This window comes from Manis pentadactyla, chromosome 5 (assembly GCF_030020395.1).
Source record: "Manis pentadactyla isolate mManPen7 chromosome 5, mManPen7.hap1, whole genome shotgun sequence".
Taxonomy (NCBI): Eukaryota; Metazoa; Chordata; class Mammalia; order Pholidota; family Manidae; genus Manis; species Manis pentadactyla.
In genome coordinates this window covers 151,066,437-151,279,812 of record NC_080023.1, presented here as the reverse complement: position 1 = coordinate 151,279,812, position 213,376 = coordinate 151,066,437, and the positions used below count along the sequence as shown (strand labels likewise).

The 213,376-nt window shown below is 47.9% G+C and overlaps 2 protein-coding genes and 1 pseudogene across 8 annotated transcripts; 1 reads left to right on the top strand and 2 right to left on the bottom strand.

Moving 5' to 3' along the window:
- Positions 1 to 7,385: 7,385 nt before the first annotated feature.
- Positions 7,386 to 55,204, bottom strand: LOC130683990 (uncharacterized). Its single transcript, XM_057503282.1, has 4 exons — positions 55,152 to 55,204; positions 50,285 to 50,440; positions 9,733 to 9,841; positions 7,386 to 8,199 (listed from the first exon to the last, which is right to left on the bottom strand). The coding sequence occupies exons 1-4, from the start codon at positions 55,202 to 55,204 to the stop codon at positions 7,801 to 7,803; spliced, it is 717 nt and encodes a 238-aa protein (XP_057359265.1). The 3' UTR covers positions 7,386 to 7,800.
- On the bottom strand, positions 54,515 to 126,532 carry LOC118932728 (uncharacterized; annotated as a pseudogene).
- A 30,247-nt stretch (positions 126,533 to 156,779) lies between these two features.
- SIRPA (signal regulatory protein alpha) lies at positions 156,780 to 198,497 on the top strand. Of its 7 annotated transcripts, none has more exons than XM_057502817.1 (9): positions 156,780 to 157,128; positions 158,043 to 158,130; positions 175,993 to 176,352; positions 180,504 to 180,824; positions 181,419 to 181,748; positions 183,650 to 183,757; positions 186,369 to 186,393; positions 193,280 to 193,319; positions 195,825 to 198,497. In XM_057502817.1, exons 2-9 carry the CDS (start codon positions 158,052 to 158,054, stop codon positions 196,077 to 196,079), a joined length of 1,518 nt encoding a protein of 505 aa, XP_057358800.1. In that variant the 5' UTR covers positions 156,780 to 157,128; positions 158,043 to 158,051; the 3' UTR covers positions 196,080 to 198,497. The 7 variants fall into 7 exon arrangements, 5 of the variants coding, with proteins under 5 accessions (XP_057358800.1, XP_057358802.1, XP_057358801.1 ...); XM_057502819.1 differs by lacking the exon at positions 156,780 to 157,128 and adding an exon at positions 157,624 to 157,641; XM_057502818.1 differs by lacking the exon at positions 156,780 to 157,128 and adding an exon at positions 157,798 to 157,816.
- Positions 198,498 to 213,376: the final 14,879 nt, after the last annotated feature.

The window sequence follows — 213,376 nt, the reverse complement described above, 5'->3', positions numbered from 1 at the left end:
ACCACTTTGGGGAAAATAAATGTAAATTTTGAATTGAAACTCACAACTGAAAACCTAAATAAATAGAGGCATCTCATGTCCATGAATGGGAAATCTCACTATTAGGAAGATGTCAATTTGCTGGAATTAATAGATAAATGTAAAGCAATCAAACAATAATTCTAAAAGGTTTTTTCATGGAACTTTACAAAGTGATTCTAAAATCCATTTAGTCAAAGAATAGGCAGGACACTTTTTAACAATCAGAAAAGGTGGGACGATATGACTAAAGGAAGTATCAAAACTTATTAGACGCTATTGTAATTGAGACAGGGTGCTTTTGACAGAAAGGTAGACAAACAGCTCCTGGAACAAAGAATTCGTTGAAAAACCCACAGATTTATAGAAACTCAATTAATGGCAGATGGGGCAGTGCAGATCAGTGAGTGCTAGATACTTTATCCTTGTGGGAGAAAAAACAAGTTCCTTACCGCACATCACACACACACACACACACACACACACAAACTGAAATATACCTAGATCAAAGGTGTAAATGGAAAGAGCAAAACTTTTTCTTTTGCTAAAGATTCAAAAACCTTTTTTGTTGCAAAAGCTCTCACACAGTAACCAACACAGCTGCCTGCTGGACTGGAGTTGAAGGACAGGAGGGCCTCTCCTGTATGAGCCCAAGGGAAACAAAGATGAATGCTTCTTGAAAAGTTGTACTAGCAAACATTACATAGAGCTTTAATGCCATCTGGAGAAAAATCTATAAATGGTAGCATATTCTTATAGAAACCTATAGAGCTGTGGAAAATTAATAAAATAGCTACATATATTGACATAAATAAATCCCATAAACTGTGTTATGCATAAATAATAAAAATTCACGAATCTGTGTACAATTTACATAAAATTGAAACCATGCAATGTAATGTTAAATATTGCTTAAGGATTTATACCTATGTTATAAAAGTGTAAAATCATGCAGGAGAATGATAAACACCAAATTCAGGACAGTGTTTTGAAAAGGAATGGAAAACCATAATTGCAAAATATTAATACTTTACACAGATAGGATGGTAGGTCCACTGATATTTTTTAGATGATTATATATTTCAGAATAGAAAAATGCTTGTTCAACTTAGTGATTTCAAAATACATGTGTGTTAAAATGAAATCATACTTGCAAAACCTGTGGATTAAGGTAAAATGTGCTCTGATAATTAAGGGTTGTTCTTAATCAGAGCAGGTTGGAAGTCTGTTTCCTGGATCTGCTTGATTCTCTTGTGGGTGGAGGATGGGCCAGTTGGAAGCTCAGTGCTCAGGGTCAGACTCACCATAACCAAAGTCCACCCTAGACTCAGCTCCAAAGCTCAGAGGGAAGGAACATCAGGAGGGTGCGTGGAAGGGAGCGTGTCCTTGGAGGAGGTGGGGCTGCAGAGGGAGGGGCAGGGTCCTGGGTAGCCTGCGGGACCTTCAGCTTCTTCTCCCTGCTTGAGCCCCTTGACAGGGCCCAGTGCATGGCAGGGCATGGGGAGGCTGAAGTGAAATCATTCATTTGTGTTTATTTCCAGCAATATTTCATGAACACCTACTGTGTGGCAGGCACCATGCTTAGCCTGGGTTCGTTGTGCAGATCAGAAACTGACTCACTACTCTTCACACCCTAACACCTCCCTCTGGGTCCTGCACTCTCTCCCACACCCACGTTCATCTTTGCCACTACTTTGCACTCTGAGTCTCTCAGATAGGCCCTCCTAGTTGATTTAGTTATACTTTTCTTATTCATTCCAAAGATATATAATATGAAAACTGGAAGATATAACAGTTCATGGGGACTCTTTGAAGTTCAGGTCTCAAAGCTTTGACCTTCATCCCACCTCCACACCTGGGACTGCCACCTCCAGGACACCAAGGAACCTAAGTTGAAACCCTTCAAACTCCACAGCACTATGCAATGCGTGAGAGTGGGCAGACAGAGAATTCTAAGAGATATTTGGAGAAAACACAAGATTCACAATCTTATCTTGAGGCTGGGTCACCCTTGAGGGCACTGTGCGCCCTGTGCCTTTGTCCTGGATCCTGTTACCAGCCCTGATGGTGACCCTGACTTCCCACTGAGGACTTAAGGCCTGCCCCCAACTCACCTGTTACAGGTTCCACGGCCTGAAGATAGAGGGGGCTTGGAAACTCATCACCAGAAGCACCTTGAATCTCAGGAGGACAGCCACAAAGATAAGGGCAGGCATCTCTAACCTAAGCACCAGCGGGTATGGGAAACATCAACTGGGCTCCGCGAGTGAAGCACCTTCTCTGAGGTCATTTTGCCAGGAAGTTCCAGAGCCAGGACATTGCACCCAATTTCTTACTCCAAGCCCATGTTCTTTTCTCTACATATAGCTCTCTATTGAAAATAAGACATGACCTTGGCTATTAACCTCACCTTGAATTTGACCCAGTAAATACCGATTTGAACATCTGCCATAAATGAACCAACCCAGACAATCAGCCTTATGTGTTAAGGTTTTGTGGTCATCTAACTTAAACTTTAATAAAATCTTAGGAGGCTGGTATCAACACACTATTTTATGGATGAATAAACTCAGGCTCTGAGAGGCTCAGTTGCCTAAGTTTACAAAGGTATATTAATGTAACTAAGTTTGAAGATAGCTTTTTCTGAATTTACATTATAACAAGAGCATTGCGGATGACCATCTCAGCATCACCAGTAAGCAAGGATATAAGCTGAACCCCCTCTTGGGAATTTTCAGGAGGGTAGAACTACAAGACTGCTGTTTCCTCTGAACTAAAAGCTCTTTCAGGATGACCACATGTAAATGAGGCTGTGTCCAGACAGCATTGCTTATTTAAGGAGTCACAGACTCTTAAGCTGGGCAGGACTTCAATGATAAGCAAGTCTCCACTGCTCCCCATGCCGGCTGAAATCCTCTCAGGCATCAGAGGTGACCAGGTGACACAGGGAGAGATGTGAGCTTCCTGGGCTCCAGATGGGCTGGCCTGTGCTGTGGGCTGCGAGCGACAGTATGAGGTTGGTTCAGGTGGGAGGCTGGGCCTCCTGCTGCACCTTACAGTTGAGCACCTGCTCGGAACTCCGCACAGACCCATTCATCAAATGCAGGTTCCCAGGCTGAAGGTGCCATCGATATTCTGCCTGGGCATGGGTGGCTCAGCAACCTCGAACATATGGCAGTTTCCCAGCCAAGTAAGATGCACAGTGTGTGGGTAGAATCTGCACATGGCAGGTAACAGCCACCAAGTCCAAGGAGTGGAAAAACTGAGACACAGTCACTGCAGAGGCAGCTGGCCCAGCCCAGAGGAAACAGAGAGCTGTTTGTAGGAAATCCACTCTGGGAGCCCGAGAGTATAAAGGATGGGGTCCATCTGCCCAAGGCCTCCCCAGGGAGGATATAGGTGTTGGTTAGCAGATGTGTGCATAAGTAAGTGCACGGCTGCTGAGTGTGAATGTGGAGGGCTCTCCGGCTGGGATGGAAGGATGATGGGTGGTCGAGTGAAGGGGTTGATGAAACCCGTCCTAGTCTTTCCTTCCTTTTCCATGTTGGCCATCTTGTCCCAGAATGCAACATGGAGGAAGCCTGAGGACATTGAGCTAAGTGAAATAAGCCAGACACAAAAACACAAATATTGTATGGCTCCACTTACATGAGCTATCAGGGGCAGTCACCCTCGCAGAGACGGACAGCAGAACCGTGGTTAGCAGATGCTGGAGGCAGAGGAATGGGAGCTCCTCAAAGGGTATCCACTTTCAGTTGTACAAGATTAGAATGTTCTGGGATCTATTTCAGAATGATGTGAATGTAATTAACAGTCCTGAACTGCACACTTAAAGACAGTTCTTCTGGTTAAAAAACAAAAGGAGCACTGGAAAGGGAGAGAGGTTCACCTTCATTGAACTCACTGAACTGGCCCTATGACCGGTGCATATCTCACTGCAAATGTTCGCATGTGTGACAGCATTTGGACTGTAACTCTCTGTCACTGGAACATATGACTTGGTGGCCAAGTTCTGCAGAAGAACCCTGGAGCCTTTTCCTATCTCAACTCTGTGAGCCAAACTGTATCTATGTAAAAGAACCTCCTAGCTGGGCATGACCGAACTGGCCTCGGTCAGTTGGAAACAGTAGGATATGTTCTCAGTTTGTAGTTTAGTAACTGCATGTTTTATTAATTACAGGAAAAAGAAGCAACTCTTATTTACACCATCATTTCATAGAAGAATATTAAGGTATAATACCAAAGATGCACAACAAAGTACAACCTTTTAAATGCCATGGGTTTAGCTTTCTTTGTCCAGTTTTGCTGAGATATTATTGACATATAACACTGGATTAATTTATAACGCATGTACAATGTAATGAATTGATGTATATAAATATTACACATGATCAATAAGTTTAGTTAACATCCATCACCTCACACAGTCAGTTTTTCTTGTGATGAGAGTTTTCTATTAGTATTAGTGAGATGTGTTCTCAGGAGCTCTCAAATGTACACACAGTGTTGTTAACTATAGTCACTATGCTGTGCATTATACCCTAGAACTTACTATCGTATAACTGGAAGTCTGTATCCTTTGACCACCTTCATTTATTTTCCCCACCCTCCATCCGCTGTCTCTGGCAACCACTCAGATAGTCTCTGTATCCATGAGATTGGATTTTTAGTTTCCACATATAATTTAGATCATATGTACTTGTCTCTGACTTACCTCCCCTAGCGTAATGCTGTCATGGCCCATCCTTGTTGCAAATGGCATGATTTCCTTTTTTTATGTTGAATAGTATCTCATTTTGTGTGTGTGTGTGTGTGTGTGTGTGTGTGTGTGTGTGTGTGCTTGTGTGTGTGTGTGTAACCACATTTTCTTTTTACATTGGTCTACCAGTGGACACTTAGGCTGCTCCCATGTCCTGGCTATTGTAAATAATGCTGCAGTGATCACGGAGGCACAGATTTCCTCAGGAAGTGATTTTGTTCCCTTTGGTGATAGACTCAGAAGTCGAATTGCTGGGTCACATGGTAGTTCTATTTTAATTTCTTGAGGTATCTCCATGTTGTTTCCACAGGGTGTGCACCAATTTACATTCCCACCAACAGTGTACAAATGTTCCCTTTTCTCTGTATTCCTGTCAGTTCTTGTCTTTTTGATGACAGCCATTGCAGCAGATGTGAGGTGGTATCCCACTGTGGTTTTCATTTGCATTTCCCTAATGATGAGTGAACTTAAGCAAATTTTCATGTATCTGTTGGCCATCCACAAGTCTTCTTTGGAAAGAATATGTATTCATTTGCTCTGTCCATTTTCAAAATAGGATTTTTTTTCTTGTTGTTGTTATTGAGCTTTGGGAGTTCTTTATATATTTGGATATTAACTCCTTATCAGTTGCTTGGCAAATCACTTCTCCCATTCATTAGGTTGCCTTCCTCTCTTGTTGATTATTTCCTTCACTGTGCAGGGTTTTAGTTTGATAAGACCCATTTACTTATTTTTGCTTTTGTTTCCCTTGCCTCTGTTAATACCAGTGTCAAAGAGCTTACCGCTATGTTTTCTTCTAGGAGTTTTATGGTTTCAGGTCTTACATTCAAATATATAATCCATCTTGTGCTGATTTGTGTGTATAACGTAAAGTACTGGTCCAAGTCCCGTTTTCCCAAGACCATTTTTGGAAGAGACTGTCCTTTCTCATGTATATTCCTGCCTCCTTTGCTGTCAGTGTATTAAGTGCATGTGTGGGTCAGGTTCTCCTCTATTCCACTGATCAATGTATCTGTTTACTGTAGGTTTGTAGTATCGTGTGAAATCAGGCACTGTGATGCCTCCAGTTTTGTTTTTCTTAAGATTGTTTTGCAGTTTAGGGTCCTTTGTGGATTTCTACAAATTGCAGAATTTAGAACAAGTTGGTGGGAGGGGGCTTGCTGGCCACCAGAGCAAGGCAATCAAAGTGTGCGTCCCAGGACAGCAACAAAAGCCGGGGTGCCAGACATGTGCAGGAGCTCCTTGCAGGGGGCTGCCAGGGCCTGGAGGGGGACATGGGGTATGTGTGTACAGGCCCTGCTGTCCTCCCTGGTGTCCAGAGAGGACGGTTGCCCCGAGGTTGTATTAAATCAGGAGGCTGACCCTCTGGCTGCCTTGCATGGCATGTGTAAACAGGCCTCTTTCAGGCAAAGCCTGGGAGGTGGGCCTTGTCTCTGCTGCCTCCAAGCTGAGCCCTGGAGGGTAGCTAAGGGATGACCTGACGTGCTGCTAAGAACTGCTTTTTGGTTCTGGTCTGTGGGCCTCAGGGACACAGTCCCACCCGCTCTCACAGCTGCCTGGTTTGGAGGCGCAACCCTCAGCAGGGAGTCCTAAAAGTTGGGGCATTGGATGCCAGTTCCAAACGCTTTGTGCCTCAAAGAGAAGCGGTGAGGGGTGAGGCCCGTCCTGGTTGAATGTTGCTGTGCTGGGGGCAGGGTTCACTGCCAGATTCTCTCTCAGTGTGGGTTTCCTCTTGTTCATCCAATATGTAGGAGTCGCTCAACTAGCTTTTGGGTTTCTTCCAAGGGAACTGTTCCATTTGTAGCTGTATGTTCCCAGCTGGGGAGGTGAGTTCAGGAGGCTCCCAGTTCGCCATTGTGAACCAGACCTGACTAATGCTGCTAAAAAGCTTATTTTCCTCAACTCATGACATTATAGTTGCCCTACTTATGGTCGGCAGAGTGTGCCAAATTTTGAAGCAAAGGTCACTTTTGCTCTCTGTAAAGAGATTCTTGAACAAAGGTGCCAGTCTCCAAGGGGGAAAGTTATTTCTTAAAATGGTTGGTAACATTGTCAGGAAACAAGGCCCAGGGGAAAACTATCACCATCACAGGGCTGCAGAGCATAAATGCTACAAACTCCTCAATAAATTTAAAAAGCGAAGTATGTATCTACTCCTCCGACTTTGTTCCAGACCCTGTGTCCTTTCACTTAAGGCTCCCTCATTTAGTGTCACCACCATCCTTTGAGGCAGCATTATTCCCATTTCACAGAGCAGAGAACAGGCTCATAGACTTTGAGTGAGTCGCTCAAGGTCATAGAGCCAGAATGTGTTTTCTAATCACTCATCCAGGACTCTGTCTGCAAGATCTCAGAGGGGAAACCTGTAAGCTGTGTGTCACCTGAGGGATGGGGAGCACATCCCGCCTCAGGATCTGATGGGTCACAGGAGTGTTATTCTCTCCCATGGATCATTTGGTCAAGAGATTCCTGAACTTACACATTGTGATCAACACCATTTTTCAAACATAATTACATAGTTAATTTTCTCCAGGGAACATATTGTCAGAAAGCCTGACATTTTCTGTAAGTATCATTTTACAGAAGAAAAATATTTTAATATCAGGCAAATGGAAAGGAAATAATTCATTCAACACATATTTATTGAATGTCTATTTTAAAAATTCTGTAAAATCTCTAGAAATGGTCCTCAAGGTATATAGTAACTGAAAAAACATTGATGGGAGACAATTTACTAAAGGTAGGACAGAAAACTGAGTGTGTGTGGCATTTGGGTGACGACACGCATCCTGACCCCCACGCCAGCTCAGCAGGATGAACTCTGCTCCAGACGGTGCCGCCAGGGACACAGGACTCCGTTTCCCAGCTCCCAGCTCAAATATCCCTCAGGAGTTCTCACCTCACCGATGTTACTGCACCTCAGCTACATAATATCTCTAAAGGACAACCAAAGCGAAGGGAAAAAGTCATATTTATTATTGAATCAAAGCCGCAATTTTGAGGCAAGCTTGCTGTACCCAATGCTACTGCTGTGGGCACAGCATGGCTTTCCCCTCCCCCAGCTCCCACGCCCACGACAATGGGTGAAGGGCCTGAACGCGTAGCAACACTGCCCCTTCCTTGTCCTCACTGTCCCCGCCCATCACACTGAAGTCCTGAGGGTGGGGTAATGAGGAGCTGGTAACTTCGGATTCTGTGTGCGTGTGTTTCTGAGAGGAGCGGGAATGGGGCCCCAGCCCTGGGAACACTGGGGTCTCTGAGAAGGAGCACGAGCTGCGGGCAGGCAGGGTTCCAGGTGGGTGGCACTGGGAGGAGAATCTGTGGAGGCCTCTGTCTGCTCCTTGTCTTTGGCTGGGCCCCTCAGGGCAGGAAGGGGGCAGCAGGCATGGAGGGCAGCAGGCAGCAGGTGGGGAAGGAAGGAGCTGTGGGAAACATGATCTGATTTAGCTTTGTGCTCACCATTCAAGAACTGCCTCTTCAACTTCACATTTCCCTGTATGGCCCCGGAAGATGACTGGTTAGCCAGAGACGGGTAAGATTCCTCAAGGGAGGAACAACCTAAGACAGGCACAGTCGCAGGGGGGCCAGCAGGTGAGAAATTGGGGATCAACAGAGGTGAGGCTTAGAACCTCACCCCCCCTGTTCTGAGAGAAATCTTCTGCATACGTGGATGTTTTATTGCCCTGGTCTAGCTTGGATTAACACATAGTCTACAGGCACACACCTGATCATCTACATTTGCTCTCTTACAACACTAAACTATGTTTTCTACCTTTATCTTGTATCTACCTACCACTTCAGCATCTTATTAAAAACAATAAAGAGAGAAATGTGGTATCCACATATAAATCAAGTATAAAAATCAAATGTGTATTCATATTTGAACTGACTGTTTATAGTTCATAATGCATGAGCAAAACCAAAAGTTTCTGTGATGACTGCCCTTGTACTGTTCACCATGTAACTTCTTCACTATGTAAGAATTTGTTCTCCATGTAAGAACTTGTTCGTTATGCTTCAGAAGATTGGAGACTGACGAAAATTAGGCTTGGGGTGGAATAATGATTGTGCATTGAGCATTGACTCCCCTATACAGAATTTTATTGTCGTTAACAATCATTTGATCAATAAATATGAGAGATGCCCTCACAGAAAAAAAAAAAAAAAAAAAAGGACAGACTTCCAATGGTAAAATAAATAAGTAACCGGGATGTAATGTATAGCATAAGGAATATAGTCAAGATAATGTAACAGCTTGGTAGGGTGATAGCTGGAACCTCGAATTATGTATATAAATGTTCTACCACTGTGTTGTACACTTGAAACTAATGTAATGTAATACTGTGCGTCAACTACCCTTCAATAAAAAATAATAATTAAAAAAAAAAAAAAAAAGAACTGCCTCTGCATGTGTCCTATGTCCTCTGGGCTGTCCCCCTCCTGGGAGCATGTCCTGAGAGGACAGGAGGCCCTGAGATGGGACTCTGCCCCTCAGCCTTCCTCCCACGGTGCCCCTCACCCTTCCATCCATCACTGTGTCACAAGGAGGCTCACAGTGGGCACAGCCCTCAGAGCAGCTGAGACGGGACTCTCAACATTTCTCTCAAATGTGGACGCCTTTTCCCCATGGAGCCCCACTGTTCACAAAATGTAGAGATGGTCTCCAAGGGGACCACACCCCTGGCCACCCGTCATGCAGCCCCCTCTGACCAGAAGCCCTGGGACTCTGTGGACCCCCTATGAAATCCTTGATTCTGCCCCCCTACAGGCCTCCCCTCCTGGGAGCTGGGAACCTCTGAGAGGGATCCCTGAGGCCCCTGAGGTGCTGAGGGTGGTAGGTCACCTTCCCTTAACCCCACGGGGTCCCTGACCCTGTGTGACCTTGGGTTGGCCCTCCCGTGACCCTGGCCCTTCTGGGACAGACCTTGGCCTGACCTCCCTGTCCCACAACTTACAGTCAGGCCCTCCTCATCTTGTGCACATAGATGGCAAAGACCCCGATCGCCAGCAGCACCTTGTGGCCGAGGAGGAGAGCTACCAGGAGCTGAGGAGGTGGCTCTGGGCCTGGAAATCAAGGGACAGGAGGAGGCATTAGAAGGGCTCAAGATGTCTATTCTAGGGGCTTCCACTTACTCCATCTGAAGGTGCCTGGGCCCATCAATGCTTTCAAGCTCTTGTACCCTATTATGGGCCCAGGCTAGAGGCAGAAATCAGGGTAAGACATCCCTTCCACTCACCCTTTCGCAGGCTTCCAGGCTTGTCCTCCTGAAGGATGAGGAAGAGAAAGTGCGCCCAGTGACCTGGAAGTGTGGTGCCTGCTTACTGCCTTTGTCCTCCACCCCTATAGGGACAGTAGTGCTATAGTCTCATTTGACAAGGAAATTGAGTTCCAAAGAGTTTAGGGAGGGTTGCAATATTCGTGGGATTTAAACCAAGGAACTCCATCACTGCTGCTCCCTACGTAGAGTCCACAGTCTTGTCTTTTGGAGCAAGACAAATCCAGCCTCTCAGGATCATGAGACACTTGAGTGGAATAAGGGCAGGTTTCACGGCTGTAGAGGTGCAAGGCCACCCTGGTACACATGCACCAGGGGCAGGGCTGCATGACCCAAGTGCTCAGGAGCTGAGGGTAGCTCATCTCAGGGTGGCCTGACTCTCATGTGGCTGGAGAACACCCTAGTGAATCAAGGAAATGGGGTCTCCTGCTTCGGAGAGGTTTGATACACCATCCAGTCCACCTCTCCAAGGCAGGCATCAGCTGAAACCTTTCTGTTGAACACACAAAGTCAGACCTGGCGAAGCACACTTTCAGATACTTTGCATTTTTACAATGAGCAGTTTTTGCTCTTAAAATTAAGTAACTAAACATAATGAAATAATTTTCTGTGAAAAAAATATTCCTTAGGAAGGAGTGGAGACCTCACCATTTTTTGCTCCTGGGGGCACCGGAGGAAGCAGTTCTCAGCCAAGTGGCTCCCTGGCCCACATCAGAGCGCTGGCTGAGCTGGGAGTACACAGGCTCAGCGCCTCCTGCCCATTTAAGGAACTCTGCTACCTCCTGGCTCGGCAGCTCGCTGGGGACAAACTGGTGGCGCTGCACTGTATTCAGTCCTGCTTCCTTCACTCCTCTGGCATGTTGAACCTGGCAGCAGGCACAATCAAATCCCCACATTCTATACCCATTTCAGAGTCTATTTCCAGAGAAACTGACCTAACTAGTTTGTCTGGGAGTGTTCTGGAAGGCAAACTCCAAAATGCAAAGTTGGGATCTCTCATCTGCTGGCTGGCCATCAGGACCCCAGCCTGGTGGGGACGGAGCAGAGACAGGGTCAGCTGGTTCTTTTGCTTCAGTGCCACTCTGACCCCAGGAGGGGCTCCAGCCACAGGCATAGGAGGGCTCAGAGAGGAGGGACAGGAGGCCCAGGGCTGGGCCCCTGAGGCCTGGAGGCAGCTCAGCACCAGGAGGGCCTAGGTTCCCCTTCCCAGCCTCCCCAGGGACAGACGGAGACCTGGGTGCCACATTAGAAAAAGTAACCATCTCAATCAGTCATCTCAGTTCCCACCTAAAGACACAAAGAAAAGAGGAGCAAAAAGAAAGCCAAAGCAAGCAGAAGGGAGGAAATACTAAAGAAAAGAGAGAAAAATCATCGAAATTGAAACAGAGAACAACAGTGAAATTCACTGAAAACAAAAAGAGGGCTCTTTCAAAAGATCGGAAAAATTGAAGAATGTCTAGCAAGACAAGAAGAAAAAAGGAGAAATGACACATATACAATCTCAAAAATGAGAAGGGGGATATCACTACAGACCCTGCAGATGGCAAAAGGATAAAAAGGAATATTATGAATAATTCTAGGGAAGAAATTTGGCAAGTTAGAGAAAATGGACCAAATTTCTCAAAATGCACGTTCTATGGCTATTCAGTTGATATAAAATGAATAATTTGAATACCATTAAACTATTCAGATTCTTTTTTCAAATCCCTAAAGGAATTCTGAGGCCCAGATGGTATCACAGGAAAATTCCAGCAAGCATTTACAAATGAATTAAAACCAGTTTTGGTGTACAATAACAGCTATAAAAGAAATTAGGGAAACATTGATATATATATACTCCATTAAAGATCATATTAGGGGATTACATGTATCCCCTCATTCATCCTGGCAGCTGCTCTGTGAGGTCAGGACAGTCATGGACAGGTGAGGACCCTGAGGCCCAGTGTGGAGACTGGTCAGACGTCACAGAGTCAGAAGTGACAGCGCTGGGATGGGAGTCCAGGCAGTGGGGCTTGGCCCAGGCTCCCAACCAAGGGCACTGATGCCCAGAAAGACCCAACTACCACCACTTCCAGGGCTTCTGGACATGCTATCCAGTCCCTCCCCATCCCCCACCACCGGCCCCCTGAAAAGCAGCTGTGACTATCACCACTTCACAGATGGGGAAACTGAGGTCTCGAGGGGATCAGACCTGCCCAGGGGCACAGCTCTGGGTGAGAGCACCATCGCTCCCAGGGGGTCTGCTCCCAGGCCCTACAACTCATACGTTCGCACAAAGGGCTGGTGTGACTGCCCACTTCCTCCAGTTGAGGAAACGGAGGCTCAGCAAAGGCAGCTGGGTCACGACCTTGAAGTAACACCTCGATCTGGGGACTCCTACTCTGTGCTGGGTGATTCAGACAGAGCACCCCAACTCCACCCAACTCTCTTAACAGGAGGCCGTGATATCCCCGTTTCACAGGTGAGAAAACCGAGGCTGCGAGAAGGGAGGGGCTGCCTCCTCACCCCACTACGTCCCAGTGGGTGTCCTGGGCCCCCAAGCCTCATGTCCACAGCTGAGAAAGCGCCCCACCCTCAGGGCCGACACCTCCCTCCCCTTTCCCTCTGATCCTGACTTCAGCCATTACAGGGAGCAGTCACCTGCCAGTGCCCAGGCCGGGTAACCCTGTAGCAATAAGGGGGATGTGGGCCCCCGACCCCGAGTCTGGAACACGAGTTCTGCTCAGGGGGCCCAGATCGCCCCAGGACATGTCTCCTTTCCTCACCCTCAACCAGCGGAGCCACAGGGCTGCGCGGCTGGATGGGGCCCATGTGCTCCATCCACGCTCCCCGCCCAGAGCTGGCCCAGGCTGCTGGGGGAAGATTCCTGACCATCCTCAGGGTACTGAGCCACTCCTTCAGGAGCAGGGTCAGCACGTCCTCGACCTTTACAGAGCTGTGTGCCCCGGGGGTAAAGCCAGTTCCACCCTCCACACCCCCAACCCAGTACTTTTAAGGAAATGCCTTTGGCAGAAGAACAGGACAATACAAGATTTCACAGGACAGGGTTGGTGCTTTCTCCACTCTGACTTATGACGCACCACATCTGTGCACTGAGCAGGGCTATAAGCAAATGCCCAACTCTGGCACCTCCCCACCCAGGGCATCAGCCTAAACAGGGAGTCTGTGCCTCTTAGGAATTTCTTCTCAGTGTGACATTTGTGAAGATGAAATAAACACACAGTGTCCCCCTCCCTGCCCGGCGGGACTCCTCCTCGGAGGGAGGAGAAGGGAGGCTTCACGGGGAAGAGCCTGGCCTGCTCTGCTCACTGCTGCCCCACAGCGCCCAGAGCAGGGCCTGGCACACAGCAGGAGCTCAGGAAGTGCTCAGGAAAGAGGAGCCTGGGCCCCGTGGAGGGAGGGCTCCCTGGAGGCAGGGGGGAGGCCTGGCCTGTGACTAGGCAAGTCACTGAGGCTTCTGCTCCCTCAGCCCTGGACCAAAGGGCTGGACGGGACTGGAAAAGGCAGGGGCTGTGGAGCCAGCAGATGGGGGACAGACTCCCCTCCATGCACCAGCAGGGGGCCTTAGCAAACAAGGGCCTCTCCAGGCCCCAGCCTCCCTGAGCTGTGCAAGGCAGGAAATCAGCTCATGAGTATGAACTCCCACTGCCCACCTGATCCTCATTGTTGCTCAAAGAATGGAGGGCATTTCTACTGACGTGCTGCCCTACCCCAGGGCCCAGAGGAGGCCCACACTGGACTCACCACTCACGGTGACCCGAGTGCCTGGGCCCGACTTAATCTCCACATCAGGGGTCCCTTTCTGGAACTTCACACAGTAGTAGACGCCGGTGTCCTCAGGGGTGATGTTACTGATGCGGATGGAGAAGTCCGTGTTGTTTCTCTTTGTAGCATCTGTGACATTTGTTACTCAGGGGAAGGAGCCTCCTCCTCCCATGAAACTATAGATTAATTGGCGGCCTGGTCCAGTCCCCCTGAACCACTTGATGGGCCCCACGGGGAGCATGGAGGTCAGGGTGCAGTTCAGAGTGGCCATCTGTCCGGCTGCAACCGACACTGACCTGTCAGGCTGAAACACCTTCAGTTCCTCTTCACCTGCTGCTCCTGGAGGGAAACCATTATTGGCTCATTTTTACATGATCCTGAATATTTTCTCAAATGTTTCTCAACAACAACACTCATGACTGAGCTCATGCCATAAGTGGGCCTTGGGTTCAGCTGTCCATCACATGGAACTCTCAAAGGAGCCTGCATCGTGAGACCCTGTTACAAATGAGGAAACTGAGGCACAGAGTGGTTAAGTGATGTGGCAGAGAGTAGGTTTGAGTGCCTGAACCCTTTCTGGAACTGTTATACTTCCTAAATATTTCTGGTTGGCCACTTTCTGGCTTCAAGTTGTGGGCACTTTCTGGATTTTGCATTGGGTGGGACCTGGAGACTTCTCTAAGACTACTGAGTTGTGAGCAGGAGTGAAGGATGCATTTTTGTGGGACATGAATGTGACTGCAAGAACCTCTGTGGACCTACTTTCCTCTTTGGAAATCCACAGCTCGGGATGGGCTCTGCTATGTCACCTGGGGGCCTGAGTGACATGAGTGGTGTGCAGCGTTCCTGGCACACAGTGAACATGGCATTTCAATAGGAAGAAAAACATTGTTTAAGTCCCTGGGATTTTCTTCTAATATAATCATGTTATAGGAGTTGCTGAATGCTGCTGTAACAAATCACACAAAATGTAGCGGCTTAAAGGAACAGAAATTTACTATTGTCCCAGAGATGAGAAGACTGGTGTTATGGGGGCTATGTCAAGGTGTCTGCTGAGCCCCATTTCTTCTGGAGGCTCTTTCCCTGCCTTTCCAATTCTAGGGGCTGCCCACTTCCTCTTCTTAAGTTTCTCCCTTCCTCTCCCTCAAACCTTTCTTGCTGTTGTCACCTCTCCTCTATGAGTTTCCTGTCTCCTTATAAGGACCCTGGGATTATATTTGACCCAGTTTGATAATCTAGGTCATCTCCCCATTATCAGGGATCTTAATGTAGTCACTACTGAAAATCTTTTTTGCCGTACGAAGTAAAATATTCACAGTTTCTGGGTAATAGGATAGGGGGCTCTTAGAGGGGAACTTTGCTCTGCTTACTACTCACATCTCTCCTGGGTGTTGCAGAAACCACTTGCCATAATGAAAACCTAAGTATGTGGCATTGCCATGCAGGTTGAATGACAGGGCAACTTACTGGAATCTGGAAGAAAGAATATTCCAGCAGTGCCCTGGTAAAATGATTTGTGAAATAAAACTTGAAATCAGTAACAGGAGAAATGGAGTATTCACAAATGTATAGAAATCAAACAGCAAACTCTGAAAAAAATCAGTAGATGAATAGGAAATCAGAAGGGAAGTTAGAGAATACCTTGGAAGAAATGAAAATGAAAAGACAACATACCAAACCTATGAGATGCAGTGAAAGCACCGCTAGAGGTACATTTATAGTTGTCAGTGCATACATTTGTAAGAGGAAAGAGCAGAAGTCAGTAACTTAACTGTATACTTTAAGAAATTGGAAAGAGAATAAGAGAAAAATAACCCCTAAAGTGAAACCTAGCAAAAGGAAGGAAATAAAAATTAGTGCAGAGATAAAGAAAATATGAACAGAAAAGCAGTAGAGAAAATAAAAAACAAGAGTGTTTCTTATAAAAGTCAACACAATTATTAACCCACCTTTAGTTAAATTGACTAAGAAAAAAAGAGGGAAGACCCAAATAATGAAAATCAGAAATGAAAGAAATTACTAACAATTTTACAAAAATAAAAAGAATTGTTAAAAAGTATTATGAACAATGGTACACTAATAAATTGGACAACCTAGAAAAAGTGGACAGATTCCTAGAAACATAACATACCAACACTGAATCATGAAGAAATAGAAAATCTGAAATAGACCTATAACTAGTAAGAAGGTTGATTCAATAATCACAACTCTCCCACCAAAAAATAATCCCAGGGTCACGTGGCTTCACAGGTGAATTCTATTAAACATTTAAAGAAGAACTAACACTAATCCTCTTTCAACTCTTCCCAAAAATTGAAGAGGAAGGAAGACTTCCTAACTTATTCAGAGTCATTCTGTTATTCATTCTCAGGGCAACATTATCCTGATACCAAAGCCAGATGAAGGTACCTCAGGAAAACTATAGACCAATATCTCTATGAAAAATGATGCAACAATCCTCAACAAAATACAATTAAACCAAATGTAACAGCTACTTAAAAGAACTACACACCATGACTGTGGGACCCACCCATCCTTACACCATATACAAAAATGAACTCAAAATGATCAAAGGTATAAATGCAAGAGCTAAAACTACACAATTCTGTGAAAAAACCATAAGTGAAGTTCTTCATGACATTGGATTTGGAAATCAGTTTCTCATATGGCACCAAAGTACAGGCAACAACAAAAAAAACATTTATGAATTGGAGTTCACCAAAATTAGAGACTTTCATGCATCAGAGGACATTATCATGAGAGTGAAAAGACAGCTCACTGAATGGGAGAGAATATTTTCAAAGATTTGTCTCAGAAGGGGTTAATGTCTAGAAGACATAAGAACATCTACAATTCAACAACAAAAGAACAAACAGCTCAATTAAAAAGTGGGCCAAGGATTTGAATAGACATTTCTTCAAGAGGATACACAAAGGGTCAGTAAGGACATGAAAACATGCTCAGTATGTCATTAGAAAAAAGCAAATCAATACCACTATGAGATCCCTTCAGATGGCAATTCCCAAAAACAAAACAAAGTAAGACAAAACTGAATAAAATAAAAAACAGAAAAGAAGTATTAGCAAAGATGTGGAGACACTGAAACCCTTGTGTGTTGCTGGTAGGAATATAAAATGCTGCAGCCACTGCAGAAAACAGTGGTTGTTAAAAAGTTAAACACAGAATTTACCATGTGATGCAACAATTGTACTCTTCAGTGTATACTCCCAAAATTAAAAGCAGGAACTCAAACATATGCTTCAACATCAATGTTTGTAGCAGCATTATTCACAATAGTAAAATGCAGTAGAAACAACCCAACCCAAATTTCCTTCAAAAGACAGATGAACAAAATGTGATATATACATATATACACACAAATATATATATGCACACATATGTGATGTGATATATGAACATATCTATCATATATGATGTGATATACCTATATATCTATCATCTATATTTATATCCATATCTATACCTATCTATGATGGAATATTATTCATGACATTCAGATATGTCCTATAACATGGATAAACCTTGAAAATATGTTAAGTGAAATAAGCTGGATACAAAAGCACAAATATATGATTCCACTTACATGAGTACCTACAACAGGCAAATTCACAGAGGCAAAATGTAGAACCAATGTTACTAGGGGCTGGGACAGCGGAAGGATAGGTGCGGACTTATGTTTAATGGGTACAGAGTTTCTGCTTAGGATGCTGAAAAGGTTCTGGAAATCTGTAATGGTGATGGCTTGATAACATTGTGAATGTACTTAATGACACTGAATTATATTCTTAAAGATGGTTAAAATGGCAATGGTATACCATATATATTTACCAGAGTAAAAAAAAAAGCATGCACTAGACAAGGCAATCACCCCATGCAGAGCCTTTGAATTGGACCAAACGGCTCAAGGTAAAAAGTAAAATGGGTGGCTCCAAAGGCTGATGATTTGAGAAACCTGCACATTTTAGATGGGGAAATAGAGCCATGAGGCAAGCAAGAAACTCAGACTTCAAATTTGAGTTTTGAAAAAAATAATGGGGTTGAATTTGGATTAAAGATGGTGGTGTGAGAAGTGAGACAGAAACCTCCTCCCCAAAATCACATATATTATGAAAATATAGCAAATATAACTAATCCTGAAAGAGCAACAGGAAAAAAGACTACAACAGACTTCCTACATCTGGGGGAAAGAGAAGATCTCGTAGAAAAGGGTAAAGTAGCAAATCCATGATCCAGCAGGACCCAAGCCCTTCCCCCACCCCAGCTCACCTTCAGGAGGAAGAAAAATGGAGCAGGGAGGGGGTGGAGGCCTAAGACTTCTGAGCACCTAGCCCTGGAGATCTGCTCTAGAAGCACAAACATACATTACATGGTGTTCTGGAGATTAGTGAGGTTGGAAAGCTAAGACAGGCAGAATACTCTGAGAGACTGAGATTCTAACACCTTGTGGAAAACAGGTACCCACAACTGGCTTCTCTGGGACTAAAGAAAAATGGGCAATCTGAGAGACTTCCCAACAGCAAGAGGGCTGTAAAAGGGCAAGGATTGCACAGAGCTTGTGGCACTGGAGAAAGAACAGGTGGACAAAACTGTCCCGGTGCATTCAGCCCAGCAGGTTGGGAAGCTTCAGGTGCTCCATCACTATGGATGGCAACACAGCTCCGAGGCCCCCTCACTGCGATACACAGCCTGCTGCTCCTTGCTCCCAGCCAGCACTGGCTTGCAAAACTACTGCCCCCACCATTCTGTCAGGCCAACCAGAGGGTGGCCCTGCTTATGGCAGCTACAGGGGCATAGCATAGAGGCTGCTCCCTGTGTGCTCAGCCCACTGGCTCTGGCAGTGGCGGTAGACACTGCAGCCAGGAAACAGGAAAGAGCTCTTTCCTCCTGGCAGGCACCAGCATTGCTCACCTGCAACCCCCACCATTGCTCCAGATGCTGAACAGCTCCAGAGAGTAGAGCTTCTGGGCACTAGAGGGCACCACACAAAGATATTATTACATATTATTCATTACAAATTTGAAATGTCAAAAGAACTTGCTACAAACCAAAACCCCACAAACACCACAAAGAGGGCCAAGTGAAACTGAAACCACCAATCTTTCTGAGAAAGATTTCAAAATAAAAAACATAAACATCCTCACAGAGCTACAGAAAAATTTCAAGACTTCAGGGAGAAATTCAAGAAAGAGACAGAAACTATGAAAAATACAATATACAAAATGAAACATACAATGGAGGGATTTAAAAGCAGATTATATGAGGTGGAGGAGACAGTAAATGAAATAGAAATTAGAGAAGAGGAATACAAAGAAGCTGAGGCACAGAGAGAAAAAAAGGATCTCTAAGAATGAGGGAATATTGAGAGAACTGTGTGACTAATCTAAATGGAACAATATTCACATTATAGGGGCACCAGAAGAAGAGAGAGAGAAAGGGATAGAAAGTGTCTTAGAGAAGGTAATTGCTGAGAACTTCCCCAATATGGGGAAGGACACAGTCTCTCAGGGCCTAGAGATCCACAGATCTCCCAACACAAGGGACCCAAGGAAGACAACACCAAGACATATAGTAATTAAAATGGCAAAGATCAAGGATAAGGACAGACTGTTAAAAGCAGCCAGAGAGTGAAATAAGATCACATACAAAGGAAAGCCCATCAGGCTAACATCAGACTTCTCAGCAGAAACCTTACAGGCCAGAAGGGAGTGGCATGATGTATTTAATGCCATGAAGCAGAAGGGCCTAGAACCCAGATAACTTTATCCAGCAAGATTATCATTTAAATTTGAAGGAGGGATCAAACAATTTCCAGATAAGCAAAAGCTGAGAGAATTTACCTCCCACAAACCATCCCTACAGTCTATTTTGGAGGGACTGCTATACATGGAAGTGTTCCTAACATTTAAGAGCTCTCACAACAGGCAATAAAACCACAGTAAAGAAAGTAGAACAGCTAATTACTAAGCAAATGCAAAATTAAATTAACTATCCCCAAAGTCAATCAAGGGATAGACAAAGAGTACAGAATATGATACCTAATATATAAAGAATGGAGGAGGAAGAAAAAGGAGGAGAAAAAGAAAAGAACCTTTAGATTGTGTTTGTAATAACATGTCAAGTAACTTAAGTTAGACTCTTAGATAGTAAGGAAGTTAACCTTGAACCTTTGGTAACCACGAATCTAAAGTCTGCAATGGCAGTAAGTACATACCTATCAATATTCACCCTAAATGTAAATGGACTGAATGCACCAATCAAAAGACATACAGTCACTGAATGAATAAAAAATCAAGACCCATCTATATGCTGCCTATAAGAGACTCACTTTAAATCAAAGACATAAACAGACTAAAAGTGTAGGGATGGAAAAAGATATTTCATTCAACTAATAGGGATCAAAAAACAGGAGTTGCAGTACTTGTATCAGACAAAATAGACGTCAAAACAAAGAAAGTCACAAGAGACAAAGAAGGACATCACATAATGATAAAGGGGTCAGTACAATAAGAGGATATAACCATTATAAAGATCTATGCTCCCAGCACAGGAGCACCTACATATGTGAAACAAATACTAACAGAATTAAAAGGGGAAGTAGAATGTAATGCATTCATTCTAGGAGATTTCAACACTTCACTCACTCTGAAGGACAGATCAATCAGACAGAAAATAAGGACACAGAGGCACTGAACAACACATTAGAACAGATGGACCTAACAGACATCTACAGAACTCTACACCCAAAAGCAGCAGGATACACATTCTTCTCAGGTGCACGTGGAACACTTTCAAGAATATATCATATATAAGCCACAAAAAGATCCTCAGTAAATTCAAAAGATTGAAATTGTACCAACCAGTTTCTCAGACCACAAAGGTATGGAACTAGAAATAAATTACACAAAGAAAATGAAAAATCCCACAAACACATGGAGGCTTCACAACATGCTCCTAAATAACCAATGGATCAATGACCAAATAAAAACAGAGATCAAGCAATATATGGTGACAAATGACAACAATAATTCAACACCGTAAAATCTGTGGGATGCAGTCAAGGCTCTGCTAAGAGGAAAGTATATTGCAATACAGACCTACCTCAGGAAAGAAGAACAATCCCATATAAGCAGTCTAAATTCACAATTAATAAAACTAGAAAAAGAAGAACAAATGAGGCCCAAAGTCAGTAGAAGGAGGGACATAATAAAGATAAGAGCAGAAATAAATAAAATCAAGAAGAATAAAACAATAGAAAGAATCAATGAAAGCAAGAGCTGGTTCTGTGAAAAATAAACAAAATAGATAAACCCCTGGCCAGACTTATCAAGATAAAAAGAGAGTCTACACACATAAACAGAATTAGAGATGAGAAATGGAAAATCACTATGGACACCAAAGAAATACAAAGAATTATTAGAGAATACTATGAAAAATTATATGCTAACAAACTGGGTAACCTAGAATAAATGGACAACTTTCTAGAAAAATACAAACTTCCAAGGCTGACCAAGGAAGAAACAGAAAATCTAAACAGATCAATTACCAGCAATGAAATTGAACTGGTAATCAAAAAACTACCTAAGAACAAAACTCCTGTACCAGATGGCTTCACCACTGAATTTTATGAGACATTTAGTGAAGACCTAATACCCATCCTCCTTAAAGTTTTCCAAAGAGCAGACAAAGAGGGAATACTTCCAAACTCATGCTATGAGGCCAACATCACTCTAATACCAAAACCAGGCAAAGACACCACAAAAAAAGAAAATTACAGACCAATATCCCTGATGAACATAGATGGTAAAATACTCAACAAAATATTAGCAAACTGAATTTAAAAATACACCAAAAAGATCATCCATCATGATCAAGTAGGATTTATTCCAGGGATGCAAGGATAGTACAACATTCGAAAATCCATCAACACCATCCAAAAACCAACAAAAAGAAGAACAAAAACCACATGATCATCTCCATAGATGCTAAAAAAACATTTGACAAAATTCAACATCCATTCATGATAAAAACTCTCAACAAAATGGGTATAGAGGGCATGTACCTCAACATAATAAAGGCCATATACGACAAACCCACAGCCAACATCATACTTAACAGTGAGAAAATGAAAGCTTTTCCTCTAAGATCAGGAACAAGACAAGGATGCCCACTTTCTCCACTTCCACACAACATAGTACTGGAAGTCCTAGCCACAGCAATCAGACAAAACAAAGAAATAAAAGACATCCAGATTGGCAAGAAAGAAGTTAAACTGTCCCTGTTTGCAGATGACATGATATTGTTCATAAAAAACCCTGAAGAATCCACTCCAAAAATACTAGAACTAATACCTGAATTCAGCAAAGTTGCAGGATACAAAATTAATATGCAGAAATCTGTGTCATTCCTATACACTCACAATGAACTAGTAGAGAGAGAAATCAGGAAAACAATTCCATTCACAATTACATCAAAAAGAATAAAATACCTAGGAATAAGCCTAACCAAGGAAGTAAAAGACCTATAGTCTGAAAACTACAAGACACTCATGAGAGAAATTAAAGAAGACACCAATAAATGGAAACTCATCCCATGCTCATGTATAGGAAGAATTAATGTTGTTAAAATGGCCATCCTGCCTAAAGCAATCTACAGATTCAAAGCAATCCCTATCAAAATACCAACAGCATTCTTCAATGAACTAGAACAAATAGTTCTAAAATTCATATGGAACCACAAAAGACCCCGAATAGCCAAAGCAATCCTAAGAAGGAAGAATAATGCTTGGGGGATTATACTCCCTGACTTCAAGCTCTACCACAAAGCCACAGTAATCAAGACAATTTGGTACTGACACAAGAACAGACCCATAGATCAATGGAACAGAATAGAGAGCCCAAATATAAACCCAAGCATATTTGGTCAATTAATATATGGATAAACAATGGGGAAATGACAGCCTTTTCAACAACTGGTGTTGGCAAGACTGGACACCTACATGTAAGAGAATGAAACTGGATCATTGTCTAACTCCATACACAAAAGTAAACTTGAAATGGACCAAAAACCTGAATGTAAGTCACAAAACCATAAAACTCTTCGAAGAAAACATAGGCAAAATCTCTTGAATATAAACATAAACAACTTTTTTCTGAACACATCTCCTCAGGCAAGGAAAACAAAAGCAAAAATGAACAAATGGGACTACATCAAACTAAAAAGCTTCTGTACAGCAAAAGGGACCATCAGTAGAACAAAAAGGCATCCTACAGTATGGGAGAATATATTTGTAAACAACATTTCTGACAAGGGTTAACATCCAAAATATATAAAGAACTCACATGCCTCAACACCCGAAAAGCAAATAACCCGATGAAAAAATGGGCAGAGGATATGAACAGACACTTCTCCAAAGAAGAAATTCAGATGGCCAACAGGCACATGAAAAGATGCTCCACATCACTAATTATCAGGGAAATGCAAACTAAAACCACAATGAGATATCACCTCGCACCAGTTAAGATGGCCCCCATCCAAAAGACTAAGACCAACAAATGCTGGAGAGGATGTAGAGAAAGGGGAACCCTCCTACACTGCTGGTTGGAATGTAAATTAGTTCAACCAGTGTGGAAAGCAATATGGAGACTCCTCAAAAAACTAACACTCCTAGGAATTTACCCAAAGAAAACAAGATCCCAGATTGTTCCCACTTGTTCATTTTTGCCTTTGTTTCCCTTGTCCATGAAGACAGCCCATCCACAAGTCATTGGCAGAAGCCACAGAAATCTCATGGGATGGAAGTGGGTCCTCAGGTATTTTTTCTTTTTCTTTTTTGTTGGTTATCATTAATATACACTAACATGAACAACACTGTGGCTACTAGATTCCCCCCATTATCAAGTCCCCACCACAGACCCCATTACAGTCACTGTCCATCAGTGTAGTAAGATGCTACAGAATCACTACTTGTCTTCTCTATGTTATACTGCCTTTCCTGTGCCCCCCCCCACATTATGTGAGCTAATTGTAATGCCCCTTTTTCCCCCTTATCTCTCCCTTCCCACCCATCCTCCCCAGTCCCTTTCCCTTTGGTAACTGTTAGTCCATTCTTGGGTTCTGTGAGTCTGCTGCTGTTTTGTTCCTTCAGCTTTTGCTTGGTTGTTATACTCCACAGATGAGTGAAATTATTTGATACTTGTCTTTCTCTGCCTGGCTTATTTCACTGAGCGTAATACCCTCTAGCTCCATCCAAGCTGTTGCAAATGGTAGGATTTTGTTTTCTTCTTATAGCTGAATAATATTCCATTGGGTATATGTACACATCTTCTTTATCCATTCATCTACTGATGGACACTTAGGTTGCTTCCATCTCTTGGCTATTGTAAATAGTGCTGCGATAAACATAGCAGTGCATATATCTTTTTCAAACTGGGCTCCTGCATTCTTAGGATAAATTCCTAGGAGTGGAATTCCTGGGTCAAATGCTGTTTCTACTTTTAGTTTTTGAGGAACCTTCGTACTGCTTTCCACAAAGGTTGAACAAATTTACATTCCCACCAGCAGTGTAGGAGGGTTCCCCTTTCTCCACAGCCTCGCCAACATTTGTTGTTGTTTGTCTTTTGGATGGTGGCAATCCTAACTGGTGTGAGGTGATATCTCATTGTAGTTTTAATTTGCATTTCTCTGATGATTAGTGATGTGGAGCATCTTTTCATGTGCCTGTTGGCCATCTGATTTTCTTCTTTGGAGAAGTGTCTATTCAGATCCTCTGCCCATTTTTTAATTGGGTTATTTGCTTTTTGTTTGTTGAGGTGCATGAGCTCTTTGTATATTTTGGATGTCAACCCCTTATGGGATCTGTCCTTTATGAATATATTCTTCCATACTGTATGATGCCTTTTTGTTCTACTGATGTGTCCTTTGCTATACAGGAGCTTTTTAGTTTGATATAGTCCCACTTGTTCATTTTTGCTTTTGTTTCCCTTGTCCGTGGAAATATGTTCATGAAGAAGTTGCTCATGTTTATTTTCAAGAGAGTTTTGCCTATATTTTCTTCTAAGAGTTTTATGGTTTCATTACTTACATCCAGGTCTTTGATCCATTTCGAGTTTACTTATGTGTATGGCGTTAGACAGTAATCCAGTTTCATTCTTTTACATGTAGCTGTCCAGTTTTGCCAACACCAGCTGTTGAAGTAGCTGTCATTTCCCCATTGTATATCCATGGCTCCTTTATTGTATATTAATTGACCATATATGCTTGGGTTAATATCTGGACTCTCTATTCTGCTCCACTGGTCTATGGGTCTGTTCTTGTGCCAGTACCAAATTGTCTTGATTACTGTGGCTTTGTAGTAGAGCTTGAAGTTGGGAAGTGAGATTCTCCCTGCTTTATTCCTCATTTCTCAGGATTGCTTTGGTTATTCAGGGTCTTTTGTGGTTCCATATGAATTTTAGAACTATTTGTTCCAGTTTGTTGTAGAATGCTGTTGGTATTTTCATAGGGATTGCATTGAATCTGTAGATTGCTTTAGGCAGGATGGCCATTTTAACAATATTAATTCTTTGTACCAACGAGCATGGGATGAATTTCCATTTATTAGTATCCTCTTTAATTTCTCTCATGAGTGTCTTGTAGTTTTCATGGTATAGGTCTTTCACTTTCTTGGTTAGGTTTATTCCTAGGTATTTTATCCTTTTTGATAAAATTGTGAATGGAATTATTTTCCTGATTTCTCTCTCTGCTAGTTCATTGAGAGTGTATAGGAATGCCACAGATTTCTATGTATTAATTTTGTATCCTGCAACTTTGCTGAATTCAGGTATTAGTTCTAGTAGTTTTGGAGTGGATTCTTTAGTGTTTTTTTATGTACAATATCATGTCATCTGCAAACAGTGACACTTTGACTTTTTCCTTACCAATCTGGATGCCTTTTATTTCTTTGTGTTGTCTGATTGCTGTTGCTAGGACCTCCAGTACTATATTGAATAAAAGCAGAGAGAGTGGGTATCCTTGTCTTGTTCCCAATCTTAGAGGAAAAGCTTTCAGCTTCTCACTGTTAAGTATGATGTTGGCTGTGGGTTTGTCATATATGGCCTTTATTATGTTGAGGTATGTGCACTCTATACCCATTTTGTTGAGAGTTTTTATCATGAACAGATGTTGAATTTTGTCAAATGCTTTTACAGAATCTATGGAAATGATCGTGTGATTTTTGTCCTTTTTGTTGATTGGTGGATGATGTTGATGGATTTTCTTTTTTTTTTTTTTTTTTTTTTTTTTTTAATAATTATTTTTTATTGAAGGGTAGTTGACACACAGTATTACATTACATGAGTTTCAAGTGTACAACACAGTGGTAGAACATTTATATACATAATTCTAGGTTCCAGCTATCACCCTACCAGGCTGTTACAATATCTTGACTATATTCCTTATGCTATACCTTACATCCCGGTTACTAATTTATTTTACCATTGGAAGTCTGTCCTTTTTTTTTTTTTTTTTTTTTTTTTTTTTTTTTGGTGAGGGCATCTCTCATATTTATTGATCAAATGGTTGTTAACGACAATAAAATTCTGTATAGGGGAGTCAATGCTCAATGCACAATCATTATTCCACCCCAAGCCTAATTTTTGTCAGTCTCCAAACTTCTGAGGCATAACCAACAAATTTTTACATGTAGAACAAATTCTTACATAATGAATAAGTTACATAGTGAACAGTACTAGGGCAGTCATCACAGAAACTTTCGGTTTTGCTCATGCATTATGAACTATAAACAGTCAGTTCAAATATGAATACTCATTTGGTTTTTATACTTGATTTATATGTGGATACCACATTTCTCTCTTTATTATTATTATTTTTAATAAAATGCTGAAGTGGTAGGTAGATACAAGATAAAGGTAGAAAACATAGTTTAGTGTTGTAAGAGAGCACATGTAGATGATCAGGTGTGTGCCTGTAGACTATGTGTTAATCCAAGCTAGACCAGGGCAATAAAACATCCACATATGCAGAAGATTTCTCTCAGAACGGGGGGATGAGGTTCTAAGCCTCACCTCTGTTGATCCCCAATTTCTCACCTGATGGCCCCCCTGCGACTGTGCCTGTCTTAGGTTGTTCCTCCCTTGAGGAATCTTACCCGTCTCTGGCTAACCAGTCATCTTCCGGGGCCATACAGGGAAATGTGAAGTTGGTAAGTGAGAGAGAAGCCTTATTGTTTGAAAAAGTTAGCTTTTTACTTCTTTGCATATTTATGCCCTGTGGCTTCTATGCCCAGCATTTGTCTTGAGGTATCTTTACCACTTGGAAGAATTATGATACTCGGTAAATTTGATATGAGGCACGAATTCTATTTAAGGGTTGTAATTAGGAAGGAAGAAGAAAAGCTATAGAAGTAGCAGGCGGAAGAAAACATGGGAAGATTGATTATTTCTTTGATATATCTTCTTGTAGAGTAACTTCAGCATATATAGGTTTTAAGCTACTACTTAAATTGCACACACACATTAACATAATAGGAGTATAGTTACATAACCAAAGCATATCTGTAATTACCAGCCATCTGCCGTGAAACCAAGAAAACCAGTTAGGCACCTTAGGCATTTGTGAAAACTTATCTATGATATGGTGGATATTGTCCAAATGAACTTGAACAGTCTGAGAGAAATCAGACAAATTAAAACAACCCATTCCTGGGGACTGTTCACATGCCATATGTTCTTTTAACAATAAATAGTTTGTAGTTGTAAGACTTTGGAGCGCTACAATTTGCACTTCTCCAAATTCTTGGTTGAGTTCCAACAGTATAGATCCAGTCCAATTTTGTTGTTTTACTGTATGTACAGGCCAGCTTAGATATCTCCTTCCTCATTCCCATGGCAAGTCCAGGAACTGGTGGGATGAGTGCATCTACTGCTGTAGCAGTGCGTGGATCTTTGTTGGGGTTTTTTGATGATCATCTTCTGGCATGAGTCTTCCAGAGGGTGCAGATGTTGGAAGTTCTTTTTCATATCGTATCTTAGTTCATTTTCGGGGTAGCCCAATTAGGCTTTGATCCTCTGTATAAACACAAACAGACCCTTTGCCTACACTTTTATATGCCCTTTATACCCTTGTGTAGAACTCGTTGGAGGTTACCACACAGGAACTGCCTTTTTTTTTTTTTTTTTTGCTATCACTAATCTACACTTACATGACGAATATTATGTTTACTAGGCTCTCCCCTATACCAGGTCTCCCCTATAAACCCGTTTACAGTCACTGTCCATCAGCATAGCAAAATGTTGTAGAATCACTACTTGCCTTCTCTGTGTTGTACAGCCCTCCCTTTTCTCCTACCCCCCCATGCATGTTAATCTTAATACCCCCCTACTTCTCCCCCCCTTATCCCTCCCTACCCACCCATCCTCCCCAGTCCCTTTCCCTTTGGTACCTGTTAGTCCATTCTTGAGTTCTGTGATTCTGCTGCTGTTTTGTTCCTTCAGTTTTTCCTTTGTTCTTATATTCCACAGATAAGTGAAATCATTTGGTATTTCTCTTTCTCCGCTTGGCTTGTTTCACTGAGCATAATACCCTCCAGCTCCATCCATGTTGCTGCAAATGATTGGATTTGCCCTTTTCTTATGGCTGAGTAGTATTCCATTGTGTATATGTACCACATCTTCTTTATCCATTCATCTACTGATGGACATTTAGGTTGCTTCCAATTCTTGGCTATTGTAAATAGTGCTGCAATAAACATAGGGGTGCATCTGTCTTTCTCAAACTTGATTGCTGCATTCTTAGGGTAAATTCCTAGGAGTGGAATTCCTGGGTCAAATGGTAAGTCTGTTTTGAGCATTTTGATGTACCTCCATACTGATTTCCACAATGGTTGAACTAACTTACATTCCCACCAGCAGTGTAGGAGGGTTCCCCTTTCTCCACAGCCTCGCCAACATTTGTTGTTGTTTGTCTTTTGGATGGCAGCCATCCTTACTGGTGTGAGGTGATACCTCATTGTAGTTTTAATTTGCATTTCTCTGATAATTAGCGATGTGGAGCATCTTTTCATGTGTCTGTTGGCCATCTGTATTTCTTTTTTGGAGAACTGTCTGTTCAGTTCCTCTGCCCATTTTTTAATTGGGTTATTTGTTTTTTGTTTGTTGAGGCGTGAGAGCTCCTTATATATTCTGGACGTCAAGCCTTTATCGGATATGTCATTTTCAAATATATTCTCCCATACTGTAGGGGATCCTTCTTGTTCTATTGATGGTGTCTTTTGCTGTACAGAAGCTTTTCAGCTTAATATAGTCCCACTTACTCATTTTTGCTGTTGTTTTCCTTGCCCGGGGAGATATGTTCAAGAAGAGGTCACTCATGTTTATGTCTAAGAGGTTTTCGCCTATGTTTTCTTCCAAGAGTTTAATGGTTTCATGGCTTACATTCAGGTCTTTGATCCATTTTGAGTTTACTTTTGTATATGGGGTTAGACAATGGTCCAGTTTCATTCTCCTACATGTAGCTGTCCAGTTTTGCCAGCACCACCTGTTGAAGAGACTGTCATTTCGCCATTGTATGTCCATGGCTCCTTTATCAAATATTAATTGACCATATATGTCTGGGTTAATGTCTGGATTCTCTAGTCTGTTCCATTGGTCTGTGGCTCTGCTCTTGTGCCAGTACCAAATTGTCTTGATTACTATGGCTTTATAGTAGAGCTTGAAGTTGGGGAGTGAGATCCCCCCTACTTTATTCTTCTTTCTCAGGATTGCTTTGGCTATTCGGGGTCTTTGGTGTTTCCATATGAATTTTTGAATTATTTGTTCCAGTTCATTGAAGAATGTTGCTGGTAGTTTCATAGGGATTGCATCAAATCTGTATATTGCTTTGGGCAGGATGGCCATTTTAACGATATTAATTCTTCCTAGCCACGAGCATGGGATGAGTTTCCATCTGTTAGTGTCCCCTTTAATTTCTCTTAAGAGTGACTTGTAGTTTTCAGAGTATAAGTCTTTCACTTCTTTGGTTAGGTTTATTCCTAGGTATTTTATTTTTTTTGATGCAATTGTGAATGGAGGTGTTTTCCTGATTTCTCTCTCTGTTGGTTCATTGTTAGTATATAGGAAAGCCACAGATTTCTGTGTGTTGATTTTGTATCCTGCAACTTTGCTGTATTCCGATATCAGTTCTAGTAGTTTTGGGGTGGAGTCTTTAGGGTTTTTTATGTACAGTATCATGTCATCTGCAAATAGTGACAGTTTAACTTCTTCTTTACCAATCTGGATTCCTTGTATTTCTTTATTTTGTCTGATTGCTGTGGCTAGGACCTCCAGTACTATGTTAAATAACAGTGGAGAGAGTGGGCATCCCTGTCTAGTTCCCGATCTCAGAGGAAATGCTTTCAGCTTCTCGCTGTTCAATATAATGTTGGCTGTGGGTTTATCATAGATGGCCTTTATTATGTTGAGGTACTTGCCCTCTATTCCCATTTTGCTGAGAGTTTTTAACATGAATGGATGTTGAACTTTGTCAAATGCTTTTTCAGCATCTATGGAGATGATCATGTGGTTTTTGTCTTTCTTTTTGTTGATGTGGTGGATGATGTTGATGGACTTTCGAATGTTGTACCATCCTTGCATCCCTGGAATGAATCCCACTTGGTCATGGTGTATGATCCTTTTGATGTATTTTTGAATTCGGTTTGCTAATATTTTGTTGAGTATTTTTGCATCTACGTTCATCAGGGATATTGGTCTGTAGTTTTCTTTTTTGGTGGGGTCTTTGCCTGGTTTTGGTATTAGGGTGATGTTAGCTTCATAGAATGAGTTTGGGAGAATCCCCTCCTCCTCTATTTTTTGGAAAACTTTAAGGAGAATGGGTATTATGTCTTCCCTGTATGTCTGATAAAATTCCGAGGTAAATCCATCTGGCCCGGGGGTTTTGTTCTTTGGTAGTTTTTTGATTACCTCTTCAATTTCATTGCTGGTAATTGGTCTGTTTAGATTTTCTGTTTCTTCCTGGGTCAATCTTGGAAGGTTATATTTTTCTAGGAAGTTGTCCATTTCTCCTAGGTTTCCCAGCTTGTTAGCATATAGGTTTTCATAGTATTCTCTAATAATTCTTTGCATTTCCGTGGGGTCCGTCATGATTTTTCCTTTCTCGTTTCTGATACTGTTGATTTGTGTTGATTCTCTTTTCTTCTTAATAAGTCTGGCTAGAGGCTTATCTATTTTGTTTATTTTCTCGAAGAACCAGCTCTTGGTTTCATTGATTTTTGCTATTGTTTTATTCTTCTCAATTTTATTTATTTCTTCTCTGATCTTTATTATGTCCCTCCTTCTGCTGACCTTAGGCCTCATCTGTTCTTCTTTTTCCAATTTCGATAATTGTGACATTAGACCCTTCATTTGGGATTGCTCTTCCTTTTTTAAATATGCTTGGATTGCTATATACTTTCCTCTTAAGACTGCTTTTGCTGTGTCCCACAGAAGTTGGGGCTTAGTGTTGTTGTTGTCATTTGTTTCCATATATTGCTGGATCTCCATTTTGATTTGGTCATTGATCCATTGATTATTTAGGAGCGTGTTGTTAAGCCTCCATGTGTTTGTGAGCCTCTTTGCTTTCTTTGTACAGTTTATTTCTAGTTTTATGCCTTTGTGGTCTGAAAAGTTGGTTGGTAGGATTTCAATCTTTTGGAATTTTCTGAGGCTCTTTTTGTGGCCTAGTATGTGGTCTATTCTGGAGAATGTTCCATGTGCACTTGAGAAGAATGTATATCCCGCTGCTTTTGGATGTAGAGTTCTATAGATGTCTATTAGGTCCATCTGCTCTACTGTGTTGTTCAGTGCTTCCGTGTCCTTACTTATTTTCTGCCCAGTGGCTCTATCCTTTGGGGTGAGTGGTGTGTTGAAGTCTCCTAGAATGAATGCATTGCAGTCTATATCCCCCTTTAGTTCTGTTAGTATTTGTTTCACATATGCTGGTGCTCCTGTGTTGGGTGCATATATATTTAGAATAGTTATATCCTCTTGTTTGACTGAGCCCTTTATCATTATGTAGTGTCCTTCTTTATCTCTTGTTACTTTCTTTGTTTTGAAGTCTATTTTGTCTGATATTAGTACTGCAACCCCTGCTTTCTTCTCTCTGTTGTTTGCTTGAAATATGTTTTTCCATCCCTTGACTTTTAGTCTGTACATGTCTTTGGGTTTGAGGTGAGTTTCTTGTAAGCAGCATATAGATGGGTCTTGCTTTTTTATCCATTCTGTTACTCTGTGTCTTTTGATTGGTGCATTCAACCCATTAACATTTAGGGTGACTATTGAAAGATATGTACTTATTGCCATTGCAGGCTTTAAATTCGTGGTTACCAAAGGTTCAAGGTTAGCCTCTTTAGTATCTTACTGCCTAACTTAGCTCGCTTATTGAGCTGTTATATACACTGTCTGGAGATTCTTTTCTTCTCTCCCTTCTTGTTCCTCCTCCTCGATTCTTCATATGTTGGGTGTTTTGTGCTGTGCTCTTTCTAGGAGTGCTCCCATCTAGAGCAGTCCCTGTAAGATGTTCTGTAGAGGTGGTTTGTGGAAAGCAAATTCCCTCAGCTTTTGTTTGTCTGGGAATTGTTTAATCCCACCGTCATATTTGAATGATAGTCGTGCTGGATACAGTATCCTTGGTTCAAGGCCCTTCTGTTTCATTGTATTAAATATATCATGCCATTCTCTTCTGGCCTGTAGGGTTTCTGTTGAGAAATCTGACGTTAGCCTGATGGGTTTCCCTTTATAGGTGACCTTTTTCTCTCTAGCTGCCTTTAACACTCTTTCCTTGTCCTTGATCTTTGCCATTTTAATTATTATGTGTCTTGGTGTTGCCCTTCTTGGATCCTTTCTGTTGGGGGTTCTGTGTATTTCCGTGGTCTGTTTGATTACTTCCTCCCCCAGTGTGGGGAAGTTTTCAGCAATTATTTCTTCTAAGATACTTTCCATCTCTTTGCCTCTCCCTTCTTCTTCTGGGAACCCTATAATACGGATATTGCTCCTTTTAGATTGGTCACACAGTTCTCTTAATATTGTTTCATTCCTGGAGATCCTTTTGTCTCTCTCTATGTCAGCTTCTATGCGTTCCTGTTCTCTGATTTCAATTCCATCAATGGCCTCTTGCATTCTATCCATTCTGCTTATAAACCCTTCCAGAGTTTGTTTCATTTCTGCGATCTCCTTTCTGGCATCTGTGATCTCTTTCCGGACTTCATCCCATTTTTCTTGCGTATTTCTCTGCATCTCTGTCAGCATGTTTATGATTCTTATTTTGAATTCTTTGTCAGGAAGACTGGTTAGGTCTGTCTCCTCTCTGGTGTTGTCTCTGTGATCTTTGTCTGCCTGTAGCTTTGCCTTTTCATGGTGATAGGAATAGTCTGCAGAACTGGGACGAGTGACGGCTGGAAGGACTTCCTTTCTTGTTGGTTTGTGGCCCTCCTCTCCTGGGAGAACAGCGGCCTCTAGTGGCTTGTACTGCGCAGCTGCGCGCAGACAGGGTTTCTGCTTCCTGCCCGGCTGCTATGGAGTTAATCTCCGCTGTTGCTGTGGGCGTGGCCTGGCTCGGGCAGCTACTCCAAAATGGTGGAGTCGCGTTGGAGCAGGAGCTGCTGGGAGGCTATTTATCTCCGTAAGGGGCCTCCCTGCTCCTTGCAGCCCAGGGGTTAGGGTGCCCAGAGATCCCGGATTCCCTACCTCTGGATTAAGTGACCCGCCCTGCCCCTTTAAGACTTCCAAAAAGCACCCGCCAAAACAAAACAACGACCACAAAAAAAAAAAACAAGAAAAATTTTTTTTAATTAAAAAAAAAAAAAAATTTTTTTAATTAAAAAAAAAAAAGGTGGTCGTTCGTTTTTCTTTATTCTCCGGTGCCAGCCTCAGGCCTCTGCTCACCGGTCTTTCTGCCCTGTTTCCCTAATATTGGGGTCCCTGTCCCTTTAAGACTTCCAAAAAGCGCTCGCCAAAACAAAGCAGCAAAAAAGCAAAAAAAAAAAAATGGTCGCGCGCTTTTCTTATGTCCTCTGTCGCCCAGCCTCCAGTGCCTGCTCACTGTTCTTGCTGCCCTGTTTTCCCAGTATCGAGGGCCCTGCACTCTGGCCCGGATGGCTGGGGCTGGGTGTTCGGCAGCCCTGGGCTCCGTCTCCCTCCCGCTCTGCCTGCTCTTCTCCCGCTGGGAGCTGGGGGGAGGGGCGCTCGGCTCCCGCGGGGCCGGGGCTTGTATCTTACCCCCTTCGCGAGGCGCTGGGTTCTCTCAGGTGTGGATGTGGTCTGGATATTGTCCTGTGTCCTCTGGTCTTTATTCTAGGAAGGGTTGTCTTTGTTATATTTTCATAGATATATGTTGTTTTGGGAGGAGATTTCCGCTGCTCTACTCACGCCGCCATCTTCCGCCCCCAACCGGATTTTCTAATATACCATTCTTGCTTCCCTGGGATGAATCCCACTTGATCATGGTGTATGATCCTCTTGATGTATTTTTGAATTCAGTTTGCTAATATTTTGTTGAGTATTTTTGCATTTATGTTCATCAGGGATATTGGTCTGTAGTTTTCTTTTTTTGTGGGGTCTTTGTCTGGTTTAGAGTGATGCTGGCTTCATACAATGAGTTTGGAAGTATTCCTTCCTCTTCTATTTTTTGGAAAACTTTAAGGAGAATGGGTATTATGTCTTCTCTAAATGTCTGATAAAATTCAGCAGTGAATCCATCTTGTACAGGGTTTTGTTCTTGGGTAGTTTTTCATTACCAGTTCAATTTCACTGCTGGTAATTGGTCTGTTTAGATTTTCTGTTTCTTCTTGGGGCAGCTTTGAAGCTTGTATTTTTCTAGAAAGTTCTGTTTCTAGATTTTCTATTTCTTCCTGGGTCAGTCTTGGAAGGTTGTATTTTTCTAGAAAGTCCATGTCTTCTAGGTTATCCAGTTTGTTAGCATATAGATTTTGATAGTATTCTCTAATAATTGTTTGTATTTCTGTGATGTCCGTCATGATTTTTCTGTTCTCATTTCTGATTCTGTTTCTGTGTGTAGACTCTCTTTTTTTCTTAATAACTCTGGCTAGGGATTTATCTATTTTGGTTATTTTCTCAAAGAACCAGCTCTTGATTTCATTAATTTTTTCTACTGTTTTATTCTTCTTTATTTTATTTATTTCTTCTGTGATCTTTATTATGTCCCTCCTGTTGACTTTGGGCTTCATTTGTTCTTTTTCCAGTTTCAATAATTGTGAATTTAGAGTATTCATTTGGGATTGTTCTTCCTTCTTTAAATAGGCCTGGATTGCTATAAACTTCCTTCTTAGAACTGCCTTCGCTGAATCCCAGAGAAGTTGGGGCATTGTGCTGTTGTTTGCATTTGTCTGCATTGTTTGATCTCTGTTTTAATTTGATCAATGATCCATTGACTTTTTTAGGAGCATGTTGTTAATCCTCCATATGTTTGTGAGACTTTTTGTTTTCTTTGTACAATTTATTTCTAGTTTTATACCCTGGTGATCTGAGAAGTTCGTTGGTACAATTTCAATCTTTCTGAATATACTGAGGCTGTTTTTGTGGCCTAGTATGTGGTCTGTTCTGGAAAATGTTCCATGTTCACTTGAAAAGAATGTGTATCCTGCTGCTTTTGGGTGGAGAGTTTTGTAGATGTCTGTTTGGTCCATCTGTTCTAATGTGTTGTTCAATGCCTCTGTCTCCTTATTTATTTTCTGTCTGGTTGATCTGTCCTTTGGTGTGAGTGGAGTGTTGAAATCTCCTAGAATGAATGCATTACATTGTATTTCCCCTTTCAATTCTGTTAGTATTTGTTTCACATATGTAGGTGCTCCTGTGTTGGGTGCATAGATATTTATAATGGTTATATCCTCTTGTTGGATTGACCCCTTTAGCATTATGTAATGTCCTTCTTTGCCTCCTGTGACTTTTTTTGTTCTGAAGTCTATTTAGTCTGATATAAGTACTGTGACACCTGCTTTTTTCTCCCTATTATTTGTATGAAATCTTTTTCCATGCCTTCACTTTTAGTCTGTGTATGTCTTTGGGTTTGAAGTGAGTCTCTTGTAGGCAGAATATAGTTGGGTCTTGTTTTTTAATCCATTCAGAGACTCTATGTCTTTTTTGTTGTTGTTGTTATCATTAATCTACAATTACATGAAGAACATTATGTTTACTAGGCTCTCACCTACCCCAAGTCCCCCCCACAAACCCCATTACAGTCACTGTCCATCAGCATAGTAAGATGTTGTAGAATCACTACTTGTCTTCTCTGTGTTACACAACCCTCCCCTTTCCCCCACACCCCACATTATACATCCTAATCATAATATCCCCTTTCTTCTTCCCCACCCTTATCCCTCCCTACCCTCCCATTCTCCCCAGTCCCTTTCCCTTTGGTAACTGTTAGTCCATTCTTGGGTTCTGTGATTCTGCTGCTGCTTTGTTCCTTCAGTTTTTCCTTTGTTCTTATACTCCACAGATGAGTGAAATCATTTGGTATTTCTCTTTCTCCACTTGGCTTATTTCACTGAGAATAATACCCTCTAGCTCCATCCATGTTGTTGCAATTTGTAGGATTTCTTTTCTCCTTATGGCTGAATAATATTCCATTGTGTATATGTACCACATCTTCTTTATCCATTCATCTACTGATGGACACTTAGGTTGCTTCCATTTCTTGACTATTGTAAATAGTGCTGTGATAAACATAGGGGTGCATCTGTCTTTTTCAAACTGGAGTGCTGCATTCTTAGGGTAAATTCCTAGGAGTGGAATTCCTGGGTCAAATGCTGTTTCTACTTTTAGTTTTTGAGGAACCTCCATACTGCTTCCCACAATGGTTGAACTAATTTACATTCCCACCAGCAGTGTAGGAGGGTACCCCTTTCTCCACAACCTCACCAACATTTGTTGTTGTTTATATTTTGGATGGTAGCCATCCTTACTGGTGTGAGGTGATATCTCATTGTGGTTTTAATTTGCATTTCTCTGATGACTAGTGATGTGGAGCATCTTTTCATGTGTCTGTTGGCCATCTGAATTTCTTCTTTGGAGAACTGTCTGTTCAGCTCTTCTGCCCATTTTTTGATTGGACTATTTGCTTTTTGTTTGTTGAGGTGCATGAGCTCTTTATATATTTTGGATGTCAACCCTTTATCGGATCTGTCATTTACGAATATATTCTCCCATACTGTAGGGTACCTTTTTGTTCCATTGATGGTGTCCTTTGCTGTACAGAAGCTTTTCAGCTTGACATAGTCCCACTTGTTCATTTTTGCTTTTGTTTTCCTTTCCCGGGGAGATATGTTCATGAAGAAGTCGCTCATGTTTATGTCCAAGAGATTTTTGCCTATGTTTTTTTCTAAGAGTTTTATGGTTTCATGACTTACATTCAGGTCTTTGATCCATTTTGAATTTACTTTTGTGTAGGAGGTTAGACAGTGATCCAGTTTCATTCTCTTACATGTAGCTGTCCAGTTTTGCAGAACCATCTGTTGAAGTGACTGTCATTTCCCCATTGTATGTCCTTGGCTCCTTTATTGAATATTAATTGACCATATATGTTTGGGTTAATGTCTGGAGTCTCTAATTCGTTCCACTGGTCTGTGGCTCTGTTCTTGTGCCAGTACCAAATTGTCTTGCTTACTATGGCTTTATAGTAGAGCTTGAAGTTGGGGAGTGAGATCCCCCCCCACACTTTATTCTTCTTTCTCAGGATTGCTTTGGCCATTCGGGGTCTTTGGTGTTTCCATATGAATTTTTGAACTATATGTTCCAGTTCATTGAAGAATGTTGTTGGTAATTTGATAGGGATTGCATCAAATCTGTATATTGCTTTGGGCAGGATGGCCATTTTGACAATATTACTTCTTCCTATACAAGAGCATGGAATGAGTTTCCATTTGTTAGTTTCCTCTTTAATTTCTCTTAATAGTGTCTTACAGTTTTCAGGGTATAGGTCTTTCACTTCCTTGGTTAGGTTTATTCATGGGTATTTTATTCTTTTTGATGCAATTGTGAATGGAATTGTATTCCTGATTTCTCTTTCTATTGGTTCATTGTTAGTGTATAAGAAAGCCACAGATTTCTGTGTGTTAATTTTGTATCCTGCAACTTCGCTGTATTCCGATATCAGTTCTAGTAGTTTTGGAGCGGAGTCTATAGGGCTTTTATGTACAATGTTATTTCATCTGCAAATAGTGACAGTTTAACTTCTTCTTTACCAGTCTGGATTCCTTGTATTTCTTTGTTTTGTCTAATTGCCATGGCTAGGACCTCCAGTACTATGTTAAATAACAGTGGGGAGAGTGGGCATCCCTGTCTTGTTCCCGATCTCAGAAGAAAAGCTTTTAGCGTCTCGCTGTTCAGTATGATGTTGGCTGTGGGTTTAACATATATGGCCTTTATTATGTTGAGGTACTTGTCCTCTATACCCATTTTACTGAGAGTTTTTATCATAAATGGATGTTGAATTTTGTCGAATGCTTTTTCAGCATCTATGGAGATGATCATGCGGTATTTGTCTTTCTTTTTGTTGATGTGGTGGATGATGTTGATGGACTTTCGAATGTTGTACCATCCTTGCATCCCTGGGATGAATCCCACTTGGTCGTGGTGTATGATCCTTTTCATATATTTTTAAATTCGGTTTGCTAATATTTTATTGAGTATTTTTGTATCTACGTTCATCAGGGATATTGGTCTATAATTTTCTTTTTTGGTGGGGTCTTTGCCTGGTTTTGGTATTAGGGTGATGTTGGCTTCATAGAATGAGTTTGGGAGTATTCCCTCCTCTTCTATTTTTTGGGAAACTTTAAGGAGAATGGGTATTATATATTCTCTGTATGTCTGGTAAAATTCCAAGGTAAATCCATCTGGCCCGGGGTTTTTTTTCTTGGGTAGTTTTTTGATTACCGCTTCAATTTCTTTGCTGGTAATTGGTTTGTTTAGATTTTGTGTTTCTTCCTTGGTCAGTCTTGGAAGGTTGTATTTTTCTAGGAAGTTGTCCATTTCTTCTAGGTTTTCCAGCTTCTTAGCATATAGGTTTTCATAGTAGTCTCTAATAATTCTTTGTATTTCTGGTGGGTCCATCATGATGATTCCTTTTTCATTTCTGATTCTGTTGATGTGTGTTGATTCTCTTTTTCTCTTAATAAGTCTGGCTAGAGGCTTATCTACTTTGTTTATTTTCTCGAAGAACCAGCTCTTGGTTTCATTGATTTTTGCTATTGTTTTATTCTTCTCAATTTTATTTATTTCTTCTCTGATCTTTATGATGTCCCTCCTTCTGCTGCCTTTAGCCCTCATTTGTTCTTCTTTTTCCAGTTCCAATAATTGTGATGTTAGAATATTCATTTGGGATTGTTCTTCCTTCTTTAAGTGTGCTTGGATTGCTATATACTTTCCTCTTAAGACTGCTTTTGCTGCATCCCACAGAAGTTGGGGCTTTGTGTTGTTGTTGTCATTTATTTCCATATATTGCTGGATCTCCATTTTAATTTGGTCATTGATCCACTGACTATTTAGAAGCATGTTGTTAAGCCTCCATGTGTTTGTGAGTCTTTTTGCTTTCTTTGTACAATTTATTTCTAGTTTTATACCTTTGTGGTCTGAAAAGTTGGCTGGTAGGATTTCAGTCTTTTGGAATTTACTGAGGCTCTTTTTGTGGCCTAGTATGTGGTCTGTTCTGGAGAATGTTCCATGTGCACTTGAGAAGAATGTGTATCCTGTTGCTTTTGGATGTAGAGTTCTATAGATGTTTGTTAGGTCCATCTGTTGTAGTGTGTTGTTCAGTGCCTCTGTGTCCTTACTTATTTTCTGTCTGGTGGATCTGTCCTTTGGATGAATGGGTGTTGAAGTCTCCTAAAATGATTGCATTGCATTCTATTTCCTCCTTTAGTTCTGTTAGTATTTGTTTCACATATGCTGGTTCTCCTGTGTTGGGTGCATATATATTTATAATGGTTATATCCTCTTGTTGGACTGAGTCCTTTATCATCATGTAATGTCCTTCTTTACCTCTTGTTACTATCTTTGTTTTGAAGTCTATTTTCTCTGATAGTAGTACTACAACACCTGCTTTTTTCTCCCTATTGTTTGTGAAGGGCCCCCACCCATAAGATGGCAAACTTCCTGCTTCTCTTCCGGGTCCTCGGTTCCCGCCGGCACCACCTGAAGCCCAATCACCCCTCACCCCCCTAATCCCAGCACCTAGCCAATAGCCACCAGCCCCGTAGAAGTGACACCTCAATCAGCTCATGCCCCTTCCTATATAACCCAGCACCTTTCCCTAATAAAGCGGAATTCTCCAGTGAATTGCTGCTGTGTGTCGCTCCTTTCCTTTCATTGGTGCCGAAACCCGGGAGACGGGACACCCCAACTGGGCCCCGTCTTCTTCCCCCCAGCACCAACAGCAGCTTGCCCTCGTCCTCTTTTTCCGGCGCTGGCTCCTCACACTCACCACTCCTCTTTGGCCTTTGGATAAGTTTTCCCCCGGAGCGGGCCGCTCTTCCCTGAGCTATCGCAGTGCCATTGACCGTGATCGTCCGGCAAGGCCCTGACGCTCGGGGATGAGGAGGGAACTCTCCCCGCCTTAGGCCTTCACGGCTGTGGCGGACCCTCAGGCCCCTCCTCCAACAGCCATAAATGAGGTGACTCCTTTGCGGATGAGAACGCTCCCTTTCCCCCCCTCCCTCCTTCTGTTCCTTCCGCTGAAAATTCCTAGTACTAGGTTCCTCGTGACTCCGGCACTCTGCCTTCTTAGAGAAGTCTGGGTGACGACCCACACTTCCTAAGAAATTCCAACTCGTATACGAGTTTCCGCAGACCACCAAGGGTCATCGGGGATGCCCTTTGTCTCCTTGCGCTCTGCTCCCAGCCCGAGGATCTCCGTTCGTCTTCCCCTGTTTGTCTCCTTCTCTGTCCTTTAGCCATGGGAGCCTCCTCATCCCTCCCTGGAAGTTCACCTCTTGAATGCCTGCTCAAGTATCTAGCCACCCTCTCCCTGATGCCTGATATAAAACCAAAACTTCTCCGTAAATACTGCTCCCAAGATTGGCCGACATGCCCCCTAGACAATCACAACCAATGGCCCGCAGGGGAACTCTTGATCCTAACAATACTCACGATCCCTTTAACTACTGCCAGCACCTGAAAAAATGGAAGGAAATTCCCTATATCAAAGCTTTCTGCCTCCTCCTCCCGCCTCCCTCGCCGCCACCGCCTCCTCCTCCCCCAGCCTCCCCCCGAGTTCTCCTAGCCTGCAAGCTGTCTCCCCCGCAGAAGCCTCCTGTTCACTCCCTTCCCCCTCCTCTCCTACAACAGCCCCTCCCCCTTCCTCCACCACCATCTCCTCCCCCACCTCACTCCCCTGCAGATCAAGCCTGAGCCTTTCAGCCCCCCTCTAACTAAGTCCCAGGGCCTCCTCTGTCTTTGCCCCCATCACCTGTTTCTCCCCCACAGACTGAGCCAGAACCCTTCAGTCCCCCACCACCGTGGGTCTCCACTCTCGAGATATCTTTGCCTGCTGCTTAATAGCAGGTCTGAAAAAGGCAGCTCGTAAAGTAGTCAATTTTCAAAAGCTTCAAGACATAATTCAAAGGAGGGAGGAAGCTCCCTCCGAGTTCTTAGACAGACTCACTCAAGCCCTATTACAGTATACCAGCCTGGACCCAGAAACACCTGACGGGAGACATGTCCTTATGACATACTTCCTAGCTCAAAGCTACCCCGACATTAAAGCTAAACTCAAAAAGTTAGAACAGGGCTCCGCTACCCCACAGACTGAGATCCTAACAGTGGCCTTTAAAGTCTTCCATAACCAGGAGGAGGAGAAAGAACACCGTAAACAAAAGGCTGATCAGGCCAATTTCCAAATGTTGGCCCAGCTGATAAAACCACAACCTGGGCGCCCCTCTACAAACAAGCCCCCCCCCCCAGGAGCTTGTTTCAAGTGTGGACAAGGACATTGGTCAAGGGCGTGCCCCTCCCCCAGATCTCCTACCACCCCATGCCCCAGATGCCACAAAAAGGGCCACTGGGGGTCTGATTGCCCAACCACCCAAAGGGGAGGCTGGACAAACAACCCCCATCCTAAGCCCGCCGTAGTGGGGCTGGCAGAAGAAGATTGACAGGGCCCGGGGGCTTCTCACCCGACCATTTCCATCACCAAACAGGAGCCCAGGGTTACTCTAATAGTAGACGGTCGCCCCATCTCCTTCCTCCTAGATACAGGAGCCACCTTCTCAGTCTTGCGAGAATACCGGGGCCCTACCATGCCTGCCATTACTCCTATAGTCGGGGTAGGAGGTAAACAGATTTTCCCATTAACCCCCCCCTTTTGTGCACAATCCAAGACAATCCCATAGCTTTCTCCCACTCCTTCCTGGTTATGCCCCAGTGTCCCATCCCTTTACTAGGACGGGACATCCTTTCTCTCATCCATATTTCCATAACTATATCCACTCCCACAGTACTCCCTTTCTGATGGCCCTCATAGCCGACGACCCCCCTCTACCCAATGAAAGCTCCAGTTCTGCCCTCATACACCCTGTAAATCCCAAAGTTTGGGACATTACAAGCCCCTCCGTGGCTCTATGTCCTCTTGCCTCTATCAAATTACGTGACCCCTCTCAGTATATCTGTCAGGCCCAATACCCCCTAACCACTTCAGCCCTCATAGGCCTCCAACCCATCATTCAATATATTTTAAACCAAAATTACCTCAGACCCACTCACTCCCCATTTAATACCCCCATATTAGCTGTTAAAAAAAACCAATGGATCTTTCAGCCTCGTCCAAGACCTTCGCCTCATCAACATGGCCATTGTCCCTATCCATCCCTTAGTCCCAAATCCATACACCCTTTTATCGCAGATCCCTGCCTCGGCCTCCCACTTCTCAGTCCTAGATCTCAAGGACACATTTTTTTCTATCCCTCTGGACCCCTCCTCCCAAGATTTTTTCGCCTTCACCTGGACGGACCCATACACAAGACATTCTGAACAACTCACTTGGACAGTTTTGCCACAAGGTTTCCGAGATAGTCCCCATATTTTTGGACAGGTCCTAGCTCAGAACCTCAAACAGTTTCATCATGATCACTCCGAGTCCACCTTATTACAATACGTGGACGATCTTCTACTCTGCAGTCCCTCGTGGGAACAGTCTCAACTTGATACTGCCTCCCTACTTAACCTTCTAGCTTCCAGAGGTTACTGGGTATCCCCCGTCAAAGCTCAAATCTCTTCTCCTTCTGTCACTTACCACAGATTCCTTCTATCTCAACAAAGAAAGTCCATTACCTTAGACAGAAAACAGCTCCTCTCTGACCTGCCTATTCCCAAAACCAAGACAGAAATCCTCTCCTTTCTAGGCCTGGCTGGGTATTTTAGAGCGTGGATCCCTAAATTATCCCTGTTGGCAAGACCCCTATATGACCTCAGCAAGGAGAACCCTGAAGAACCATTATCCTCCTCACCCCAACACTCCTTCATTAAGCTCCGTCAAGCCCTTGTGGAAGCCCCAGCTCTCCATCTTCCTGATTTGTCGAAGCCCTTCTCATTATACATTCATGAGAGGTCCAGTCAAGCTCTAGGAGTCCTAGGCCAACATTATGGCCCATCCTTTGCCCCAGTAGCTTATCTTTCCAAGCAATTAGACCCCACAGTTCGGGGATGGGCCCCCTGCCTACGGGCATTAGCCACTGGACAGCTCTTGCAGAAGGAAGCTCATAAACTGACATTCGGGGCACCCCTTATCATTCTGTCCCCACATCACCTAAAGGATCTCTTAACCTACAAAAGTTTACAGACTCTCCCTCCCTCCAGACTCCTGACCTTACTGTCCTCTTTCCTCCAAAATCCCGTTCACCCCCTTTGCCATCCATATATGAATCATGACTTTTCCTCCTTTACTGGTCCCTCGCTCTCTCTCGCTTTTTTCGTCATTCCTATTGTCTTCCCCGCCACCCCAGCCTCCTTTGTATGGCAATTCAAAGTAAGACAGACTTACACACAGCATCAAACTAAAGTTACTGCCCTCATTGCCACATCAGACTGCCCTCTGAAAGGCTGCTCCGAGCCTTTATACCTCCACTTTCCTCCCTCCACCAAAGCGTTCACTAGCAGCTACCTTTATTCTCCCTACCTCTGCTTCCTCTATGACCAAAGACAAGCCTGTTGCAGGTGATGGCCAGACACCTATGGGTGATGTCCCTACTGGTCTTGTGCCATTCACTACATGGGTAACTGCCGGTACCCACAGTATTACTCCTCCAACCCATTCTCTTCAATACTAACAAACCCCTTCCTTATCTGGCTTTGGCCCATTGCAGGCCCTATAATAATCATTCTCCTCGCCTGTCTCTTCTTGCCTTGTAAAGTTTATCAAATCCCAAGTTGGTAAAATCTCTAATCAAACTTTCAACCAGCTTTTACTCAGGAACTACCAGCTTTTAGCCACAGAAGATCCCTCACCCTCACGTAACCTCCTCACCACACGCTGAGATGGACCCCTCTCTCCGCTGGAAACTGTTCCTGGAAACAATGGCCGCAGATGCCTGGCTTCTGGCACCCGTATCCTCTTGGCACCATTAGAATCAACAAGTCCTCAACCTATGGTTACAGGGAACCTTCATTGATTTCCAACCTGAGGAAGTCCACATCTACTCGTCCTTACTGTGGGGAGTCCTATCAACCCTTTCCTCCCGGTCCTCAAGCCCTCACTCCCTTCTCCGCCCCCGTTCAGCAGGAAGCAGTCAGAGAGAAAGCAACGTCCACAACCCCATAGAGGAGAAAGGGGGTAATGATGGGCCCCCACCCATAAGATGGCAAACATCCTGCTTCTCTTCCGGGTCCTCGGTTCCCGCTGGCACCACCTGAAGCCCAATCACCCCTCGCCCCCTAATCCCAGCACCTAGCCAATAGCCACCAGCCCCGTAGAAGTGACACCTCAATCAGCTCATGCCCCTTCCTATATAACCCAGCACCTTTCCCTAATAAAGCGGAATTCTCCGGTGAATTTCTGCTGTATGTCGCTCCTTTCCTTTCAGTTTGCATGAAAGATCTTTTTCCATCCCTTGACTTTAGTCTGTGCATGTCTTTGCGTTTGAGGTGAGTCTCTTGTAAGCAGCATATAGATGGGTCTTGTTTTTTTTATCCATTCAATGACTCTATGTCTTTTGATTGGTGCATTCAATCCATTTACATTTAGGGTGATTATTGAAAGATATGTACTTATTGCCATTTCAGGCTCTAGATTCATGGTTACCAAAGGTTCCAGGTTACTTTCCTTACTATCTAAGAGTGGAACTTAACTCACTTCGTATGCTGTTACAAGCACAATCTAAAGGTTCTTTTCTATTTCTCCTCCTTTTTCTTCCTCCTTCACTCTTTATATATTAGGTATCAAGTTCTGTACTTTTTGTCTATCCCTTGATTATCTCTGGGGATAGTTAATTTAATTTTGTATTTGCCTCACAATCAGCTGTTCCACCCTCCCTACCATGGTTTTACTACCACTGGTGACAGCTATCCAACCCTAGGAACACTTCCATCTATAGCAGTCCCTCCAAAATAGACTGCAGAGATGGTTTGTGGGAGGTAAACGCTCTCAGCTTTTGCTTATCTGGAAATTGTTAAATTCCTCCTTCAAGTTTAAATGATAATCTTGCCAGATAAAGTAATCTTGGTTACAGGCCCTTCTGCTTCATGGCATTAAATACATTGTGCCACTCCCTTTTCGCCTGTAAGGTTTCTGCTGAGAAGTTTGATGTTAGCCTATTGGGCTTTCCTTTGTATGTGATCTTATTTCTGCCTCTGGCTGCTTTTAACAGTCTGTCCTTATCCTTGATCTTTCCCATTTTAATTACTAGGTGTCTTGGTATTGTCTTTCTTGGGTGCCTTGTGTTGGGAGATCTGTGAATCTCCATGGCCTGAGAGACTATGTCCTTCCCCAGATTGGGGAAGTTTTCAGCAACTACCTCCTCAAAGACACTTTCTATCCCTTTGTCTCTCTCTTCTTCTTCTGGTATACCTATAATGAGAATATTGTTCTGCTTGGATTGGTCACACAGTTCTCTCAATATTCTTTCATTTTTAGAGATCCTTTCTTCTCTCTGTGCCTCAGCTTCTTTGTATTCCTCTTCTCTAGTTTCTATTTCATTTATTGTCTCCTCCACCATATCCAACCTGCTTTTAATACCCTCCATCACACTCTTCAACAATTGGATCTCTGACCTGAATTCATTCCTGAGTTCTTGGATGTCTTTCCATACCTCCATTAGAATGTTGATGATTTTTATTTTGAACTCCCTTTCAGGAAGAGTCACGAGGTCCATATCATTTAAATCTTTCTCAGGATCTGTATTAATAATTTTACTCTGGATAAGGTTCCATTGGCATTTCATGTTTGTATATGGCACCCTCTAGTGTCCAGAAGCTCTATTCTGGAGATGCTCAGCCCCTGAAGCAATGCTGGGCATCCCAGGGGAGCAGTACTGGTGCCTGGGGCTATTCCCCACATCCTGGCTGCTGTGCCTGTCTCCACTGCCTGAGCCAGTGGGCCGAGCACACAGGTATGTTTTTGTCCCAGAGCAGCCGGATATGGATCCCTGCTTTCCGCAAGAAGCCAGAATCCCAGTCTCCCCAGGAACTCTGCCTGTATTAACTTTCCAACCTGGTAGTCATGCGAGTCTCATGAAAGCACCATGAAATGTAGGTTTGTGCTCCCAGAGCAGATCTCCGGAGCTAGGTATTCAGCAGTCCCAAGCCTTCCCATTCCCTCTCTGCTCCGTTTCTCTTCCTCCCTCCGGTGAGCTGGGGTGGGGGAGGGGCTCGGGTCCTGTGGAGCCACAGCTCTGGTATGTTACCCCCTTCGCTGAGGTCTGCTCTTTTCTCCAGGTGTGTGCTGTCTGGCACTGTCCCCTTTCCTGTTGCCCTCTCAGGATTAGTTGCATCAATTAAATTTTCTAATTGTATCCAGTTTTAGGAGGAAGCCTCTGTCTCTCCTCTCACGCTGCCATCTTTTGACTCTTATGTCTTTTGATTGGTATACTCAGACCATTTAAATTTAGGGTGATTATCGATAGGTATGTATTTATTGCCATTGCAGGCTTTAGATTTGTCATTACCAAAGGTTCAAGGGTAACTTCCTTACTATCTAAGAGTCTAACTTAACTCACTTAGTATGCTATTACAAACACAATATAAAGGTCCTTTTTCCCTCCTTTTCTTCCTTCTCCATTCTTTATATATTAGGTATCATATTCTGTACTCTTTGTCTACCCCTTTTTATTGCCTCTGGTAACAGCTATTTAACCTTAGGAACACTTCCATCTATAGCAGTCCCTCCAAAATACATTGTAGAGATAGTTTACAGGAGCTAAGTTCTCTCAGCTGTTGCTTATCTGGAAATTGTTGAATTCCTCCTTCAAATTTAAATGATAATCTTGCTGGATAAAATATTCTTGGTTTGAGGCCCTTCTGCTTCATTGCATTAAATACATCATGCCACTCCCTTCTTGCCTGTAAGGTTTCTGCTGAAAAGTCTGATGATAGCCTGGTGAGTTTTCCTTTGTATGTGATATTATTTCTCTCTGACTGCTTTTAATAGTCTGTCCTTATCCTTGATCTTTGCATTTTAATTATTATGTGTCTTAGTGTTGTCCTCCTTGGTTCCCGTGTGTTGGGAGATCTGTGCACCTCCATTGCCTGAGAGACTAACTCCTTCCCCAGATTGGGGAAGTTGTCAGCAGTTACCTCCTCAAAGACACTTTCTCTTCTTCTCTCTCTTCTTCTTCTGGTACCCCTTTAATATGAATATTGTTACGTTTGGATTGGTCATACAGTTCTCTCAGTATTCTTTCATTCTTAGAGATCCCTTTTTCTCTCTGTGCCTCAGCTTCTTTGTATTCCTCTTCTCTAGTTTCTATTTCATTTATCATCTCCTCCACTGTACCTAATCTGCTTTTAATACCCTCAATTGTATTCTTCAATGATTGGATCTCCATCCTAAATTCATTCCTGAGTTCTTGAATATTTTTCTGTACCTCCATGAGCATGTTAATGATTTTTATTTTGAAATCTCTTTCAGGTCATGAAGTCAATTTCATTTGAATCTTTCTCAGGTGTATTTATAATTTTACTTTCAACCAGGTTCCTTTGATGTTTCATAATTTGTCTGTGGTGCCCTCTAGTGCCCAGAAGCTCTACACTCTGGAGCTGCTTAGCCCCTAGAGCAATATTGGGGGTTGCCAGGGAGCGGTGTTGGTGCCTGGGGAGAGGAAATAGCTGTTTCCTGATTCCTGGCTGCTATGCCTTTCTCCACTGCCAGAACCCGTGGGTCAAACACACAGGTCTAAGCCTCTATGGTTTGTGTTTGTAGCTGCTGTCAGTGGGGCTTCCCTCTGGCTGGCCTGATGCCAGGGCAGGGTTTGCCAATTTGGAAGCCTAAGCCAGGTGCAGACTAGCAAGGAGGAAGACACAGCAGGCTGCATATCATGGTAGGGGGCCTTGGAGCTGAATAGCCAGCCAGGGGGATGGAGCACCTTAAGTTCATTTAAGCTCCCAACCTGCTGGGCAGAGTGCACCTGGACAATTTTGTCTACCTGTCCTTTCTCCTGACCAGTAAGGTCTGTGCAATCCTTGCCGCTTTAGCAGCCCTCTCACTTTTAGGAAGTCTCTCAGACTGCCCACCCAGTTCAGCTGGATATGAATCCCCATTTTCCACAAGCATTTGGAATCTCCGTCTCTCCAGGCATTCCACCTGTCTTAGCTTTCCCTCCCACTAAATCTTCAGAGCACCATGCAATGTAGGTTCACGCTCCCAGGGCAGATCTCCAGGGCTGGGTGTTCAGCAGTCCCAGGCCTCCACTCCCTCCCCACTCTGTTTCTCTTCCTCCTGCCTGTGAGTTGGGATGGGGGAAGGGCTTGGGCCCTGCTGCGTCACAGCTTTTGTATGTTACCCTGTTCTGTAAGGTCTGCTCTTTTCTCCAGGTGTATGCAGTCTGGTGCAGCCTTCTTTCCTATTGCTCTTTCAGGATTCATTGTGTTAATTTTATTTTTGTATTATATGTGGTTTTAGGAGGAAGTCTCTGTCTCACCTCTCACGTCACCATCTTTAATCCAATCCCCACAGGTATTTTAGAAGAGTGATGATTAAACCTGTGAGCTCTAGAATCCCACTGCCTGAGTTAAAATCATAGCTCTACTGTTTACCATTGATTGACCTTGAACCTTTCTGTGCTCTGTTTTCTTTTCTGTAAGGTCCAAGTGACAAGACTATCAGCGTTGGATATGCTGAGCACAGGAGATAACACCGGTAGGCATTTCTAACCATGTCTGACACACCGTGAATGCTCAAAAAATTGGGAAGTTATTATCATTTGGATTTCCTGAGGCATGGAGGCTTCAACTGACTTTAGATGATCTGGATATGCATATTGATATAAGTATACAGATCATATAGGCAGGAGTTTCTGTATCTTTCATGCCTGTCATTCCTCCTCACCCCTATCCAGCATGGAAGGGGGACTCCAAGACAGTAATGCACAAAGTTGTACTCATTTTACCAAGGGAGAGGTTTACTTGTCTTGAGTTTGGGGGAGAATAAGGGGTAAATTTAGAGAGGCCAGAAGGAGGGAGGAAGACTGGGAGTAAGGTAGAAACTGAAACACCTGTTCAGTGTGCATCTCACATAGGCTTTTCAAAAATCCTTTGTGTGTTTACACTTCCTCACAACCACTCATACCCATACATACACACATAAGTACATGCATTCATAAATATATGTAAAAGTGTGGCCGACATGCTAGTATACAGATTCCTTGGAAGATGCAATAAAATTATAATGTATATTTAAAAACTCAGTTAAAAAATTGGCACACAGGAACTATCGAGCAGTCATCAACAACAGTTTGTGATTACACACAGTAGAGTTTGAACTCTGGTGACCTCTGAGTGGTGTGATGGGCCAAGACTTTGACAGTTTGCTTCTCTATTTTCTAGTTTTTTTGGCAATGAGGCTCCACTAAGAAGCTGAACAGCATAACATGGTTAATAGAATGAACTGTGGAGCTGCTCAGCCTGGACTTGAACCCCAGCAGCTCAACTGCTCTATGTAGGTGACATTGGGCTAGTTACTCTCGCTGCCTCAGTTTCCCATCTGCCAATCAGGGGTAATGGAGCTATCACACAGGGATGTGGTGAGGAACAGACCAGTTAATGCACACAAAGCTGCAGCTGTGGTGTTTGAAGAAAATGTTTCCACACTCGGGTCACCAGCTGCAGGTGATGGATCCTAGAGAAAATGCTCAGGCCCTGACTTCATGCTCTCAGTAATGCCCTGTCCTCGGCCTGTGGCAGTGCTGGTGGTGCACCTGGTTTAACCTGGAGCCCTAAGCCTGGGGGCAGGAGGAGGGGATTCTACCCAAGGCTACACTCACCTGTGAGTCTCAACAGTAGAGTCAGCAGCAGGCAAGGAGGAGGGTGGGGCCAGGAGGCAGGAATGGGCATTGTGGACACCTGAGGAGGCTGCTGTGTCCAGACTCGGGCTGGGAGAACCAGGCTGTGCTCTGTGGACAGCAGAGGAGCCCCGCCTCCTGTGATAGAAGAGGAAGTGCCTCTGATGGGGTGGAGAAGCTGTGAGACAGCCCTGCTTCTAGATTCTAGAGAGTTCCTGCTTCTAGATTGTGAAATGGAAGTCAGGAAGGAAAGGTGGCTACAATGTGAGGAGTTATTCATTTTAGGTTTTCAGGGGGCCCTGAACAACCCAGCAGAAATAACACTTTCTCCCTGCCTGGGGTCTCAGCTCTCTCCTCTGGGCCCCTCTCCCCATCTAGAGGTCTTTGTGGTGAATCCCCATGTGGGAGCCCCAGGCCAAAAGGATCTGTGGCTGTGGACTGTTTCCCCAGTTCCCAAACCAGGACCCCAGGATGTGGCTGGCTGGTGGCCTCATTCTGCTCCTGCCCCAACCCAGAGCTCCCAGCTGGAGAAGGAAGAGGGTCACCAGGGCTGCTCACCTTTGGGATGGAATCAGGTCTGCTCTGAATGACTCCCTATTCCAGCCTTTGATTGATGGAGCTGGTAACACACAGCCCAGATGCATGGTGCTCAGTGACCTTACAACTTGTATGTGCCTGCCTCCAGTGAAAGGATCATTTCCTGACCTCTTGCAGGAGAGGAAGTGGGTTCTATGGCCCAGCAATCACACTCCCAGTCATTTATCTCAGAGAAAGGAAAACATGTTCACAAAAACCTGTGCACAAATGTGTACAGCAGCATTCTTTGTCACAGCAAAAAGCTGGACACACCAGTTATATGCAACAACATGGAACTTCTGGAAGGCATTATGTTGACTGGAAAAGTCAATCTCAAAATGTCACATACTTTCTGATTTCATTTATATAATATTCTTCAGATTACAGAGATGGAGAACAGATTGGCCTTTGCCAGAAGTTTGGTGTGGTGGGGATGGGTGTCACTATGCAGGGCTGACACAAGGGAGACCTTTGTGGTCACGAATTGTCCTGTGTCCTGATTATGGTGGTGGTTACACAAGCATTCAGAAGAGTGGATGAACATAAGCAAAAGCTGGGAATGTTAACAAGATTCAGCTATAAAGACAATGTCATAGGCATTATAATGTAGACGCTGACTAGTAAGTTGTCCAAAATGATAATATAGTAATATTAGGGTGATGGGGATAGGAAGTGTGCATGTGTATCACCAAATCGGAAGGAAGAGTACATTCTATCCCACTTTCCATAGTGGGAAGTCAATAAATAATGCCCAAAAGTGAGAAAACACGTAGTAGCCACCTGAGAATGCTGTGTGAGATTTGGCAGTAAAATCTAAACTGGTCAGCTAAGAGAGTTGAAAATGGCTGTCCCTGGGGGGTGGAAAATGGCAGGAGGCAATGGAGACTCCAGTTTTTATATGTAGAACTTTAGAACCATTTGAATCTTATACCATTTGGATATGTAAACTTGATAAAGGTAAAAATTAACTTAAGTAATTAGATTAATGGTATAAAAGTTACACATAAAAAGAATGTTCAAGTTGTAGCTGCATTCATCCCACCGGTTCCTGGACTTGCCATTGGAATGAAGAAGGAGATATCTAAGCTGGCCTGTGCATACAGTAAAACAACAAATTTGACTGGATCTATACTGTTGGAGCTCAACCAAGAATTAGGAGAAGTGCAAGTTGTAGCGCTCCAAAATCTTACAACTACAGACTATCTACTATTAAAAGAACATATGGGATGTGAACAGTCCCCAGGAATGGGTTGTTTAAATTTGTCTGATTTCTCTCAGACTGTTCAAGTTCAGTTGGACAATATCCACCATATCATAGATAAGTTTTCACAAATGCCTAGGGTGCCTAACTGGTTTTCTTGGTTTCACTGGAGATGGCTGGTAATTATAGGTCTGCTTTGGTTATGTAACTGTATTCCTATTATGTTAATGTGTGTACGCAATTTAATTAGTAGTTTAAAACCTATACATGCTTAAGTTACTCTACAAGAAGATACGTCAAAGAAATAATCAATCTTCCCATGTTTTCTTCCGCCTGCTACTTCTATAGCTTTTCTTCTTCCTTCCTAATTACAACCCTTAAATAGAATTCGTGCCTCAAATAGAATTTACCGAGTATCATAATTCTTCCAAGTGCTAAAGATACTCAAGACAAAAGCTGGGCATAGAAGCCACAGGGCATAAATCTGCAAAGAAGTAAAAAGCTAACCTTTTCAAAGAATATTGATTCTCTCTCACTTACCAACTTTACATTTCCCTGTATGGCCCCGGAAGATGACTGGTTAGCCAAAGATGGGTAAGATTCCTCAAGGGAGGAACAACCGAAGACAGGCACAGTCGCAGGGGGGCCATCAGGTGAGAAATTGGGGATCAACAGAGGTGAGGCTTAGAACCTCACCTCCCCTGTTTTGAGAGAAATTTTCTGCATCTGTGGATGTTTTGTTGCCCTTGTCTAGCTTGGATTAATACTTAGTCTATAGGCCCAGACCTGATCATCTACATTTTCCCTCTTACAGCACTAAATTATGTTTTCTACCTTTGTCTTGCATCTACCTACGACTTCAGCATTTTACTTAAAAAAATAATAATAAGGGAGAAATGTGGGATTCACATATAAATCAAGTATAAAAATCAAACGAATATTCATATTTGACCTGATTGTTTATAGTTCATAATGCGTGATCAAAACTGAAAGTTTCTGTGATGACTGCCCTTGTACTGTTCACCATGTAAGAACTTATTCACTATGTAAGAATCTGTTCACCATGTAAGAACTTGTTCGTTATGCTTCAGAAGATTGGAGACTGATGAGAATTAGGCTTGGGGTGGATTAATGATTGTGCATTGAGCATTGAGTCCCCTATACAGAATTTTATTGTTGTTAACAACCATTTGATCAATAAATATGAGAGATGCCCTCTCCAAAAAAGAAAAATGAAATAAAGATGACCAAAAAAAAAAAGGATGTTCATACATTTAACACTATTAAGAATTTTATAAGCACACTGAATACAAGACTGATGTTCAAAATTCAATTAAAATGCTATCTAGTAGTCAAAGCCACTGAAAACAGTCCTAATAATTTTTGAAGATTCCATAAACCAGAGAGTATTAAAGATAGCACTTACTAGCGATGCATAACACTTAAAAAAATGTGAATTTGTGAATTGAAATTCATAAGTGAAAACCTAAATAAATAGAAGTATCTGATGTCCCTGAATGGAAAATATCAATATTAGAAAGGTCAATTTGCCTGAATTGGTAAGTAAGTGTAAAGCAATCAAGTAATAATTCTAAAATGGGTTTTCCTGAAACTTCACAAAGTGATTCTAAAATGCATTTGGCTCAAGATAGCCAGGACAGTTTTGAATAAGAAAAGGAGGAAATATTTACCCAAAGGAGGTATAAAAACTTATAGCTATTCTAACCAAGACAGAGTAGTTTTGAGAGAGGCAGACAAGTAGCTCTTAGAACAAAGAGCTCATAAAAGAACCACAGATTTATGGAACTTTGATATATGGCACAGGCACAAGGGGCAGTGCAGATAGGTGAGTGCCAGATACTTCCTTCTTGTGGAAGGAAAAAATAAGATCCCTACCCCACACCACACACACACACAAAAGAAATATAGCTAGATCAAAGGCATAAATGGAAGAGCAAAACCTGATCAAAAATTAAAACTTTTTTTAATCTAGCAAGTTCTCAAATGATAGTAAGAAGCTGCTTTGTGGACCATAACAGAACAGGAGGGACTCTCCCATACGTGCGAAAGGAAACAAAGATAAGATGGTTTTTTGCAAAGCTATACTAGTAAAACATTAGAGGGAGCTTTCAACCCATCTTGAGAAGAATTGATAAACTGTAGCATATTCTTACAATAGAAAACTATACAGCATTGGAAAATTAATAAATGGAGCTATATATATATATATATCAACATGAATAAATCCCACAAACTGTGTCAAGCGTAAAATTCCCTAGAATGCTGCATACAGTATAATAGCATTTTTATAAGATTTAAAACATGCAAAGTAATATTAAACATTTCTTAAGGAATTACACATATGTTGTGAAAGTATACAATCATGCTTGAGAAGGATAAACACCAAATTCACAACTAGGTTTTCCAAAGGGACAGAAGACCATACTGGTAAAATGTTACTATTTTGCAAAGATAGGATGGTAGTTCCATGGATTTTAAAATTTTTATTTATTCCAGAATGGAAAAATGTTCATTCAACTTAATGATTTCAAAATATACATGTGTTAAAATGGAATCACATTTGGAAAAGCTGTGGATTAAAGTAAAATGTACTCTGAAAATTAAGGCTTGTTCATGATCAGGGTCAGGATGGAAATCTGTTTTCTTGATTTTGATTCTCTTTTGGACAGAGGAAGGGCCAGTTTGAAGCTCAGTGCATCAGGGTGCAGACATCCCTGAGTCCCCATGACCCAAGGCCTTCCTTGACTCAGCTCCAAAGCTGAGAGAGAAGGAATGTTAGGATGGTGTGTCGAAGGGAGCATGTCCCTGGTGGAGGTGGGGCTGCAGAGGGAAGGGCAGGGTCTTGGCTGACCTACAGGACCTTGCAGCTTCCACTCCCCACTTGAGACCCTTGACAGGGCAGGAGGCAATGAATTATGGGGCATGCAGGAGCAGAAGGGAAAAACATCCACTCATATTAATCCCAGAAATATTTATTGAGCATTTACTATGTGGCAGGCACCATACTTGGCCTGGGTTCATTGTGCAGATCAGCAATGAAGCTCCACTCACCATAGCCCAACACCTCCTCTGGGTGCTGAGCTTTCTGCCATGCCCACATTCATCTTTGCCACTAGTCAATGTCTCCAAGTTCCTCAGACTCTACTAAGTTTAGGCATGCCTTTCTTATTCATTCCAAAGATATATAATATGAAAGTTGAATTATATAATAATTCATGGTCTCAAAGAGTTTGGGTCTCAAAGCTTTGAATTTCTTCCCACCCCTACATGTTAGACTCCCAGCCAGGGTTCCAAGAAGTTAATTTGAAGATTCAAATTCCAGGGCACTACATATTGCATGAGAGTTGGAAGCCTCAGAGAATTCCAATAGACATTTGGGGAAAATAAGAGTGCTCACAACCTTCTCCTTAGGCTGGATAAACTTTGTGGGCACTGTACTGCTTTGGGGGCTCCCCCTGCACTCCTCTTGCCAACAATGATGGTGACCATGCCCTCCCTTCATGACTATGGCCAGCCCCCACCTCACCTCTTATAGGTTCTGCCACCTGTGAATGTAGGTGACTATGAAACTCATCACCAGCAGCACCTTAAATCCCAGGAGGAATGCCTCAAAGATAAGAGCAGGTATCTCTGGACCCCAATACCAATGGGCAGAAAAAGACATCTCATGGAGCTCTCTGAGCTTAAATACCTCACCCCACTCAGGCAACAGAGGTAACTCTGTTGCTCACAGAAGAGCTGAGCTTACCTGTGCTCCCAATGGGCTTGTACGTGCTGTGGGATGATGGGGACAGTATGAGGTTGGCCTGGATGGGAGGCTGTGCCTCCTGCTGCACCTTACGGGTGAGCACTGACTTGGACCCCTGTGAGCTTTCCTGGGCATAGGTCCCATCGAGATTCTTCTTGGGTGTGGGTGGCTCAGTAACCTTGAACATAGGGCAGTTTTCCAGCCAGGTGAGATGCACACTATGGGTAGAATCTCTGCACGTGGCAGGTAATGGCCACCAAGTCTGAGGAACCTGAAGACTGAGATACTGTCACTGCAGGGGGAACTGACACAGCCCAGAAAAAGAAATTACTGCAGGAAATCCAGTCTGGGAGCCTGGGAACTCCCCAAGGATGGGGGGCCTGCCGCAGGGGAGGATGTAGGATGTAGGGAGGATGTGTGTATAAGTAAATGCATGGCTGATGAAAGTGTAAATGCAGGAGTGAACTCTGGCTTGCATGGAAGGATGCACAAATGGCAGAATGAATGGGGGTGATGAAGCCCTAGTCTTTCCTTCCTTCTCCACTTTGGCCATTAAAGATAAAAGGATGAGCTCTGGATTCCATTTAAGAACCTACAAATCTATGACTTGATAATTCTAAAATTGAAGGTTCACAGACTCTAAAATTTTATGACTCCAAGTTACTAATTTTTACATTGGAGGAACTAGGTTTTGGAAAGTTTAAGTAACTTACCCAAGGTCACAGTGGCAAAGCTGGGGTTATGGTACAGGCAGTACATTTCACCATTATGTTCTTCTGACTCCCCTACTTAAAAGCTATAAGCATTTATGATTCCTGGCTTCTGAAATTATTATCTAACGACTTCTAGTATTTTTCAACCAGATTTTCAGCTGTGCAATAGATTTTCAGCTATGCAATACAATGCATTTATAATGAGGAAATTTGGGGGATTTTTAAATACTATAAAACATTAAATAAACATTAAACATAAAGCAGAATTTGAACAAACATGGCAAAATTTTGTGATATAATGAGTTATAAGAAATATGTATTTGGGGGAATTATGCTCCCCGACTTCAAGCTCTACTACAAAGCCACAGTAATCCAGACAATGGAACAGACTAGAGAGCCCAGATATAAACCCAAGCATATATGGTCAATTAATATATGATAAAGGAGCCGTGGATATACAATGGGGAAATGACAGCCTCTTCAACAACTGGTGTTGGCAAAACTGGACAGCTACATGTAAGTGAATGAAACTGAATTATTGTCTATCCCCATACACAAAGTAAACTCAGAATGGATCAAAGACCTGAATGTAAGTCATGAAACCATAAAACTCTTAGAAGACAACATAGGTAAAAATCTCCTGAATATAAACATGACCATTTTTTTCTGAAAGCATCTCCTCGAGCAAGGGAAACAAAAGCAAAAATGAACACATGGGACTACATCAAACTAAAACGTTTCTGTACAGCAAAGGACACCATCAGCAGAACAAAAAGGCATCCTACAGTATGGGAGAATATATTTGTAAATGACAGATCCAACAAAGGGTTAACATACAAAATATACAAAGAACTCATGCACCTCAACACCCAAAAAGCAAATAACTCGATTAAAAAATGGGTGGAGGATATGAACAGACAACTCTCCAAAGTAGAAATTCGGATGGCCAACAGATACATCAAAAGATGCTCCACATCACTAATTATCAGGGAAATGCAAATAATAACCACAATGAGATATCACCTCACACCAGTTAGGATGGCCAGTATAGAAAAGAATAAGAACAACAAATGCTGGTGAGGATGTGGAGAAAGGGGAACCCTCCTACACTGCTGGTGGGAATGTAAATTCGTTCAACCATTGTGGAAAGCAATATAGAGGTTCCTTAAAAAACTAAAAATAGAAATACCATTTGACCCGGGAATTCCACTTCTAGGAATTTACCCAAAGAATATAATTTCTTAGATTCAAAAAGACATATGCACCCCTATGTTTATCGCAGCATTATTTACAATAGCCAAGAAATGGAAGCAACCTAAGTGTCCATCAGTAGATGAATGGATGAAGAAGATGTGGTACATATACACAATGGAATACTATTCGGCCATAAGAAAGAAACAAATCCTACCATTTGCAACAACATGGATGGAACTCAAGGATATATTATGCTCAGTGAAATAAGCCAGGCGGAGAAAGACAAGTACCAAATGATTTCCCTCATTTGTGGAGTATAACAACAAAGCAAAACTGAAGGAACAAAACAGCAACAGACTCCAAGAAGGGACTAGTGGTTACCAAAGGGGAGAGGTATGGGAGGGAGGGTGGGGAGGGAGGGGGAAGGGGACTGAGGGGCATTATGATTGGCACACATGGTGTGGGGGGATCAGGGGGAAGACAGTGTAGCACAGAGAAGACAAGTAGCGACTGTGGCATCTTACTACACTGATGGACAGTGACTGCATGGGGTATGGGGGGGACATGATAATATGGATGAATGTAGTAACCACATTGTTTTTTCATGTGAAACCTTCCTAGGAGTGTATATCAATAATACCTTAATAAAAAAAAAGAAAAGGTATTCATTATGTAAGAATTTGTTCTCCATGTAAGAACTTGTTTGTTATGCCTCAGAAGATTAGAGACTGACGAAAATTAGGCTTGGGGTGGATTAATGATTGTGCATTGAGCATTGACTCCCCTATACAGAATTTTATTGTCTTTAACAACCATTTGATCAATAAATATGAGAGATGCCCTCACAAAAAAAAAAAAAAAAAAAAGGACAGACTTCCAATGGTAAAATAAATAAGTAACCGGGATGTAATGTATAGCATAAGGAATATAGTCAAGATATTGTAACAGCTTGGTAGGGTGATAGCTGGAACCTAGAATTATGTATATAAATGTTTTATCACTGTGTTGTACACTTGAAACTAATGTAATGTAATACTGTGCATCAACTACCCTTCAATAAAAAATAATTATCTAAAAAAATAATAATAATAATAATAAAAAAAAGAAAAAAAAGAAAAGGAATATATATTTGGTCATTCATATGACCAAAGTATATGTGGCCTTCATCCACAGTTCCTGAAAACACTGCAGTCTTAAAGGTGAAACTGTTTTGTCATGGTAATGAGATATTTTTGGACCCCAACCAAGGGCAGGGGCTGAAGGCTAAATCAGCCAATGGTGAATAATTCAGTCAGTCTTGACTACACAGTGAAGCCCTCACAAACCCCCTGAGAAGAGCTTTTTGCTTGCTCTCTCTCTCTCTGCTCTGCCCTCCCTGCTCTGCTAGGTTGGATCCTGCTTCTGTGTGGGGGGAACCAGGACGCCTCCCCATGACCCCGAGCCAGGCCCCAAGCTCCACCAGGACAGAAGTTCCTTTATTTGGAACCTTGCCCTATGTCTCTCTTCATCTGGCTATTAACTTGTACCCTTTATTAAACTGGTAAACATAAGTGTTCCTGGGTTCTATGAGCTGCTCTAGCATATTAATCAAACCTGAGGGGGAGGTGTGGGAACCTCCAATCTATACCCAGTAGGTCAGAAGCACAGGGAACTGCCTGGGGTTCACAACCAGTGTCTGGAGTCGGGGGTGGAGGGCAGTCTTGTAGGACAGAGCCCTTAACCTGGGAATCTGGTGCTGTCTCCTGGCAGAGACCATCAGAATTGAGTTGAGTTATTGGACACCCTGCTGGTGTTCGAGAATTCCTTGGTGTTAGTATGCATAGGAAGACCCCCTGCCACATACTTACACACATTGGAATCGGGTCTGGGTAGCCGAATGGAGTCATACTACTGTTACTGCTGTGTATAATATTGTTGTTGTTATACATATATGTAGGGAAAAAGGACACCACTGCATTCACTGTTGGATGAGTGGGATCCACAAGTTCTAACACTAAATCAAGCCCTGGAAGATCCAGATTCCAGTCTCTGCACTGACACCATAGCCAAATGCAAGACCTTGTGCAAGTCAGTTTCCAAGACTCTTAACTTACGAAATTGTGTAAGGCCAGATAATCTCTCATGGGTCTAGTTAAGACAGAGGTCAGCCCTTGGTCTAGGATTGAGAGTAACTCGTTATGGAGTACAATTTGGAGCAAAGGGCATCTGATCCCAAAATGTCCTTTCTCCATACTCAACCACCCAGGCCTGTACAATTCTATCAGTGACGCCACTTCTGGGTGGGACAGCCAAGGGAAGAGACCATCCCCAGAAGGTCACTGTCCGTCCTCACATCTTCCCCCTTCAGCACACAGGCAGGATTCGTAGCAAGCCAAGAGCAGGACCCTGAGAAGGGGGGACTCAAGATAGCAAAGGCCTGGTAACTGGGGTGGCACCCAGGGATAACAAGCCAGGGTAAGGTGCCCCCGAGCAAGTGTCACAGGCTCTAGAGGGCAGCAAGGACCAATAAAAGGATGAAAAGGCTGCGATGGCTCATTCTAGCCACCAGTATGTTGTCCTGGCTGAACAGTGTCCAGAGCAGTGTCAGGAGGACAGAGACCAGATGCAATGATGATAACCATATCCATGTGCTGAAAGGCAGTGTTTGAGGCAGCACGCACAGGTTGTCTCATTTAACCCCCGTAAAACTAAATGACGTAAAGATGGAAACCTGCTTGGTATCAGACAACAAAAAGCCACTTAGAAGAAACCTATCCAAAATCAGGCTCCGATTTCACAGCAGTTGTCAAAAAGGAATGGGTTGAAACTACATCTTGGAAAACAGTTTACGTATTAAACTAATTTTATTTAATTTATATTTTAATTCATTATAGAATATAATCACAAATGTGCACAGCTCTTAGAAGGAGTAAGCCCTGGGAGTGTAAGGAAGTTGGTATATTTTTTTTTCCCCAGAGACTTATAGTATCAACAAAGCTTTCATTTCCAATTTCACATTCACAGCACCATCAATAAAAGGAAATTTTGGATATTTACTTGGAATTATTCAAGTGTTCTCTCAATGCTCATAGTTGCCGTCTGTAAACTGTGAATAGGGCAAACAGAATAGGGCAGTTGTACACATTAAATAAGCCCACACAAATGTGCCTTCTGATTGTGTGTTATGTTTATTTGAGACATTAATATCCACAACAATATAGAGGGAGGCTGACTCTCACCCACAACTCATAGGAAACACCCACATTCCACAATCTGCTTATGGGCTCTGCCAACCCGCCAAGTTCTTACCCCAACCCTAAAAGGTGGGAACTGTTACCACCTGCATTTCATGGACAAGGAAACTGAGGCCCAGACAGGCTAGGTAACGTGTCCAGGGTCCACAGCTAGTCAATGGCAGAGCGGGGGTTCCTAGCCAGGCAGTCTGGCCTCAGGGTCTGTGCCTTAGACCACCTCTCTGCTCTGCACTCAGTCCCTGGAGGGGAAGCACACCTCACTGCTCACAGCCCAGGCCATATGAAATCAGGTGACACAGAGCAGAGGTTAGGAGCACAGGCTCTGGGGTCACATGCAGCCCAAGTCTGCATTTCCAGCCCCTCTACTGGGTAAGCCTGAGCAACTTAACTATCTAATCCTCAGTTCCCTCATCTGCAAAACAGGGATGATTCTTACTTTTCAGAGTTAATTAATAAACTAAGTAAGGTAACTAGTATAGATTATGTGGCACGTGGGGATCACTTTATAAGTGGTCTATCATCTTAATGCTCACAATAACTGTTTGAGAAATTGTTATTAATTGTATTTCCAACATTAGAAAAAGAAAAAGCTCAGAGAGGGTTAGTGACTTGCCCAAGGGCCTCACGGTAAATAGAACCCATGTTCCAACCCAAGAGGTGTTACTCCACATCAAGGGCTCTTTCTGTTATATCACAGCTGCTTTTCCTTCGCCACATAACAATCCCATAATAATCAGTCAACTTTAATATTTTCCTGTTTTCAACCCAGCTCTGGGCTGGGCACCACGAAGACCAGAGTCATGGGAGAACCCCCACTGCGAGCCCCATTGTCCTGATGCCAAGCAGGGGTCAAGGAAAGGAATCCCCAGCAGGCCCCAGAGAGGTGGGTATGACCGTTGTCAGTGGGGAGATGAGGAAACTGAGCTCTGGAAGGGCAGGGCTTGGCCTGAAGTCACAGATGGCTGGTGACAGCCCTGCAACATGACGCTGATCCATCTGAATCCAGCTGGCCACCTCCAAACACAAGAGACAGCATCTGCTTCAAGGGTGCGAGGGTCTCATTGTGGAGGAGATGTGTGAATCCCTTGTTGGGGGCATGAAGGAGAGCCCAAAGTTTAAGTGCCAACAGTGAGAACTGATCGATGTGGACAGAGAGGAGAATAAATATCAGAAATAGAACATTTAAGATTGCAGTTTGAGAACAGACTTGAGATAGCACTAAGGTCTGTATTCTCAGGCAGCATGGGAGAGAAAAATACAAAAGGGCGGAGATGAGACCTTGGTCCTCCTGCTGCTTTTACCGACTGGCATATGTCAGATAAGGTGAGCGAGGACGTCGGGCGCACAGTAAGTGCTCTACAGAGTCAGACAAACGTGGACAGAGGCACAGAGACGCGTGGGCCTAAGGGGCGGGGTGCTGCAGTTCGGAGGACCTGCAGCTGCAGAGCTATGCCAGCAGCACAGAGAAGGGGGTCTGAAGGCCAGACAAGGGACTGTCCTTCCCTGCTGCAGACCGCAGCTGAGTGGTAGGACCACAGTGATGTCCCCAGGGTTATTAACCTTACAGCAGTGGGCCAGATATACCGTATGCAGCCGAAGGAGAAAAATAAGACACGGAGGAAAACACTCAGAGTGTCAATAAAGAAATAATGTGACTTACTCCGATCAGAAAGGATCAGTTTGGAGTTTTTCACCCAGATCTGTATATTCCCCGAATGTTTTTCTTAGTTCTGCTGGACCACAAAAGAAGGACACGGAGAAATTGAAAGGCAAATGGGACCATTCCCCCCGAGGATTCCTACAGCTGGCAGATGAAGGCCAATTCTGTCAGGGAGAAAGAGAAGGCAGGGTCAAAGGCCCAGCTGAGGACCAGTACTGCTCAGCAGCCCGTGTCGCGTCCACCTTTTCGGGCAGGGGCATGGGCACGCAGGCGCAGATGCTGTCACCCGTAGGCGGCTCAGCCAGGCCTGGCCAATCACAACACTCCTTCCTACCAACCGATCGTCATTCATTTTCTCAAGCTGTCTCAACTGGGACCAAGAAAACCCGGGAGCTGCAGAGGGTCTGAATTGCTAGCGGACAGCTCCCTCTAGTGGAAAAAGTTATCTGAGGCGGAAAAGGTGAGAGAGGTTGGGGAGAGAAAGGGTTAAGGAAGGGGAGCAAAGTGGGAAGGGGGAGAAAAAGGAGGTTGGGGAAGAGAGGAGAGAGAAAGCGCGAACCCAGCAGAGAGGAGAATCTTGCACCTGCACATTCCCTGTTTTCCAGCTAAATCAAGAATTCTGGTCTCTTTAAAATTCACTTCCAGAAACTTCCAGCTGAAACAGTCTTGATTAAAAGCCTTTCTAGAAGGGACTTTGGCTCCCAACAGTTTTTAATCTGTGGTGTTTCCGCAGTCAAGTGCTGAGGCGAACTTTCAACCTGAAGTGCATGGAATTGGCAAGGGGAAGTCTGGCTCTTTCTTCTTGGTGAGGGTGTTGGGGAGGGAGGGATAGGATTTAGGGGGAATTCGTGAGAGTTTTATCACCAGCCCAGGGTGTCTTCGCTTCCCTCACCTTCATCCAGTGGTGCCCTGAGTCTGTGACACTACTGTTTGCACCCCAGGCAGATGGCAGGTGTTTTTGTGCCTAACCCTCCTAGCCTGCCGCCCAGAGGAGCTGGCGAAAGACCACACTCACGTTTCCCCAGACATGAGCCCGCAGGCGATGTTGGTCTGGACCTGGGGCTGCTGATCCTGGACCACCCAACAGGCAAATTCACTCCCCTCCAGTTTGACCTCTGCCTGCCTCTGCTCTGTGGAGCACAGAGCAGGTCCCGTCTGGGTTCCTAGTGACCTGGGGGGCCTCCACGGTCTGGATCTTGGGCCTGTTTTCCATTCAGGTGAGATGCAGGTGGGAGGGATAGAAATCGCTCACCTGGAAAGTGAGGTTCTCTCTCCGATGCGCATAGACATGAATCCCAGAGGGCTCAGTGGTACTCTTCAGGGTGGGAACAACTGGATAGAGGAACAGAAAGAAACATCTGCTGAAATTTCCCCTGTCCGCCTGTCCCTTATTTCTCTCTCCCAGGAACCAGCTGCAGAATCTCTCAGTCTCTCATCCTTTATTTAAAAAATAATTGTTTCAATGTAGGGCAAATAGAGCTACATGTTAATATTCATTAAATATTGGTAGAGGTACATGGGTGTCTGATATATTATTTTTTGTATGTTTGAAATATTTCATATCATGAAATAAGATTTTAAGAATTACTAAAAAACAATACCCATGAGGACAGAGACCTAATTTTATTCATTGTTGTGTCCTCAGCACCTAGAACAGTGTCTGGCACACGGTAGATATTCATTATCTGTTGAATGAATAATAAATATTACACACTTAAAAATAACAACGATATTAACAGAGCAAAGAAGTTTGGAATGGAAAGTTGGCGCTGGATAATAATAATAATAAACATCAAACATTCATAAGCACCTTCCTGTGTGCCAGGCAATGTTCTAAGTGCTTTATAAGGAACATCCCATTTAATCCTCACATGAAATCTATGAGGTATGTCTTAATATTATTCCCATTCTAAGAGGGAACTGAGGCACAAAGAAGCTAAGTCACCCAACAACACACAACTTGTAAAATGGTACGTCTAGGACTAAACCCAGGTGGAACCTGTGCCATTAATGGCTGCACTCTGTGATCAGCCATAGCAACGAGTTTCCCATTTGTGAAATGAGGCTTCAGGCAAAAGACTCTGAAAGCCAACGCTGCCGGGGAAATCAGTGTCCTCATCCTCAAGCAAGCCTACTGCCCCCTCGCCTTGGAGCACCTGGGAGAGGTTCCTGTTCTTTCACAAGGGCTCTGCCAGAGCCCTGTGTGTGACCTCACAGGCGATCCCCGATGAGGCATCCTGGCGGGCCAATGTCACCCACACCTTACTGGTGCTGGAGCAATTGCTTCTGTTGTCAGGCACCAGGCACTGAGCTGAGGCTGGATGCTCATCTCTGTCCTTCATCCAGGTGACACTGAAGTTCCAGGAGCTGAAGGGGCCAGCAGTGCAGTTGAAAGGCACTGAATTTCCAGGGATTGTCCTTCGAGATGGGACCATCAGTGCAGGGTGCCAAGACAGAAACTACTGGAGGACCTATTCTAGCAAGTGGTAAGAGAAGGATCCCTGGAGGAGCTGACATTTTGAGCTGAAACTGAGGAAGGACAGGAGTGGGTCATGGGAAGGGACAGGGGAAGAACATTCTGGAAAGTGGGAACAGCAGGTGAGAAACTGAGAGGTCTGTAGAACTCCAGCATGTGGGCAAAGAAGTCCAGACTGGGAAGAGTCTTGTGGGACGTGGTGACACTCTTGATCCTATTCTAAGTGTGATGAGACACCATCGGAGGTTTTAAACAGAGGGGCAAGTGGTCTTGTCAACATGCTTTAGAAGACAGCGGGGTTGCTGTGTGAAAAATGGAATGGAGGATGGTAGGATGGGAGCAGGGAGGCCAGGGAGGAGGTGGCGCAGACCTTCACACACAAGGTCATGGAGCCATGATCAGATGGTGAGAAATGGAGAGACTGACATACATGTAGAAAACAAGCCAAACCAGTCCAGGTCTTGGTGATGGACTGATGGGGGTGAGGAGAATGAATTATGGATAATTTCCGGGGGGTTCTCTTGAGCACCTGGATAGATAGTGGACCTAGTTTTTGAGATGGAGAAAACTGGAGCATGTTGGGAGGGGAGAGGTGTGGTGAGACATTTCCATTTCGGATGGAAGTGTGAACTCAAGAATCGCTGCAGGCAGGGATGGTGGGCCCTCCTCATTGGGCCCTTCCCATCAACACCCCACTGGGCATCCATCCTCTGCTTGCTCACCTCTGATGATGGGGCGCTCTCTCCACCAAGTCAGCTTCACCTGTCTTCAGAAAGCTGGGACTGAGACAAAGCACTTCTGCTTCTAGCCTAGGATCTGTTTCCTAGAGTCATCCTGGGACATCCGCAGGGCTCGGCTACTCCCTCCCACTCAGGACAGTCTGCAGAGATCTGACAGCAGGGACCTGTTCTGAGCCAGTGTGTGAGTTGGGTGCTGGGAACACAGAGCTGTGTCAGAGAGGACCCCTGCTCTGGAGGTAGCATCTGATCAGGCGTGAGTGTGTGTGGAGAGGACAGATAGGCCAGCATTGGCATCACAGGGTGATAGGTGACGGAGGGCAGCTGAGGAGGCCATGGAGCATGTCCCCTCAGGACACAGCTCTGGCACCTTCTGCATCGTGCTCTCTGAGTAGACAATCACCACCCCACCCACATACAGCACCTGTGGTTCTTACACATGTTTAGGTGTGTGTACTCATTTTCATCCACATCCCAACTGTATTATGACATGGTATCATTGTCCCCACTTTCCAGGAGAAGAGTCAGAGACTCAGAGAAGCTGAGTGACTTATACAAGATCACACAGTCTGTCAGCGGCTAAGGGGGGATGTTAAGCAGGTCTGTCTGGCAGTGGGGCCAGCACTCCTCCAGCAATGCCAGGGACTGTGCCACTCAGGGGGTTCTCTCTCCCTCCACTCTCCCCTCCTCGTGTCCTCTCTGACCTTGATCTGGTAGCCACCCAGCCCGGAGCTGATATCAGGGAAACTGGGTGGAAGGCGGGCTCCTCTCCCTCCCCACCAACCTACTCCCAGTCCCTCAGCCTCCTGTCACGTTGGCTTTCTGACCCTCAAGCTCTCGTCACCTCTGTTTCCCCAAGACCCACATTGAGGAAAGACCCCAAATAGCACCCTGGCAGGCAGGCAAAGGGCTCAGCTAGGTCTTCAGGGCTCCAGTCAGTCCTGTGCCCCAAGGTGGCTGGGTTTGGACGGCCGTGAGGGCCTCCCTTCCTGCTCTGAAGGCCTCTGTGGGCAGCACCCAGCACCCACCTGCGAGTCCCAGCAGAAGGGTGGGCAGGAGGGAGCCCAGGACTGGCACAGCTGTGGCAATCATGACAAAGAGGCTGACAGTGTCCCTGCTCTGCCTCGGGCACCAACCCTGGATGGGACTCTGCACAAGCCTGGGGGTCGATGCCTGGTCTCCTGACAGTCTGGGGCGGGTCAGTGCCTCCTGGCTACCCCCACCTCCCACCCCAGGCCTGGGGCGGTGGTTTGCGCCACAGCAAGGGAAGTTGTCCCCGTGGCTCAGGACTCCTTCCAAAACCCAAACCCTCAGGCCTGAGGTCTCCAGCCACACAGGCACCTGCTGCCTTTGGCCTGGGTGCTGACTATCTCTGATGCACCAAAAGGCCAGAGTGGGAAGGGGCTGGGCTCCACCCAGCTGTGAGCCAGAGAGCTCTTCTGGTGAGGCGAGCCCCCTGCTCGCTGAACAGCCCAGGCCCAGGGGCGGCCTCAGAGACTACGGATTGGATGGCACGTGGCCCGGGTAAGGGCTGCAGAAGTGAGACTGGACATAGATGGCCAAATAAAACAGAGAGAGCAGAGGCTTGGACACCCAGCCCCTGCCCCCCAGTTCCCCAGGCTGGCACGGTGCTGGCCAGTACTTCTTCTGTTGCCCAGAATCGTCCGCTGGGCTCCAAGTGGGGCGAAGATGAATGTTAAACTCAGCTACCCTGGCCTCTCCCCCAGTCTCTACCCCTTTACTCGATTCTATTGGCTTCCCAATGGCTACTAGCCTCGACACATTTACGTGTTTGTTTTTAATCCGTTTCCCCATGAGAAACAATTGCCCCTGATGATTGCTGTATTCAGCACCACACTGGGCACAGAGTAGGTACTCAATCTTAGGGACTGACCTTTGGGGCCAGATTTGTTCTCAGGGCTGATAAAAGGCAGTGAAGTCTGGCTGTGTCCCCAGCCCTCCCATCTCCTGTACACCATGCACTCAGCTGCCAGGGGGAGTTGCCAGCCTTGGGGAGACTGCTATGGCATCCATCCCCCCACTGCCCTCACCACCACTTCAGCCAAGTGAGGCACCCCAAGAAGATAACTTCCAGAGAGAGGGATGTCAGCAGGAAGAGGAGGTGGCTTCTCATCCTCCAAGTATCTTCTGAGGCAGACAGTGCACCTGCTGCCCTGAGTGGGAGAAAAAGGAACTGAAAAGGGATGGAGCAGCTGACAGGAGAGCAGCCTGAACTTCCTCCATGTTGTGTGTGGGGGTGGGGGTGAGGTCCAAGAAGAGCCCCCCAGAAAGGAGGGTGGCCAAGTTTAGAGCATCCTGTCGGCAGCCCCATTCAAGAAGGCCCCAGAAGCAAGAGATGGCAGCTCGGACTCTGGGGGTGGGATCAGATCATGTGACAGGCACTCCCTACAACACACACACATACACACACATGTGCGCACATGCACATGCACAGGGAGAAAGCAGAGAAGACTTCCTGGAGGAAGGGACTTTGCCTTCAAGGGACCTGCATCTGCCCTTCCACTTCAGTCACATCATTTTCACAAAAGGAAGAGACTGGTGACACCAGAGGATGCAGGGGGTGGGTAGCCATGGGCAGCCTGCCTTGTGAGGCTGGAAGGCTCAACAAGTGGAGAGATGAGAACCCTCTGAATAGCGGTCTGAGAAGTGCCAGGGTACCCACAAGGCTCACCCTTGCTGAGCCACGTGACCCCTGGGCAAGGCTGGGTTTACTCTGAATGGAGCCACGCCAGTCTTCTTCCTGAGTCCAGTTCCAGTGGCAAGTGGTTCTCCACGAGTCTACAAACACAACCTCCCTTGGGGTCTGTGGCCCCAAAAGCCCCCATCTTAAGTATGGGCCTCAGCCCTGGCTGAATAGTAAGGGGACCCAAGAGAGACAAAGAGCTCCTAGATCCTCAGAAAGGGCACATCAGTGGTCCCGAAACCTAACCCAAGCTTCAAGAACCCACTCTTTCACTCTCACACCATCTTCTTCGACAGAGCTTAGACTCAGCTCGGACACGCTGCTCCTGTCACCCTGCTGCTCCTCCGAAGATCCATCTCCCCCCAGCACAGCGACCCCACTCTTTGAGGGCAGGGACCCTTTCTTTCCCTGGCTCCATGTCAGTGCCTGACATAGAACAGCCTCCGAACACATGTCGCTACACGAATCTGTTTCATTTTCAGTTTATAGATAGCGCCAGTTACGTACCAGTCAAGGCACTGAGCACCTGAGCAGTAAGCCAGACAGGTGCCCCCTCTCGAGGAAGCTGCATTCTGGAGGGGAGGCTGGAAATAAATGAACGAATATGCATTATAATTTCAGGGAGTGTTGACTGGAATGAAGGAAAATAAAGAAGGCAAAGAGTGATGGGGCATATTTGGGGCTCGGCTGTTGCATAGGAAGATCCCTCAGGAAAGATGTGAATGACGGGAGGCGGGAGTCACAGGAGGTCTGGGGGAGAGTGCTCCGGAGGGAGGGCAGTATGGCAGGTAGGTGAGATCTGGGTTTGCCTGAGCAACAGCACCGTCACTGTGTGGGAGCAGAGGGAGGTGGGCAGCTGGTCCTGGGAGAAACCACCGGGCCTGAGCTTGCGGGCAATGGTAAAGAGGTTGGGGTGAACTCTGTGTAACCCATCAGTGGGCTGAGAGCACAGGCACAGCCAGATCCAATCTGTAAACTAAAAACTCACGCTCTGGTGGCTGTTGAGGGCATGGGTTGGAGGAGGGTCAGGGAAGAAGCAGAGGACAGAGGAAGCAAGAGCCCCTGCAGCTATGGACAGACAGCTGGACACTGGAGTCTGGAGCCTGGGGGAGGGATAGCGTATTAGGAGGGGAAGATAGATATTTGCAAGTTATCAGCGTATGCAGGGTTTCTAAAGACACTGCACCACAGGAGACCAATGGAGAGGGGTGTGCGGTGGGGAGAATAATGGAGAGGAAAGAGAGGGGGTTCCTGGGGCTGGGACTGTGATGTGGCTCTGCCACCTGTCTGAAGGGTGACTTTGGGCCATCTCTCTGGGCCTTGGCTCCTGCATAGGAAGATCTCTCAGGGAAGATGTGAATGACGGGAGGTGGGACTGAGCTTGTGGGCAAATGGTAAAGAGGTTGGGGCGAACTCTGTGCAACCCATCAGTGGGCTGAGAGCAGATTCTACAAGCAGACACGGACGTGGAGGGGTTTTGGGTAGGTGATCCTAAGGACCCTTCCGGATCATGCACCTGAATATTCATGGACCTGGCTCATTTCCTGCACTGTAGGGCCCCAGCCTAGCCCAGCCTCACGCATACAACGTCTACTGTAACTACTTCCTGGGCAAAGTGTGAGGGCTGGCATCCTGGGTGTCTGAGACCTGCAGTTGTGCAGGGCTCACACTTAGATGCTTACTTCCTCTACTGTTCTGCTGTCCCTGTTTTGAAACACTTAATAATTTTTGAACAAGGGGCCCAGCATTCTCAGCTTGCAACAGGCCTGGCTAAACACGTGGCCTGTGCTGCCATGGGCCCTTGGCCATCTGTAGTGAGGGCAGGCAAACTACAGTGGCTAACAGGCATGGTATGGCAGGGTTGTGGTGGAGAGGATGGTAGGAGTTCCCTTGGGTTGCTGCGTGCCAGGACCTAGGACCCCTACTGGACCCTCTGTGACATCTGGGTCCCTGAGGTCACTAGTGTCACTTCCCACCACCCCTCCAGATTCTGAGAGCCCACACAGTCCCAACAACCTTCCCTGTTCCAGGAGCTGGAGACTCCAGCCGCTATGGATGGAGTGGCTCCAGTGACCCTCAACCCCATGAAAGCCAAAAAAAAAAAAAGAGAGAGAGAGGAAAGAAGAAAGAAAGAAATAGGAGATGATAAGTAAAGATCAAGGTCCAAAGAATGGTTTTGATGATGGGCTTTCAGGGTCTCTGCACTTAGCTGGGGCGCATGTGTAGGAACAGGAGGAAGAAAGGGAAGCCCAGGCAGAGGAAGTGACTTGCTTGATAAGCATGCAGCCAGAGAGACCAGCAGGCTAGCCAGGAACCCACGGGGAAGTTACAGGGAGGCTCATTTCAGCTTCAGAGAAACGACCTTCTAACAATGCTGTCCAGTAATGAAACCTCTTGCCTTCCTGGGAGGGAACTTCCCTTCACCAGGGGTGTGCAAGTATATGACTCATGTCAGGGATGCTGGAGAAAGATTCCACCTGAGCAGGTCGACTAAACAAGGGTTTTTCAATCCATAGGCCACAAATCAATCATGTTTCATGAAATCAACTGAATAGGCCTAAACAAGCATTTTTTTTAAATGGAAAGATAGAAGAGGAGAGACAAAAAAAAGAAATATCTGGGTTTAACCCACACAGTAAATATCCTTACATACCATATTTCAGTGTGTGTGTGTGCATGTGTGTGTGTGTGAACTGGCTGGCAGTATAAAGTGTATTACTAAAGTAATATAAAGTGTACTGTGTGTAGTAGTCAACCAGACTGACAGCCTTGGGAAGGTGATCTCTAAGATCCTTCCAACTTTGCAGTTATATGAGGCAAGGTTCTTAGATTGTATGTGTGAAATTATGAGGTCAGAATTCTAAGATTCATTTATTTCTTTTTCATTCATTTACTTCACATTTATTTAATGATCTCTTCTGAGTCATGCTGGGAGCTAGGGGCAAAGAGAGAGATCAGAATCAATTCCTGCCCTTGAGTCAAGTGATGGAGAGAGACATTTAGACTGACAATTATAATATATATAGTAAGTGCTTCAGTAAGCACATGGTTTAGATTTGGGCGTATTTTACCCAACTCTATGCGGGAGGTACTTCTCTTAGCACCATTTTGCAGATGAGAAAAAAATTAAGGCTCAAAAGTTCACACAAAGGACTAGTCAACTCAAAGATGCCCAGCAGAGCCATGATGTGAGCCCAAGACCAGCTGAAGGCAGGGGTGGGGGTTGTGGAGGCTCAAGAAGAAGGGACTGACTGGAGCAGCTGGGGTGGTGTGAAGGAGAGGCCAGGGAAAGTGTCCTAGCAGGAGGGATTCTTGGTCTATGTCTTGAAGGAAGAATAGGGGTCTGATGACTTGTCAAGTGGCAAAGGCATTCCTTTCTTCAAGAGAGAGCCCAGAAGCCATGCTGAAAATAGGAAAGAGTGTGGGATTTAGAGCAGGCAGACCTGGTTTGCACTTTAGCTCTGGCTTTTACTAGCTGTGTGACCCTGGGCAAGTTGCCTAACCTCTCTGGGCCTCCATTTCTTCTTGTATTATATTGGGAGTTATCATGAGATTAGAGATCACACACATAATGCATCTAGCATTAGCATGGTGCTTAGCAAAAATAGGAGCTTCATACTGATTAAAACCCACTGCTGAGGTTTCCCTGAGTTTGAATCCCTGTTCTGACACTTACCACCTGGGCAACCTTGAGCAAGTTGCTGATCTCTGTGCCTCAGTTTCCTCATCTTTAAAATGCAAACAATAATAGTACCTGCCAGATAAGGTTTATTTTCATTTATGAAAATAAAATAAATCAATACAATGAAGTACATAGAAGAGTGGCAGACCTAAATCAGCTGCACGATAGAGACTGGCCACCGTTAATACCTCTATGCACTACATGCCATGATAAGAGCTTTATAATTTTATTCATTAATTAGCTTAACAAATGATTGTTGAGGATTTGGCATGTTCTAGGCAATGCTCAAAGTGCATCAGGGAATTTCAATTAGTTTAGTACAAGGCTGGAGCCTTGCATGTGATATCAAGTTTGTAGAAGTGGACTGGGGACAGGATTTGGGTGGGAGGTGAGATGTGTGGTGAGAAATGAGTCTGGAGAGGTGGAACGGCCTGGATAATGACAACCATTTTACGTCATGTCCTCCTGTAAGCAGTGGAGAGCCCATGGAGATTTTTATTCTGGGAATTTTTATTCTTAGAATTTAAGATTCGCCAGTTGTAAAACTCTGAGCCTATATGCCAACTTCTTTATGATTTTAAGATTATAGTCCTGTGTTTCTGTGAGCCTTAATATTTCTTACTTGCTGTGGTAGATTGATATGAAAACTGGCCACAATAGGGACTTCTGGTTTCAGCTCTGACATGTAAAGAGCTTGAAAGCTATTACTCCTGTCCTAACAACAAGAAAAAGTTAGACAAGCTGAAAAATAAATGACTTCTCTTGAATCCATCAGAGAACGGAGGTTGCAAGGCAAACTGCTACCCAAAAATCTGGGGAGTCAGATGTATGCAAAGATCCATCACCCACAGTTGGCTGACCTGTGGCAGGGCCTAAAGTCGGTGGGAACACTCAAGCAGTAATTCTGATGAATGGCTGATGGCTGTGTGGGAACTAGCAGAAGATTGAGAAGCTCCTGGGCCCCCACCCCAGGCATGGGGCATGGGGAAGTCCTCATACTTGGGCAGACTTTTCCTCCAGGACCCTGAGCAGGTTCCCCTGGGGAGGGATCTGACAGAGCTCCCCATGTGGCTCTGGCAGGGAGAAGCAGAGTAGCCAGGGGGAAGCCACCCAGAGCCTCCCCACTAAGCTCTAGTGGACAGACTTTGCCAGAGAACAATTCAGAGACTCTATCCCAGCTTATGCAAAGGGAACTCTGCACCACTCCAGCCTTCTCCAGACTTCCTGTTTCACCCAAGGGGGAAAAAAAAGTATATATATATATAAGCCAGACATAGACAATAGAGGAAACAGACTGGGGTGAGGTAGTCAGGGAGGGGACCCGAAGCAGCGAGGTGGGGGAGAGTGCCTCTCCACCCCTGGGAGAGGAACAGAAACACTTGCAAAAGGCCACACCTCTAAACTGAGCTGCAAGTCCACTAAAAGCCTGAAACTGAATTAGAAGATTGGAGAATGCCTTCCTTCCACCTCACTCTACCACCACACCAGTAAGGTCCAGTAGAACAACAGTGGGTTACAGCTGAAAGAGCCGGAAGACACAGACTCTCTCTGAGGAACAGTACAAAGAGAAGTTTCAGAGCCAAAGAGGGAAGAGGAAACAAGGACGCAAAGGAACTCAAGTCCCAGCAAGATTAACATCAATTCTCACAAGATTAATATCAATCTTCACACCAAAGGTCTATCTCTGTACCTATTTATTATCCCACACAATATGTCCAACTTCAAAAGTTTATAAGGCATGCTTTATTAGTTTCCTGAGGCTGCTGTAACAAGTTACCACAAATTTACTGCCTTGAAACAAGAGAAATTTATTCTCTTACTGTTCCGGAGACCAGAAATCCAAAATCAGTATCACTGGGCTTAAACCAGATGTCAGCAGGGTCCCGCTCCCTCTGAAGGCTGTAGGGGAGAATCCTTTCCCACCTCTTCCAGCTTCCGTGGCTGCTGGCACTTCTTGTCTTGTAGCCAAATTACTCTAGCTGCTCTCTCCATGGTCACATTACTTTCTATTCTGGGTGTCAAATATCCCTCTGCCTCCTTCTTATAAGGGTACAAAAGGATAGCCCAGGATAATCTTCCCATCTCAAGATCCATTTTTAAGCCTTCCATGCATGCCAAAAGGAAATTTAAAAATGTAGACCAAAGAGACAAAACAGTCATTAGAGCAGGCTCAGATATAAAACTGATGTTGGCAATATCAAGCAGGGAATTGAAAATAACTGTAACTAATATGTTACAGATTCTAATGGAAAACACATTCTCCAGGATACCCTGTAAGGCCACAAAACAAGTCTTAATCAATTTTAAAAGATTAAATTATATAGAGAAAATGGGATCATTCAGCAAATAATGGAACAATTAGATGTCCATCTACAAAAAGCAAAAGGTTCTCAACAGACTACATCTTACATAAAAGTAACTAAATGAACTCAAAATAGATCAGAGACTTAAATGTAGAGCACAAAACAATAAAACTCTAGAAGAAAGTATAGGAGAAAATCTGTCTGACTTTGGGTTTGGTGATGAGTTTTTAGATACAACACCAAAAATGCACTCCATGAAAGAAAAAAAATGGTAGACTTCATTGAACTTTTGTTCTGTAAAAGACATTGTTAAAAATATGAAAAGACAGGCCACAGAATGGGAGTATATATTTGCAAATCTCATATCTGATAAAAGATCATATCCAGAACTTATTCTGGATATTCAACATTAAGAAAACAAGCCAATTTGAAAATGGGCCAAAGATAGGAACAGACACTTCCCCAAAGAAGAGTGGCAGGTGGCAAATAAGTATATGAAATGATCCCAGCATCATTTGTTATAACAGAAACACAAATCAACATAAAATGCAAATTAAAACAACTACTACTCACTTATTAAAATGGAAAAATTCCCCAAACTGGCAATACCAAATGCTGATGAAGATGCAGAGGAACAGGAACTCTTAATTCATTGCTGGTGGGAATGAAAAATGGCACAATTACTTTAGAAGACAGTTTGGCAGTTTCTTATAAAGCTAATCATAGGTTTACCATATGACCCAGCAATTGTGCTCTTAGGTGTTTAGCCAACTGATTAGAAATATTAGGCCCACACAAAAGCCTGCACACAAATATGTACAGCAGCTTTATATTCCTAAGAAAGCTGGAAGTGACTAAGATGTCTTTTATTAAGTGAATGGATAAAGAGTGATACATCCATACTACAGAATACTATTCAACATTCAAAAGAACCCACTGTTAATCCACATAACTCTGGATGAATATTAAATGCATATTGCTAAGTGAAAGAAGCTAGCCTCAAAAGGTTACATACTGTTTGAGTCCACTTTTATAGTTAAGAAAAAGATAAAACTATAGAAAGAAAAAGAGATCAGTGGCTGCCAGAGATTTGGAGAGAGGGAGATAGCTGACTAGATGAAGCACCAAGGCAGCACTGAGAAGAAAACAAAAGAAAGTAACTAAGGTATGTCAAAGGGACACAGGAGCCACATTTATCCCAATAGCAAAAACTGGGGCAATTTGAACAAAAAAATACATAACCAATAATTAGATGATAATGCAAGGTATAAAACAAATACCTACAAGTCCACAATGACATAGTAAATGACTGAATGAGCAAATCATAGAATTCCAAGTAACTAATGTAAGCCGCTGCTCCTCAAGGAGGTGGAGATGCCTCTCCATCTATTAAGTGTGGCTATGCCCAGTGACTTCCTTTCCCAGAGAACTATGTGGAAAGTGGGGGTAAGAACAAGATTGCAGTGGAGAAACCTGGCAAACACTACCTTAGCTGAGTGATTCAGGCTGACATCATTAATGATAAGTGATGTGGATAACATGTTCTTTTGATATAACATGTTGAGAATGACACTTTATCAAAACCTGTAACTCCAGTCTAATCATGAAAGAGAAAAGAATCAGACAAATCCAAATTGAGGGACATTCTACAGAAACTGACCAGCACTCCTCAAAAGTGTCAAAATCATCGAAATCAAGGAAAGTCTGAGAAACTGTCACAGCCAAGAAGAGCTTAAGGAGTTATGATGATTAAATGTGATACAGTATCCTGAATGGGATCCTGGCACAGAAAACAGACATTAAGGAGAAACTAATCAAATCTGAATGAAGTATGGAGTTTAGCTAATAGCAATGTACTAGTTCTTTATTTATGACAAATAGGACCACAGTAATGTAAGATATTAACCAAGGGGAAACTGGGTGCAGGGGTATATAGGGACTCTCTGTACTCTTTGTAACTTTTCTGTAAATCTATTGTAAAATAAAAACTTACTTAAATACATTTTTAATTATGACAACAGTTCACGGCTCTTGCGTCAGACCCATTGCAATGTGATTCTGCCGCTCCTCCTTTGGAGAAGTGGTTTCCATTTCCCCACCTCTTGAATCTGGAATTCCATTCCCCACCTCATGACTTGCTTGGGACAGTAAAGAGTGATGGAATGTGATGCCAGTCATGGAGTTTCAAGAGAACTTACATGCTGCAAGATGCTGACAGACATAGTCCAGGGCACCCTTCTTACCCTAGCCAATAGCCAGCAACTGGCAGATATGTGACTGACCCCATCTTCCTAGCAAGCCAGCCCCCAGCAGACCTGCCCTCTGATCTAAACACAGGAGCCAAGGCAAAATTAGCCCAACCTGGCCCAGCTCAGTAGAGCCACCAGTGATCTGTATGAGCAATACCAAAAGCTTTTTACTTAAAGCTTTTTGTTTGTTCTACAGCCAAAGTGGTTCACTGTACCTAGGCATAACAGTGCATGTACAAGATTATTTGTTTTAATATTATGATTATAAAAGTTAGGAGCCACCCAAAGGCTCATCAGTAGAAGGCTGATCAAATAATTATAAGAGCGGTACAATGGAATATTATGCAGCTGTTCAAAAGAAGAAGGCAGCTCTATATGAATCAATATGTAACAAATCCCCAAATACAGTTTTAAGTAAAGCAGCAAGATGCAGAAGAGCCTACAGGCGAAGCTACCCTTCCTGTAAAATATTTGTACTTGTGCAGACGTCCTGCTAGAGGATACACAAGAAACATACAACAATGGCTGCCTTTGGGAAGGGGAACCGGGTGTCTGGGGACCAAGAGTGGAAGGAAGACTTCCTTTTCACTCTTGCATCTTTTTCCTCTTTTGAATCATGCATATGTGTTATCTATTCAAAAATAAATAAAAGGAGAATGGAAAAACCCCTGTGCCATTAAATGCAGTCTATTATTCTCTATTTCCAAGATCCCCCAGATCCACCAGACTACAAATAGCGGTGATGGGACCAAACTGTGTTTTCTGCCTCTTGCAGGCAGCCTCCACCACGTGCTGAGTGCAGCTCGTCTCCCTGGTTCCCCTCGTTTGAGAGCTTCGCCAGGCCGACACATGCTCGCCCGCCACTGGAGGGCAGCGCGAGGCTTCATTCCGGGTGAGGAACTGCGGAGGGAACGCGGTCGGTCCGGAACAGCAGGCAGGCTACGACAGAAAGGGTTCGGGGTTTTCCGTATCAAAAATAAATAAATAAAATAATACATGGTTTCGATTTGGGAGAAAACCTCATCCCAGAACCCTATTCCAGGCACTGGATCAGCCAGCTAGCCATGACCCCTCCCAGCCTCAGGGGAAGCCTGTGCATTTTGGGAGGTTTGGGGTAGGGCCGGGGTGGAAGGAGAGGCATGGGGGAGAAGCTTGGGGATGGAGAGATGGAAGGCCTCCTTGCCCCTCCCCTCTACTGGCTCTATGAAATCATTTGGGGAACTTGCCCTTCAGGCTGCTGAAAACCATTAAATCCTTATACTCAGGAGACCTGGAGAGTTTGCCATTGAGACCCTGTGAGTCCTTGAAAAAGGCCCTTCCTACCATGAACCTTTTCCACATCTGTAAACTGCAAGTGGTGACTCTAAGAATGAATTAAGTAATTGATTTGTGCCTTTGACTAAACTAAACACCTTATGGACTGTTTTATCCCCATTTTTCAGATGAGTAAGCCGAAGCCTCGAGAAGCGGAGTAACTTGCTCCTGTCTCTGCAGCGGGCAAGTGCTCCTGATTCCATGCCCTTACCGCTTGGCTTCTCCTGCCTCCAAGGGCTGCTGAGAGGGATTCCAAGAGAGGTGGCAGAGAAAAAGCGTTGGGAGGGGGCAAAGAGCCCGTATTCACGGGGCCCCTTCTGCGTGCCAGGCCCCCGCCCCTCAAGAAAGCTGCTTTCCGCGGGACATAGGCCTTGGGACATTCTCGCGCTCTCGTGGGACTGGCGGGGACCCCGCGGCCCGGAGCGGCGCAGCGCGAGCCCCGAGGCCCCGCGGCGGTGGAGGAGCGGGCTGCGACCCGGGACCTGGCGCCGCCACGGCCGGGCTCCATCCGCTCGGCGGCTGCCCGACCTCCGTAAATAGTCTGGATGAGTCGGCAGACGCGCTCCGCGCGAACGACCGTTTCCGCCGACCCCGGGAGGGCTCCGCGGGTACAGCTCTGTGCGCAGCGACCCCTCCGTGCCGCCGGCCCCGCCGCTCCCCAAGGGGGGCGCGCAGCTCCGAGGCGCTGGAACGCGCGCTGTACCACCGCAAAGCGGTGTGTTCAGCAAATGGAGGTCCTGTTTTCATGCAAATGCCTTTGTTCGCGCACCGGGGACCGAGAGGACGGGCCGGCAGCTGACGCGGGATATGCACCGCTTTGCCGTGGCCGTCTCTTTCGGGCTTTGACAGATAAACATGCCTAGAACAAAAACGCCGGCGCCACGGAAACCCGCGCTCGGAGCGAGCCTGTCCCCACCTGAGGCGCGGCAGGCCTTGGCCCCAGGGCCTTCAGCATCCCTGCCTTAGTTTCCCCAGCTGCACATCGAGATGGTGTACATAAGGGCTCAGCCCAGAACCAGCTCCTTGCTGGAAACCGTTTATTCAGGCACTGTGGGAGGCGGCGGGGAGCAGGAGGCTGCTGGGGGGAGTTTGCGTTTCAGGGAGAGAAGACAATAAACTAAAGCACAGACAAGATAATTTCGAATAAACAGCAAGCGTTAATCTAATAGCGAGCACAAATGTACTGCTTGTGCCAGGCCCTGTTCTGAATGCTATAATAGGTGTGTTAGCTCATCTAATCTCACAACAGGGGGTGATATTCCACTGTGAGATGGAATATCACCCCCATTCACAGACGGGAAAATGGAGGTTGAATCATGTATTCAAGGGAAATGAGAAGTTGAATAATATGTTCATCGGAAGTTGGTGGAATAATTTCCTCACGTGCCCAGTAGTTGGTGGAGACCAGATTTGGACTCAGACCGCTGGGCTCCAAGTTGTGGCTTCTTAATCCCTCCATTCTACCACTCCGGCTGTGCAAAGAAGGACAAAAAATGGTGACATTATAAAAAGAGCTCAGAGGCTAAAGGAGAGCTATTCCCAAAAGGGTGTCAGCAAATGTCTGTCTGTGCCGGAGCCGTCTCAGGCCGACTGATGATGCGAGAATCCAGCTATGCAAAGATCTGGCGTTCCAGGCAGAGGAAACAGCAAGAGCATAGGCCTTGAAGTAGGAGGGATGGACTTGTGTATTTCATAAACACAAAGAAAGTCAGGGGGCCTGGAGCTCAGTGAGCAATGGCAAAAGTGGTGAGCAAGGAGATTGCAGACAGCCAGAGGCCAGGTGGCGAGGGCTTTGCAGGTCTTAGCAAGGAGCTGGGATTTAATACCAGGTGTGATGGGAAGTCACACTGTTGGTAGGGCTGTTGAAGGTGTGGTGCAAATGAACAGGTTGGACTAGATGGCAGAGGCTCTTGCTGCTCTGTCAGACTTGGCTTGGAGGAGGCAGCTGATCACTGAGGTCTTAAACACGCCCCTTTCCAGTCTCATCTTCTGATCTCTAGGGGATTCATGTTGACATTCACCAAGTCCCCAGTCCACGGTCTCCAACACAACTTGGGAGCTGTCGGGTCAGCTAAGCCCTCATCTTGCAGATAGGGATGAGTCTGGGGCCCAGACAGAGGAATGTTCAGGCATGGTGTCTTGGCTCCTCAGGGCCAAGGGGACATACCCACCCAAACCCTTATCCCCTTTCTAGACATGCTACTAGTTCCCAGGATCCCTGAGTTCCAAAGGTCCCAAGCCTGCTTCCAGGGACACGCAGGCCTCCTGGTTTGTTCTGTGGAGGCAGAACACTAGGCCCAGTGCATAGCCAAAGGGCAGCGTGGAGCATGTGGGTGAAGCGAGCCTGGAGTGCCTACACATATGCATGTAGGGCATGCAGGGCATGCATAGTACAGCATGGAGCTGGGGATGAGAGGGGAAGGGGGCAGGTTGGGGGCTGGGCAATAGAGCCAGCTAGTCTGCTTCCACTCCTAAACATTCTAGTGCAGGTATCTGAGGAGGCTGAGGTATCCTGAACTTGGCCTTCCAGGATGTTATGAAGTTATATCCATGGAGGAGAAGGATAGCCCATTTTAAAAAGCATTGTGTTAGCTTGATATATAATGCTTAAATATTTAGATTTTCAGGGTGAGGGGGCTCCAGGCCCCACTAATATCAGGAGTGGGTCTGGCCTAGCACATAGGAGATACTCAATGTTTATCAAATAGATGGATTAATCTAATTTAATTTAATCCTCATAAGACTCTACAAGAAAATAACATCATCTGTGTTTTATTGATGAGGAAACTAAGACTTGGAGAGATTTAGTGACTGGCTCAGTTTGTCACATTAGAAAGTAGCAGAGCTGAGCCTCCAGGCCTAACATATCTAGATTCCAAAATCCATTGCAATTAGTTAGTGACAAGTTCACACCCATCATGAGCACATTGAGTACATTATAACAGTTTAAGCATGTCATTTGTTGGTCTTTTTGGACACGGCACAGTTCATTTTACATGAAAAAGGCCTTTTCCTCTTGATTCTTACTCTACCGTCCCAGGCACTTTGAAAAGTAATAGGATAGGAATGAATGCTCCATTTAACAATTGTGGGAAAACTGAGGCCTTGAGCAATAACCCAAGGTATTATCAGGCCGTAAACAAATAGGGTTTATTTTTCTTGCATAATAAGAAATCTGGAGATGACCAGACCAGGACTGGAATCATTGTTGCACCTTGCTAAGCGAATAGCTTCTATGCCATGATCTGTTCTGGTTGTTCATTGCTATATAGCAAACAGCTCCAAACAACCATTTTATTATTTTCTACAGTTTTGTGGGTCATAAATTTGGGCAGGACTCAGCTGGGTGGTCCTTCTGGTCTGTGGCCATCAACTAGTTATGTGTTTTTATGTAGAGCTGATGGGGGTGCTTATCTGGAGGATCAGATGACGGTAATGCTGAGCTCAGCTGGGTCCTTTTCCCTTTCCATGTAGTTTGGGGCCTCTCCAGGTGGTCTCTCCAGCAGAGTGGTTTGACCTTTACCATGACAGCTCATGGATCCAAGAGGCCATGGCAGAAGCTGCCAGTTGGTCCAAGAAGTCACAGGCCAGCCCAGATTCAAGTGGAGGAGGAGCCGCTGGTGAGAAGTGTGGGCCCTGCAGGAGGTTCCCAGGGAAGCTGGAGTGCACCACTTCCCTGTGGCCCAGGACTTAAACTCCCCCCAACAGGAAGGACTCAGTGTTGGTAGCTGATGAGGCTGGTAACAGGTCATGGGGTCATTATAGTATTCTCTCTACTTTTCTGAAGTTTGAAATTTTCTTTTTTAAAAAGAGAGTGTTTTCTCTGAAGCTCCTTCTCCCTGACACACCCCTAGAGGACTTCCTGTTGCCCTCCCCTCCCAATCACCCAACCACAACTTCTCTTCTCCCCTCTCGTCTGGTTTGACAAGAGACCAGTTGGCTCCACTTGCCAACCACCTGTTGGCATGCTGGAGTCATCTGGAGACACTTAAAAATCTTTGATAGCCAGTCATTCCCCCACTCCCCAAGATTTGGAGCCAAATGGTCTGGTGAGGGGTTGTGCGCACTGAGTGTAGTGAATTCTCCCCAGGCTATTCTGGCACTTTCCAGAGTTGAGAAACCATCTTGTCCATCAAGATCAATTCCTGATTCTTTGCTGCACCCAGGGGCCTCCTATTAACAGGGCCCAGCCTCCTTGGAAGGCAGTTTAGCGGCACCTTTTGGTACCTGAGCCCATCCCTGGGGGCCCACTCTAACTGCCTAGTAACTTGAAGAGATATTTCTCCCAAACGCAGACAATGTACTTGATTCACCTCCAGGTAACTGGATGATGAAGCTCTTTCCATTGCCTCATGCAGCATAGGTTCACTGTTGCCGTCTGAGAAGTGCAGAGAAGCATACAGGAGTCGACAACAGCTCCACTTTGGGCCCAGGAATTCGTGAACAGAAAGGATCCGCTGTCACTGAGTCACTTTAAGGGAACAGCTAGAGAACATATTCAAAGGCCCCTGATGATAATGAGTATGCTAATATGATTTCCACTGGGCGCCTGTGTTACCTCCAAAAACGCCGCCTGTCTGACCTTCCTCATGGATTCAAAACTTCCATTGAAGTCAACGGGGGATTTGGGTTGAAATAACATCAAAGTTTTTACTCAAATGGACAAAACCTGGGAACTGTGAATTAAGGGCATTTCACATTGGCCCTGACACAACTGACTTTGAAGGACAAACACAGGCCCGGGTAGGCTGTGAGTGGAGCTTCGGCTAGGCAGCTGCCTTAGGGTGGGCTGAGCCAACAAGTGTTAAATGCGGGTCCCTCTTACATGGCACAGGAGCTCTGGAGGCCTGGCTTCAAATCCCATATCTCTACTCACTAACCAGATGACCTTGGGCAATGCAAATTGTTTCTCTGATTGAACCTCAATGCCCTATCTGTAAAATGGCATAGATGAAACTCACCTTGCAGAGTGGCTTCCAAGATTAAATATGTGTGTGGGAGGAGTCAGGAAAGTGGACCACATCTTGAAGCTCCCACCCTCCCACCCAGTGGAATGCACAGCAGGGTGGAAAGAGCCCCACCTTCTATCTCCCAGCCCTCCCTCCCTTTCTCCCTTCCCCTCTTACTCCCCTCCTCCCTTCCTCCCTTCCCTCCTTCCCTCAGCATATATTTATGAAGTGATTCTGGGGTACTGGGCAGTGTTTGGGTTCTGGAGGGTCAGCTGCGAGCAAAACAGATGAACTCTGCTCTCTGTGGAGCTGCCAGTTCACTGGGGAAGACAGACACCAAACAGGGACCGGTAAGTAAGAGTTCGATACACGTTGGTAAGTGCTATGGAGAAGGACTTAAGGAAATGAAAGAGGCAGCGCTTTAGAAGAGCAGACCCAGTTGCAAACCCCAGCTTGCCCCTCACCACTGTGTACGGCTTGGGAAGGTGATTTTACCTTCCTGACATTCTTCTCGTCTGTTCAGTAAGATCTACTGATCATTCATTCACCCGTTGAACAAACATTTATAGAGTTCTATCCTGAATCAAGCTTTCTTTTGCATGCTGGTGAGGCCACAATGAGAAAGCAGACAAAATCCTTGCCCTTGGGAGGAGAGAAACAGACACCAAATACATGTACACATGGTGGGTGATGGAGGAAACCAAAGCAAAGCAAGGGGGTAGAGAATGATGGAGAAGGGGCTTTTTCAGGTGGGGTGGTCAGGGAAGGACTGCGTGAGGAGGTGAGAGACGGGGGAATTAGCCCTGTGGGCATCTGGAGAAGAGCACTTCCAGCCAGAGGAGGATGCAAGAGCAAAGGCCCTGAGGTAGGACCGGGCTGTTGGGGGAATGAGAGAATCAGAGACAAGGCATGTGAAGTGCCTGGCACAGCAGCTGACTCTGAGTTGGGTCTCAATAGACAACATTTATTATTTCTGCCCCTTTCATGAATAATGGGAATAAGTCACTTTCCACTATACTGAACATTCCTGGGGGCTCTATGGTTTGGTGACTTTTTCTCTTTTCTTGTCTTGTTTTCTGAATGAGAACCAGCGAGTCGAACGCCCCTGCAGCCTCTATCTCCAGTCAGAAACCACCAGGAATGTTTGACATGTGGTGGTGGTGCTGGAGGGAGGTGGGTGTGTAAAGAATGATGGTCATTAAATAATAATGGCAGCATCTTGAATTTCTTTACTCTCCCGCAGCCTTACAAATTAGATGCCCTGGAAACGCTGTGCCTGTTGCCAAAATGCACCTCCATCTGGGGTGGAAGGCAACATCTGCTGAACAGCTGCATCTTGTTTAAGGGCTGGTGCTTAATTCAGTTACTCCGCTCTGGTAGGGGCTGGCGGAGCTGAGCAGTAAGGGGCAGGCCCAGCCACAAGCTTCCCACCTCTCCCCAAGCTGACTTGGAGTCCACGCCCACGGTGTCCCTCCACACACCTGTTGATCCCACCAAGCTGGGCAGATACACACTTCCAGGGCGCACCATGCTCGCTTGTGCTACCTGCTTGTCTTTACTTAGGCTGCACCCCTCCCTGCCAGGAACGCTCTCCTCCTGCCTATCCAAATCCTCTGTGTCCTTCAGAAGGCCCGACTCAGACATCAGCATCTCCTCCAGGAGGCCTTTTCCAGCTTCCCAGGCTCAGTGAATCACCCCCCTGAGCTCACACAATACCTCGTGCCTTTCTTGACTGGAGCATTCCTACCCTACCATTGCACTGCACTGCCGTGTACTCTGCATTTTGTGAACTCCTTGTGGTTGGGGACTGTGTTTAATTCATCCTTGTAGTCCCAGCATTGTGCATGACTCCCCATAGACACTTACTACATGTTTGGTTAATAAATGTATGAATGGATGGATGGAGGGAGGGAGGGAAGGGATCAACAGATGGATCCCCGCTACCATCTAAACCCAGGCCAGCATCGCCTCCCACGGGGATGAATACCAGTCTCTCCCTGGTCTCCCACCCTCCACTTTTGCCCCCCATAATCCACTGGACTCCAAGCTCTTGGGTATCTTTTGGAATTACATTGTTACTACTCTTTTAAAACCTGCCAGTAGCTTCCTAACGCAAGTCTATAAACCCCTATAAGGGATCCAGCTGCCCATCCTGCCCTCCTGATCCCATCTCCTCATTTTCCTACATTCCAGCTGTTTTGGGAACCAGCCAAACTCTCTCTTAGCTCAGGATCTTTAACTTTGCTCTTCCCACCCCCTGGGACTTGCTTCCCCTGGTTGTCTGGGAACTGGCATTCTCTTAGGCCAGCTCTAATGCCACCTCCTCAGAGAGACCTCTCTTTATCCTCTTAATTAAAATATCCACTATCTTGATCCCCAAAGGCAAAGGGGGCCTGATCCAGCCCACCAGAGCTTGGTTGCTGATCTCCAACTGATTCCGCAGAGCACCAGCCTCACCAGGGTGGTGCAGAGACTCCCCCCAGGGCTAGCCACAAGCCACCCCTTCCCTTGGGGCTCTCTCCTCCTCTACATCAACAGAAGATCCTTCATGAATGGGCTTGTCTGGAACTGCTGCAATTAAACCATCAGAGCAACATTGGACCATTTGTTTACTATGGCACTTAGAGCTGGAATGGCTTGTTGTTTTGACGGTTTCTATTTTCAGCTCTGTTTCCTAGGGGTAGCAGGGAGAGGGTAGGCAATGAATCCTGGTCTATTCAAGCAAAAAATGCTTCAGTGAATCCTAAAATTTCAGAGTCACAAAATTCTAGAATCATTGTCATGGAATGTGAGGGCAGTAAAAACCTGTAATTTTAGTTATAGGTTCCTAGATTCATGGATTCATCTTACGCAACAGAAATTAGAATTTTAGTTGTCAAACCAGTTTAGACTCGAAGTCTCAGAGTGATGGGAATCTTAAGAGATTCTCTCACTTTGCTGGGTTCTCTGCCCCAGTATCATCTCCTCAGAAGTCCTTCTCTGATGACCTTGCCTACAACGTGCCCCCCCCCACACTCTGTCACTCTCTATTGTTTTATTCTGGTTCATCTTTCTTCATAGCACTGATCACCACCTGACATCTGATATAGCTCTCTGCTTATCTGCGTATGGCCTGTCTCCCCCACACATTGGATTGAGGTCAGGAACTCTGTTTTGTTCACTGCTTAGAAAGTATTTAGAACAATGCCTGACATGCAGTAAGGACTTAAAGAAAAAAATGTCCATCCTGCCAGCAATTATTTATTGAGTACCCACTTCATGGCGGCACCTTGGAGGTGATCTCCCAGGATGTGAGGGAGGTGTCACTTGGCAAGCCAAAGCCGATTCGTAGTAGACCCGCAGAGCACTGTCTGGGAATGGATCTCAGGGCTCATCCAAGCTGGGGAAGGGCGATTGATTAGCAATGTCTGGTTTGGACCCAGCAACAGAGAGGTAGCCATCTCTGCTCTGGCTCTACTCTTACTCTTAATAAAACCCAGGTCAAGAAGGGGATTGGAGTACCTCAGGATCAGCCAGCATGGTGGTTCTGCAGCCAGGATTAGAACCCCCGCCCTTTTGCCCCGTGCTGCCCAGCGCTGGCTCCTGAGCCACTGTCTCTCTTGGGCACAGGCTTAATGCCCCCCCCACCCCCCACTTTTGGCTTTTCCTCCTCCTGGGCCTTCCCCAGAGTAAGGGGCTGCTGGAATCCCTGGCTCTGAACCTCAGCCTGGGAACCCAGTTCTGGAACACTGTCTGAATGCACAAGCCAGTTATTTTTAAAAATCCAAAAAGAAAAGGAAGAAAGAGAAAACTCACTGCTTCGGTTTCTGTATCAGCCCCAGCTGAAAGAATAGAGACTTGAAAGGAACAAAGGGTTTCCTCAAACACGGCAGATCAAGGGCTTGGCTTACGTGGTAGCCAGTAACCGACCACTGTGCTTTGTGACAGAGCCTTCAGAAGGCGGCAGGCTGCTGTTCCTGCTACAGTTTGGTGGGTGGTGGGGACAGGGGACGCCCACCCCACCCCCACCCCCACTCCCACCCCAGGCCGAGCTGGTTGTAATTATAGTCTTTGAGAACCCCTTAGTGTTAAGGCCTTAAAGGCCCTTTCATTGCCAGAAGCTTGCTACACTTTCGGTCAGATGGGCAGGCAGAAGTCCAGAAGGGGCTCAAGGTCATACAGGGAGCCACAGGTCAGTGTGCTTCCTTCCTTCCCAGGTCCCTTTTCAGGGAGGAGGAGACCACTTAAGTGCACCCAGCCCTCCTATCTCTTGCACCCACTATGGCTGCCTAGGAAAGCTGCCTCAGGAGCTCTCCCAAACACAAAACCTTCCCATTCCCTTCCTCCTATGGATTTCCCCTTTCAAGGTGCCTGTGGGATATGGGTCTTACCCCAGGTCTCCAGGACCAATGCTGGTCAGTTTTGAGACCACAGGAGGATTGTAGCTGATCCCCAGACTCCAGGGTGGATGTCAACTGATTCACATGAAATGGAGCAAATACTATTGCCAGGCACAGTGCCAAGCACCTTACAGGCAGGAGGTGCCTCATCTAGGTGACAGAGCAACCCAACGATTAGGATTAGGTATCACTCTTCCCATTACTCAGATGACAAAACTGAGGCTCCAAGGATGGAGCACCATGCCTAACGTGACATGGTGGTGATCGGCAGAGCTGATGTTTGAACTCAGGTCCACCTGTCTCCTAAGCTAGGTTCTGTTAGCCTCTCCCTTCTGCCCCCTCCCCTCCTGTGTGTGTCAAAGGTTGACAATGCTTAACATAACTCATGGGACTCAGGTGGGTGCCACAGGGACCCGGCTGAGAATGAGGAGCTTCCCCCATCAGATGCCATCCGGCACATGAGTCACACATTCACTGCCAGCACAAGCCAGCCTTCAGCCTGAGCGTGGCACAAGCCCATCCAGTCTCCTGGCCACCTCGGTACCCACACCTGTGTGTCCCTGCCTTGCTGTGTCTCTCCCCATGGCCCCTTTCAGCCCCACCTGTCAGTCTGTGCCAGCTCCATCCTGTGGGCCTCTCTCTGCTTGTGTTTCACCTCTGGCCTCCTCCAACCCTCCCAGTTTCTCCATTCCTATGCCTTCCCTTTCTCTCTCTCTCGGTACCTGTGTGCTACATTCTCTCTCCATATTCTGTGTGTCTACTCCTCGGCTCTAGCTAAGTGTGTCTTTCTCTCTCCCCAGAGATGTTTGTCTCTCTCATTCTGTCCCTGTCCTGTCCTGTCCCTGCCCTCATCTCCCTCCATCTACTCCTCAGTGTCTCGGCCTCTGCCTCTGCAGACATTCCCCCTCCCCTCCCCACCTTCCTGACTCCCTCACACCCGCGCCCCCCACCCACTGCCACATAATATTCCAGCCAATCGCAGCATGGCTGTAAGGCAACAAGGAGGGATGGGTGAGGGATACTCCAAGGGGGGGGGATTTGGGGTCTTGGGGACTCATGTTAAAGGCAACCGGGTCAGCCTCATCCTCTTTTTCCTCAGAAATGACTGGTTGCTTTCCTGGGAGGCAGATGAGAGAGTCCCTGAATAGGGATTTAAAGCACTAAGCTCCTCTGGTTCCTTCTTTTTAATATTTATAAAGAGAGAAAGGGGATAATTTCAGGAAGATCATTTCAAGGCGAAAACCCACATATTTTCAATAGAATTATTCCAAAAGCCCCTTTCCGGCTCATTGGAGTGTATAATTTTGTAAGTTAAAGACACGAGGCCTGGTTTCCAAGTTCCCTAAAATGACGCAGATCAGCAAGGGCCAGAAAGGAAGTGTAAGATGAGAAGAAGTGGGAATGGCAGCAAGGAGAGAGACAAGCCCATCCCAGGGCCAGACTGGGGCCCCAGATGGGCTGAGGAGTCAGCAGCAGCCCGTGCCCCTTCCCCACCCTCCCTCCTCTGCCCGTGCCCCTCCACCGACCAGCCAACCTCAGGGTATAACCTTGTCGGGTACTCCTGCCCGTCCTGAGACCTCTCCCTCAGTCCAGACCTACAGAGCCAACTGCCTGTGCAGGGGGCTCAAAGGCTCCTCAGGCAAGGCGTGTCCAGAGTTGCCACCACCATCTCCTTCCCAAATCTCTTCTGTCCTTGACCTTCATCTCAAGCATCCAGTTGCCCAAGCTGGCAATCAGGGAGTCAGCTTTGGGGCCTCCCCCAACCTTGCCACTTCCAGCTGGGTACCGGGCTTGTTGATTCTACCCCCTCATACCTCTGGAATTTCCCTCTGTTCACATTCCTGTTGCCCCAGGCTGGGCCTCAGCATCCCTGAACTAGACCACTGACAGGGCTCCCGGCAGGGATCAAGGCCTCTGGTATGGGTACAGGCCCGCAGTGATCTCCCTGGAGCCCAGCTCTACGAAGGGTCCTCCCTTCCTGAGAAACGCCCGCAGCTCCGCATCACTTCCCAGCTCCCCTATCTGCAATCTAGCTACAATCTAACGACTTGATTCCCTTGTACTCACCCTACCATCCCAAGTTCTTTACATGGCCCAAATGAGCCACTCTTTTCTGACTACCTTGGAAGGAATAAGAAACATTTTTCTTCCTCCAAACCTTCGCCAAGGCTGTTCTCTTCTCCTGGAAGGCCACCCTGCATCGGCATGCACAGCTCCAACCAACCTCAAGATCCATCTCAAATGCTAATTACTGTGATAACCAAGTTTCACAGGAATTAGCAGTGCCATTGCAAAGATCAATTATTGATTATTTGCCATGAGCTGGCCATCTTCTAAGTGCTTTGACATATTATTCCACAGAGTCTATAACGACCCAATGTTGTGGGGACTTTCATCACCCCATTGTACAGATGAGGAAAGTGAGGCTCAGAGAGGGGCAGTAGCTGGCACAACATGACACCCTGAGTTAGAGGGTCAGGACTCTGGCCAGGCCAGCCAAACTCTGGAATCCCTGCGTTTAACGTCTGACACACTGAGAACCCCGATCTGATGCTCAGTATTAGCAGGAACTGAATGACATGGTCCCTGACTCATCCCCACTGAAGAGGGCCCACTTGCTGGGAGGCCACAGCCACGTTCCCTCCTCAGGGCTCTAGCTTCCCCATTTTCTCAATGGTCCAGTTCTCATTTGAAAACCATGGACCTTTCAGATGCCAGTTCTGCAGACCCCAGGGGCATGGCTTGTCTTCTTCTCCCTGGAGAAAGGCACAGCTGGGAGGGGTGGGCACAGAACTTCAAAAAAAAGTCCATGGGCAAAAAAATTCCCCCACCCCGCCGGCCCCAGACCTCAGCGTGGCTTGACCTGGCTAGTGCTTTTCCCTGGCCCACCTCTGCAAGTCCTCAGGGATGTTGCTAGGCTGTCCCCACAGAACTCTCAGCCTCACTGTGACTCCTGCCAAGAGCTAGCTCCTAATTCCCAGATCCTTGATTCATCTCTCATCAGGGCACCCATACGCACCTCCTCACTGGTCTCCCTGCTTCCACCCTACACTGAGACCTTGTCTACACAGCAGCCTTGCCATTTTAAACAAAAATCACAAGGTCTCCTTAGTTCTTAAAAACCCCTATGAGTTTTTGTTATAATTAGAATAAAGCCCCAGATGTTCTTCCTGCTCCCAGGCCATGTTTGCTTTAGCCCCCAGGCCCCCTTGGGCTTCAGATATATCAGCCTTATAACCAGGCTCAGACAAACCAAGTATTTTCCTTTCTTGAGGTCTTCGTTTTTGCAGTTTTCCCAACTCCGTTCCTGGCTTCTTCCTTCCCCTTCCCCAAGTCTTTCATAATCCCAATTATACATAGTAGCTTCTATCCTGCACATACCACACCAGTGATGCTGTTCATTGCCCGGTATTGTGCACATGGGTATTCAAGTGTTTCTAATGTATTGTCCATCAGAAACAGCAAAATGGCAGATTAGGAAGCTCCAAGCTCTTGCCCCTCCCACAGAAGCATCAAAATAAAAAATAAAAACAACCCCCAGAAACTGGGCTGAATTAATATGAAAGCTTCAGAAAATAATCAAAGATTTACAACAACAAAATGAACCCCCAATCAAGAAAAGACTGCCCTCAAAATAGCAGGAAAACTTTTGTGTCAGTCTTACTAGTCCTTGTTCCCTCCTTTCCCTGGTACAATGGTGCTCTTGGTCTAGAAGAGGCAGCAGCCCAGATCCCAGATCCTTTTGCAAATCAGAGGTTGCAAAGCACACTTTATCTGCAACATTCCAACATTGAGGGCTGCTTGGAGGCCTGGCCCCTCTTTTGTCTAACATGGATCTCAGGTGGGAGAAGCAGAAGGCACTACTCATGAAAGCTGCAGGTGCCACAGGATCCACAGATGCCCAGGTCCATAAATGGCCTGTTGTATGTTCCCACCCATAACCTCTTGCCACAGTCATCTTTATTGGATGTTCACTTGGTTGCTCTAAACCTTTGACTGTTTTCCAGAGCTCCTATATATTGGTTCCATGCAGTTTCTGGTTTTTGTTTTTGTTTTGCTTTTGACGCTTCTGTGGGAAAGATGAAAGCCTTGGAGCTTCCTAGACTTCCACTTTGCTGCTTTTCATGCCAGTACATTTGAGCAGGCTGAAGAAAGAATCAGTGAACTTGAAGAAAGGAAAATTGAAGTTACTGAGTCTGAAGAGAAGAAAAAGGAATAAAGAGAGATAAACAGAGCTCAATGGGACTTCTTGGACAGCATCAAAGGAACAATATATGTATTATGGGAATCCCAGAAGAGGAGAGAAAGGAGCAGAGAGATTATTTGAAGAAATAATGACTAAAACTGCCCAAATTTGGTGAAATACATGTATCTACAAATCCAAGAAGCTGAACCAAGTCTAAGTAGGATATACTCTAATTGACATACACTGAGTCATACTATGATCAAACTATAAAAACCAAAGCCAAAGAGAAAATCCTGAAGGCAGCAAGAAATGACTCGTCACAACAAAGGATTCTCAGTATGATTATCAGCCTATTTCTCAGCAGAAACCTTCAAGGCTAGAAGGCAGTCAGAAGATATATCTAAAGTATTGAAAGAAAAAAAAATTCAACCAAGAACTCCACAGTCAGCAAAACTGTCCTTTAAAAATGGGGGAGAAATTAAGACACTTCAAGATAAACAAAAACTGAGGGAGTTCATTACCACTAGACCTGCCCTGTAAAATACTGCTAAAATGAGGTTCTCAGGATGAAATGAAAAGATACTACTAGACAGTAACTCAAACTCATATGAAGAAATAAAGATCTCTGATAAAAGTTAACACTGGGCAAATATAAAAGCAAATATTACTGAATTTGGGTTTGTAACTCCAGTTTTCATTTATTTAATTTAAAAGACAACTGAATAAAAGTAATTATAAATCTATGTTAATAGGTACACAATGTGCAAAGGTGTAATCTGTGACATCAGTAACAAAGTGGGAGAAGGGGCAGAGCTGGACAGGAATAGAATTTTTGTATACAATTGAAATTAAGTTGGTATCAATTCAAATTAGACTGTTATAACTGTGGGATGTTATATGTAATCCCCATGATAATCATTAAAATCTATATTTTAATAGATTTTTCTATAGATGTCATAAGTATCTATAGAATATACACAAAAGGAAATGAGAATGGAATCAAAACATGTCACTATAAAAACTGACTAAATACAAAAGAAGGTAATACCAGAGGAAATGAGGGACAAAAATAGCTATAAGACATACAGAAAATAGCAAATTAGCAAAATTAAGTTTTTCTTTAACAGTGATTTAAATAAAAATTGATTAAACTCTCCAATCAAAAAGCATAAATTGGCTGAATGGATTTAAAAATACCATATCCAACTATATGCTGCTTACAATAGACTCACTTTGGATCCAAAGACACAAATAGGTTGAAGTGAAAGGGTGGAGAAGGATATTCCATGTAAATAGGAATCAAGAGAGAGCTATGGTGGCTTTACTAACATCAGACAAAATAGACTTTAAGTCAACACTGTTACAAGAAACAAGGAAGGACATTACATGTTGATTAAATTGTCAATTCAGTAAGAAAATAAGAAAATAAGAAACGTATTTGTACCAAACAGCACAGCTCTAATGTAGTGTCCATTTCATTCCCCGAATATTAGTTTCATGAGAGCAAAACCTTGCACTGTATTGTTCATTGCTTTGCTCCAGTGCCAGACGCCATGCCTAGCATACATTTGCTCAGTTTCTACTGTTCCTAGCAGGTGACCACAGGAAAACAGACAAGTAGGATCTGGGAATCACCCCCAAGCCTCACTAATCAATGCCAAGTCAGGGGTTCTGGCCACTGACTGTAAACAGCAATCCCAACTTTCCATTCCAGGAGTTTGAGATCCTTTCTTTGCTATCCTTGGGTAAATCTTGAGAATGAAGGTGTTTAGGAATTGTGGTCAACTGGAGTTGCCCAAGCCTGTAGCTCTTGTGCAGCTACAAGCCCTTGCAGGAACCAGGATGCACCATTGGAGGTCATCCAGTCTGGCTGGCTCATGTTACTTATGAAGATACTGAGGCCCAGGGAGGGCAGGGTGAAGATCGATGTGACCAGCTGAAGGTCACACAGCAAGCTAATGACAAAGCTGGTATTTAGACTCAAGTCTGCTCACTGCCTACGACATATTATTTCTGTAAGTTGCTTCGGGGATGCAATCCTCTTAGTCATACCCTCTCCACATTCCCTTTCACTTCTCTGTTTATGCATGATCCTCTTTGCTCTACATCCCTGTGCCACACAAGGCGTCTTACAGCCCTTTTTGGATTTAAGTGTTGTACTACCTTAATTAACCCCCAAAAGGCCCTGTGAGAAGTACCTTTTTAATTCTCTTTCTAGACGAGATAACTGACCCACTGAGAGAGGAAGAGGCAAGCCAGTGAAGTAATGTGGGGCTAGAACCTTGTCTCGCCGCTTGACTCCAGGTTTCAAGCCCTTGTCTGCCTTACCAGATGCCCTTACAAGTTATCAAGTGACTTGTTTCAGCAAAAATCATCATGCTTGCTTCCAGCTTCCTAGGGAAGCCTTCTTCCAAGCTCACAGACTCCTGGATCTCTTTTTCCCATGGATTCCCCCTTTCATCTCAACATGACCATAGAGTATGGACTGGATGTTACTCTCCCAGCCTGAGCATGCAGGGAAGCTGGGTTCCATACGCCAGGCTGGAAGCAAGGGCAAGAACATGGCAGGTGCCCAGGTCTGGACAACCTCAACCTCAACAAGCTCAGCGCACTTGACACTTGATTGGTACTGAGCTAAATGCTTTGCAGACAGCATCTCAAGCTCATGCCCACCATGCCTAATAAGGTCAAAACCCTCACCCCATTTTGCAGTTGAGGACACAGGTTCAGAAGGGGAAGGGGCTTGCACCAAAGCACTCTGGTCATCAGCTGGTCTGCTGGACATGTTCTTAACCCTTCACTGTCTTAGATCAGAGCCCGCTGGGCCCTGTGGGTGGCGGTGTGTGAAAACCCTGAAACTGTATGGATCAGAGTATGCGTGAGCATGTGGGTTTTCCTGGGAGGAAGGAGCAGTGAGGGTTGGGGTTCAGGAGGCCGAGGGCCTTTCTGCTCAAACCACCCGTTCAAGGCCTACTTCTGAAGGGGTCTAACCCACATGGGGAAGGGCTGGAACTGTGAGTTGATGAGGGTCTGGCCAAGGTTGGGAGTGGGGGTGAGGGGTGGGGTTCAGAAGTCAGAATTCTCGCTTTGGTCAGTGGTGGGGAATCCCAGCACTGTGCTCAGCCTTGGGGTCTGGAGAGGCTGGAGGAGGATGTGGAGGAGTGAAGAGTGCTCCTGGGGGGAGGCACGGGACCCTGGCTCACCTGCAGCCTGGAGGAGGGGCCGTTATGCCTTCAGCAAGGCAATAAGCAGTTGGCAGGAAGCCCCACGTTCTGGCTGCTTGGAGTTTCTCTCACCCTGGTCACTTGATCCTCCTACTTTTCCTGTCAGTGAGGAAGCTGTTTACTTCCAGAAAGTCATTCATTCCCGATAAGATCAAACTCATTGTTAAGGAGAATTCTCACTTCCTGCCCCCAAAGGGCCAGATTCCAGCGCTCAAAGCTCCATAAGCAGTCAGTGTGAGAGAGGCTGTAGAGAACACTGCCCAACAGTTCATCTTAAAAATGGGGAAACTGAGGCCCCAAGAGAGGAAGAGTTGGGGAAAAAGTCTGTGTCAAACTGAACTGCAATCCAGCGCTCCTGAGATTTCCAGGCCAGGTGGCATACTGCACCCCAACCAATCATGCCACGATTCCATGAGTGGGCTTCGGATTTTAAGATCCAACATGCCATCCAAAAAAACATGCAAAAAGTGTTCTGACACAATTCCATAATGTAAAACTCTAATATACTATTATAACATACAAATATAACATTCTGACACAGCTTAATATTCTAATTCAACATCTTAGCACAGTTCTAACCCACATTCTCATCTAACACTCTAAAGCTACACACTACCCTAACACATAACATTATATAACATCCTGCTGCAATATTATAAGACATTGTAACACAACATTCTAATCTAAGCTGCTAAGAGGATATGGCATTTCTGTATTATTTGAACACAATTTTAACGTAACACTGTAAAATAACTTTCTAAGTTATTACTCTAATATTGAAGACTATGAGAAGCTACGCCTCTGAATTCCAGGGGAGGTGACACCGAGAGCCCCAGTCATGCTGAGCAGTGCTCATGGTCTAGTTACCCATCAGGCCACTGTCCCCACATCTGGCCATGCCCAGCCTGCTTCTGGTCTATGAGGCCAGACTCCTCCCCAGCTCTGGGGCCCCCAGGACCCAGGGCAGCTCCCCGGCCTCCTAGAAGATACACCTTCTCCAAGGCACTGGGTGCGGCTCCTTGACTTCTGGTAGCTGCCTCTCCCTTGCAGTCCTCCAAGCCCCATGTTTCTATGTGCTGGGTGGGGTTTGGGGCTGGTGAGGGGAGACGAAGTGGTTACCTCATCCCATTTTGAGCATAATGAGACAGGTGAGGAAAATCCAGGTTTTTCTTGCCACCTTCTATGTGGGTTACTAGGGCCAAGGGTAAGAGGATCTGCCAGGAAGAGGAAGAAAGTCAGGACCTCCGAGCCACATTAACTCCTTCAGGCCTGGGGAAACCGACTGCTGCAATTTACTGATCACTAACAAGCGTTTTGCATCTTCTCTTGACTAAGAATCCATCTGTTCATCTAGAATCTTACTCTGGCCGCTCCCCTCCAGCCACCCTCCGCACCCCACCCCCAGGTTTCCCATGATTCATTCCTTCACTTTTCTTGGGTCCCTTCTCCTCCAGTGTCACCTTCCCAAGCAGCCCTCTCCTACCAAGCTGTCTTGAATAGCAATCCGGTCCGGCTGGGCCTTGTGCTGCACAGTGTGCACCATTGCCAGGCCTGTTGGTGATTTGATTTGCTCATCTCCTGCCCCAAACCCGAGGCTCTCCAGCCACCCCTCCATACTGGAGTCATACCTGAGCTGTTTAAAATCCTGATTGCCCCCTGCAGACCAGCTGAATCAGGATCACTGGAGTGGGGCCCAGAGGTCTGGGTTTTTTTTTAAAGCTCCCCAAGTGATTCTGATGTGCATCCCAGCCTGAGGGTCCCTGAAATAGAGTGTCAGCCCCCAGGGACCGGGATCTCCCTCATCTCATTCAACAATGCTGATGAATAATAGTAAATGCTTAATAAATATCTGTTAAATAAATGAACAAAATGTTTCCATTAACATTTCTTTTGCCACATAGCAAACATTTTAAACAGTGCAAAAGGTTTCCTAATGAAAAGTGAATTTCCTTCTTCCATAGGCTAAAAACAAAAAAAAGAAAGGAAAGAGCCTTCCTTGCAGAGGAGACAATATACGCATGGGCCTGGAGGTCCCACCCAGCATTAGACTTGGACTCGCTCAGTATTTCTGCCTTGGAGACCCTTTTACCACCTCAGGATCCGTCAGCCTGTATCACTCGTGACATTGCTGCTGCTCTTCTGAAATACCTCAGCTCCCCAGGAATTCAGATTCTCCAGATGTCCTCCAAGCCTCAGTTTCTTTTTCAGTCAATAAAGTGACATATAAACTGTAAAGTGCTGTGCATCATGAGTGTGTGCCCTCTTTGTGCCTTGTTCTTTAGAGATGCCATCTCACTGACTCTACACAATAGCTGGAGGTGAACTATTATTGTGCCATTTTACAAATGGGGAAACAGAGGCTCAGAGAGGTGGGATGACTTGTCCAAGGTCATCCAACCTGGAACCAAACCCAAGAAGTCTGTTCATCGCCAAAGGGTGTGGAAGCCTCAGGGCCTCTTGACCCCACAAGTACCAGGTCTGTAGGATCTGAGAAATCTCAACTCCATGAGTACCAGGTGGCCAGGACAGGGCAGATCGTCTAGTTTCATGATTTATTTCACTCCCCCCCAACTGTTTGCCAAAGGGAGGGGTGGGGATGGCTGGTGGCTAGGAGCCTGGGCCGCCCAGTCACGGGATGGACTTGTCTGAATGCCAGCCAATCCGGGCTGCCGGAGCTGGTGTTGGAAAGGCCCTGGCCCCATCTTGCCGGGACACTCTATCTTTGTCTCTGGACACAAAAGGGGCCTTGTCTTGGCCTGGCAGAGCTTATTCCACATGCTCCTGACTGCCCCAGCCCCTCTGCGTCGAGAAAGGCCCACTTTGTCGAGTCAAAAGACTAACTTGTTTCTTTTTCATCAAAACGTGTTGACTGACCTGGTTGATTTATCTAGGGAAGAGTGGTAAGTGAGGGAGGGGAGTGAGGTGACAGAGACCAACAAAATCCAGAAGTCCGTGTCATCTAGCCTGACTTGGGGGTGGGCACCCAGCTGTTACCTGAGACAAAGGGATAGCCGCATACTGAATGTGATCTCAGGGAGTCAGGACAGCCCCCTAACCTCACTAGTAGCAGAGATTCCACCATTAGCTATTCATTTCTTTGGCTTCAACCTTTGAAGACTGCTGGGGAAAAAAAAAACCTTCCTTTGAATGGGAGTGCTTGGTTATTGCACCTGAGTGAATTAGTTTTCTTGAGAAGACTCCTGAGTCAGTAGCAAGAGAGCAAGCAGCAGGAGGGGGGCCACTGGGAGCTTAGGAGGAGGCCTAGGAGAAGGGAAGAAGGCACTGCTCACAGATAAAGTGGGATTTAGTAAGTAAGGAAGTACAAGCAGACTTTTTTCTTTGGTAAGTTTTCCACAAGATCAGTCCTCCAGCCACATCCACCAACCCTATTGCTCAGGCTTTTCTTTCATTCATTTGTTCATTCATTCATTCATCCACACAAGAAATAATTTTTGAGCACCTACTCCATACCAGATTCTTTTAGGTACTGCGGTCACAAAGGAGAATTAGACCCTTGCCTGCAGGAAGCATCTATTCTTGAGGGGGCTACAGTTGATACACAAATAAGAAAATGAACCAGCAAGATAATTGTGATGGAGCTCCATGCTGCGAGGAAACAAGGCAGGGCTTGGCCAGGGGTGGGGCAGGAAAGCTGCTCTGGCCAGGCTGCCTGAAGGAGGGATGTTTGCCCTGACATGGGACAGACAGAGCGAACCAGTCATGGAGATGCTGGGGGACAAATGCTCCAGACAGAGGGAACAGCACACAGGAAGGTTCTGAGGTGGGACCGGCTTGGGATCTTCCAGACGCACTGTGGAGCCTAACATGACTGGAAGCAAGTGAGTGGTGGGGGTAGTGGTTACAGGAAGGATGGAGAGGGGAAGAGGCCTTGGGTCTTTATTTAGAGAGAGATGGGAGACCATAGGAGGGGACCAGGGGGTAACATGATCTAATTTCATAAAGCTCCCTGCTGCTGTGTGAGAAAGGACTGGACAGCGGCTGCTGCATCCATCCAGGTGAGAACTATCACTGGGAGGGGTAGAGTGGATGGAACTGAGGTATATTTTTTAGAGCTAGGACACAAAATATGAGTGAATGAATGAATGGATGAATGAACCCTTGGTTAGGAAATGTAGTTTCTAGTCTGTACTCTGCCCCTAAGTATCAGAGTGGCCCTGAGGAAACCCTTCCCTTCCCTGTCTATGAAGGAAGGGCCCAGGAGGCTGGAACAGCAGAGACAAGCTCCCTGCTGCAAGGACAGCCAGCCTCGAGGGCCTCAGCCCCTGGCACTCTCAGAGGCGGGGACTGTGATCCAGTTACTAATCCAGTCAGGCCCGGCTGGCCCAAAGGCAGCTGCAGAAACCTGGTGTTCATGCAGTGACTCATGCTTGGTCCCTCTGCTATTGGCAGAAACTGGGACATCCAGGGGCCCGAGACTCACCCGTAGGCTTAGAAAGGCTGGCAGGATGCCACCATGTGGCTGGGGGAAGGGAGCATGCTGCCAGCACTGGGCTCCCTGAGCCCCTCTGGAGACTGATGTTCCAAACACTGCAGCCCTCAGACCTTTCCCCTCAGCCCAAGCTTGGCACCAGGGCTGTGCCCAGCCTCTGTGGGCTAACAGGAGATAATGGCAGAATAACATGACCCACTGTATGCCTGCTCAATCCTCCCTCTGCCAGGCACTTGATGAAGTAGACATTACTACCCCCATTTTAGTGATAAGGAAACTGAGGCACAGAAGATTGTGAATGGCAGAGCCAAGTGTCCTTCCAGATTTGACTAATTCCTTGCATTGCTCTGCTCTACCTCCTAAGCATGGAGACAACAGGAGTGAAAGAGAAAGGAAGAAAAGCTAAATATGTTTTAATAAATATAGAAACTTAGGCTCACACCTTCATGTTTAACCAGGGCTGAGGACTTTCAAACAAAAGCTGCTTCTTTTTGCAACCTAAGTAGAGCTTTTTTGCAGTGTGGATAAGCCACTTAGCCACTGTTCACAGCTCTTTCATTGCTCATTTATTCACTTGCATTTTCCGCAAATACTTATTGACAAGCTTCTACATGCCAAGGCCTAAGTGAGTCTCTGGGGAGGGGGATATAGTGATTAACAAAAAGTGACTTGCTACCTGTATTGCCCGGCTTATATAGTACACAGGGTGACACAGATCATAACAAAGCACTTTGGACACTCCAATGGTGGCTTTGCGTAAGTTATCTCCTCCTCTGAACGTCTGTTTCCTCATTGTATAAAAGGATGGCGAGAACTCCTCCCTCAGAATTAGAGGGAGGATGAGAGAAGATTTTGGTTGGCCCACAATATGTGCTCATTAAATATTAGTTGTTGCTGTTACCATTTGCTGTAACATAACTTTAACAGCCTACCAGCTGATAACTGTATTAGTGTGGTCCCCCAAGAAGCAGATGTCAGGATTGGATTAGACCGGCAAAAGTTTTTGAGAGAGGGATCAGGAAAAGACAGTCTTCAGACTGTAATGCTGCAGGCCTGAAACCTGGGGATGGAGAAGGGGAGAGAAGGCAGATGCAGTAGGGAGAGTCTGAAATTGCAGAAAGGTTCAGCCAAGCCAATGGGGAGTCCTTGAGCCAAAGTCATTATGTGAGGAGCTCTGCCTCTCTCTGGAACGGGCCTGCTGCAGTATCGCCATCATGCACAGTCACTGGTCAAGAGCAGCCCTCAGGAAGTAGGGGCTCTGCCTGAGCAAGGTGGCCCGTCCCCAGGGGCAGCAGCTGGGGCTGTCAGACAAACATGCTCCCTGCAGCAGGGCATCCGAGTGGTACATTTTCATGGCTGCCACAAAGATCAGACTTGACCCTGGAGCCAGAGTTCCCAAATCCTACACCAGCTCATCAAAATGAGTTCTGTGTAGGATTCTGGGCCCTCGGTGTTGTATGTTAACAGGCTAGGGGAACCCTGGGAGTGTGCTTGGCCAATGTCAAGAGATATGGACTGGACGAGTTTTAGACTGTGCAAGGTGGAAAGTATGGTGAGAGCTAGACCAAAGGCAGGCCCCTGTGCACCAGCACTGCTGACTCAGGGAAGGGGAAGTTGGAACTACTTTTGCAACAACAAGGCAATCCAAAAATACTCTGAGGAGACAGCTGCTGAGAACCCCGGCTGCTCAGAGGACATGCTCTCTGGTGAGGGGGACCATCGCCATGGCTGAAAGGTTCTGAGGCTCAGACCCACCCAACCAGAAGGGCCTGGGCTTTCCAGGGAACCTTCCCTGCTCAAGCTGGGAAGGGACCTTTTCACTCACCTGATCCGACCCTCTCACTACACAGATGTGGGAACTGAGACTCAGACAGGGACGAGAGTTGCACAAAGTCACCTTGGAGTTAAAAGCTGCTGAAGTGGGTCCTCAGCCAGGATTCCGAACTCCCAGGGCAGGGCTGAGTTCCCTGCAGCCCATCCTGCCAGCATTTACCAAGGGTCTCTCTGGGAAAGTGGGAGGCGGGCAGTGAGAAGGCAGATGTCCAGAGAGGGAGATGGATGGGGCTCAGAAGGGGACAAGATGACATCCAGAAAAGGAGGTGGCACCTCTGCAAGGAAGCTGAGGTTCAGAGAGAGGTATGGAGCTTCCTCTCAGGGGTAGACGCAGAGGACAGGAACCCTGGCAGAGGGACAGAGGCTTGGACATGTGTGACTCGAGCATCCTGGCAGCTTCCGGAGGTGGCAGCCTCCTGTCCTTGCTGTGGTCCTCCACCTCACTCCCATTCTCTGGGGCACCTGCACTGCCACCCAGAGCAGGAGGGACTGACACTCACGGGCATTAGTCAGCTCGGGGTGGTTAAAAAAAGAAGGCTCAGTGGCACTTCTGAGAAACGCATCTCCCAGCTCTGGATGCCAAAGGGCCGTCACTTCCGGCCGCACCCAGCCATTGGGCCCTACCGCTGGGTAGGGATGGAGGAATCATAGAAGAGGAGGGGCCTGTAAAGGGCAGGGACCCTCACTCCCAGGTAGCCTTCCTCCTGCCTCGAAGCTTTAACATGGTACTGATCAGGACAAGGATACAGTAGTACTATTGTTTGTGAAATTATTTTTCTTGCCACTGGTCCCCATATGCGAAGAAGACTCTGCTCCCCATCCTGCCCAGGGGCTAGTCACATCCAGATGCCCCATCTCCTGGGCCATGCAGATGACATAGCAAGTGTGGGCTTATATGCAGCCACAAGGGACCTCAGAGGCTGCCACTTCAGCCCTCACCTCCCACTGCACAGATAGGAGAGCTGAGGCCTTTGAGGGCAGTGACAGTCCAATGTCGCACAGCAAGTTGCCCAGGCCTCCTGTCCCCGGGGCAGCAGTAATTTCGGCAAGCCCCCTGGTGCTTGGCCTGGCCCCAGCAGGAGTGAAGGGTGACGGTCAACACTCACTAGGGTGACTGTGCCAGGCTCCGTTAACGCTCATGCAATCCTCAGCAATTTGACAAGCTGAGTGTTCCTTTAAACACCGTCTTCTACACGCGGAAGTTTAAATGAGGTGCCAGAGGTCACAGGGCTGAAAATTGGTAGAATCAAGATTTGAACCCAGGCAGGCCAACTGCAGGGCCCAGGCAGTTAAACCCCAGGCACCCTGCCTCTTGTTAAGCAGGCAAAGACAAAACTCAGATACCAGTGATTGTGCCCCTGGGGCTACCATTCACTGGCGCCTCTAATGGCAGGTGTGATCCTAAGTGCTTTACATGAATGCATTAATTCCCTCATTCATTCATCCGATAAACATTGTGCAACTGTTATGTATCAGACACTAGGCATACAGCCTTCAAAAAGAGAGTCGGGATGCCTGCCTGCCTGGAGCTTGTGTTCCAACCCTCACATGGAGCAGGTATTTTCATCCCCGTGTTTAGATGAAGCACGGAGAAGGGGTGCCACCTGCCCATGGAACACAAGGAGTGGAAAAGCCCACGTTTGATTCTGGGCTTGGCTGAGGGCTCATCTTCTGCTTTTAGGGAACCTTTATCTGCAATATCCCTAGAAAGGACTGACACAGTGACGGCTGTAGTGGCATCTGTCCAGGGCTCAGAGCCTTGGTGTCCTGAACGCACCATCCCACCCGGCCTTAGCCTTGGGTCCCAGTTGTCCAACAGGCTAACGGCCCTGCTCTCCTTGAGCTGTTGTGAGGATTCCTCCTTCCCTCCCTTCCTCCCTTTCTCCCTAACACTAATTATGATTCCTGACATTGAACAGATTTCATAGTTTATGAAAGCCCTCCTCCTCTTCTGGAGGTTATTTTTGCTCCATTGTACAGAAGAGAAAATCCAGGGGGCTCAGAGAGATGAAATGATTTACCCAAAGCAGTGACCTGATCAGAATTTGATTCCAGACATGTGTGCCTTCAAAGTGGTCCCAGTCAGAGTCCCAGCAGGAGCAGATGGCCCCCTCCAAGAGGATGGGCAGGGTAGAGGAACCCACAAAGGATAAGGCAGCACCCAGGGCTGGTGCAAGTGGAGCTGTCATTAGCCAGTCGGGTAGAGGAGAGAAGCCACCGTCCTCAGGAGACAGAAAGAGCCCCCTGACAGCAGCTGTGGTCCTCAGCTGGGGGACACAGCCAGTCTGAGGCAACCCTAGAGGGAAGGAGCTGGGGAATAAATACGCCAACCTTACTCTCTTCCTTGCCAGGTCCTGCCAGTGCTCCCCATGGGCCAGATCCAGCTGGAAAGGAGGGCAAGGGAGGCCACTGACATGATCCAGGAAGGCCCGCCTGCCAGGACAGAGAGCCAGGAGAAGGGCAAGAAGAGGATCCAGGAAGAAAACGACAAGATCTCCAGCTAAAGTCAAATGTATGTTCCCTATTTACCCCCCTGCACTTGTGTAGGGACAGCAGGTGCTGTCACCTATGCCAGCAAAGCCACCAATGAATGTGTAACAGTCAGAATGGCTAGGTCATGGTGCAGAAAGAAGCAACCCCCAATCTCAAGGCTTCAAAGGGGGTGGAAGAGTTGGCCACTTGTTTTGGTTAATAAAGTTTCATTGGTGCCTAGTCACAAGCACTCATGCACACACTGTCGCCCATGGGTGCTGCCTTGCTACAATGGCAGAGCTCAATAGCTGTGACAAGCCTACAATATTTGTCATCTGGCCAAGAAAGTTTGCCAACCCCTGGCTTACAAACACAAGGTTTTGTTTCCTACTCCCATTACCTGTCCATCTCTGGTTGGCAGGGCCTCTCCCACATCATCCCCCATCAGGCACTCAGGCTGGTGAGTCCCCCATGAAGAGCCCACTAGTCTCCCCGGTAGGGGCTGGAGATAGTAGATGCTCAGCAGCTCTTCAGTCTTCCACTAGGAAGAGGTACACCTCACCTCTGAGCACAGATCTTTGGCTGAATCAAGTCCTGCAGCCAAGCCTGACTTCAAGGGGCAGGAAAGTACCATCCCTGCATGTGCCCTTCATGGAGAACCAGAAATAGATGGTGGGCAGCACCCCTGACCACCACCCCATGTGAACACAGCAAACGGTGGTGAAACAAAGTCATGAAGATGCCTGTTTTGCAGTAAACCTCACCAGACTTCCTCCTGGGCACAGCGCTCAGCTAAGCCACACAGGATCCAGCCCAGGGGGTAGAGAAGCTGGAGAAAACAGACATGGCACCCCAGCCTTCTTCTCCCCCTTTATTATGGTGTCTATGGAAACAGAGGCAGAAAGGTTCCAAGGAGGGTCCCTGGGTCCTTTCCTTAGGACTCAGGCTTGAGTGTGTGTGTGTGTTTGGTGGGGGGGATGGGGTCTCAGGCATAGACTCCCAGGAGCTCACTTTTCTCCCCATCAGGGGCTAGAAGCTGGCCAAGGATCCAGGAAAACTGCTCAATTGCTGGCTTATGACCACTGATCTGCTACCAGTGTGGACTGGACAGCTCACTGCCCCTCGCTGAGCCTCCATTTCTCGGCTTCAACAATCACTTCATCATGCAGTTGTCAAGGTGAAGCCCTGGGACCAGCAGCATGGGCACTGCCAGGGGACTGATTAGAAATGCAAATTGTTGGACCCTGCCCCACTTCCACTAAATGGAAGCTCTGGCCTTGGGGCCCAGCATTCTGGGTTTTAACAAGTCTGCCATGTGACTGCGATGCACGCTCCAGTGTGAGAACCGGTAGTATAAAGTGAGGCTTAAACTGATTGAGATGTGCAAAGTCTGGGCACAGATGCTTTTCCTGCAGTCCTTCCCACCTCCATAAATGACACCTCCATTCCTGCTCAAGCCAAAAAGCCTGGCATCATGTTGGTGAGAGTTCGCCTACCCAGGCATGGGGCTGAGCCTTTAAAATCTATCCAAAGGGGTCCCTTCATCACCACCTCCAGGCCTGCTCCCTAACCTCCATTGTCTGACACCTACAAACTTCAAGAACTTTCCAGGCCATCTTCCTTCCCTTGGTCCCTACAGTACCTCCTCACCCCAGCAGCCAGAGGATCTTCTTAAAAAACTAAATCAGATCATTCCACTCCACCACTCAGAATGGAGTGATTCCCATCATCTCCAGTGGTTCCCATCTTCGTCCAAAGAAAATCCTGCAGGACCCTCCCGAGTCCCATTCCCACTGACTCCCCCCTCCACTGCCCTCCCGCCAACAGCTTCCCCTGGCTTGCTTGGCTCCGGCCCCACCAAGCTGCCCTCTCTCCTCCAACAAGCCAGGCACGCTCCCACCTCGGGGCCTTGGCTCCGGCGTTTCCTCTGTCACAAACCTTTCTCTGGGTCTCCCCACAAGGTGCCTGCCCTCACCTTCTTCGGACCACTGCTCAGATGTCACCACCTCAGGGAAGCCTCCTCTGACACTGCCATTGTGCACTGTCCCCTCCTTCTGCTTCGTTTTTCTCTGCAGCACTTACCACCACCTGACGCACATCTTTATTGTTTCTCTGTTTATTGTCTGCCTCTCCCTACTTGGACATGAGGTCCTTGAGGGCAGGCTGCCTGTTTGGTTCACTACTGTATCCCCAATGCCTGGCATATTGCCTGCAAATAAAAGGCTCTTAGTAAATATTTGTCAGTTGAATGAATGGATAAATAAATGAATTTTTAAAAAGCAACCAACAGGTAAATGCTGGTTGCCCTCCATGCTCTTACTATCAGTGACTTTGCCCAGGGCCCTGGCTGAAGCCAGCACAAGGCCACGCCCATGGGCACTCCCAGGAGTTACACTACAGGAAGATCCCAGGATAAGGACATGGACTCTGGTGTACCATCCTGGACGGGCAGGTCTGGGTTTACATCTCTCTCCTTCTGTCTAGCCCTGTGGCCTGGAGCAATGATGTCATAGCTCTGGTCCTCAGTGTTCTCATCTCTAAAATGGGGATGATGGCCTTACACTTTATAGGGCCACTGCCAGGACTAAATAACACATGCATGTGAAGGGCACAGCCCCACACCTGGGACCTGCTAAGCCCTCAGTACATAAGAATTACTATCACAACTATTGCTATGGTTTTGTTTTCTTAATTTTGCCAGTGGCCCTATGGTATTTGGGCAGCAGGAGGGTTTATTAAGAGTTTAACTGGCTTCAGAGGGCAGGTGGTCTGGGTGTGAATCCTAGCAACCACCATCTTGCTATGTGACTTTGTACAAGTCATTAGCCCCCTCTGAGCCTCCATTTCTCCATCTGAGCAGTGGGAATAGGGGTGTTGAAGGAGACAGTCTCCAAGATCCTTGCAGCTTACTTCCCCTAGTTCTTCTGGAGGATAAGCCCCCCACCCATTGACCCTGTGTGGCCCACACCACGGAGGTCCCTGGGCTGAACGGGTGGGCTCTTACCTATCACCTTCACAGGAGGGCTGAGAGGAGCCCCGACCTGGCAAGAGGCAGTACTGGATTGAGGCTGCCAGCACCTGGACTCCAGATCTAACCTGGAGCCCTCCCTCCAGGAGCTGTGTGGCTTGACGTAAGTGGCTCAGCTTCTCGTGCCTTAGGCTCCTAATCTGCAAAACGGAAACAGTTACAGCCTGTGAGGATGAAATAAATTGCTATGTGCAAAGCATTTAAACAAGCACTTGGCATGGAATAACCGCTATTGTTATCATCAGCTGTTGTAATTACTAATAGCCACAGCCAATCTGTGGACCATGCAGCATGTTGACTGTTTTACTAACTTTGATTCAGTTCTCACAAAAGCCCTATGACTGTTTTGTCTCAATTTTAGAGGTGAACAAGTTTGGCTTAGAGATGCAAGCCTCTTGCCTAAGGTCACGCAAGTTGAAGATGAGAGAACCCAGTGCTCTCTCAAAGCTGGTTCTTTCTACTTGCTGTGCTGTTTCCTCTTAGCTCTCTGTCTTACTGATGGGGAAACTGAGGCTCAGAGAGCTCCATTCTGGGCTCAGGTCCTGCTGAGTCTCTCCCAGGGCCCCCCTGAATTCAGGCAAGGTAGCTGGAGGCAGTACTACAGGGCCGTTATTTCTTCCATTCATAGAGAAGGGGACTGAGGCTCAGGAGACTAAAGACCCAAGGCAGAGACAGGACCCCGGCCTGGTTGCCTACGAGGTGGATGGCAAGGTGTCCAAGGGAAAAGCCCCCAGCACCCACCCAGGCAGTGGGCCCCTCAGACTCCACTCCTCCTCCCATCCCTCTGCTTTATGACCTGTTTTATGAGCATGGCCTAGCGGCTTCCACGTTGCCATGGGAACCAGCTGGTGTGGACTCCTGGCAGCTCCATCTGGGATTGGCAATTTTAAGTCAGGAGCCAATCCTGGGGTGGGGATAGTCCAAGGGTTGGGGTCTACCAGCCCAGGGTGTACAGTGCCTGCCTGCTCCTCCGCCCTGCTCCAGCTCCAGATGCCAAGGAGCTCAGGGACCTCCCAGGGCGCTAGGAGATCATGGGGCTGTGGGAGCCCTAGAGGGTCCTGGGGCTGACTAGGAAATGAGACGGGCCAATAAGTGGAGGCACGGAGAGCCGACAGAGCTGGAGGGGTGGACCCACACACTCAGGGACACAGAGACACAAGGACAGCTGGCATGAAGCTCCTCACCGTGGTCTGTACACTTCCACACACACGGGAACAGACATATGCACAGAGCAGCTGAGGGGAAAGACAGACACAGACACACAGACAACCAGAACCATGACACTGGGACACAGAGACACATGCAGACACACAAACACTCAAAGGGACATACAGACATGGACCCCTCACCAGATGTGTGGTGCAGGCATCGTGCCTGACCTGACTCAGTCTTGTCATCTGTGAAATGGGCATCACAACACCCAGCTTATGAGGATAGGGAAGGGCTAAGGGTAAAATGCCTACAAGTGCTTAGATTCCTTCACTCATCGCTTAACTGATATGTGTTGGGTACCTACTGTGTGCCAAGTATCTCTTCCTAGCTGCAAGAAGTGAGCTAATAGGGACCTGCTCCCAGGAAGCTCACGGTCTAGTTGGGAGACAATAAACACACAAACAAAATAATTTTGCATTGTGAGGTTTGTCATGGAAACAATAAAACAAAGTAAGTGACTTGGTAGCAAAATAGGTTAGGGAAGTCAGGGTAGGCTTCTCTGAGGAAGCAGTATCAGCAAGAGATGGATGTGATGGAGCCAGCCATGGAAGAGTGTAGAAAAGAGCATTCCAGTAAGCAGGAACAGCAGGTACAAAGGCCCTGAGTTTGGAAAAGGGCTCTAGTTCTCCAAGGAGCACCAAGGAGGAAGAAGTGTTGCAGCAGAGGGAGAGGGACAGGTGATGAGTCCAAGGGTAATGGGGAGCCAGATTAGGCAGGGCCTTGCAGGCCAAGACATGGACAGAGGGTTTCGTTGCACATGAGATGGGACCCACGGATGAGTTCCCATCAGAGATGACCTGGCCAGAGTTGCATTTTAATAAGTTCACTTTGGCTGCTGGGAGGAAACTGCCTGGATGAGGTAACACTGGGCATGGGGAGACCAGAGCAGGGGCTATAGCAACACCCAGCAAAGCGATGGCTGCAGGATGGGCCCGTGTGGTGGCAGCAGCCACAGAGAGATGGTCCATGAATTCACACCCTGGAGCATTTTTGTTGAGCTGCTGTACTGTGCTGGGCACGGCAGACACAGCAGTAAACAATACAGACAGAAATCCCTGCCCTCATGAGGTGTAGGATCTAGAGGGAAGAGAAAGGTAAATGGGTAAATACATTATACCAGAGCAGTCAGCAGGTGGAGTGGCACTGAGTGGAGAACAACAAAACATGGGAGGGAGGGAGGGAGCTGGTTATCAGGAAAGGCTTCACTGAAAAGGTGACATTTGAGCAAGGATCTTAAGGAGGTGCAGGAGTGAAATCAGGGCAGAGAGTTCCAGGCAGAGGGAATAGCAAATGCAAAGGCCCTGTGAGTTTGGGAAAGCAAGGAAGTCCATGTGACTGTGGTGAAGAAAGCTGTGAGGGAGTGGGGGTAGATCAGCAGGGAAGAGAGGGAGGAAAGGAGGGCAGGCCCCACTGGTTAGGAGAAATGGTGGGACTGGATGCCTACAGGAAGGAGGCAAACCAGTGGGGAGGGCCTGGCTTCTGTCTCTGTTTTCCCAGGGGTCCCTGGCCCAAGGAAGCAAAATCTCCTTTCATCCCCTAAATCTTCATCAGCCAAAAAATCAAATAAAGAAAAAATAGGGGAAGGAGGGAGAAAATGTCCCCAGGGAAGGAAGACCACTGAGATTGTGCCCTCATCCAGGACAGACTCTGGCCTGGGTCAGAAGGGATTTCTTCCAGGGACTGTCAGAACTCCCTCTGCCCTCAGGATGCAAAGGGGAGGTCATGGCGGGAGGTAGAGGCAGCCAGAGCTTCAGAGTCAGGACAGCCTGTGTGGGGCCTGTCTCTAGCAATTTCTCCCAGTGTGACTTGGGCAAGTCACCCCAGGGCACTTGCTAGTGGCCTGACCCTAGCCTCCTCCCTGGGGTATCTGGATGGAGTAGAAGCATGTACATAAGGGACCTGACCCACGAGCTCAATGAATGCTGGTTGCCCCTCCTTCATTTTCCTTTGCGGTTATCTTGAAGTGGACTGTGGCTGGGGGTGTGCCCTCCCACAGACTGGTCTGCTGGGGCCTCAGAAGGCACAGAGAGCAGTACCTGGCATCAGTGACTGGTATTGAGGCTCCTAACTTTGCCCAAAGACACCCTGAGTTGATGCAGGGCAGCCAGTGGTCCCCAGGCTGTGGGCAACAGAGTGAATTTCCTGGCAGCAGTGGTTAATTAGGGCACTGCCTCCCATCGCTCTCCAGGACCCAGGAAGCCCAGGGGTGGATTTCAGGCTCGTTAGTGTCTTGGCACAGATGGGCAGAGCCTCTCTGGCTATGAGCTCTCCAGCTGCCCAGCCCTGCCTGGTAGGAGCAGAGAACTGGAGGACGACTCACCCCCCATGTCAGCCCCAAGGCAGGCCCCAGGTTCAGGGCACCTGGCTGAGAAGTCCTCGTTCTCTGAACCTCATTCTTGTTGTTCAAAGGGGATCATAAACCAGTTACTCCCGAGCTGGGCTGCAGTGGATTAAAGGATGGAAGAAAAAGTGCCCTAAAGCATGAAAGATTCAGGTGGGCCTCTGTGTGCCACCCCGAGGGGCTGGAGGACAATGTGAGGCAAGGTGCCCTGTGGCAGCCTGCAGCCTGCTGGTCCTCCTTTGTCTGCCTTTCCCAGGGTTCTTTCCTCCCAGCAACCCCCTGGTCCCCCTACACAAAATGCTAGATCAGAGATGGAACATAGGATCCGGCAATCCCACTTCTGGGTGCAAATCCAAAAGACCTGAAAGAAGGGACTTGAACTGGTGTTTGTACACCACATCCACGGCAGCAACTTTCACACCAGCCAAATGGTGGAAGGAACCGAAGTGTCCGTGGACAGAGGAATGAATAAACGAAATGTGGTCTGTACAGGCAATGGAATATCATTCAACCTTTAAAAAAAGGAAGTTCTGACACATGCTACAACATGGTTGAACCTTGAGGACATTGTGCTAAGTGAATAAGCCAGTTACAAAAAGACAAATACTGTATGATCCCATTTATATGAGGTGCCTGGAGTGGTCAAATCCATAGCGACAAGAAGGAGAACGGTGGCTGCCAGGGGCTGGGGGAGGGGAGGATGGGCCATTACTGTTAAAAAGATTCAGAGTGTCAGGTTTTCAGGATGAAGGAGTTCTGAAAATGGATGGTGGTAGTGGTTGCACAACAATGTGAATGCATTTAATGACAAATGGTTAAAACGATAAATTTTATGCTAGGTATAGTTTACCACAATAAAAAAAGTTGCACACCCGGAAGCCCCACACTCCATAAAGCCTCTCTTCTGCTCAGCTTTTCCCACAGTTCCGGTCACCCAGCCCCTCACTGCAGAGCCACCGCCCCACCTTCCCTGCTACATCTCCAGCCAGACTCCCACCCCTACCCTCGCACACTCCTCCCCAGCCCCGCTGGTCTCCTTACTTGTTTCCAACTCACTAATTTCATACCAGCCTTAGGGCCTCGGTGCCCGCTGTCCCTTCTGCTGGAAAGGCTGTGCCCCAGATTTCTATCGGGTTTCTTCCTCATCCTCTCCAACTCCCAGACCAAATGTTACCTCCTCAGAGGTGCTCTCTGACCTCCTGGGCTAAGAGCCTCCATCCCCACTCCTGTCATCTTTACCCTTTACCCAAAGCTTTGTCTCTTTATAGCATCTATCACCACCCGAAGTACTACTTGGGACCTACCTGCCATCTACTTTATTAGGATGTCAACTCCAGACAACAGGAATCCTTTTGTATGCCATAGAACAGCACCTGGCACATAGTAGGCATTTGCTAAACAGTTTTTGATGACTGGAGGATGACCCCATTGATGTACAGTATTTATGACCTATACATTCTGTTATATCTCTGCAGATGTGCATATACAGGAAAGGCCTGGAAGGCTGCCCCCTCGAACCCCCCTCAGGCATACAGTAGTGAACCAAGAAGGAATGTGGGCAGAAGGGCCTGCAGGCAGTGGCCGGCAAGGGACCTTCCACGGTTTGCTCAGTGCACCAAGGATTGCCTGAACCTGCAGTGGAGAACATAGTCAGCTGTGTGGCATCTGTGTCGTATTTTAAGAAGAGCTCCAAAGGTAGTGATGCCATGTCCCAGTAGGAAGTGTCCATGTGTGATTTTTCTCACCTGACCTTCTCAGAAGCCCCTTGGGGGGTATTGTTACTACCTCCGTTTCAAGGTGAATCTCATTCTCTATTCCCCAGGGTCACTGAGCTCCTGACACATGCCAGGTACTCTTCTGGGCTGAGACACCAGAATGAGGAGACAATCTGGTCCTCATGGCATTTACACTTTAGCAGGAAGGGCAAGCAAGAAACAGGTAAATAAATTCTTCCCTCTGTGGGGGAAGAATGATAGGATTAATGCAAAAAAGTGCCAGGTAGGAGGAGCAGAGAGAGCAGGAGAGACCAGTGGGGGCACGGATATAACTGAGGTAAGGAGTCCAGGAAAACCCTTGCTGGGTAGGGGACATTTAAGCAAAGACCTAAAGGAGGGGAGTGAGGAGTGAGCCATGGGGATCCATGCAGGCAAAGCAAGTGCAAAGGCCCTGAGGTGGGAGCATCCCTGGCCTGCTGGAGCACTAGCCAGGAGGCCACTATGGCGAGGGGGCAGCTCTAGGAGAGGGAGGCTCAGAGAGATGATGCCAGGAGGAGGGCAGCCGAGAGCAATATCTTGGGCCTGGTTGACTGCAGAGTCAGGGCTCCTGACAACAGAGGACCTGACCTATTCCTAAGGAGAGAGACCATAGGGGTTGAGAGTGCAGTGGGTACCCATCACTGCCCCGGGGTGCTGGGAGACAGGGGTGAAGCCACCTCCCTCCTGGGGTTGCCACTCCAAAGGAGAGAGGGGAGGAGCCTGCGAGGAGTCAGCTGGGAACCTGGGTAGACTGCGTGGTGGTCGCTCCCTTGCTGTGTGTGTTGGGGGGTGGGGGTGGGGTACCCAGGCACACCTTCCTGCCTCCCCATGTGTGTCCATGTGAGCACACATGCTCCTACATGGCTGTGTGGGGTCTCGAAGTAAACGGCGGTCTCCTTAGCCCTCCATGTCTGGGTGAGTGTGGGCATCCTTGCCTTGGCCTTGTGGGTGTTTGTACATCCCAGAAGGTCCCCATGTCCATTAGGGGGCACGTATGTGCATCTTTATGTATAAAAATGCGAGTGCGTCATCACAAATGTGTAGTGGTTAAGATCTCTGCCCTGCAGCATGACTCCTAGGTTCTGTCATCTACTTGGTATGATTTTGGTGAATTACCTAATCCCTCTCTGCCTCACTTTCCCCATCAGTAAAATGGGAAAATTAATAAAATGTGCCTCATGTGGTTGTGGTGGGGATCAAATAATATATGTGAAATGTTGGAACGGTGCTGGCACATGTTAAGAGAAATGTGTGGACTGTTATTACATTAAGGTCTGTCTGTCTGTGTCTGTCTGTGTGTCTGAGCGCCTGTGTTCATGTTGACGTGCCCAGTCATGTGCAGGTTGGCATGTCTGAGTGCACACCCTGCCCATGTCTCTGTCTGCAGGCACAGCCGCGGTCCTGGCCCTGCATTTGCAGTCCCCTCTGGCCGATGAGGAAACACACTGGCTTGGGTGTGGGCCAGGGCAAGGGCTGGCAGGAGGGGGCTCCCACCACGGCCTGGCCAGCTGGACTTTTCACAGCCCAGCGACTCTGTCCCTCTGAGTGACCAAGTGGCTAAGCAGGAAGGCAAAGGAAGGGCCATTCCTCTGCGCTGCCCTCGGCCTGTGCTATGGCCATCCCTGTCCCTGACCACAGGTATTGAGCTCACACATCTGATGCTCCCAGGATCAGAGGACACCAGACAGCAGGAGCAAGTCTGAGCCACCTCTGTGCCCCCATGTCACAGCATCAGTCTTAGGGACAGCTGACACTGAGAGCTGCTTGTTAGGCCCTGTTCTGTACTTGGCCAAACTCACCTAAATGTCACCTCTATTTTCTGAGATAGGTCCTTCCATTAGCCCCACTTTGCAGGTAGCGAAACTGAGGCACAGAGAGAGTTGCTTAAATCATAGAGACAGTAAGCAGAAAGTCCAGAATTTAAACCTGGTTGTCAGCTCCAGAAGTTGCAATCTTCTGCCACATCTCTTTTACTGAATTAAGTGTACTGATTAAATATATATTAAATGAGTGCCTCAATGAATGAGAGAGAGAGAAGAGAGAGGACTGTGATGGAGGAAGGAGGCTGAGGAAAAGGTTGGGGAGTGGTTCTGGCAGAGGAGGGGACCAGCTTGGCGCCCTAATGGGAAACCCTGGGCGGGGAGGGGAGGGGGACGGGGCCAGATGGTGGGGGTCTGCAAGGCCAAGCAGAGGGTCTTGAATCTGAGCTGGCTCCACTCTTCAGAGATCTGGCCACACTGAGGTGCCGTGGGGACAGGCCACCTGGATCCTTCTTTGTGGATAAACTGGTGAGCTGAGTCCAGGCCTCTGGGAGAGCTTATGGCTGAAGGCAGGTTTACAGAGTTGGTTAGAACACAATCTCTGCAGCCAGTCTGGGGGGGGGGAACCCCAGAGCCCTTGCTGCTTGGCCAGAGGACCTTGGGGGCAACCTCCTGTTAGAGAGCCTCAAGTTTCTCATCTGAATCAACTTGTCATTAGCCCAATGCTTGACACATAGTACTCAATAAACAATCATCTACTATCAAACAAGGACTTTAAAATAACTATAAAAATCAATTAAAGGATCTAGTGGAAAAGGTAGGCAACATGCACAAACATATGAGGAGTTTAGGAAGAGAAAGGGAAGCTATAAATAAACAAAAGCTGACCGAAAATGCTAGAACTGTGCTAGGAAAGAAAAATATGATATCGGAGAGAAAGCATTCTTTTGATGATATTGTCAGCTGGACCCAGGAGAGGAAAGTGAACCTGGTGTTGGGAGAGAAATCTCCAAACTGAAAAGTGAAAAATAAGAATAAAAATTCATCATGTAGCCTTCCTAGATTTGTTAGATACTTGCAGCCCAGTGCAGACACATGATACTCAATGGTATCATTCCTTCTCTCATCTAACAAATATGTACTGAACTCCTAAGAGATACCAGACAGTGTTCTTGGTACTAGAATCTCAACAGTGATCAAACAGACAAAGGTCCTGCTCCCATGGAGCATACACCTAAGGGGTGAGTCAATTAATAAGTAAGTAAAACATAGTATGTTAAATGGTGCTGATCCTATGGAGAAAAAAATAGGAGGGGGTCAGCAAGAGCAGTGGAGAGGGATGCAATTTTAGATAATGTGGTGAGGGAGGTCTCAATATGGTGGCATTTTGGCAAAGACCTAAGTAGGTAAAGGAAGAAACCATTGTGATTATCTGGAAGAGCACTTCAGGCAGAATGGACAGCTGGTGCAAAGGTCCTGGGGCATGAGTGCTTACCATTAGTTAGTGAAAATCCAGAAGGCAGGGTGGCCAGAGCTGAATGATTGAGAATGATGGGAAATAAGGTCACAGAGGTAAATGGGATGTCAGGGGTTGGGGGGTCCACCAGGAGGAAAACAGATGATCACATAGGGATTTTGACTTCACTTGTGAGTGAATGGGAGCTATTGGAGGATTTCAATAAAAAATGACACAATCTTACTTCTGTTTCAATAGGATCCCTCTGGCTGCTGTGTGGAGTGCAGACCTGAGGGGGCCAAGTGGAAGCAAAGAGGCCAGTGGTAAGTCTCCTTTGACTATCCAGGTGAGATTATGGCACCTGGATTGAAGGTGAAGGCAGTGGGGACAGTGGCAGGTTTTAGATTCAGGGTGCATTTCAAAGGTTGGGCTGATGTTGGGAGCATCATTGCTGTTATTGCTGCTGTCTTTAGGGCTAACCAGCCCCCCAAAACTCCTTTAGGGAGTCCACCCCAGACAAGCAGGAGCAAAGCTGCTTACCTACCGGGCCACTCCCACCAGGAGAAGCTTATTGCTCTTGTTGGGTGGCCAGCTGCCAAGGCCCATCTCCTAGAACAAGGTGGGGCAGGCTTCTAGCCCCCAGGCAGCCCTGGGTGGGCAGCATGCTCAGGTCAGCTCCTCACAGCCCCAGCTCCTCAGCTTCAAGTCCAAGTTGTTTGTTTACTCAGAATCAGCAACAGTCAACAGCAGATTCATCTGCAGAAATTGGTCCCTGCAGCACCAGGTGCCCCCACCTGTCCCCCAAACCTTCATGGAAGGAAGCGGCAACCTCGCCAAGACAACCCAGCTGATGCCTGATTCCCCGGCCCGCCCTCTCCCTCTCCACAGCACTGCCCAGTCTCGCCCCTGCCTCTGCCTGGCTGTCATGGGCTCCTTGCTGATCCTCCGGATCCATCTGACCTTCTTCCATCCACCCACTCAGAGCAGGAGAGGGCTTTTCTGAAAAAATCTAACAACTCTAAACTTCCCACCTTTCTCTACCTGGCAAGCTCCCATTTGTCCATCACATCCAAGGTCAATGCCCTCTTCCCAGAAGCCTTCTTAACCAGCCCCAGGCTGGATTCTCCTCCTCCCTCCCACAGTCCCAGTGTCCTCTTCCCTTATTCCACTCACATTGTATTACAAGGAGGAGATAAGTCTGGCACACATGCCCCTCCCCACTGCCATGGCAGACATCACTAAACCATCAGTGCGCTCATCCCCACTGAGCCTGGATACAGCCTCAGGGTCACACCATTCTAGGAGTACAGTAATTGAAAAGAGGTGAATAGGTAGGTTAAGACCTATTTTCATCTCCAATTGCCATTGATGATTGCACCACACACACACACACACACACACACACACACGCCTTTAGACCATGGCTTCCTGGAGGGCAGGGTTAAGATCTTACTCATCTCTCTCCTGAATGCCCCAGAGGACCCAGCACTAAGGAAACTCAAGAAGCCTTATCTTATACCCAGCCTCACTGTGGCCTGGAGATGGCCGAGAAGAACCTCTCTGACAGCTTCCCTATCCCACTTCACAGATAAGACAGCTGAGGTCTAGAGAGAAGGCATCCACCCAAAGCTACCAGAAAAGACAAGCAGCACCATCCAGGGCCAGACTCCTGATCACCCCACCTCCCCTACCCAGCTGGGGCTCTCTAGGCTACACTGAACTTCCCAGAATTTCTCTGGTACCAAATTCCAATAAGCATTTGTGTCTGACTCATTTGCCCTCTCAGGAGGAAACTCACAGACCATTAGGGGAAAATTTGGGGGAACTGAAACCTTTCCCCTCTCTTGACTCTCCTTCCAACTCTGTCTACATTAACTGCTATGTTCTATCTTGGGTTAAAAGACAAGGTTTATAGGGTAGAAGTTAGGTTCTACAGCATTTCCCAAAAATGTCCCACGTCCTGTGATAAAAGGATTCTGGGGCCAAGGTGTTCTGGTAATTCTACATGAATGAAGATTCACATTACATGTTAGCACCTAAGAGAATCTAAATCAAGCAGAAAATTTTGGTCAAATTTTGCTTAATCTGGTTCTTCAAACTTACTTAACCACACAGCCCTTTTCTGCAAAGTTCCTGTTTGCATCTCTATGAGGTTTTTTTTTTTTTTTTTTTGCATCAGAAACCTCACTAGAGCTAGTTTAGAAAACAAGAAGAATATGTTAGCTTTTGTGACTGTAAAGTCTAGAAGTCATGAGGGTACAGTTAGATCAAGCCTTGATCTATTTCTTGGGTTTCTTGGGAATTTCCTGTGGATCTCTACTCCCTCCTCTGTGCATTTGTCAGTTTCATCCTCTGTCTGGCTTCCCTCATCGCAGCAAAATGGCTGCAGCAGTTCTGGGGGTCACATCTGAGTACCCACTGAACATAGGAAGAGAAGCCTTCTTATCTCTCCATTATGGACTGTATATCCTGGCTCTACTAGGCTAGGATTGCCTGAGCCAATCTCCAGGCAAGAGGAATGGTCATCAGTCAATGAGACCCCACCCTAGGGATAAAATAACATTTCTACAAAGCTTACGGCAATGTCCTCTCCCTAGTAATGCTCATCCTGCCTACCCTACCCCATTTTTTCCTGCTGAGAGAACTGATTTGTTCCCACTGCAGTGGTGATCCATTGATCTCAAGGAGGGTAGGCACCTTCCTGAGCCCTGAGGATGAATCTTGATTTGTTCAAAGGCCATGTAACCTTATTCTTCTTGACGAACAGTTGGCTCAGGAATGACCACACATGATGTGGTTCTGGCTAGTGAGATGCAAACAAAACTCTGCTGGGTGGCTCTTCTGGGAAAACTTTTGTCTTTCTTTTCTTTTTTTTTTTTCTTAATTTCAGCCTAATCTCTCATGCATGGTAACTACCAGTCTCTTCTTTGTGTCTATTAGTCTATTTCTGTTTTGTTTTGCTTTGTTTTTATATTCCACATATAAGTGAAATCATATGGGATTTGTCTTTCTCTGCCTATTTTATTTCACATAACATAATACCCTCTAAGTCCATCTATGTTGTTGCAAATGGCAAGATCTCTTCATTTTTAATGGCTGAATAATACTCCATTGCGTATATGTCCACCTCTTCTTTATCTATTCATCTATTGATGGCATTTTGGTTGCTTCTGTAGTTTGTCTATTGTAAATAATGTAGCAATAAACATAGGAGTGTATATATCTTTTTGAACAGTGACCTTGTTTTCTTCAGTTAATTCCCAGAAGTGGAATTGCTGGGTCATATGATATTTCTATTTTTAGTTTTTTTGAGGGACCTCCATACTACTTTCCACCGTGGCTGCTTTACATTCCCACTAACAGTGGAGAAGGGTTCCCTTTTCTCCACATCCTCACTAACACTTGTTATTTCTTGTCTTCTGGATAGTGGCTATTCTGGCTGGTGTGAAGTAATCTCATTGTGGTTTTAATCGCATTTCTCTGATGATCAGTGAAAAAAGTTGCACGTTTTTTCATATTCCTGTTGGCCATCTGTATGTCTTCTTTGGAAAAAAATGTCTATTCAGGTCATCTGCCCATTTTTTAATTGGGTTATTTGTTTTTTTGGTGTTGAGTCATATGAGTTCTTTATATATTTTGGCTGTTAGCCTCTTGTCGGATATTTCATGTACAGATATATTCTCCCATAGGGGTAGGTTGCCTTTTGGTTTTGTTGATGGTCTCCTTTGTTGTGCAGAAGCTTTTTAGTTTGATGTAGTCCCACTTGTTTATTTTTGTTTTGTTTCCCTTCCCTGGGAAGACATATCCAGAAAAGAATTACTCATACTGATGTTCAGGAGATTCCTTCCTATGTTTTCTCCTAAGAGTTTTATGGTTTCCAGTCTTTAATCCATTTTGAGCTTACCTTTGTGAACGATATAATAAGACAGTCATCTAGTTTCATTCTCTTGCATGTAGCTCTCCAGTTTTCCCAACACCATTTATTGAAGAGACTATCTTTTCCCCATTGTATATTCTTGCCTCCTTTGTCATATATTAATTGACCATACATATGTGGGATTATTTCTGGGCTCTCTATTCTGTTCCATTGATCCATGTATCTATTCTTGTAACATACTGTTTTAATGTGCCAGTACCACACTGTTTTAATCACTGTAGCTTTATAGTATATTATTCTGACATAAAGAACAAGCATGGCTGATGTGTACCCTTGCTCCATTACCACTCATTCTCAAACGTAGAATGAGGATTTAATATCTGGAGGTCTGGCAGCCATCTTGGAACCATGAAGCAAGAACTGTGAAAACAAATGCCACTGTACCAAAGATGGCAGTACAGAAAGATAGACTCAGAGGCCCACACAGCATCTTTGGACAGTTGCATATACCTTGAACTGCAATTTTAAGTAAATATTTAGAAATTCATATTTGTTTAAGCCAAAGACATTCCCAACTGACATAAAGCCAAGTTGTATTTTGCAAACTGGGACTTATGAGAGAGCAGAGAGACACAGCCTTGGAGACAAAGTTCAAGTTTCATTGAATCCCAGAGACTTTCTTAAACACAGTCTGCCCCAGGAATATTTGTGAAAAAACAGATCACCCAAGCCTTTGGCTCCACTCTAGCAGAGGGTTGAATGTTCCCTTTGCTGAGTGAGGTAACAGGATCCATACCTGGAGTCACAACAACTCCCATCACAGGGATGCTTTGGGGCTGATTTCAGAGACCTTTAATGATGCCAACACAGAAGCACATTCTTGAATCCAGATATCAGTTGAGGTTCAGCAAAACAGATCCAGAGCCTTACATTTCTATCCCCTCACCCCTAGCCCAGTCATCTCACTTCTGGGTTCCCTTCTGAGAAAATAACCCAAAATAAGAGGATAAAAATGCTAAGAAGATGAATATTTTTATCACAGCACATTTATAATAGCCCCAAAACTTGGCAAATCTAAATGTCCTACAACAGGGAAAAGATTAAGAAAGCGATGGAATATTACATCGTCTTGAAAAATGATGTTTACAAAGCTTGTAATAGCAAAGGGAAATATTCATGATATTTGTTAATAAGAAAGCCAGCTACAGCATTTTATATATCTGGCATGATCTCAATTATACAAAAATTACACAGGGGAAGAAAAAAATACACTGATATGTTGAAAGTGATTGTGCCTGGTTGGGGTTATGGTACTTTTGTGTGTGTGTGTCAGGGGGTGTTCCTGCTGTTTTATATTTTCCCATTTTGCCTATGTGTTCTACTTTTGTAAGCAGAAAGAACAAAGTTGACTTCTCTTTTTAAAGTATCCAGGACCCTCCACTGTGTGAGATCATTGCTGTCATCTCCCCGCCAGTAAAGCGGATAATCAAGGGCTTCCTAGAGTAGGTGACCCCTTTAGGCCTTGGGCTAAAATAAAAACAAGTTTCCAAACCTGGTGTATTTGATTAATATCTTGGAATTCTTTTACAGGCAAAGGGAGGGGTGGGAAAAGGGGAAGATCAACACCCTATTTTTAAATGGTGACGTGAGCTCACAGGAACTGAAGAGGTACACACCATTCCAGGCCTTATGCAAATCTATGCAAATGAGCCACACTCTGGCTAAGCTAGAATTCTGGGTCTCACTGAGCTGAGCTGGGAAGAGAAGAGGGAAGGGAGGCAATAGTGATGGCCACCATTCATTGAACGCCTACTAAGTGTCCAGCTTGCAAAGCAGTTTCATAGCCTCGAGTTCCTCTGTCCGTCAGCACAACCTGAGGTATAGGTAAGATGCCTAGTGAGCTAAGTGATACTCAAAGAAGGAAGTAACCTGTGCAAGATCAGAGCAACCAGCCAATTCCCAAGCCAGGGGTGCTTTGACCAAGGCAGGCAACTCTGGGGCACAAGGGCGTGGTGCTTCTGGCTGGTCAGTCCTTGGTGTGGAGAGGAGAGAGGTACAGGCTTTTGGTTTCCATGAAAGGTCCAGAACTCCTGGGTGCAAGGACATTAGATAGCCAGGTGGGATACATGCACAGACATTAGTCCTCACCTGGCCTTTGCACTTGCTGTGTCCTCTGCCTAGAACACTCTGCAGACATCTACTGGCTTGTCACAGCTCCTCAGTCAGCCTTCTGCCCCAGGGTCGCCTTATCACATGGTCTTAGCTGACTACTCTACCTAAAAGACCATCACCTGTCTGTGTCTCCCAGCCCTAGCACCCACACCCTGCCCTGCTTGGTTTCTCTATTGCACTTATGACCTCCTTTATATATGTATTTGCTTATGGCAAGTAAGTGCTGTGGGAGTAGGGAGTTTAGCTTTTGAATTGGCCTCTGTGTTTCCAACCCCTGGTACATACTTGGTTTTTAAGACCCAAATGTCAAATGAATTAATGAATAAATAAGTGAATCTCAACTCCCTCAGGACCTAGTTACACAACCTTGGACAATGACCCAACAGCAATAATAATAACAGTAATTATTAGTGGTACATTATTATTATTATAACTAACATTTCTGAGCACATACTTTTATATTCCTTTCCTCATTTAATCCTCACATCGACCACCTGAGGCAGGAAACATAATTGCTCCCATTAGACAGCTGCCGAGACAGAGGCTCCAAAAAGTCGGGTAAGCAGCCCAGAATGAAAGGGCACAGCCCACAGAGCCAGGTCTTGAACCAAGCGTTTCTGATTCTGGAACATAGTTCTCTGCCTACCACGTGATTCCACCCAATGACAGGGCAGGGGCTACATCTGCATCCATCATATCTGTATTCCCTGTGCCTGGCACTGAGTAATTTGCCTGGATAAGTATTAGTTACATTAATCAGTGGTTCTCAAAGTGTAGTTTATGGACCACCAGCTGCAGCAGAAGCAGCCTGGAAACTTGCTAGAAATGTTGATTCTCCGGGCTGGCTGCCGACTTATGGAATCACACTAGTGTGCCCCTGGAGTATGAGAACTACAGGGATGAATGAATGGATGTCCCCAACTGGTTGTTTGCCAATCATCCGGGAAGGTCACAGCAAGAGTGAAATGAGACACTCACCCAGTACTGGACCTGGCAGGGTTTTCAAGTTTTGCAGATTCCTCCCACAAATGACTGGAGGAAAAGTTTTCAGCTCTATTGTCAGGCCTTTGATTTCAGCCTCTCCTGGCTGGAAGATACCACCTTGTCAGATGGGGTGGGGAGCTGGGAGTGATGGAGTTGGAGCAGGAGGATCTATTATTAATTACCATGTAACATCGATTAAGAGCCCACAGGGCACTATAGCAGCAAGGAGCTGGGGACAGCCTCCACTCCTGCCTGGAAGGGAAAATGCTTAGCAACATTATGAAAGGAAATACTCATCCTATAGCAGTCCTGAGCAAAAATGTCCAGGGGTGGGAAATTTTCCTCTCCCAGGTATCTCTCCTCCTGGAGCAGGGCAGCCACTTTCTCAGTCTGGGGCAGGTTTATGTTATGGGAGGGTGGACCTGCTGACCTATGACCCACCTGAGGGCTTGGGGTGGATTGACAGATCACTCCATGATTGACAGACTGAAAGTACATGCTCTTTGCCCATTTCTAGGGAGTTGGATTGCTCAGCCTGGTCTCTTGAGAAAGCAGTTCAAGGTGGCTGGATTTTTCTGATTTTTTGAGAGATGGAGGCAAACTAGACTTAGATGTCAAATCTCCTAATGTTTAAATACAGTTAAGATAAATTCTGAGTTGATAACTTTTCTAGCTACTCAGCTGACATTGTCACATTTAATTCTTTCAGCAACTCCATCTCTATCTTCTAGATGAAGAAACTGAGGCTCAGAGTGGTCACTCACATAGCAAATTGGTGGGGGATTCAAGCCCACATGTTTCCTGAGTCCTTGCTTTCTCTACTGGACCACTCAGGTGTGCTGCCCCTTGTGTCCCCAAACCACCTGAATGCATTCCAGAAAGTCTACAACTATTACCCAGGTCAGGCTACACCCCTCCAAATTGTCTCACACCAGGTGTAGCATGGAAACCCCTCAGTCAGACAGCACATCCATGTGCTTGGATTTGAACATCTGCCCATTCCATCTATACTGTGTTCCTAGAGGTGACTCCCTGCTCCTCCCAGAATTATGTGACCAGGAGCCAGCCTCACCTTACCACTGCGTCTGCTCCTGATCTTTGACCTCACATTTCCAAGAGTGTCAAGCAGGACTGACCAACCACCCTCACCCTGGAACCATGAGAGCACCACGGACTCTATTTTTCCTGCCACTGACTAGTCTCAAGCTTTAAGCAAGACCCTATCCTCCTCTGGGACTCAATTTCTTCTATATGCCAAAGAGGACTATTTGGATTGAAGAATCACATTCTTAACCTCATTAGTTCTATGATCAAACTACTGACCAAGTCATTCCTAAACTCCAGAGAGAGAAGATAGACTTCATAGGTGATGACATCAAAATACTAGCCAACATTGTTTTACTGCTATCTATGCACCAGGCACTTATGCAGATTATTTTTGTTTAGCTCTCACACCAACCCTACTAAGAAGGTGGTATTGTTAAATGCCCTTCACCGAGATGAGATCAAGGCTGAAGGAGGTAAAGTATTCTAGAGCACATGCTCTCAGGTCCACCCCACATCCTCTCCCATGGTCCTAAAACATGAAGCTTGCTGGCTTCTTCTAAATTTCTCCATCTGTAATCCAGACCACACCAAGTCCCTGAGGGCTGAACAAGCTGCTCTGTTTCCCAGGAAACTGTTTTGAGCCCTGAGGACTGATTAAGGAGTCTACAAACTTGGGAAAGAATTTTTAAACTGGCACAGGTGACTGCAGATCTCCAGAGAGGCAGTAAGCTTCCCACCCTGCAGGTGTGCAAGCTGAGGCCAGGCAATGGATCTGGGGAATTTGTAGCAGGGATTCCAACATCAGATAGGGAAGCAGAGGGAGTGAGCTAAATCAGTGGCTTTCTGGGAGAACGTGGCGAAGAGGCACACTGCCTGGGTCCAAATCCTACTTACTTTGTTATGTGACCTTGGGCAAGCTACCAAACTTCTCTTTGCTCAGTGTCCTTGCCTTTACAACACAGCTGGTAATAGGACCTATCTCATTGTATTGTGTAAGATTACACAAATTAATATGTGAAACATTTAGCACAGTGCCTGGCACATGGTAAGTCTGTGAAGCATCAACAATTACTTTCAAACTTTTTATTTTAACTTTGGAGTCTTATCTTCCAGTTGCAACTTCAGTGGATGCCAATACAAGAAATAAATCAAAGAGAAGCTGCCACCTGAGTTGGTGGGAGCTGGGGGCACAGGAGCCCTGTCAAATCTGCCCCTTCCCACAAAAGTCTCAACACCACATCAGAGATCTGTGGGGTCAATATGCCAACCACAGCCTATGCTACCACAGTCCCTCCACCTCAGAGGCTCAGAAATGCTCCCTACCATCAAAATCCTGTCTGCGTGGGCCTTTCAAACTATGGCATTCGGTTTCTACATTTCACAGATGGGAAAACTGAGGCCAGGAGAGGAATGGGAGCTTGCAGGGGTCACCAGCCAGTTGAGGGACAAGTTCCCCTAGGCGAGCAGAGGGGCTTCTTAGCTCTCTTCCAGAAAAAAACAAATACCATGTCAGAGAGGGGCCCACAGAGCCTCCTCAATGCCCCCCGCCCCACCGATGCAGGGCCCCCCACTGCAGGAAGTTGGCTGCCTGTTGGGAAGTCAGCAAGAAGTAATGATATTTAGAGAAGTAAAGAAGGGTGGCAGGACCCAAGAGCAAGTGTGGCAAGAGGAGATATGACTAAGGCTGGAGGCGGGGGTGGGGCAGCCTGGAGGCAGAGAGCTGTGCCCCCAGCCCCACTCACCAAGCCTGGGAGGGAGAGACCTGGACTCAGCAGACCTAGAGGAGCACCCAAATTTGCCCTGTTTCCCTTCCCAGGACCTTGCTGCCTTCGATAATAAGGCTCCCTTCTCAGGGAAGGTATCATCACTGGCTGCCTGAGGCCTCACATCTAATAGGATTCTGTCTGAGTCCCACCTAGGGAGGCTTGTAGAGACCATTATTACACAGGGGGGACACCAGCCCAGAAGGGGATAGCAGCTTATCCAAAGTCACACAGCAGGAAGGGACAGAGCTGGGACCACCCCTCAGACATTCTGGGGCCTTACTGTTTTCATCAAAGCCTTATCCTAGTAACCATAGTCATAATAATCACAACAACAACTTCAGAGCTACATTCTCTTTGAATGCATACTATAAGGCAAGCACAATTCTCAGTTCTCATAAACAACTCCACTGGAAAGGACTGTGATCCCCATTTTACAGATGAGGAAACTGAGGCACCTCAAGGTCACAGAACCTGCCAGAGACCACACAGTTGGTCCCTGGTAGAGAGGTGATCACACAGCCCACGTCTTGATCACCATTCTCCACGGGGAGAGAGCCTTTCCAGAACTTCAAGCATTAATGCGCATGCGTGAAGGGGACTTCAGGGTTTGGGGAACCATTTAGCACTGTTGAAATCATGTGTGGGCAGCTGCCTGCCACACGGGCAATAGTTCCTCCCACACTAGCTACACACAAAAAACCCCGGCAAACTAATTTTCCCAGCTTCCTTTTTGGCTAGGAGTAGCATGTGAAAGCCGATCTGGCCAAGGAGACTTAGGTATGTCCCAGAGACAGCATTTCTCCACAATCAGAAAGCTTTTTCCTTTGTACATACTCCTTCCCCTTCTTCCTACCCGGAACAAAGGTGCAACAGCTGAGAGCTGGCAGTCATGCTGGAACCAGGAAGCATCAGAGTGTGGACAGTGCTACAAGCTAAAGATGGCAAAGGCCCTGGCAAGCAGAGCCTGGGTCCCTGCTGGCATGGATGGGAGCCACACTGGTCCCAGTGGCCCCCCCTACACTTTCTGCATATAGGCCCTTAAGCAACAAGCAGGGTATGCCTCCACAGCAGGGGCTCTGTTGCTTGTAGCTGAGTGCATTCTTTACTTTCTTAAAGGTGGAAATGAAATGGGACCCAAGGACTGCCTGACCCCAAGCCCATGCTCCCTCTGTGGAGTCGTGCTGCCTCCCAGGGGTCACACTTTCTCCCCTCCTATCTCTCCCCAAATGCACTAGCTTTAGGCCTCTACCTGAATTTCTGAGCAATTGCCCTTCAGGCCACATTGTCACCAGCCACCAGATGAACTGGCACAAGCCCACTTGGGAATTGTGAGGAACAGAATGGGAGTCTTGGCCTCAACCCACCTGCAGTGACAATTCCAGGGTTCAAAGTATCCAGCCAACTGGACCTCCAGGCTTCACATTTGCTTTGGACACAACCACCAAATGCACCCGTCCTTTATTTGACTACTAAACAAATATTTACTGAGGGCCTTCCAGGTTCCCGGTTCTCACAGGTGAACAAAGCCAGCAAGGTCCCCGGCATCAGTGCCCACATCCTACGGGAGGAGGCGGGCACATCTTGGGGCAGGAGCGGGGCAATGAGCAGACGAGCAGACGTGTTCCTCTTGACACCATTCCTCGCCTTCATAGGCACTCTATGGTGTCCATTACCTGACTTCATCCCCTCAACCACCCTGCAAAGGAGGAACCATTTTCTGTTTTACAGAAGAAACGAAGGCCACCAAATGGGACCTAAGAAGGGACTCTCCTAAGGCCACCCAGCCATGTCCAGGAGGCAACAGGGTGGGAACCTAGGTCGGTCTGCTCGCCATTGCCCTCCCCAGGGTATGTCCTCTGTCCATTGGAGCAATCAGATTGGGCCCCTCTGCCCTCAGGACCCCTTGCTCTGGGCACCACTGAAACAGCTGTCAACCCCAAACCAGAGTCGGGCTGGGACTCCATGTTTCCAGCTACACAACAGTCCCCACCTCGTCAAGCTGTTCGTGCCTGATGGTTCTTTAATTATTCATCCCTGCTGAACACCAGGGCTTCAGCCGTGCTTTGTGGCGCTCACCCATGGGGGGAGCCTGGGTGACAAGTCCAGACCTGTCAAGAAGTTTGGAATCTGTCTGCCCACAAAATGTTCCCTGGTCCTCCCACACCAGCCCCATCAGGCACGGCGGAGTATAACAATGAGCTCAGATGCTTCAATGACAGCCCGGCCCTCTAGGTTTGCAATTTTGATGGCTAAAACCTCTTAGCCAGATTTCCATTCCATACAGCCCAAGGTCTTTCAGACTTTAAGCTAAGCGGAGTGTTAGGTGAGTTGGGAGGGTCATGAGGCAGGAAGGTGGGGGAGTCATTTCAGGGAATGGGTGGGAAGCAGTGATTCAAAGAAGTCACCTGAAAGGAAGGAACTCCCCTAACACAGAGAGAGCCAAATGAACCTGCCTTACATCTTGGCTCTGTCACTTGCTAGCAGTGTGTCCTCGGACGAGTCACTCACCCTTTCCGATCAGGTCCCTTGAATATCAAATGGAGATTCATTTATCCCATAAATAGGTATTGGGTCCCTAAGATGTGCCAGGCACCAGTGAAAGTAGTAGATAAGTCCCTGCTCCCACAGTGTGAAGACTGGAGCTCACACACCTAAAGTCTCCTCTTAATAAGGACTCAACACATAGCGGTCATTATTACTTTCGTTATTATAAGAGAATTTAGACTTTGTGTATACAACTAACTTTCATCACCCACCTAGTGTGATCATTTTAACCACAGCAGAAAAGAACTCCCCCTTCACACACACACACACACACACACACACACACACACCCATGCCAGCCATTTTGAAGGAAATTTACTTCCTCCATCAAAGTTGCCTTTGACGTTTCTTTACTGTAGCCTACAAGTGTTTTGCTCATTCATTTGCCCCAGGCCCAACCTGACTTGCCCTGACCTAATCTGGCATTTAGCAGAGACCAATACAGGTTTTCTTCATTCACTTGCTCAACACATATTTATTAAGTCCTACAGTGTGCCAGGGCCTGCTGTGACCGAGGCAGCTAAAGTCCCTGCCCTCAGTGGAGTTTATATCCTCAAAAGGAAGACAGAGCACAGGCAGACAAAGGGTTCAATGTACCTCCAGATGTGGCGAGTAGAAGAGAGTGTGGCGCGAAGGCCATCTGGATGGTGGTGAAGGAAGGCTTTGCTAAGGAGGTAACATCTGAGCAAAGACCTGGGAGAGGTGGGGAAGGGAAGCCCTGTGAACTTCTGGGAAAAGAGGGCTCCAGGCAGAGGGAAGAGTAGGTGCAAAGATCTGAGGCACACAGCAGGTGGGCAAGGAAAGGAAGCCCCCCGGGGGAGTCTGCCCCTGGGTTCCCGACATGCCCGGGCATCAGGCAGAAGCACAAATGCAGGCGCCAGCCATGCCTGGTGACCCCCATGTGCTCCCTAAGACTCCTAGGATAGGGGCCTGAGGACTCTCCCACTCCAACCCCTCCCTAAAGAAGTGGGAGAACACAGACCACAGGGGGAAGGAGGTGTTGCAAAGTCACACAGGCAGCAATGGTTGGGTGGACCCAGACCCCACATCTCCTAACTTGCCAGTGCTGTTGCCATGAAAACATTCATTGTCTTTCTGAGTGTTAAGGGGTCCAGGAAGATCCCGGGAGACGCAGAGGGTCACAAAGGTTCAGAGACAGACTGGAGAGAGAAAAATTCAAAGTCTCCCTCTACCCCAGCCATGCTTGTCCTCCTGCTCAGAGAACCACAGGAACCCAGAGAGAGCTGCCCCCAGCCTGGCTCTGTATTGGGGAACCATGGTTACCGCTGCTTTTTGATTGGCAGGGGTCCGGAACGCCTTCCAGCCACCCCCTCATTCCAGGAGGTTGTGTCAGAGGCGGGAGCGAAGGTCCGAAGGTCCAGGGACAAGCTGGAGGTCGCCAGTTCCCCGGGGATACCACCCGCTTCACCTTCCCCTCCCGAGCCCATCATCCGGGCATATCGCACCACCGCGAAATCCTTTTTAGAGCTCGGAATTAAAAATAAATTTGCAAGCACATAACCAGATGTTACATGGGGAAAAGATAAATAACTCAGCCTGTCAAGGAACTGCCTCATCTCAGTCAACCCTCTCTCTTTCACAAGGTTTTAATTTTTAATTTCACAGCGGTAACTATAGCAACCTGCAAAAATAATATATTCCAAAGCAAAACAACTTTCTTGGCTCTGGCTTGGCATCTCCATGTTCCCTCCTTCCCTCCCCTCTACCAACTTCACACAGGTCCATGCCCAGAGTTTGGTGAATGTCCTCAGCTTTGAACTCCCTCATTCATTAAATAATTCATTCAGTCATTAACAAGTATCTCTTGCCCCCCAAATCCACATGACTCTTAAGTTCATATGGAAGAATGTTGGACAATGGGTTCAGAATCATGAAGGACACCATGTTATCCTAATCTATTTGGTTCCAAAGTTTCGAGTAAAGGAACAAGAGTTTGGCTAGCAAGGGACACCTGTATTCATCAGAAGCCTGTTTGTCTCTGGGCCAGTGCTGGGCTTTGGGGTGAGGGAGCCAAGGAGGACTGAGCCTGCGTTCAATGAGTCCAAAGTCCTATGGGGGAGACAGACATGGAAACAGATTCTTGCAATAAGATAAAACAATTCTTGGATAAAAGGGGTGAATAATGTCCAAATGGGCCACAAAGAAGTGAGGGGGTATCAATATCTAGAACGGTCTGGGAAGGCTTCAGAGAGGAGGTGACTTCTGAGATGGGTCTTGCTGGAGTAGTAGAAGTTTTCTGAGTGACCAAGATGGGAAAGGGCATGCCAGGTTGGTGGAACAGCAAGTGCAAAGGCAGAGACACAAGAGACAGGTTAGTAGGGCCCAAGCGCAGGGCAAGAGCTGTGCCTCAGTGAGATGGTGGAGAGGTCGATGGAATGCAGACACAGTGCCTGGGACACTATGCCCAGGACTTACGTTTGGAGGCCAGGGGAAACAGCAAGGTAGTGGGGGTGCACAAAAATATGTTTTAAAAAGGTGATTTTGGGGACAAGTGTAGGAACAGATTGGAGGGAAGAGAGTGGAGACAGAGCCCATGGAGAATGCAGGTAGGTGAGGCCTGGGGTGGGTGGTGACTTCAGGGAAGAAGAGGAGGGTGGGAGCCCTAGACTGGATCCTCTAAGAAGCAGACTCTGAGCCAAAGATTCAAGATTATGTGGGAGGTGATCCCAGGAACACTGATGGGGGGTGGGGAAGGGAGCTGGGGAAGGGAAGGAAGCAGTGAGGGTTTATAATCTAGCAACTGGGGTTGAGCCTTGCTGGGAATTGTGGGAGCCAGGGCCCAGAGTGCTCAGAGTTGTGCCCCCTGAGGGCAGGGAGCTGGAGAATTTAAATGCCAGTTCCTATAGCAGTTGGCTAAGGGCTGTTCCCTGGCGCTTCTGACCTGCCGGGCAATCTTGGGAGTGAACAGGCCCCAGGGGTCAGAGAAAGTCCCCACACAGACTTCTGTGCTGGCAGCTGGATGCAGGGACAGTGTGTCCTGAAATGGGAAAGAAAGACCACAGGGATCTGGGTGGGGCACCAATAGCGTCAGCCACAGTGAAGTTCTAAAAGGCCCTAAACAAGCGTAACAGAAGGGGAAGGGCAGGTGTGCTGCGTGCTGTGGGAGTGGGGAGGCGTCAGGGCAACATGTCCAGAGTCAGGATGGACCCAAGGCCATCCTGGACCCAGGCTGGCTGAGAATGGCGAGGTGGGGACTGACCAAACGCTGAGCAACAGGCCCAGCACAGCCCTCAGGGCCCCTCCCAGGGAAACCAGACCTTCTTTCCTGATGGAATGTCCTGTCTCAGGAAGCAGAGCTGCCCCTCAGTCCCTCATGAGAGGTGGAATGTGCTAGAAAACATTTCAGGTGGGAAAGTGCAGGTGCAGGGAAGTGTTTACGCAGAGACATAGCACAGATGTGTGATCTTGGGTGAGTGACTTCACCACTCCCGCCCCAGTTTCCTCATCTGTAATGAGATGTGGATCATAGATACGCCTGCTGCATAGACTTATTGTGAGGACATAATTAGATGAATACATTGTGATACCTAGAAGCACCTAATAAATATTACCTGTTATTATTATCATTGACAATATTTTCGAGCATGGCACATGTGTGAGGCCCCGGAGATAGAGCGGTCATCAAATTGGCATGGTGCCTGCCCCTGCCTTCATGCTGCTACAGCCTCGTGGCCATGCCAAAGTGCTTTATATAGAATGTTAAAGAGAGCAGGATAGGAAATTATGCATAAAGCATGATTCTAATTTTGTTTAAACGCATACACTCACAAAGGCCCAAGGGAGATACAGCAACATGTAGTAATAGTTAATACTAGATGGTAGAATTGGAGGTGGCTTGCATTTTTACAATTTTTTTTTTTAATTTCACCATGGATTGTATTGCTCCATTTTCCAAAAAGAAGAGAAGACAAACATTCTTCTTTCTCTGACTCCCTGTCCCTCACAGATTCCATCTGCTTTCTTGGGAAGCAGGAGCCTCCCCATGAGGGGTCACTCACTGGTACCCCTCCAGCTCCCAGGGCCTTACCTCTCCCCCAACTGCAATGCACTGCTGAGAAAGGGGGTGAAGGGCATCCACTAGAGCAATAATCCTGCCCTGATCTGTGAGTTGAGAGGAAGTGTTGAGCTCTGTGTCGGTCTGCCTGCGACTACGTGCTCTGCCCTTGGGGTCCGAGGATAGCGACCTGCACTCACCCTTTGACCGGTGACTAGAGAGGCCAGGCTGTCCAGTTCTGAGGATCAGTGTAGCCTGCCTGCCCAAGCCACATTCTCCAAATGGCTTTATCTATGAGCTGCCATTTGCTCTTCATCTCTTGACTCCTGAGTTTCTTTCTACTGCTTCTGAACTTAAGTCGGGGAGAAAGAAAGGTTATGTTGACACATAAAATCACCTGGATCTTAAAACTGGCTATTGATAGAGATACTAACTGCTGATTTTTCTCGTTTCCTATCCCCTTTGACATTTAGAACTGTGTGATAGGCCCAACACGCTTGGAAAGTTCTAGTAAGTCCTGTAGTGGACTTGATAGTATTATCTGTCTGAGCCCCTTTTTGGGAAAATGGCCTCTCCTCTACATCATATGGGCTTCACAGGGCTTCACAAGACCACTCCAAGAAGGATAGTCATGGGCCCTATGCAAGACCAAAGTGATTTGGGGGCACTGATACATGCTCATATACACAGATATATGGCATTAGCAGAAAGAAGCCCTCTCTCCCTCCAGGTTGCTATTCTTGGAGCACGTGAGTCTGGGGTTATTGCTAGTGGGCATCTTCCCTATTGCACATGGAGAGCCTGCTCATAGGATAAAGCCAAGCAGAAAAGATGACTTTGTTGAGTCCCTCTGTCCAACGAATCCAGAAACTGCCTTCCTAGACCTGAACCAATACATTCCCTTTTTATCTTACATGAGTTTGAGTTTGAGTTTTGTCCACTGAAACAAAAAGAATCCTAAAGCAGAGTGGACATCTATTGGTTAGAAGACTGTGGCCACCCAAATCCATGCTCCCTTCCTAAGCATCCTCATTATTTAGGAAAATTACCTCTCCCTCATTGAAAATATCTGCAGGAATTCCTGGGTGCTGAGACCACTCCTTCCTTCACTCCTAGGTCACTCCTGTGTCCCCAGAAAGACCAGGATAGGTGTCCATGAGTCCCTTCCCAGGCTTCCCATCACAGCCCCATGACCGACCCTTTCCTCTCCTCTGCTGGGGGATGCAGAAGATCCAGAAAAGAACCCCAGACAGCAAAGGATGTCAGAGCCACTGGGTGGAAGGGCCTGGATCTCTGAATGACTGTGAGGAGTTGACCATGTAGGATGATAATATGAGTGAGAAATAAACAGTATTGTGCTGAACCCCTGAGATCTGGGGGTTGTTTGTTACAGCTGCCTTGCCCTTATCAATATACAATAGGCAGGCAGTTCGGAGATCATCTCTGAGAGCTATCATTCTGCCAGTCTCAGAGCTTTTCATTCCACCACAAATATTGCACATCTAGTTTGTGCATGCTTGGCCTTGCTGTGTTTCTCTTTATCCGACTCTGCCCACAATTGCCTCCTTCCTCATCCGTCTGTCTTCTCTGAGAGCTGGATTCTTATCTGTCTTCCTCCTCTATGCTGCAACTCCAGTGTCTAGTTAGTGCCAGGCACACAGTGAGTGTTCAGTAAATACTGATTGACCAGCTTTGCAAAATTACCAGATGCACAAAGTTGTTGTGAGGCTTAAGGGGGTTCCTGCTTGTTACACCACCTGGCACACGGTAGGTCTCAGCAAATGCCCACAGAGCAAGAAGATGCTGAGTAAAGACACCTGCAGACTGGGAAGGCTTTCAGAGGGAGGGCGTATTCTAGGCAGGACTTGTCCTGCCCCAAATCCTCTGGAGTCACTTGTCTCTGGTCCCTGACTGGCCTCAGGCTCTGGGGGAGGCAGAGCAGCAGCACCACAGGGCAGGGGAGGGACCAATCACTCTCTCAGGGGGCCCCAGTCACAGAGGGTTTGGGCTGCGGTAGGGGTGAGGAGACACTTCAGGAAACAACATTCCCAAGGCTTTGCTGTGCAGACTTCTCAGCCTCGCCTCAGTGGCATGCCTGGTGCACTTCTAGGGTAAAGCTTTCCTTTTGCAGTTTGCATCTCAGGAAAGGTTAACTCTTGCATCCAGTCCTATTTGTTGGAGACAGGTCCCAAGGATGTAGCCCAAAAGCCCTAGGATAATGTCCAAACTGCACTCCTTGCCTGGGGATGGGGTTGTGTCCAAGTAGTATAATGTAAAGGTTAATATCCGGAGCTCTGGAGTCAAAATGTCTGAGTTCAAATCCTGACTCTGGCTACTTAGCTATGAGACTTTGGACTACTTAGCTTATCTGAGCTTCAGCTTTCTCATCTATAAAGTGGGATGATAGAAACCACACTAGAAGTTGTTGGGAAGATTAAAGGGGTTAATACAAGTCAGGTACATGACACCCTTGTGACCATCTGGCCTTCCTCCCACGGTGGTGGGCACTGTGAATTTCATGTCTTTACTCCTGGGACAGCATGAAACGATTAAAGCCTCCAGTATTCATTAACTCTGTGACTGCGCTATCTGCATTTTACATGATTGGATATTTGGGATTCCACTTACTATGTTCCAGCAGTTGAGCAGAAGATCCTTCCTTCCTGTGGGGGACCTGGACACCCATTGCATCCCCTCACTTACTGTGTGACCTTGGGTAAGCCCCTGACTTTTCTGACTCTCAATTTCCTCTTCAGCAAAATAGAGAAAATGGCTTGCAGGCAGATGAGAATGATGATGAAATGAGATCCTTGTTGCTATCTGTATTCATTCAGCAATTGCTCTTTGAGCACCTACTGTGTTCCAGGCATTGTTCTATGCTCCTAACAGTGAACAAAATAGGTAAGATCCTAGTCCTGATGGGCCTGACATCACAGGGGCTGCCAGACGCTAAACAAAGAAGTAAAATACATAGCATATGGGATAGTGATAAGTGCTGTGAAAAAGTAATAAATTAAGAAGGGAATGAGTGAGGTGTGGAGAGGGGGTGCAGTTTTAAATAGAATGGTCAGAGAGGCCTCTCTAAAAAAGAATTTGGCAAGGTGAGGGAACCACATGGATATCTCAAGAACTTTGCAGGCAGAAAGGCCATGAGCGTGCCTGGCATGTCCTGGAGTGCATGGCTGGATCCCAGGAGCAAGGGAGGACTGGCTGGAGGCGAGGCTGGAGGGGCAGGAGGGTCAGCAGGGCAGGGCCTTGCAGGCTACTATCATGACTTGGGTTTTTCTCCTCATGCCCAGAGGGAGCCACAAGAGTGTTCTCAGCAGAGGAGGGCGCGACCTCACTTTCATCTTACTAACAGAGCGTAACCCCAGTGACAGGATGAGATGGCAGGGGCTCCTCTACCCTGCAGGAGACACCTGGTGGGGGGGCGCTCACAGGCCCTGCCTGCCCTGGCAGATGCTCATAGCTCACTCTGCCCTCCAGCCCTACTCACCCCTACATGCAAGCCTTGTGTCGGCACTCCACCCCAAGGCCTGGGGCTCTCAGACCCATTCCCTGCCCCCAGCCCCTGGGAAGCGAGCCCGGAGCCCTAGCCTGCTATCATCCCTCCTTTCATGGTGAATCAAGAAGCAGGATCAGAACAGGTCTTGGCACCCAGGTACCTGGTTCAGATCCTCTCCACTTAGCATCCCAGTGCCTCAGGGCCCATCATCTATAGAACAGGAATAATGAGAATAGACACCCTCACAGAGCATGCACAGTCCCAAAGAGCCAATCCCATAAAAAGCAGCCAAGTGCAACCACAGAGCTAACAGGCGTCAGCATCTTGAGTGGGTCTATGCTGTTACAAGAGCAAAGACATGGAGGTGTTGCCCACCACCACTGAAAGGCCCTGTGCCCCTGAGGCTCATTCCCCAGCCTCCCCACCCAGCTTCCTCCTCAACCCAAGACCATCCGCATTTCGGAACAGGTGCTGGGCCAAGGCTGGCTACTCATTACCACCCACCTGTGGACAGGGTCATGAGCATACACATGACACACCCTCGGGAGTGTGCCTGGTGTGCTCCACAAATGTCAGCTGCCACTGCCACACCCGTCACACTGCATAGGAAGGCCCTCCTTCCTCCCTTACATGCCTCCTGCCTGTGAGAGGTCCAGGTAAGGACCAGGCTCACATGGGTCAGCAGTGCCTGGTATACAGCAAGGGCTCAATAAACACTCGTTGGAGGCCACCAAAGCACAGCTAGAGGTGGGTGTGTGGCCTGTTTGTGCTGTTCCCAGGTGTGTTGCCTGGGGTGAGTCATTCCACTTCTCTGAGCCTCTGCTTCCTCATCTGTAAAATGGGGAGACGCACTGCTCCCAGCGGGGTGAATGGGCATCCCCAGGCTTCCATGCCTCAGCCAGGTACTTCACCATGGTACCCAAAGGATACCTGGCAGGGATGCTGTGGAGATGGCGGTGCCCCTTGAAGCCACGGCAGCATCCAGGCAGAGCAGCCTTGGGTGTGAGCTCTCCTGAGTCACAGGAAAAGACCTGGTGAGGCTAGCAGGGCCTGGGGACCTCAGGTGGGGGTGTGAGTGGAGTCATTGTTTTAGCTCCATCAATGATTCTATGTTTAGGAATTTTGCCGTGGGTCCAGAGAAGAGCAGGATTCAATGGGAGCCTCTCACCCTCCCATGGCCCAGTTCAGGACAGGGTCCCAAGATTTCCACCATTAGTAAGGATTTTCTATATGACTGGAGGCTTCTAGGTACTTCCTGACAGCTGGCCGTTGCTGTGCACTTGCTGCACCTATGTGCATATCGTGCTCCATCTCAGATGAGGCCTCACCATAAGCCTCTGAGATAGGTCTTAGGATCCCCAATTTGCAGCTGAGGAAACTGAGGCAAGTAGCTTGTACAGAGTCACACAGGTCTGAGCCCCTGCTCTGTCTGCCTGGTCCCGAAGGAAAGAAGACAGGCCACCAGCCTGCAGCTCCCTGTGGCCTGGGCCTCCAGGGATCCAGGTGGATTCCAGACTCCAGCCCAGGGCTGTTGGGGTCCACTCTGGGGACAGGATGGAGCTCTGCTGCCCCTGGAGCTGACGTTTGAATGAGGGTTTCTCCTCTCTCCATAGCAGTTTTCCATTTAAGAGGCTGCCGAGCCTGGTGGTTAGAATGACTTCCAAAGCCAGGCATTGGAGTTCAAAGCCTGGCTCTGCTCCTTTGCTCCCCATGCCTCAGTTTCCTTGTCCAGAAAATGGGATCAATGGGATCTATCTCATTGTGCTGTTGTGAGGATGTGAGGAGCCACATTTAAAGTGACAGGCAGTTCACAGTCAGGAAAGCTTGCTCTGTCCCGCCGGATGGCGCCTTCTCTTAGTTCTGCAGACTTCTCCCCATTGTGTCTCTTTCTGCCTTATTTTTCTCTCTTCTCTGCTTCCTCTTTTGAGACCTATCAGTCTTGCTTTGAAAAGCTTCTCTTTATCACTTTCCTCACTTTCTCACTCCCTTCTGGGTCCTAAATCCTGGCTCTGCATTTACGTGCTGCATAAACTTAAGAGTGCAGAGCAGCCATCCTAACAGTAGAGACTCTCAGACTTTATTCTCTAGAAAATTCTCCCTGGGAATTCACTAACTGCAGATTCCTGGCCCCACTCCAGAGATCTGATTCCATAGGTACAAGGTGGGGTAAGGGAGCCTGCATTTTAACCAGCGCTCTTCCCCCACGCCCAGGTGGGAGGCTGGCTCTTGGACTGTGAGAAACACTGCATTTGCCCTCAGTTTCCTCATCTATAAAGTGTACAGAACACACTTCCCAAGGCGGTATAGATAAGAAGAAATGATCTGAGGGGAAAACAGCATGCCTCCTCATTTCTGTCTTGGCTTTTGTCTATTTTCTCTATCTTTCCCAATCTCTGTTTCTGGTGTTTTCATATTTCTTTCTCTCCCCTCTCCCCACCCTCTACCTGGAAGTGAACCCAACTCCAGAGCTGAATTGGAAAAATTGAAAAGAGTGGCCCTTCTGTAAGGTCTGGGGGCTCCAAGACCACCCAAATAGCTTGTCAGCTCCTCGCACCTTGCACCTCAGCTGTCCCCCAAGACAGAGCTTCTCCCGTCCCTGCAGCCCCCACAGCAGCACCAGGAAAGATGGGGATCCATTGTGCAGGAATGGCCCTGCTGCCATGGAAACTAGCGCTTAGGAACCGCTCAGAGATGATCCATTCCGGGGAGCAGCCTGGCCTTGGGGGAGGGGGAGAGGCCAAACTCTGCACCTTGGACTTTGCCCTCCCATTACTGCCGTGTGACGCTGGGCAAGTCACTTAACCTCTCTGATCCCTCTCTCCCTCACCGGCCCGGGAGCAGTAGCCCCCATTAGCAGCGGGTAATAACAGCCGCCAATGACTGAACGCTGCGCTGCGGCTTTCAAGCCTGAAGACACGCCAAATTGCCGTTTGCTTTCATTACTGCAAGCTCAAAATATTCTAGTGCCAGCTTGCTGTGCGACCCTGTGCCACCCGAGGGCCACCAAACGATTTCCATGATAGAATCCCCTCTTGCAGAGGCACGGGGTCCACTCTGAGTCACCGTACACACACACACAAACACACACACAAACCAGCCACTGAGCCAAGCTGGTAAAACACCCCCGAACCCAGTTGAGAAACACTGGCGCTGCAGTTGCTGTGTGAGGAAGTGAAGGGGAAGGGAGCGTGAGGTCTGGGTGATGACTCCATCTGCAGCACCCAGGGACCTGCAGCTGCTGCCGGTGTGCCAACAAACAGGGAACCTCTCTGAGGTTGCATTTCCCCTCCTCAATGCCTCTCTGGGCTCAGCTTGACCTTTGCCCAGCACTGCCTGAGAGTCTCCCCAAAGAGGTTTGCCCTGTCCCATGATCCCACAGCATTGCCCCTCGACTTGGTCCCCACGAGGCAGTGCAAACTGCCTGCTGTCTACCCGATGAGGGCCATCAGGCAAGGGCTTTAGCCTCTTTGAGCCGGTCTTCCTCACACACTGCACTCATGTGCACTCCCAAACACACTCACACACATACACCGAGGTGCACAGCATGCTCCCACACTTAGCATGCTGTCGGGATGAGACATTCAGGGAACATCTGGCTGGCCCCTCAACAAGCCTTGCATTTTTGTGCTATCTCGCCTTTGCTCATGCAGTTCCCTCTCCCTATAGTCATGTCCACATATTTCTCCAGAACTCTCCAGGAATCCTCTGTGCCCCACCCTCCTCACTAACCAATCGAATTTTCTAGAGAACACTGTGCTGTGACTTGCCCAAGATCACACAAGAAGTGTATGGCTGCAGAGCCCGTGTTAGAACACAGACCTCAGGGAGACACAGAGTCCAGCTCCTATGAAGATCATCGTGCACTCATTCAGGCAGCCAGGCATCTGTTTGTTTGTTTTCCCAACAAATATTTATTACACCCCAGGCAGGCTGCTCGGTGCTGGGGACCCAGCCATGAACAAGGCCAGCCGAGAATGAGAGCGAGCAGCCCAGAGAAGCAGACAGATGCTAAACAAGTAATTACAAGGATGATGGATGCCACAAAGGAAAAGCAGAGAGAGTCCTGGCAGGGGAAAGGAGGGGACCACTGATGTCTCCCATTTGTACAGGGTTTTATAGCAGCTGTGCCCCAGGGGTGGTCCTCTAGCTCTCTGCATCAGAATCCCTGGGAAGCCTGCGTAAGCCTCCCAAGCCTGCAGACTAGCATCCCTGGGTGGGAGCGGGGTGTGGGGGGATACATCCTCCTGAATATATGTTAGGGGAAGGCTGCCGGCGAGGCATGAGGCCACAGCTTGAGAGGCCTCGAGGAGGTGGGGAGTAAATGTTCACTAATCACCCACCAGATCCTGAGCTCATCTGCCTCTTGCCAGGCCTCTGAGGTAGCAAGAATTAGCCTCCATTTACAGATATGCAATCTAAGGCTTGAGAAAGCCCAGTGACTAGTGAGCACAGAGCAGGGAGAGAGCCCAGGTCTATGAGACTGCAGGCCTTCAGGGAGGTCCTCTGAGATGGCTCAGCTCCTGGGTGCCCAGCATGCAGCCCCACTGAGTGTGAATGGGAAAACAAATAACCAGCACCCAGTGAGCCCGAGGCCACAGATTACAAGAGGACAAGAGGCTCTGGCATCAGAATGAGTGGGTGTCTGGCCAAGTGCCTCTGTTTACCATCTGTGTGACCTCAGACAAGTTGTCCAACCTATTTGAGCTCAGTTTCCCCATCTGTAAGATGGGGATAATTGTGGGACTGCCACATGGGTGGTTGTGAGAAGCGTCACCCATCTGGCCTCACTGATTTTCCTCTTTCTCCATCCCTCCCTTCCAGCTGCTCTGGCCTCCATGGTCTCCTCCTGCCAGGTCCTCTCCTTGCTCAGCAGCTTTGCACATGCTGTTCCCTCTGCCTGGACCCTCTTCCTCAAATGTACACGTGTCTCTCTCACTGCTCCATACCCTTTGGGTCTCTGCTCAAATGTCACCTTCTCAGAGACACCTTGCTCATCATTCTGGCAAAAATCGCTACTGTATCCCACCGTGCTGCTTTTTTTCCCTCTCTTGCTTTTAGTCCATCTCCCTGCACAAGGACAGAGACTTTGTTTTGTTCACTGTTTTTTCCCCAGTCAAGGCACTTGACTAGGGCCACCCAAGCATGCAAGTCTTCTGCATTGCATAGCCTGTGCCAACCCCTGGCAGCCTGGTGCAGGTATCCAGTGGGCGCTGGTTCTAAGCATTCTGCCCTGAGCCTGCAGGGCCCAGGCAGAGCATGTCTGCTGCTCTGCAAACCTGCACAGACCTCCCCAGCCACAGCTATGATTCTGGTGACTGGGCAGTGAATCCCCCTGAACCCCTCCCTGAGCACCCTGGAACTGTCAGGCAGTGGGAAAGCAGGCTCAGGATTGGCAAAGGCTTGGAAGGGGCTCTGTGCCGAGGGGCAAGGCCCTGCCAACCTCACTCCCCCAAACAGCAACCGATTGTCCCAGCAGCAACCAAGTCCCCTAAAGACCTCCCAGCAGCCACTCTTTTACAGGGACACTCATTCTCAAAGGGGCCGCCAGCCTGGCTGCTTCCGGCCATGGCAGGGCATGGTGGTCCCAGCCTTGCAGGCGGCCCTGGGACTTCCGGGCCTGCTGAGAACTCACAGCCTAGTGCTTGGCGGAGAGCAAGTGAGGACAGATCCCAGAAGCTGCCTATCCCCTTGGCATTTGTATGCAGGTGCAAGCTCCAAACATGAGCTGGAATCCATCAACAGAAAATAAAACACTCAGGGAAAGCAGGCCTCAGAAGACAAACAGCTACACAGCTAAGGTAACAGCCACCCTTGCTTGCTGAGCACTCACTGTGGCTCACTCTCAGTGGCAGGGTCTCTGAATGGAGTCTCATCCAACCCTCACAATGGTTGGAACTTAGAGGATCTCCATTTCTCAGACAAGGGCATGTGGCACGGAGAGGGGAAGCCGCTTGCCCAGAAGAGGGAAGCCAGGATTAGAACCCAGGCCTTCTGGCTCCTGAGGCAGGGCCTTCACTGCGCTACCACATCTCAAACCTTCCCTGCTAAGGCAGCAGATGGGGGTGAGGAGGGGCTGGTTGCTGGAGGCATGTTCCCATGGCAAAGCCTCCTTCATTGCCCTACAGAGCAGTGGGTCTGAGCCTGGCCTAGAGTACCTGCATCAGAAGAGGATGCAGAGAACTTGCTAGAAAGCTCATTCCCAAGTCCACCCTGGATCCGCTGGGGGTAGCTAATCTGCCTTTTTCACATGATCCTGATTGATTCTGATGCTCATCTGAGTTTGAGAAACACTGGCCTAGACAGAATTAGCTTTATTTATTAAATGAGTAAGAAGAGCAGCCTATGTGGGATCTGGAGGTGATAATAAGAACTACGTTTATTGAGCATTTACTATGTACTAGGTCCTCTTCTAAGTGCTTCATGCTCATTTCTTCCTCAAAACAGCCATGTAGAGGAGGAAATATGATTATTTTGCCCATTTTACATATGAGAAAGCTGAGGCACAGGGGGCTTAAGTTCCCTTGTACAACACTGCAGAGCTATAAAGTGGCAGAGTCAGGATCGGAAACCAGATCCACTCAGGTGGAGCCTTCAGAGCCTGCTGTCTTCCTTCCAGCTGCGCACCCCTCCCTCCCGCCCCCATCCTGGAGCCCACAGTCTAGAGACAAGGAAGAAGCATGCAGACACAGGTGGTGTACTTCCGGGGGACGTTCACTAAGGGAGCAGCAGGCATGGAAGCACAGGAAGGGGACCCCGACCCTGGAAGCGGGGCTTGTTAGAAAAGCCTCCTTAGAAGAGACACTTGAGAGTTGGGCTCTGAAAGATGAGCAGGAGTTTGCCAGGCAGATGCAACAAGAAGGGTGCTTTTGTACAAGCACCTGGAGGCACATTCAGAGAAATGCATGTGACAGCCGCATGGGGCTGTGGGCACACTTAGTGACTTGGAAAGGGCTTGAAGTCCTGGCTCAGGAGCAGGGCTGCACCCTGAGGATGGCATAGGTACCACTGAAGGGTAGAGGACACAGCTTTTCCTTGGGAAAGTCTGACCTGTGGCACGGGAAGGCTAGGTTGCAAGCAGAGAGACTAGAAGCAGGAAGATTAGTGGTTTGTGGGCAGCAGGGCTGAAGGAGAAATGCTTCTGAAAGAGCAGACAGAACAGGGCCCGGTGGCTACGGAGAGGGAGGCAGCCAAAGGGTATGTGAAAGTTCTGGAACCTGGGAGACCAAAGCCCTCCAGGAAAGCAGATGGGGCAGCTTCCTCTACAGGGACTTAGAGTCTGAGACCCATGCGGCATCCAGGAAGGGTGTCCAAGAAGGCAGGTGTCAGAAATACCTGCGGCAGGGGGTCAGGGAGAGTCACGTGGCAAGGCAGATGTCCCGGTGAGGACAGGCGAGGCCACCACTGAGGGGAAGCGAGGTGTGGAGGCTCCTTTGGGACACACCCTCACTTTGACCAGGCCTCTTTCTCATGTACTGACACGCCCATTCTTTCCTCCCCACGTGCTGAACTGGTGGGGTTGGGGCGGGGGGAGGGTGGAGTGCCGGGGGAGAGGTCACTTGTCCTGCTGTCCTCTGAGATTCAAGCATTATTTGGAGGTCTGCCTTCTGTCTAGGTGACTCCCAGCACCTTCCAGGTGCCCTGTACGTGCTTTCAGCACTGTATGTGAACTAGGCCAAGGTGTGGTGGTGGTGTGGGATCACAGGGTGGAAGCGCCCAAGGAGACAGGCTTCAGGAGCTCTCCTACACTCCCGTCCATCTTCCTGGGCTCCCTGGCAAGGGCATAGAGTCCCACGTACCAACAGTGTGGCTGTGAGCAAGTTGCCACCTTCCTCCTCTTCACCTGTAAATAGAGATGCTAGCATCTAACAGAGAAATAGTGTCTAGAGTGATCACACAGAATGGATGAGGGCTGGGGTCAAGCTCTGGAGTGCATGTCCAGACCCCACTGGACCCCCATTTGAGGTTACGCAGACATTCATCTCCAAGCCTACACAATGGGGGTCAGAATTGTATGTGGTCATGCGAAGCTTAAATATGCAAAATGCCTGCACACTATGGGCCTCACTGTTAGGTGGCAGGAACGAGGACTGGTGTCTTCCTGGGTAGAGCTCTACAGGGATTACTGGGAGGCCTGGCTTTGACTGGAGCCAAGCTGGAAGCCCATGGGCCAGGTCGCAGGGAGATCAGAGCCACAGAGCTGGTGCGGGCAGAACTGGTACCAAAAACAAAAGGTATTTGCATCAGATAATGGGTGAAGTGTCTCATTATTCCATTAACTTGTGCAGCAACAAGAGCTGCAGAGGGAAGGGAGTGTCAGAAACCCAGAGGGTGGGCAGTGGCTGAGATCACAGACCAGCAACCAGACGGGGGCTTCCTAGAGGCTTGTGGCCTCCACAGGAGCTACAGAAGCTGCAGGGGGTGGTCTTTGAGTAGAGGGGTGTGGTTGAAGCTGGGCTTCATCCTAGACCCTCTCAAGGCAGAGATTCAGCTGGGGGCAAAGTCAAAACCCAGCCTCACCATTGCCAGTGGTCATGGGAAGGTCTCAGGAAGAGGAAGCGGGAAACTGAGCCCTGGGTTGGACTTGACCAGCATGCTGAGGACAGGAAGTAGGCCAGTGTGGCTGAAAGAGAGTGGACAGCAAAGATGGTACAACTGTAGCATGGAGAGGACAAAGGTCCTGGGTGCTTAGAGCAGTGTCTGCTGTAGGATTTGGATTTGATTTTGAGCACTACCGCAGCCCTGGAGGTGCAAAAGCAAAGGAGGGACATGATCCAATTTAGACAGTTCAAAGGCCTCTTGACTTTTTGGATGGCCAGGTCTGCTGGTTGGGGATGGACTGCAGGGGCCAGAGAGGAGCAGGAGAGCCCAGAGGAGGCTGCCATGGTGATCAGGTGAGAGCAGGTGGGTGGGAAGGGTAGCACTGGGGGAGAGGAAAGAGGTATGCAGACTGGAACTGGGTTCCAAAGGTGCTGTCTCCAGGCCTGAGAATGGATGGGGGTGAGAGAAGGAGGGTTGAGGGTGGCAGGGACTAGAAGAGATTACGCACACCAGTAAGCGGTATATTTAGCCCAGCACCTTGCATATAGTAAGTGCTCAATAAATACTGCCCATCCTAAGGGCAGAGTGTGCCACCCCGAGCCCAGCCTTCTACTGGGACCAGCCCTTAGTTTCCTGGGTTGGGCCAGAACACCTGCAAGGGGAGAACAGAGGACTCTACACTGCCAGGGGTCGGGCAGGCATGCTGTCCAGTGTGTGCAGGACAGCAGGAGCACCAGACAGAGACTTGCCCCGGGCCACTGGGCTTGTTAGGAGCAGAGCAAAACCCAGAAACCAAGTGTCCTAATGCTATGAAATCCCCTCTGGGATCTGAAAAGTCCACACTTTCCCAGGAGTGAATTCTAACAGGACCTTCCTCCAGTATCCGCTGGGAAACTGGCTCTGACGGCTATTTCCTGACTCTTCTCTGGACCCTGAGGCTTCAGTGGTGCCAAGTGTCTATCCTCTGGGTCTTTGCACCTGCTGTTCTCTTCCTGCACCTTCCCACGACCGCTCCCAACCCTCTCATCCCCACAGTCCTTCAGAGGTCAGCCTGCAGGATTTCCCGGTGCTGGGCAGCAGCTCGGGCAACCCCAAGGGTCAGGTCATTACCATTGCCTCATCTCCATCCACAGCTAAGTTGGAAGGACCTGCCAGCCCTATGCCAGGGGAGGCTAGCATGGCTGCCAGCACCCCTGGCATGGCACCACCAGCTCCCACATGGACTTGCCCTGGCTCCTGGGGGCCAAGCGATTCAGGATAGACCCACCTTTCCTGCTGGGACACAGCCCAGGCGGAATCCCCCTTTCTTCCCCTAGCCCAACTCGGATGTGAGTCAGGGAAGGTTCCATTGACATTTTTCCTCCTTCCCCCTCCCTGACCCACAAAAAAGCTTGACTAGGCACAGCCTTCGGGGCAGGAGGAGAGGTGGAGCCAGCTGGAGCCCATGCCCTTGCTGCCTTGCCTGTAAGGTCATCCAGCAGACTCAAGCTGCGGGCATTCCTTCCCCCTGTCCCTGAGGTGCTGACCTTGTGCTGTGCCCAGACTCAGGATACTGGCTTTATGTTTAACCCCAGTGTGTCTCTGCCTCACTCAGGGCCAAGTTCAGACAAGAGGCAATCAGGGACTTAAGTGGATGCCAGAGAAGGCCAGCCGCCTGGTTATTAAATATTAAGTGCCAAGAGCTCGGGAATGTATAATTGCAAATGAGACTTTGAAGCAGATGTTTCCAACAGCTTGGACCAGAGCTCTCAGTTGGGACCAACAGGGGGTTTCAAGTCACCAAGCTGGCCTGCTGGCAACTACCCTGTATTTACTGGACACCTGCTGGGTGCCAGGGTCTGAACTGGACACTGCAGGTAGAAAGATTGATCAGACATGGTCCCCAGATTCAATGGGTTCCTGGGCTGGTAAAGGAGACAAAGTAAACAAAGACTTGTGGCTTAGGGTGGTAGGTTCTAGGTGATCCTCGGGGAAACCCCTGCAAGAGGGTAAGGAACAGAGGCTTCAGAGGGGAAATTTTGAAGTATAGATCTAATCAGTTAGTCATTCAACAAACATCTTTGGAATAGCTACTGTGTGCTAAACATTGTTGTAGATTCTGGGAAATAAAGTATTGAATAAGTCAAAGTCTTTCTCTCATGGCACTTAGAGTTGAGTAGGAACTTACGTTCTATGCATGAATAAGAAATTGCGCCATGAAGAAGAGGAAGAGAGGAGCAGGCCCATGCAAAGATGTGGAGGCAGGAAGAAATAAAACCGATTCAAGGTAAGTAGGGAGTTCAGTGTGGCTGGACATGTGTGGGAGGCAGAGATGGGATGGTTAGTGGCTGGGACCTGAAAAGCTGTCATGCTGAAGAGTTTTGGGTGAGTTCTGGAGGAGGTCAAAGTACAATGGAGTGACTTCCCCCAGGGACAGTCCATGGCTCTCAGAACCCCTGGGACAGGACGAGACTGGCCTTGTAAGCTGTTGCCTGAGAAGCCCTGAGAAGAAGGAGACACTCCAGTGGAAATCCTGGGGAACGTGGCGCTTGGATAGTCACCTACCCCACCCCGGGCTGGTTACTGAGGTTACAGTACCCCTCACCCACTCAGGACCCCCACCCGCCCACTGGCCTGGCTCTCCTCACACCTGCAGCCTGTTACACCAGCTCCTGCAAACTGAAAACATATCCTGGGAACAAGGTGCCTTCGTCTCTGAGGGGAATGCAGTCCTGGCAGAAGGCGGCAGGGCAGCACGGGAGCCCGGACTATCCATGAGACAAGTCCTTGCCAAAGGAAGATTCCAGCTCAACACCCCCAGGAATGTCCCAGCTGCCCGGGCCTCTCCCTCTGTCCACTGCCCTTCCCAGAGCCAGGAGGTTAATGGGATGGACTTGCAAGGTCAATCCCTGGGCATGATTCTATACAAAGAAAGGGGAGAAAGAGAAGTACTGTATTTGAAGATCCTAAGATCATGGGAGGATTAGAGTTCTTGACTTTGAATCAGAGTCTAGAGTTACATGAGGCTGAGATTCTATAATTCTAAAATTCTAGGATTCTAAGACTCTAGCTTCTAATGAAGGAAAACATCAGAGCCATCATATCCTCTTAATAAAATGCATGCCTCTAGAGAGAACCCTACACCCCCAACTCCAAATCCACATAGGCTTGTTTTCCCCTTTCTGCCTTTAAATTGTCTTCTGGCTCCTCTGTGTCTGCTCATCTGCACACCCCCTCCACAGTTCCTCCTCCAAGCCTGGCAGCCACACATTTGCCATCTGCACGGAACCCAGTGATTAGCACAGCCGAGCAGGACAGGAGGGATGGAGCCCTTGTTGCCTGCCAGTCAGACAGCCTTTAGTCGACCAGGTTGTAGGGAGTCACTCCCAGCTCCCCAGTAGGGCTGAAAAGGGGGAGGGAGACACACTTATGCAGACATGCATGCACATACACAGAAAGGCCCCAGGCACAGAGGCACACAAAGATAGAGAGACATGCACACCCCATGTGGACATCTGCAGGCAGTATGCACTCACACACATGCAAACAAACCAAACAGAGGCAGACACATAAACCCACAGTGATGTACCTCAAACACACAGGCATGCAATGACCCAGAGAAAGACATGCACAGCACACATATATATTTTCAGTGCAACACACACACAGACATAGAGACAAAAGCCACAGAACATGCACACAGGAGCATGTACACATATGTACAAATACACACAAACCCAAACCAACAGAAGCATATTACATAGACTGAGACACTCACAGGGGGACAGCACTGAGTTGTTAGTGCACCCTCCAAATGAGAATTAGTGGGAAAGTCACCCTTTCCATCCTCCTCTAATCCCTCGGCCACCCCTTCTCATTCACAGGACATTATTGATCAGGCCTGGTATGCACACAGCCTGGCTGCGCCCTTGGGAAATTCCAGAGCTGTGACTTAGCAGACTGTAGCTTAGAAGCCTCTGGAACACATGTAGGCATTGAGTTCAGGAAACCATCCCAAAGTTGCACAAAATAGATTGCCCAGAAAGGTAGTGAGCTCTCAATCACTAGACACAATCTAGTATAACAGAGAGGTTGGCACATCAGATGAGAGAGAGGGAGTGTTAAGGAAACTGAAGGCCTTTAAAATCCTTTCCAGCTCTAATATTCTCTATTTGTATCAATTCCACTGGGCTCCAAAAGAGTGGTCTTCAAAATTTTTCTACAATATTCCCTATCAGTAAAAACATCTTAGTAATGCACCTCCAACATATGTTTATTTATAAAGGTGTCATATACTTTTTGGCTCATATGTTATGTACTTCATAGAACAGACACAAAAACAGAAAATCTTGAAATAACAAGATAAAAACATACAGATCACTACCTTAAAGGACAGGTGGAACTGGAAGAAGAGTGATGGAACATTTATTGAGTACCTCCTGTGTACCAGACTTTTGATATATGTTAGTTCTTTGAAACTTCAAAATAGCCCTTTAAGGAGGCTTATCATGATTTTCTTCCTTTGTACAGATGAGAAACTGGAGTACAGAAAGGCTGTGTCTTACCAAAGTCACGCCGCCTGTAGTGGCAGGCCTGAAATTTGGACCCAAGCAAGCTGGCTTGGAGCCCATTGCTCCACCCTAATGCTCCCAGGGCATGGGCGGTGGGGGGGAGTGTGGGGCTTGTAGGGGGTGGGGGAAAGACCCATTGTTCTTGGGTTCTTGCAGCCAATAGTTGCAAAGCTGGGGCCCTCAGCCTGAGTGGGAGGGACTGCGAAATTTCTCAAGAGCCTCAAATGACGCCTGAAGGATTTAAGCCGGAAACTGAGCACGTGGTGGGATTCTCCGACCACAGGCATAGTTCAGTAAGACATGAAACCTTGCTACTCCAAGTGTGGTCCATGGACCAACAGCTTTGGCCTCACCTGGAACAGGTGGAAGTTTGTTAGAAATGCAGAATCTCAGGCTCTAACCTGCACCTACATGTAAATGTTAAATCTACATTTCACAAGGTTAAAGTCTGAGAAGCCCTGGATTAGTTAAATTCGTGTGGTCTGTGATCTTATCCCACTGGGATAACGGGAAGCAAGCCCAGCCTTGGTCATTCTGGGAGCTCCCTCCTCCCCAGTTTGCTCAGTTCCACAGTCTCAGAGTCTCGGAAAATCTGAGGTGGCTTCCAGGAATCTGTCTATGCTGTTTTCCCTGTAGCTCCTGGGCACTGTCTTGCTCTAAGGAAAAAGTCAAAGAACTTGCCAGGGCCTGTCAGTCTGTGAGGCCTGGGCCCTGCTTCCTCTCCTTCCTCTTCTCCCCACCCACCGGCCCCCACTCACCCTGCTCTAGTCTCCCAGCTTCTTTAACAGGCCACCCGGGGCAGGGTGGGGTGAGGTGGGGAGGCTTTGCCCTGGTTGTTCCCTTCACCCATATTCCTGCGTGGTTCTCTCACGTCCTTCAGAAAACTCATGCCCTGAACAAGACCCTCACTGCCACCTTTTCTCAGCAGCAACTACCTGCCTACATAGCGTACAGTGTATTCCGTAACTCAAGTGTTTATTTTTGCATCTGTCCCCCTAGAATATGAGTGCCTCTAGCACCCTGCACAGCCCTGGCCCACAGGAGGTGCTCACTCTGTCCAGTGAATGAAGGCTGTGCCCACTGTCCCACCCCAAGGGGCCCACTGGCTCAGCAGCCCTGGGGGCTGGGAGCTGCATGAGGCCAGATGCCTTGGGCACAGGTCTGCTTGCTGGGAGTGCCCTGAGGCATGCCCCGAGGCTACACCCCTGCCCCTGGCCTGCATAGGGGAAGGCAGCATTTCCCACCTGCCTGGGACCCTCCAGCTTCTCCATCAGCTTCTCTTTCTCCCCAAGCCTCTCTTAATTCTCTCTGGCAATTTCTTCAGTTTTTGAGACTTTACCCCCAACCAAGAGGGCCTTAACTATGGGGCACCCTTCTGCCCAAATCCCTGAGGCACCTATTGACCAAGCCCTATCACTGCTTGACACAGGGAGAAGTGCCAGGAAGGCAAACCCACGCTAGTATTTTCTAATTTGGCCTGCCACATTTCCAGGCTGTGAGACTGTGGGCCCCCCATGTCCCTCCCTGGGCCTCAGGCTTCTTATCTGTTCCATAGGGACAGATAATACTTGTCTGGACAGGGAATGAGACAGTGAGAGAGCAAACTGTGGTGGTGGGAGTTCAGGCATCACCAGCCCAGTGCCCCAGGCATTTGGGAGTGGGCCAGGGAGGAGGGTGGATTGGGAATTATAGGGCACCAGTAAACAATCTGGTATCAAAAGACTGGGGTTTGCTTGCCCCTGATCCAGCATATTGCCCAGGCCGCCTTTGCCACTCATAGAGCCTTTCTTTGCTTATGTGCACCAATGCGGGGAAGTGAGTGGAGGTAAATGCGGCCAGGCATGGCCAGCATCCGAGCTCAGGTTTCGCACAGCACGGTTGTGAGGCTCCCAGGAGGAGCCAGAGAGTTCTGGAAATGCATCCTACCTTTCTCCTTATTCCACCGTCAGCAGGGGCATGGAGGCTGGTGTGGCCACCTGCTACCCCAAGGCCACCGAGCTGGCTCATCAGAAGCTGGTAGAGGAGAAAGTGGTGTTTGTTGCTCTAGCTTTTCCTGAGAGCCAGGCCAGTTCCTGCCCAGGGACAGATACTTCCTCTGGGGAACAGGAATGAGGCCAACTGGAGTCCTGGCCTCCCTGCCTGGTTAGGAAATCCGGGTTCAGTGAGGACATCTGTTCCTTGAGGAAGCCCAGGCCCAGCCTGCTCTCCTTGGCTGAGGTCTCCACACTGCGGGAACAGGGCTGCCTGCCACAGCCCTTCTTTCACTCACTCACCAGGCCCTCCTCTGTGAAGGCAGGGCTGTGGATGCTGGAGACCAAGCACGAAGACCCTGCATGGGGCTCAGATCTGAGTGGGGGAAGGCCACGGCAACCAGGAAGCATATAATATTTACATACTATCAAGAAATACAAAGTGGGGCCTGGGGATAAGAAATGACGGCACAATTTTAGATAAAGTGGCTGGGGTAGGCTTCCCCAAGGAGGGGATGTTTGAGCAAAGACCCAAAGGAAGAAATAGAACAAGCCAGGCCCAGGGAGCAGCAAGTGCAAAGGCCCTGAGGTGGATGCCTGCTGCACATGTTCAAGGAATGTGGAGATGAGTAAGGCTGGAGTAGAGCAGGCTGGGGGAGAGAGGGGGTACTGTGGTCAGAGAGCAGGAGATAGGTGAAATCAGAGGGGCCTTGTGCGATACATTGAGACCTTTGAGTTTAACTCCCAGAGATGAGAGAGGAGGCTATTGGGGAGGTTTTGATTGGAGGACGGGCAAGATGGGCAAATAGGAAACCAGGGAGGAGGTGACTGCAGTAGGCCAGGTGGGGGATGGAGGTGGGTGTGATGGGAGGGTGATACCAGTGGTGAGGCACGTACAGATTCTCAGTCCACTGAAGGTAGAGCCAAGAGGACTGGCTGGGAGGACCGGCAGCAGCGGGAGGAGGGGCAGGCTCAAGGAGGTCCCAAGTCCCAAGGCGTTTCACCTGAGCAGCTGCCTGACAGGGACTGGGGCGGAGAAGATGGGGCAGAGGCAGGCAGCAGACACCAGACACAGTTCTCAGCTGCTGTTTGCTGATTCGCCTGTCTCTCTCTCTCTACCCCACCCCCACCTTTCATCTATTAATCCTGCCCTCAACCTGTTTTCAGATCAAGAAACTGAGGCTGACACCCACATAGGTAGTGAGGGGCAGAGCATGGAACTGAACACACATCCCTCAGCCCCTCAGTACATTGCCCTATCGCAACTGGGAAGACTTACACTCATATGCTCATTTATTATTTCATTCATCAAATACTTGCATGCCTACAGTGCATCAACAGGCCCGGTGCTGGGCACTGCAGAGGGACCTGGGAATCATTAAGACAGCACCTTAGGGGTGAGGGAGACCCAGAGAGGGCACTGTGGGACCTCCCAGGCTCAAAGCAGAGTAGAAATCAGAATGTGCAGAAGTTGGGAGCAGAGCTGGGGAATGAGAACTCCTGGATTCAAAGCCTAACTCTGCAGGTTACAAGCTCTGTGCTCTGGCACAAGCTGTCTAACCTCTCTGTGCCTTGGTCTTCTCATTTGTGAAATGGGGATAAGATTGGTGTCCACATAAGAGTGAGAGTAAGAAACATGAAACAATCTACCAAAATCCTTCAAGCCTGGAGCTTAGAAAGCACTACTACATTTTAGCTAGCCCTGGTGGTGTTATAAGGCAGGGGTCAGCTCTTGAACTCAGGTCTCCAAGTGCATACAAAGGTGGTCAGCTCTGTGTCCTGATGCCAGCCCTTGCATCACCACCCTGCAGGGGACCCCCACCAGAGGCTCAGCTCGGCACAGCTGGGCTCGGCTCTGAGCACAGCCAGGTCCCCAGAGTCTGAGAACAGTGTTTAGGGCCTGACAGCGCAGTTCCACCCCTGATGAGCCCAGGCGAGCTGCCTGCCTGCCTGCCTGCCAAGTTGCTTAGTCGCTGACTTCCCCTGCAAAGCACTAATTACAGCGCAGTTCCCCCAGGCCCTGGCTCCAGGGTCTGTCACAGTCCCGTAGCTTCAGGGCACTGGCTGCAGTCTCTGAGCCAGTGCTCTGTCCCCTCTGCTCTCCCTGGGTGAGGAGGACAGGAAACACCTGGATGCCCCCAGATCCATCAATGGGAAAGCTGGAACTAGGCTCATGGAACATTCCTACTAGTCTTACTCAGTGGCTCTCAAAAGTGTGGTCTCTGGACCAGCAGCATCACCTAGGACCCTGTTAGAAATGCAGGTTCTCAGCTCTTACCTGAAACCTACTGCATCAGACATTCTGGGGCTGAGGCCCTGGAAGCTGTGTTTTAACAATCCCTCCAGGGGATGGTGATGCCTGCTCCATTAGAGACCACAGCTCTGATTCCTGTGCAGCTGTGGTGGAAAGGTGGGGGGCTGTGGAGAGGTGACTATAAAGCAGGGCACGATGAAGCATAGGCTCAGAGAGACTTGCCTTCAAATCCAGGCTCTGCTAATTTCTTACCATGTGATCTTGGGCAACTCACTTTTTAAATCAAAAACATATGTATTGACAACCTACTGTTTACTGTTGAAGGCTCTGGAGCTGCAGTGCTGGAAGAAAACTATGGCAATAGCCAACATCTTTTCCTATGTTGATGCATTTAATCCTTACAGAAACCTATCAGGTGTGGTTCTATTGATCCCCAAACCTACTGAGGTACAGACGGGCAAAGTCGTTTGCACCATGGCTAGTCTGAGGCAGTTCTGGGGTTGGAACTATACAAGGTGCTTCCAGAGCAAGGCACTGGGCCACTGGGCTACTGAGCTGAGTTGACCTGTGGCTAGTGAACGAGATGGACACAGTGCAATAAAGATGCACAGTGCAGGCAGGTTATGATGCATACTAGGAAGACAAAATAAAGTAGGAAAGGGGACAGAGCACATTGTACAAAGGGGAGATGACTGTTTTAACAGGGTGGTCTGGCAAGCTAACCCCTGAGCAGAGACCTCTCTAAAACAGCTTTCTCATCACTAAAATAAAGGAATTATTAGTACCCCCTCACAGGTGTGGTATGAATGTCACAAGAACATGCCTTTAAAGCACAGTAGATGCTGAATAAATGGGAACCATTATTATAACTTGATGAACTGAATTCCATCCTAACTGGCTCAGCCACTGCCTAACTGTGTGTCCCGAGCAAGTCGCTCCACCCCTCTAACTTCAGTTTCTGCATCTCTGTGAGCCTTGGAGATAACTCGCATACCAGTCAGGGAACAGCGAGGGCACCCCCACTCCTGCCCCTTGCCCACTCTCACTTAGCCTGTCAGCAGAAGCTCTTGGGGGCAGTTGGTACCCTGGTCGGAGTGCCCAGGAGTCCGGTGTTTTTATTTTTACTGTTCCAGTTCTGTAGCTAAGGCCTCTCCTCTTGCCCAGAAAAATAGGTAGTTGGCAGTTCCAGTCTCCTGAAAGGCCCCACACAAAGGTGGCCTGGCAGGCAAGCATGCTGACGCCAGCCCAGGGTTATGGGAAGTGAGGAGCAGAGCCCAGGCAGGGCTGGCACCAGGCAGAACTGGGTCCCTGCAGGTCCCAGCATGCGCTGGCAGCATGAACCTGGTCGAGTCCTTCTTTGCCTCTGGGCTTGTTTCTGCACCCGTGGGAACACAGTGGAGCTGCGAGGCTTCAGTGAGATCATGCGTGTCATGATGCACACACGGGGCATCACCCCCCTGCAGAGGCAAACTCCAGATATGCTCCCACCATGACTGCCTTCAAATCCAGGCCATTACTGACCCCTCATAGTAGGTGGACCTGGTTATTTCTATTTCACAGATGAGACTCAGGCTTATACAAAAATTTTCCCCAAGTCCCATAAGTCAAATTGGCAGTCTTGGCTTCAAAGCCCCTGATCCTCCCCTTCTCATGCTCATTCAAGTCTTCTTTCCAGCAGACCCTGGACAACAGGGGAGGGACGTGATCTGACTTCTATAAAAGGATCCCTCTGGCTGTAGAGCAGAGAATAGTTGGGAAGATGGGACAGGGGTGGAAAGAGGGTGCCTGGGTGTGAGATGGAAAATGGCTTGGTTCTGAAGGTGGAGATGGAGGGCTCTGCATGTAGACTGCACAGGGGAGTGACAAGAGAAGAGCCTGGGAGTGATGTGGGATGAAGCCACCTCATGTCTTTCAGGTCTTCACTCAGTATCACCCCCTCAGAGGCCTTCCCCCATCCTTTCCCTGTTTTGTTTTCCCCATGACCTTTCCCCCATATTACCTACTGATTTCCTTGTCTCCCCACAGCTCCTTTCAGGCAGAAGTGTTTGTCTGTTTTTTTCCCCAGTGCCTAGCACAGTGCCTGGCACACAGTAGATGCTTAATAAGTACTGTTGAGTGCATGGAGGCACGTATACCTATGAAGGCAGCAGGTTTTAATCCAGGCCAGCCCAGGACACTTCCTATGGAGGTAGCTCGTTTACCCCAGTTATAAGCCATAATCCCTCTGAATGATGTCAGGCAAATAGTCTCCCATCTCTGCACACCCAGCTGGCTGTTGGTCTCAGGGACCTCCCAGGCCTGACAGTCAGCCAGCCAAGGGTGATTGTTATGTGGCTGCTGGATCAGGAGAACAAGGCCCCGGCCTCCTTCAGGGACAGAGGTGAGCATGAAAAGGGCCCCTGCGTTGGGGCATTTGCCTTTGCCAAAGATGCTGTATATAAACAGCAGGTGGTTCAGTTGTTACCTTCCCCTAATCCACACTGCCTAATCCCAGGCGCGCACGTGTGTGTGCATGGGTGTGCGTGTGTGTGTGTATGTGTGTGTGTGTGTGTGTGTCCTGGAAAGGTGAATGGCAGAGCCTTCTGGAAACCCAGGAGGCTGCCTCACCTCTGACCTTCATCAGCAGTCCCCACCCTAACTCCCACCCCAGATGGATCAGGGAGGTAGATTCTCCCAGGAGCCCCAGCTGGTCACCTTCATGGTCTCAGCCAAATGAGGCCTGAAGAGTCAGACACTCCCTACCCCAACCTCAGAGAGCAGGAGGACCCCAGAACCACCTCCTTACTGGTGCCCTGACACGCTCCTCTCCTTCAAACCCACTCTCCACTCTCAGCCAGAGTGGCCTCTAAACACAAAGCAGACCATAATGCTCCATGCTTAACACCCTCTAATGATTTCCTACTTGCAGAATAAAGGCAGGCTCTTTACCAAGGTCTGCAAGGCCACCCAGCTGTACCACTCTCCCCCATCCTTCACTCATTCCCCTCCAGCCAGACAAGCCCCAGGGCCTTTATATATGCTAGTCCCTCTTCCTGTAACAGCAAACCCCCTATCCTCACCTTGCTGCCCCTTCTTGAGATTCAGCTCCCAACACCCCAGGGGAAGCCTTACCCTTAACTAAGTGAGCACACCTTCTCACTCCTGACGCTCAACCTTCTGATGTTTATGAATTATTTCTACTTGTCAACTTATTTGTCTCCCTACTAGAAAGTAAGTTCCTCATGGACAGGGATCTTGTGTGGGTCACTGCTGTATCTCCCACACCCAAGGAAGAGAAAATCCCCTTGTCTAGAACTCTGTGGGTTCCGAAGGACTGTTATCAAAACACTTCACTTATTTATCAAATGCTCTGTAGCACTTGGTACATGGTAGGCACTTTTAAAGTGTCATACAAGTATTAATTCATTGAATCCTCACACCAGCCTTTTTTGGTTGCTATTTGTGTCAGCTTCATTTCAGATAAGGAGGCTGAGGCACAGAGATGATGAGGTATTTTCTCAGGTCTACAGAGCTCAAAAGAAGAGGTGGTTGGTAGGATTTGAGCCCAGGGGGTCTGGTACATGCTCTCAACAGCTGCACCTTGCCTGCCTCCCTGTCTTAGAACATCACCAGAACCAGACATTTGACAGGGAGGCTGGGGTGGGGGTGGGAATGTCACTTTGCAGAGGTCTTTAATCTGGGATTCAGGAATTCAAATCTTGTTTCTATTATAGGACTTGCTGTGTGGCCTTAAACAAGTACACTCCCTCTCTGGGCCTCATCTCCCTGTCTATTTACAGGGCTGGCCCTTCTCCCACCGCGCTTTACCAATGTTCTCATAAAGGCTTTGTGAAGCAAAATTGACTGTTGCTTTTTTCCAAGCCGCACCCCTCCAATTAGCACAGGGTCTAGGATGCCTTTCCCTTTCCCAACAGCCCGAGCCTTCCTTGGCCCAATGACCAAAGCATACCCCGAGGCTCCCACAGACCTGGCTGCCACTGGGAACACAGCTTTCCCTGAAGGAGAGAGCGAGGGCTTTCCTTTTCACTAGGAGGCTCTGTCGGCTGTCTTCAGGACCCTTGGCCCTTTCCCCTCACCTTCCTCCCTGCTTCTCATTTTCCTGGGGTCCAGGCCTCAAGTCCCCCCATTCCCCCACACCCCTGCCTGGGCCCTCCCCGACCTCAAATCGCAGTATCTGCCGGAGAGGCACCTGGCAGAGCGCCCACCTCCCCAGGGAGGCCGGGACCCTGCCCTCTAGCTCCTGGCCACGGCCCTCCTTCGCCCCCTCTCCTCCCTGCGCCTCTTTTCCAGGCGGTGGTACCGAAGTCCTTCCTACACACACGCTATTTTTGTACCATCACTCTCTCCTTCCTCTCCCCCTTCCCCCTACATTCACTTACTTCCTGCTTTTCCTGCACCTCGGCCCAGCTCTGAGAGAAGCGGGCCCCTTTGGCCCGCGCCCTCCCGCAAGAGGGGCTTCGGCTTTGGGACGGGAGGGCAGGGCCACGTGGGGAGAGCGAAGGAGCCACCCTCCGGGAGCCCGTCCCCTGCCCACTCCGCCGCCGCCCCCAGCCTCCGCCCTCGGGAAGCCCGAGTCCGCGGCGCGGGGAGGCCGGCCGCAACTTCCCCGGTCCACCTTAAGAGGACGATGTAGCCCGCTCGCCGCGCAGACCTTAGAAAAACAAGTTTGCGCAAAGTGGCGCGGGGGCCCGGTCAGCGGGCAGCTCCGGCCGCGCTCCCACAGCCTATCAGCCCTCGCCGGCAGCGCAGGTCCGAGCCCGGCGGGCCGCGGGAGGGGCGCTCGGGCCGGGGGCCGCTGCGCGGGTTCTCCGCTGGCCTCGGGTCGGCGCCTGAGCACGTCCAGTCCTGAGCCCGGGCGGGCAGCGCGGGCGGCGGGGGACTGCAGCCGGGGCCGCGCGGGGGTGCGGGGGCCGCGGCGAGCGAGGGGCGACGCTGGCTGCCCGGCCGTTCCGGCGGGCAGCCCCGCTCCCTCCGCGGCGCGCGGCTGGCGTGCTCTCTCCGACTCCGTGCCGGCGGGACCGATCCCGCAGCCTCCCGGGCGGGCCGGAGGGAAGAGGGGGGCGAGGAGGGGGCCGGGCTGCCGGCAGGGCGGGGGCGCGGCCGGGGCTGCGGGTCGGGAGCGAGCCGAGCCGCCGGCGCCGCGAGGAGCCCGGGCGGGGCAGGTGCGCGGCGGCGGCGGGGGCGGCTCGGCGCGGCGGGCTCGGCGGCGCTGCCCCTCGCCCTGCCCTCGCGGTCCAGCTCTCTCCCGCGCTGCCGGTCTCGGTCTGCGCGCCGCCTCGCTCCCTCCTCCCTCCTCCCGCTCCCTCCCTCCCTCTACCTCCCCCTCTCCCCCGCTCCTCTCGGTGTCTCTGGCTCTCTGCCTGGCTCCCCTGGGTCTGTTTCTCCCTCCTGCCGCCTCTCTCTGGCCATCCCGGGCTTGCTTTCTCGCGCGCTTGGGGTCTGTCCCCCTCTCCGTCTCTCGATCTCCCCTGGGGGCGGTGGGGGGGGGGGTTCTCCGAAAATCGCGGCGGTGACAGCGGCTCCGGGCGCGCGTTCCGGGGAGGGGGAAGCCCGGCCGGGAGGGGAGGCGGGGGGAGCGGAGGGGGAGCCTTAGTCATTTCCCCGCTCCAGCCTGCGCCCGCCCGAGCGCGCACTCACGGCTGCTCTCCCTCCTCGCTCCGCAGCCGCGGCCCATGGAGCCCGCCCGCCCGGCCCCCGGCCGCCTCGGGCCGCTGGTCTGCCTGCTGCTCGCCGCGTCCTGCTCCTGGACGGGTAAGCACCCCTCACCGCCCCCACCGCCGCTGTCCAGAAACTGCGGGCTCAGGCCCCTCAGACCGCGCCTGGGAGCCACTCGGCCAGTGTCCAGCAGTAACAGTGGGAGAGATACCTGTAAGCAGGGTTACAGATGCGAAACTGAGGCCCAGAGAGAGCCAGCGACTTGCCCAAGGTCACACAGCCAAGGATAGAACCCAGTCTGTCTGGACTCTGAGTGTGTGGCACTGTGCTGGGCACTGGGACATACCCAGATGAGTTGGTTCACCTGGCTCCTACCCAGTCTGCCCAGGGAGGCAGGCTGTCGGCGCCTTTCAGAGTAGGACACCCCTGGCTCTCTACAAGCTCTCTCCCTGGACTTAAGCTTTCCACATGTTTGACTTAAGGGTCTTGAGAGAAAGGGGTGACGGCAGAGGTCTTCTAGGTACTGCCTAGGATGGAACAGAAACAGGCGGTTGCAATTAGGGAAGAGTGAGCTCTCCCTCTGGCGTGCAGAGTAAAACAGTGTATGTATGGGGTGGGGGGCGGGGGTTAGAGAGGAAGGGAGGCTTCAGTAACCCTGGGGTGAGCTGCCTCGATCAACAGATCCTGATGTGAAAACACGGTGGATTGTTCCAGTTCTTGCCAAAGCCACTCACTAGATGGTCTGTTCCTTGCTGCTCTCCTAGCCCCCCTGCTCTCCCCTGCCTTCCTCAGGCTTCTAGGCAGCTCCCTGCATTTCAGGTGCTCTGTGGTGCTATTACCTGTGGCTCTGAGCATGTCCTTTTGTTGGCCTACATCAAACACCTGGCTCTCTCCAGCAGGTTGGCTGTGAAGGCTACTGTGTGTGTTCGCCAAGGGGTGAGGTCACCATTCAGGAGTCTTGCTTCTTAAAGGGGTTTTTCAAAACCATGGGTCTCCCGGGAGGGCAAGAGGGAGGCCGGTGGAAAACCAGCTTTAAAGGAGTTGGGGTGGGAGAGAAGATGGGGATCTTGTTCTTGGCTCCTTGTAGCTGGGCTATAGGCAGAGGGATCTCTGCACTTCCCTCCTTAAGGAGGGAGTAAAGATGAGCTCAGTATACACCTCCCCCCCCTTTGCATTTGCCTAGAGACTGGTAACCATCTGATAGCAGCGAGAAAGAGGGAACTAGCAAAGAGTGGGTGGAGGGAGAAGTGGGGGTGGACAGCAGCCTCTCTGTGCCCTGCAGTTTCCCCTGAAACCCAGGAACCCACAAAGGCATCCCCCCACCCCACACGAGAGTCTTTCAGTTACAGTTGGGTCCCTGCTGGGCAGAAGGAAGCACTGATATATTTCATGTCTTTTTAGTGAGTGGCATCTCTGGATCTGCTCCTTCCTGCCTGAACCGGCCATTTACACCCTGCAAAAGTCCGAGTTCCCTCCCTGCCCTCCTTCCTGGCCTAGAAATGCAGGAGCAAGCAGCTCTCACAAGTGCTTAATTTTCCTGAAACAGGGAACTGGGCCCAGGTTAATTTCTAAATGTCTATTCCAGACCCTTCTCCAACCAGGACCCGGTGGTTCAGTTTCTGGCAAATGAGCAATGGCGTTGATTAACAAGTGTTCAGATGGGCAGCCTGCCTTTCCTGGGGTGCTGGCTGGGAACACCGACACCCTTCTTATGAGCAAATCTCCCCCTTTTGCCTATAAAAACAATCTGTAAAATGGTAAAGATTAGGCCATAAAACTTCTGTTCCAATCCATTCAGCATCAATAGCCTGAAAAAGTGGGAGCAACAGAGGGGCCAAGATTAACTTTGAAATAAATAAATCTTAGGAGATAAGAATAAATTTATTGGCTGAGGGTGGTGGGGAAGGGATGGGGTGTCACCATCATAGCTGAAGCCTCCCAGCATCCTTCACTCTGTGTTGTATGGGATTCCAGTCAAATTCCAGGCCCTGGCATGAAAGTCACCTGGTTTGGCTGAAGCATGGGGCTGCAGGCCCCTCCCTCAGTTGCTGCAAGCATGGAATTTATGACAAAGCAGAAGAGAGGCAGGACAGAAGGGCAGGAAGGTAGAAGGAGGCAGTTGTCCAATTTTCTAAGAAAATGGATTTGTTCGAGTGAGAAACTCAAATGTCAGGCTTAGGAAGGCGGCTTTGGATTGAATGACTACTAGTGTCTCAGGCAGAACTGTCAGCCTGGGAGGTGTCACGTGATTGCTGGAGCTTCACATGATCACTGTTTGAAGGGGGCTGGTCATGTGCATTTCTGGGTTGGGGAAGGCAGGGGAAGAAGTTTCTAAAGATTGCTCTCAGCACAAATGCTGCCAAAGGGAAATTCTAAAAAGATGCTGGTGAAGTCACCAACCTGTGTTCTTGGAGCCAACGTGAGGCCTGTTTCCTAAAACAACTGCACTGAGGGAGATTTCAGAGACTGGGAGAAGGGCAAGGGACTTGGGGACACTGGGGCCTCGTGATTCCACCATAGCAGCCGCACTTGATGCCGGACCTGCAGGCTCCTGGCTTGGCCCCACCTGGGTCTCAGGACCTCTGGGTCACCTGTTGGGCAGACCTCAGATCAGCTCCCATTCACTCGTCACTCTGGCCTGAAGAAGGCCAGCTCAAGTCGGGGGTCAGGCTTTGGGGGACAGCTGGGCCCTCTGGTGAGCCTCTGACCCTTGGTAGAGGGTGGCATACTGGTGGCTCCTCTGTACTTTCCTAAGTGATGAAGTTAATCTCACTTCCTCTTTCACAAGAAGAGAAAGGGGGCGGGGGTGGGGGGCTTTGGCCCCATGGCCTCAGGCTGTCTAAAGGTCTTTCAAAGCTGTGGTGTTGTCAGGGTCCTTTCTGGGCATTCCTTTACCAACTCCATGGAGATTCATGGTGTGATTCATTCCTATAACTTGCAGATATTCAACACTATAAAGTCCTGATGTGAACCCCATGTTGAGGGAAGGGTGGAGAATCAGCATCCTCTGAATGTTAGCTGTATTCCAGGCTGTGTGCTGAGTGCCTGTGTGCATGATCTCATTAATCAGCAAAGCAAAGCCTGAGTTGGCCATTACCCCCATTTTGCAGATAAGGAAAGTGGAGGCCAGCACTGCAGAAGTAACTTGTCCAAGGAGTAAGTGGTTGGGAGCCTTTAAGGGAATAGTTTCACTGACTTAATCAGGATTACTCAGCCCAAAATGGAGGGAGTGAGAGGTTCCGCCTCTAGGGTTAGATGGAAGTTTGTGGAAGGCTTCCTTCTGGGGCAGAAGTCTTGAGTCACAGTTGTTTCTCTGGGTACATGCTAGGGATAGAGAAAATGACAGTCCCTTGGCCCTCACAAATGGCAACTGATGGGAGCAATGTGGCTCCCCTCAGAGCCCCCCATCTGGGCTGCCAAACTCTGGAGCCCCCAGAGCTGGAATATTCCTCCTTGCATCTTCCCGGTGCCCTTTCCAACAGATGGAGAGGGGGTGTGTGAGAGGAAGGGAGTCTAAAACTGTTGGGAGCCCACACACACTCGCTCACTGCTTCCAATGGCTCTGTGCGACAGGTTATTTTCTTATTTGTAGTCTTGGACTGATAGAACATTGCCCCCCCCCACCTTTTTTTAAATGTGCTCAGATTTCTGGCCTGTCAACACAACTCAGATCATGTCACTCCCCTGCGCAAAACTGTTGAGTGGGTCCAAGTTTTCTTTAAAAAAAAAAACAACAAAGTATAAATTGCAGCTGGCCATGGGCTTCCTCCTTCACAGGCCTTATTTGTCAGGCACATATTTCCAAACAGCTGACCTGTTGAGATGCTGCAAGAATATCAGGCTTCCTTCTCGCAGGCCAAGGCTGTCCTAGCTACTCAAGTACATCAGCACCTAAAGGACCCTGAGAATTTCCACCGTAGTAGGATCCCATGATGGATCCTATTTATTCCCGTGTTCCCAAACATATGAACAAGAGGTATAACTCTCATTAACGTGGCCTAACCCAGTTTGGATTTTGTACAAATCTGTGCCCTCACTTATGCTATGCCTGCCATCAGAGACACTGTTCCCTGTATCTCCTTATCTTTGTATGTCCAAATTCCACTCATCCTTCAATTTGTGGTTGCCTCATATTCCACGGGGTCTCCTCTTCCTCTGAACCCTCCCCACAGGATTTTATCTGCCCTGTCTGAGGCTATTTATTGTTTTCCCCTTGTTTTATCAACAGTATGGATACATGTAACACCTGATTGGCATGGCAGTTCTGCAACAGTAGCGGTCATTTACCCTCTCCGTGCAGGGACACAGCACAGCCTAGTGCTAAGTGCCAGGCTTAGAGCCAGAGCCCTGGGTGTGAATCCCAGCTCCACTACCTTCTTGGACAATTTTCTGAACTCTGTCTCAGTTTCCTCATATGTAAAACAGATGACACCAACAACTCTGCTTCAAGGATTAAGTCAGTTGAGCATGTGTGATGCTTGTTGTTCTGTTCTGGTGGGGTTTCCTCTTCTCTAAAAGTGGGACTGAGTTTTGTAAAGCACCCAGCACAGCTCCTGGCATACAGTGGGTACTCACAAAACAACAAAAGCTGTTCAGGGAGTGAATGCCCCCCAGTTTGAGGTTTTTCCCTGTAGCTTTGATGCTGTTAGGAGAATGGACAGTTAAGTGGAAACCTGGGGTAATGTGGTTTAAATATTGGTTGTTGGGCCTGAGGCTGTGGGCACATCCTGCCTCTAGGTGTCTCTGTCTGTATCCACAGGTCTGAAATTGTGGATTTCCCAGGCAAGGCCTGGGTGGGATGCCAAGCCCCCTGTCATCCAGGCCAAGGCTCTTTAAAGCTGGGCTGTGCTGGAAGTTTCCATCATTAAAGCCAGAAATCTGACAGGATCCTGAATTCCATGGGAAAATACTCAAGTAATAATAATGAGAACCATTGTTTCCAGCCATTTAATGGGCTGAGCACTTGGCCTGTATGTTCCCAGTCGTATTCACAGTTACCCTGGGTGGTATGTACAGTTATCATCAGATCCATTTGGCTCAGAGAGACCTAGCGGCTTGCCCAAAGCCACACAGTAAATGGCAGTCAGGATGAAGACCCAGATCAACCTGACCACAGAGGCTGTTAACTAAACATCCCTTAGCCTTGTTTGACAGGTAGAGAAACTGAGGCCCAGGGTGCTGGCATCCTGCTCTCTTGGTGCTCGTCTCCTATTTCTGTCAGTCAGGATATCCTCCCAGGAGGAGAGGTGGTGGGTATTCCCAGGACATGTTTCCATCCCATAGTGGAGAAGGAAGCATCTATTTTCACAGCTGAAACTGCTTTCCTTTTAACTTGGGCGTTCCTGGAGCAGGTCTCTGATGGAGCCCTCTGCAAGATGGACTTTCCCTGCCAGGTATCTTGCCAGGCTCTCAGTCCGAAGAGATGCAAAACAGCTGAGGTGGAAGTCGGAAATGATACAGAATTGGTTCTTTGTGTCTGTGAGATTTCCGGGCACATCCATTTGGGGGCGCAGGGTGTTAGATGGCTGCAAATTAGCGCTAGGAGCTGAGGGAGCTCAGGAGGGAGACTGGAAGCCGGAGTGAGTGGGAGCCTGCAGCCAGGAGGGATGGCCGTAGTGGGGGTTGTGCCAAGACCAGGCCTGTCTCTGTTGCCTCCGTTCTTTAGTGCCAACGGTGTCCTCCAGAAACGGAAGCTCTTGGTGGAAGGGAATAGTGCACTGTGGGCTAGGCACAAACTGAGACTGGAGTGCGTGTTCTCCCTTATTTTCCTATTCTGGAAAATTTCAGCATATGCAAAATGAGAAGGAACGGTGGAGCGAACCCCAGCTGCAGCACTGATCTGCCACTCTTGTTTCACCTGCCCCTCCCTTTGCTGGGGGCAGTGCCTCAGGGGAGCAGTGTAGAGCAAATGCCAGACATTGGGCATCATTTCATCCACCAGTCCTTTGAGGTGCATCTCTTGATGTGCTCTGTTGTCTAATCCAAGAGCCGGAAAGCACGGAGCCCTTCATTCCCATCTCACAGATAAGGGAACTGAGGCTGTGTCCCTCCCAAGGCCACAGAGCCAGTGAGAGTATTAAAGCCAAGTCCAAGCCTTGGTTTTACTCTTAACCACTCTGCTGTCCTCATTCTGCTCATTTAAATTCTACCTATTCATTCAGCAAATGTTTTGGAGCATCTAGTATGCACCAGGGTAGCTCTAGGTGCTGGGGATACAACCATGGGTAGACAAAAGCACCCGCTCTCTTGGCGCTGACCTTTTAGGGAGGAAGAACAGCAGGCCCAAGGAAACCCTCCGCCAGGCGGAGACAGGCGCCACCGAGGGAACTCAGGGAGGTCGGGCGGGCACAGAGGGAGTGCCTTTCTGAGAAGAGGCCCGAATCAATCTGGGGGAGCAGCCATGGGAATATCAGAAGAGCACACCTCCCAGAAGTGATAGCAAGTGCAAAGGCTCTGAGGCTGGAGGGAGATTGTTGTGTTCCAGGAATAGCAAGAGGTCCCTGAGACTGGGGTGAGAGGAGCAGACCCTGGGGACGTTGGGAGAGGTCAGGGCCAGATCAAGGAGCATGCAGTTCATTGAGCACCTGGCCATGAACATGTCAGGCTCTGTCATGGCATCAGTGCTTTATACAGCTGACCCTTGAACAACACAGGTTTGAACTTCATGTGTCCACTTTTATGCAGATTTTTTCCCATAAATGTATGGAAAAATCTTTTGGAGATTTGTGACTATTCAAAAACAGTTTTCTTTTCTCTAGCGTACTTTGTTGTAAAAATATAGTAATTCATCCATACAAAATATGTGTTAATCAGCTGTTTATGTTATCAATAAGGCTTTCAGTCAATAGTAGGCAATTAGTAAAGTTTTGGGGAAGTGGAAAATTATATATGGATTTTTAACTGCGTGGGGTTCAACACCCCTAACCCATGTGTTGCTCAATAGTCAACTGTACCTTATCTCAATTAATTCTAACCACGGTTCTGTGAGGTGGAAACTGTTATTTTTCCCATTGGACAGATGAGGAAACTGAGATTCAGAGAGGTGAAGTGACTGGCCCAATGTCCGCAGCTTGTAAGTATAGAGCTAGGATTTGAGCCCGGGCCCACAAATGCTGCAGCGTCCTCATTGCTGCTTTCCTGCTTCCGTTCTTTCCCCCTGCAGTCTCTTCACCTGTAACAACTGAGTGAATCAGTGCTCTTTGGCCTGCTCCAAAGTTTTCAGTGGTTCCCACTGCCCCTAGAATACCATCAAACTCCTTCCCATGATCTGTGAGGCATGGCATTCTTGGGACTGTGCCTCTCGAACCCCATCTCATGCCACACCCTCCCCCTGCCTCTGTGGGCTTCAGCCAGGGCAGCCTTCTTTCTGGCCCTCATATGCACCAGCTTCTTTCCCACCGCAGGGCCTTTGCACTTGCTGTTCTCTCCTACTGGAACACTGTCCCTGGCTTTTGTGTCCTTCTGTTTCAGCTGTGATCTTACCTCCTCAGAGATGCCATGCCCAACCATCTCATACTAGAAGTGGCTCTCCTTTGTCATTCCCTATCATGGCACCAAATTTGTTTGTTTTCTAATATTCCTGGCCATTCCTATATTTGTTTCATTATTCTAGCCCTGTCTCCCCCCTAGGATATAAGCTATGTGAGAGAGAGGACTATGTTTTGTTCACTGCTAGGGCCCCTGGGGCCTTACCACAGGGCCTGGCAATGGTAGGCAGATTAATTTGCATTGGTTGAATGAAGTAGCAGGTAAATACTCAGATCCCCATTTTAAGAAGGCTCAGAACCATGAGGTCAGATAGGCGTCAACCCTGGTCTGAAAGAAGGGCTGTGCCCTAACTGCTACAGAGTCCCACCTCTGTGGCTGGGGCCATGAACACACCACATGTCCTTGCCCAATGCTGTCATAGCGATCCTTAAAATATCAAGAAGCACAAAAAGTATTAGTGCCAGCTAGGGTAGAGGTGGGTGGCTAAGAACCCCAGAATTTATACTTAAAATTCTGGCTACACAAAACTGCTTACCCCAGTGCAGACACCATGATGAGTGAGCAGACAAAACATGAAACGTGGCCCAATTAGTGCTACACTTTCATGGCCAGAAGTTGGTTTGGAGGGCCCGACATGGGGTCAGCCTCCCTGAAAAGGTCATTCATTGCATGAGGCCATCTGGTGCAGAGGGAAGGACACAGATGGAGTCAGATCACTTGGCAGCCCTGTGACCTTGCTCAGGTGGCTCAGACCTAGGCTCAGACCTTGGCCTGAGTCTCAGTTTTGCTCTCTGTGAAATGGGGGTGATAACAGCTCTGTCTTGCTGGGTCCCTGTGGAGGTTTGATGAAGCCTGTCATGCTGCTGGTAATGTCAGTGCTCTCTGCTCATTGGCCTTGTCACTAGTACTGTTAATGTTGCACAGTCATTATTTTACAGTTTGGAGCTTGAAGGAGCAGGTGCACCCCTGCTCCAGTGTTTACCAGATGGGATACCTGAAACCACACTGCCCCTCTCAGCCTCAGTTTCCCCCTCTGTGAAGCAGAGACTGAGCTTGCTCTCCTAAAGGTCCCTTCCAGCTCTGATGGTCCAGCTGGAATGACCATGACAACCTTTATCTTGATAATACCCCTGGCCCCCTCTCCAGCAGGGGCGGTATGCAATGGGCGCCCACTTTGGGGCACGTTGCTGACTTAAAAGTCCAACATGTGCTGCTAACTTGCTGTGCAATGAAGCAAGTGTCTTTCCTGGCTCTGAGTCTCAGTTTCCTCATCTACAAAATGGAACCACTCACACTGTTACCTCCCGCAGGGGGACTGTTGAGGGTTAAGGGAATTAAGAGCTGTGGAAAGTGCTTTTGCGAGCTACAAACGTGCTCCAGAAGCATCAGTGAATAGTGCCGCTTGGGGAAATATCTTGTCCAGAGACTGTCTGCTGTTGGCAGCAGAGTGTGCTGAAACCTTGGCAAATATCATTTAATAAATATGTGTCACTTTTAAGGGGGCCTTTATTTCAGGGGCCTTTATTTCAGCTGGGAAAATGTGTGCATGTCCTTGGCAGCCTGAGAATCCAGAAGCCTGAGCTGGAGGGAACCCCGTCCCAGGGAGAAGTGATATCGCACCCAAGCACTGATGGCAGAAGTCGGTTTGACTCCTGCCTCTGCCCCTCCCTGCCTCTCAAGGTCTTGGCTTCCTCGCTCACCTCACTAGGCTATAATGACAGTTAAATGAGGGCTTCCATTATCTGGCCTCATCGCACGTTGTGTCTGTGAGAGCATGGCTGGGCAGCACCAGGGCCTGTCCTACTGGAACAGCTAGGGCCTGGAGGTCTGAAGGACACTCAGCCCTCTCCAGGCTTCACTTCTGAGCCTCAGTTTCTCCCTCTACAAAATGGGGAGGTGGGAAGAAAGTCCTTAGGTTGCTGAGGCATGACGTGCCATGGATGGTGGGCATTCGTGCACCCTGCCTGCTCTCCCAGCCTCTTCTGGACCCATAGGCCTGGCACATACAAAGGGCATTTACAGCACACACGTATTGATAGCTCCTTCCCTGCCACTTTGCAAACAGGGCCACACTGCAAACATTTCTTCACCAACTCCAGGGCCTGTCCAAACCCAGCAAATGCCCATCAGGGCCTCTGGCCCTCTCTGCCTCCTGGCCTCCCTGCCTCAGTGTGCTCAGCCTGGTCTCAGATCCAGCTGCAAGTGGCCTTGGGCATCTGTTGGGGCAGAGCTGGTTCTGCCTCAGAGAGATTGGTTAGCTTCTCAGGCTTAAGGCTGTGATCATCTGGCATCCCTTCATCCTTAAATACCTGCTGCGTGGTAATGGCCGCCCTGCATCGAGTGCTTCCTGGTGCCAGGCACGGCGCTGAGTTCCTTACACACATTGGCCCATTTCATCCTGGAACAACCCTAGTGTTATCGTTATTATTATTGTCATCATCCCCATTCGACAGATGAAAAGCCTGAGGCTCAGAGGGGTTAAGACATTTCCTGGATTTCCTGGGGTTACATGAGTGGCAGTTAGAATCCAAACCAGAACATACATTCAACAAACGCCAGGCACTGGTGTTGACTTGGAGGATATCACAGGGAACAAAACTTGTCTGTGCTCTTGAAGGGCTTATCCATAAGTCTAAGGTAGGGAGGTGGATGCTATGAAATTGACATATACCTATGTAATATATTAGGTGGTAGGTGATATGTAGAAAAATAATAAAGCAGAGCAAGGGACATTGAGGCGGGTGGCCAAGGAAGGCCTCTCAGAAAGGCCTGAAGGAGGTGGGGGAGCCAGAGTGTAGATATCTAGGAGAAGAGAGTACCGGGCAGAGGTAATGGCAAGTGCAAAGGTCCTGAGGTGAGGTGGAGAGTCTGGCATAACTGAGAGCAAGGCTGTAGGGCCCTGGGGGCCACCAGAAGGATTTGGGGGCTCACTCTGAATATAGTAAAGACTGCAGGAAGGTTTGAAACAAAGGAGAGATGTTATTGGCTTAAGTTTTAGAGGTTCTCTGGCTGCAGGCGATGAGGTGGAGGTCGGGGGACCAGTTTGGAAGCTGAAATAAGGAGACAGGTGAGGGACGGTGGTGCAACAGAGGTGGTAGGAAGAGGTCAGAGTCTGGCCAAATCTTGGGAGTTGCACTGGCAGCATCTGCTACTAGATCGGTCCTGGGACATGGGGAGAAAGGGGTGTCAGAGCGTACTGTTATTCTCAGGCCAGCTCTTCTAACCACTGAACATCTGACCTTGGGGAGAAAGATGGTAGCACCCCTTATTTACAGGTGAGAAAGTGGAGGCCTAGAGAAAGGTGATTTTGCCAAGTCGCCCCACAAGGGATGAGACAAATGCGTCTTCTGGCCCAGAGCCCAAGCTTTAGACTGTCTTGGCACCGTAGGAGTTTAACTGCTACATGGACGGGGCTATCCCTGCAAGTCCCGGTTCTGAGTTGCCTGGAGTCAGGGAATAACTGGGCTCACTGGGCTCGCCTCCACCTTATTTACAAGGCATGTGTACCCCCTTTTGTACTGGGGAGTTCCCAGTGCAGGTGAGTTTCCACAACAGAGTAGCTGGAGTGTCTCCGCCAGTGGGTTTATCCAGGGGTACCACGAGACTGCTCCCAGCCTGCTGTTCAGATGGCAACTAAAGCCCTCCTTTAGGGTGCTTGGTTATTTAGCCCAGTCCCAGGGTAACCCTACCCAGCTTGGGGCACAGCCATGAGCATGTCCCAAGGACTCTGCTCTGGTCCCTGGATTATGCAGGGCTCTTTCTCCTCTACACCTTTGTTCATGTGGATCCCCTGTCCTGAAATTCTTTTGCTTCTCCCCAGCCTCTGTCATCCTTCAAGACCCCGATTAGGAGCCACCACTTCCAGCAAGTCTTCCCAGATCTCACCCCTCTTTCAAGACTCCATCCCCAAGCCTCTTCTCACCCACCGATCTCCCTGCCTGTGTTCTTTGCCTGTGTTCTCTGCCCCATAATGGCAGGGACCCATCTCACTCAGCTGGGCAACTGGGACAGGGCCTGGCAGCAGAGGGAGGTTTGAGAGGGTGTGAATGAATCAGTCCAACTCCAGAGGAAAATGAATGCCTAGCTGCTACAGTTGGAGCCCTGAGCTCCCCTCTTGGGAACTACAGAATCCACATAACCATGCACCCGTGCAGCTGGCCCATAAATCAGTCCCAGGGACTGGCTGCACCGCACCCAGGTTGGTGAGCTCCATCAGCAGTTCTGGGCTGGCCCCTTCGCTGTGGCAGCCTATAGTAAGTAGGTGCTCAGTAGAGGTTTGAGCCTCATATCAGGGGCAGTACCTGTGCCAGGTCAGGCAGGGCCTTGCGCATCAAGAGCCAATGACAGACTTGGAGGAAGTGGCTTCTCTGGACTCATTGTGCATGGAAACTCATATGGACCAGGCACATTCACTGCTGGGCATGTGGATGAATAGGGTGGACACCAGCAGTGGTCCCCGCACATGCCACTGTCCTGCTCCCAGCACTTATGTCCATACACATACTCTCACATTCCCGCTCACCTGACACCCCTCCCATCGCACACCCACTCTTTGCATACACACATACTCGTATACATCCCACTCCTGCCAGCACACACATGCACCCCCATGCTCACACCCCTCCCAGACATCTGTTCACACCCTCGGGCACAGACACACCCTCTCATGACACTGACATGCTTGCATACACCCACGTTTCAGACACTTTCTTACACACAATTCCCACCTCCCACACCCCTATTTGCTGGTCACCATTCAGACACACTGCTGAGATGCATGTAGCATGTGCCTGCACACACATATCACCTCTTGCACATGGTGACAGTGCTCATGCTCCCTGGGTCCACCCATGCATACGTCTGTGAAAGCTTTTGCTCAGCACATATGTCCACACCCCTGCATCTATTCTTTCATGCCTCTGTGTGTACTCACATCCACATGCCTGCACTGCACACCCTCACACACCTTAAATCATAACCCAGAAGGTGCCAAAGGCAGCACCAGAGGAGGTGCTGCTGGGTGTGTGGGGTGATGAGTAGCCCCCCAAGGCTGGCCAATAATGATCATGGTCCAGGAAAGGAGATGCTGAGCCGCCCCTCCTGTGGCAGCCACAGGGTGTCATTTGTGTCATATTAGGACACAGCCCTAGGGACTGCCACAGCTCTGGCCACAGCCTCCCCAGCCCCTGGGCTCCTTGAGCTTGTGAAAACTTGAGGGGTAGCCTCCAGCCGGTCCCTGAGGCCCCTGCTTTGGTGGCTCACTGCTTCCAGGGGGTGGACGGGCTCCCAGGTAAGTGGCAGTGAGCACCGTGCGGGCAAAGACAGCTCTTGGGAAGTGGACATTTCAGCTTTGTTCTTTGGGCAGGCTTCTGGAGGAGTCACACCAAGGATCGCAGTGGCCTTGTTTCCCTCCTGGCAAGGTTCAGTTCTAAGTTGATTTGTTTTTTCCAATTGAAAAGCATCGATGCTCATTTTTTTACTTCTGATGAAAATTGTGTTCATCTTTTCTTAATCTCACAAGCCACACATGAACATTGTGAAAAAAAAAAGTCAGCTGTATTTTTCCAAGCCCAGCAGTCAGTTCTCAGCCCCCATCTTACTGCATTATCATGCCCTCCTTGGCCTATTTGTGAAGATAAAGGAGACGGTGGGAAGAGCAGGTCACTGGGAGGGAGTGGGGTAGGGTCAAGGATGCCAGCAGGAGTCATTGGCTTAAGGGTTGGTGTTCATTCCAACTGTAATCATTTGGGTTATTTCTTAAGGTTTATCTTCTCTGCTTGTGCGCAAGCTCCATGAGGCCAGGGGCACAGTCATTCCACAGTCCTTATTAGCTTGGGGCTGGTGGGTGGTAGATTCCCAGTAATTTGCTGACGGCTCTATGCTGTGAGCTCCCCACATCCTGTGGGCACAGAATCCCTCTAACAACAAATACAAGGGGCAGTTACCACCCACTGTGCTGACTTCTCCCATTAGAAGACTTACTCCCCAGGTTTTATTTCATTATTTTTTTTCCAAAAGAAGTAAATGTTCACTGAAAAAAAAAAAGACTCAATATATTGTTTACTACACAGTGAAAAAGAATGTGCCCACCCTGGTCCCATTTCCTAAATGTAACTCACCTCAACAACCTGGCATTTCTCATTCTAGACCTTTTTCTCTAAACATTTGATCAATCAATCTGCAAATATTGATTAAGCGTCTGTTCTGTGTCAAGCATTGCATCAGAGGAAAGAGACAAACCGGACAAAATTCCTGGAAGGGCGTTTCATTCAAACCATAAACACATATGTAACTTACATATTACATGCATAGATTTTTCTTGTTACAAATGGGATACTGTACACATTCTTTAATAGTCATTCAGTTTAGAAAATCTGAAAAATACCCAAAGTAGAAAAAAAAAAAAGAGAAAACCCATCAGTTTTAGATTTATGATACAAAGAGAGGTGCATTTTTTAGTTCTATGTAATACCTTGTAGTTGTTTATTTAAATACAGTTTTATTTTATTTTGCAAAGTCATGATCATAATGAAAGCACGTTTTTCCTTTTTTATTACACAAGTAAAGCAAACAGAAAACATAAAAGCAAAATCCCTTCTAAATCTACTACTCAAAATTAATCACTGCTAATCCTTAGTGTTATAGATACTTTTTTTTTTCAAAACCAGAAGCTTCGGACCACACTGAATCTGTCACCAAGTAACTGACTGTTCTCATAATATATTTCTGCATTGATAATTATAATTCTACACCATCATTTTTATAGCTATAGACTTGGTTGTCATGTGGGTTCACCATCATGAGAGCAGCCCATCTCCTTGGACACTAGGATATTTCCAATTTTTTATTTTTCTGTTTATAAGACTACCTGAGTGAGGGAGGCAAAATGTTTGCACATATTCTGTGTTATCTGAGTATGATTTTACATTGCTCTTATTCACTCATTTTAACTACATCAAAATGTTGATCAAGTTATCATTGATGGTGTTCTATGGGATTATTATTTTGTTTTTATACTTTTTTGTTTTCTCTAAATGCTTTGCAATGAACGAGTTTTATTTGCATAATCACAAGACAATTTAAAATTACACCATGAGAAAATTTCAGAATACCACAGTTTTGATGGTGATGGCTTTTATGGTACCTGTAATACCATTGTAAGGAGTAGGCCATAATTCACTTAATCATCCCCCCTATCATTGGCCATTTGGGTTTCTTCCCAACTTTTCAAGATCATTTTGTGGGAACCCCACTCCATATTTGGAGTATGTTCTTGTGGAACAGCCCAGCCAAGACTGGTGATCCACTTTCACACCGTTGGTACATCCTGCCAAACTGCTTTCCCGAAAGGATGTTCCAATTTTCATTCCCACCATCGGCGTGTGAGAATGCCTGCCCAGCGGCCCTCCTCTCCCAGAGATGGTTCAGGCCCCTGGACAGTTGCTCTCCCTGCCAGGAGGGCAGGAATGAACAGGCAATGGTTTTGTGAGCTATGCCATGATGATGACCCCAGGCCCAGAACCGCAGGAATGATTTTAACAAGCCCGGTTCCCAGAACAGAACCTGCAGAGAAGAAGAAAAGCAAGCAAGCAAGAAAAAAACTCTGCTGGAAAACACACACACACACACACACACACACACACACACACACACACACACACACACAGATTAAAATAATATTTGGCACTTACGTCGCACTTTTAAAATTCTTCAAACGCTTTATAAACACTAGCTAATTAATTAAGCTGCCTAAATCTGGCTGCAGTTGGTGGAGAGAGCTCAGAGGAGCTTAGGAAAAAAGGGTGGGGGCAGCCCTACTCAACTCCAGATTTTATTGTCGCCTGCCCGGGGTGTGATTGCAGGCCTCCGGCTGCACCACAAGAATAGCCGGCTGCAACACATCGCACGCCTGACTCCGCAGCCGGCTCTCCTGCTCACACAACTCCCCTCGCCAACTGCTGACTCACAGCCCTGTGTGGTGTTATTGATAAAGATAATAATAACTACCACTTGTTAGGAGCGTCTGTGGGCCAGGCGCAGTCCCCGGCTCCAGGCTCGCACCATCTCCTGGATATGCCTGTGGCAGCTCCATCTAACAGAGGAGGGAAGAGGCTCGGAGAGGAGCTTTACCCAGGAGAGGGTAAAATCCCACCTTCCTTCCTTTGTTAACTGGTTCATTCACCATGTATTTACTGAGTGCCCGGTGTGTGCCAGACACTGTTCCAGGCAAGTGATTGGAAACAGTTCCTTGTTGATCCTACATCCTTGTTTGGGGGGCACATGACAATCCAAAAAAAATCGAGTATATAAGCAATATATCCATGGTAATAATGGGAACTGAAACTAAAATTTAACCAGCATTTATGTGGCAGGCCCTTATGTCCAACTGTGTCATAATCCTCATGACTATGCTGGGGGTGGATGCCGGCACCCCACTTTATGGAAGATGGAATGGAGGCCCAGGGAGGGAGGGCGCTGAGCTGGGTACAGGCACCTGCTCTCGCCCAGGCCTGCTGGCCCCGCGCCTGCACCCCCTCCAGGCTCCCGTGGGAATGCGGGCCCACTGCAGGGGCTCCTGGCTGGACACTGCTGGTGCTGCCTCTGTGGGCGGCTCCAAGGTCCTCACACACCTGCTCCACCCAGGCTCTTGCCCTTTGTAGACTCTGGTTTCTTCCCCTGCATCGGGAGGGTTGGGCCACCCGCAGGCTGCCGCCCTGAGAGCAGGGCCATCCCCGGCCTGATAGGGCTGGGAGGCTGGGCAGGGGGGCGACAGGCCTGTTCTGAGGCCCTGGACTTGCCCGCAGCGAGGGCGGACTGGAGTCCTCGGGCTCTCTGCCCTGAGCGTGCCGCCCCTGCCACCGGCTGGTGGTGAATTCTCACAGTCTCTCTCCTGCCCAGCCAGAGCCAGAGTGAGCTGCTCAGGGCGTTGGTTGCAGCCCTGCCAGATGTACAAGGCAAAGGTGACCTGGGCTGGGACAGGACAAGGTCACATGGTGGGTCAGTGGAGCACCCAGGTGGGGACAGATCCCGTCTGCATCTAACCTCTGGGGCTGCCTCTGCCCCATGTCTGTGTCTTCCTTAATTTCCCTTTTTCTGACTCGGTCTCACTCTCTCACTGTGTCTGTCCCTCTGCCTAGCTCTCTGTCTCTCTCTGTTTCTCTAAGGTCTTTTTTTCCCCCAAACTCCACCTTGTTCAGAGTCGGGGCCCTGGCTGCGTGGAGCTCTGAGCCTCTGCAGCACCTTCACATGGCCACTTCCGCCTGCCTTTCATCTCCCTGCAAGTGCCCTCCCCTCCCCACCCCCATCTCCTCTACCTGGGGTCCCTGCCTCACAGGCCCCCGCACTCCCCAGTTTGGCACCCAGGCCCCTCCCCTCCCCTGACCTCTAGGAGTCCTTCCAGCCACCCAGCCCAGGGGCCCTGAGGCCTGCCTGGGTCCAACTCCTGTGTGTCCCCAGCATCCAGCGTGGGCCTGGCCTGCAGGAGTACCAGCCAGGGGTGGTGGGGGTGAAGTTTGAGCAGCAGACGCTCCCTCATTTATTCATTTACAATGACAGTATCTCCTGTATACCCAGCTTGGTACTAAGGGACTTCCATGTGTGATCTCATTTTCTTTTCAGAAAAAAGCCAAGGACTAGGGGTACTCTACCCATCTTGTAGATAAGGAAAAGGAGGCTCAAACCAATGGATAACCTCAGATCTTACGTAAATAAGAAGTGAGCCAGGTTTCAAATCAGGTCAGATGGCTCCAAAGATCAGATGCTTCTTTTTGACACTGTCCCTGGCCTAGGCTTGTTGTTTGGTCCTACATCACTCAAAATGCAGCCACTTTAACTGTTTGACTGATGAAACTAAGGCTCAGAGGGCAGTCAAGGGACCTGCCCACGCTAAGGGCAGCACTCGCTTTCATGTGCTGCCTGACAGTATGGCGCATGCTCCCAGGATCTTCTCTGTGGCCCAAGTGTTGGCCAGGGTCATGTAGCAGTAGCCCCTGAGCCAGGACTCAAATCTTCCTACTTTACTGCTCCTTTACCTGCAGGGGCCTCAGCTGCCGAGTAAGGCTTCCCTGCATGGGGCCTGCTTCCTGGGCCAGGCCCAGAGAATCTAAGCTGCTTGTAGACCCTACACACCACGCTGCCACCTGCCCCTGAGCCGTTGCCCAGGCGGTTCCCTCTGTCAGGACACTGTGCCCCTTACCTCTGGCCAAAACAGATTTGAAGTCAGAGCCCAGTTCAGACATGACTCTTCCAAAGAGGGGTCTGCTGCATTACATAACATCTCTGTGCCTCAGTTTCCTCATTTGTAATATGGTCTCACAACACGGGCTCCTCTGAGAGTTACATGGGATGTACAGCAATGTGCTGAGCTCAAGGCCTGCTCAGGCTGTTCACTTTGTCAGTGAAAGTTGTTGTTCATAAGCATACCTGATCACATAAGGGTGAAAAAAAAATACCTGCTTTGTTTCCCTCCAGGAGCGGCAGGTGAGGAGGAGCTGCAGGTGATTCAGCCTGACAGGTCAGTGTCGGTTGCAGCTGGACAGACGGCCACTTTGAACTGCACCCTGACCTCTGTGCTCCCAGTGGGGCCCATCAAGTGGTTCAGGGGGGCTGGACCAGGCCGCCAGTTAATCTACAGTTTCAAGGGCGGAGAAGGCCCCTTCCCCCGAGTAACAAAAGCTTCAGATGCTACAAAGAGAAACAACACGGACTTCTCCATCCGCATCAGTAACATCACCCCTGAGGACACTGGCGTCTACTACTGTGTGAAGTTCCAGAAAGGGACCCCTGATGTGGAGATTAAGTCAGGCCCAGGCACTCGGGTCACCGTGAGCGGTGAGTCCAGGGTGGGCCTCCTCTGGGCCCTGGGGTGGGGCAGCCTGTCAGTAGGAACGCCCTCCATTCTTTGAGCAGCACTGAGGATCGGGTGGGCAGTGGGGGTTCATATTCATGATCTGATTTCCCCGCCTTGCACAGCTCAGGGAGGCTGGGGCCTGGAGAGGCCCTTGTTTGCTAAGACCCCCTGCTGGTGCATGGAGGGGAGTCTGTCCCCCATCTGCTGGCTCCACAGCCCCTGCCTTTTCCAGTCCCGTCCAGCCCTTTGGTCCAGGGATGAGGGAGCAGAAGCCTCAGTGACTTTCCCAGTCACAGGCCAGACCTCCTGCTGCCTCCAGGGAGCCCTCCATCCACAGGACCCAGGCTCCTCTTCCCTGAGCACTTCCTGAGCTCCTGCTGTGTGCCAGGCCCTGCTCTGGGCGCTGTGGGGCAGCAGTGAGCAGAGCAGGCCAGGCTCTTCCCCGTGAAGCCTCCCTTCTCCCTCCGAGGAGGAGTCCCGCCGGGCAGGGAGGGGGACACTGTGCATTTCTTTATTTCATCTTCACAAATGTCACACTGAGATGAAATTCCTAAGAGGTACAGACTCCCTGTTTAGGCTGATGCCCTAGGGGGGGGGGGGGGAATGTCAGAGGTCAGGCATTTGCTGGGAGTCTGTCCAAACCCATCCTGTGATTCAGGGACCAACTCAGTTACTGAAGGCTCCCAGCAGAGCTGGGTCATTGCAGATGTCCCTCATCCAGGGAGGAGTTTCCCCATGTGGGTGACACAGGAGTTGCCCCACTGAGGCAAGAGATGCTCTTTTAGGGTTTTCTACCAGAGGCAGCACCAACCTGGCCCACTCTCGGCTCTGCAGGCTGAGGGTGAGGAAGGGAGGTATTTCCTGGGGCGAGCTGGGCCCCCTGAGCAGAACTCGTGTTCCAGACTCGGGATCGGGGGCCCATATCCCGCCTTATTGCTACAGGGTCACCCGGCCTGGGTGCTGGCAGGTGACTGCTCCCTGTAATTGCTGAAGTCAGGATCAGAGGGAAAGGGGAGGGAGGTGGCGGTGTCAGCCCTGAGGGTGGGGCACTTGCTCAGCTGTGGACATGAGACTTGGGGGCCCAGGACACCCCCTGGGATGCAGTGGGGTGAGGAGACAGCCCCTCTCTACTCTCAGCCTCCATTTTCTCACCTGTGAAATGGGGATACCACGGCCTCCTGTTAAGAGAGTTGGGCGGAGTTGGGGTGCTCTGTCTGAATCACTCAGCACAGAATAGGCGTCCCCAGATCGAGGTGTTACTTCAAGGTTGTGACCCAGTTGCTGGGCCTCAGTTTCCTCACCTGCAGGAAGTGGGCAGTCACACCAGCCTTTGTGGGAACATATGAGTGGCAGGGCCTGGTGAAGGAGCAGACCCCCTGGGAGCGATGGTGCTCTCACCCAGAGCTGTGCCCCTGGGCAAGTCTGATCCCCTCCAGGCCTCGGTTTCCCCATCTGAGAAGTGCTGGTGTTCACAGCTACTTTTCTCAGGGCTGGGTTGAAGGGGACAGAACAGCATGTCTAGAAGCCCTGGAAGTGGTGGTAGTTGGGTGTTTCTGGACATCAGTGCCCTTGGTTGGGAGCCTGGGCCAAGCCCCACTGCCTGGACTCCCATCCCAGTGCTGCCGCTTCCGGCTCTGTGACCTCTGACCAGTCTCCACACTGGGCCTCGGGGTCCTCACCTGTCCATGACTGTCCCGACCTCACAGAGCAGCTGCCAGGATGAATGAGGGGAAACATGTGAAGAGCTGCCAGAGGAGCAAGTGCAGGAAATGCAGACGAATGTTAAGATATGCCGAAGCCAGGTCACTGTTCTCTCCAGGCCTCAAGTATAAAAGGGGTTTGGGGTCGGGGTGGTGCCCTGCTACCTTGGCTGTGCATTAGAATCACCTGGGAAACATTGAAGAGATCCGCAGTCCTGGCTCCACCCTAGAAATTCTGATCAAATAGGTCAGGAGGCTGAATTCCTTATGGAGAGGATGCTAATGTGCAGCCAGGCAGAACCTTGAGCCTGGATGCTTTCTGAGGTTGCACAGGAAAAGTTGTATTTTCTTCCCCCTGGCAAAGGTGACTCCCACATTGCTGGGGCTGTAAGAACAGTTCTCCCGAGTATAGGTGCTTCTGAAGGGCTTGTGCCCAGTGCCAGCTCACTGGAGCCCAGGAAGGTAACTGAGTGCAGTGGCCAGGACCTCCTCCCCCGGGCACGCCTGGGGCAGTAGCAGCTTCCTGCCCTTCCAGCCCCGAGGAGGAGGGGCCCCAACACTGTCAGATCCCAGCTTCATTCATTCATTCATCCCCATTTTTAAACGAGTGTGTCTAAACAGACTAGAATCCATGCAAATACTTGCTGCTCAGCCCCAGAGCCTCAGTGCCTCCACACACCGACTGTCCCTGATGAAATCTGTCCTTCCTCCTTTCAAAATACTTCCAGTTTCCTGTAAAGACCTAACCTGTGATCTCGTGTGTGTTTTGAAAGTCAGTTTGCCAGATTTGTTCCCAGAGGGCATTATTAAAACAAGACGGAGAGAATCATAATTTGGTGGTTTCTACTACTTTTCTGGTTGTTGCTCAGAGGCTGCAGGGGGCGGGGCTCTGGGACTTTTCTTGGTGTTATCTCCATGCTTTTGTTTTGCCTTCTTAAAGCCAAAGAGCAATTGGGTAGCTTCAGAACCAGTAAGAACCAGATCTTACAACAGTATAGGTGTTATTTATTAATCACCTACTATATGCCTGCCTCTGTGTTGTACATACACCCTCACTTGTCTTACAGGTTCATGTTTTTATTCACTTTGTACAGATACACACACAAGTTCGAGGATAAAGAACAGAGGCACTAAAATCAGTCATGTGTGCAGTGAGAGGCGCTCTGCCCGGTACCTCCTGTGTCTCTGGGCCAGCTCTGTTCCTCCCTGAGCCTCATCCCATAAATGGAACCACACTCAGGCCTCCTGCACAAGGATGGGGGCAGGATTAAGAGCACAGGGATGCAGAGAGATCAAGCCAGGGTCAGGAACCCCAGACTTTCTAAAAGTGGCCACTGATCACAGCATCTCCTCCCTCTAGGGGCATCCAGGCTGCTGGTGTTTCCATGATGTGACTTTTTCAAGTGACACCTCCTTCCTATGTCCTCAAAATGTTTGATGAGTTTTAGGAAGCAAGTTAAATATTTCCAAATGCAAATATTTGTCCTGTTGACTGTCTGCCAATGGTTAGAGAAGGTTCTCAGTAATAATTAACAATTTGGAGACACCCTGTGGGACCCTCTGCAGGGTGAAATGCTGTCGCTGATGATCACTGACAGTGTTTGCTGTCAGTCTTTCTGCTGCTTCATAGGCCTGTGTCTGTGTCCTTGAAATTAATTAACAATTAAGAAATTGACCACCTTTGCTTTCTCACCACTCAGAAATCTTTGTTTTCAACCCCAAAACTGACCCAAGAGAAGAACCCAGGTTCAGAGAAACCTCCCTTCTGTTTCAAAATCATGTACTGCCACAGATTAGGCCCTGCTGGGACATTTGTGGAAAGAATAAAAACTAAGGAGAAATTCATGAATACCTGAAGGGACACTTCTGGACATAAATTAAGTCTGGGTCAAAGGTAGTTCTATTTGTTTCGGTTTGTGAATCATCTTCTGTTTTATTAAGAGAAAACATGTTTCCATTGACCGTAACGGCATCCCAAGGAAGGAGAAACAACTGCTGCCTCTTGTCCCCTCGCCAGCCTGGTTCCAGCTTTCTTGGCCGTCCCGCTGAGCCACTGCTTCCCCTGCATTCACTTCTCTAAACCCTTACCCTGAAGTTGGTATGGTTTTCAGGGGAGGCCAGTTAGGAACAGTCAGTACAGAGTGAGAACGATCAGTAATTTTGTTCCTGTGCCTGGATGGGCAGGAAGTCGGCTGTCAGAGGAAAGAAGGTGGACACGAACCAGGGCCAGACCTGCATGTGGCTCTGCCCTACTGAGTCCCCCGGGAACCTTGGTCCTTCTGTGTAAGGGGAGGATGGCAACCCCGCCTCCCAGCACCATGACAAGGACTAGACGATAGTGTGTTTCACACACACTCTTAACAGCATCACACGCTTATCGTTAGTGGTGATAATCACAGTCACACTATTTGTTTATAAATCTCCTTTTGTAGCCAAACCCTCTCCCCCCGTGGTCTCGGGCCCCACGGAGAGGGCCACGCCTGAGCAGACAGTGAGCTTCACCTGCCAGTCCCACGGCTTCTCCCCCAGAAACATCACCCTGAAATGGTTCAAAAATGGGAACGAGCTGTCGGCCTCCCAGACCAACGTGGACCCCGAGGGAGACAGCGCCTCCTACCGCATCTCCAGCACAGCCGAGGTGGTGCTGGCCCCGGGGGATGTTCGCTCCCAGGTCATCTGTGAGGTGGCCCACGTCACCCTGCAGGGGGGCCCCCCTCTTCGTGGGACCGCCAACTTGTCAGAGACCCTCCGAGGTAGATGCCCCCACACCCAGAGCGAGCCCACTCCTGCGCCCAGGCCTCCCCCTGCTCCTCCCCTTGCTTTTCGCTCCAGGCCTTGAGTCGCCTGGAGTCCAATGCCTGCCAGTCCTCCCCAGTCACCAGCACCTGGATGTGCCGGTCACGTACTGCTACTTGAATGGCAGCTGCCAGGCCAGCCCCTACCAGTGCCCAGCACTGAGCTGGGTAGTTGCATTTACTTTACCAACAGCAACTCATAATTACTGAGCACCTTCTGGGAGCCAAGCCGTTTGTGGTTGGTGATTTCGTTTATTTTGCTACAGTTATGATGTTACTACTGCCTGCCAGGGGCTGGGCTTGTGATTTCACTGATTTTTACCCTAAAGGAGCTGCCAGTCTTTGAGCACCTACTGTGTGCCAGGCACTGTGCTGAGTCATTTCATTCATATGCAAAGAGCCCTCAGTGTCTGAGCACCAGCTGCATGCCTAGCACCATCCTGGGTGATTCCCTGCCCTGTGGGAGCTAAGCTGGGGGAGCTGAGCTATGCAGCCCATCCTCTGTGATCTGTCTGTTCCTAAGGTCAGAGCTTCTGCCCTGTGCTGTTTCAGTTCCGCCCCGTTTGGAGGTTTCCCAAAGCCCCGTGGCAGGGAACCAGGTGAACGTCACCTGCCAAGTGAAGAACTTCTACCCCCGGCGCCTGCAGCTGAGCTGGTTGGAGAACGGAAACGTGTCCCGAACAGAAACGGCCTCGAACCCCACAGAGAACAAGGATGGGACCTTCAACTGGACAAGCTGGCTGCTGGTGAACGTCACTGCCCACAGGGAGGACGTGGTGCTCACCTGCCAGGTGGAGCATGACGGGCAGCCGGCGGTCCCCAGAACCCACACCGTGCACGTCTCTGCCCACAAGCAGGACAAGGATACAGGCCAGATCCCTGGTGAGGCCTCCACTCCCACTGCTCTTTTTAAGCTTCATCTCTTTTCTTGATGTTGAAAGTAGTAATTCATCCTTATTATAGAATAATCGAGAAGTCTATAAATATAAAGTAGAATTTTGAAGTCAGCTCCCCTCCCCCAAATCCCATATGCCAAGGGTCACCACTATAAGAGTTTGTACATATCTTTGTAGGTGTTTTGACATAAATATGGATTTAGGAGAGAAAAAAGGGAGGGAAGGGTGTCATCCTGTCACAGCGCCCTGCCTCTTGCTTTCTTCACCTACCAATCACTGCTTCTTCCATCCATGTCACCCCACCACCCTCGTTCTCGTTCTTTCTAACCTCTGCCTAGACATCCTGGCTGCCCGTGCCAGCCTGTCCCCTGGGAACAGGGGCTACAGACGGGGGCTCCAGGATGTTTGCAGCTTATCTTAAGTATAATCACTGCTGAATAAACATCCTTGTACACCTTCTGTTACATGTGCAGCTATTTCTGTGGGACGTTTTCCCAAGGAGCTTTTCTTGGCCAAAGTGCATGCCCATGTAAGTTGATGATAACGCTGCCATTCTCCTGTTAGAGTAAAAGCTGTCAGGGTATCATTTTTCTCAGCCCCCTCCCAAACTGTTGTCGATGTATTTCTGTTCTAGCTTTAGAATGGTAGCAGCTAATTGGCGTTTAGGGACGACCGCAGGATGTTCCATCACCTGTCATTAGCATGGCTATGCCTTATATGTAGTGGACCCTTCGGATGGATTACAACAGAGGCCACTTCTTTCCTTCATGCATCCTTCAAGGGAACAGGAAAGTTCTAAAGCCCTAGGGCCCTGTCAGATTGTCCCTTTGATATCACTGGTGCCTGATTCATATAGGATGAGTGCTACAGAGGGAGACAGGATGTGTGGATTTCTACTCTGGTTCTCTCACTTGTTGGTAACCTTGGACAAGTTGGTGCCTCTCTCGGGGCCTCTCCGCTTGCCCATGGCAGCGTTGAAGAAGAGTTTCGTGACTGCTCACCTTTGAGTCTCTGCTGCTAGGGACATGGCTTTCTTGTTCAGCATTGTGGCTTCAGGACCTGGCACATAGCTTAGCACATAGGAGATGCTCAAGAAATACTTTAAGAAGGATGAAAGAGTGAGTTATTTGGTTTCTTGGTGAGTTAGTGAGTTAGTCCTCAGAGCTATCCAGTGAGGTGGAGCTCACTGTTGCCCTGGAGAACACAAGAGGAAGCCAGTGTATGGAGGAAGGTTTGAATGACTTGCTCAAGGTCACCCAACTAGGGGCATTGATTTGAACACACATCCTGTAGCCCAAAGCTTCCTGACTTTCCGCTCTGCTGTAGTACAATCCCCTCCCTGTGCCTGAGAGCCAGCCCACCCACACTGTCTCCACTTCAAGTGTCCTGGGTTCAGAGCTCCTATGCCCAGGTCCCGGCACAGATTAGTGGACAGCCCCTGAGAGCCCTGAAGAGTCCAGGAGCTCCTCCTCACTGCCCCTGCCCCCCAGCCACTGATGACACCCCAGTTGCAATTCAGAGTTTCAGATGGCCCTGCGCCACAATGGTGGCCCCTCTGTGGTTCATTTCAATGAGATGGAACGTATTTCTGCCCTCAAGACTGAGATTTCTGCCCATATGCTGCAGCCAGAGTTCTTCTATGGGTGTCAGCAACAAACATTTTCCCTCCTGGCCCCTTGGTATGGTTTCTGCACTGCCCATGGGTGACCCACATGGGGAAGTGCGTGCAGACTCACTGAAGTGCCCGTATGGCTCAAAACATCTGAGAAGGACCAGCCAGATGTTCTCAGTTAATGATGGCTGTGTACTGGTGAAAAGGGGTGGTGGGTTTAAGTTTGACTGTTTCTAATTAGTGTACATGAAGCTTCTATTCCGTGTGGTCCCCAGAAAAGTCTAACGGCTGGAATATCTTTATTGTGGTGGGCGTGGTTTGTGCCTTGCTGGTGGCCCTGCTGATCGCAGCCCTCTACCTCCTCCGAATCCGACAGAAGAAAGGTAGGTGGGGTCCCCTCTCCCTCCGTAGGGTTTGCCCCTGGGCTGTCCTCCCAGATGGAGAGACCGCAAGAGTGCTTTGGGCTAACACACAGCCTAGGCTGCAAGGATGTCCAGTTATTTGCAGTAACAAGAAGTCCAGAGGTAGCTGTGCCGTGGCTGGTCAGCACCTTCACCGGGCCGGAATCTGGGTGGCCCCCTGCCCTCTGTGGCTGCAGCATGGCCACTGTGGCTCCAGGCCTCACATCCTCACAGGACCCCTACTGAGGTGGGAGGCAGGGAGATACCAGGGTGGCTAGAGGCTCTCAGAAGAAACATTATGTCCCAAGAGCCCCCTGGCAAGCTTCTGCTTTCCTCTTGCCTGTCCAGGTTACATGCCCAGCCCCTAGGCAGGTGGCTGGTCAGAGTGAGGATAACGCCACCACTGGCCTCCAAGACTACTGGGAAGATTCCACGGTGGCCACATGTAACTGTTAGGAAAGTACCGGGCACACAGCAAGTGTCCAATAAATGTGAGCTCCTGTCATTAATATTGTGTGTAGGCCCAGAAACATGAGCCACCTCCCTGGCACTTTCTCCCCACGTGGTGGTGGCCTTTGAGTCCACAGCAGGAGGGTACAAGGACAAATCCAGGATGTTGTGCACTTGATTGTGTGTATGTGTGTGTGCATGTGTGGTAGTCATTGCTGTGGCAGGCCTCTGACTTGGGAGTCAGACAGACTGCAGTCCCAGACCCTTGTTATGTACTCTGGCCAGTCAGTTTGGCCTCCACAAGCCTCAGTTTCCTCATCTGCCAAATGGGTATGGCAACTTGTAGGACAGTTTGGAAACACAAATCAGTTCATATGAGATAACAGCTCTGATGCATTTGCAGACTTCAAAAAGTACATGTTCTCTTTTCCACTCTTGGAAGAGACCATTTAAAGGCAGTGCTGCTAAAACTTAAACTACAAGTGATACATTTCTTGTCTCAACCTAACGCACCCACACCCCATAGATAAAATTGGAACTCTGATATTTTCTTTTTTGTCATATTCTACACTAAATTCTCTTTTAAATGCTAGTTGTGACCTACAATGTGCCACCGCCTGCAAATGCAAAGTGCTGTCCTGAGCTCTTCTGTGCCCAGACCCCCAAGCTGAGCTCAGAGGAGCATGTTGTGCATCAGCCACATAGCCCTTCTGCCCACCCACCCAGACATTCCCCCAGGTTTCCTTCCCTCCTGGACCTGCTGGAAGGACCAGCTGTGCGTGCTGGCTGAGCCTCAGGCCCTCCGTTCAGAAGGAGACAGTCACGCCCCTGCTTCTCTGGAATCCAAAAGAAGTTCCTCCAGGTGATCCACCCAGGGTTTCCCTAAAGTCCCTGGAAAACCTTCACACAGAAAAGACTCCTCCTCTGCAGGTCCCAAACCTATTTTACAGATGAAGAAACTGAGGCATGGGAAAGCTATAAAACTTTCTCACAACTGGTGAGTGGTAGGGCTGGATTCAAATCTGGGCAGTGGGTCTCCAGAGACCACTTTTGGGACCACTGTGCACATCTCTCCACCCTAATGAGACACCCCCACCTCCCCCATTAGCCCCGGAGGGGTCTGCCCATCGTTCACCTCAATACTCACAATAAAATGTCCTCTTTTCAATCTACCCCTTACCAGCTGGGTGTCCCTATGGTTGCCTGTTGTCTTTGGTGTAAGAGGAGGGTGATCAGTGTCCCATCATTGGACTCCCTCAGACAACTCATATCCCAGCACTTTGCCTTCATTCAGACATTAGATGCAGGGCTGCAGCCTTCCCAACTGGCACCCACTTACCTAAAGATCCAGTACCTGCCCAGGCACCAAGCATTAACCTGGCAATGAGAATTCTTGCACTGTGGCAGCCTCCAGTCTGTTCAGATGTGGTGCAAAATACATCTGAGTGTGCATGTTGCTTTTTAATTACACTTTAGAGTGAAATAGGAGTCAAATGGTGGCTGAATTCAGGCGGCTTCTCTGTGGGATGCCCATATCACAGGTTTAAAAATCTATAAACCAGATGGACCCTTCCTTTCCTCCCAAGATCCTTTTTCGGAAAGTGCTGACATGAAAAGAGATGGATGTCCAACCCTGTGAGCTGGAAGCTGAAGTCCAAGCTCAGGGAGGGAAAATGACTCACTCAGGGTCACATAATGAGTGAGTTGGTGGCAGAAGTGGGATTCACACCTGCTCCCCCAAACTCACAGCCCTGCTAGAATCAGTTCTACAGCAGTGAAGGGCCCTGACTGGGACCAGGCTGGTTGTAGTGTCTCAGGTAAGGTGTGTGGTACCTGGAAGTGAGGCACAGACATAGGCAGGGCAGTTGGCCCCTCCCAGGCTGAAGGCTGCTTTGGGATCTGACCTTTGGCAGCTCCCAGAGGTGAGAAAGTAGAAGACTCAGCTCACCAGTCTTCCTTGTTGGAAGATAATGGCCCACAGCAGGGTGAGCATGGAGGTTTCCTGTGGGTTGAAGGATATGATTTTACAATTCCTTCCATTGTACCTGGAGTCAAACGTTTGATTACCCCCCACAAAAGAAAGTTACATAAGAGAAGTATGTTTCTAGGTGAAGTAACTGGCTTTGTTTCTTTTGTCTTTCAGCCAAGGGCTCCACTTCTTCTACAAGGTAAGTCTGTGTCAGCTCTGGGCCAGGATGCTTTGGCAATTGTCATTTGGTTGTTTGACAGCCCCCAAAAGCTGCAAAGCAGAATCTATGCCCACTGGCCATCTCTCCTGTTTCTTTCCTTTGTAAGCTTCTCAAGCCAGGTCCGTTTTTAATTATCATCACAAATAAGGGGATTTGAGGGGACTTCAGTGCACAGAAGCTCTGATATCTTGCCTGCTGTCCACAAACAGCAAGACCCTTATCAAACCATACTTGGACTGTGACAGAAGCCTCCTGCACATGCTGCCCCTGATCCAAGTCATATACTTTGCTCTTTCCTTCATTCATTACATGTTTATTGAGTACCTAGGCATGAGTGGCCCTGGGAACACTGGGGTGAGCAGGATAGAAAGCATCTGTGCCCTCCTGAAGTCTGTGGCCTAGTCAGAGGCTAAGGTGATGACTTTACATCCCTGATGGTACATTAGTTTGTTGATTCATGTTTTCAGTGATTTTTGCTGAGTTCCTACTATGCACCAGCTCTTTTCTGGGTGCTGAGGATACAGAAGTGAACAAAACTCAGTCCAGGCCTTCATGGGCTCAGTTGTTGGTGAAAGAACCTGGTAGTAAGCATGGAAGCAATGATGTGTAATGTCATGTCAGGTGGTGACAAATCAAATACAGCAAGGGGATGGAGGTTAATGGCAGGGGTGTCTCAGGCAGGGGAAGGGGTTGGCTCTTAAAAGGGTATAAGCAGGGACCTGAGCTAGGGAGCTGTGAAGAGGAGGTGCCTACTGGGTGAGAGAGTAGGTGTGACCAAGGCCTGAGGTAGGATGTATGGGGGTGCAGAGGGACTAGGAGGCTGGGGGAGGCTGGGGCAGAAGAAGCATGGTGAAGAGCAGGTGCTTAGGACGGGAGGATGCAGGTCTCTTAGTTGAAGCCCATACAGCCATGTTGGTTCAAGTTAGGTTTTGCCACCAAAAAGGTTTTGCAAATCATTTTATTTCTTTACAATTTCATGGATTTCAAACTTGTAGAGCAGGAACTGAGGATCTGTAAGAGAGGCCATTAGTCCAGGGCCTGTGGCCCTTGGAAGGACTCAGGGTTTTACTCCCAATGATGCAGGAGCCACAGGAGGGGGATGCTCTGACTGCGGTGTGGGGACCGGGCCGTAGGAGGTCAGGGTGGAGTCAGAGAGGCGAGAGAGGAGGCTGCTGCAGAGGTCCAAGCAGGTGACAGGGGCCTGGGCCAGGGTGGTAGGGTGGGCTGAGAAATGGTCAGATTCTGGATATATTTTGGAAGTAGAGCCAAGAAGACTTGCTGATGGATTGGAGAGTCAAGGACAATCCAAAGACTGGGGGTGAGAGAGGGGAGGAGGCTGTGTGTGTGTATACATCAAGTACGTGCCTCCCAAGGGCAAGACTTGGCTTCCATCGTCTGCCTCAAAACCTGTAGTGGTTCCCCATGGCCGTCAACATAGTCCAGATGCCCTACGGAGGCCCTCGTGGTCCTGTCCCTGCTGGCTCAGACAGTGTCACTTCTGGCCACACCCCAGAGTGTGCTGGGACAGCCACGTGCCCCACCTGTGCTTCCTCCCACACCCTGCATCCTTGCTCTTCCCTCGCCCTGGCGTGCTCCCTCTCTCCCTGAGATGTGCTGCCCCACCCCTGCTCACACACCACCCAGGTGTGACAGTGCTCCCAAAGCTGTGGTACATGGGAGATAGAGTGGGTACTCCCCCTCCCACCTGGTCCCTCCTGCTCCTCCTCCTGGGCTCAGTGAGAGCATGGCCCCCCCAGAGACAGTGTCCCTCCAAGGAGCTCTCCTGGTGCTCCTCTACTGACACCACAGTGTGTTCAAGCTGTCTCTGCCCTTGTCCCTATATAGTAATCCAAGCCTCTTGAGGGACCATTGCCCTCATTTCCCTGCTAATAGCCACTGAACTTGGCACCATGCCTAGAGTGAAATAGGTGCTCGGTAAAGGTTTGTCAAATGAATGAATGAATGCCATCACAAACTACTGCAGCAATCCCCAATTTTCCTTCTTTGTACCCCTGCAATGCTCTTTTCTTGGTGGCTTCACAGCCTCAAATATAGAAAGATCTCTTTTTTTTTTGGTATCATTAATCTACAATCACATGAGCAACATTGTGTTTACTAGATTCCCTCCACTATCAAGTCCCCCCCACATACCCCATCACAGTCACTGTCCATCAGTGTAGTAAGATGCTACAGAATCACTACTTGTCTTCTCTGTATTATACTGCCTTCCCTGTGCTCCCCTCTACGTTATATGTGCTAATCGCAATGCCCCTTATTCCCCTTATCCCTCCCTTCCCACCCAACCTCCCCAAGTCCCTTTCCTTTTGGTAACTGTTAGTCCATTCTTCAGTTCTGTGAGTCTGCTGCTGTTTCGTTCCTTCAGTTTTTGCTTTGTTCTTACACTCCACAGATGAGTGAAATCATTTGGTACTTGTCTTTCTCCACCTGGCTTATTCCACTGAGCATAATACCCTCTAGATCCATCCATGTTGTTGCAAATGGTAGGATTTGTTTTCTTCTTATGGCTGAATAGTATTCCAATGTGTATATGTACCACATCTTCTTTATCCATTCATCTACTGATGGACACTTAGGTTGCTTCCATTTCTTGGCTATTGTAAATAGTGCTGCGATAAACATAGGGGTGCATATGTCTTTTTCAAACTGGGCTCCTGCATTCTTAGGGTAAATTCCTAGAAGTGGAATTCCTGGGTCAAATGATATTCCTATTTTGAGTTTTTTGAGGAGCCTCCATACTGCTTTCCACAATGATTGAACTAATTTACATTCCCACCAGCAGTGTAGGAGGGTTGCCCTTTCTCCACATCCTGGTCAGCATTTGTTGTTCCTAGTCTTTTCTATATTGGCCATCTTAACTGGTGTGAGGTGATATCTCATTGTGGTTTTAATTTGCATTTCCCTGATGATTAGCGATGTGGAGCATCTTTTCATGTGCCTGTTGGCCATCTGAATTTCTTCTTCAGAAAAGTGTCTGTTCATATCCACCCATTTTTTAATAGGGTTATTTGCTTTTTGGGTTTTGAGGTGGATGAGTTCAGAAAGATCTTTTTTGTTTCATTTTTATTTTCATTGTGTTTTACTTGTCTTATCTCCCCATTTAGACAATACATTCCTGAAAGAAAAGGGCAGTGTCAATAATAATATTAACAACAGCATCAGCAGCTAACATTTATTGAAAACTTACTGCATCCCAGAAACCAATCTATGCCTTTCCCTGAATTAGCCCATTGGTAATTTTAATTATAGCAAAAACCCTCTGATTTACTGTTACCCCAATTTAATTGAACAAAGGTTCTCTAACTTGAGTGTATAGCAGAATCTGCTACAGAACTTGTTAAAACACAGATTCCTGGGCCCACCCTCAGGGCTTCAGATGCACAATTTGTATTTCTAACAAGTTCTCAGGTGGTGCTGATAAGGCTGTTTCTAAGCCAGACTTTGAGAACCCCTGTTCTAGAAGGTTATTGTGGTCCCTGTGTATGGTTGAGGAAACTGAGGCTCAGAGAAGTTGTGCGACATTCCTGAGGTCCCACGGCCAGTAAGTGCTGGAACTACGACTCCTGCCCAGTGTCTCTGACCCAGAAGCCCATGCTCTTCATCACTGCTCTGACACCTCTTGCTGCCTATTTTTTCTTCCCCAGAGAAGCTAACCATTTTCAGCCTGTTTTTTATATTTTTCCAGCGTGAGCCTACCAAGGGAGCTGTGAGATTGCTTGCTCCCTTTCATCTCTCTAAACCAAAGCAGTAGCTTTGCGCAGTAACGGTGGTTTCCCACGCGGCACAGGCTTCCGTTGGCTGGCTGCTATCAGATGCTTTCCAGAGCATTGGCATGGGTACCAACCAAGTGCCTCCTGGGGAGGGGCCTGAGAGGAATGCCGCTGCTTTGAGCTCAAAAGGCCCTTTAGGTTTCAGGGCTGGCAGAGAGACTGGCTATTTCTAACTCTCTGTGTTAGGAATGTACAGGCAGAACATTGTCTATAATCTTTCCCAGCTCAGATGAGAGAAAAATATGTCTCTGCTCCTTAATTGGGCACTGGGGTTCATTCTGTTGCCACTTGTTCACTCATCAGACATTTGCTGCATTTATTCTTGGAATATTTAGGGCTTCCCTGATTCTTTCATTTATTCATCTTGATTGAGCCCAGCTCAGTGCCAGGCCTTAAGCTAGGAGATTACAAATGAAAGTAAAAAAGATGCTAGCACATGGTCCCTTGGCACCTTTGATCTGATGGGAGAGCAGTTCATTCATACATTTGACAAATACTTACGGCGTGCTAATGATGCGCCAGTCCATTACCGGGTATCGTGGCTACAGCAATGAGCATAGCAGGCCTAGCGCTTGCCCACGTGGGCTCCCGGTCCATGAGGAGACAGGTTCCCAAACAAACTGGGAGGTGAACACACAGGACAGGAGTGCTGACTAAATGAAATATAGCCAGGCATGGAGCAGAGCAGGTGGTGAGGTGTGGTGAGCAATCTGGGAAGGCTTGGCTAAGGAGCTGACATTGAGAAAATAGCCGAGGGACAGAAGACTCCAGCATGGGAATGTCTGGGGCAAAAGTAGACCAGGCAGAGGGAACAGTCAGTGCCAAGATCCTGAGGCAGATGCAGGTGGACATGTTTGAGGGACATGGAGGAAGGCAGGGCAGCTGGAGTGGAGAGAGTGAGGGGAGGGTTTAGGGGAGACCTGGGCTCTGGGTGGGGACAGGTCATGCAGGCCTCACCAGTTGGGATGTGGAGCTGGATTTCACTGTGTGGTGGGAAGGAGTTGAGAGTTTTGAGCCAAAAAATTATGTGACATCACTTATGAATGTGCATGTGGAGAATGGCATGCAGAAGGGTCAGAATAGAAGCAGAGACTTCACAGATGAGACTCAGGAATCTAAAAGCCAGGATGGTGGAGGTGATAGAGTGGATGGGGTTGATATTTATTTTGAGGGCAGAGTCAACAAGCCTTGTATAGATTGTAGAGGGGGACAGAGGAATCAGGAATGATTCCCACTTCTTTAGCCTAAGCACAGGTATGAGTAAGAGTGGTGACATTCACAGAGATAGGAGAGACAAGAGGAGACACAGACAAAAAAATGGGTAACTGCTTCCCATCTGAAATACTGCTCTAAAAGAGAGAAACCCAGTGTTCTGAGAACGGAGTTTGAGGTTCAGAAAGGTTTCCCCAAGAAAGGAGAACTTGAAACAGGATCTGAGGGAAGAGGAGTAAAGCAATGAAGAGGCAAAGAGAGATGAGTGTGCAAAGGCCCTGGGGCAGTTTGACTGGTGTTCATTCCAGGTCAGTTTTGAACACCTGTACCCATGGAGTGAGAAAGCCTGGGAGGCAGACAGACAGACACATGAGCCAGAGAGGAAAATACGCCAAGAGGCTTGACATTTTCCTGGAGGGGCAGCCCAGCCAGCCCAGCACTGTCAGGAAGCCTTCCCAAGAAGGTGACACCATAGTTGAGTCTTAAAGGATCCACAAAAGTTAACAGAGAGAAAAAGTGATCAAGAGGGTTGTTCAAGGCTGCTGTTGACACGTAAAGTGTGTTGCATGGAACAGTGCTTGTGAAATATTTGGTGGGAGGATGAGGGCGGGGATGAATGAGCCTGGGGGCGTCAGCAGGGACCAGACCATACAGGGCTTACAAGCAGGGTGATGAGTAGTACTTGAACTAGAGGCAGTGGGGAGCCCTGGAAGGGTTGGAAGCAGTAGGGGTGTGGAGAGAGCTGCATGATCTTCCTCACCAGACAATGTCCCTGCTCCTGGAGGGCTGTTTCTGTGGCCACGTGGGGCTCGTCATGCCCCAGAACTGCTTTCTGTGCCAAGATCTCATGCCAAATCCATTAATAACCCTACTGCCAAGCCCAATTGCTCATTTCTGACATTATCCGAGCTAACATCCCCAGAGCTTGCAGGCTGGAGAATATACACAACTCCTGCAGAACCACTGGCTCTGGTTTGCTCACCACCTTGACCGAGACCCTGCAGAGGGCCAAGCCACGGCCTCCAGCTACAGAACCAACTGCATGAATGGCTTTCTTGATTAGCCAGGACACTTGCTCCTTCTCTTTTCTGTGATAAAATGGAGATATGTAGAATATAGAGCATTTGGAAAATGTGGAAAACTAGAAAGAAAAAACATCACCCAAAGACCACTGCTGTTGGCATTTTACTATATTCTTTCTTATGTTATCCACACATATTTCCTAATTGAGATCATTCCACAGAGAATGTTGCCTTTTCACTTATCATTTTAATGTAATCATTTGTAATAAAAAGAAATCTCCTCATAAACCTTTCAAATCTTTATCTACAAATCTATTTCTGTAATTTCCTTAACCAGTCCCAACTGGCAGAGCTGTAAGATGTAAACCTCCCACTCCATCTTGTCCCATGACAAATGCTTTGTGCACAAAGCTTTTTCTGTATTTTTAATTCCCCCCGCCAAAAAAAGTACAATTATGAGTCAAAAGATGAGGACACCTTCCAAGCTCTTGATTCGCCAAAATGCTTCCCGATAGGGCTGTACAGGTTTATGCCTCCCACCAGCAGTGTTATGTATGAATGTTCCAGTTCCACCATACCCATCCCAGCACTGAGTGTTGTAATTTTAAACCAATAAAGTAGGTTAAGAAAAAAACAACCAGTAGTATACATTGCTTAAAATTCCTTTTTAGTGAGATTGACCCTTTTGTCCAAACAACTGACAGATAGATGTATTTCTGTTGAATTGCTCATCCATGTCCTCCACCCTTATAGGAAATGGAACCTAAATGTTATTCTTATCAATTTGCATGACTACTTGAGATAGTGAGGATATTTTTATCTGTGTGTCTGTTTCCTTTTTAGGTTGCATGAGCCCGAGAAGAATGCCAGAGAAATAACCCAGGTACAGTCCTTGGTGAAATGCCCTTCCTGGGAAACTCGAGGGTGTGACTTCCTTGCATCCACCCGAGTTGCAGATCCCGTTCTAAATTAAGCCTCCTTCCCCAGGGTGGGAGGGTGGAGCGGTGGTAGGAAATCCTTACATTCCTAACACACAAGTTGGCTAATTCCTAACTTCCCCCTTGGCTTCTGCACATTCCCTCCTCCTGCTCGAGCCAGGAGAGTCTGTCCCAGCCTCCCTGACTCAGTGCTGCACATTGCATGACTCCAGAGGCATTCGCAGGTGGTGCCCCTGGAGTCAGGCTGCAGCCTACCTTAGGGTGGAGTATACCATCCTGCCTCCGTGCTTTTGCCCAGGCGAGTCCCTCCACCAGGGGCCCCCTCCCCAGCTCACTCCTGCCACCTCCTTGCAGCCCCTGTGCCTCTCACACAGGGTCACAAGGCTGCCAAAGTCTCTCTTGCCTTTGCTGATGGAAAGAACCTGTGTCATTAATTAACTCATGCAAGGGCATACACCCTAGAGCTGGCCATTTCTCAGGCGACATGGCTGGCCCATTTCCGGGAAACCTGGCCCTGCTCCTCACAGCTGACACTGTCAGACCTGGGAGGCAGAGGGCTCCTCTGCATCTCGGAACCAGACAGGCCCTGCTCTGAACTCGGGACTGGGAGCCCCAGCCGTCCTTGACATTTCCCTGGTGGCTGTCATCAGTTCAGACGTAATCTGCTGAAGAGCCAGGCGGGTAAAAGGCACGGTTTTTGTAGGCTAAAACACTGTGGCCTGCTCTCCTGACCCATGACAGCCTGCAGCGGCCCTGGGTGCCAGCTCCAGGCGTAATTAGAAAATAAAACAATTTCTAGTCATGGAAGGAGGACCTTCTCCCCAGTGACTTTACCTCTGGACTTCGTTCTGGAACTTTCAGGGGAAAGGTTGATGGTGAGAAGAACTGGCCACTGAAACCTGCACAAAATTCACAGTCAGCCAAGACCAACTGAGCACCTACTGTATGCCAGGCCCTGGGCGGTGAACAAGGCTGTCACATCCAGCTTGCAGCCTCATGTCTGGGATTCCCGTGCCAGGCGCCAGCCCTTGGCAGGGAGGGAATTCAGTTCTGTCGGGGTGGGCTTTCCAGAGAGAATGGGTGAGCCTGCAGGGTTCAGGGCAGGAGTTGTGTGGTAAGACCACAGCTGTAGAGCCCAACAGGCTTGGTTCTTTTCCACCTGTGTGTCTTTGACCAAATTATCAAACCTCTTTGGGTCTCAGTTTCTTCACCGGTAAAATGGGATAAATAATTCTTACCAAGCAGGGTTGTGATACGGCCTGAATAAGGTGATCCACGTGACAGTGTAGTGCTTATAAGCCACTGGGAACTGAGATCTGTGGTTATTATTGTGGGCCAAGTAGGAGTTATGATTGTTGGTAGCTCCCCTCCACTTCTATACCACAGGTGCTGGACACCAACGGCACAAATTTTATTATTCATAATGGGTCATTGTAAGGTGGCAGTTGTGGGTGATAAGATTAGCACAGGAGAGAGGTTCAGGGTTGCTAGGTGGTTGATTGCTAACATTTAGTGAGCATATGTGCTCCCTCAGTGTGTGCCCAGCTCCGATCTTAGAGCTTTACCTGGATGATCGCATCTGGTCTCCCTGGTGATAGATTATTAACCCCACTTTACATCTGGGAAAATCAAGGCTCAGCTTGATTCAGTGAATTGCCCAAAGTCCCTCAGCTAGAGAGAGCAGAACCAGGATTCAAACTCCTCCTGAGTGCTGAACATTTACCACCCTGCTAACTGGTGTCTCATTCTTGCATGCCCTATTTTCTGTCTGTCAATCCCTAGCTTCACCCTGAGTGAGGCTGAAATTGTAACTCACCCGTCCGCTCATGTGTTCATTCATTCATTCATTCGACACCAGTTGGGCTGCTTCTGTGCCAGCCTTGGTTTTTGCATCACAACAAATGCCTAGTGAGTATTTGCCGAGTAAACAAGTAATTAAATGAGTGCCCCCACCCCTTGGGGGATCAGCGTATACTCAGAACCCCCAGACAGACGATCCTAGGTGGTAGGTGCTGTGATGGAGAAGTAGGGGCCGAGCAAGCACTGAGAAGGAGTCCCAGACACAGCTGAGGGGAGGGTGTGCGGATGAAGCAGTGCTTGTACCGAACTTTACAGGGTGGATTGGGTTTCCTTTTGAGGAGAAGGAGGGAGGTGGACACTAGGCAGAAAGAAGAGCATTGAAAAGGCAGGACAACTGCAGGAGGAGGTGACATTGAGGCAGCGCCATGAGGTAAATGCAGTGGCATTTAGGAAGTTCCTTCAGGGTGGGGGACGAGGGGGGCGTATTGGAAGGGCAAGGCTGGAGGCAGGTAACCTTGGCCAGAGAAGAGTGGGCATGACTTAGGGCTGAGCCAGTGGGGGCCAGGAGGAAACAGGAGCATCCAGACTTGGTACCAATGCAGGGTAAGTGGCTGGAGACTCCAGAATGACACTCTATCTGTCTCATTTAGATCCAGGACAACAACGACATCACATATGCAGACCTGAACCTGCCGAAGGGAAAGAAATCCACCCCGCAGGCGGCCGAGCCCAACAACCACACAGAGTACGCCAGCATTCAGGCCGGCCCGCCGCCCGTGTCTGAGGACACCCTCACCTATGCCGACCTGGACATGGTCCACCTCAACCAGGCCCCCAAGCAGTCAGCCCCTAAGCCTGAGCCATCCTACTCAGAGTATGCCAGTGTCCAGGTCCAGAGGAAGTGAATGGGACTGTGGTCATTTCTAGGGTCTGTCCCCATGAGCCTTACTGTCCCAGCTGTGGGCAGGGGGCAGCTGTGATGAGGACAGCCAGCCCAGTTCCCAGAAGGCCAGGGCGGTGCAGGCCTGGAACCCAAGGATGAGCTGGCTCTTGTCTCCCTTACCCACTTGGCTCTCGAGCATTTCCAGGGCAGCCACAGCACCTCCGCGTTGCCATACATGGAGGCTGATGTTGCCAGAGCAGCCAGAGAACCAAGCTGGGAACTGCCTGGAGTCCCCAGGACCGCAGGAACCCTCATGCCTCCATCAGCCATGGGCCTTGGTCATGCTCCTGGAGACCCTGACTGCCTCCCTGATGCTCTGCAGCCTGATCTTCCAGGGTGAGGAGGGAGAAAACCCCACCTCCTCCCACCACCACCACCACCATTACCACTACCACCACCAAGCTGGGGCTTTGGGAAAAGTTTACCCATTGAATCGAACTGCTCCGTCCATGGAGAAGCTGGAAGAAAACCTCTGGGACCCAAATCCCAAGACTCGTTGAGATTGCTGCTGACAGTCCTGGCCTCCCCATCTCTGGACTGATGAGCAGCAAGCCCTAGGAGAGGAGAGGACCCTCCAAGGAATCCCACCACCACCACTACCAAGAACCAAGTAACAAAACTCTCCTCTTCCTGGTGGCCCTCTGGGACCCCTTGAGGGCCCGTCATCCCGACCGTGACACTCCACATGGCCCCACGTCTCTGTTCCAGACCTGAGCTTGCTTCCTCCAGCTAGCACTAACTCAGCAACATCTCGCTGTGGACGCCTGTAAATTATTGAGAAATGTGAAACGTGCAATCTTGAAACTGAGGTGTTAGAAAATTTGATCTGTGGTGTTTTGTTTTATTTTTTTCTTAAAACAGCAACGTTATCTTGGCTCTCTGTCATGTGTTGAAATACATGGTTGGGTCTTGTGCAGTCTGAGGTTTGATGGTGGGTTGTCCTGGAGGTGTTTTCTTATAGCAGAAACTGAGTTCCTCCATGTCCCAGAGCCCTGAGGATGGGGAAGAAGGTTCCAGCTGGGCTCCTCCATGGATGCTCAGCCTTCTTTCCAGGACTAAATTGGTCACGTTCTCAGCTGAGCCACACGGCTGGTACTACTGCCTTCCATGCCCGCAATGTGGTAAGTCGAGCCTGCCCAGGGCTGTTCTGGGCTGCCTCCTTCACCGTGCAGGCTTGCTGAGACCTAAGCCTCACTCTTCTTATCCAGAAAGAGGGCAGAGGAAAGATGCTATCGCTCCCCACCACCTGCACTAGTGTGGACCGGACAGCCTTGCAGGGTAGGAAAGCTGTGCCTGAGTGTTGCCCCCACCACGTTAGCAGCCTTCTCCCATTCCAGCTCTCCGAGCCAGTCCCTGAAGGAGAAATCTTCCATCTCTGCTCTCAAATCCCATTGGGATCAAACTGGAATAAACCCAAGACAGCCAAGAGGACAGGGCACCTGTGAAGCCAGGACTGACCCACCTTCTGTCCCTCTGTCTCAGGAGGTTGGGTAGAGGCTGTGACCCATGACCCTCTGAACCCCCATCCTTCCAATTCAGGGTGGAGGCCTGTCCAGGCCCAGACAAGCAAATACTGCAAGCCCTGTTTATTCAGTCTTCACGTATAACTGAGCAACTTTTGTGGCTGAGACACCAATCCTCATGGCCCCCTGGGTCCAGCCATTCGATGCCCAAGGGATTCCTGGCTCAGGCCAGCAGAGCGAGAAGCAGAGCCATCCTGCCATGAGCAGGTGCTATGGGTGTAATTCCAGAAGCTCAGCACAGACCCAGCTCCCTGGGGGGACAGTGCTTTGGTGTGTTACATGATGGCATTTGGGAATTAGCTGAGCCAACAGGCCATGTGGGCTGCTTTGGCCCAAAAAGCCAGAGTTTCTCTGTGGCATCTGGGAGCACAGTGGCCCGGCCACCTGGCTCGGGCTATTTCCAAATTCCAAAAGGTTGGCTTGTGAACCTTAGTCACACTCTTCTGCCCAGAGAGAGCACATGTACTTGACACACATATGCACATACACACACTATACACACACACACACACACACACACACACAGGCACACACAGGCACACAGAACTTCAAAAGAATGTTTTCTTGGTGCCATTTTAATTTAATTTTATTTTGAATTTTGGAAGGGGAGTAAAGGAATGAGGCCAAGGAAGTCACGTAGCTTTAGCTCCAGCCTGGCAGCCTGGAGACTCCTACACCTTGTGTATCGAACCCCAGGAAAAGGAAGAGGTCGAAACAACACTGCGGAAGGAGCGTGGTTTTGGGAGTTTATTTTAAGACTGCTAGGAAGGAAACAGGCCCCATTTTGTATATAGTTGCAACTTAAACTTTTTGGCTTGCAAAATATTTTTGTAATAAAGATTTCTGGGTAACAATGACCCCTTTGGGTGTTGAGTGTCTTTGTCTCCGTGAGTGTGTCCCCCTGTCCCCAGGAATTCAGGGCCTCTGTTGCACGTGGCCCCAGGGCTTGGAAATGAGCACAGTATTGGGTCCTCTTTATTTATTTATTTATTTACTTATTGATATCATTAATGTACAGTTACATGAGCAACATTGTGGTTACTAGACTCCCCCCCATTATCAAGTCCCTGCCACATATCCCATTACAGTCACTGTCCATCAGCGTAGTAAGATGCTACAGAGTCACTACTTGTCTTCTCTGTATTATACTGCCTTCCCTGTGCTCCCCTCTATGTTATGTGTGCTAATCATAATGCCCCTTATTCCCCTTATCCCTCCCTTCCCACCAAACCTCCCCAGTCCCTTTCCCTTTGGTAACTGTTAGTCCATTCTTGGGTTCTGTGAGTCTGCTGCTGTTTTGTTCCTTCAGTTTTTGCTTTGTTCTTATACTCCACAGATGAGTGAAATCATTTGGTACTTGTCTTTCTCCACCTGGCTTATTCCACTGAGCATAATACCCTCTAGCTCCATCCATGTTGTTGCAAATGATAGGATTTGTTTTCTTCTTATGGCTGAATAATATTCCATTGTGTGTATGTACCACATCTTTATCCAGTCATCTACTGATGGACACTTAGGTTGCTTCCATTTCTTGACTATTGTAAATAGTGCTGTGATAAACATAGGGGTGCATATATCTTTTTGAAACTGGGCTCTGCATTCTTAGGGTAAATTCCTAGGAGTGGAATTCCTGGGTCAAATAGTATTTCTATTTTGAGTTTTTTGAGGAACCTCCATACTGCTTTCCACAATCGTTGAACTAATTTGCATTCCCACCAGCAGTGTAGGAGGGTTCCCCTTTCTCCACATCCTCACCAACATTTGTTGTTGTTTGTCTTTTGGATTTGGTCATCCTAACTGGTGTGAGGTGATATCTCACTGTGGTTTTAATTTGCATTTCCCTGATGACTAGCAATGTGGAGCATCTTCTCATGTGCCTGTTGGCCATCTGAATTTCTTCTTTGGAGAGATGTCTGTTCAGATCCTCTGCCCATTTTTTAATGGGGTTATTAGCTTTTTGTTTGTTGAGGTGCATGAGCTCTTTGTATATTTTGGAACTCAACCCCTTATTGGATATGTCATTTATGAATATATTCTCCCATACCGTAGGGTGCCTTTTTGTTCTGATGGTGTCCTTTGTTGTACAGAAGCTTTTTAGTTTGAGATAGTCCCACTTGTTCATTTTTGCTTTTGTTTCCCTTGCCCGTGGAGATATGTTCATGAAGAAGTTGCTCATGTTTATATTTAAGAGAGTTTTGTCTATATTTTCTTCTAAGAGTTTTATGGTTTCATGACTTACATTCTGGTCTTTGATCCATTTCGGGTTTACTTTTGTATGGCATTAGACAGTAATCCAGTTTCATTCTCTTACATGTAGCTGTCCAGTTTTGTCAGCAGCAGCTGTTGAAGAGGCTGTCATTTCCCCATTGTATATCCATGGCTCCTTTATCGTATATTAATTGACCATATATGCTTGGGTTAATATCTGAACTCTTTATTCTGTTCCACTGGTCTATGGGTCTGTTCTTATGCCAGTACCAAATAGTCTTGATTACTGTGGCTTTGTAGTAGAGCTTGAAGTTGGGAAGCCAGATCCCCCCTGCTTTGTTCTTCTTTCTCAGGATTGCTTTGGCTATTCGGGGTCTTTCATGGTTCCATATGAATTTTAGAACTATCTGTTCCAGTTCATTGAAGAATGCTGTCAGTATTGTGATAGAGATTGCAATGAATCTGTAGATTGCTTTAGGCAGGATGGCCATTTTGACAATATTAATTCTTCCTAGCCAGGAGCATGGGATGAATTTCCATTCATTAGTGTCCTCTTTAATTTCTCTTAAGAGTGTCTTGTAGTTTTCAGGGTATAGGTCTTTCACTTCCTTAGTTAGGTTTATTCCTAGGTATTTTATTCTTTCTGATGCAATTGTGAATAGAATTGTTTTCCTGATTTCTCTTTCTACTAGTTCATTGTTAGTGTATAGGAAAGCCACAGATTTCTGTGTATTAATTTTGTATCCTGCAAGTTTGCTGAATTCAGATACTAGTTCTAATAGTTGGAGTGGATTCTTTAGGATTTTTTATGTACAATATCATGTCATCTGCAAACAGTCACAGTTTGACTTCTTCCTTACCAATCTGGATGCCTTTTATTTCTTTGTGTTGTCTGATTGCCATGGCTAGGACCTCCAGTACTATGTTGAATAAAAGCAGGGAGAGTGGGCATCCTTGCCTTGTTCCTGATCTTAGAGGAAAAGCTTTCAGCTTCTCTCTGTTAAGTATGATGTTTGCTGTGGGTTTGTCACATATGGCCTTTATTATGTTGAGGTACTTGCCCTCTATACCCATTTTGTTGAGAGTTTTTATCATGAATGGATATTGAATTTTGTCACATGCTTTTTCAGCATCTATGGCGGTGATCATGTGTTTTTTGTCCTTCTTTTTGTTGATGTGGTGGATGATGTTGATGGATTTTCAAATGTTGTACCATCCTTGCATCCCAGAGATGAATCCCACTTGATCATGGTGTATGATCCTCTTGATGTATTTTTGAATTCAGTTTGCTAATATTTTGTTGAGTATTTTTGCATCTATGCTCACCAGGGATATTGGTCTGTAGTTTTCTGTTTTTGTGGGGTCTTTGCCTGGTTTTGGTATTAGAGTGATGCTGGCTTCTTAGAATGAGTTTGGAAGTATTCCTTCCTCTTCTATTTTTTGGAAAACTTTAAGGAGAATGGGTACTTTGTCTTCTCTAAATGTCTGATAAAATTCAGCAGTGAATCCATCTGGCCCGGGAGTTTTGTTCTTGGATAGGTTTTTGATTACTGATTCAATATCATTGCTGGTAATTGGTCTGTTCAGATTTTCTGTTTCTTCCTTGGTCAGTCTTAGAAGGTTGTATTTTTCTAGAAAGTTGTCCATTTCTTCTAGGTTATCCAGTTTGTCAGAATATAGATTTTCATAGTATTCTCTAGTAATTCTTTGTATTTCTGTGGTGTCTGTCATGATTTTTCCTTTCTCGTTTCTGATTCTGTTTATGTGTGTAGATTCTCTTTTTCTCTTAATAAGTCTGGCTAGGGGTTCATCTATTTTGTTTGTTTTCTCAAAGAACCAGCTCTTGGTTTCATTAATTTTTTCTATTGTTTTATTCTTCTCAATTTTATTTATTTCTTCTCTAATGTTTATTTTGTCCCTCCTGCTGACTTTGGGCCTCATTTGTTCTTTATTTTTCCAGTTTGAATAATTGTGAATTTAGACTATTCATTTGGGATTGTTCTTCCTTCTTTAAATAGGCCTGGATTGCTATATACTGGTCCTCTCTCTTGGGTTTTATAGAACAAAGACTGTTTTCCCTGGCTCACAGGGAGGCCTTGTAAGATTGTGCTCCAAACACCCGCATAAACAGAATTCCATCTGATAACCAAGTTTGAATACGGGGGACTCTGCCGCTTTGTAGCTTCAAGAATTCAAACTCGTCATCTCTCTGAGACTTAGGCCTGTCATCAGCACAGTACAGTGGGGACCGTAATACCCCAAGCTAGGGTGACTGTGGGGATTAAAGGGGGTGATGGTATGCCGAGGCTCATGCTTGGCACACAGGAAGCCTCCCCTAAGCATTGGGTCTTTCCTTCCTGCCCTAAACATTGTTCAGCTGCATCTGATCTCCCCTTACCACTGGTGGGATCTTGGGCAAGCAGGTCACCTTCCCAGAACCTCAACTTACCCCCTCTATGAAATTCAGAAAACCTAATGTTCATTCTAGAATATCCTTGCCAGATGAGTCATGTCAAGTGCTAGTAAATAGTAGGTGCTCAATAAATGTTAGTTTCCTTACCTCCCTGCCATTAGAATATTAATAATAGTAATAATAATTATATAATGATAAGATAATATTAATAATATCTAGTGCTTACTGTGAGTTAGCACTTTACATTGATTAACTCCTTTAAACCTCACAACTCAAAGTAGGTGATATCGACCTCACTTTATAGATGAGGCACCGAGAAGTGGTGTAACTTATACAAAGACCCACAGCTTAGGAGTGATGGTACTGAGATAAAGTGCAGCTCTCTGACTTCAGTGCCCAACTTCTAATCACTGCGTTAATAACGGGTACATCATGGATTGGCACCCACTGCCGTAAGGCAAGTAATATGCCAGTGCTTTACAGTTTTTAACTCACTTAATACCCCCAAGCATCATATGAGGTAGGAACTCTGGTTATCCCAATCTTACACATGAGTAAACTAAGTCACAGAGAAGTTAAGTATCCAGTGTCCCATGGCAGAGCCAGGGTTTGAATCCAGGGAGTTTGACTCTTCCCCACCACACTGCATAGTCTCATTTAGTTCTCATAACTGTCAAATAGCAGTATGCCCATTTTGCAGAGAAGGAGGGTTGAGGCTCAGGAAGTGCGTGTGACCCGGCCAACCTCACACAAAGGATCTTTTTTTTTTTTTCAGGTTTAAAATTTTTTTAATGAGTTGTACTTTTATAATATTTTAGAATAATTAAAATCTGTATTAGAAAGGAGACTTTCTCCTCTATTTGATAACCACAGTTTTTGGAACCTGAAGCAAGACTGAGATGTCATGGTGGGAGGCAACATCTTTTTTTTTTTTTTTGTAGATAATTATTTTTTTATTGAAGGGTAGTTGACACACGGTATTACATTACATTAGTTTCAGGTGTACAACATAGTGATTCAACATTTATATACATGACAATTCTAGGTACCAGCTATCACCATACCAAGCTGTTACAATATCTTGACTATATTCATTACATCCCGGTTACTTATTATTTTACCATTGGAAGTGTATACTTTTTTTTTTTTTTTTTGTGAGGGCATCTCTCATATTTATTGATCAAATGGTTGTTAACAACAATAAAATTCTGTATAGGGGAGTCAATGCTCAATGCACAATCATTAATCCACCCCAAGCCTAATTTTCGTCAGTCTCCAATCTTCTGAGGCATAACGAACAAGTTCTTACATGGAGAACAAATTCTTAGTCACACAAAGGATCTTTAGATGAGTTGGGGCTTGCTCTTAGATCCACAGGCCCATCTGGGATCATTCCTGAACCCTGATCCAGGTGATCAGGAACCACCACCCTTAAGGCAAGAAACCTCCTGCAGGGCTCAGAGAGGTGGCCTGTCTCACAGGCCAGAACCTTGACTGTGACAGAGAACTCAGCTCTCAGCCTTCCCCAGGTGAGCTGCTTTTGGGGGTGAGGCGTTCTAGGCAAGAATCCAGGCTGAGTGGGCGGGGAAATGCTTTCTATTTTCTGGGAAGGTGAGGATGATGGACTGTGCATCCAGGCAAGGAGACTTGGGGGATGTTTTTTATGCAGCACCTGGACCTTGCTTCTCAGTGGCCCAAATCTTCAGGGCTGCATGTTGGCAGGCAAAATACAAGTTGATAGGAGCCAACTGACACTCTTCCTGCCCTCCAGGAAATCAGTCGAGCATTTGGTATTTATTGGGCACCTCCTCTGGGTTCCTCTTTGTGCAAAGGAGAACAACAGGACACCTGCCCCCTGTGAGGACCCAGAGGCCATCCTCAGCCTCTGTACACTTTACATGAGAACCAGGAAAATCTTTGCCCCCTCCTTAAGATCTCCTAATGCCCAAGTGTGAAAGCCCCTGAGTCTTCAGCATATTCCCACCAGCCAAGATTCCATTGTGGTTTGTTTATTTAATTCTCACGTAAGTGCTTACCATGTATCAGACAGTCTTCTAAATTCTGTACAAATATTAACCTATTTAATATCATTCACTCCATCCTCTTAACAAACCTATAAGGTAGGTTCTATGATTTTCCCTGTTTAATAAAGTAATTGAAGCACAGAGAACTGATACATCTTGTTCAAGGACCACCGTCCAGGAACCGGTGCCTGCCCCAACCTGCCAGCTCATTGAAGGTGGTGTCAAGGCCTTGTCTTCAGTCCCAGAGCCCAGCCCAGGGCCTGCCAGGGGTCCAGGAAGAACCAGGCTAGCCTCAAGGATAACCCCTTTATTGGTGGCCGCCTGGTCTAGGAGACTCCCTGAATGCCTCTCCCCTCGCTCCACCTCACCCTATGTCACTGCCCCCCAGGGGACTGTGCACACCTGGTCCCTCACCCTGGGACCTGGGCAAATGGCTTCACCTCTGAGCCTCCATTTGGTCACCTCTGGGACAGGACAGAAGTCTTCACCTTAAGGGTTCGGGTGAAAGTTAGACTGAGAATAGATCTTTGTAATGGTGTGGGGCAGGGAGCAGTCAACACACATGTGTTCACACCCACACCCACATTCACACCCACACATTTACACCCCTGCATCCTGGCACATTCACACATTCCCCATACACATTCACACATTCCCCACACTCGTATGCATTCACACCCACACACTTGCACATATTTACGCACACTCCCACAGACACCCACACACACATTCACACCCACCCACACATCAAAACCAGACTCTCAGATTTGCTCAATGGCAGTGGGTCTCCTCTCCTGGCTGAAATAGTTTATCAAGTTCCTCACTCCCTCATTACCTCGGGATGGCTTCCTCTTACCAGCTTCAGAGAATCCAGCACCCCAGCGTGGCTTCCAGGGTCCCCTTCCTACACCGCACCTGACCTGCGTGTTGACCAAGGGCAGGCTGCCTTGTGCCATTGTGTCATGCAGGTTACTTCAGAGTTGAGAATAGTCAAGACCCAAAAGACTCAGAAAGTATTTGACCTCCCACCCCCCAACTGCTTAAAGAGAATTCAGATAGAGGACAGGCCCCAGGGAGAGAGCGATCGCCTCACACAGCTGTATTACAACATAAGCTAGATGTGGGAGACCGGGTGGGATGTGGCTGAGACTGTTAAAATTCCTCTCTGTGCCCCCTTGTTATTCCTGTGTGGCCCATCCAGTATTTTGTTTCTCAGACATCTACTCTTTTCATATTCCTGTGAGTTGCTTCCCTTTTCCTTTGAAGCCTCAGGCCCCTACCCCTTCTCCTTGGCTCAGGATGACATATGACCTCCTTCTCCCTGGCTGTCTATGGCTCCCCATGTGTACTGTAATTCAGCTTTGGTTTTTTTCTCCTGTTAATCCGTCTTATGTCAGCGTGATACTTGGACCAGCTAGAAGGGCCTGGAGGCCTGGAGGAAACTTCTTCCTCCCCAACACCTGTGTAAGGACGTTTCCCGCCCCTCCCCGACCCAGGCAGGACTCTCAGCAGGCTCACCCGCCGAGTACTGGGTGGGGGCACCTCTGGCTATTCCGGCCCCAAAGAGAGTCACCCTCCCTTCCCCTTAGGGACTTAGTACTGCCCCAACCAGACCGTGAGCTCCTCAACTTCAAGATTTCATTTCCTACCTTCGGGGTCCAGCCTCTGGAGGAAGGGGGACTGAAGCCCAGTCTGTGCCAGACAGGATCCAGACACTAGAATGCTTCATTTCACTGAACCTTCACCTCCTGTGGAGACGGGTGCTATGATATCCATTTCACAGATAAGAAAATGGAGGCTTGGAGGGGTAAGGAGATAAGCTCAAGATCACTCATTCAGCTAATTATTTCTCAAGCTCCTACTGTGAATGTGGCCTTGTGCAAAATTCTGAGCATTCAACATTGACAGAAGATGGGCCACACCCTCCTGAGCTCATGGGGTGTGAGGAAGCCAGAGTATGTGGTGATCCCAGCCCAGAGACAAGTGGGTGTCAACATGGAATTTTCAGGAAGTTATAAAAGATCCATACAAATACAGAATACCAAAGTCCAACTCAGATATAGTCCCCATAGAGCTAACTGATCCTTCCATGGGCCTTGTTAAACAATGCTCCAGTGTGGCAATGAAAGGAGGTGCCACCTTCTTTGTCTTATTTCCAAATTTGGTTACTTTTTCTTACTGGGAGAAAGTACACAGGCCTCACTCAGCCTGTATAGGGCAGAAAAGGCTTCCTGAAGAGGAAATCCCTGAACTGAGACCTAAAGGATGAGCAAGACTGAGCCAGATAAAGAGGGTGCGGGAGAGCTGGGGCCAAGGAGAAGGGGGCGGGCCAGGCCTAGCGCAGCAGCCCTGTCTCTGTTCCTCTCCCCATCACTCCCTGCGCTGGCACGGGCCTCCTGACAGCTCCCGGAACTGGGCCACTGTATGTGCTGCGCCCTTGGCCTGGAACATGCGCTGGGTCTTTCCTGCGTGACCTCCGGTCCCAAGATTAGGCTGAGTTCCTTTGTTAAACACCGCTGTAACAGCACTGTCCAGAGCTTCCCCTTTGTCATGGTTTGTAATTATGCATTGACCTTGTGATCACTTCGTTAACATCTCTCTCCTCCACTGCCCTGGGAGATGCCTTGGGGAAGGAAGGGTGCTGGCATTGTTTACCAATGCAACTCCTGTGCCCAGCCCATAGGATGCAGCCAATAAACACTTGCTGGAGGGGCAGGAGGAGGGATAGAGGGATGCAGGATGAGAGGATGGCTGAGAAGGAAGAGGAAGGATGGGTGGATGGATAGACAAATGGGAGGATGTGCTGTCGGGCAGCTGCGTCTGGGGAGGTTTCTCCCTGTGCGCTAGGTGAAACATCAACCTGGGCAGGGGAGGGTTCTTGACTCTGAACAAGAAAGAATTCTTGAGCAGGACAGATGAGTGTAGGTAAGGAAGGGATTGATTGAAGCAAGAGTAGCCAGGAACGACGGCTGCCTTTCAGGCAGCAGAGAGCAAGGAAGAACAGAGGGAGGAAAGGGAAGCCCACTGAACTCTTGCTCGGCACAGGGCACATCACTTGCCAACACCCAAAGCCAGGGTCACCTGGTATCCAGTGTCTGCTTGAATCTTCATGGCATGGGAACTAAGCCCCTACCCCCGCCCCCAGGATTTGGGGGGAGCCACAGAGCACTGGATGGAGTGAGATCATGTTCTGAGAACTTCCCACAGGCAAAGAAAGGAGATTTTCAGACAGGCTAAAGAGCATGATCGTACTGCCGCAGTCCTGCCTGGGTCACCCAGGTGACGGGAACTTGCAAGCCCAAGTCAGAGCTCTCAGCAGCCCTTCCCTACTTGTCTGAAGTAGGACAGAGAGAGTGAAGAGTTGTGCTTAAGTGTAGAAAACTGAAATAGAAAAATAACAAAGATACTTACCCCTGCAGGAGTACAGAAACAAAATGCAGTAAGTTGAGCAGAGAGAAGTCTTTATTTAAGGCAAAAAGTACACACTCAAAGAGAGAAGGTGCACTTAAGGGCTTAGGATTCTGTCTTTTAAGGTTTTCAAGAATGGGGCAAAGGGTGGCAGAGGGGGTTGATGTGTGTAGGCTTTACATGTGGTCTCATGATGTCTCTCTCCTGTGAGAGACATTACATCACCACCCACAGTCAGTCCTCTAGATAATTCTGTAAAATAAACTTAACACAAGGAATTTCTCCATCCTGTTCCTCTCCAAGATAGTGGTTTCCTTCAAGCAGTGGGGACATGTCAGTTACTACTGCTTGCCCTGCCTTAATAAAGGGTCTTTTATTATCTAATTACCATAAAATATGTTAGGAATCTTACCTCCTAACTCCCTGGTTTTTAAAATGGAATCTTAGCCTTAAGATGGAGTCCCTCCTGTTCTTACCGTACTGTTTACATCTCGGCATTTTTCATCACAGGCAGGAAAATGTAATCGTGATGCTCGTCCCATGTCCCTGCCCTGCCTCAGATGGTTGTATGAATGGGAAGGAAGGAAAGAAAGGAAGGAAGGGAAGGAGGGAGGGAAGGGAGGAAAGAAGAGTGTGCAGAGCATGTAAAAAAATCCTAGAATTTGGAAACTGCGTGGCATCTGAGAACTGAAAGCGCCCCAGCTGGCAGGTCTGGAACGAGGATTCAAACCCCAGGCTGCCTGACTTTGCGCAGTCACTCCGCCTTTCATTGCGAGCCTGGGTTCAGAACATTTACTTTTTTTAAAACTGATGCATGCTCCCCAACAGGCAAGGAGCCAGTGACCCTTGTTGGAGCCTTTGATACCTCATCTGGGAAAACTAGGGCTGTACTTAGAAAATGTGATGAGAGATTGCAAACATCTTTCTCCACCCAGAAATTGCACCACCCTGGCACTGCTGGTGAACAGCCCAACTTTGAGTGCTGGCGGGGCTCAGCCGCTCAGCAGGCGTGTCCTCTTGGCCCCACTTCAAGGACAACAGGCCAAGCCCTTGCGGTGAAAGGCGCTGTTCCCAGCAGTGTGGGCCTTCTGCCCCCGCCGCCCCCTCTGGGCTGGGTCAGCTGGTGCGGCTGGGGGGGGCACGGATCTGGGCCACAGACCTGTCTCCAGAACGAGGCTGGGTGAGAGTTTAATGGCAGAGAGGCTGTGGCCTGACTGAGGCTGTCGGCTCTGCTGGGCCTTGGCTCTCTCAGTGCCAGGAGACGGACCCTGGGCGCAGGCAGATTAGAGCATTACTGCTCATGTCATGTGCACCATGTACAGGCGCCGGGCGGCCAGGCCTGGAGCTGCCATTACTGTGGGACCTTTCACTGGAAAATTTTTCTTGGGGCAATTAAATCTTCAGCTGTCTCCTTGCAGGGAGTACCAGCTTGCATTTTAATTATCCTTAAAAGAGGGAAGTAGGGGAAAGGACACAAGGTGGAGAATTAAAAAATAACAATCTGCCTTATAAACACGGCCATCAGTTCATGGCTGCGCATCTATTCAGGAGGTTTCTCCCCCATCAACTCCATGAAGCCCTTGACCCAGTGGGCTCCAAGATCCCTGCCACAGTGGGAGGGGCTCCTCCGGGACAAGGCGGGAGGAGGAGGGGGAGAGCATTGCCTGCATGCAGTATTCGGTCCTCTGCACCGGGAAGCATCGTGGAGCAGCGTATTCACCCTGTGTTTACCCTTCACCATGTTCTGTGCAGTGGAAATTATTAACCTCATTTTACAGATGAGGAAATGGACACTGAGAAAATAATTGGAAAAAGTGTGAGTTATAGCAATAAAAAAGGAACAAACAATTCATACACACAAGCAGAGGGAGGAATTTGCAGAAAGCTTTCTGCTAAGCAAAAGGAGGCAGATGCTTAACAGTACCCACTGTATGAGTCCATTTATATAAAGTTCTAGACTCTATAGTGCTGAAAGCAGAGAAACGGGCGCTGGGGACAGGGGAGGGGATTGACTCAAGGGGTAGAAGGAACTTTTGGGGAGATGGAAATGCCCTTTAGGTTAGGGAGATGGTGCTTGCATGCATGTAGAGATCTATCACAACTCATCAGACTGTACATTTAAAATGAGAACATTTTATTGTTTCTAAGTTTTACCTAAATAAAGTTGATTTAATAATAATAAAAGATATGCATTAATATTTACTGAGACCTTCTGCTGTACCAGCCCTTACTGTAAGCTCTTTCCATGTGCTAGGCCATTTATCCTTCACAACAATCTGTGGCTTAGGCACTGGGAGGGTCTCATTTCCCAGATGAGGAAACTGAGGCACAAAGAAGTTACGGAACTTTCCCCAAATGATGAGTTAGTAAGAGGTAAGCCTGGGTTCAAATCCAGAGAGGCTGATTTAGGGACCTTGTAGCTCTGAAAGCAAAGTTCAGAGTTAGCCCCCTCATTAGTCCTAGAGGCAGGATTAAATCCTAGGGCCTTTCTAACATGATGAAACTGGCCAAGGGGAAAATGGATTCATTCAAGAAATATTTACCCAACAGCTATTGTAGGATAAACTAAATGGTGGACACATGGTTGGTGGGTGGGGGGCAAGGAAGAGGGGACGGAAGAAGGGAGATGGGTGGGGAAGGAAGAAGGCGGCAGGTAGCAGAAAAGTCTCAGGCTTTGGGGTTTTGAGATGGGGTGATCACCAAATAATAACAAAAGTAAATGTAAAGTTGTAATCAGAGATGAGTGAGTGTTCAGAAGGGCAGGTTACAGGGAACCCAAACAGAATCCAGGCAACACATCTTCAGATTCTCACATACCTTCAGAATACATTCCTGAGCCACCTGCCCCTAACTTGCCTTCCCTTTCCAGCTGTGTGTCCTGTTAATGCAGGACAAGTTTTAAAGTCTTGTCTGTCAAGAGATGAGGCAAAGGCACTTTGAAATTGCCTGCGCTACTCTTAGCACCTTAAGCCTGGAGCTCAACTATTTCAAGAATGTCCTCTGTGCATTCCCAGCTGGGCCTCCCAGGGAGTCGCATTCCAGCACAGGGAGAGAGAATGGTGGGCGCCAGCTGGGAGTGCCTGCGGCCCTAAGGGAAGAGCCTTGCTTGGAGCCAAGTACCCAGGCCCTGGGACACCCTCAGTGGCCTTGGCTCCAGGAAATGAACATGGCTTTCAGCAACGAAGTTTAGGCCTGTTCCCCAAATATTTACAACCTTTGCTGATAGCTACCATGTATTGAGGGCCCTGTGGGGGCACTTTGGGTAATTATTCAGTTTATTTCTCTAAATAGCTCCAGACCACCAACCTGGGTTCCCAGGTGAGCACAGAGCAGGGAGGTGACTTGCCTGAGATCACACAGTGCTATTAGAATAACATTGGCATCTGGCCCCTCCCCTGATATCCATGGCCTCCTGAATCTCCCCCAGCCCCTCTCCACCCTCTGAGGTAATCACTACACTTTTAGTGACTATATTTCTGGAAGTCAGACTCTCTAGAGTCATCTTCTGGTTCCCCTATACTTACCTGCTGTGTGACCTTGTGTGACTTTCTTAACCTCTCTGTGCCAGTTTCCTCCTCTGTAGAATGGTGCCTAAATCAGTACCTGCCCCGTTGCTATAAAGATCAAATGAGACAAGACAATAAATATTAGAGGAGTTACAACTGAGCCTGGTTGATCATGAGCCCTCAAATATTGCTCGCTATTTTTATTGTATGTATAGACTTTACTTTTACATAAATGGGCTCATGTCCAACTAGTTTATATACCTGGGGCACCTTTTTAGTGATACGTACAGATCTACCCCTTTCCTTTAGACCACCTCATAGTATTCTTAAATTCATTCATTCATTCATTTGCCAAACAAGTGTGTACTGGCAGCTTCTGTACGCCAGACAAGGGCACAGGACAGACCACTGAGTCCTCACTCTCAGTTCTGGTGGCAGAGACAATGAACAAGTACACACAAAGAAACCATCGAAACCGTTTCCCCTTATGCTATTGAAGAAAATGAGATGGGGCGACATGATGGAGAAATAGTGGATGGGGAGGGCAAACAGCTTAGATAAAATGTTCTGACTCTCTGAGGGCCTGGCATGTATACCACCACTAGCAGACAGAGAAGGCAAAAGGCAAAGACAGAGCCCGGGCTCTGCTATCCCAGGCCCAGGGAGCAGCCCGAGCCAAGTCCGTGAGGCTGGACCAAGCTCAGGGTGGTCTCACTGGAGGTAGAGAGAATGAGCATTTCTGAAATGGTGGAGAGGTGGGCTGAAGCCTGGGAAGGTAGGGCCTGTAGGCCATGGTGGGGAGCTTCGACCTTATCCTGAGAGAAACAGGAAGCTGCCGGAGCGGGGCAGCAGCCTGCTCTAACATGTGTTTTCACAAAGCGCCCTGGCAGCTAGGTAGGCATGGAGCACAGAGCACTAATGGAGAAAGGTCATCAATTCCCCATGGGCAGCACTTTGGGCTGTTGCTATTTTTTCCCTACTTGCAAACAAACTTGTAATAAACATTGCACAAAAATTCCTAGAAATGGGATGGTCAGATTTAACACACAAACTTTTTTGTTTATCATATCTAGATCGCCGCATTGCCTTCCCTATCATTCCTATCATTTCTGCAGGAGTCCAGTTCCCACTCTGAACTTTCTCCACCTGCTTTGCTCCTGGGCACACTTTCCCTAACCTTTCCGGCCCTGGCACAAAACCATGAGTCTTGAATGCATTTGTATTTCTTGTTGCAAACTGGAATTACAAGTTGTTAAGAAGAAAATATCAAAAGCAGGCTAAGTGGCAAAAAAGACTGCCCAGGGGCCTCTTTTTCCAGTGGGACTCAGAGGCCTCCAACACCCCAAAGAGGGCCCATTTACCCCTATTTTTGCAACCATAGAGAAGTTACTTCTTTTTTTTTTCTGTTCAGCCATGAAAATAAGGCATGGCACTGAGAGAGCATTGCAAACAGGCCCTGAGGTTACAAATGATGAAGAGTCCATTGGAAAACCCTTCTCCTTTCCACTCTCTGAGCACCAGAAATGGGGAGAGCTGCTATCCTCTGAGCCCACTGCCTCCCACCTCTCAAGGTTCCCACCTGGCCTTGTCAGTGCCCCCTGGTGGTGGCCACCACCTGCTGGCTGGCCTCCTGGCTTTCATTCCATGTCAGCTCCCTTGCCAGAATTTCTTTTCATGAGTGGCCTTTTCAAAGAAAGCATTTTCTTTTCATCAGCAGCTATGACATCTGCAGCAGTACTGAAGCAGAATTTTACTATTTCCTCACCACTCAGAGCTTATCTCTGTTGTTTATTTGGAGAAGGGGAAAGACTGCTAAGATCTCAGAGATTCAGAGCTGCATGTGTGTGGTGTCTGATTTTAATCTTGGCATTTGGAGATGCTTTTGAAGGTGGTTTACATTATCTTTTCAAGACTGACCTGGAGAGTTACTTAACTGAGAGAGACTTTTTTTGCAACTGACTACTTCTTAATATTTTATCTTTTAAGACAAGTGCCTTTTTTTTCATAGCAAAATAGATGGATAGCAAGCTCTTTGACTTGGTAGGAATAGGAATTATTATTCATTAACTGTTAATGAGGTGTCCTCTGCCAGATTGGACTCATTGTCTCATTTTATCTTCTCAGCAACTTTATGTGGGGGGATACATGAGTTTTGTATACATTTTACAAGTGTGGAA

What these genes read in the sequence shown, in the direction of transcription:
- LOC130683990 (XM_057503282.1), bottom strand. Translation starts at nt 55,204, where the DNA reads ATGAATGTGGGCATGGCAGAAAGCTCAGCACCCAGAGGAGGTGTTGGG. An exon ending in TCTACTGTTGAGACTCACAG is followed by an intron (nt 9,842 to 50,284) that starts GTGAGTGTAGCC and finishes CTTGATTTCCAG; the next exon opens with GCCCAGAGCCACCTCCTCAG. An exon ending in AAGATGAGGAGGGCCTGACT is followed by an intron (nt 8,200 to 9,732) that starts GTAAGTTGTGGG and finishes TGTTTCCCACAG; the next exon opens with CTCCTTCCTTCCCCACCTGC.
- SIRPA (XM_057502817.1), top strand. Translation starts at nt 158,052, where the DNA reads ATGGAGCCCGCCCGCCCGGCCCCCGGCCGCCTCGGGCCGCTGGTCTGC. An exon ending in CGCGTCCTGCTCCTGGACGG is followed by an intron (nt 158,131 to 175,992) that starts GTAAGCACCCCT and finishes GTTTCCCTCCAG; the next exon opens with GAGCGGCAGGTGAGGAGGAG. An exon ending in CTTGTCAGAGACCCTCCGAG is followed by an intron (nt 180,825 to 181,418) that starts GTAGATGCCCCC and finishes GTGCTGTTTCAG; the next exon opens with TTCCGCCCCGTTTGGAGGTT.